The 266,447-nt window shown below is 37.3% G+C and overlaps 22 protein-coding genes, 6 long non-coding RNA genes and 1 pseudogene across 42 annotated transcripts; 18 read left to right on the top strand and 11 right to left on the bottom strand.

Moving 5' to 3' along the window:
- Window positions 1–776: 776 nt before the first annotated feature.
- On the bottom strand, window positions 777–3,415 carry LOC122821064. Its single transcript, XM_044098924.1, has 6 exons — window positions 3,382–3,415; window positions 3,113–3,192; window positions 2,871–3,028; window positions 2,578–2,695; window positions 2,390–2,473; window positions 777–1,642 (listed from the first exon to the last, which is right to left on the bottom strand). The coding sequence occupies exons 2-6, from the start codon at window positions 3,168–3,170 to the stop codon at window positions 1,383–1,385; spliced, it is 678 nt and encodes a 225-aa protein (XP_043954859.1). The 5' UTR covers window positions 3,171–3,192; window positions 3,382–3,415; the 3' UTR covers window positions 777–1,382.
- A 4,520-nt stretch (window positions 3,416–7,935) lies between these two features.
- LOC122820714 lies at window positions 7,936–15,724 on the top strand. The gene is made up of 10 exons (XM_044098284.1): window positions 7,936–7,971; window positions 8,108–8,377; window positions 8,479–8,727; window positions 9,668–9,781; window positions 9,918–9,983; window positions 10,176–10,366; window positions 13,289–13,358; window positions 14,604–14,714; window positions 15,152–15,229; window positions 15,633–15,724. The coding sequence occupies exons 1-10, from the start codon at window positions 7,941–7,943 to the stop codon at window positions 15,722–15,724; spliced, it is 1,272 nt and encodes a 423-aa protein (XP_043954219.1). The 5' UTR covers window positions 7,936–7,940.
- Window positions 15,725–15,870: 146 nt separating this feature from the next.
- Window positions 15,871–23,356, bottom strand: LOC122821011 (trichohyalin-like). Of its 6 annotated transcripts, none has more exons than XM_044098802.1 (14): window positions 23,234–23,303; window positions 22,052–22,112; window positions 21,346–21,549; window positions 21,219–21,277; window positions 19,456–19,533; window positions 18,971–19,051; window positions 18,651–18,761; window positions 18,451–18,546; window positions 18,252–18,359; window positions 17,918–18,022; window positions 17,134–17,220; window positions 16,587–16,682; window positions 16,412–16,507; window positions 15,871–16,311 (listed from the first exon to the last, which is right to left on the bottom strand). In XM_044098802.1, exons 2-14 carry the CDS (start codon window positions 22,110–22,112, stop codon window positions 16,219–16,221), a joined length of 1,275 nt encoding a protein of 424 aa, XP_043954737.1. In that variant the 5' UTR covers window positions 23,234–23,303; the 3' UTR covers window positions 15,871–16,218. The 6 variants fall into 6 exon arrangements, with proteins under 6 accessions (XP_043954737.1, XP_043954738.1, XP_043954736.1 ...); XM_044098803.1 differs by lacking the exon at window positions 23,234–23,303 and adding an exon at window positions 22,838–22,884 and having other exon boundaries at window positions 21,219–21,274; XM_044098801.1 differs by lacking the exon at window positions 23,234–23,303 and adding an exon at window positions 22,838–22,883.
- LOC122821072 (type-2 ice-structuring protein-like) lies at window positions 21,501–29,070 on the top strand. Of its 3 annotated transcripts, XM_044098944.1 has the most exons (11): window positions 21,501–21,599; window positions 23,964–24,060; window positions 26,169–26,211; window positions 26,318–26,422; window positions 27,086–27,124; window positions 27,369–27,413; window positions 27,552–27,581; window positions 27,671–27,774; window positions 28,129–28,266; window positions 28,348–28,453; window positions 28,568–29,069. In XM_044098944.1, exons 4-11 carry the CDS (start codon window positions 26,362–26,364, stop codon window positions 28,642–28,644), a joined length of 600 nt encoding a protein of 199 aa, XP_043954879.1. In that variant the 5' UTR covers window positions 21,501–21,599; window positions 23,964–24,060; window positions 26,169–26,211; window positions 26,318–26,361; the 3' UTR covers window positions 28,645–29,069. The 3 variants fall into 3 exon arrangements, with proteins under 3 accessions (XP_043954879.1, XP_043954878.1, XP_043954877.1); XM_044098943.1 differs by lacking the exons at window positions 21,501–21,599; window positions 23,964–24,060 and having other exon boundaries at window positions 26,047–26,211; window positions 26,304–26,422; window positions 28,568–29,070; XM_044098942.1 differs by lacking the exons at window positions 21,501–21,599; window positions 23,964–24,060 and having other exon boundaries at window positions 26,047–26,211; window positions 28,568–29,068.
- A 2,813-nt stretch (window positions 29,071–31,883) lies between these two features.
- Window positions 31,884–34,069, top strand: LOC122821073 (ladderlectin-like). The gene is made up of 9 exons (XM_044098945.1): window positions 31,884–31,953; window positions 32,039–32,118; window positions 32,296–32,337; window positions 32,459–32,488; window positions 32,585–32,626; window positions 33,104–33,207; window positions 33,317–33,451; window positions 33,530–33,638; window positions 33,804–34,069. Exons 2-9 carry the CDS (start codon window positions 32,058–32,060, stop codon window positions 33,869–33,871), a joined length of 591 nt encoding a protein of 196 aa, XP_043954880.1. The 5' UTR covers window positions 31,884–31,953; window positions 32,039–32,057; the 3' UTR covers window positions 33,872–34,069.
- A 1,062-nt stretch (window positions 34,070–35,131) lies between these two features.
- LOC122821095 lies at window positions 35,132–35,837 on the bottom strand. Its single transcript, XR_006368904.1, has 3 exons — window positions 35,761–35,837; window positions 35,624–35,679; window positions 35,132–35,449 (listed from the first exon to the last, which is right to left on the bottom strand). It is a non-coding gene; the product is annotated as an uncharacterized LOC122821095 (long non-coding RNA).
- Window positions 35,838–39,885: 4,048 nt separating this feature from the next.
- On the top strand, window positions 39,886–44,072 carry LOC122821056 (microfibril-associated glycoprotein 4-like). 2 transcript variants are annotated; one of them, XM_044098894.1, is made up of 7 exons: window positions 39,886–40,029; window positions 40,105–40,186; window positions 40,712–40,864; window positions 41,230–41,268; window positions 42,189–42,285; window positions 42,695–42,865; window positions 43,612–44,072. In XM_044098894.1, the coding sequence occupies exons 2-7, from the start codon at window positions 40,181–40,183 to the stop codon at window positions 43,863–43,865; spliced, it is 720 nt and encodes a 239-aa protein (XP_043954829.1). In that variant the 5' UTR covers window positions 39,886–40,029; window positions 40,105–40,180; the 3' UTR covers window positions 43,866–44,072. The 2 variants fall into 2 exon arrangements, with proteins under 2 accessions (XP_043954829.1, XP_043954830.1); XM_044098895.1 differs by having other exon boundaries at window positions 39,956–40,029; window positions 40,130–40,186.
- A 13,688-nt stretch (window positions 44,073–57,760) lies between these two features.
- Window positions 57,761–63,072, top strand: LOC122821058 (microfibril-associated glycoprotein 4-like). 2 transcript variants are annotated; one of them, XM_044098897.1, is made up of 7 exons: window positions 57,761–57,935; window positions 58,038–58,094; window positions 58,531–58,683; window positions 60,902–60,940; window positions 61,218–61,314; window positions 61,920–62,090; window positions 62,612–63,072. In XM_044098897.1, the coding sequence occupies exons 2-7, from the start codon at window positions 58,089–58,091 to the stop codon at window positions 62,863–62,865; spliced, it is 720 nt and encodes a 239-aa protein (XP_043954832.1). In that variant the 5' UTR covers window positions 57,761–57,935; window positions 58,038–58,088; the 3' UTR covers window positions 62,866–63,072. The 2 variants fall into 2 exon arrangements, with proteins under 2 accessions (XP_043954832.1, XP_043954831.1); XM_044098896.1 differs by having other exon boundaries at window positions 57,762–57,935; window positions 58,013–58,094.
- A 1,023-nt stretch (window positions 63,073–64,095) lies between these two features.
- Window positions 64,096–66,698, bottom strand: LOC122821068 (perlucin-like protein). The gene is made up of 8 exons (XM_044098934.1): window positions 66,555–66,698; window positions 66,373–66,423; window positions 65,673–65,723; window positions 65,552–65,593; window positions 64,868–64,977; window positions 64,650–64,784; window positions 64,460–64,568; window positions 64,096–64,306 (listed from the first exon to the last, which is right to left on the bottom strand). Exons 1-8 carry the CDS (start codon window positions 66,613–66,615, stop codon window positions 64,239–64,241), a joined length of 627 nt encoding a protein of 208 aa, XP_043954869.1. The 5' UTR covers window positions 66,616–66,698; the 3' UTR covers window positions 64,096–64,238.
- A 6,632-nt stretch (window positions 66,699–73,330) lies between these two features.
- LOC122821082 (ladderlectin-like) lies at window positions 73,331–74,879 on the bottom strand. The gene is made up of 5 exons (XM_044098958.1): window positions 74,707–74,879; window positions 74,276–74,376; window positions 74,015–74,149; window positions 73,823–73,934; window positions 73,331–73,617 (listed from the first exon to the last, which is right to left on the bottom strand). Exons 1-5 carry the CDS (start codon window positions 74,765–74,767, stop codon window positions 73,550–73,552), a joined length of 477 nt encoding a protein of 158 aa, XP_043954893.1. The 5' UTR covers window positions 74,768–74,879; the 3' UTR covers window positions 73,331–73,549.
- A 7,707-nt stretch (window positions 74,880–82,586) lies between these two features.
- LOC122821099 lies at window positions 82,587–83,383 on the top strand. The gene is made up of 3 exons (XR_006368908.1): window positions 82,587–82,739; window positions 82,814–82,922; window positions 83,075–83,383. It is a non-coding gene; the product is annotated as an uncharacterized LOC122821099 (long non-coding RNA).
- A 321-nt stretch (window positions 83,384–83,704) lies between these two features.
- Window positions 83,705–84,272, top strand: LOC122821091. The gene is made up of 3 exons (XR_006368898.1): window positions 83,705–83,768; window positions 83,844–83,945; window positions 84,011–84,272. It is a non-coding gene; the product is annotated as an uncharacterized LOC122821091 (long non-coding RNA).
- A 17,693-nt stretch (window positions 84,273–101,965) lies between these two features.
- LOC122821081 (type-2 ice-structuring protein-like) lies at window positions 101,966–103,526 on the top strand. The gene is made up of 5 exons (XM_044098957.1): window positions 101,966–102,128; window positions 102,459–102,559; window positions 102,692–102,826; window positions 102,907–103,018; window positions 103,226–103,526. Exons 1-5 carry the CDS (start codon window positions 102,068–102,070, stop codon window positions 103,291–103,293), a joined length of 477 nt encoding a protein of 158 aa, XP_043954892.1. The 5' UTR covers window positions 101,966–102,067; the 3' UTR covers window positions 103,294–103,526.
- A 9,069-nt stretch (window positions 103,527–112,595) lies between these two features.
- Window positions 112,596–115,986, bottom strand: LOC122820713 (histone-lysine N-methyltransferase PR-Set7-like). Its single transcript, XM_044098283.1, has 6 exons — window positions 115,835–115,986; window positions 115,529–115,636; window positions 115,140–115,302; window positions 114,983–115,064; window positions 114,776–114,886; window positions 112,596–112,607 (listed from the first exon to the last, which is right to left on the bottom strand). The coding sequence occupies exons 2-6, from the start codon at window positions 115,629–115,631 to the stop codon at window positions 112,596–112,598; spliced, it is 471 nt and encodes a 156-aa protein (XP_043954218.1). The 5' UTR covers window positions 115,632–115,636; window positions 115,835–115,986.
- Window positions 115,987–124,592: 8,606 nt separating this feature from the next.
- Window positions 124,593–126,144, bottom strand: LOC122821080 (type-2 ice-structuring protein-like). The gene is made up of 5 exons (XM_044098956.1): window positions 125,972–126,144; window positions 125,540–125,640; window positions 125,279–125,413; window positions 125,087–125,198; window positions 124,593–124,879 (listed from the first exon to the last, which is right to left on the bottom strand). Exons 1-5 carry the CDS (start codon window positions 126,030–126,032, stop codon window positions 124,812–124,814), a joined length of 477 nt encoding a protein of 158 aa, XP_043954891.1. The 5' UTR covers window positions 126,033–126,144; the 3' UTR covers window positions 124,593–124,811.
- Window positions 126,145–140,540: 14,396 nt separating this feature from the next.
- Window positions 140,541–141,351, bottom strand: LOC122821097. Its single transcript, XR_006368906.1, has 3 exons — window positions 141,193–141,351; window positions 141,010–141,118; window positions 140,541–140,857 (listed from the first exon to the last, which is right to left on the bottom strand). It is a non-coding gene; the product is annotated as an uncharacterized LOC122821097 (long non-coding RNA).
- Window positions 141,352–144,430: 3,079 nt separating this feature from the next.
- LOC122821107 lies at window positions 144,431–149,732 on the top strand. Its single transcript, XR_006368916.1, has 3 exons — window positions 144,431–144,518; window positions 149,196–149,343; window positions 149,632–149,732. It is a non-coding gene; the product is annotated as an uncharacterized LOC122821107 (long non-coding RNA).
- Window positions 149,733–150,970: 1,238 nt separating this feature from the next.
- LOC122821078 (ladderlectin-like) lies at window positions 150,971–153,561 on the top strand. The gene is made up of 6 exons (XM_044098952.1): window positions 150,971–151,148; window positions 151,234–151,334; window positions 152,003–152,115; window positions 152,229–152,363; window positions 152,442–152,553; window positions 153,196–153,561. Exons 2-6 carry the CDS (start codon window positions 151,259–151,261, stop codon window positions 153,264–153,266), a joined length of 507 nt encoding a protein of 168 aa, XP_043954887.1. The 5' UTR covers window positions 150,971–151,148; window positions 151,234–151,258; the 3' UTR covers window positions 153,267–153,561.
- Window positions 153,562–153,970: 409 nt separating this feature from the next.
- On the top strand, window positions 153,971–162,202 carry LOC122820999 (selection and upkeep of intraepithelial T-cells protein 8-like). The gene is made up of 6 exons (XM_044098786.1): window positions 153,971–154,132; window positions 157,050–157,400; window positions 157,485–157,698; window positions 159,942–160,006; window positions 160,287–160,403; window positions 160,572–162,202. Exons 1-6 carry the CDS (start codon window positions 154,087–154,089, stop codon window positions 161,183–161,185), a joined length of 1,407 nt encoding a protein of 468 aa, XP_043954721.1. The 5' UTR covers window positions 153,971–154,086; the 3' UTR covers window positions 161,186–162,202.
- Window positions 162,203–165,602: 3,400 nt separating this feature from the next.
- Window positions 165,603–167,366, top strand: LOC122821077 (ladderlectin-like). Its single transcript, XM_044098951.1, has 6 exons — window positions 165,603–165,708; window positions 165,792–165,894; window positions 166,282–166,391; window positions 166,508–166,642; window positions 166,727–166,835; window positions 166,965–167,366. The coding sequence occupies exons 2-6, from the start codon at window positions 165,825–165,827 to the stop codon at window positions 167,054–167,056; spliced, it is 516 nt and encodes a 171-aa protein (XP_043954886.1). The 5' UTR covers window positions 165,603–165,708; window positions 165,792–165,824; the 3' UTR covers window positions 167,057–167,366.
- Window positions 167,367–169,486: 2,120 nt separating this feature from the next.
- On the top strand, window positions 169,487–172,032 carry LOC122821083 (ladderlectin-like). The gene is made up of 6 exons (XM_044098959.1): window positions 169,487–169,593; window positions 169,680–169,765; window positions 170,193–170,281; window positions 170,390–170,524; window positions 170,609–170,720; window positions 170,955–172,032. Exons 2-6 carry the CDS (start codon window positions 169,705–169,707, stop codon window positions 171,020–171,022), a joined length of 465 nt encoding a protein of 154 aa, XP_043954894.1. The 5' UTR covers window positions 169,487–169,593; window positions 169,680–169,704; the 3' UTR covers window positions 171,023–172,032.
- Window positions 172,033–172,256: 224 nt separating this feature from the next.
- On the top strand, window positions 172,257–179,456 carry LOC122820712. The gene is made up of 5 exons (XM_044098282.1): window positions 172,257–172,350; window positions 174,055–174,268; window positions 174,587–174,651; window positions 175,621–175,734; window positions 177,546–179,456. The coding sequence occupies exons 1-5, from the start codon at window positions 172,257–172,259 to the stop codon at window positions 177,686–177,688; spliced, it is 630 nt and encodes a 209-aa protein (XP_043954217.1). The 3' UTR covers window positions 177,689–179,456.
- Window positions 179,457–180,422: 966 nt separating this feature from the next.
- On the top strand, window positions 180,423–184,884 carry LOC122821046 (Fc receptor-like protein 5). Its single transcript, XM_044098881.1, has 5 exons — window positions 180,423–180,509; window positions 180,882–181,148; window positions 182,114–182,389; window positions 182,511–182,654; window positions 183,441–184,884. Exons 1-5 carry the CDS (start codon window positions 180,479–180,481, stop codon window positions 183,500–183,502), a joined length of 780 nt encoding a protein of 259 aa, XP_043954816.1. The 5' UTR covers window positions 180,423–180,478; the 3' UTR covers window positions 183,503–184,884.
- A 5,591-nt stretch (window positions 184,885–190,475) lies between these two features.
- Window positions 190,476–213,985, bottom strand: LOC122821052. Of its 4 annotated transcripts, none has more exons than XM_044098886.1 (5): window positions 213,940–213,985; window positions 194,530–194,802; window positions 194,192–194,443; window positions 193,078–193,230; window positions 190,476–191,626 (listed from the first exon to the last, which is right to left on the bottom strand). In XM_044098886.1, exons 1-5 carry the CDS (start codon window positions 213,968–213,970, stop codon window positions 191,577–191,579), a joined length of 759 nt encoding a protein of 252 aa, XP_043954821.1. In that variant the 5' UTR covers window positions 213,971–213,985; the 3' UTR covers window positions 190,476–191,576. The 4 variants fall into 4 exon arrangements, 3 of the variants coding, with proteins under 3 accessions (XP_043954821.1, XP_043954822.1, XP_043954823.1); XM_044098887.1 differs by having other exon boundaries at window positions 193,093–193,230; XM_044098888.1 differs by lacking the exon at window positions 194,192–194,443.
- A 7,318-nt stretch (window positions 213,986–221,303) lies between these two features.
- LOC122821044 (butyrophilin subfamily 3 member A2-like) lies at window positions 221,304–230,027 on the top strand. The gene is made up of 8 exons (XM_044098879.1): window positions 221,304–221,460; window positions 222,533–222,571; window positions 222,961–223,305; window positions 223,390–223,431; window positions 223,727–223,765; window positions 224,667–224,780; window positions 225,211–225,288; window positions 226,133–230,027. The coding sequence occupies exons 1-8, from the start codon at window positions 221,403–221,405 to the stop codon at window positions 226,204–226,206; spliced, it is 789 nt and encodes a 262-aa protein (XP_043954814.1). The 5' UTR covers window positions 221,304–221,402; the 3' UTR covers window positions 226,207–230,027.
- Window positions 230,028–234,405: 4,378 nt separating this feature from the next.
- LOC122821048 lies at window positions 234,406–235,226 on the bottom strand (annotated as a pseudogene).
- A 4,689-nt stretch (window positions 235,227–239,915) lies between these two features.
- LOC122821050 lies at window positions 239,916–249,915 on the bottom strand. 2 transcript variants are annotated; one of them, XM_044098884.1, is made up of 5 exons: window positions 249,842–249,915; window positions 242,396–242,668; window positions 242,049–242,300; window positions 240,888–241,046; window positions 239,916–240,569 (listed from the first exon to the last, which is right to left on the bottom strand). In XM_044098884.1, exons 2-5 carry the CDS (start codon window positions 242,559–242,561, stop codon window positions 240,520–240,522), a joined length of 627 nt encoding a protein of 208 aa, XP_043954819.1. In that variant the 5' UTR covers window positions 242,562–242,668; window positions 249,842–249,915; the 3' UTR covers window positions 239,916–240,519. The 2 variants fall into 2 exon arrangements, with proteins under 2 accessions (XP_043954819.1, XP_043954818.1); XM_044098883.1 differs by lacking the exon at window positions 249,842–249,915 and adding an exon at window positions 249,242–249,281.
- A 752-nt stretch (window positions 249,916–250,667) lies between these two features.
- Window positions 250,668–255,360, top strand: LOC122821061 (selection and upkeep of intraepithelial T-cells protein 4-like). Of its 2 annotated transcripts, XM_044098918.1 has the most exons (6): window positions 250,668–251,070; window positions 252,597–252,941; window positions 253,026–253,061; window positions 253,359–253,382; window positions 254,450–254,560; window positions 254,989–255,360. In XM_044098918.1, the coding sequence occupies exons 1-6, from the start codon at window positions 250,986–250,988 to the stop codon at window positions 255,081–255,083; spliced, it is 696 nt and encodes a 231-aa protein (XP_043954853.1). In that variant the 5' UTR covers window positions 250,668–250,985; the 3' UTR covers window positions 255,084–255,360. The 2 variants fall into 2 exon arrangements, with proteins under 2 accessions (XP_043954853.1, XP_043954854.1); XM_044098919.1 differs by lacking the exon at window positions 253,359–253,382.
- Window positions 255,361–255,485: 125 nt separating this feature from the next.
- LOC122821090 lies at window positions 255,486–258,046 on the top strand. Its single transcript, XR_006368897.1, has 2 exons — window positions 255,486–256,512; window positions 256,564–258,046. It is a non-coding gene; the product is annotated as an uncharacterized LOC122821090 (long non-coding RNA).
- The last annotated feature ends 8,401 nt before the right edge of the window (window positions 258,047–266,447 follow it).

Below are 266,447 nucleotides of genomic sequence, written 5' to 3'. Positions count from 1 at the left end.
TTCTGGATTTTAATAGCTGGTTGCAGTTTTATTGTAACACAGAAGAACATCCTGTTTACACTTCATAGATTGTTATGAAGTGGGTCGGCCTCTCCTCATGCAGATTTGAGCGGGAACACTGAACACTGGCAGCCGGGCTCTTGGTTCCTCCTCCTGTGAAAGCTTATTGGACCAGCTGTGGAAACCAGACCAATGTGTCCTCTGATGATCAGTCGTCTACCGGACTGATGTGTGCTCAGTAAGCAGCTGGCCCTGGCAGCTTTGATAGGTCTTGATTGTTTATTGGTTTGAGTTGCACATCCTGTCATCATTTCTCTGAGGTTTCTCATAATAAACCTTTTAACTCCTTTCTAATCACATTGGTGCTGTTTTTTAGATAAAAAATAAAAAAACAAAAACAATAAGGAACAAGTAATAAACTGTTACAAATGCAGATTTTAAAAGTAATTATTAATTAAACCTTGCTGTCACTTCTTGTCATTTGATTGTCTTTGACCTGAACTAGTGTGGAATAAAACAGGTGGATTCATAATCACTGCAGGTCTCAGCTGCTCCACACTGCCCCCTACTGTTTTAACACCTGATTCACACTGAAACAAAAATCAGAAAAAGCTTTAATTTGAGGGATAAAGTCAGATGAAAACAGCTTCAGATGATGTAATCCAAACATAGGATTATGTTTGTCCTTTACAGTGAGAATGTGGAAAAAAATAATACACCCAATAAAGATTTGTTTTATAGAATATTGATTTTATTAAAGGGATGTCAGTGGGACAATGATTCAGTGAATAAAAAAATATATAAATAAAATAACAAGGTGACGCCACATTTTAATGACTGTTGTAATTGGTGAGACTAAATTTAAAATGTTTGACTACAATATAAAAGCTCTTGTCTGCTAGTAGAAAACAGATACTCAAATATATTGCTTGTTTAGATTTCTTGTCGGAAACAGAAATCAAGTTTCATTGTTAAATTCTTGATAAATTTATAATCGATGTAAAAACGCAGGTAAAAACAATTAAACACCATCCAAGCACAATGTTGCACAAACATGTCATTATTGCATTACTCCAATAATAAAAAGTTAACAAAATGTGTTTAAGTACAATTTACCTTCAGTCATCAGAAATAAAATAAAAACATTGAAAAATATAAACCATCAGAGTCAGTAACCAGGTTCATAAATTTGCATTTATTTACATTTTCTATCTGAACTTAAATCTAATTTTTAAATCTTTATGGCTTTTCATTCTGCAACTTTTTACAATAAAAATATAAATATTTTCTGCGTTGATTATCTCAGTTATCCTCCCTCTGTTTCCAAGAAACTCTAGTTTTTAATCTTAAACTCTAGTTTTTAATCTTCTTATCGTCTTTTCTCAGGCTTGTCCAGTTTCCTGCTTTACATTTTCATTCCCTACCAGTAAATACTCTGATTGGTTAAAGATGTTCACTTCTTTTTCTCGTGCCTGAAGCTTCTGTTTGGTTTCTTCTGCCTCGGCCTCCATGTCCTCCGCTGTGGCTCTGATGTGATGCATCCATGTCTTCAGTTTGTTCTTCACTTCCTGCAGCGCAGCAGCTTCATCTCTGCAGTCCTGCTCCATCACCTGGAGCTTCCTCTGTAATTCTTTTCTCTCACCTGAAGTCAAAATAAAAAACAGGAAATTAACTAAACAAAAACCCTGCAAAGATCTGTCTGGAAAAAAAAAAAAATCTTTATTCAATTTTCTGAAGTTTGCTTGTTTGAGAAAATCCAACATGTTTACGTGAATCTGAGCTTTTCAAAATGCACTCAGGGTAAAATTATTTTCAACAAGAGAATATAAACAGAACAAATAAGAGACATGAAGCTCAATTTTTTTAAATCAACGATTCAGTTTCAGCTTTGTGGATTTGTGAGTTTTCAGAATGCATTTAAAGCCTGATGGTTTATTATAAAATGGTTGTTTTAAAATTGTGTTGCTCGTTGCAGCTGCATGTTGGAGAAGCAACATGACTCTGACTTTCCAGTTCTGATTTGTTCTTTTTCTAACATTTCTGGTTGACGTGTTTCTAGTCTTGACAACAGTTTCTCTGGTTCTGGATGTCGAGCAGCTGGAAGGATTTCTGCTCTGACTATTTAACATTTGAACTATTTGTCCTCCACTCATCCAATTGAATTAATTCTCTCCACAAAATCAACTTTCAAACCAATTCTCTCCGACTCTTCAGATGTTTTCTTTCATTCTGTCCAAACTCATTTCTGGACCAGCATTTAGAAGACAAATGGTAGAACCAAGTTTAAAAAATGTTTAATGACAAACTAATAATGTATCATTTACATGTTTTGCTCTACCAACTGATGAGTTTGTAGTTACTTTGGCTATTAACAAAAAGAGAGACTTACGCTTCATTTTGTTAACGTAATGCAGAGTGATCATCCCAAACACCAAGTCCATGAAGACGTTGATGGAGAACAGGTGGAGGATCCCTGCAGACACAGCTGCCACCAGATCAGCTGAAATTACAACATTTTATTCCTAACAGTGAGGAGATTAAATAAAACAGCTGCTTTAAAAAAGAAGCACAGATTACCTCCACACACGTGGATCAGAAGAATGGTGAGGACTGTGCCAAGAGGGAGGGATCCACTCAACGTGGAGACTGCAGACGTGAAGAAGAGTCCTGCTGAGCGATGAAGAGTCGTCACGTCCTGAAAGAATAAACTCTTCAGTTTTCTAAAGGGTTAAATGTTTGTTTCACCCGATGTTATCAGTGCCACATTCTGTAAATGTTGTCAAAATGAAACTGAAATGTAAAGTCAGTTTCATTTTGAATCTGACTTTACAATACAAACATCAATAAATGGATCGATACTGATAACTTACTATTACAGGTTCTGTTTTGAAGTCTTCTTTCTGCTTTATAACTACAATCTGCTGCTCTTTCAATTTCCTTCCCCGTTCTTCCAACTTTTTTACTGACGGCATTTGCAATGGAAAACTAACCAACCTTTGATCTGTTGGTTTATCAACTGAGAAATAATCTGATATTGAAAAGGACAAAAACACGACAGCATTAAAAACGAAGCAGCATGTGGAACAGACACAACGGTGAAAGAATCACTTACAGCTCCAAGAGGAAAAAGCCAAAACTGATGTGAGAACAGAAAGGATTTTATAATCCATGATAATCACTGGAGCCAGAAACCTGCAGCAAAGTTAAAGCACAACAATCAGGAGCAGAACAATTCATATCAGGAAACCAGCTAAAGTTAAAACAGTTAAAGGTTGTAATCATTACAGTTATAGAATGACTGAACACTGACAACAAAAAAATATCATGTTGCTTGAAAATACTGAAACAAACTAAAAGAAAAAGAATTGATGCAAAACTCACGACTCTGTTAAGACGGATAATCTCACCCAGCTGGTCAAAGTGCTGGGATCTGTACTTTACTCACATTATGTGCAATAAAGTGGGTGTGTGCAATTATGTAATGAAATACATGCTCTAGTTCAGACCTAGCAATGCATGGAGTGCAGATTTTTTTTTTTTACAGATATTAGAATTTGACTTGCTGTAAAATTTGTACTTTTCGAATGAATTACATTGAAATTTTGCCTGTTCACACCTACCAATGTTTCTACTAAATATATTAATAAATTAGAGGAATTATTATTATTTTTTTTTAAATAATGGTTAAACATATTTGAATTGGCAGAGGGAATGTGGTAAGACTTCCTGGTTTCACAGAAAAAATAAAATAAAAATTAGCTGAGCTTGTGTGGAGGAAAAATCTGTATGATAACAGATCTTTATTTCATCTGCAGACGGAGAACAAACATCGCAGCAAGCTGCACTGGGTTCTGATTTGGAGCTGCAAGACCTCACAATATATAGAACTCATGTTACACAATAAAGTCATTCCAGTTCCAGTTGAACAATATACAAGCCACGTAACCACACTGGAGGGTCACTTAACTCCTTGGATGATAAACATCTTCTTGTTCAAGTATGTGAGTTTCCAAAAATCAGGTTTACTAATAAAACAATGTTGCATAACAAGAACATTGTCAAACCAGAAAATCCAGCAGGTACAACAATTTCTTAAAACTCTGAGCTGGTGATTTTCCATAGAGAAACTTCTTAAGACTCAAGGCTTATTCCATCACACTATATCTATCTAAACTATCTAAACTATCTGTTCTTTTCTGTTAACAAATACTGGTATGCTGTGGTGTGCATGGTGAAGCATTGTCGCTCAGCCTGCTGCAATTGCTAAAGGGAGAGGTCAACAGAAAAGCTTATCTAACTGGTTCTGCAGACTCTCTAGCCTCATACTCTAACAAAACTAATGTGGTTAAATAAGTAAACGAATTAAATCAATTTATTAAGAGACATAATAAACAATTTTTACTTTACACTTGCATAGGTTTTCCAAGAAAAAACTTAAAAATATTCATAAGGTGCATTTTATACCCAACTTCATGTATATAACTATTACTGACTTAAAGTAGTGAATGATTATAAAAATGTTTGAATAGATGATCAAAAACAATGTGGTCCTTTTTACATAATAAGTTGGATTCAGATTAGGATCATTTAAAAATAAATAACAGCTCTAATTGAACATCTGAATTTTATTTAAAAGATCATTTTGACAATAAAGTCCTAACCCTCGTCTGTAAAATGCAGATTTGACAAATCAAATAATTTTAATCCCTATTTCTGTTCATTCATTGAACTCATGAATTCCTTCAGGTTCCAGGAACTTTTATGTTTAATATTTGTCTTTTCTCATACTTTCTTTTGTTCATCCAGTTTCCACTGGTTTAACTTTAACAGCATGTATATTGTTATAGACCTTGAAAATGAAATGTGGAGTTCATTTCATCTGTTGATGTGCAGTTATCAGGCCTGTTGTCTGTTTTTGATTCTGTTGTATTCTTTATGTCGTCATGCATCTGTTTGTGCTTCCGAAGCAGTGATGGTCTGTGCATTAATACTGCAGGTTTATTATCTGTCTCTGTCTCTGAACTACCAAACCCTGATAGAAACTGAAAGGAAAAGATTCACTGGGTGATTAAAACCTGACGACAGAACAAAAAGAAAGCAGCCTCCATTTCTTTCACTGCTTTTGATCCGACTGCAATGGAAACTTCACTGGGAATTTATGTTGCACTTCTGTCTCTTGCAGCCTCATCAGGTAACGTCTTTTATGATTCTAAAACAGTTGAGTTTAAAGATAATAGTTTAACTTTCACTTATGTCAACATGATGAAACCTCTGACCAAGAATAATGGACCCGGCTGTAATAATAGACCAAACTGACATTGTAGTGTTGGTTTCCAGGACGGCACCATGATTACATTTCAGAGTAAAAAGAACTTTTAGAGGCTTTCAACAATAATTGTGTAAAAACAGAGCAGTCTGTGACACATTTAAGGACTTTTTGATGGGAAAACTCAAACAAAGGAAGTGAGTCAAGACACCCAACAAAACGTCTTGAGACACACTTCCTGTCTGGACCCCAGAAACCCAGAACTCTGGTTTCTGCTTCTGCACATCCTGCCTGCATTTCCCATCAGCCATCATCAGAGATACACTGATTTCTATTATTCTGAGTTTCTATGTTTCCATACTTACAGCTTCCTTTTCTTCATTCACAACACAATCTGATGCATATGCTAAGCTACAGTCTGACTTTAAGGAATAAATTGTATAAAAATATTGTTTTCTGCTCCAGTTCAAACTGCACCAGTTCAAGAATATTTCAACCAACATTATAAAGAGACACGAGAAAATGAAATGCAGACATTCACCATGCTGACGTCTCGTAACTCCACAACAGGTAACGCTCAGGTTTTGTTTGTTCAAGATGAACTGATAATAATCACTCCTCTGATAAAACAGGTTCAGACTAATGTCTTCTGTGGCATCACAATGCGGAGCTGCTTTCATTGTATCTGTGCTTAGAAATTTGGAAGAAACTAAAAGTTTGGCTTTGTGTTAAAAAAGCCCAAATAATGTGACAGTTTACTGGGTTTGATTTCCTCTACAGACAGAAGAACTGCAGTTCATTAAGAGACAAATACAATTCACCAAATATGTTCTGAAACGTTTATGAAGACATTGAAATGTTTCCCACTGAATAATCAATCTGAAACATCCTCCTGTAAATGTCTGAGCATTGATTCTTCACAGTAATGTGAACATTTTAATGTTTTATGTTCTTCAGCTGAATGTAAAACAAATTCAGTTTTGTGTGTTTGTGTGAATTTTTCCTCTTTCTTTCAGGATCAAACCTTTCCACTGGGCAGCTGATCGGCATCATTGTCGGCATCGTTGTTGTGGCTCTGATGATCACTTGTGCTGTTATGGCAGGTATGTTTGAAACAAACAAAAAATAAAAAATACTGGTAAAATATTGACTTTATCCAACAGAGAAAAAAGGGACAACATAGCAAGTTAACACTTAATTTATGCTAAACCGAATTTATAGATCAGAATTAATTTATACTTTCATTTTTGCAAACAGATGGTTCAATCTTTTATAAAATCTTTTATAAAATCTTTTAGAAAGGAAGATTTAAAAAAGATGAATGTTTTTGAAAGAACATTGTTTTGTTGCTAATGCATGTTTATTTATTTTTCAGGTCTCAGTCACTCCTCCACATTTTTTGATTGTTATTGTAACTGTTGTGAATTATGCATTGATATAGTTCTTGACTCGGCGCTCTGAGTCTCTCCGGTTTCTCTTCAGCAGCTCAGAACCTCCAGGGAGTTTAAAACTTATGGAGTATTTTAATGTGCACAGCATTATGGGATGCCCACATTGTTTTGTTTAAAGTGTTTTCAGCTTGAACATTAATTTCATAGTTAAACAGAGATTGTATTGGATGGTAAAACTCCTGGTCTTTCTGGGTCATGACCTTTTCTCTGCCATGTCTAGAAACTGTTCCTAGATGTGATGTTTGGTTTTTCATTCATTCAGACACATTTCAGTGCACACTTTACCTAACATATATTTTAATTCAATACTTCTCCATTTATTTGAACGTATTTCCAATCCTAACCTTTTTTAACCGCTGTTGAAGGTTCCTCAGTATTTATGCTGAATGCAGGAACCGATTATTGGACCTCACCTTTAATTAAATGGTTTTGTATTTTGTTTAAGATTCGTCTCATAAGTTTGGATTTCTTGATTTTTTTTTTATCATTATTTTTGTTGTTTTGCTTTTTCTCTGGTTGTCATTTGAACAGCCATCATATTCTAGTGGTTCATTTGTTTGTTAGGCCAGTTGGGCTGTTAAATATGAACTAAATGTGTTTTAGTGAAAACAGAATTGTAATCTTTAAGAGATCTATTTAGTTGAAACAATTATGTTGAATGGCATAAATGTACGATATAAAAATATTACACTTAGGAAAGAGAAGGATGCTTGCTCTGTTTGTTTTTGTTTCTTGTCATATTGAAATTGTCTGTAAAAGTCTGTAAAAGGTGATTGGTTGTGCTCTAGGTCACGTTACACTCATGCAGAAGCAAACAGAAAACTGTGTTTAATGTCTTATAATAAATACATCTCTAAACAAACAGTTCTAATCGTTTGGTTGCTTGCAGTCCGTCCAGGTGATAAATACAAAGTCGTACATATTTGGAAACATGAATGACAACGCAAAAAAAATAAAAAAAGCTCAGTCAGAACTAAACCTGCAGGATGATGAATCCTTGGTGAAATGTTTGAAATGACAACACATTTAAGGATCACATCACAGGTATAATACAGACTTTAGCTTTTGCTCGAAATGGTGCAGGCTGACTTAATTCATCTTTTACTTTTCCACTGACTGTACTTAACTATGTAATGTGAGTGGTTCATAAACACTGAAACAGGAAGTTGCGGCTGCAGCGACAACATTGGTGCAGTCAGACCACCGTTCAGTCGCTGTGCAGCATGGAGGTCACAACACTCTGCGCTGTTTTTGGTAAGTTAAAGCATTTAGTGAAAATGATCTTAATTTGTGGCGTATAAAAGTAAATTCTAGCTGCATGTTAGTTGGTGAAGGAACTTCTTCTTGTGTCTCCAGCAGCCCTTCATTTACAGGCTGCTTCCCTTTGCAGTTTCTTTTCAGGTGTTTCCGAACAGATCGCAGTTCTTCCAGTACGAATCCGTCGCCTTCAGCCTGAACTGCGACCAGCAGGAAGACGCTGCTGCGTGGAGAATAAAAAGGAACACATCCAAACAAATCAATTCACTCTGTCCTTCATATTCAGCTGGAACAAATGAATCTTCATGCTTTCTAAGTGAGCTTTATGAAACCGACTCTGGAGTGTACTGGTATGAATCTGAGGCTGGGAAGATCAGCAACATCATCAACATCACTGTTACTGGTAAAATATTCACTGAACGATGTTTATTCTCTTGATGTTGATAAATAATTGGATCAGTTTGGGAGAAGAAATGTTTAACCTTCTCAGATTTTTTTATTCAGTCGGTGAGTTGATCCTGGAGATCCCAGCTCTTCCAGTGATGGAGGGAGACGACGTGGTTCTGCGATGTAGAACAAGGAGAACATTGTCTGGAAATATTTCATCTACGTTTTATAAAGACGATCTTTTCATTGGGAACAGTGTGAGAGGAAACATAACTCTACAGAGGGTTTCTAAATCCGACCAAGGACTCTACAAGTGCCACGTAACTGGAGTTGGAGAATCACCAGACAGTTTTCTGACTGTCAGAGGTTTGTGGATTCAAAACATCATATTGAGTTGTGGAATAGAAATAATCCAGATTAAAAAAACATAAAGGAGACCATTTAATCTGCATGTCTCTGAGTGAAAACAAAGATTTGAAGGTACAAGTCTGTGTTAAATTGGGTTTTTAGGAGAGGAGATACTAATTCTACAACTAAACCAACATATTAACCAACATTTTTTCTTAAAAAGAAAATGTTGAGAATAGTCCAAAGTATTTTATACCCAACCAGGAAGAAACATTGTAGGAACATTGTACCTTTAAACTGAACACTGATTATAGATAATGAATGGTTCCTCCATTATGACAACAACTCAAGATGCTTCAGTAAGTCAACGCAGGACCAGTTCGTGTCTGTTATTCAGATCTTACCAGAGCAGGAAGTTCAAGTCTTCAGCTCCCAATCAGAACTCAAGAAATCCAAAGAATTAAAGTTTCTGCATGTAAAATTCTTCCACTTTGGTCCAGATTGGTTTTGATTTATTATCATTTCAACAGAGGGTTGTTGTATTTCAGGGGTTTTTGCTGTATAATGAGTAACACATAATAAAAAATGGCCGGCAGCTTAAGGTAAGTTGATTCTCCAAGCTTCAAATCACCTGGTTGTTATTGTCATAAATTTCACAAGCAGTAAGTAAATTGCTCATTTAAACCACCTGGAAATATTAACACGATTCCAGGTGAGTTTAGAAACTGGTTGACCTCAGTTTGGACAGGCATCATAAATTGGTTGGTAAATAAATTAAATGCTCCATTTTATTGTTTTATGAACAAGATTATCTCCTCACAAGCTCATAAAATTGATTTGGGATTGTATTTGAAGCTGTACTTTATAGATTCATCATGTTATTTCTGACTGAACGTGAAACTGCAGCCAGTCTTTGCTGTGCTACTTCATCTCTAACTTGTGGTTTTCTGCTCTTCAGCAGGATTTCCTGAATCGCCTCCGTCTCTACATGGAGACATTCTACTTCCTGTGATGGTCACTGGAGTTTCACTCTTTCTACTGATGTTGCTCTGTCTGTGGAGAAACCATCCAGGTCAGACATTACTTTACTTTACTTTGTAAAACATGAATACTATCAATGTCAGGCTGGACACAAAGTCATTAAATTATGTATTAAATTTCAATCTGTAAGTAAATATGGTTAAAATCAAATTTGTTCTGTTGTACAGATAATTATGACTCTTCCATCGTGTTGTATACTGAAGTAATCAACAGACAAACACAGAGAGCAAAAGGTAAACCTGAACACAAACAGTGCTTTTCCAGTTGGATCCTCTTCCAGTTGAATATTTGTAATCAAAATCCAAATAGTTTTAAGAAAATGAGATGTTTTTGAGTTTATCTTAAGTCACTCTGAAGATTGAGAGAAAAAAAAGTTAAATTTACACAAGAGAATTAAGCAAAAACGTTGAAAATGAGTATTTTAGTTTCAGATGTTGTCCAGAGGGGGCGCTGTTCTGCGTTGTCCACTGTGGTGGTGTACAGACGGGCCCTCAGACGGGCCCTCGGACGGGCCCTCGGACCGGGAAGAGTTCGGGTTTATAAAGCCTTCATAGATCACAGGAAGAAACAACAAATTTTCTCATCGTTACATAATAAAAGTGTAACCCAATCACCTGCCAACGACTATAATTAATACAAAAGTTTAAAGATATAAAAAGTTTGTTTCACGTTTGAACACTTTTATGGTGTATCTACGATGTTTTGTTCAAAGTTCTGCATGATTTACTGACAATAAGTTTGTTTATATTTAATCAACTGAATCATTGTTCAATCAATAACAACATCCAGGAGAGATCAATATTTTTAATTGTAAATAAACGTTTTCATTGTGAATTTATTTTAACCTTTATCAGACAATGTTTTGGGCTCATGTATTAAATCACACCATTATATCAATATAAATATGAATACACAGCACAACCCACTGTGGTCATAATCTTTTATTTAATCCTTTGTGCTGCTTAACTGACCTGAACGTTTCTTTAATTATTGACTCGCTAATTCATGCAGCAACAGTTGCCAGGTGGGAAATATGAAAGACCATAATCGAAACGTCTCTTTATCTTCTCTGCAGTGAGAAGGAACAAAATGTGATACTTTGTTTTTTTCTTGAATGTGTCAGTTCATCAGCAGCCAGCGGTCACCATGTCGGTTTTTCTGCTCAGCAGTCTGTTCCTGGAAACACTGGGCTTCCTGTAGTCATCAGGCAGCTCAGACTGCTGAGAAACCACCCAGGTGTCATGAGCACGACATTATTCTGCAAACACAACCGTCAATAACTTATTTATTAACCAATTAATCCATTTAATGTTAAGCTAACATACTTTGTGCTGCAGATAAATGTGAATCCTCCGTTGCTCCGTACATTAAGAACAGCATCAGAAGTGTGATGTCTTTTCTTTTGCTCATCAACACTGGACTTCTGATGTGACTGGTTCTGTGGTTCTGTGGTTCTGTGGTTGCTCAGACAACAGGATGTTCTGGAGAATCGTCTTTCATTTTGAGGTTGCAAGAAACAAACAGTTTGATAAACAGTAAATGCAGAAAATTCACCGTATTGGTGAAGATTTAGGACCAGAGCCACTAATGAATAGTGAAAATCCAAGAACATTCAAGCTCCACGCTGAAAACATGTATAATTATCTATTAGTTCACACAACAAATTTACTGTAATACTTGTAAATAGGTGCAGTGGAAACCATCTTTGCACTACTGTGGATCTTTAGTTCTGCTTTTGCAGGTTCAGCCAGTAAACACAAAACACAGTATGAACATGTATGTACATGGAAAATAGATATATTTTCAATGTGTATGTAAAACCAATTTCACATGTTTATATAAAACATAAATAAAAAGTATCAATGAAAAATGTGTGAAAGGAAAATCTCTTGAAAGTATTTATTTTTTTTTTTTTTACATATATGAGATGTACAGTTTTTGTTCTGGAAGGAAGGTTTCTGTATATGGCAGGTAAAATTTGTCAATATAAACTTTAATGTAAAGAAGTTTGTCAGGCTTTGATGATTTTTTATTTTCCTCAGTCACTTTGATGCATTTCTCACATAATCAGGTGAAGCTATGACCTGGAAATTTTGATCTAAATAAAAAATATTCTATGGTATTTATTAATGGATACTTCGTAGAAAACCAGACCTATTGCTGCATAACAGGAACCCAGTTAGATTAATTCAGTGGCTCCTATTTTATTGTCATCTGCAACCTCATATTTTAACTTAACTTGGAAAATATGAATGCTTTGAATGATAAATCGTCCTGTATTCAGTGTTTTTATGAGAAGCTCTTGGCTAATTTTATTAATTTGTTCTGCTACAAAAGCAGACATTTTTACTTTTTCATCAAACTTTTAATTTAGAAATGTACAAAACACTGCAAACAAAATGACTGAACAGACCAAGACTGAGGGTTTCCAGTCTGCTGTTGCTTCGTTTCTCAATGCTTCATTTGTTGCTCACTAGTGACACCTGCTGTTGCTCTGAAGCTGTGACAGCCATGTCACTCAAAAATATTACTACCTAGCAGGATATGCAATATTGTTAGAATCAGGGCCGGACCAAGCCTCCATGGGGCCCTAAGCAAAATGTGGTTTTGGGGGCCTCTAGTTCTGCTAACAATGTGGACCGGCTGCAGTCAGCAGTCTGATCATTAGATCATTCACACACCTGCTATAAACCTATTGCATCTCTGGCAGTGCTGTTTACATTATATATAGTAGGACACATTTTTGGCCAACTCATTTATCGACCTGTTGATTCCTGGGTGCCGATTTTTTTAATTTCGGGGATCGTGATTGGCCGATACATGTGAAGCTGATCTTATCTTCATCAGAAAAGTTTTATAAATCATCTCTGTCCTCTTCTGTCCTACAGTGAGAGGTTTGACTGACCCACCAGGTCAGGTCTGAACGTTTACAGTTAACAATGATTATCAGCTTGTACTTTCTTTTATGCCATGGACTTGTTTAAAATAAAAAAAACTATTTGTTTTAGTGTCTTGGGAGTTTAGTAACTATTGGGGCAGACACTGTGTGCTTTGTGACTTCCTGAAAAACTAAAATCATTTTAACTATTTGTATGGGACTTCTGGTTCTGGTCCTTTATAGTGACATACACACAGAGTTTCAACCTTCCAAAGATTTTTTAAGCATTTTCGAAGAGTGCAAATTTAACATTTTTATTTAAATCGAACCATAGTCTCAAAGTATTGCCAGAAGGGAGAGGTTGTTCTGCTTTCTTACTGGGGCTTTTTCAGTCTGGTTTCAGATGTCCCACAACTTCTGTAGTCTACAGCAGTCTCTCTCTCTCTCTCTCTCTCTCTCTCTCTCTCTCTTTGTCAGTAGGGCCAAAACGTTCATGACTGACCCAACCCATCACTAGCAGAAACTGAAAGGAGAACTGCTGCCCATAGATACCTTGTGACAGTTGGGCACCGACTTTCGAACAGTGAACTGTAGTTGTCAAATTTTACAGAGTGAATCAAATCTGATACAAATTCTCAGGAAAGTTTATTTCTTCAAAAGAAGTTCATTTTGCATTGCACAATGAACCCAGTTATAGTTATTTGGCTCTTCACTCATGCAGCCTCATCAGGTAAGTCTGCTATTCTTTAAAAAGTATAGATATTTTGTTAAAGTGGGATAAATGTTAATATCATAAAGTTCAGACCCAATAAAAAATGTGACAGTGCTCAAAACTAATAGTTTGCCGAATGTATGAGAAAGCCAGGAGTTGCTATTTTAGATATACAAAGGTTTTTAAGTCCATTCATGATTCTAAATCCATTTTAGATGAAAAAAAATCTTATAATGCATTGAGTTCTGGATACATACTGTGTGACTTCCTCTGTTTGAGTCACTCTGACTGTGTTGTAAATCAACTGGTTAAAATCTGTTTGCAGCATATAGGTATAAAATACTGCTAACATCACAGAACTGAATGCTGTGATAAAGATAGACTAATGATGAAGATTATGTGTCATGTCAGGGATTTCTACAGAGCAGTCAACATTCAGTGCCAAGAATCTCCCTTCAGGAACACAATCAGCCATAAACTTTCAATTTTCTAAACACTACTTCACGTTCAAATTTAAGTATAACACAATGGAAATGAATGAAACTGTAAGGAGCTCTGAATGGTAAGAACAAATCACATCATACTGTAACAGCTCAACTATTATTACTTGTATATATATGAACCTTTGTAAAAAAAAAAAAAAAAAAAAAACAACAACAAATTAGCCAAAACTCAAGGCAAACTATAACATAATGCTCTGTTATTCAATAATTTAAAAAAGGAACTGAAGGATTTGCTTAGTTGCAGCTCTTAATGTATTTGTAATATTGTATAATGGTTTAAATTCAAATTCAAAACTACTTTATTGATCCCAAAGTGAAGTTAAATGTTCCTGTAACTCATATCAATTCAGACCAGGGGTCTCAAACTCTAGTCCTGCAGGTTTTAGATGTGCCACAGGTACAAAACACTGGAATGAAATGGCTTCATTACCTCCACCTTGTGTAGATCAGTTCTCCAGAGCCTTAATTATTCTATTCAGGTGCAGCAGAGGCTCATCTAAAAGTTGCAGGACTGCGGCCCTCGAGGACTGGAGTTTGAGACCCTTGATTCAGATTCTTCTAAGAGTTATTGTAGATGGCAAAGACTCTTGGCAGGAAAAACCTTTCGTAGCAGTCCATATTACAGGAACTCTAAAGTAGCCTCTGACTGGAGATGCTCTACCTTCCCAAGACAGTTTCATGAAGAGGAAGGTCAAAGTTGAAGATGTTTCCAAGCATTCACATAGGACTGTCTATTCGTGAATATAATTTTCTTCACCAGGTCTGTTGACATCAGCACATGAATATTCCAGCCAACATCCAGACATCATGGAGAATCAGGCTGAGAGTTTCCCCATGCTGACTCAACACAACACCACAAACCACACCAAAGGTCAAATCCAATCGACATCAAAAGTCCTTATTTAGGTTTTTCACTAAATAATTATTTCTTGATAATAATCTTCAGGCTGAACAGAAGAAAAGAGAGGCTAATATCAGAATATATGACTTGTAGAATCAGAGGATTCAGCAGGTACAGTGGAGCAGAGACACAAATGTTTTTTGTCTGTGGCCTTCCAATGTCTAAGGCAGTATTCAACTGTCAGCAAATGACAAAAAAATTTATAAAATGTAGAAATAAATCAAGTGAAGTTACTAAAGTTAGAGAAAGACTCAATTAGATAACCTGAGATAGTTTTTTATTTGTTTTTGCAGTTTCAATGCTGTGCATAAACACTTTATTTAAAGTTTATTTGACCTTAGAATTCATATAGTTATTTTTTTTATATTTTATAACTGCTGTTGGTTTTGTTTTTCTTTTCGTTCCAGGACAAGAATTTCTCTTGGATATCGGCATCTATACTATCATTATTGTTATTGTGATCTTCATCGTCTGTGTCATAGTCTGTGAGTCTGAATTTTCCCTGAAGCTAAAATTACATTTCAGGATTATTTTGTTTATTAATTTATGTTTTTTACTAAGAAACATATTGAACTTAGTGCACATATAAAAAGATGAGTGATATTTTAACCACTTTTTTACATCACAATTTGAACAAACGAAGATCGTGACCTACTGCCAAAATGAAAGACAGAAATATGTATAAAAGTGACTAAATCTGTAGTGTCAGTTCCTCATTCAGGTTTCAGTTAGAAGTAAACAAACTGTCCCTCCAGAGCTACACGTAGAATAGAAGTGTGTCATTGTTTTCAAAAGATGATCCAGTCTCTCTTATAATTTATTGATAATTTAATCTTACTAGAGTAAAAATAGGTAAATGTAACATTTCTAATTTCTGTTTTTGTTTAGGTCTATGGAAGGACTGTACCTGTTCTCCAAACCACAATCGCTATGAAGAAATCTCTGACACAGTCAGCTATGCTAGTTTTGATATTGATTAACTGTGAGACCACTGGCCATATTTCTTGGTCTCAACGTTAGCTGATACATGCGGTGTGAGACATCAGTTAGGCCAGTCAGTAAAGGTTTCTTTACCATGCTTGTTAAACTCTGCATTGCATCAATTAAATGTTCTCACTGTCAGATAAAAGTGGAAAACATTTTTATTTGAAAACAAATACATCTTGTTGCAGCATGAAACACAACTGGACACTTTAAATTAACTGTAAGTAAAGTAATCCAAACCAGTTCTCTGTCTCGTTGATAATACAAGAAAATAAATATTGTGCAAAAATAATTACATTTAGACTGTTTCTGATAACTTTGGTTTAAATTTATACAACAAAAGAAACTCAGTATATCACACCATCACCTAATTAAATAATGTGATTAAATTGACTGTTTTCCAAGCCTTACATTAAAAATATCAGTTTCAGAGTTGTCACTAGCTAACTGGTGAAGTTCAGTTCATCTAAACACTATTTAATATATATTTTTATGAATCTTCTTCATGGATTTCCTCTTCCTCTGCCGGTGCTGAAACGTCTTCAGAGGTTTTCCATTCTGCCTCTTTTTGGATTCCTCTCAGCTGAAGAAGGAAAGATGATGTAGATTCACTCATTTAAAACTCACTCTATTGTTATTGTTTCAAAATAACCTGAGATAATTGTTCTAAAACATAAGCAAACCTTGTTGTTCTTATTTTCATATTCCTTCCTCAGAACCTTCAGGTCTCTGTCAAGCTCCTCCCTCCACTCTCGCTCCTCTGAAATTATTGCTTTAAACTGTAATGAAGTGAGAGATTTACTTTCCCATCAGCTATGGAAGCATAAAGCCGAGGTGTCTGCAGTATTCACGCCTCACCTCCTGGTAGTATCTCCCCTTCAGGTCAGCCAGCTGAGCCTCCAGCTGCTGGTTCCTTTCAGTCAGAGCCTCAGTCTGAACCTGGGCGTCTGTCAGCTGGAAAACAAAATGTAGAAAAGCATAAAAACACAAAACAAGAATGAGAAAATATAAACCAAAGTCATAGAATCAATTTTGAATATGAGTTATCAGAATTAATCAGTTTTTTGTGTCGTTGACCTCAACTATTGTAGTAAGAATAGCTCCCCCTAGCGGCTCACACTGAACATTTCACATAACATTTCACTGAGATAAAAACTTTATGGAAAAATAAAAGTATCATTCCTTCTTTATGACAACAAGCATTTATTGATTAGTTTGTGAATAAATAGATTTTGGCTGATATTTCTAAATATATATAAATGTTCTTGTGAAATGAAAACAATGTAAAATGTTAAATGTGATGAGACGCTAAAGCTCATAATTTGTTAGGATCTCAGTGAAGATTTAATCAAATGTTCTGAAATATGCAGTTCCAACAGAATATAAAGAGTAGAACATGTTTTGCCTCTTTGCGGAGCTCCGTTATCTCTGATATGTTCTCCAGGTTTGACTCCTCGACGGCTGCAGATCGTTCAGGATCCGTTTCTTTCTGCTGCGATCAGACAAAGAAATGGATGTTGAAGCTGGATTTCAGCACAAAGATAACTGATAGACTTTCACATATTGATACCTCAAAAACAACATTTTATATAGTTATAATCCAGGAAAAGTGTTATTTTTATTTTGCTGTCACCTTCCTGGCAGAAGTTCCTGCTCATAAAGTTTGTTTCTCATTTAGACAAAACTTTATCTCTTTTACTCTGAGCTGTTCTGTTTAAATGTGTTTCTCTGCTAAACAGGAGGATCTGCTGCCATTAACTTTTTGATTTTCTTCTACAGAAAGTTACGTTTTTCCTCTCCACTGTCGCCACATGCATGCTCAGTATCAGGCTCTGCTGTTGCTCATCCTGGACTAAAGTTAGTCAGTGACTCCATGCAGCCTGCTGGGTCACATCATGTCAGACATTATGTGAATTCATGTCGACTGTGCTGTTTGTAAACTAAGATTACTTGCAATTGACTTAAAAACTGTCTGAAACAAACTTTTTGTAAATTGGTGTCACATAAATATGCTGATTTTTTCTCTTATAAGTGAAACAAGATGTAGCAAAACCTTCTTTATCCTCAGTTTGGAAATAAAACAGTTGATCAGTGAATCTGTAACTGTAACATGCAGCTCTGATAAAGATCATTTTCGGTACGTAGAAATTATGAATCTTTATTCTAGAAGCTATAAATTGAGGTTGCACCTGGTTTTTATGGTTTTCCAGCTCCTTCATCAACACCTGCTGTGACTCTTCTGTCTTCTTCATCGTCTCATGGAGAATTTCAACCTTTTTTGATAAACTCTCCAGCTAAGAGAACGAAACGTGGAGGTAAGATACTTTCAGAGAACATTTCCAAATTCCTGCCATTAACAGTTTCATCTCTTTAGATTAGAAACTTTGGTCATCTGAACGACTCAAAGCCATTAACCAGGACTCCTGAGGTAGATTTATTTATTATTTTTTACCAATTAGAAACCCAGAGTGAAGTTTTAAAACACTAACAACGAAGCCTTGAGTTTAGTAAAAACATAAAAACCTTCTGGGTTTTGGTGTCCAGCTCTGTTTTCAACTCCTGCAGGGATTTTTCAGCTTCTTCTCTCTTTAGCTGTTCAGACTTCAGCTGCTGCAGGACTTCAGCTTCAGACTGGAACAGAAACAACAGATAACAGTAACATGTTGAGTTTCTGTCAGTCTTTATGAATCAGTGAAGTGAAACAGAACGATGTGATTTTCACCTGCTTCACGTCGTCTTTCCTAACTTCACTCAGCTGTTTCTCTAAGTCCTGGTTCTCCTGGACCAGAGACTTGGCTTCACGCTTGGATTCTTGTAGCTGCACAGAAACAAAAGACAAGTTGTCTGATTAAAGCTTCATTTAACGATGTAGGGAGTTTAGGAGTCATTTAGACAAAGAACAACAGAAGGAAAAATACCAACCAAGCTCTGCTGCTTGTTGTACTCCTCAGTCATTTTCTTCAGTTTCTGGTTGATCTTATTCACTTCTTCATCTTTCTGCATAAGTTTTCTGCCAATCTGCTGACAGCCGATCTGAGGCAAACAGAAAGAAATGATGCTGAGCTTTTAGGTTAAAAACAAATCTCCAAATCAAACAAAAACTCTATTATACTCCTATTACTTCAAAAAGATAATTGTCCTGTTTAAGATTCATTTTATTTTGGCTTTTTGTTGAAGCCAAACTGTTTTACGTCATTAGTTTATCATGAGATGGAGAAAACATCCCGGGTTCCCTCTCTTACCTCCAGGTCTCTTCTTGCAGTTTCCAGCTCGTTCTCCAGCTGTTTTTGAAGGACGTCACTTTGTTTCAAACGCTCTTCCAGCTGAGAACACGAAAACATCAGATTCATGATTTAACTCATGAGAATAAACAAAACACTCCAGAACGCTGAGCCTGTCTTTGACTTCCTAGACTTATTATTCATGCTACAGTTTCACTTTGCAGTTTAAAGAATCAGAACCAGTTTTCAGGAAGTTATTTCTGGCTGCAGGTGTTTTTGGCATTTAATGGAACAATCCTGTTTTTTTGTTTGTTTGTTTGTTTGTTTATCCAAAATCAAACCAATTTGATTTGAAACAACAAGAAACTTGATTTTAATTGACTGAAAAGATGTAACTGTTTTACATATTTACTGTATTAAAATGGCAGCTGGAGATACTTGACTGTTGTTTGTGGTTCAAACAGTGTGAATCTCACTGCAGTGATCCGTTTTAGTGTGTGTGTTACTTTGTTTATCCACGTCGTCGTGACAACGCTCCGCAGTTGACCCAGGGAGACCTGGCTTCTCGGATTCGTCTTCATCGCCTTCGGCAAAAATCAGAGGAGAGAAGCTGAAAACTGACAGCTTTGGACAGTTCAGTTCATTTATCTGCTGGTTAGAAAAATAAATCATTTAACGAAAGTCAACAGCTTCAACTCATCTGCACTCCGTTCAGCTGTAGCTTCAAAAAGCAACCAGAGTTCAACCAAATGTTCTCCAGAGGCACTGATGTTTCCCCATAAAGCTGCAGCTTCATGTTCAGCTTTCTTAAACTTTTCCCATAATCCCTTAAACATTATAACTCCTTGTTTCTCAGCATAATCCTTCCTGGTTTAAACCCTAACACACGTCTCTGTTTCATCCAGAATCAACGCATTCTGCCCTGAGAAGAAATACGGGAGGCTAAACAAGCAAAAACTAACAGATATGTTTATTTTTCCCATTAATATGTCAAAAACATTAATGCTTTATAAGAAGATTCACAGAAAGTGATTTTCTCTTTATACAGAATCAATCAGTGACATATTGTAAAATGTATAGTTTCTATGAATAAAGATTACAAAGATTATTATTATTTTTTATAGGAGATGTAAAACAAATTCACACAGACATAAATGTCAAACAGAAAACAATTATTTTTCCCCTTAATATATTAAATATTAAAGTCTTAAAGAAATGTGTTTTAAAAAATGGGCAAGCACAATTTTTAAAATTTTTTTTCTCTCTTTGTCCAACTAAATATTTAATTTTGACAAATTTTAAAATGTGCAAAGTGTCTTTGAGATGTAGAATGTAAAACATAATAATACAGAAAATAAAAAACTGTTTTTTAAAAAAACTATTTATATTAAAAATGAAAATAAACTGCAATATTCCCATGTGAACGCTAGATGGCGCTGTGGTAGCAGCGTTCAGAGGTCAAACTGAAGGCTTTGTTTGCTGGATCTGTTTGGTTTGTAAAATCTCAGTGAGTGATCAACCTCCACTTCTCATGTTCGGAAATCAGACCAAGCAGAACCGTTTAGTCCTGGAGCAGCACCGGATGTGGACAGAGAGATTTAAAGCTGCTGACAGTTTACTTCAGCGCAGAAGGAAGGGAATCCTGAGATGTAAGGCAGTCATGGTGGAGGAACTTTAGCAAATAAACCAGCCGTCCTGCAGAAAGTCCTTCTCGTTTTAAATAGTTTTTTTTATATATATATAGAGAGTACTCTATTTCCATTTTATTCAGCTAAATTGCATATTTTATACATAACCATTTGCACGACCATTTTGAAATATTGATTATTAAACAAACTAGTTTCAAATTGTCTTAATGCAAGATTACTTTAAGATAGGAATTGGAGCTATTTTTAGAAGTCATATTTATATCTCTATTCTGCTACAAAAAAAAAAAAAAATTAAAATGATAAGAATAAAGAATAAAACCATCATATTACAACTTTATCCTCATAAAATGATGACTTTCTTCTCATAATTTTATTCCTTTATTATTATTATTTTATCAGTATGGCTCTCATTCTCTGTGCATTCAGTGTTAATTTAATTTCCTTTTTTTCCTCCTTCCTGAGTTTACAATTGGCAATAAAAAGCAAACAATAGATCAGTTACACCCTGTAGGTAACAATGCCTTCAGATCCCATAACATCTGATCTAGATGTTCACATGTTTCTGCAGATCAAAGCTTAATTTATTTGTTCTAACAGGTCATAAAACTGTTTCCACTTACATGAGTCTTTTCTGTCTCTTTACCTCCCACTGTGCAGGGTGCATCACCTTCCTCTACTTCTGTCAGAAACACATTTCATGTCACTACATTTAACTCGAACTGCCTGCATTTGTGCATCATTATTCACCTGTTTGGACACAAACGTCACGTTTATTGTTCTTTCCTACAGCATCTTGCAGTTCGGAGGAACTGCGGTTCGGGGTTCGGTTCCACCGATATGCCACAAAGACGGCTGAGAGGACGGACACAAAGGTAGCAGCCACTCCCACAGGAACCACGCAGGAAAACGAATCCTGGTGGAGAACCTGAAGGAACTCCTGCACAAAATGATCTAGAAATGAGAAGAAATATAAAGTTAGCAGAACACTCTTCCTGTTTCAGGTGAGATAATGAAAGTTAACTTCTACCTGAAATCGTCATCATATTCTCAGAAATAGTTCACGTAAAAAATGAACATGAATCTTTCCAAGACATTAGCTGGTTTATGACATAATTAGCATCACTAATTAGCATTAGCATTAGTGATGCTAATTAGTGATGCTAATGGTGTCAGGAAAGGAAGCTGGAGGAGAAATTGCGCACAAATACTGAGTTACACCAGTAGGTGGCACTTTTGAGTTCTGCAAAGTTACAAAAGAGGGAGAGTTTGAACAAATAGAGCTTTTTAAGTTAAAAGAAAGAGTTGAAATGATCAGTGGAAAATGTGAAAAAGGTACAAGGTCAACAAGGTTTTGAGATGTAATCATGGATAAAACTTTAAATAAACACATAATGCCTAAAAATGAATGTTTAGCTCAAACTAAAACTGATAAACCCTGAGTGTTGATGTTTACCTGTGGACACAGGTAGGCTTTGGGAGACAGCTGCTAAAAACTCTTTTAGACTCATTTCCATCTGAACAAAGACAGGAGAAAAATATTTATTATCTTCATAAACTCCTCAGACTTTACATGATAAAGTTATTATGTAAAGTCAGAACCTTAAATATTTGACTTTTTCATTCTTTAACTTAGTTTCAGGATATTTCAACTTGATATTTGTTATATCTCAATTTCTGTTATCTGTTATTTGACAACATCTCAAATAAACGCTGCTGTGATGTTTACAGATCATTAAACGTTTGGAATGTAAAAACAAATTTACAATTCTCATTTTCAAAACCGTATCAACTTGTGAAAATCAAAATGTTGTTTTTTAAAGTGAAATTCAACCTTTCACCTGAAACTTTGTGATGTTAGAAACACTTCTTTTGTTGAAAGTAATGCAAGTTGTTTCACAGTATGAATATGATTAATTTAAATATAATTTAAAAACAATTAATTTGATAAAGTGACCTTAGAAAGCAGCTTTAAGAAACACCACTTTCTAATGTGCTTGTATTATTATGTCTTTGGTGCAAACAAAACCTTTAATGAATTTATTTGTTACAATTTCTTACCAATTTAGCAATTAGCTGAAATCTGTAAATATGCTGATGGAGGCTGTAAAATCAGTAAATTAATATTCTAATATAATGTGACTAAATAGTAAAATCAGTAAGTGAAAAAAGTAAGAGATTACATTTCAGAAACTTTTACATCATGTGTTTACAAACGAGTCTGAAATAGTGCAGTTCTTACCAAAGTAAATTAGATTATATTAGATTCATTCCTCTTTAAAACTGACATATTTTTTCTGAAAAAGAGAATAAATATTATGAACCAAATGAACCAAACAGTCAGTGAATCCTTCAATTAAAGCTCAGAAATATTAACTCATTTATTTTCTTTTATTAGTGTTAAAGAAAATAAAAAAACAGTTTTTCTGTCATTTTAAACGTATTTTAAACCTGCAGAGTCATAAAGTAAAGAGAAACTCAGTCACTAGAAAACATCTATTAAATAATCCAACAGGAGTTTCATAATCAAGATATCAGCACTGATTGGTTTCTTCAGCAAGTGTATTTTTGTGAACATTAATTTTGATAATTTGTTTCCAGTATTTTCACCATGCAGTTGTTAAAAATAACAACTTACCTCCAGCGTGCGATGAATTCGTCTCCAGGTCGTGACTTCGACTCTTCAGCTTTTATGCAGCAGATCAAAAGGAAGCAAATCTCCTTCTGGCAGCAGCGGCCCAGTTTCCTGCGAACTGAAACAGATTCTGATAAAGGAATCTGATAAAGTTGTTTTGGTCGGCCATCATTAGGATGAAACTGTTTCATCAGAGAACTGGTTGGACAGTTGCTGCTATGAGGAAATGTCCTGAACTCAGTTCACGCTTTGCAAAGACGATTACATCAAACAAAACACATTATTGAGCAAATTAATCTGATAAATGTGCTGATACAAGCTTTAAAACAGATCAATGTAAGACATGATAATGCAGAGTTAAATGTTTATCTTATTTATGGCAGGAAACACAATTACATCACTTCCTGCCACTTTATGAATGTTAACTGTGCATAGAATGAAATAAAAGTCAGATATTCCTATTTCTAGTGTCTCGATATTTTCTCATATAATCTAGTAAAGTAAAATATTATTATTATGACTGTTAATGTTGTTATTGTTGGTCTTTTTTGCATGTAGTTTTTAAAACTTTAAGTCTTCTTGCTGCTTTTAAACCCATTTTCAGAACAAAAAAGGCTTTTTCTATATCTAGAATTAATACTTAAGTTTGAAATAAGCAGCAATATAAAATGTTTTTTCACTGACTCTGTAGTTAATTAAGTTCTAGTTTCTATCATTATCATTTCGTGTCCAGTTTATTGACCTCAGCCTGCAGAAATGCTGTGATGTCTGTGTGGAACGGGTCCGACCACCAGAACCGATGACGGGACGAGGAGTTCAGAGGGAACAAGGTGAGGCATCTTCAGCGTTTCCTCTTTAAAACCGCTCCTACCTCATTCCAGGAGCTACAGATTAAATCAGCTTCCTGTTTCAGTGGAAAAAACTGGTAATTCCATCCTTCTGTCTTTCATTTTTACTCTTCCGACGAATGTCAACAGAAAGAAATGAAAACTTATCTTGACTCCATCAGCCAAGCGTGACATCATCAAGCATGAGCAGGAAAAACAAAGTCTGTTGTCTTAGAGCACCAGGCGTGGCCCGGGGAGGGATCATGAAGGGCCCCATCAGGCTCCGACTGGCCCCAAAACTGGCCAGCTGTGACCTCTGACCTTCACTCCTTCACTGTTAAATCAGGAAGGATTTTGTTTTTTCCTAATTTGTGAAACGTAGCACCACCTGATTTTAGCATTTCTGACATGAAGACCTTCAACAGAGGCGCTGATTAAAGTCTCACTGATTCTGTGTTTTTAGTCACATCAAACTTTGAGAAATATTTTAAAAACATTATTTTTTACATTCATCTATCAGTTCCAGAAACTCATTAGTGTGTCAGACACGGTACTGTTTACTAGCGCCACCATGTGGAAATTGGTGAGTATTGATTTTTATTTTTCCTGAGGTCATAATTCTGCTGAAATAAAGGAGGCAGCTGGAATCATTTTTGCTCATGTTTGAATCATTTTTTACAGTTTCCTCTCCTAACAGATGGATTGTAAACAAATGTTCATAAATTTGAAACAAACAAATTCACAGTTGATTCAATATAAAAACATATCTGCTGATGAATAAAAATCTTACAATCTTACATAATACATTTATAAAATAAAAGCATTACAAGGTAAAACATTATTGTGAAATAAAAAAGGATTAATTATTAATAACAGTATTTATTTACTCTATTTTAAATGAAATAGCTCTCAATAAAACAACCTTTATGAAAATTTCTGAATTAAATCTGGATTATTGATCAGAGGATTTAGAAATTCCTTTATTGCCCCACATTGAGCAGCAAAGTGATCAGTCAGTCAAAGCAAGTGGGTTCACACGAAAGTAAGAATATAAAATATATAAAAACAGGATAAACTATATTACCATATTTTTCTCTTATTCCTTACATTAAATGTTTAATTGATTAAAGAGTTCATCCTTAGCCTTTTTTTAAGATTAGAAAATGATGGAATTATGGTGTTTTATTTAATTAGATTAATATTTTTAACGCATATTGGCCATAATCTGAGTAAACCTTTTAAGACGTTAGACTCTTCGTATCCGGGTCCAACAGTGACACCTGGTGGTGAAACGGTGGCGGTGCAGATCAGCAATAGACCAACAGACCAGATTATTTGATAAATGAGCTCTTTGTTTCTTTCTTTGTTTCTTTCTTTGTTTCTTTCTTTCTTTGTTTGTTTCTTTCTTTCTTTGTTTCTTTGTTTGTTTGTTTCTTTCTTTCTTTCTTTGTGGTCATACTCGGTACATCTATTTTCACCTCCATATTTATTATTAAATTGCAAGAAATACTGAATTATAAATGCATCATTTAATCTTTCTTTCCCTTTAATTCCCCTTTGAAATCGATAAAGTAGTTTGAATTTGAGATTAATAAAATTTCTGTTCTGTTCTACTCCTCATCCATTTTTATACTTTAACCCTTTTTTTTCTTTTTCTTTTTTTTTGCAATGTGTTTCACGTCATCATCCTAATCTTCATCTCCTTCCACAGATTCTCCATCAAGTTGCCGCTCTGGCTCATTTTTAAACATATTACATAAAATCCACAGAAACATGTTGATAATATTACAATATTTGCTAAGTGGGACTGAACTGTGCCCATTCGTCTTCAGTTTGCCATTTTTTGAGCTCACAGTTTGTTTTAGTTGTGTGCTGAGTTAATACATGAATGGGACTGAATATTTATCAAGGGTGTTGTTTGTTCGGTGCTCAGAGTCCACAAGAGACTCTTTCTAATGAAAGTTCCAGTGAATTGTAATGCAGATTGGCTCCGTTCACCGTTTGTTGTCACTGCGTACGGATGTCTGATCCTGTTCAGCGCCTGAGAACTCAGTTTTTAGGGTGGTAAGACATCAGAGTGCTGTTTTCCTTCTGCTTCATTTCAAACCAAGACTGAAGCTGCAGGCTGAAACTCACCAGACTGAAGACAAGAAGGTAATTCTTTACCACAGATTTGATGGTGATGATGGTTGTCTCGTCATTTTCACATGATGTTTGTGTTGGAATTCATGTCGGTTATGCGTTAGGTTTCTGTCTGCAGAAAATCAATTTATCAGCACAGGTTGCATCCCAGTCATCTCCACCATGAAGATCCTGAGTTTGTCTTGGTTTGGATTCACCATGTTGACTTTGGTCCATGCAGTCTGTGAGTATTTACTGCAGTAGTATGAGCTGTTCTTTACATTTTCTGATTTCCTTGAAGTATAGAGGAGCTACTCTGTAGAAAAGAAAATCTAAAAAGATAAACAACCTTTTCTTTTGAGAATAAAACGGATGTTTGCTCGTCTGAGGGAGAAATGTCTGCAATTCTGGAACATCTTTATTTATCCTGCATTTGTTTTGTGTCTGCATTTCTGCATTTCTATTGCCATGACCTTCACTTGACCTTAGTTATCTATCCTGGGTTAAATTTCACAACAAGCTCTGTCTGCTGCCAGCTCATGTGCATTGAGAGTGTTTGTGTGCAAACTTCATTTTTATAACTCACAAAGTTGTTTTTGACTGTTTGCAAACCTTCAGTTTCCAAACCCTGAATAATATAATTTGTTCTAAATGAGCTGAAGTGAATTAAATAGACATTTTAAAGCAGGTGCAACATAAGAGAACCACATTACTTAGTAACAAGAAATACTTTTTGAAAAGAAATCACATGCAAAGTATCGTTTAACGTGTCTCTGGATTCATGTATAATTGTGGAAAATAAAGTTGAAAGTCCCATAAAATCTACTGATTTAAACAATGTTTGCATTTGTAGATTATTAAATAGATTATTTTGATATGTTTTTATATATTTCCAACCTGTCTGCAGCCATTCCAGTCACAGACGATCCTTTTGGTCCAACAGGAGGTAAAATGTTTTTCTGTTTTTTCTTTTATCAACTATTCATCGTGTCAATAAGGAAAACATGACGATGTTCTGTTGAATCGATGAAACGTGTGTAAAAGCCTCACTTTTATGACTCATAAAGTTGTTTTGGTTGCTGAAATAATCTGCAGTAAATTAAATATAACATTTGAAAGACATGTAACATTAATCCTTTAACTTGGTTATTTAATTGAAGACTCTTCTTCAAATTCTGCTTTGTCTGCAGACGCTCCGTTCGCTGACCTCTATCCAGATCAGCCAACAACCCGTGGTTATTTTTATTTACACTATTCTATTTGCATCATGTCAATTTGACAAAGAAAGAATTTGCATATGGTCATAAATACATTTATGAAACTTTAAATTGTGAATGTAAATATAAACAAAGTGTTTGTTTTTGTTTTTTTAGATTACGGTGATGACTGGATGCATGGAACTGGTCAGTTTCCCCCATTTTTAACTGGTTCAGAATCATATCCTTTAACTTGTCAGAGCTAATAAATCTATAATATCTGTAACTGGTCAAAGATGGAGACTTTCACGGGAACTTCAAGTGCCCTGATGGATGGACGATGCACAGCACTCAGTGCCTCCTCTTTGTTCCCCAAAACATGACCTGGAAAGAGGCCAAGGTAAAAGACATTTCTCATCAAAATGGTACAAAATCTCACATTGTTATCTGAACATTGGTTCCAATTTACTGTTAGACCTCGTCTATTCATGCTGCTAAAACCTACTTCAAGTTCATAGTTTACCTAATTTATGTTTTTACTGAGTTCACAGTCCCAATGCAAAGCATTTGGGTCATTTGGACTGGATAAAGCTTTAAAGGAATAGAGGCCGATTTATCGTTTCCTACGCTGAACATTTTTGTTATGACAGTCAAAGACTCACCTGCTGATTTTATAGCAAGTTTAGACACAGCAATGTTTTCACTGATATTGTTCTCTACTTGTTTTTCAACTCTATGTAATTTCTGTCTTTAGGAAAACTGTGCCTCCAAACGTGAAGGTTCACTTGCCTCTGTGTATAGTGACATACAAGCTGATGAGATTTACAGCGAGATGAAAAGTTCTGGACAAAATGGCGGACAAGTGTGGGTTGGAGGCAGCAAAACATCAGGGGTAGATAAATCATCCTTACAGAGTTAAAAACGAGGTTTTATCTTTAATCTGAAGTTGAGTGGGTTTGATTTTGTCCTGTAGGATTCTTCTTGGTCCTGGGTGGATCCCTCTTTCCCTGGTTTTGCCACATTTTGCAGTGAGGATAGTTCACAGGATGAGAACAGCTGTCTGCAGATGTCTTCTGGAGGTAAATCAAACTTAAACCTTTCATTTCACTTTGAACTCATTCAGTAAAATGTTATGTACTGTAGATCACACAACGGCGCCTCCACTTGACTGAATGTTGTGTTTGTCCTGTTAGATCGCAGCTCTGGGTGCCTGAGGGCCACCAAATGTGACGCTGGGCTCCCGTCTGTCTGCGCGATCCTCCTCTACTAGTTAAAATGCAGATACGAGTCAACATGCCTCTTGGCCATCAGTCACTTCCTTAAATGTTTCTGCTCTGCTGTTTTAATATAAAAAAACTGACCAAAAATACAATATATACTGATGTTAGTCCCTAGGCACAGATACTTTCTGCTTGTAATGTGAGAAAGGAACCTATCACTTCTAATAACTTTCCAAATAAAATCTTTAGCATTGATAAAAAAAGATGTGTGTTTGTGTGTCTGTATTAAAGCAACACATTTTTCCCCTTCCATTGTTGTAGAGTTCCTGTTTAGTTGGACGCGGTTAAATAATTGTTCCTGTAATTTTTGTACTGGTTAAATATTCGTTTTACGGTTCAAAAACATCTGACATGCCTTTAAAGATTTTATTCTTACATATGGTAACTTCTGTACATTATAGAACAATTACTGTCCTCACATTTTGCCATCTTCCTAAAGTTTTGCCTCATTAAAACAATTCTCTCTCTCTAATTAAACACCTTACTCCTCTCTCTCTGTGAGCAGTGTCTGTGACCTTTAACCCCGCCCCTTTCTGTTTGCACCGTTAGTCTCTCTGATGCAGGTGTTGAATCCCTGCCTGCCATCTGAGGTCGCCACAGCTCCACGTATCTCCTGACAGAAACCCAGTGGGGGGCAGAAAGTTGGACTTTGGATTTATGTCCTCAAATTTGGTGTATTTTTCCGACATTTCATGCTCAGCTGTGTTATCAAACTTAGAGATTTCATCTTCACTTTGACCACATCCTGTCCCCACATTCAGCAGAATAAAAAAATGCTCCATGCATTTGACAGAAAACAGTGACCCCTAGTGGTTATAACATGGAGAAACTCCAGCTGTGTCTTTCTTTCTCTCTTTATTTCTTTCTTTCTTTCCTTCTTTTTTTCTTTTTTCTTCCTTTCTTTCTTTATGGTCATACTCGGTACATCAGTTTTTACCTCCGTATTTATTACTAAATTGCAAGAAATGCTGAATTTATTTAATTCATTAAGTCATCCTGCAGCGTTTAAACTACATTTTAAAAACTTAATATTTATGTTATTTGTTGAAAAAAGCCATAAGCTTCATACAAAAAATACATCTGACAAATTTTAATTTAAAAGTTTTGATTCCCCAGTTTCTAAATATTGATTTTGTCTGATTTTCTACAGTTTTTGTGCAGAAATCTTTGAGCAAACACATGTGACAAGTAAAAACAAGAATGTTAGAATCTCTCAATGTGTTTAAAATCTGCCTGTCAATATCAGACATGAAGTTTTCCTGCTTTTGGATGGGAAGCTTTTAACTTTTTACAAGTATTTTAAAAAACAAAAAGTGTAAACGTTCTACGGATTGATTTTCAACATTAAAATTGAACCGTTCAGCTGTTCACTTCCAGTGAAATATGATAAGGTTGAATGATAAAAAAACAAACAGGTTTTATCTCAGTCCTCAGAGTTTCTCAGTTAATGACCTTGACCTGAAAACGTCTCTGGAGTTGTAAACCTTTACAGCCACAAGAACATTTTAAAGTACAACCTGCATATGCAGGAAACTTATGAAAATTATGTTCTTCAAAAATGACAAATTACACATTTATATTTCATCCATTTTCTTTTTACATTGATCAATCTGATATTAATTTATCACCTGAGGAATCATTTATTTTAACATCGTTTTAAAACTGAATTTTCATGAACATTTAAACATAATCTAAAAACAGTTTTATGCCAAACACATCCATGAAGGTTGTAGTTTATTATTTCACTCATTTCTTGAGTGAAATAATATGTTATTTGTTGAAAAAAGCCATAAGCTTCATACAAAAAATACATCTAACAAATTTTCCTTCATTGACCTAAATATAATAATTTTCCTTCATTGACCTAAATATAATAATTTTCCTTCATTGACCTAAATATAATAAGTACACAGATTTTACTTCCTTGTGACCATAGAATAAATCTGTTCATGATAACATTTATTGATATTCTTTGGAAACTCAGGTATCAATTATCATTAATGAACAACCTGACTGCTCTGTCTCCATGGCAACATGGCAAAGGTCCTGGAAGAAATTAAACAAATAAGCATTTTCCATGTTCTAATTTAACAAAACAATTTAAACTAGAGTTTCTTGATATTCATGTTTCTTTGAACAAGTTTTTAAACTCTTTGTATTTTTCCTTATTTTATGATGTTTGATCCACAAATTCATCCCTGTTCCAACACAACTGGATCAAACCTTCTAACCAACCAGTTCTGTCAAGTCCTGGTCAAGAATCCTTCCTTTGGTTCCTGTGTGTTGGAGCAGGAAGTCATCCTGATGTCCTGCAACTTTAAGATGTCTGTTTCAACAGCCTGGCTCCAATTCCAGCTCATCAACAGATCTCTGTAGAGCCTTACTGCATGCTACTGAGAGAGTTTCACCATTTAATTAAAATCTTCAGGTCAAGGGACACATCTAAAGCTTGCAGGACTCAGCCCTGGAGGAATGCAGTTTCAGAACACTGAGGAACTAAAGTCAACCTTCTGGTTTCTCAGATCTCACAGGAAACACCAGACAGCTGAGAGACAATGTGGCTCCACAACATGCCTGCTATAAGATGAGATAATTTTTTTATTCTACAGCTGCACACGGCTGCAGCCATTAGTTCAGATGTAACAGAGGTAAATATGTCAGACTATCCTACAGAGATCTTTCAAGATCATTTACAGAATCTGATTCTTATGGTCTCGACACACAAGAGGCAACATCAACCTGTCCAAATTGCCTCTCCCTGTCCAGGCAAGTGAATGGAAAATTTGGACATGTGAATTTTCAAGCTTGTATTCATAAACTTGCTCACACATTTCCTAGTAATAAGACAATCAATTTAAAAAATGACATTTTGTTGATGTTGCTACTTCCTGGTTTTTATGGACCTATTTGTAACTTGGACTTGTTTGAAATAAAATCCTAATTTCTTCAGATAAATTTGATTCCTGGGACTTTTCACTGAAACATCTCATAAAGGATTTAAAACATCAGAACTCAGAACACAAAAACAGGAAATTAATTAATCTGTTCAGGAAGTACAAGCTATATCCTTATTCCAAAAAAACTTTATCAGTGAAAATAATCACTTATGCTGAAGTCATAAAGTACAAATAACATCTTAGCTTGGATTTCACTGGAACATTATCCTGTTACTAGTGTATTATTGACAGGTCTGTCCACATTTCCTGCTCTGTCAGTGATAGTATATAAGAGCAGCTGTTTCCAGGACCTCCAGACAGAAGAGCTGAAGCTTCATCTGACGCTGAAGTGACGGAAAAAAGGTAATTTTGATGCTGCTTTGGTGAAAAGCTTTTATCTAACTTCAATTATTTCTTTATTGAGCTGAGACTGTTTGTGTTTTTGAAGGTGATCTTCAATCTGCATCATGGTGACTCTGAATGTACTGATGTTTCTTTGTGCCTTGACGGCTCTGAGTCGAGCTGCTGGTGAGTTTCTCTGACTTCCTGTGGATTCACTTTAAGGGAGATGTATCTTCAGACTGTCTGATCTAATCTGATCACATCTCATAATAAGAAAACTTTCAAAACTTTTTTTTACAATAGATTTTTGAATGTTTTATGATTGTAAAGATATTCAATCATCACAACCTGTAAATTCCCCAGGTGCCAGCAAGGAAACTAATATTGAAGAAACATTTTATGAAGGTGAATTCATGCTTTTTATTTTTCATATGTGTCTATTTTATATAAAATGAGTCAAATTAATTGTTAATAGGGAATAAAGTCTAACTCTGAACTTTGCTGAATTAATTTCTTCCTCCTGAAGCCGAAGCTGGAAACTGGACAGATCCAGCAGGTCAGCAACGTTTTCACCTCATTTTAGACATATTTGTTATTCTCTGCTTTATTAAATGGAAAATAATGTTAGGCTTCTTTTATGTACATATTTTAGATGTAAAAAATGAACCAGAAGCTGAGGAAGCAGCTCCACAGGGTGAGTTAGAGTTGACAAAAGAATTTGGGATCATCTCTGGTAGAAGAAGTAGAAGAAAATTATAGCCTAAGAGAAAACTTTCATACTTTTGGAGTAATACATCCACAGATTATCCATGTGACTTTGTAGCTTCCTAGTAGATTTTGGGTCAGGTGAATTATTTCTTTAATGTTGTTTCATGCTATAGAGAATAATTTTGTTAAACGATGCAGTTATGAACTATTTTCAGTTTACTGAGTCCCACAGCATCATAGATCCTCCACCATGCTTACATTTTCCTTGTTTAGGTCATACATATTATGTCTAGAGTTTGTAGGTTTGAGGCTAGTTGAGTTTAATAAACTCTGTCATTATGAAGTGTAATAAAATATAACTTTCACTGAAGGTTTCAACAGATGCAGCCTTCACTGCACATTATGTCTGAATATGATGATCTATGTGAAGAGTTGGCCTGAATCTGCATCTGTTTGTCTGCAGCAACAAATGATCTGTTTAAGAGTTCATGTCCTGCTGGTTGGAGTCAGTTCAACCGTCGCTGCTTCATCTACATCCCAAGAACCATGACTTGGGCAGCAGCCCAGGTGATCTAAGTCCATCTGTTTCCTTAAACATTTTCTAATATGGTTTTTTTTATTACCTGAGTTCCTCTGCTGCTTTAACCCATGAACTCTCTGTTTGTCTCGGCTGCAGAGAAACTGCGTGTCTTTGCAGGCAACCCTTGCATCCGTCCACAGCTTTCAGGAGTACCAAAACATTCAGAGGGTGATAACAACTGCAACTCACGGATCACCAAATACATGGATTGGAGGCTCTGATGCTCAGGAGGTAATTTCACCCAGGATTAAAGGACTGTCAGTTAATCTGTGAAATTTATATTAACATTTATAATCTGTTAAATTCCAGGAAGGCCTTTGGCTGTGGAGCGATGGGAGTCCCTTCCTCTACACAAACTGGTGCCCTGGAGAGCCAAATAATAACATAAATCAGCACTGCATTCAAATGAACGATGGAGGTGATTAAGATGAATTTCCACATGAGGTTTATAATGCCAGGCATCTGATAGATTGTAAAAATCACCCATTTATGTCTAGTTAAAACATTGGACTGATTAGCTGTGCAGACAGCTTCACAGCTTTGCTTTGAGTGACGTTTCAGTGATTGTTGTTGTTTCTTTCAGGATCCAGGTGCTGGGATGACATGGGATGCCACCAGTATCGTCCGTCAGTCTGTGCCAAAAACATCTGACGTCTCACTCCGACAGAAATCCAACAAACACGGCTGGACGTCTTATGTGTTTCTGATTTTACATTTTAGCGATCAAACTTGGTTCAAAATTTAAAAAGTTTTTAAACATTTTCTCTGTATGACAATTAAATAATCAAGATATAAATAACTTGTCTTTGTATCTGAAACAGACTTGATGTGTATTTGTATTCATGTCATTATAGCTCATGTTTCTGGTTTACATTTTAGAAATTAAACTTTTGAATTGATTAAACTAGTTTGTGAATCAAAGCCTACACATCCCTGTGTTTGTTCTTTAAGTAGAGATCAACTTTTTATCTTCTTGCAGAGTATGCATGTATACACCTTAATCCAAAAACTATTTCTACTGTGGAACTTGATCACCAAATGCTTCACAAGTGACCAAACAATCAGGTGAAGGTCAGTTGAAGGACATCAGAGAGCTGAGATACCAACTGTGGGAGAAAAATTAGAAAACAAAAAAATGGCAAAGCTCAGAAAAACCCTAGTGACCAACTGAACTTAAAATCCTAAGGATGATGACAAAACATAATTGTATTTATACTATTAAAAGCAGAATTATGTTGGTAATTATGTGTGGAATAATGCTTTTCGTAACTAATTCTTAAACTTTGAAAATGAATAAATATTTTTTACATGAATTTCAGTTTTTCACCTTGGTCAGCTCCATCATGAAGCAGTCAGTATTTCTTATCAGAAGACTCTCAACAGCGACACCCAGTGGTTGTGATGGTCAAATGTTTCTGCATCACTTTAAAAGCTGTCAGTGAAAGCTGAATGAATCAGCCTGACATGCTGTGATTGATTGTGTTGTGCTGCTTTAAATAATTATCAGTTTTTTTATGAAATAAAAATAAAAAATTTTTTTAAGTCTTTTTAGCACAACTCTCAGAATAAAATATTTTGTCTATAAACTGCTGGCCCAGTGAATCCCAGAGCTGAAAATGTGTAGAAATGTTGACAAGGAAGGAAAATTAAAAATAATGTTGGAAATATTTGGATTCTATATTCTAGACTGAAATACACAATGTATATATATAAAAAAAAAAAAAAAAAAAAATCAAATTCAATCAACCAGCACATAAAGGAGAATGTAACCCACGTTGCATTCTAGGATTAATAAAATTTGAAATAATCCAAATTAAAATTTATCCAAGTAATTCTTAAAATCTAGCTAGGTTCATCTGCTGGAGGAGGTGGCAATTTGTAAAAACAGAGACAACTAGATGGTGCCAAAATTAGTGAGTTGTATTAATATTTACAATATATACAAATTAGTTCACATTTTAGAGTCCAAAAAGGTTCCTTATGCCAAGAAAGTCAACCAGTCTTTGTTGATGATGAAAGGGAAACAATAATCCAGTTCCTTTAGTGAAGACTTGTTGAGATGAATCTCCAACCAGTTCGGAAGAGTTTTCTCAGATGACAGGTGTTATAATTTCCGAATCCACTTAAAAGGTTAGCTCGCCAGTCTGGTCAGCATAAAGCCAGACAATCCTTGCTGCAGTCTAGACCCTTCCTCCACTCCTCAAGCGAGGGATCTGCAATACACCTGGCCTGTGTAAACAGGCCTAAATAATCAATTTACATGTACGTGTATTTCCTTATATTTGCAGAAGTTACATAATAATTAAATACAACTTATGCAAACAGTTACGTAACAGATCGGTATATAATTACAAGAGGCTGGAAGACTAGTGCTAGCATGCTAGCTCCCGACCAAACACTCACCAGTTCCCTCTTGACCAACCGTGATCTTTTCAACGTTTGGTTGATTAATCACCCGGCTGCAAGTTAACAGAAATACAGGATTGAAGAATATACAATAGATATCTGAAAACCGCTTTGGGAACAGACCAGAAGCCTACCTGCACGTCAGGGTCCGACAGCGTTTCCTACCTAAGGTGCGATTAGCAGCTATATAAACTGTAGCTGTCAATTTAGGACGCTGACGTGCCGCTGTCACATGACGTCAAACCCGCGCGAGAACAATATTGTTCTCGCCTGGTTGGTGTTAAATAGATTAAGGAAAGGAGGATTTTAATTAAACCTTGAAATAAAAATAAATAAAATTAAATCTAACAAAATGGAAAATAAAATAAATAAACTAAATCTAATATAGAAAAATTATCCTGGTTACAAGAACATAGATAAATAAATACAAGATAAAATAAGTAAACAGTAAGGCAGAAGGAAGAAGCTTTGTATTCCTCCAACAGCCTTTAGAGTTCTGACTAAAACCAGGAAGATAGAGCACATAACACCAGTTTTAAAGTCTCTCCACTGGCTCCCTGTAGCTCAAAGAATAGACTTTAAAATACTGTTGTTAGTTTATAAATCACTGAATGGTTTAGCACCACAATACATTAAAGATTTGCTGCTGTTGTATCAACCTTCCAGAACCTCTCAGGTTCTGGTTCTGGTTCTGCTCTGCATCCCCAGAACCAGAACCAAATGAGGAGAAGCGGCATTTAGCATCTATGCACCAAAAATCTGGAAAAAACTTCCAGAAAACTGTAAAACAGGTGAAACACTGACTTCCTTTAAATCTCAACTAAAAACCCACTTGTTTAGAGTTGAATTTGAAACGTAATCAATTATTAATTTATTGACGGAATCTGATTTAATGTTGTGTTTTGATTGTTGATTCTATGTTGCATTGTGTTTTTGTGTTTGATTTGATGTAAAGCACTTTGAAATGCCTTGCTGCTGAAATGTGCTATACAAATAAAGTTTGATTGATTGATTGATTGATTGATAGAAATTAATATGAAAGTTTTGTTTTTGTGTTTGATTATTTATATTTCTATCATCTTATTGATTTCTATGATATTTGCATTTGTCAGAAAAATTATTTTTATTGTAAAAGTGTACAGATATTTGAATAATGTTTAGCAGAAAAATTATGCTAAGTCATTATGCACTGCTTAATATTTTTAATATTAATATGTTTCAGAGTTAATAATGTAATTAATGTTCAGGAAGATAAAGTTCTTTAAATTTGGGATCTTCCCATCTGATGCTGTTATTTGCAGTTTCACAGTCAAGTGTTTACTGGTGAGTTGTATTACAGTTCAGTGAAGGGCATGTTTGTTTAAAAATGTCAACAGTTTTCCTATAACCTGTCTTGGGACTGTTTTATTTAAGGGTTGTGGTTTTCAGATTGTACGCATCCCTCAGCAAAGTTCCTGCACGAGGTGTTTGTTTTAAACAAAGAGAGAAAAAAATGTCCTGAGGGAAGAAGGTGACCTAAACTTGACCTTCTTTATGTGGTTTATTTTTAATGACATCTTTTACGCTATTAAAGAAAGATTTTTGGGGGATCGGTTCTGACTGTTGTTAGTGCTCATGCACCAAACAGCAAGTCAGATTATAAACCCTATTAGGAGTCTTTGGGGGGGACTGGAGAGTGTCCCACCCTGGGGACTCCACGGTTCTGCTGGGGGACTTCAACACTCACATGGGAAATGACTATTAGGATTTGTTTTTCTCCGTTTTGATTTGAGTTTTTCTGTGTTTATTTTGAGTCTCTGTGTTGTCCTGTCTTCCCCTTGATTGTTCCCAGGTGTTTCTCATTCCCTCATTACCTCCTGTGTATGTAAGTCCACCTGTGTTTCTGTGTCTTTGTCGGGTCCTGGTCATATGTGTATCTTTCTGTCTAGCTGTCCATTCACTGACCTGTTGCTAACAGTATCGAGCCTTTGTCTTCAGTTCAGCTGTGCTGCCAGGATTTTCGGACTTTGGATTGTTTTTGTGCGTTATTTTCATGATTTAACACCACCATTGATCTCTACCTGGGTCTACAGCATCCTGCCTGAACACCTCACACCACTTTTCATGACAATGACAGAGAGACCTGGTTGGAGGAATACCCCCCACTGATTTGACCCAGAGTGGTGTTGGATTTCTGTGCTCATCATGGATTATCCATAGTGAAAACCATATTCAGGAATAATGTGTCCATATGAGCATTTAGCACCAGGACACCAGAGGTCTTTGCTGTCATCTGATCTGTGGCCACAGGTCTTGGACACTCGAGTGAAGAGAGTTACAGAGCTGTTCACTGACCACTATCTGGTGGTGTGCTGGCTCTGATGGTGGGGCAGGACGCTGGTCAGACCTGGAAAGCCCAAACATAAATGTCTGGAACATCTGGCAGAGTCTCGGGAGACGGGGCTTTAACTCCCACCTCCGTGTCCCCCTGTACAAAAAGGGGGACCACAGGATGTGTTACAACTACAGAGGGGTCACTCTCTTAAGCCTCTCTGGAAATGTCCACAGAGGGGTCCTGGAGAGGAGGGTCCACTGGATAGTTGAACCTCAGATTCAGGAAGAGCAGAGAACTTTTCATCCTGGTTGTGTAGCTTTGGTTCAGCTCTTCATCCTCAGCAGGGTCCTGGAGGATGAGTGGGAGTTCAACAACCAATCTACCTGTGCTTTATGGAGATGGAGAAAGAGTTAGACTGTGTCCCTCAGGGAGCCCCATGGAGGGTTCTCCAGGATAATAGGATACCAGATGGGTCCATTAATAAGGGCTGTTAGGTCCTTGAATGTTCTGGTCCATATTGCTGGCAGTAAGTCTGACTCATTTACAGTGAGAGCTGGACTCCACCAAGGCTGCCCTTTGTCACTGACTGTTCATAACTTTTATAGACAGAATTTCAAGGCACAGCCAAGATGATGAGGGGATCCGTTTTGGTGGCATTAGAATCAGGTTGATTTCAGTGGATGATGTGGTCCTGTTGGCTTCATTGGGTCGTGATCAACAACGTTCGCTCCATCCATCCATCCATCCATCCATCCATCCATCCATCCATCCATCCATCCATCCATCCCTCCATCCATTTATCCATTCATCCATCCATCCATCCATCCATCCATTTATCCATCCATCCAATATGCCAGTTTGAAAACGTTCATCATCAGAAGTTCTTTGTATTTTATGACTTGGATTGATTATAATGTTCTTCATACACATCTATTTTTACTGCAGCTATTATTGTTTTAATTCAATTCAGATTATTTTTTAATCACCAAGCAGCCACAGCAATGCAAAGGCCTTTTGTAATTCCTATGTTTATTAGTAATGTATGAAAATCACATTTTTTTTAAAGTTTTGCAAGTCTCACCATGAATTCCTCAACAATCCTCCACATTAACCTTATTTAATCAGAAAGGGATAAAAACTGATAAACTTGTGCAGCTCTCCAAGACCTACAGAAAAGTCTCCCTCATCCATGATCTAATTAAACAGGAAGTCCACCATCTTGGATTGAAGTTTTATTTTGATCCCATTTATTGCCTCTTCATTTGATCAAACTCATCCTACACATTCTGGTTGATCCGCTTTTCGTTTGTCCAGTTTCCTCAAAAGTCATGGGGGATTTAAACTTATCAAAACTGACTTTTCCAGCAAGCTGAATAAATGCAAGGGACAGCATGTTTCAGTACTGACACTTTTCAGAGGATAGTCTGAGTGTAACAGCGAAACGAAGTCGGACATTATGACATGCAACAGCAAGATGTCTGATCGACTGAATGTGGTTCTAATCGATCAGAACCACTTTAGCTAGGATAAATATTAGTCCAATCCCCATCAGGATGCTGTCCAACGTTTTGCTTGTGTATGGCGTGTTGGTGTTGGGTCTGATTTCTACCAGGATACAGAAGTATTGACTAAAAGGCCAGATGACAACACAGAGTAAATATGTTTGAGAAAAGATACAATCTCTTGAGAAGCCTGTCATAAAAAGTGTTTGTTCACATCTTCTTTGGACTCACTGGTGTCAAATTTCATTCACACCTTAGTCCAGATCCTGTATAAAGTATTTCCATCCATCCATCCATTGTCTATATACCCTTGTCCCTAATGGGGTGTTTATCTCCAGCTGCGTTCCAGGCGAGAGGCGGGGTTCATCCTGGACAGGTCGCCAGGCTGTCGCAGGGCTATCCAGTATTTACTTTGAAAAATGAAGAAGCCAAGTTCATTTTTTCATTAGGTGATGTTTGATTTAGATTTCTGATAATCAGGGTGAGGTGACACATCAGCACTTTTGGTAGGTATAAATAACGGAGTCTGAACGTCGGAGACACAGAGGAGAAGCAGAAGTTTGGAATCAAGTTCATTCCAGCTGCAGGTGAGAAATGAACCAATGAATTTATTCACAACTGTTTGACCACTAAAGTTTCTCTATTTTATTTTTCATTGACAGGAAATTTCATTGTATTTCAATTCAGACTCCAGATTTTCATCAGTTTTGATCCATTTTATCCTGATCAACAGTAAAGATGAAGGTAAGTCTATAATTTACACTATAAAAAAAATGTAGCTGAAATATTGATTTGATGATGGATAATATAGGACATTGTACATAAAAATTTACAAATACTGAAACATTAATGAATAAAATATGAACACAAGCAAAATATTTAACGATGTAGTCAAAAATAAACCAATCAAACTACTTCTAGTGATTTTGTTAAATATTTAAAATGTTAGGTATTTGTTCAGTCACTGAAATGATGAGAGACTTTGAGTGTTTCAATGTATTCAGACATTAAATGAATGTAAACACTGTCCTACTTTTGGCTCTAGAAATAACATTTCTTAATATGACTGATCAAATGAGTTGTTAAAAATGGAGGGTCCCACCTACCAGAAACCATTGTTACGGCAGAATTCAGCATTATTCTGACTGAAAATCTGGCAGCACAACATACAGGACAAGAACAGGGATCAGGTTTAATCTGAATAGATGAAATGTAATCAGAGTTTCTTTGATGGCTGATGTTCAGAAGGTGTCATGTTCTGTCTTCTAGCTGTCATCACTTCTCTTCCTCTTGGCTCCACTGCTGATCAGCTGTGAAGCCGTCAAACTGCCAGCTGACTGTAATGACGTCTACAATGAGGACAATAAACTTCCCAGTGGAGTGTACATCATCTATCCAAGTGGAACTACATCTGCTATTCAGGTGAACTTTAACTTTGCTTTGTTCATAGGAATGAAGATTCAGATTAGAGTTCTGTGCAGAACCAAGACTGGAGGTTTATCTGCCTTCAAATGTGACCAGATATTTTCTTAATCTTCATAAACTTTACTAAAACTGACTATTTGAAACTTAACTTTCTTGATGTTTGGTATCTTGTTTCAGTTCAAGCTCCAATTTCTTTCACCTATAACTAAAGCAGTTACTTATTGAGATAAAATTGTATTTAATTATAAGTTCACATGTTACTGAGACAGTGATAGTTTTTATTTTTCCACATAATGTGTGACTTTGTAATACATAATAAGTGTAAAGAACTGGATGAACTCAATCTGTGTGTTTGTGTGAAGGTTTACTGTGACATGGTCTCAGAGGGAGGACGCTGGACGGTGAGTCCATCTCTACAGAAACTTCACAGTACAACTTGTTTTATCTGAAGGTTCTTGGAGGTTTTCATCCAACAAACATCAAGTTCTGTTGAAAGAAGAGTTTTTATTTTCCTTCCATTTTCACCTCCATGTTAAAAGTCAAACTTGGTAACTATTGTCATGTTAAATATTGATTATTGATATCAGTTCAGAGTTGATAAAACTCACTTTCTTTTCATCCTGAATGTGTAAGTGTGGCACCCGAGTGGAGTACCCAATATAAAACTAGCAGGGATTGTGGACAGAGTTCCAACGACCAATAAAAGTTCCAATAGTTTATTTAAAAACAAGAAATCAAAAGAAGGAGGAGGCACAGGCAGTCCTTGACAAATAAGTCAAAACGAGTCTATAAGATAGATGCTTAGCTCCAGTCTCTGATGAACCTCGGCCGCACTCCAGTCCCTACTGCTCCTCCAGCCGGCCACACGCTTCTTGACGGCGACCAGTCGAATGACTCGCTGCCTCCAACAGCAACCCGACGGATGGCACTTCTCGGCAACCCGTCCTCTCGTCGCTAGTCCCTGAGCCTGCCCGTGCCGTCCTCCACAAAGAACAGCCCAAGTCCGTCTGCCTCTTCTTCTCCAGATGTCTCACCGTCGATGATTTATCCCAGTCCCAGTCTGCACGCTGCTTAATCAGAATGCGGAACACCTGTGCTGATGCAGTGGGGCGTCTCCGGGTGTGTGTGGAACGTGACCTCAAAAACATGCAACACAACAACCCAACTGAATTTAAGAAAAATAAATACTTCAAAATATAACAACAATCCTAAACAACAAATATAAAGAACATAACTTTAACTCAAAAGGAAAAACGAGGCCACATCACCACATAAGTGAGAAACTTGTTCACTTCCTGAACAGATTCCTTTGTTTCTCCAGGTTTTCCAGAGGAGGATGGATGGTTCTGTAAACTTCTACAGAAACTGGGCCGAGTACAAGAGAGGCTTTGGAAACGCTGCTGGAGAGTACTGGCTGGGTGAGACATGAACCTCAACAGTTAGTCAGTGTATGGTTTCTTTATTGATGTAGGAGTTACTTTACTTTTATTAGTGTCGAGGATTTTTACTGAAAACTAATGAAAACCCCAAATTCATTATTTCAGAAAATTAGAATATTGTGAAAAAGTTCCATATTTCAGACTCCTGCTGCCACACTAATCAGCTAATTATATCAAAACATCTGCAAAGGCTTTTAAATGGTCACTGAGTCCAAGACTGGACAGGAAAAATCTGGGCTCTTATAAAACCTGATCAACGCCACAGACTGATCGACTCCGTGTCACGGTGCATTGCTGCAGTAATCTGGACAGAAGGAGCCCAAACTAAGTTCTGAGTTTGTAAAAGTCTCAGTAAAAATCCAATTTTAATGTTTCCATCTCTGTGCAGGTCTTGATAACATCCACGAGTTGACAAGGAATCAAAACTATGAACTGATGGTCGACATGGAGGACTTTGAAGGAAACAAAAAGTTTGCTCTTTACTCTTCATTTAAAGTCGATTCTGAGTGTGACGGTTACCTGCTGCATGTGAGTGGCTTCAACAACAAAGGGGGCGCTGGTGAGTCATGAGAAGAACATTACCAGACAGGATGGATGAATGGATGGATGGATGGATGGATGGATGAATGGATGGATGTATGGATGGATGGATGGATGGATGATGGATGGATGTGCTGGGTTTGTAATTAGAGCAATGATTCTGGAAAGTAAAGATGAAGGTACTGAACATGGATCCCTGAGGGACTCCTGTGTTAGTGCAGGTGTATAATAACCATAATAATAATAATAATAATAATAATAATAATAATAATAATAATAATAATAATAATAATAATAATAATAATAATAATAATAATAATAATAATAATAAAGCTAATTTATTGTATTTAGACCAGGATCAGGATTCATAAAAAACACTTTGATTGTATTAAATAGGTTATCAGTGAAATCTAAACCTAGAGTTTGTTCTTATGGTTCTGAAACAAACAGATTGATTTTTGCAGTTTAGAGCAAAAAAACTGGAGCAAATTAAATTGAATTGATCTCACTGATAATAGTCCAATAAGAGATTAACATAACTTCGTATGATTTATGACACAAAACATAAACAACAGTTTATAAAACCAGTAGTTTTTTTATATTATATATATATATATATATATATATATATATATATATATATATATATATATATATATATATATATATATATATATATATATATTATTTTTCACTATTTAAACTTTCAACTCAATGTATTTTTTAAATTCATATAGTTTTTGTATCCTGTAATGATTTCTGCAGGAGACAGCCTCATCGCTCACAACGGACAGAAATTTTCCACCTTTGACAAAGACCAGGACCAGGGGAGCGGCAACTGTGCCAAAACCTTTCTGGGTGCTTTTTGGTACTATAATTGTCACGCGACAAACCCTAACGGTGTTTATCGCTGGGGGGCTGACAACACTCTCAATGCTGTTGGACTGGACTGGAATCAATGGAAGGGACATAATTACTCCCTGAAGAGCATCAGCATGAAAATTCGTCCTGCCAAGTAAATCTGCAGGTCAAACATTCAGCTAAAATTAATGATTTGCTTTTTCTTGTAATCAACCATCAACTTTTGGCTTCAAACACGAGTCAAAAGTTGACATGATTACTTCTAAATATAATCCAGTTGATTGTGCTTTAAATCTTTGGTGAGGGTTTGCTACCTGTAATCAATTTCTCTCCTGCTCTGATAATAAATAAGAAGCAAGCATCAATGTTTGTGTGTGTGGATTGTTTTACATGTAGAAATTAAAATAAGCCAGTTTTAAAACAGAAATTGGGCCAAATGGAAACATTTTTAGAATCAAACCTCTTGGTTAAATGCAGTTAATTGAATAAACTGGATCTTCCATGATTCTAAATAATTTTATGCTCAGCTGTGTCAATGTCAACCTCTCTGTCTATTTGATGATCTATTTTTGTCACTCCTAGAAAAACATAAATTATATCTGAAGTTAGCCAAGACTCTGGTATAAATACCAGATATAAATAGTTATTATATCTATTTTATATAATATAATATTTAAGGTGCTTAAATATTTAAGCACCTTAAAGCAGAAACTAATAGCCTTTTTTATTTATTCTTCATTTTTTTGGGGACATATTTCATGAATTTACTGATAATTTATAACTTTAAATAATGGTTCAGTTGTTAACAACTCATAAAATAGACAATTTAAATAAAAAAGAGTTTTTGCTTCTACCATTTGTCGTCTGTAAAACATTTTCCATGTCAGACATGTTTTTTTACTTTTTTCTATTATTTGTGAAGAACAGAAATATTTCAATGTTTAATATTAACTCCTAAAGAAACTTTTACATGCAACCTAAATTAAATATTTTACATCACCTGGTAATTTTGTTTTCCACTCAATCACAATCAACAACTTTCAACTATGAAGCATAAATCATGTATTGATGTATATATGATTCATCTCAAGTAATAAGATCAAACTTGAGTTTTGGATCATTTTATTTTTGTTAAGATAAAACATGAGGAGCAGCTTCTAAAGTTGAAAGTTCATCCGTCATCTAGAAACCTTAACACCTCATATCTGACGTTGGGCGAAAGGAAAAGGTGCCATAATTAAATAAATTATCTTTCCTTTTAGGACAACAGGTTTTATGTGGAAGTTATGCAGAAATAATAAATAACATTGGTTTACTCATTAAACATTTTTATTTATTGTTACAATTGATCAAACAATCTGACAAATGGATTTAAACATGTTTATTTTTTGCCTCTCATATTTGTGTTTTAGAATACAGATATTCATATTTTTTTAAATGCTATAATTTCATTCTTTGTTATTGTCTTGACACTCCTTTAAAAAAACACCAACACCTCTGTGCTTTTGACACACAAACTGCATCATTTCTACACAAACAGTCATCAGGAGTTTCTGACACAGATAAATGGTCTTTGAAAGTTACACTGCGCATCGTCCCAGCATCTGTGACCTGCAAGAAAACAAACAGAAACACGTCGAATTGTAGAAACATCTGAAGTCTAAAATATGGACACAACTAGTCAGCCTGATCATCTCTACAATTAATTAACTGTTAACCTTTAGAATTAGCACCTCCACACCTAGATGAGATCATTGGGGCCTGCCCATAGCAATGCATAAGGAGAGCAGTTTGGACCCAGGGTTCTAATGCTAAAAATTAGCATCAATGCTAACTTAGCTAAATAGTAGTCATTAGCTTCTGGAAAGTCACAAGTATGTTACGTAAGCTGGACGTGCACCATTCAGTCTGTTAAAATGAGTGTATGAGCTGAAATTAGCCAAAATGCTAATGTAAGCCTAAATACTTTCAGCAGCATGTGGGGTATCATTAGAATGTTCTCTATAATTTACTTACTCCATTCAGTATACTAAACATGGCTATTAAGTCAGAAAAATAAGTAATAGCTTATTTAAGCTAAAAGGCTAATGCTAATGAACTGCCTTCCCTAACCTAAGAGAAACAGATAATGCAGAATCATATTATTGCACTGCCTGTGGCGGTGCACTAACCTGCAATGCACTAAGAAAAATAAAATGTTGAACATGGGTCAATACGCATTAATACCTCAAAGTAATCAAAAAGTAATCAAAAGTAATTAGTTACATTACTTTTTAAAAGTAATCGAAAAAGTTACACTACAATTACATTTTAAACAAGGTAACTTGTAACTGTAATGGATTACATTTTTAAAGTAACTTACCCAACACTGTATATATATATTGTTAAGGAAAAATGATTATTTTTAGTGCTTAATACAGCTAATCTTACCCCAGGTGTAAATGTATATTGAACAGTCTGATTTTGAACAAATTTCTTAATTTTGGGGTAAGGGATTTGAAACCAAAACTACTCTATCGGTAAGTATTCGGAGACGGGAGCCAGGTGTCGGTCAAAAGGAGATCTCTCTGTGGGGCTCCTGCTGTGTTATCAGGGCCCAGGAAGCCATAAAATTATCATTGCCTGTAGGACAGAATCCTGTATGGTTCACAGAACATCAAAGGTCTTCCAGAACCACATCTGGCATGGTTTAAACTAAATACAACATAGAATATTGAAATCATTAACATTTAATTTCTAAGACATTTTTCTAAGTATTAATAGCAAGTTTTTAACCAAAGTGCATTATCTAAGTTTAGAATGGTGAATGCTGAATGTATTTGAAAATTGTACTGTCTATGATAATATCTGAATCAAATGGAAATTGTTTGAATGAAAATGTGTTGTTTAGTATTAGAAAATTGTTCAGGATTTATGTGATAAGGCAAAGATTCAAATCTTTGGAGATGCTGAGTCCAGATGAGCAAAACTAGGTTTGTGAAGGTAATCTTTCCTTAAACCAAATTACTGAGTTTAACAGTGTGAAGGAGACACTCCAAAATTCACAGGTATATGTGAAGTCTTATGTTAAGGGTCTATTTGCTCAGGTGGTCCTAGAAGCCCATGGGGTCACAATACAGCTTCTTGCTCTTTTGTCCTACCGGAGACAAAAGTGGCCTTTGATCTTGGCGTGAAATTAAGGGAAGGTCTAAGTTTTTCTGGGTGCCCGAGGTGGCGCCTGGTTGGTCAAAATAGAGGTACGCCTTTCGGAATACATTAAAAAGTTAAGACACACCTCCAGAATAAAAGTCTGTGCCCAGTAATAATAATTCAGATAGCTGCCCTATTCTGCCTTTTTTTGGCATCAGCTTTCTCCAAAGACATGTCTTTGCCTCTTTTACTATTTTTCCTTTTCTATCCCTTTTGTCTCAGGTAACGAATGTATGTCTCTGTAACTCTGCAGTTTTCTTGTTAATTCATGCATTGCTTGTTTTGAGAATTAAACTCTGTGACGTCATCACGCATTGTTGTCTCCTTGTTTGCCACACGCGGCTCGCAGGAAGGACTTGGGACAGAGGAAAAGAGAGAGCCAAGCTTTTTCCAAATTAAGCTAATTTAAGATACTTTTTCTCAATAATATATATATATATATATATATATATATATATATATATATATATATATATATATATATATATATATATATATATATATATATATATATATATATAAATATATATATATATATATATAAAGAGAGAGAGAGAGAGAGAGAGAAATAAAGCTAAAGTTGACATGATTATGTTTAGGATTATTTTTTGATAATTAGTAAAACACTAATTCTATTTTAGTTTTAAAATAGTAATTATCGCAAAAGAAAATATTTTTAGGTTCTTTGTTGTATTGAAATGATTTGAATTGTACATCTTTTCTTCACCACTAGAGGGAGCACCTGAATAACTATTGCACCGGTCAGCAGCCTCTTCAAAGCATCAAGTTATTTTTGCTCATGTTTCTACTGAACTACAGTCATCTAGAACAGTAAAGCCCATTTAATCCATATCTTTATGTTTCCTTTTGCTATTTAGTTGTTTTTATAGAGAAAAACTTAAACTCTAAAACATAAGAGTTTAAACATACCAGTTTTTGCTCTAACCCATCATTCTCTCCCACTTTGCTGCAGAACTGGTTCTTATTGTTTGTGTTTCCCCCTGACTCACAAAATAGTTTTTAATGAGTTACAATTTCAATCTTAGCTTAATCCAAGCTGAATCTAACAGTAGAGGCTGTAATAAAATTGAGATGAAGTTCATCTTCTATGATGTTGACACTGATGTTACCATCACTGACCTCTAGGAGCTCTCTTCATGTTTGAGAGCTTTTTCTCCTCCCTGGTTTCAGGTCTTTCTTTCTGTCACGGCTCAGATGTGTTGCAGATTCTCACATTAAGAGTTCAAACTCAAACTGCCACCTCTTTCTATCAGCTTTAATCTGTAATGATATTTTAGATATTTTTAATATTTTAGAGTCGAAGCTTAAAGCTTTCCTGTGCTTGTTCTTTTAGAATAAGATCAAATATATCAGCATGGAATTCATGGACCTTATTCTAAAAAGTATTTATACTCAAAAGATTTGATCACCAAATGCTTAAAATGTGACAAAGTGAACAGATGAAGGTCAGTTGATGAACATCAGAGACCTGAGAAACTAACTGAGGGAGAAACACTAGAAAATAACCAAATGTTCAAAACTCAGAAATAACAAAATGACTAAACTAAACTCAAAGACCTACAGATGATGACAGAACAAAATAATTTTTAGGTTGTGTAGAAGTGTTAAAAACAGATTTAAGTTTGTAAGTTTTTTGTATTGTTTTTCCTGATTATTTCTTAATCATTATTGAATATGAAGAAATCATTTTATATGAATTTAAGTGTTTTTAAATGTGGAGAAGCAGAAAATGAGTCCCAGCTCCATCATCAGTCTTTCTTTGATATCACAAGATTCTCAACAGCGACACCAAGTGGTTGTGATGGTCAAATGTTTCTGCGTCTCTTTCAAAGCGATCAGTGAAAGCTGGATGATCAACTTGATCTCCTCAGTGACGTCACGTTTAAATATGAATAAAAAAGCAGGAATTGTTGTGATTGGCTGTGTTGTGCATTATAGAAACCTTTTTAAATAGCATGTTTTTTTATTTTTTATTTTATGACATAAAAATTACTCTCATGTCTTGTTTAACCCCCATAGTTTAACTTTCATAGTAATGTCTCTCATCTACTGGCTGCTGGCTGAGATTAATAAATATGATAATGGATTCTTCATCCTAGAATGAAATACATAAAGTTAAGAGCCATTTGGGGTCAAGATTCAAGAAGCTTTGTTTATTGTTTTCTATTTTAGCTGACAAGTTCAGTTTTGTGTTTTATTTTATTAGGAATAAAAATTTTATAATAATTTTGTGAGGATTTGGGTTTTTCTCTGTGTATTTATTTCAAGTTCTCTGAGTTTCCGTGTTGTCCTGTCTCCCCTTGATTATTCCCAGGTTTTCCTCGTTCCCTAATTACCTTCCATGTATTTAGTGTCTCCGTGTCTCCGTGTCTCTGTCAGGTCCTAGTTAGGTGTTCATGTGTTCTTGTCCATTCGTGTAGCCTTTTGCTACCAGTGCTGAGTCCTAGCTTTCCTCTCAACTGTGCTACCAGGTTTTGGGACGTTTGAAATGAAGCCTAGGCGCAAATTCAATCTGGAAGACTCTTTTAGCCCCTCCTGCATCATCCAGCCGGAACTTCCGGCTCATCACCGTTGATTGCTCAACGCCGGTCCAAGACTCGTCACGTCCAATCACCGTCCAAGCCCCAGTTGATAAGGACCGCCATCCATGGCGTTGTGCGCTTTCCAGCAGAGCTCAAGCTGTTCAGCCACAAGCCTCAGATCTCAGTCAGCTATCTCACCAGATCTTTTCTTTGCGATTGCTCGCCCTTCCACCTCTAATGTCCGTCATAAAAGCCGTTCAGCCGCGTGCTCGGCCGCTTCTCTCCCTCAGACGCTCCCCAGAACAATAGAAGATTTCCTGCCCCGGTCTCATTCATTCCAAGCAGCTTCACCCGCCGCTCTCTCGCCTGACTGGGATCCACCGTTCCTCGCTCCTGCACTACCCACTCCATGGTCTGTCTTTGGCAAGCGGTCACATAATCCCACCGTCTTCATCCGGTCGTCTTTCCCCGACTCAGGGCCTGGCTGGTCCGCCAAGGTCTCGCCGCAACGATGTCTGTCGCCCTCCCAGCTCATCGTCCATCATCTCTCCACCGCCGATTACCACATCACCTTTCCACCAGTTCCTCGCTCTGGTCCAGCTACACAAACAGCTTCACTCACTTCCACCTAGCCGCTGCCTGCCCGGTCATCAGCTCCTCCCGTTGGATTTCCTCGCCACGCCCGCCTCGGGCTTTCGGGGTAAGACGTAGCCTCACATGTCTCATTTATGTTTGACCATGTTAGGAAACGTAGAACCTTTTCTTAGTCCATCCCCATTCTGAGCTTGCAGGCCCTATTAGCACGCGCCACCCAGGCTGCGTTTTAAATGCTTAAGAGCTTTTAACTAAATGAATGCATAAGTAAATGGGAATATAGTAGCATCCCTCCCAGCAGTGATTCAAAGTGAATCGCCGACCTCTTTTCTACAGCGTCTCGCACCCGTAGCAGCCTTCGTCACCTAGTAGCAGCCTTCGTCACCCGGTAGCAGCCTTCGTCACCCGGTAGCAGCCTTCGTCACCCGGTAGCAGCCTTCGTCACCCGGTAGCAGCCTCTGTCATTCACCTTTATCAAGCCCCATATATTACTCCTTAAACTTTATTGTGCCCGCACCGGACTTCCTGCTCCTTTTCTCGGCTGTCGCAAGCCAGTATGTTTGTATTCCCACCGCGGGTTTATTCATCCATGAAAAACAGCTGATGCATACCCAGCTACGTAGTCCGGTTCATGGGTTGCCATGGTTACTGTATTCATTTCTCTGATCCAACATGTGTCATCCCTCTCCTTTTGATTACCCGCAGGTGCATCTCGTTTCCTGAATGCCCCCTATGCATTTAATGCCGCCTGCGTTTCAAGTCCCTGTCAGGTCCTTGTCCTCTTCGTCACTTATTATGCATTCTTGGCCCATTCGTTCACCCTGCCGCTTTCCATGTTGAGCCCTGGTTTCCACCAATAGTGCTGCCTGGGATTTAGGATTGGTTTTGGATTTCATATTGTTATTCATCTTTAAACATCATTTTCACTGCTACTTGATTACATCACGCCCACCCCATCAAATGACGAGATGGGCTCTGGAAGGTTGGTTAAGAGAGCATTTATTAAAGGACAACACTGTTGAATTCCCAGTATCGTGTGGTTGTGAGTTTTGGATTGTCCTGACGAGTCTGCTGCCTCCTCCCTTCCCTTAAACACAACCAAGAGTTTCGTTAAGCCCTGACGGGTATTGCCTGCCCAGTGTCAGCAGCACCCCTCCACACCCCTTGAACCGGAACCTGTCTGTTTCCATCTTAGAACGGCCATTTTTGTTATTCCTATATCGATTTGATACTATAGGGGCTCCCGCACTTCACATATCTATGTCTCCATCACGTTCAGCTGTCTAATCTATTAAAATGTTGTACCTGAGCCGCCCCCAAACGCAATCGGAACGCAGACGCTTGATGGGTTACACCCGTGCAGCAGTGAAGGAGACCTGCCGCTGCGTGCAGAGCGGCGTATGAGCATAATAATTATGCCAGCAACGCAGAACTTCGCCAAGTTTTCCCCCAAAGTAACTGACTGAGTAGAGTAATGCCGTCGGATGCAGGTAACGACAGCTAAAAGATGACCAGCGAATTTACAGCACCTTAAGTCTGCTGACAAGTAACCCGTGGTTACTGAGTCACTACCTACATTCAGCTTCATAGATTCATTTTTGCCCCCACGAGTAAGTCTATGGCCCCCGGTAACTTGCTGTATCCGGTGCTGTTAGTCGTCAACAGCGAACTGTTCCATATTCTGATATTTCAAGCTCATGTGCCTTCTGGCACTTCTAGGCTTAATCTCTCATCCAAATTTGTCCAAATTCGCACGCCATTATTTCCCAGGTCATCCAGTCACTTCTAGGTTTATGCTGCCTATCCATTAACTTCCCAGGTTCATGCTCAAGCGCATTCGTTCCAGTCCCGCTTCTGAGCAATTGCTCTTTCATTGTTACGCCGATGATTGTCAGATTTATTTGCCCATAAAGCAGCAGGATGTACAGTCAATCAAACATCTCCTGGCTTGTCTAGGAGATATTAAAGCTTGGTTGGTCTTGAACTTTTAAACTTTAATGAAAACAAAACAGAGGTGATCGTGTTTGGACCCAGTGGCTCCGTGAGTCCTCCTCTGTTGACCTGGGACCTTTGGAGGAATATTTTAAACCTGTTATTACAGATCTTGGTTTTAAGGTGGATAGTGATTTTAAATTGGACAGCCAAATTAGAGCTGTGGTTAAGTCCAGCTTTTATCATTTAAGGCGATTGGCGTCAGTGAAATCTTTTCTTTCCAGGCAGCATTTTGAAACAGTGATCCATGCTTTTATTTCAACTCGATTGGACTACTGTAACGCACTTTATCTGGGAGTCAGTCAGGCGCTGCTCCCACGTCTGCAGCTGTACAAAATGCTGCTGCACGTTCGTTGACAGGTACTCGAAAAAGTGACCATGTGACCCCCGTCCTGGCCTCACTTCACTGGCTGCCTGTATATTTTAGGATTCATTTTAAAATTCTTATGTTTGTTTTTTAAATCATTGCATAATCTCGCCCCGGCTTACCTCACTGAGCTTCTTCATCCCCACATACCCCATCAGTCTCTCAGGTCAGCAAATCAGCTGCTCTTGGAGGTACGAGAACAAAAAGGAAGCTCAGAGGGGACAGGGCTTTCTCTGTTATGGGCCCCAAATTATGGAATGACTTACCTTTGCAGGTCAGAGAGGCTCTTCTCTGTCCACTTTTAAAGCTCGTCTTAAAACTCATCTATTTAACTTGGCTTTCAACACCAGTGAGATCTAGTTTAAAGTGTATGTCTTTGTTTTTAAACTACTTTTAATTAAAATTATTTTATTTGTTGTGTTTTTGGATTGTACAGCACTTTGTATCAACTGTGGTTGTTTTAAAGTGCTTTATAAATAAAGCTGGTATGGTGTGGTATGGTATAAAGCACCTACAAGCCATTACTCCAAGGCCCTGCATTCTCGCAACTTCGATACCGTAATCTATATGACATCATTTAATTTTTTAGATCACGTTTAACCTGTATTCTAGCTCCTTCAGTGCCTAATGAGCACTGCTCAATTCACTGGTGGTGGTTGGTCTACTTAATAGAAGCTAGTGCTCCTGCCCTATGCCATATCCTCACGTTTCGCCAACTCCACGTCCTTATTTTTTACAGGAGTATTTCATTTGACACTGTTGAGGAAAAATGATAATTTTTAGTGCTTATTTATTTAACCTAATAATGCTTAACTCTTCTCTCTCTTTCACTGCTTTATTACTCTTCGGCTCCCGCTAGCCCTTCTTTGGCAGCTCACCACCTCATGCCCAGACCGTCCTGAGCTCTTAGCAGGCCTTTAAATCAGCTATACTTTAATCCCGATCCCACAGCATCTCCTGCTCGTAATTATTAGCCTGAATCCTGTAACCCTCGCCACGTTCACCCCTTCTTATCACGCCCTGCCCTGTCTCCAGCTGGCCTTTCAACCATCTGCCCTGTCCTCCTCTTTCCTCCACATCCCTTGTCGGCCCTTATTTTGGCCGCCATATACCCCATATCAGAGCATTTCACAACCTCGCCCCTCTCCGCTGGCTTTTTTCCAGCGGAGAGGAAAAAAAGCCTCTCCGCTGAGGCCTACGCAGTATGCTGCGTAGGCCTCGCAGCATACTACGTTGGTCCCGTTTTTGGCATCCTATCTTCCTAGCAGATTAGAGGGGCTACTCTAATCAGTAGCCCCATAATTCCTCACCTCGCAGCATCCCTCGCCGATCTAGTCCTTCAGCATCCCTATCCTACACTATGCGTTTTGTGCTCCCCATGCCCTGCATTTTGTGCTCCCCATGCCCCCCATGCCCTGTGTTTTGTGCTCCCCATGCTCCCCATGCCGTGTTTTGAGCTCCCCTTGCCCTGCATTTTGTGCTCCCCATGCCCTGCATTTTGTGCTCCCCATGCCCTGTGTTTCGTGCTCCCCATGCTCCTCATGCCCTGTGTTTGAGCTCCCCATGCCCTGCATTTTGTGCTCCCCATGCCCTGCATTTTGTGCTCCCCATGCTCCCGATGCCCTGTGTTTTGTGCTCCCCTTGCCCTGCATTTTGTGCTCCCCTTGCCCTGCATTTTGTGCTCCCCATGCCCTGTGTTTTGTGCTCCCCATGCTCCCCATGCCCTGTGTTTTGTGCTCCCCATGCCCTGCATTTTGTGCTCCCCATGCCCCCCATGCCCTGTGTTTTGTGCTCCCCATGCCCTGCATTTTGTGCTCCCCATGCCCCCCATGCCCTGTGTTTTGAGCTCCCCATGCTCCCCATGCCCTGTGTTTTGAGCTCTTCATGCCCTGCATTTTGTGCTCCCCATGCCCCCCATGCCCTGTGTTTTGAGCTCCCCATGCTCCCCATGCCCTGTGTTTCGTGCTCCCCATGCTCCTCATGCCCCGTGTTTGAGCTCCCCATGCCCTGCATTTTGTGCTCCCCATGCCCTGCGTTTTGTGCTCCCCTTGCCCTGCATTTTGTGCTCCCCATGCCCTGTGTTTTGAGCTCCCCTTGCGCCTAGTTTAGTGCTCCCCTTCTGCCATGCGCTCTGCGCATCTTACCTTCCCTTGGCCCGCTACGTCCCCATCGATCTTTGGCTTCCTTTCCCACTCTTCCCTCCCGTCACCGTCAAGCCTCCTCCTTCTGCCTGACTCTAGCCTCGCTAGCTAAATCAGAGCAACTCCTCTCCTCTTTACATCTACATCACCTGTCCTCCAGCTTCGGCCTGGCCTCAGCCTCATTTTGGGGGGATGTCGTTCGTTGCAGCAATTAGAATGAGCCCATCACTGTCACATAACCTCCTTCAGTCTTAACTTTGCAAGCTAAGCAATCGCACCTCCACTCTCTTAGCGATTTCCGTCTCCGATTCTCCGGCCTCCTCCTCTTTTTGGGGGGATGACGTTCCTCTCAGCATACGGAATGCTCATCCAAGCCCATCGCAATGTTTGCGATGATCAATGTCCTTAGCCGGGGCCCAGGCACCAAAGATTTAAATCATATTGTCATTAAACTTTTCTAATGGTTTCCCTTTGTCTGTCTGAGTCTCTACAGAGAGACTTTACCCATTTGGGGTAAAGATTCAAGAAGCTTTGTTTATTGTTTTCTATTTTAGCTGACAAATTCAGTTTTGTGTTTTATTTTATTAGGAATACAAATTTTATAATAATTTTGTGAGGATTTGAGTTTTTCTCTGTGTATTTATTTCAAGTTCTCTGAGTTTCCGTGTTGTCCTGTCTCCCCTTGATTATTCCCAGGTTTTCCTCGTTCACTAATTACCTCCCGTGTATTTAGTGTCTCCGTGTCTCTGTCAGGTCCTAGTCAGGTCCTAGTTAGGTGTTCAGGTGTTCTTGTCCATTCGTGTAGCCTTTTGCTACCAGTGCTGAGTCCTAACTTTCCTCTCAACAGTGCTGCCAGGTTTTGGGACGTTTGAAATTTATTTCATCATGAAACATTCATTTCTCACTTCAACCTGGGTCTACGGCTTCACCACCACCTCACACCACCTCTTGACAAATGTCAATTTCTGAAGTGGAAAGATGTTTAAAGAAAATGTGAACTGTTTTCACTGTTGTTGAAGGAAGTTACAAACGAATTAATATAAATTTATCTAAGTATTATTTATTTTTATGGATCTAATCCTCACTAGTTTTACTAGTTGGGCATTTATTCAGAGTTAATTACATCATTTATACTCGTGATCAATTGTTCATGAAGTTAAACTTAAAAAAATAGTGTAATATTACCATCTCATGGTACCCATGTCATCTAACACCCATGGGTGTTCCTGTGTTCCTGTGTTGCAGTTAAATAAATACTGACTGTTTAAAAGTGTCATCATATTTCTATTAACGTGTCATGGGACTGTTGGACAAACATTGTGCGTTTCAATTACTACTCTGTCCTCTGCCACGTTCCTGCAAATACAGTTTGCTTTAAACAATGATGAAAAAAGTCTTGATGGAATAAAGAAAATTAAACATAAACTTCATTATTTTAGTTGATAGGAGAATTATGACATCTGTGTTTGAGACGATGTTTGTGTGTTGGATGGGAAGGCCATGTGGGGAATTCATGTCGAGGCTCTTTACACTGCATTATGTCACAATGTAATAAAACTTGGTTTCATAATTATTTTATATTATACATCTTCAGTCATATTATTGCAACAGCATCTTCACAGGTCTGTCCAACAAATCAATCAAACAGCTGCAGCTGATCCAGAATGCTGCTGCAGAGCAGAACCAGAACCAGAACCTCCCAGGTTCTGGTTCTGGTTCTGATGTGCATCCCCAGAACCAGAACCAAATGAGGAGAAGCAGCATTCAGCATTTATGCACCTAAAATCTGGAACAAACTTCCAGAAAATGTAAAACAGCTGAAACACTGACTTCCTTTAAATCTCAACTAAAACCCACTTGTTTAGAGTTTTATTTGAAACGTAATAAATTGCAAATTTATTGATGGAACCTGATTTAATGTCGTGTTTTGATTATTGATTCCATGTTGCATTGTGTTTCTGTGTTTGATTTGATGTAAAGCACTTTGAAATGTCTTGCTGCTGAAATGTGCTATACAAATAACATTTGATTGATTGATTATATTTTTAATTATTCTATTATTATAATTAAATATAATTAACCAAAACATTTGACTGTATATTCAAATAACTAATCAAGGAGAGCCTTTGCATTCAGATTATCGACCATTTCAGATTTTATGTATTTTCTTAAACTCTCAAACATTAAGTGCTCTTGTAAGGTGAGGTGCAGTTTATTAGGAATAAATATTTTATAATAATTTCAATTTCAAAAGTGGACCCATGTCATATAACACCCATGGGTGTTCCTGTGTTCCTGTGTTGCAGTTAAATAAATACTGACTGTTTAAAAGTGTCATCATATTTCTATTAACGTGTCATGGGACTGTTGGACAAACATTGTGGGTTTCAATTACTACTCTGTCCTCTGCCAAGTTCCTGCAAATACAGTTTGCTTTAAACAATGATGAAAAAAGTCTTGATGGAATAAAGAAGATTAAACATAAACTTCATTATTTTAGTTGATAGGAGAATTATGACATCTGTGTTTGAGACGATGTTTGTGTGTTGGATGGGAAGGCCATGTGGGGAATTCATGTCGAGGCTCTTTACACTGCATTATGTCACAATGTAATAAAACTTGGTTTCATAATTATATTATATATTTAAGCATTATGTTATTATAATTAAATAAAATAAACCAATACATTTAACTGTATATTCAAGTAACCAATCAAGGAGAGCCTTTGCATTCAGATCATCGACCATTTCAGATTTTATGTATTTTCTTAAACTCTCTCAAACATTAAGTGCTCTTGTAAGGTGAGGTGAGTGTCATGAGCTTTATTTTGTTTCCTTGACTTTCTCTACCATGATGGTTTTTGTGTTTGTTTACGGTCACTCTCTGTCCGCTGGCGAAACGAAGTCGGACATAATGACATGCAACAGCAAGATGTCTGATCGGCTGAATGTGGTTCTAATCGATACGATCAATCCTAATCAATCACCATCAGGATGCTGTCCAACGTTTTGCTTGTGTATGGCGTGTTGGTGTTGGGTCCGATTTCTACCAGGATACAGAAGTATTGACTAAAAGGCCAGATGACAACACAGAGTAAATATGTTTGAGAAAAGATACAATGTCTTGAGAAGCCTGTCATAAAAAGTGTTTGTTCACATCTTCTTTGGACTCACTGGTGTCAAATTTCATTCACACCTTAGTCCAGATCCTGTATCCAGTATTTACTTTGAAAAATTAAGAAGCCAAGTTCATTTGTTTCATTAGGTGATGTTTGATTTAGGTTTCTGATAATCAGGGTGAGGTGACACATCAGCACTTTTGGTAGGTATAAATAACGGAGTCTGAACGTCGGAGACACAGAGGAGAAGCAGAAGTTTGGAATCAAGTTCATTCCAGCTGCAGGTGAGAAATGAACCAATGAATTCATTTACAACTGTGTTTGATCACTAAAGTTTCTCTATTTTATTTTTCATTGACAGGAAATTTCATTGTATTTCAATTCAGACTCCAGATTTTCATCAGTTTTGATCAATTTTATCCAGATCAACAGAAAAGATGAAGGTAAGTCTATAATTTACACTATAAAAACAATATCAGTGACTGAATTATCAATTTGATGATGGAGAATGGAAATTTTTTTTTTATATTTAAAATCTTGTCAACAAATTACCAAAATAAAAACAGCACAGACATTGAACATGAAAATCTTCAAATTATGAAGCATCATTGATGACATTAAATGAATGTAAACACTGTCCTACTTTTGGCTCTAGAAATAACATTTCTTAATATGACTGATCAAATGAGTTGTTAAAAATGGAGGGTCCCACCTACCAGAAACCATTGTTACGGCAGAATTCAGCATTATTCTGACTGAAAATCTGGCAGCACAACATACAGGACAAGAACAGGGATCAGGTTTAATCTGAATAGATGAAATGTAATCAGAGTTTCTTTGATGGCTGATGTTCAGAAGGTGTCATGTTCTGTCTTCTAGCTGTCATCACTTCTCTTCCTCTTGGCTCCACTGCTGATCAGCTGTGAAGCCGTCAAACTGCCAGCTGACTGTAATGACGTCTGCAATGAGGACAATAAACTTCCCAGTGGAGTGTACATCATCTATCCAAGTGGAACTACATCTGCTATTCAGGTGAACTTTAACTTTGCTTTGTTCATAGGAATGAAGATCCAGATTAGAGTTCTGTGCAGAACCAAGACTGGAGGTTTATCTGCCTTCAAATGTGACCAGATATTTTCTTAATCTTCATAAACTTTACTTAAACTTGTCAGGTTCTATGTTTTTCTGTATGTTTATTTCAAGTTTCCTGTGTGTCTGAGTCTCTGTGTTGTCCTGTCTCCCCGTGATTAGTCCCCAGGTGTATCTCGTTCCCTGATTTCCTCTTGTGTATTTAGTGTCACCTGTGTGTGTCTGTCTTCGTCGGTTCCTACGTCAATCTACGTCTGTGTATGGCTGTGTCACGTCTGAGTTTCGTCTCGTCTGAGAGTTGACTGTTAAGTCCTCGTTATATCCTGTTGCTACCTGTTGTGAGCATTAGCCCTCCGCTCAGCAGTGCTGCCAGGTCTGTGGACTGTTTTCTGTAGTGATGGTGAGATGAAGCCTCATGAGGCATTGAACCACTTGAGCCAACTGGTTCGAGAAAGGGTTCATTTCTTGAGGCTTCATGTGCACACGAAACCACCTACTGGCCAGGTGTATAATCACAACCAGCTGTATCTTAACACGTGTGTTAAGATACAGATTGAAGATTGAATTAAAATTCAATTTTAATTGAATTTTTGTCTGTTATGGCTCTTGGGAATGACTTCACAAAAGGTGAAGAAAAAAAGAGACAAAGAGAGAGAGAAAGAGATATATAGAGATAGAGATAGAGAGAAATATATATACAAAAAAAAATCCTATCCTGTCCCACAGCTATCTTAAAAATCCTAATATAAAAATTAAGAACTTTAAAACTAACTAACCAATCCTATTTATAATAGTGAGATTATTAGTAAAAAGCTCAAATTAAATAAATAACCCAATTATAAGTCCTGAAATATTAAAGTCTAAAAACATTAACTATTAATCCCAGAAAAATAAATAAAGGGGGAAGGGGGGAAAAATTCATTTAGATCAATACCTTGCTTATTCCAGAGCAAATCTGCTTATGATGTGTGTGATGATGGTATTGGAGTTCAAGGTAACTCGAGTTAAATCAAGTGGTGAAAACTCACATATCCTTAATATTAGAATTAAAATTAAAATTAAAAATAGGATAGCTGTGGGACAGGATAGGATTTTCTCTTTTTTCCTTTCTCTGTGTCTCCCTCTCTCTCTGTATATATATATATATTTTTTTTCTCTCTCTATCTCTATATATTTCTCTCTCTCTTTCTCTCTCTTTTTCTGTCTGTATGTATCTATCTCTTTCTCTCTGTAAATATCTATTTTTTATTTTTCTGTTTCTCTCTATCTCTAGATCTATATATCTTTCTCTCTCTTTGCCTGTCTTTTTTCTCTCTCTCTCTCTCTCTCTCTCTCTCTCTCTCTCTGCGGCCCGTGCTTTCCTATGACTTCCTAGTGCTATATTTATTATATATATATATATATATATATATATATATATATATATATATATATATATATATATATATATATATATATATATATATATATATATATATATATATATATATATATATATATATATATATATATATATATATATATATATATATATATATATATATATATATATATATATATATATATCCACTCTCTCAACTGACCGCAACTCGCCTACAACAACCCACATTTTGAATGGAGCCTGTGGGGTTTCCAAACCCCGCGCCAAAATCTGAGCCACTTCCCGAAGCAGTCACGTGGTACAGCCGGGCAGCGAGGCTTCGGACGTCATCGTTTTCGGCTCCTCCCCTAAATGAAGCAAGCCTCGATACGCGCTTTACGGAAACGCCCCCTCCATTACTCGACACACGCCTCGAAGCCTCGGCTCATCACGTAACATCACTAGTTTTCTGTTTCTTATTCATAATTAAACTCCTCATCTCACCTCATCTGGGTCTGCTGCGTTTGCCTCACCGCCACCACACCTCACCTCATGACAAAACTGACTATTTGAAACTTAACTTTCTTGATGTTTGGTATCTTGTTTCAGTTCAAGCTCCAATTTCTTTCACCTATAACTAAAGCAGTTACTTATTGAGATAAAATTGTATTTAATTATAAGTTCACATATTACTGAGACAGTGATAGTTTTTATTTTTCCACATAATGTGTGACTTTGTAATACATAAAAAATAAGTGTAAAGAACTGGATGGACTCATTAATCTGTGTGTTTGTGTGAAGGTTTACTGTGACATGGTCTCAGAGGGAGGACGCTGGACGGTGAGTCCATCTCTACAGAAACTTCACAGTACAACTTGTTTTATCTGAAGGTTCTTGGAGGTTTTCATCCAACAAACATCAAGTTCTGTTGAAAGAAGAGTTTTTATTTTCCTTCCATTTTCACCTCCATGTTAAAAGTCAAACTTGGTAACTTTTGTCATGTTAAATATTGATTATTGATATCAGTTCAGAGTTGGTAAAACTCACTTTCTTTTCATCCTGAATGTTTAAGTGAGAAACTTGTTCACTTCCTGAACAGATTCCTTTGTTTCTCCAGGTTTTCCAGAGGAGGATGGATGGTTCTGTAAACTTCTACAGAAACTGGGCCGAGTACAAGAGAGGCTTTGGAAACGCTGCTGGAGAGTACTGGCTGGGTGAGACATGAACCTCAACAGTTAGTCAGTCTATGGTTTCTTTATTTATGTAGGACAATAGTAACATAGTTATAGCCACATTTTTTAACATCTGTTTATTTGCTAGACTTTCTTCTTCACTATTGTGTTGGCAAATGATGGTGTACAGGTGCAGGTCAAAAAATTGAATATTATGAAAAAGTTGATTTTAATCAGTTATTTATTTCAAAAAGTAACATTTGTGTTTTGTATTCATCTGTTAGATACAGCTTGATATATTTCAAAAATTTACTTATTTTAGTGTCGATGATTATTACTGAAAACTTCAAATTCAGTATTTCAAAAAATTAGAATATAATGAAAAAGTTCCATATTTCAGACTCCTGCTGCCACACTAATCAGCTAATTAGATCCAAACATCTGCAAAGGCTTTAAAATGGTCACTGAGTCCAGGACTGGACAGGAAAAATCTGGGCTCTTATAAAACCTGATCAACGCCACAGACTGATCGACTCCGTGTCACGGTGCATTGCTGCAGTAATCTGGACAGAAGGAGCCCAAACTAAGTTCTGAGTTTGTAAAAGTCTCAGTAAAAATCCAATTTTAATGTTTCCATCTCTGTGCAGGTCTTGATAACATCCACGAGTTGACAAGGAATCAAAACTATGAACTGATGGTCGACATGGAGGACTTTGAAGGAAACAAAAAGTTTGCTCTTTACTCTTCATTTAAAGTTGATGCTGAGTGTGACGGTTACATCCTACATGTGAGTGGCTTCAACAACAAAGGGGGCGCTGGTGAGTCATGAGAAGAACATTACCAGACAGGATGGATGAATGGATGGATGGATGGATGGATGAATGGATGGATGGATGTGCTGGGTTTGAAAGTTGAGCAATGATTCTGGAAAGTAAAGATCAAGGTACTGAACATGGATCCCTGAGGGACTCTTGTGTTAGTGCAGGTGTATAATAACCATAGTAATAATAATAATTAATAAAGCTAATTTATTGTATTTAGACCAGGATCAGGATTCATAAAAAACACATTGATTGTATTAAATAGGTTATCAGTGAAATCTAAACCTAGAGTTTGTTCTTATGGTTCTGAAACAAACAGATTGATTTTTGCAGTTCAGAGCAAAAACTGGAGCAAATTAAATTTAATTGATCTCACTGATAATAGTCCAATAATAGATTAACATAACTTCTTATGATTTATGTCATATTTAAATTACAACTTTATTTTCACTATTTAAACTTTCAACTCAATGTATTTTTTTATTCATATATTTTGTATCCTGTAATGATTTCTGCAGGAGACAGCCTCACCTATCACAACGGACAGAAATTTTCCACCTTTGACAAAGACCAGGACAAGCACGGCGCCAACTGTGCCAAAAGATGTCTGGGTGCTTTCTGGTACTATGCTTGTCACGCGACAAACCCTAACGGTGTTTATCGCTGGGGGGCTGACAACACTCTCTATGCTGTTGGAGTGGAATGGAAGAAATGGAAGGGATTTGATTACTCCCTGAAGAGCATCAGCATGAAAATTCGTCCTGCCAAGTAAATCTGCAGGTCAAACATTCAGCTAAAATTAATGATTTGCTTTTTCTTGTAATCAACCATCAACTTTTGGCTTCAAACACGAGTCAAAAGTTGACATGATTACTTCTAAATATAATCCAGTTGATTGTGCTTTAAATCTTTGGTGAGGGTTTGCTACCTGTAATCAATTTCTCTCCTGCTCTGATAATAAATAAGAAGCAAGCATCAATGTTTGTGTGTGTGGATTGTTTTACATGTAGAAATTAAAATAAGCCAGTTTGAAAACAGAAATTGGGCCAAATGGAAACATTTTTAGAATCAAACCTCTTGGTTAAATGCAGTTAATTGAATAAACTGGATCTTCCATGATTCTAAATAATTTTATGCTCAGCTGTCTCAATGTCAACCTCTCTGTCTATTTGATGATCTATTTTTGTCACTCCTAGAAAAACATAAATTATATCTGAAGTTAGTCAAGACTCTGGTATAAAAACCAGATATAAATATTTATAATATCTCTTATATATAATATATTTCAGGTGCTTAAACATTTAAGCACCTTAAAGCAGAAACTAATAGCCTTTTTTGTTTATTCTTAATTTTTTTTGGGACATATTTCATGCATTTACTGATAATTTATAACTTTAAATAATGGTTCAGTCGTTAACAACTCATAAAATAGATAATAAAAAAAGAGTTTTTGCTTCTACCATTTGTCGTCTGTAAAACATTTTCCATGTCAGACATGTTTTTTTACTTTTTTCTATTATTTGTGAAGAACAGAAATATTTCAATGTTTAATATTAACTCCTAAAGAAACTTTTACATGCAACCTAAATTAAATATTTTACATCAGCTGGTAATTTTGTTTTCCACTCAATCACAATCAACAACTTTCAACTATGAAACATAAATCATGTGTTGATGTAGATATGATTCATCTCAAGTAATAAGATCAAACTTGATTTTTGGATCATTTTATTTTTGTTAAGATGAAACATGAGGAGCAGCTTCTAAAGTTGAAAGTTCATCCGTCATCTAGAAACCTTAACACCTCATATCTGATGTTGGGCGAAAGGAAAAGGTGCCATAAGTAAATAAATTACATTTCCTTTTAGGACAACAGGTTTTATGTGGAAGTTATGCAGAAATAATAAATAACACTGGTTTTCACATTAAACATTTTTATTTATTGTTACAATTGATCAAACAATCTGACAAATGGATTTAAACATGTTTATTTTTTGCCTCATATTTGTGTTTTAGAATACAGACATTCATATTTTTTTAAATGCAATGATTTCATTCTTTGTTATTGTCTTGACACTCCTTTAAAAAAACACCAACACCTCTGTGTTTTTGACACAAACTGCATCATTTCTACACAAACAGTCATCAGGAGTTTCTGACACAGATAAATGGTCTTTGAAAGTTACACTGCGCATCGTCCCAGCATCTGTGACCTGCAAGAAAACAAACAGAAACACGTCGAATTGTAGAAACATCTGAAGTCTAAGATATGGACACAACTAGTCAGCCTGATCATCTCTACAATTAATTAACTGTTAACCTTTATAATTAGCACCTCCACAACTAGATGAGATCATTTCACTTACGACTGTAGTTTATCTGCAAACAGTCCTGATTAAACATGTTGTTGGGTGCGGATCGACACCAGTTACTGTAGCGAAAAGAGCTTCCATCCACCCAGCGCCAGTGGCGCTCCTGCAAGGTAAAGCCGTCTGAGTAAAACATTTAAATATATTTAATGAAACGCTGACACACAAGGTGCACATGTGAGATTACCCATTGTATGTCATTGCCTCCAACCCAGACTGCAGTACTGCCCCGACCTGCAGACATTATCATCCTCACAAGCTGATTGTTCACCTCGTAGTCATGGATTGATGCCAGGTGAGCTTGTATGGACCTGCAGTTCCCCTGCAGTGGAGACAAGGAGAGCTGTTACACCAATACAGGAAGAAGATGGTGAGAAACATAAAGTAAAGTTAATCAAAGGTCACCTGAGCTCTATGCCAAGTAGCACCAAAAGGAAAGACGTGGTAGCAGCGACCTTTGACCCGGGCCCAGCCAGGGGAACAGGATCCTGAACGTTGGACTGTTCCATTCAGAGCTGAAAACAAACACAGACATAATATTATATATTTATAATATTCTACTGGTAGTTTTATTTATGTGCTGCTGGGACAAAAATGTCGAGAAAAAAATCAACTCAGCAGTTTCTGAAAAAAAAGAGGAAACAGGAAACAATTATCCAGTTTTAATAAAATCAACAGTTATTGCTTTCTGGTATAAATGCATGTGAATATTTCATGCAATAAAAGACATAAAAATATGCATAGACACAAAAACTGAACCTTAACTGTGTTAAAAAAGTTTTCATATCTAAGTTTACTCAGTGTGGCTGATTAAACGTCTCAGTCTGTTTCAGGTTTGAAGGACAGAGTCGCCACTCTGCAATGTTGGTAGGTTTACAACTCCAACAACATCACGATTAGGGCTAATGAAGCCTAATAATACACTAATGATTGTTTTATCAGGAGTTATTTTTGATGGTTTTAGTTACATGCTTCAAGTTTTTCACTTGTGAGAGAGCCCGTCTACAGGAAGGAAGCTGAACTTTCAGACTTGGTTGAAACTGAATCACATATAGTTTAAATCACAGATTCTCAGAACGGTAAACTCACCCTTCAGGTAAGCTTCTTCATCCACAGGTTTAAAGGTTGGTTCTGCAAAAAACACGAGGATAGAGGAGGATGAAAATTATTGCTCTATTTATTGAATGAAACAGAAGAAAAAAGCACCAACCTTCTGCATCTGTCCAGTTTCCAGGTTCCTCTTCATGAAGAGCCAAATGTTCTGGCAAAGGTTTAATGTTAAATTCATTTTGTTGTGTATATACAGAATTTAACATTTATAATTGGCAAACATAAACTTCAGGATCTTCTCTGGTTTCTGGATATAATTCATATTTTTGACATTAATATTATGTAGAAGAAAAAATATGAAAAACTAAAAATCAATATATTTTATCTTATTTTTCATGCTCAGTATTGGGTGTTCTTTACAAAACGTGTCTGATTTCTTAAACCTTCAGTTTTTCCATGTGTGTAAAATTGTATTTGTTTTGTTGGCATTATGTTCACAATAACAGCTCTTAGTGTAGGAGAGCAAACAGCATCCATCAGAACCAAAACAGAATTAATAAATGTCCTACAACACAACCACAAAGCTCAAAGCTCAAAAAGCAGGAAAAGTTGAATTTCCAGAAGACATTAAGTAACTGGAACTGAAATATGTTTAATCTCTTCATATCAAGACAGAGAAGACTTGCTAATTAAAGCACTTCATCAAACTATCTGGATGAAAACATCAGCAGCAAGACTGGGCCGCTTTCTGAGACTGGATTCATTCAGAACGACAGATGTTTAGAAACACATCTGGACGCTGTTACAGAAAACATTCAAAATGAGAAATCTGATGAAATACATCAGAGTTACAGCCTGACCTTCTGGAACAGCTTCATCTCTCTCAGCCCCATCCAGGATATCTGGCAGCACTGCATGAAACACAGCAATGAATGATAGGTTGAAATATACAGAGGCATACCAGATACAAAAATATCATAACTGAACATTAGATTAAAGGTGGGAGTGATATTTAATAATATGCACACAAACACAAACTCACCAGCAGGTTGACTCAAAGCCAACGAGGCAGAAAGAAGCAGCAGCAGATTCAGAGCCTTCATGGCTTTGATGATGCAGGTTGAAGACAGTAAAGAGATAATAGGAGATAATAGGAGATAATTTCCACCAATCACACCACAGGTTATCCTCTAAGTTACAGTCAGCCTGCAGGTTGAATGTGCTGCACCAGTAACACATCGACTCTTATAAACTGTTTCTTCCAGCCTCAAAACAAGGAAGCTGGCACGTAAATTTCTGAAACAATATTCCCCTCTTCATTTCTTATCTGTTGAACAAACATTGTTCACATCTATCACTTATCAAAGTCCAAATGTGGCTTTTATAACCTGTTTGGTGCAAAATTTTATGTTACAACACTTTATTTTTCAGAGGTGAGCTTATAAGTTTTACATGGAATCAAACTGTAATAATATTAAATAATACATGTACACTGCTGAGGTCTCCATTAACTGGACCCACACCTTCACTGACTGTCTAATGAATGTCATACCCAGATTGACTGCAGATGTTTAATCCTGATAAAAAAGGTTATTACCAAACTTCCTCATCACATGAACTGAACGTTATTACAATACAAAACTTAATTCTTTAAAATTGCAACACCTGAAATCAGGAACTAATATTTTTTTTCTCTTTCTAAATTAGTATCAAATGTTTGTTGTCACATATTTAATCCATGTCCAAATGATTCAAATAACTGTTGATTCCATGATAACTCATAAAATGGACAGTTTAAGTGAAAAACAAAAAAGCATTATTGCATTAGTCAAGTCTCATTTTTCAGGTCAATCAAGTTCTTATGATGTTTGAAGGACATAAATATTCCAATGTTTAATATTCAAAAGGCAGCATTTACATGCAACCTAAATAAAATACTTTGCATCTTCTGATTCTTTTGTTTTCAGCTTCATCACACAAAACAACAGCATGAAACTATGTTGATCCAAATTATCATACAGTCATTATAAAGGCCAAATTAACAAAAACATTGAACTGAAACAGAACATAAAATTTAGTTTTAGATGTATTTTAAACGGGTGTGAATATCTCTGATTCCTCTGAAATGTTACGATCAAACCAGAAGAACATTTTCTACATGAACTCATCAGTGCATCAAACACAAACTGTAGATTTTCTAACTCTTCATTGCATCTGGAATGTTTACATTTTAAGTGCTGCATGTCTGAATATTTAAGATAAAACATGAGGAGGAGTTTATAGACTCAGAGGACAGAACCTCGTGTCTGACCTTGGGGAAAAAGAAAAACCTTGAAAAGGGAAATAAATTACATTTCCTTGATTGATAACAGACTTTATCTGGATTTTATGGCAAAACAAGAACACTGGTTTACACATTAAACATTTGTGTTTATTGAAACTTTTGATCAAACAAACTGATCAATGAGTTTTGTTTTATCTTTTTGCCTTGATTATCTGTATTTTAATATATTTTTCTTTTATGAAAAAGATTCTTGCTTTGTTTTGTTTTTCCTGTCATGGAAAATAAATCACTGTAAATATTTTGAGAATAAATGGGGCAGAAAAAAACATCCTGCCTTTCCTGACAAATCATCAACCTGTCGTCATCTCCTTTATATCACATTAAACTTGATAAACTTTTATAAAAATATTTATTAAGTTTTTTACAGATAATGTCTCATATTTTACCACCAGGACATTTTAACAAAAATGTAAAAAACATATTTTTACAAAAGCTGCTTAGTGCAGCTTTTAGAGTGTATTTAGAATAATAACTCTGTTGATATGAGTTTACAACTTCTCTTTTTAATAATTAGGACAGAATTTTATATATAATTCTAATAATTTAGAATAAGCACTCAAGTTTGATAAACATCTGTTTAGGCTTTAGAAACAGTTTGATATATCAGACTGTTCCTTTGTATTCCTGTTATCTTTGAAAATCACATCTTCAAAGCTACAGCAGAATGTATAATATATATAGTATAACATTTTTGATGAACCACTAGAGGGCGCAGTTCACTGGTCAGTAATCTGTTCAAAGCATCAAGTTTTTGTTGTCCTTGTTTCTAAAGAACAAAATTAGTTTAGAACAGCAAAACCTGTTTAAGCTCATAAAGTCAAACACTGTCTGTTTTATTTTGCTGTTCAAGAAAAATGAAAGCAGATAAAAGATGGTCATTAAAAACGTCATAAACAGATGTCCCAGTGTGTATTTGACCTAATGACCCCTCAACGGAAAATAGAGTGGAGATTGTAGAAATCTTCAATCAGATTTTTTTAATGTTGGTCCTTCTTTAAGCTTGTTAAAATGTGCTTATCACCACTTTTGTAGTCTTAAAATCTCTTAGTGATCTTTATTTTGCCAGGAAACGCTCCAGCTAAAAACAATCTGCTATGAATACAGGTGAGATTTAATAATATAGTAAATGTTTGTTCCACAATAACCGTATCAACATCATTACAGTCTGGGATTTTTAAGACTTAATAACAATAAACACGTTTTCACCGAGGCTCTGTAAGAGCCATATGAATGAAATAAGTAATTATTGATATGATAGGAGCACGCGACTTTGACACTTAGGTGGTGGGTGTGCCGATGTGGGAGTGACGTCATCAAGTATGAATGGGAAGCTTACTGGCCTGCTGGTTTGTGTGTATGAGGAAACGGTGAGCGGGTTGGTCAGTCCTTGCAAAGTTTGGAGCATAATAATCAAAATGGAATAAATCGATAAATGTGACAGAACAAAGAAGTGGTTTGGAGCTAATTGATACACGGACAGATGAGATTCCCCGAATTAACCCATTACGGCCCTTTAACATAATTAGTTTGTCGTGTTTTTAATAATAAAATGTATTTATTATTATGAAGTCTTTGGTGCAAAAAACTGATTGAAAATCGATTCATTCAATGCATATTTATGTCTGTTAAGGTTGAGATGGAACTGAACATAAAAGCAGCTCTTTAAACCATTCAGGCAACCAACACATCAGCGACACAATCAAAACTGTCAGATGACTTATTACGCCGCGATAATAACTCAGAAATATAGTTTGGATGTACAGTATTTATATTTCTTTACGGAGGGTTTCTGTTTATATCATAGGTTTGTGGTGCCTTTGTATCCTAAAGAAAGATATAAAACTTCAGATATTTCACAACGAGATATTAACATTCATGGAAAAACCTTACATAACCTTATATTAAATCAGAAAGTACGGCGGCCACCGTAAGAAAGACTTACAGTATTCAATTATGCCGCACAACTGATCAGTACAGTTTTGCGAGGGAACGCAAAAGAAAAAAAATTCCCCATGTCCCCTAGGGGGCTCCGTAGAGTTCAATGTCTTTACAGATTATCTGTCTCATACAAAACTGTCACAACAGGGCAATAGTTTAAAAAAATATGGAAAACAGTAAAAAAATTTCAAACTGGAGGTTTAATAATCAGGAGAGAAACTGGATTTTTTAGTTTCAGAGTCTCTAAGCAGCTGCTTAGTGAACTTACATCTAGATAATTCATTCATGAACAGTGACATACAGTGAGAGTAATATTGTAAAGCTGTTTATTAGACACAGTCTACTAGTCTACTACTGTCATGTGTATAGTGATATTTAGCTATTTTACTGAAGCTGCATTGAACCGGCGTCCAGTAGAGGCCTGCTGGTTTAAATGTTTCATGAATGAAAAATGACTCTGACCCATTGGGACCAGGCAGCAGCAGCTGGTTCCTGCAGGAACCACAGGCTGAGGGCAGCTAGAGGCCAGGAAGTGGCCAAGTGGATAAAAGCTGGACTCCATGAGTCTGACCGCTTTGGAGCTCCATGAAGGGCTTCTGAAAGAGACGACAAACACAAGCCTTACAGATACTGAAGCTTTTATTGTGAAAGACATGAATTTCTTTTCAAAGTTGTAGTTGTTGTTAAACGCAACACGGCGTATAAAATAAGCTGTTTGCTTCAGTTTGGTTCTGTCATTCAGTCCAGAGGATCAATGAAGGTGAGGTGTCTTTATTTAAACAAACGTGTTGATAAGCATTTGTGAATTTGTGTATTTGTTATCACTGGAACTGCAAATCAGACATTTTATAGGAACCATGTATAACAAAATCAACAATATAAAACAGGTTATTGGATGTTTTCCAAGGGGAAATACAATTATATTCTTTACAATACGTGTGGTTCTAAGTAGGCCATCAGGTTGTAAGTAATAATGTTATTCTAGTAATAATAAGTAATAATAATTATTCTAGTGAAATAAAGGTTAAATGAATAAAAGTAAAATATTCAGTATCACAATGTTTCATTTATCTCAGCATGTTGTCAGTTTGTATATTTAGGTCATTTAAGACAATTTAACATCCGTTATCTGAGGAGTTCTGGGAACTCACATCAAGTCACGTTTGGACTTTGGCTAAATGAGACTCGATAATCTGTTTGTACGTGTGTGTGTGTGTGCGTTTTATTTATATGCTCTCATATTTTCTGCCACTGACAGTAAATGAAAGTTGGTCTCTTCCTGTCTGCATGCTGAGGTAAGAAAATAAACTTTTCCTGCTGTAATTCTCATTCATCTATTTCTTTATTGATCTGTAAACAACGTTTGGGTCAATAAATATTGTTTGTTCAAACCTGGATTTTTATTTTAAATTTATGAAATGACACTTTGTAGAACATTCAGTTAATAAGTATAATTTCTAATGATCTAACTCCATTTTTTTTCTGTGTCCCTCACATCAGACCTGTAAGAGTTTGTGATCCTGACAAACAGGACATGATTCCTTCAGGGCACCAGGATAAAAACTGGAGTGGCACCTCAGTACAAAACCTGACCAAAGACCAACAACAACCAGATTCAAGTCAGAAAACACACATAATAGCAACTCTACAACATAATCTTTGATTTTACTGGATCACTGTCTAGTTTTTAAAGTGTCTGAACTCTTCAAGTTGCAGTCGGATCCCAAGATGCAACAAGATGCATTTAGTTCAGTGTCCATGTAGCAGGTGATATTCAGTAGAAATGCTTTTTTGTATTGATTGATTTAGTGCGTCTGCACACAGTACAGCCAGGGGATTGAATTGTAATCTGTCAAAATGATGGACAAGCTTCAGATTTTACCATCAATTGTAAGGACACTTGGTGGGGACCCAGAAATTCAATCACACACAGGAGTTAGAAAGAAAAAACAAGTTTAATAAAATATTCAGATGCTGGTCGCTGCTCAGGGAATGGTCATCAAACACAGCACTGAGAAGAGAAGGCAGAAGACTGGTGATGAACTGATAAAGGAGGGGTAACTGAGAAATGTTCAGCTTAACTGACCTGTAATGCAGTGAACGGGTGGAGCTGAAAACAAAAGGTAGAATTGGCTGCTGTGGATCCAATGATTCTCTCCACAAGGAGATCCAGAGGGCAACACACAGAGACTGAGACGAAGATCAAGCAAAGGTCATACACGGGTCGGCAGAGAGAGCAAACTTAGCTTGAGGGGCAGGCGATACTCGGTGGTCGTGAGGCAAAGCTTGGGTCAGGGTCCAGAAATGCAGAATAGATGAGATCCGACAAGGGCTTGGCAAGGGGGTCAATCCATGGACAGAAAGGGGTCAAGAAACACAGAAGGCTTGGAAGGAAACGCTGGATTTCTACTGGCTCGTGGCTGTCGATAATCTGGCAGGGAGGCAGAGACTGAGAGGTGTTTAAGTAGGGCGGGGACCAGGTGGAACAGGTAAGCAATCAGGCATGGCAGGTGAACAGAATGAATGATTAGGCTCAGGATGGACAGACAGAACATGAATCATGACATCAATTAAAAAAATTATACCAGTCAAATGTGGAAAATGTTCCATTAATGCCTCTAGAACATAAAGGTTTTGTAAAATGTTTTAAAATAGTTTTTATACTCAGAACACACAAATACACTGTAACAAATGTATTTTAGTTTTCCAACAAAAACAATGTAGACACTGAACCTCCCAACCAACACAACGACGAACATACAGTGCTGTTCATACAAGACAGAATAATTTATTTATTCAGCTAAAGTAAAACAAAAAACTATTCTGCATCCTCTGTTTCAGACTGGTCACACCCCGAATCCCAGTTTATTGTTCCTATAACTGCTACCTTCAAAATTTTTATCCAATCCACTAAAGAACAGAATCTATAATCTGAACAGCAAAAATATCTTTGCTGCACCAGCAGAGGGCGCACCTGTATGGGTAGTTCAGCGGTCTTTTCAAAGCAACCTGTTATTTTTGCCCTTTTTCAAATAAAATTTGTTTATAACAGTCAAACCAATTTTAACTCAAATGTTTTATTTTAATATAATTATAAAAACTATAAGAGTGAAACTAAAGAATTCAAACAAAGAGTTTCTTGGTTTAGTTCACCTCAAGCTGCAGAACTGGTCCATGTTTTGTGTAAAAGTTTAAACTCAACCTTTAAATTGTACCAGATTGATAGTATTAACCTCAAAATGCCACTTTTAATTAGTCTTTTTTTGTTTTTTTACAAACACACATTTAAATTTAAATTCTAAAACTTACAAGATTTATTTGTTTTAAAGTTTAGAAGTTAGTAGAAATGACTAAATGTGCCTCAAACCTTTTACAGTGTTTGATTATTGTGTTATAGTTCCCTGATGTAACTTTGATCAGCCTGGTTGCTAAAATACAAATAAAGTTAACTTGGCGAAGCTGCAGCTGAGAACCCAGACTGCTTAAACTAATAAAACATTTCACACACCAAACACAAACACATCCAGACCAGCATATTTTAATGCCTGCTGTTTAATTTTGCAAAGAACAAGAAAGAAAGTTTAATCAGCAAGAAAGTAGATAAAACTGTAACTTTACATCACATTTGGTTTGATCTAATGAGAAGCAGGACAGAGTTCCTCTGTCGATGTGCTGCGCCGCCACGTCTTTCAAGCAGCATAGATAGAAAATAAAAAGATGTAGAAGCTTCTTCATGTCTTCAGCTCAGCCCAGCTTCAGTTTTTAGAAACGCAGACAGACGGTTGGCGGACTGTACATTTGTGATCGTCCCAGCACTTTTCTCCTGTAAGTGTGAAAGACAGAAAACAGTTTTATACCAAAAAAGCCTGAAGCTTTTCAAAGGTCACAGCAGCATTCAGACTGGAATTATTCAGGAAAACTTTACACCACTAAAGATAAAACATATCTTTACTTATTTTATGTTTTTGCATCTGATCAGACATCTATAAGAAGTGACTTAATCATTGCTTAAGAAAGAACAGTTTTACCAGAGTAATTCATTTGCATGCAGTGCTGGTGCCCTCTACCATTGTTGGGTTCTCCAGGACACCAGTTTGTAAATGTCATCAGCGTCCCATCGGTCCAAGACCAACTATCTTCCTGCAAGACGCATGAGAAAAACTCCTAGAATCTGTGTTGAATAGGTTTTGATGAATATTGTGATATTGGGTAATGCTAACCTCAGCTGCATCAGAGCCGCCGATCCATGTTTCCGTCAACTCATGTGTGGCACGCATAATGAGCGACTGAATTTCATGGTATTCTTCAGAACTGTGCACAGATGCAAGGTTTCCTCCTATGGAAATGCAATTTCTCTGCCAATCAATCAGAAAAAAGAAAGAAGAGTTGACTGGAAAAACAATTGTGAATAAAATAATCTATTTTTTATTTAGGAACATGAGAAGACAGTTTCATAAACATGAATCATTGTCCAGTTTCACCTCAGCTTTCGCCCAAGTCAAACGGCGTGGAACATATTTGAAACAGCGTCCATGGATTAGATTCCAGCCGTAATGGCATTCAGTTTTCAATCCATTGATCTCTGTGGGAAAAAATATAACAAACATAATCTATTACACCATTTCACCTAATAGTGAACATACCCCCGAAAAATATCAAACTGATCTTCACTGCAAAGTGTGAAAGTTGTAACTGTAGATTTATGAGATTTAAAGCTCAGGTTCGACTAGGTGTAACTGAATCATAAATGGAAAGTTCACCAACAATATGGAAAGGAAATCTCTGAGTCTCAGGAACTATAAATGATAGAAATTTTAATGTTAAAAATGACATTCATTTTCTTAAGTCAAATCATTTTACTTGGATAACTCAAGAGATTCTAGCTTCTCACACTTCTTGACAAAATACTCACTGTTAATGCTGCTCAGAAGCATCAAACCACAGAGAAGCAGAGGCAGAGTCAGGATCCTCATGGCTGCAGGTTTCAACCAAGAACCAGAATAACAGGACAAGGTTAAGCAAAAAGGACTTGTAGAAAAGAATCAGCTTCTTACTTTCAGCTCTGAATCAGGAAGTTTCAGTTCAGACTCAGAAACGGTAAATCAGCTTTTATAGACACATTTATCTTGACATCACATCTTAAAGGAGGAAACCGAAACATTAAAGGGGAAGCCATGTGCAGACTAAAAGTGCTGCAACTCAACAATCACTTATGGAATGTGAAGTATTTTGTTTCTTCCTCAGAGAACAAATTTATAACTTAAATTAGTTCTAAGTTACTGAGGGAAAACATTCCTGTTTTTTAAACTTGGAAAAGTCTGTTATTATTATTATTATTCATGCACAAGTGCACAGTTGTTGGTAATTTCAATTTATGAAACACTAAAAGAGTAAAAATCCCACAACGGTCATGGAAGTAACCCAACAAAAGTTATGGTAGATAAAAAAGTACTAAAAATAAACCGACAATCAGGCATTGCTTCTGAAACGCAGTTCAGAATCATAACCCCACCTGTGGCCTTTGTTCCTCGTCGGGTCCTTGTCTTAGCTGTCTCTACATCTAGTCGGTGTCGTTTGTCCTTTCGTTGCCTGCAGTTGCTACCGGTGCTGAGCCCTGGCTTTCTGCTCTGCTGTGCTGCCTGGTTGTTGGACTTTTTGTGGACTATTTTAAACAATAAACCATCATTTTCTCTCATCTACCTGGGTCTGCTGCATCCTGCCTCACCGCCTCACCGCACTTCATGACACAAACGATGGTACTTGTTACTCCATACAAATCAAATGATTTTGATGATCTGTAACGGTCCACAGGTTGTCGGGCCAAACTGCTCTCAGGTTTGAAGTTTGTTTTCTCCAGGTGACATGTTTCTGTCCGTCCACAGATGTTCAGTAGCATTTACAGAAGAATCCAATGTTTTGCTTTTTGCCAGTGTTGGGTGTTTTAAGCTGCATGTTTTAGGTCACTATCCTGCTGGAAGGCCTATGATTGTGACGGAGGACAAGCTTTCTGACACCAGGCAGAACATTTCTCTCCAAAATGCCTTTTATAGTCTTGAGATTTGATTGTGTCCAGAACAGATTAAAGCTGCAGCAAAGCAGCCCAGAACATGGCCAAGATGTTTCTCAGTGGGACAGAGTTTTTTCTTGGTCTGCTTCATTTTGAGTTTGTCATCATAAAGTTTTGTTTCATCTGACCAAAGAAGTTTTGTGGCTTGTCAATATGCATTGTGGCAAATTCCAGTCCAGCTTCCTTCATGTTTTGCATCCATACTTGGTTATGAAATCCACTTTGGCTCAAACGACAGATGGTGCAACCGGGAACTGATGTACATTGACCTTGAAGTTCAACTTTAATTTCTTTGGCATTTTTTCTGCACTCTTTAGTTACCATTCACATAATCCCTTTGAACTTTCCATCATTGTTTCTCTTAGATTCATTTTCTTATTTCTCTCTCTCTCTGCTCTCTTTGACTTGAGTGCACATTTGCATTTTCAATAGTTCTTTTTTTTAACATTTCGAATGTTTTGCTTAACATTCACAATTACAGTTGGATAGAACCAAAGTTAATGTGATTCTGCTATAGAAACAGATGATTAAGTCATCCATCGTACAATTCATGTCAAGATTTTATTATAGTGTTGTACTGTTTTAAAACTTGAGAAGTACACTCACCGGACACTTTATTAGGTACAACTGCTCATTAATGGAAATGTCGAATCAGCCAATCACATGGCAGCAACTCAATGCATTTATGCATGTAGAAAAGGTCAAGACGATCCGCTGCAGTTCAAACCGAGCATCAGAACGGGGAACGTGGCATGGTTGTTGGTTCCAGACGGGCTGGTCTGAGTCTTTCAGAAACTATTGATCTGCTGGGGATTTCATGCAACCATCTCTAGAGTTTACAAAAAATGGTCCGAAAAGAGAGAAAATATCCAGTGAGCCTCAGTTCTGTGGGCATGAATGCCTTGTTGAGGTCAAAGGTCAAAGAAGAACGGACAAATTGGTTCAAGCTGATAGAACGACAACAATAACTTGATACAACCGAGGTCTGCAGAAGAGCATCTCTGATCCCACCACATGTCAAACCGTGAGGCGGCTGAGCTACAGCAGCAGATGACCACAGCAGGTGACCCTCCTGTCAGCTAAGAACAGGAAACTGAGGCTACAATTCACACAGACTCACCAAAACTGGACAACAGAAGATTGGAAAGATGTTGCCAGGTCTGATGAGTCTGGATTTCTGCTGCAACATTCAGATGGAAAGACCAGAGTTTGACGTCAACAAGAAGAAACATGAATCCATCCTGTCTGGTACCAACAGTTCAGACTGTGATGGTGATGTTATGGTGGGGGGATACTTTCCTGGTACTTTGATGTTATGGTGGGGGGATACTTTCCTGGTACTTTGATGTTATGGTGGGGGGATACTTTCCTGGTACTTTGGACCCATTAGCACCAACTGAGCATCGTGTCAAAGCCACAGCCTACCTGAGTGTCGCTGCTGAATGTCCATCCCTGTGTGACCACAGTGAACCATCTTCTGATGGCTCCTTCCATCAGGATAACACTCCATGTCATGAAGCACCAACCATCTCACACTGGTTTCTTGAACAATGAGGTCACTGAACTCGACTGGCCTCCACAGTCACCAGAACCAACAGAAACCTTTGGGATGTGGTGGAACAGCAGACTCACATCATGGAGTGATGGCTCCCCATGTCAAGCAGATGCAGTTATTAGAGTTACAGGATGCAAGGCTGGAATATTTAGTGAGATAAATCCCACAATCCTTCCTGACTGGACGGGTTGTGAAACAATCAAATTAAAACTTTCTTCCCTTGTTTTGATTCCACAACCTTAAACTTTAGCTGAACATCTTCCTCCTTCTCTCAGTTCTCACTTACTGAAAATAAAAAGCACAACTGACAGAACGGTAAACAAATGTCTGCTGAAGGTCATTTAATAAATGTCACACTAACTGTTATTGTTGTTTCAGTCTAACTTTGGGTTGTCTGGTAGCTTTGGGTCTTCAGAACAGAAGAAGTGACTTAAACCCACACTGTGAACATGAAGGTTTAGTAAAAAGCATTTTGTTAAATCTATGCACTTGATTTTATAGAGCTTATTGAGAAATAGTGTTATGATCGGCCAAAAAGACACATTGGTGCTTCTAGTGCAACGTTTCTGCTAACTCACCACTGCAGGAAGCTGCAACTTGAGATAAATGAATTTGTGTTCTTGCTTGAGGCCCAAATGTTCCTTTATGCTGAAATGTGTTGCAGTCAGATTGAGAGGGCCGATGTTGAAACCAGAGAGTAAATGTGTGGCTCCTTAATGAAGATATAGTGCATTATCAATCAATAATAATCAATAATAATCAATATATCAGGGGTCTCAAACTCCAGTCCTCGAGGGCCGCAGTCCTGCAACTTTTAGATGAGCCTCTGCTGCACCTGAATAGAATAATTAAGGCTCTGGAGAACTGATCTACACAAGGTGGAGGTAATTAAGCCATTTCATTCCAGTGTTTTGTACCTGTGCCACATCTAAAACCTGCAGGACTGCGGCCCTCCAGGACTGGAGTTTGAGACCCCTGATCTATATTCAATGTCCTTCTGACAATACTGATGTGTGGACTGGTTGAGTTTCGTTAAATCAAGACGCCTGTTCATTGTTGCCTTTGAACCGTAATAACTGGAACATTACAGTTCAAAGGTCACTGCAGGAGGTCTGCACACTTCAGCTTTCTGTTTAATCCAGGGTTGGTCCAAAGTGTGGCCTGCGGGCCATTTGCTGCCCATAGATGGATTTTATGGAGCCAAGAGGATAAGCAAAAGTTGACAAATGTACCAACACATGTGGTCAATGATTATTGCCTTTATTATTTAAACTTATCACAGACAAAATAGTTGGCTACAACAAAGTGTTTTATAAGCATTATTGTGTTCTCAATAATTTCATAACAATTGCAGGAGAGATACAAAGAAATGATGTCAACAAGAACCAAATGCTTCCCCTCAGAATGACAGGAAGAAACATTTGGAAACACTGACGAATAGAAACTCTTGCAGAGATTTTATGGCTCTATTACAGGCAGATAGTTTAGGTCATGAGGGTTAACTCTAACCCTACAGTATTGTCAAGAGTTCTCGAACATTACAAACTCTAAAACTGTTGTCTGAAGGACATGGAGAACCTCAGCTGTGTGTCGAATGACCTTAACAATTTGACTGAACAATCCTGTTGCGCTAACATTAAAATGGCTTTCTCAAAGACTCAAAGGGATTTTGCTGATTCACTACCAAATATAGACAGAGAAACAAGACAACTTTAGCTCTGTGTTGCGCAAGACAAAGCTGTCAAATAAAGTGTCACCAAAATATAACTAAATAAGGTGGTAAAACATCTTAAGAGAGGTTCAGTCATTAATATACAGAAGTGGAAAGTTCTACGTGACAAGCTAGTCCTCTTTATACTTTAATCTCTATCATCGAAGAACTAAAGAAGCATAAGTGTGAAGTGCTTGGTCATCATACACATCGTCTTTGTTACTTAAAACAAGAACTTCAAGCACGACAGTGAAACATCACAAAGCAAATACGTAAAAAAATATATTTTTTTGCTTAGAAAGTAAACTTTTTGGTTATTTTGAAGGTACAAATTTTGTAATCTCTTGTCAAGAGTAAAGACTTATTTTGTGGAAAAGTTAAAGGATCCAGTTATCTTTCTCCAGAGAAAAATGAATACAAAACAATAAACAACAATAAATCTCAGAGTAAACAAATTCCCACTGAAAAAGATCATTGAAGTTTTCAATTCATAAAACAGAGAGTTTTTCTTTAAAACATTAAACAGTTGACAAAATGAGCCGATGGCCTGACGCCTTTCTTGGTATTCAAAAAGAGGAACGTGTTGGACAGCAGAAAGAGGAACGTGTTGGACAGTAGATGGAGGAACGTGTTGGACAGCAGATGGAGGAACATGTTGGACAGGAGATGGAGGAACGTGTTGGACAGGAGATGGAGGAACGTGTTGGACAGTAGATGGAGGAACGTGTTGAACAGCAGAAAGAGGAACGTGTTGAACAGCAGAAAGAGGAACGTGTTGGACAGCAGAAAGAGGAACGTGTTGGACAGTAGATGGAGGAACGTGTTGGACAGCAGATGGAGGAACATGTTGGACAGGAGATGGAGGAACGTGTTGGACAGTAGATGGAGGAACGTGTTGGACAGTAGATGGAGGAACGTGTTGGACAGTAGATGGAGGAACGTGTTGGACAGCAGAAAGAGGAACGTGTTGGACAGTAGATGGAGGAACGTGTTGGACAGGAGATGGAGGAACGTGTTGGACAGTAGATGGAGGAACGTGTTGGACAGGAGATGGAGGAACGTGTTGGACAGTAGATGGAGGAACGTGTTGGACAGCAGAAAGAGGAACGTGTTGGACAGTAGATGGAGGAACGTGTTGGACAGTAGATGGAGGAACGTGTTGGACAGTAGATGGAGGAACGTGTTGGACAGTAGATGGAGGAACGTGTTGGACAGTAGATGGAGGAACGTGTTGGACAGGAGATGGAGGAACGTGTTGGACAGCAGAAAGAGGAACGTGTTGGACAGTAGATGGAGGAACGTGTTGGACAGTAGATGGAGGAACGTGTTGGACAGCAGAAAGAGGAACGTGTTGGACAGTAGATGGAGGAACGTGTTGGACAGTAGATGGAGGAACGTGTTGGACAGCAGAAAGAGGAACGTGTTGGACAGTAGATGGAGGAACGTGTTGGACAGCAGAAAGAGGAACGTGTTGGACAGTAGATGGAGGAACGTGTTGGACAGTAGATGGAGGAACGTGTTGGACAGGAGATGGAGGAACGTGTTGGACAGTAGATGGAGGAACGTGTTGGACAGCAGAAAGAGGAACGTGTTGGACAGTAGATGGAGGAACGTGTTGGACAGTAGATGGAGGAACGTGTTGGACAGTAGATGGAGGAACGTGTTGGACAGCAGAAAGAGGAACGTGTTGGACAGTAGATGGAGGAACGTGTTGGACAGTAGATGGAGGAACGTGTTGGACAGTAGATGGAGTAACGTGTTGGACAGCAGATGGAGGAACGTGTTGGACAGGAGATGGAGGAACGTGTTGGACAGGAGATGGAGGAACGTGTTGGACAGTAGATGGAGGAACGTGTTGGACAGTAGATGGAGGAACGTGTTGGACAGCAGATGGAGGAACGTGTTGGACAGCAGATGGAGGAACGTGTTGGACAGCAGATGGAGGAACGTGTTGGACAGGAGATGGAGGAACGTGTTGAACAGTAGATGGAGTAACGTGTTGGACAGCAGATGGAGGAACGTGTTGGACAGCAGATGGAGGAACGTGTTGGACAGCAGATGGAGGAACGTGTTGGACAGTAGATGGAGGAACGTGTTGGACAGCAGATGGAGGAACGTGTTGGACAGTAGATGGAGGAACGTGTTGGACAGTAGATGGAGGAACGTGTTGGACAGTAGATGGAGGAACGTGTTGGACAGTAGATGGAGGAACGTGTTGGACAGCAGAAAGAGGAACGTGTTGGACAGTAGATGGAGGAACGTGTTGGACAGTAGATGGAGGAACGTGTTGGACAGTAGATGGAGGAACGTGTTGGACAGTAGATGGAGGAACGTGTTGGACAGCAGAAAGAGGAACGTGTTGGACAGTAGATGGAGGAACGTGTTGGACAGTAGATGGAGGAACGTGTTGGACAGGAGATGGAGGAACGTGTTGGACAGTAGATGGAGGAACGTGTTGGACAGCAGAAAGAGGAACGTGTTGGACAGTAGATGGAGGAACGTGTTGGACAGTAGATGGAGGAACGTGTTGGACAGTAGATGGAGGAACGTGTTGGACAGTAGAAAGAGGAACGTGTTGAACAGCAGAAAGAGGAACGTGTTGAACAGCAGAAAGAGGAACGTGTTGGACAGTAGATGGAGGAACGTGTTGGACAGGAGATGGAGGAACGTGTTGGACAGTAGATGGAGTAACGTGTTGGACAGCAGATGGAGGAACGTGTTGGACAGGAGATGGAGGAACGTGTTGGACAGTAGATGGAGTAACGTGTTGGACAGTAGATGGAGGAACGTGTTGGACAGTAGATGGAGGAACGTGTTGGACAGCAGATGGAGGAACGTGTTGGACAGCAGATGGAGGAACGTGTTGGACAGCAGATGGAGGAACGTGTTGGACAGGAGATGGAGGAACGTGTTGAACAGTAGATGGAGTAACGTGTTGGACAGCAGATGGAGGAACGTGTTGGACAGCAGATGGAGGAACGTGTTGGACAGCAGATGGAGGAACGTGTTGGACAGTAGATGGAGGAACGTGTTGGACAGCAGATGGAGGAACGTGTTGGACAGCAGATGGAGGAACGTGTTGGACAGCAGATGGAGGAACGTGTTGAACAGTAGATGGAGGAACGTGTTGGACAGTAGATGGAGGAACGTGTTGGACAGCAGCAGTTCCTTTGTAAATATTTCCTTTGTGCCTGTCTTTGCTTTTAGGACATTTAGGTTAATTTTTTGTTTCCATCAAGCTGAATTTAATCTATATGAAGGTTCAAACCATGAACATGTTTCCCACCTTCACTCTAACTAGAGTTTCCATATTTGTTGTCAGCAAAGAGTGACCTGGTGAAGAGGTCAACCGACTGCCCCAGTGGATGGACTGGGTTCAACGGCCCATGAGTTGGGCCAGAGCTGAGGAAATAAAAGGTTCAGTGTATTTCTCAGATTGAGACGTATTAGTGTCTCAGTCCTTTATTTGAACACCATGTGTAGAACAACTGCCAGTCCATGAAGGCAGACCTTGCATCGGTTCATGACATGGAGGAAGGCAACGAGATCCAGAGGCTGACAGTGATATAAAGATATAAAGACACCTGGATTGGAGGCAGTGATGCACAGGAGGTATTTCATTTGTCGCAACATTTTTATTTTGCTCCATATGCATAAACTCCAATTAAATTTAACTTATTTTCCAGGAGAATCAGTGGTTCTGGAGCGATGGTACTCCTTTCCACTATACAATCTGGTGTCCCGGAGAGCCTAATAACAGCACAGGGCAGCATTGATTGTACATGAACGCTGGAGGTAAAAATATGTTTTACTTGCCTGATTTAGAGGATAGTTTTTTACATAAATTTGAACACGCATGGTATTATCATCAATTCCTTCTCTTCTGCTACCACCCTCATCCTTTTGGACTGGTTGGAAAAATACTTGTGCTTTCCTTTTTCTTGCAGGTAAGAATTGCTGGGACGACTTCCAGTGCTACTACCTTAAACCATTTGTTTATGAAAGCCACAGGAATCCTCGACTAAATGCTGAAACCTGGACTGAGAACTGATTCCTAAAGAAAGCTATCTGTCGTTATGAAAATCTTCCTCTTTTTTTGCTCTATCGCTAGGCAACTTTAAAAGAAATTGCAGCATTTACAGATTGATAATTGTCTCCATGTTTTATGTCTTCAAACTCAGGCAACTGAATTTGTAGGAGTCTGAGTTTAGCACAACTTTATTCTGTAAAAAATAAAAAGCTCATGCAAAAAGAACAAATTAGTCTGTTTTGTTACACAGCCAGCTAAACTCAGACAACCATTTCTGTCTTGGTTTAACACGATAACAGGGAAAGAAGTGCAACAAATGCTGCATCACATTCACTTTAGATGAAAGTTGGTGATTTGCCATAATTTGGTTCTTCAACTGCAAATGAATCACAAGTGGCTTTTAGTTTTTACTTTAAAAGAAACAAACAGTTTCTTAATGTGGTGGGATGTTCCACCCTCCCAACTACACACACCAGGTGTAGCGACTGATTCGTGGGCGGGGCAGATAGCTTTATAGCTGAGCAGTCCGCTGCGAGGTGCGTGTGCATTGTTTCCTTACTGTATGTCGGCTGCCCAAGTGGCTGGTGTGCTCGATCCACTCATCCAAAATAGTAAATGCCATTTTTGCCATCTGGGCTGGGATTGCTGTCGGGTTCTGGTGCAATACCTGCCGTGCGTTTCTGCAGTGTTGCGCAGCTGGCGTTGGCGGCTGGTGCGGCGAGCGGCTTCCATCCAGCCCTCGCCTGCTGATCCGCTCCCTCCCTGGTCGGCTGTGTCACCACATCTGGGTAAGCTACCTGTTTAAAATTTAATTTCTTACCTGAATCCAGGGTTAACGAGTTTTCTAATTTAGGATTCTTTCGGAGTTGCAGCGCTGGACGCTCCTGCTGTCTTGTCTTGTCTTGCCGGTTTTGTTTGGGCCGCTCTCGACGGAGCCTGCTGACACTTGGGCTGGCGGAACGAGCGGGGCACGACTCCTCTGGCCCCCCGTGAAAAGACATTAGAAGTCGGACAACGACAATTTGTCCCATCGTTTGCAGTGGTTGTGTTCTTTTCTTTGCCGTTTGTTTGTTTATTATTTAAATTACTAATTTGTTTGCTTTCCTTTGTTTTGATTTACTAATTTGTTTTGTTTGTTCATTCATTTTGTTGGGAATAACTTAAATTGTCCTTATTTTGATGCCTTTTCCTTCTAGGGGCTGAGTAGTGGGCCTGAGGCCATGTTTTAAAAGAAAAATGTTTTAATGAAATTGGTTAATAAATCATTGTAGACTACTCCGTGCTCTGGTGCGTCTTGCCTAAAAAGATCAACCCCCTCTACTGGTCACATCATAATCAACTCAAATCATCGTTGAATTCCCCATTTAAGTTTGATTTAACTTAAAATTATCCATAAAACATGTTTGAGTTGGGAACAATGAGCCTCAGACATCTTGAAATAATCCACTGATTTTAGTTGAGTGTTTATTTTAGGTCAGGGGTTTTCAAAGTATGAAAGGGTGAGCCCCCCTTCAAGGAGCTTAATGCCTGCTGCCCCGTGGGGGCGGAGTTCTAAAAACTCCACCTGCAGCCCCGCTCTGGCCAAAACCAGTGATGGCATAGTTACTTTGAAAAAGTAACTTTAATCGGACTACTGATTACTCCTTGAAATAGTAACTTAGTTATATTACTGACTACTTGACTTGGAAAGTAACTAAGTTACACTAAAAGTAACTTTTTAGTTACTTTCAGCAGGTGCTAACAACAACGCTCTGCCTCCTGTGAAAATCACATTGAGCTTTGCCAAAACTTAATTGTAAGTTATTTTATAATGGTAACATCAACAATGTGTCTCCACTGATAAGGTTGAACTGAAGAGGAGATTGTACAAAAAAAATAAAAAACATGAGTAATTTGTGTGGTCCACTGTTGTCTGGAAAACTCTAAGAAGGATTTTAAAGCCCCCCTCCCCCCAGCCTCCAGATTCTGCGTTACGGCCCTGAGTTTGATGTCGCAGCGTACAGAGCTCCTCCTGCAGCTCCACAGCTCCGATGGCTGCGACACTTACCGTAATATTAATAATTATAACGGTGCTAACTTGCCATTATAACTATTGCCAACTGCGAACACGTTTATTCGTGGTTGTTTTCACCTTTATTGCGCTGTTCATATTGGTCTCGATGTTTGCAGTTTTCTGGAGCGCAACGTGAAGCTCGACGTCATTCAGAGGTAAAACATTAACTTGACATTAACAAAGACACAGCGGGACGGATCATCCGGGAAATGATGAACAGGGAGAGACTGAGTAAAACTACCTTAATGACGGACAAATTCTGGGATTTATTGTGAGTCTCTGCTTATTTCCGAGCCCAAATGAGTAACTTCACGTTCAAAAACGAGCCAAAAAAGGCGCAACCCGCCACTCATTAAATTTCCAAGCGACTTTAACAAAATGAAGCCCAAAGCCGCTTATAATAATCGGACTTGGCGACAGAAACTCAAAATAGTTCCAGTTTTTCCACCAACAAAATACGCATCTCCCCCCATTTTTAACATTTCTGTCGCATAGAGACGTCGGTCACTCGACAAGACGAGTAGAGGAAATACGATTAAATAACAAAAGAAGATAGTAACGCAGTAACGCAAAAATGATTTTGATAAGTAACTGTAGTCTGACTACTGGATTTGAAATAGCAACGTATTAGATTACTCGTTACGGAAAAAAGTGGTCTGACGTCAGTAACGTTACTGACATCACTGGCCAAAACATCCTCTAAGGTGGGAAACATTTCCACTGATCCCCGCTCCACACGCGCACCCCACAGTACCAACTTTTTCCTAAATCCACAGAGTTGATCGTGTGCGTAAAAGACGTTTCTCTCACATCAGTAGACAGCAAGCAGATAGCTTTTCCGGTTTATTTTTTTCCCTCGCACCGCGCCTCCCCTAAAGTGCTCTGGCGCCCCCCAGGGGAGGCGCGCCTCACACTTTGAAAACCGCCGTTTTAGGTCATATTTATCGTGTGACGAGTAAAAAAGGGGGCGTGTCCGATGAAGCCCCGCTTGTGTCGTCTTGCTGAAAACCACGTGACTTGCAACAAACGATGCCTCGCACTGCACGGGTCACGTGACTGCTTAATTTTGCGTGTCGGTTTTCAAAATAAAAGCGTGATGAGCTGCTTGATCGCATCAGAGGAGTGTTTGTCTTCAGCAGTGGCCGAAATAAAAGGAAACTTTTATAGTTCATGTGTATTAATGATTTTGATGATGACACTCGTCAAAATGAAATGTCCGTTAATGGTTTTCTCAATGGTTGATTATGGTATATTTTGTGTCTTTATATTTGTGTTTTTATTATGTAAAATATTTTGACACTGTATTGCTGCTGAAATGTGCTACACAAATAAACTTGATTGAAAAGGAGCCAGGAAGAAGAAAAAATCTGACATCTTGTAAAACTTTGAGATGATTCACTGATTCTTAAATAACAATAATTAAACCTTCACCTCCAAAATTCTCACCTTGTCACTATTTCTTTGTTCTGCAACCATTTATCAGTCTTGCACAGCAGAAACAGACTTAAAGCTGCTGGACGAGTAAAATTCTGGCTGAGGAGTAAAAATATAAGGGATCAGATGAGAGAGCCAATAGAAATCCAACAAAAAGAGAATTTTTGAATAATTTTAGTTTTTCAGGAGGCAAATCAAAACTAAAAGAAAACTGTCTGACCAACAAGCTGCACTCTGAATTCACTAAAACATTAAATGTCTTTATTGTCAAATCAGTTGATGACAGAAAACAGACACCAGGATTGGCTAAAAATAATTTTAATAACTAAAAAAGATTAATTAAATAGGATTTAATTGTCTTCATTACTAAACCTGAGTTTGACAAAAACTTTGTGACAATATTGCATTTGTATTTAATATGCATTTACTATTTTTTTAAGTATTTCTGTCTGAGATGCCACAGTTTGAACAGCAGATGTCACTAGTGAGAAACGAATGAAGCATCGAGTGATGAACCTTTAGTCAAAGCAACAGGCTGAGAAGCTTCTTTTGTCCATCCATCCATCCATCCATTTTCTTTACACCCTTCTTCCCTAAATGGGGTCAGGAGGGTTGCTGGTGCCTATCTCCAGCTGCATCCCAGGCGAGAGGCGGGGTTCACCCTGGACAGGTCGCCAGTCTGTCGCAGGCTTCTTTTGTCCATCAGTACTAATTATTCCATTCAGGTTTTGCAGCAGAGCCACATCTAGAAGTTGCAGGGCAGCGGCCCTCAGGACTGGAGTTTAACTCCTTCACTGCTGAGGGTTTCACAACAATCTGACTCTGTGCAGGAGGAAGATCTGTGTTTTTAAAATGGCAGCAGCTGGAGATCAGGGTGATGATGATCAGGTGTGAGTGGTCACAGATCAGCAGCAGCTGTGGACCCTCATGCAGACCAGGTATCTTAAACAACACAGTCTTATGTCAGAAACATTTCCCTGCAGCTGACTGACAAGGAAACTTGATTTGTACACAGGCAAACTCTGAACCAAGCCTATTACAATGGCTGCTGGAGGTAAGATTGTAATTTTGGTTGTTCAAAGGTAAGAAAAATTGATTTATACAACTTTGAAAGAACCTAGAAACAAATGTTTATTTGCTCTAATTTAACACAGCAAATTCTTATTTGCTCTCAATACAGATTAAATAAGAATAACTAGTCAGTGAACATTTAGGGAGTAATTCAAGTGTTAGGAATATGTCAGGTGGAATATGTGACAGTCCTGGAGCGTTGCTGTCCTGCAACCTTTAGATGTGGCTCTGCTGCTCCATCTGAACAGAATAATTGGGTCACTGAGGTTCTGGAGAACCGATCCACACCAGGAGGAGGAAATGAAGCCGTTTCATTCCAGTGTTTTATACTTGAGGCTCATCTAAACACTGCAGGACAGAGACTGGAGGCCTGGAGGTTGAGACCCCTGACATCTACAGTATGACTGAAAAGTGAGGAAGGACATTTTAAAAAAAGTAAAATCAAATAGTTTTTGTCTTCATCTTAAAAAAAAAATCAGAAGTTATCAGACAAAAGATGCAGAAGAGTGATCACTATGCTTGTTCTGTTATTAAAGCAATTTTTGGAAATTGCTCTCCAGTAAGAATACTCATCATTATCAACCTTTCCTCCAATCAACTCAGTTTTAATTCAACCATCTAACGTCTAAGGAAGTGAACGTAAAGTTTGGGAAAAGGAAAAAAAACTTGTCAGTAATTTTGCAAATTAAAATAATTCCAATCATCCTATCAGAAAAAGGTTTGCTCTGATTTACTGGCATATTGTGGAAAAAAAGAGGAAATTTTACAATATAATTTTTGTTTCACACTTTGTGTATTCAGAATCTTTCTGTTCCCACCTTATAATATATATGGATATCAGAATATTTTTCTTCCATGACCAATTCTAAGTTGTTGTTTTAAGGACTTTGTATCTAAAATAATCCTACAGCTGGTAAATAATCTCCAGCTTTTGTTTCATTTTCTTCACAGCTTCTCTAATGGACAACTTCTGGATTCACTTTATTGTCCTGTTCACTCTCCTGACTCTCGCATTCTTGGGCATGTTCTTCGTTTTGCGGGTCATTGTTTATGAAACCTGGAGATTTGCAAGACATGAAAGCAGCGCTGGTACCGTTCAATGTTCCTGTTTCTCCCCAATAACACTGAAAACAACACTTCCTATTTCACAGTATCCAATGAGGTCGAATTAAAACCTGGAGGCATCGAGGCAAAAAGTGTGAATCAGATTAGTACTAGACCTGGATATTAATATTTTCTAGCTATACATGAAATATCAGTCTTAGTCATGTGTTACACCACCATTGTGTTTCACCTCTTTAATATTTAAATATACATGTGAAGCAGCGTGATCAGGTCCAGTCCCTGAGAGCCACCAGACTGCAACTATTATAGGGATTTTTATTTTTTCCTGAGCACATGAGGAAACACCAGAATCAAATGTTTTGATCGGCCTGGTAACAAGCCTTTAGTGCAGGGGTCTCAAACTCCAGTCCTGCAACTTTTAAATGTGCCTCTGCTGCACCACCTGAATAGAATAATTAAGGTTCTGGAGAACTGATCTACACAAGGTGGAGGTAATTAAGTCATTTCATTCCAGTGTTTTGTACCTGTGGCACATCTAAAACCTGCAGGACTGCGGCCCTCCAGGATGGAGTTTGAGACCCCTGATTTAGTGTGATCAACGGTGTTGGAGCAGAGATGCAGGACTGGATGTGGGCATCGTCAAGAGAAAGTCGGGAGTTATTGTAGATGCACTGCAACTATTTTTTTTGTCTAGTTTCTACTGTAAATATCATTACCCTTCAAATAAAATATTTAGTGAATTTACTTACAAGTTTTAAGTTGATTTCATAATTTTGCTAGTTGCACCAAGTGTTTTTTTTTTTTTTTTTTTTTTGCACTTATAGAAAAGCATTTTTCCATGTTATAAGTTAAATGTATAACTTGTTTGTCTGATTTGTTCACAGCCTTCTTCTGCTGCCACATATTAATGTTTGTCCCGCCTCTGATTGGTTTCCTGCTGTTCCTGGGCCACTCGTTCAAGTACATGATTGAATCGCTCAGTATTGCATATATACAGTAAGTGACTAATATCATCATCATCTTTCATATTCAGTAACATGACTTCAGTCTTTCAGCTTCTTTTTGTTGGCAGACAGATGAACCAACATGGAGACGGAGAATCAGAGGAAAGAGCCTCACGAGTCGCCTTCCTGTAGCTGCTGCCTGCAACTTTAATTCATCTATGCATGAAAAATGCTGTTCTAATTAGAATGAGATGGACATACTTTAACTTTTAGGCTTTCCTCTGGAAATTATAGGAGGGGTGGATTTTCATTGTCTGTATACATTTATGAATTAAAAATAAACCTTTTCTTAAATTAATCTGCCAAATAAGGGAGTAAATTGTTCATTCAAAGTAATATTTTAGTTTCTTAAACCACTGAGATACTGAGGCAAAAGGAAAACGATTCCTGTGGATTTCTTTTGCTTTGCTTAAGACGGGAGCTCTTCTAGATTTAAATCAGGACCTGCTATGTTTTTCACTCATGGAAAAAGTGCGCCATCTTGTGGTCAAACAAACACTGACTGAAACAAAGTTTCACAGTTTTGTTTTTTAACTTGGACCATCCTGTTTTCAGGCAGTTATTGAAAGTTATTCAGAAACTCTCCAAACATCCTGTTGCATAATAACTGACAATAACTAGAGGAAATGTTGAGGAAATAAAGACGGTAACTGGATTTTAGAAAAGCAATGTAAACGGGTATACATCACATTTATTACATAGCTTCACATTTTAGTAGCTTAATCATCATCAGACCAAAATAACCCATGATCACATTTTTATTTTACCAAAGAAGACAAATTATTGGATTTGACCAAGACAGTCTGTTTTCTTAGCTAAGTGATTATTTAACTGATTGAACTGATGTGGTTTAAAGACTCCTGTCAAAGATGCAATCTGGACAAAGATAACACAACTAAAGGCCTTTAGAAGGCCTGGTCACTGAGATCCTGGTCACTGAGACCAACAGCTGGTTGTTTCTGATAGTACCAGAACCTGAACGTCATCCAGACGCTGCATTCAGTGCAGAAAAGAGCCCAGAGATCCAACAGGACAAGTAGAGACAAGTTCATTATCTGAGGTCATGAAAGTATCATTAATGATTTCTAGAAGTGCTGTGTGAGTGCAGTAATGGGCTCTAAAACAGAAAATCTTCAACAGTTTTGTTTTACTAGCTTATTGCAGTTTGTTAGGTAAAAAGGGACGATGACTCAGAAGTTAGAAAGTGGTTGAGTTTTTTGATCAGGAGCTGTTTTTAAATACACAGCAACTCAAAACTCCTGGGATTAATCAAAATTAACTGGAGTGGCTGATTAATTTGTAAGTTAATATTTGTGAAAGAATATATTAGTGAAATTTAAAACAGTTTTTGCAGAGGATTCATGAACAATATGAATATGCATGTTTAGATGCCACACAGTGTAGATCTTAGTAAGGATGACTTAGTAATTTATAAAACCCTGAAACAGTGAAGAAACACAAAATGACAATTCTTCATTTATATTCTGATTTTATCTCATGTTTTTTTCACCTAAGACTCCTTAATTTAAACTACATTTTACCAGTGCAATAGTTTTTTATTCCATTGTTTGTTTTTTTTGGTGGGTGATTCTTACTGAGTAGCACAGCAGATAAATGTTGGGATTGTTGTCTTATGACAAGAATGCAGTTTTTTCATGGCATGTTTTCACTCTGGGTTCCTCCTACAGTCCAAACCAGGAATGTCAGGTCAATCGGTCTGGGTATGTGCATGGAGGAACTTATGACCTGTGTGTTTGTGTTGACCTGTGATGAACCGGCAGCGTTTCCAGGGTCTACCTGGAACTTTGCATGCATCTCAAGCATGTCTGGTCATGTTCTTTAGTTTACCTACAGGTGAAAAGAGAAACCCTGTTTAATGGGACTCTGGTTTGGGAGAAGAGCTTGTTGTCAGTGGCCTGGTGGCTGACAGCGTCAGTGAAGTGACGGGTTTCAGTTTGGGCAAAAATGATTGTTTTCAAACCATTTTCTAAAAACTGGGTCAAATCTGACCCCAACAACACAAAGGTCATTGTTTTCACCGTAACCTTGTTCCTGAAACAGATGCAGCCATTTTAATGGAGGTGTAGTATGAGTCTGATATATATCATATACTTATTAAGGTGTATGAAATATTAAAATATCTCAAATATGTGTGGATCTCAGCTCAAGGGTACCTCTGGTGTCAATCTGTGGATACCAGGGATCCACTGCATTTATACCGAGTTATCAGACATCCTTAATTAAAATCAAATGCTACCAAAAGTGCTAAGCTAGCAAAAGATAGTAAACTGACCACCTGTTTGTAATTTAATCACAGTAGAAATCCAGGCATTCCTCCTGAGACCCTGCATCCTCATATGAGGACATTACATTTTTGCTGTTCTGCACCATGATACTTAATTTGTAAGAATTTTGACCAATTGCCCTCATCTGGGGGCCTTGCCTGCACCACCTAGTGGTCTCATAATGAAATAACACTCATTTGAAAAAAAAAACCATGGCGGGGATGACAGCAAACGTCTTCTACGGCAGCTCCCGACAGAAACATGGACAAGGTAAAAATCCTAATCAAATTTTATGATTGAAACTAGTTTATTTATGCACAATAATGTCTGTAGCTTCACGTGGCATGTTTATTTGATATATTTGAGTAATATTAGCAAGCTACAACGTCTGTAAACATGACGTACTTCTTTAAGGACATCAGGTCTACCTTCAGTGCAAAAACGTAAAATTTTTCCAAGAGCATTTGTGTCTATTTCTAGTCAAAATAAGTCTTATTACACTTAAAATAAGACTCATCCTGTAAAAAGTAACTTGTTTTTAGACAATCACCACTTGTTTCAAGCTAACTTTCACAAAAAAATAAGTAGAATAATTTGCCAGTGGAGCAAGTTTTTATTTCCTATTACAAGGAAATAGATTGTGCATTTTTATCATTACAGGGGGAATGTCTTTTTTGAGAGCTGAACGATTGCTAAATGCAATCGCAAATGACTCTGAGATTGAAGATTTGTCAGATGGTGAAGAGGATGATCCTGCTGTGGGTGAAATCGCTCCATGTGAAGCAACTGTGGAGCAACTTGATGATTCTGATTCAGATTATCAACCTGATGCTGCTGACATAAGTGAAGATACTGACAGCGATGTGAGTGAGCCACAACATAAACAACAGCATCTTGAGAATGATGGTGAGACATAACCTAATTCCCATGTTTTTGCTCCCTAGCACTTTATTTCATTCAGTTGAGTATATTGCAAATAAAATGTATTGTATTTTTATTATCAGAACCTGACCAGGATGTGCAAGGTCACAGGGCAGGACCAAGAAATGGAAATAGAGAGTACTGGAAGTCTGCTCCATTCAACCCTATTTTAGTCCCATTTCAAGGAGCTGATGAACAACAAGACGAGAGAGCAGATATGTCGCCGGTGCAGTACATGGAACAGTACGTTGACATAGAGCTGATGAAAGTCCTTGCCGACTGTACAAATTCTATGTCATTAGCTAAAAGTGGGAGATCTCTCAACACATCGGTTGAAGAGATGTACCACTTTTTTGGAGCATCCATCTTGATGTCCTGCATCCCTTACCCACAAATCCGCATGTTCTGGTCCACTAATCTGAGAGTCCCTGCCATTAGTGACACAATGAGACGCGACCGATTCTTCAAGCTGAGGAGCCATCTGAATGTGGTAATTGATGACGACATTCCTGAAGACAGGAAAACAGACAAATTCTGGAAGGTGAGGCCTTTCATGAATCGCATACTCAAAGGCTGCCATGCTCAGGCCCGACCAGAATCCGTCTCACTTAGGGGTTGAACGACTACATATTTTTTAAGGTCGACTACATCATGATAATAGTCGAGTCGATGTCGACTAGTCGCGGTGATGTCATAGTGACGTAAGCGCAAAAACCCTTCACAACTACTTGGAGGCTTTATTAGCTATTTTCACGGCAAATATTGAAACCCCTCCCCCCGCCCCCCCCCCCCCACACACACACACACACTCCCCTTCTCCTGCTTTTACTAAGTCTATTATGGAGAATTAAAAGAGCAATAAACAGATCATTCTTCGTGAGCAGCAGGGAAAAGTTTGTTGCACAAAGTCGGGTCTGACTTTTTTTTTCTAAACACCGGCTGATGCTGATGATCTCTGGATAGTTACTATAGGCTAGGAGTCAAATTATCACACTGACTACATGGTGCTTTTGGAACATCACAAGCCAAACTTGTTATGAACGGATCCCGTTTGGTTACAGCTGAATTCAACGAAACCACCTGCTTCTCCTCCGCCCGATGCGCGGCAGGAAGCTCTGCTGACTCAGCAGATTGAACCATTTAAGATATTTTCTAGTCAACGTCAACATGATAAAAGTCGAGTCGATTTCGAGGTGACTAGTCGTTGTGATGTCATAGCAACGCAAGACGCCAAGCTTTGGAGTAACTACAGGCTTTATTACCCGTTTTCACGGAAGAATACGGCATTTACACAGAACAGCAACAAGTGAAACAACAAAACATCAGGATAGTTTATGATAAATAATAAGTTGCTGGGAAACCAACATTCAAAAGGAAACGCACATTTTTTAGATGGCATTACCACAGATCTTTATTTAATCAGCAACATAACATCATAATGTATTAGTTAGATCGTGTGACAAAGACATTCGCGAGCCGGCTAAGTGACATCCTTAGCGGGAAGGGGGCAAGTTTTAGACGGCTCGTGTTTTGTAGTTGACTGCAGCTGCAACTCCATCTCCTTTTAAAAACACTGTAAAACCACAAATATGCATCCATCTACATATCATTTAAACTAATGTATTAACTTATTTTTCTTGTGTCTTGTGACGTTTACTGTGCTGTCAGATCAGCACAGGCTGTCACCACCGGCAATCACATGACTGCGACTAGTCGACATGAAATGTAAAAACTCGCGAGACGTCCTAGAGTCGACTAGTCGACTAATTGGTTCAACCCCTAGTCTCACTAAGGAGCCAGAGAATACCTGCCAGCGGTGGTCCAAGAAGGACAAATGCTACTTAACCATCAGACGACTAAATATTGTAGAGGAGTACAATGCAAAGATGGGTGGGGTAGACTTATCAGACAGAATGATGAGCTACTACAGGATGAGCGTGCGAACAAAGAAGTGGACGATTCGCATGCTTATGCACTTCATGGATCTTGCTCTGGCCAACAGCTGGCTGCTGTATCGCAGAGATCATCAAGAACACGGTACCCCAAGAAAGGCTATCATGACGTTCCTCGCGTTCTGCATGGACGTGGCTCAGGTGTTCCTCAACAAGTGTGATGTCACGCATGCAGAGAAAGAGAGTGCATGCTGTCCACAACCTGGCCAAAGATCCCTGGTCACTCCAATCCCCCACATCTCAGCGTGCACAGCTTCTGCTGCTCATCTGCCGGAAGTTGCTGATCTCAAGAACCTGATGCGTTGCAGACAACAAGGCTGCCCTGGGAAACCCCTGGGAAATCAAGTAGAGATTAGGTTTATGTGGATTCCAGCCCATAAAAATATAGAAGGGAATGAAATGGCAGATCATTTAGCTAAGGTGTCTTTGAAACAAAGTAGAATTATGGAAATAACGTATTGTAAATCTGAAATAAAATCAATTATTAAGACCAAAATTAAATCTGAATGGCAACAATTGTGGGAAGAAGGAACTAAAGGTCGTCATTTATTTCATATACAAAAGAAAGTAGGAAATATGGAAATAATAGGAGAAAATCGAAGAGAGCAAGTAGTAATGACAAGATTGCGCCTTGGACATACTGGATTAAATAAAACTCTACATTTGATAGGTAAACATCCAACAGGTAGTTGTGAATGTGGTATGGAAATGGAAACAGTAGAACATGTAATTATTCATTGTGAAAAATATACAGTAAGTAGAGAGAAGTTAAAACAAGAAATTAGGAAATATGATATAGAAACATTAAAGCTTAATAAGATTTTAATTAAACATAAAATAAATAAAGCAGTTATTGCATTTTTGAAGGTAACAGGATTATATGTAAGAATTTAGATTGGGGGGAGATGCTCTGGTCCACACTCCAGCACAGTAGATGGCGATAATACATCTTGACGTTAGATGTCACCTGCCAATAAAAACCACAAAGAAGAAGAAGAAGCTGAGGCTCATCTAAAAGTTGCAGGACTGCGGCCCTCGAGGACTGGAGTTTGAGACCCCCGATATAGTGCATTATTGATTGATAATGCACTATTAAGGAGCCACACATTTACTCTCTGGTTTCAACATCGGCCCTCTCATCTGACTGCTCCACATTTCAGCATAAAGGAACATTTGGGCCTCAAGCAAGAACACAAATTCATTTATCTCAAGTTGCAGCTTCCTGCAGTGGTGAGTTAGCAGAAACGTTGCACTAGAAGCACCAATGTGTCTTTTTGGCCGATCATAACACTATTTCTCAATAAGCTCTATAAAATCAAGTGCATAAATTTAACAAAATGCTTTTTACTAAACCTTCATGTTCACAGTGTGGGTTTAAGTCACTTCTTCTGTTCTGAAGACCCAAAGCTACCAGACAACCCAAAGTTAGACTGAAACAACAATAACAGTTAGTGTGACATTTATTAAATGACCTTTAGCAGACATTTGTTTACAGTTCTGTCAGTTGTGCTTTTTATTTTCAGTAAGTGAGAACTGAGAGAAGGAGGAAGATGTTCAGCTAAAGTTTAAGGTTGTGGAATCAAAACAAGGGAAGAAAGTTTTAATTTGATTGTTTCACAACCCGTCCAGTCAGGAAGGATTGTGGGATTTATCTCACTAAATATTCCAGCCTTGTATTTTGTAACTCTAATAACTGTATCTGCTTGACATGGGGAGCCATCAGAGAGAGGATTATCATCCGTCCATCCATCCATCCATTTTCTGTTCACCTTTGTCCCTAATGGGGTCAGGAGGGTTGCCGGTTCCTCTCCTGCTAACGTTCCGGGTGAGAGGCGGGTTCACCCTGGACAGGTCGCCAGTCTGTCGCAGGGCAACACAGAGACACACAAGACAAACAACACACTCACACACACACTCACACCTAGGGAGAATTTAGAGAAACCAATTAACCTGACAGTCATGTTTTTGGACTGTGGGAGGAAGCCGGAGAACCCGGAGAGAACCCACCATCCACAGGGAGAACATGCAAACTCCATGCAGAAAGACCCCGGGCCGGGAATCGAACCCAGGACCTTCTTGCTGCAAGGCAACAGCTCTACCAACTGCACCACTGTGCAGCCCAGAGAGAGGATTATCATCCTGAAAATAACTAAATACATTGAGGGGTTTTACATATTTAGTTCAGGTAGCAGGAATCACCAAGTCCAGTCCTGCTGATCTGCTCTCCTCCAACTTTAAGATGCGTCTGAATCAAAAGGTTGAATCCCTCTTAGCAGAATTCATCATGCAGCTCTGCAGAGACTAAGTTTGAAAGCCAGTCGTGGGTTGTTTGTGTTATTGACCATATCAAAATGCTGTTTTTAATAAGCATGCTGCAGAGAGCTGTTTGATAAATAATGCATCCAAATTAACTTGAAGTGTGCATTTACTTTAAGTGAAACTGATATATCAGGATGCTTGCAGATCAAACAAAGTTCTCTGTGACAACTCCCTGATTCAGTTTCATGTTTGAACAGACACTCATCCAGCAAAGACACAGAGTACAAACATGAATAAACATCTAAATTATTATTACATGTTTTATTCACAGAGTCAAATAATAATGTTGAACAGGGACTGATTCTCATGACGTTTTCTCCTTTTTTCCAGAAAACGTTGAGGATTTTAATCTCACTGTGGTTTAATATTTACAAAGGAATGTCACCTTTGACCTTCTAGTGTCACAACAATATTTTTCACCTGAATGTGAATAGAATAAACACTCAAAAGTGCTTTTACTCCGGCTGGTCTGAGGAAGGCAGTTGAAGGAGTTTGAAAGTACTTGTTTATGTTCAGACAGAGGATCTGAACTGGGATGAAAAGGACGACCAGTTTACCTCCCTCCACTGATCTCCACAGTGACCAGATCTCAGTCCAGTAAAACACCTCTGGGGTGTATCAGCAAATTTACATCATGGATCAACAAATCTGCAGAGCTGCAGGCCATGTCAGTATGGACATAACTCATTCATATTGCTTGATATGAATCATTCATTAATCAAAGGCAGAAAGACAGAAACGGAGGCATCAGTAACAGTGACGTGCGGTCAGGTGAGGCAGTGCCTCACCAGCCATCATGGAAAGAAAGAAAATATATAATCATAAAGTAATTTAAATTTATATTCATCCGGTGGTTTGTACTAAAAAATATTTATTTTTCATGTAGCTTCACCAATTTCGATTTTTATTTGTTCAAAATCGCTGAATTTTCTTATTTTCCCATTCAAATGCTTGGAAGCGATGCCGGTGAGGCAGCAGCGAGCTCTGCCTCACCTTGGATTGCGCAACCCCTGGCTCTGCGCTGGCTGCTAAGCGGAGAGAGCATGTTGCTGTACGGCGTCAATAAAATGGTTTAAACTAATTTAATATGTGAACTTATTTCCAATAATTTAGCTTATGTATATAATGTACAGTGCTTTTTGTCACCAACTGTGTTTGTGTAACGTGTTTCGTGTAATGAGCGATTATAAACGGCAGAGAACAGGTTCGAGGTGAGGCAGGCAGTTCTCTTGCCTCATGGCAGGGGGCGCTCAAGATCCCAGACGTTCGTCTTGTTCCCTCCTCAACTGCCGAGTAAGTGACAGCGAGCTAGGCTAAACGATTCGGGAAGCAAGTCAAGTGCAGCGATAGATTATAATAGAGATAGTGATTTTTTTCCTCTCGCTTATCCCGACTTTCGACATGGATGACTACATTACAACACTAAAAAAGTTTTCTCAAGTGGACTTTCAATCGAAGCAGGAGATAATATGTGTGTCTTGTGAGCTACAGTTTGTATGTGTAAGGATGCAGAAGTGAAACATAACCTGTAAACTGCTGTCAATCTATGCATCTATTTGCAAATCTGATTCTGATGACGTCAGTGCCTCACCAGCTATGAACCTCACCGCACGTCACTGATCAGTAACCAGATACCTGCTTGACGTCCTTCAGCCGCTGGTTTTCATGCAGCTGTTGGTTCCTCAGAACAAACATCCTTATTCAGTTTCATGCTTGTCTGAAAATGTTTCCACCGTCTCATTATTGCATCACACTCAAAGAAAAGTTATAGTGCAATTTCTAGTGTTTATTCTCATCATTGAATGAATTAGTAGTAATAATTTAGTTAATTATTAATAATTTAATGCAAAATTACAAGATGAAATGAGAACAGGGTTTAAAAAGTGGATTTAAATTGGGTATTCCTGTTCACTGTCATGATGTATCCGGACCCCAATGAGGTCATGCAGCGCTTTTATGGTACCAGAAACACCAGTTTGGACTTCTGCTCTAGTACTGCTGCAGATCGGCTGCACGTCCATGATGTGAGTCTGATGTTCCACCACATCCCAAAGGTTTCTGTTGGTTCTGGTGACTGTGGAGGCCAGTCGAGTTCAGTGACCTCATTGTCCAAGAAACCAGTGTGAGATGGTTGGTGCTTCATGACATGGAGTGTTATCCTGATGGAAGGAGCCGTCAGAAGATGGTTCACTGTGGTCACACAGGGATGGACATTCAGCAGCGACACTCAGGTAGGCTGTGGCTTTGACACGATGCTCAGTTGGTGCTAATGGGTCCAAAGTACCAGGAAAGTATCCCCCCACCATAACATCAAAGTACCAGGAAAGTATCCCCCCACCATAACATCAAAGTACCAGGAAAGTATCCCCCCACCATAACATCACCACCACAGTCTGAACTGTTGGTACCAGACAGGATGGATTCATGTTTCTTCTTGTTGACGTCAAATTCTGGTCTTTCCATCTGAATGTTGCAGCAGAAATCCAGACTCATCAGACCAGGAAACGTCTTTCCAATCTTCTGTTGTCCAGTTTCGGTGAGTCTGTGTGAATTGTAGCCTCAGTTTCCTGTTCTTAGCTGACAGGAGGGTCACCTGCTGTGGTCATCTGCTGCTGTAGCTCAGCCGCCTCAAGGTTTGACATGTGGTGGGATCAGAGATGCTCTTCTGCAGACCTCAGTTGTATCGAGTTATTGTTGTCGTTCTATCAGCTTGAACCAATCTGTCCGTTCTTCTTTGACCTTTGACCTCAACAAGGCATTCATGCCCACAGAACAGAGGCTCACTGGATATTTTCTCTCTTTTCGGACCATTTTCTGTAAACTCTACAGATGGTTGCATGAAAACCCCAACAGATCAATAGTTTCTGAAAGACTCAGACCAGCCCGTCTGGAACCAACAACCATGCCACGTTCCCCGTTCTGATGCTCGGTTTGAACTGCAGCGGATCGTCTTGACCTTTTCTACATGCATAAATGCATTGAGTTGCTGCCATGTGATTGGCTGATTCGACATTTGCATTAATGACCAGTTGTACCTAATAAAGTAGACATTGGGACAACGGTGCTGTGGCCTTTTGTTCACATTATTGGTCCTGTTCTGGATGAAGCTCAAGTCCAAACCTGGAAAAAGCATTTCACAAAATGAAAAGAGGATCTCACAAAAGAGAAGCACCTTTCAGACCCGCTTGCTTATTGAGTAACTTTTTTGCAAATCTATTGCACAATGTATGCAAAACGTTTCTGAATTGTTTATCATCTCCTTCTTTGGGTCAACTAAAACATTTCCATTTAAGGATGTGCACTCAAGTCAAAGAGAGCAGAGAGAGAGAGAAATAAGAAAATGAATCTAAGAGAAACAATGATGGAAAGTTCAAAGGGAATGTGAATGGTAACTAAAGAGTGCAGAAAAAATGCCAAAGAAATTAAAGTTGAACTTCAAGGTCAATGTACATCAGCTCCCAGTCGCACCATCTGTTGTTGTTTGAGCCAAAGTGGATTTCATAACCAAGTATGGATGCAAAACATGAAGGAAGCTGGACTGGAATTTGCCACAATGCATATTGACAAGCCACAAAACTTCTTTGGTCAGATGAAACAAAACTTTATGATGACAAACTCAAAATGAAGCAGACCAAGAAAAAACTCTGTCCCACTGAAAAACATGGAGGAGTCTTGGCCATGTTCTGGGCTGCTTTGCTGCAGCTTTAATCTGTTCTGGACACAATCAAATTTCAAGACTATAAAAGGCATTTTGGAGAGAAATGTTCTGCCTGGTGTCAGAAAGCTTGTCCTCCGTCACAATCATAGGCCTTCCAGCAGGATAGTGACCTAAAACATGCAGCTAAAAACACCCAACACTGGCAAAAAGCAAAACATTGGATTCTTCTGTAAATGCTACTGAACATCTGTGGACGGACAGAAACATGTCACCTGGAGAAAACAAACTTCAAACCTGAGAGCAGTTTGGCCCGACAACCTGTGGACCGTTACAGATCATCAAAATCATTTGATTTGTATGGAGTAACAAGTACCATCGTTTGTGTCATGAAGTGCGGTGAGGCAGGATGCAGCAGACCCAGGTAGATGAGAGAAAATGATGGTTTATTGTTTAGAATAGTCCACAAAAAGTCCAACAACCAGGCAGCACAGCAGAGCAGAAAGCCAGGGCTCAGCACCGGTAGCAACTGCAGGCAACGAAAGGACAAACGACACCGACTAGATGTAGAGACAGCTAAGACAAGGACCTGACGAGGAACAAAGGCCACAGGTGGGGTTATGATTCTGAACTGCATTTCAGAAGCAATGCCTGATTGTTGGTTTATTTTTAGTACTTTTTTATCTACCATAACTTTTGTTGGGTTACTTCCATGACCGTTGTGGGATTTTTACTCTTTTAGTGTTTCATAAATTGAAATTACCAACAACTGTGCACTTGTGCATGAATAATAATAATAATAACAGACTTTTCCAAGTTTAAAAAACAGGAATGTTTTCCCTCAGTAACTTAGAACTAATTTAAGTTATAAATTTGTTCTCTGAGGAAGAAACAAAATACTTCACGTTCCATAAGTGATTGTTGAGTTGCAGCACTTTTAGTCTGCACATGGCTTCCCCTTTAATGTTTCGGTTTCCTCCTTTAAGATGTGATGTCAAGATAAATGTGTCTATAAAAGCTGACTTACCGTTTCTGAGTCTGAACTGAAACTTCCTGATTCAGAGCTGAAAGTAAGAAGCTGATTCTTTTCTACAAGTCCTTTTTGCTTAACCTTGTCCTGTTATTCTGGTTCTTAGTTGAAACCTGCAGCCATGAGGATCCTGACTCTGCCTCTGCTTCTCTGTGGTTTGATGCTTCTGAGCAGCATTAACAGTGAGTATTTTGTCAAGAAGTGTGAGAAGCTAGAATCTCTTGAGTTATCCAAGTAAAATGATTTGACTTAAGAAAATGAATGTCATTTTTAACATTAAAATTTCTATCATTTATAGTTCCTGAGACTCAGAGATTTCCTTTCCATATTGTTGGTGAACTTTCCATTTATGATTCAGTTACACCTAGTCGAACCTGAGCTTTAAATCTCATAAATCTACAGTTACAACTTTCACACTTTGCAGTGAAGATCAGTTTGATATTTTTCGGGGGTATGTTCACTATTAGGTGAAATGGTGTAATAGATTATGTTTGTTATATTTTTTCCCACAGAGATCAATGGATTGAAAACTAAATGCCGTAACGGCTGGAATCTAATCCATGGACGCTGTTTCAAATATGTTCCACGCCGTTTGACTTGGGCGGAAGCTGAGGTGAAACTGGACAATGATTCATGTTTATAAACATGAAACTGTCTTCTCATGTTCCTAAATAAAAAATAGATTATTTTAGTCACAATTGTTTTTCCAGTCAACTCTTCTTTCTTTTTTCCGATTGATTGGCAGAAAAATTGCATTTCCATGGGAGGAAACCTTGCATCTGTGCACAGTTCTGAAGAATACCATGGAATTCAGTGGCTCATTAGGTGTGCCACACATGAGTTGAGGGAAACATGGATCGGCGGCTCTGATGCAGCTGAGGTTAGCATTACCCAATATAACAATATTCATCAAAACCTATTCAACACAGATTCTAGGAGTTTTTCTCATGCGTCTTGCAGGAAGGTAGTTGGACTTGGAGCGATGGGACGCTGATGACATTTACAAACTGGTGTCCTGGAGAACCCAACAATCTTAGAGGGTGCCAGCACTGCATGCAAATGAATCACTCTGGTAAAACTGTTCTTTCTTTTAAGCAATGATTAAGTCACTTCTTATAGATGTCTGATCAGATGCAAAAACATAAAATAAGTAAAGATATGTTTTATCTTTAGTGGTGTAAAGTTTTCCTGATTAATTCCAGTCTGAATGCTGCTGTGACCTTTGAAAAGCTTCAGGCTTTTTTGGTATAAAACTGTTTTCTGTCTTTCACACTTACAGGAAAAAAGTGCTGGGACGATAACAATTGTCCAAGCCGCCAACCGTCTGTCTGCGTTTCTAAAAACTGAAGCTGGGCTGAGCTGAAGACATGAAGAAGCTTCTACATCTTTTTGTTTTCTATCTATGCTGCTTGAAAAACGTGGCGGCGCAGCACATCGACAGAGGAACTCTGTCCTGCTTCTCATTAGATCAAACCAAATGTGATGTAAAGTTACAGTTTTATCTACTTTCTTGCTGATTAAACTTTCTTTCTTGTTCTTTGCTAAATTATACAGCAGGCATTAAAATATGCTGGTCTGGATGTGTTTGTGTTTGGTGTGTGAAATGTTTTATTAGTTTAAGCAGTCTGGGTTCTCAGCTGCAGCTTCGCCAAGTGAACTTTATTTGTATTTTACCTTTTAGCAACCAGACTGATCAAAGTTACATCAGGGAACTATAACACAATAATCAAACACTGTAAAAGGTTTGAGGCACATTTAGTCATTTCTACTAACCTCTAAACTTTAAAACAAATAAATCTTGCAAATTTTAGAATTTAAATTTAAATGTGTGTTTGTAAAAAACAAAAAAGACTAATTAAAAGTGGCATTGTGAGGTTAATACTATCAATCTGGTACAATTTAAAGGTTGAGTTTAAACTTTTACACAAAACATGGACCAGTTCTGCAGCTTGGGGTGAACTAAACCAAGAAACTCTTTGTTTGAATTCTTTAGTTTCACTCTTATAGTTTTTATAATTATATTAAAATAAAACATTTGAGTTAAAATTGATTTGACTGTTATAAACAAATTTTATTTGAAAAATGGCAAAAATAACAGGTTGCTTTGAAAAGACCGCTGAACTACCCATACAGGTGCGCCCTCTACTGGTGCAGCCAAGATATTTTTGCTATTCTGATTATAGATTCTGTTCTTTAGTGGATTGGATAAAAATTTTGAAGGTAGCAGTTATAGGAACAATAAACTGGGATTCGGGGTGTGACCAGTCTGAAACAGAGGATGCAGAATAGTTTTTTGTTTTACTTTAGCTGAATAAATAAATTATTCTGTCTTGTATGAACAGCACTGTATGTGCATTGTTGTGTTGGTTGGGAGGTTCAGTGTCTACATTGTTTTTGTAGGAAAAGTAAAATACATTTGTTACAGTGTATTTGTGTGTTCTGAGTATAAAAACTATTTTAAAACATTTTACAAAACCCTCATGTACCAGAGGCATTAATGGAACATTTTCCACATTTGACCGGTAATTTTTTTAATTGATGGTAAAATCTGAAGCTTGTCCATCATTTTGACAGATTACAATTCAATCTTCTGGCTGTACTGTGTGCAGACGCACTAAATCAATCAATACAAAAAAGCATTTCTACTGAATATCACCTGCTACATGGTGTCAAGAAATCTGGTATGTGTGTATGAGATCTGTCCAGGCTCATGCAGAAAAACCGAGCATAAAAAGGCCTGAAGAGATTGTTGCAGCTTTGTAGGTTGATTAATGCTGTTTATCAAATGTGTATTCCCTTATTTACTTGATATGTAGTCCCTCTATTGATAAAGAGAAAGAAAAAGTTATAATGATGAACTAAAATCAAATAATCTATGGTTGTTAAAATGTAAGGAATTGAAGTTTTACACAGGAGAAGAAAAATGCTTGGGGGTGCGTGCAGCTGCGAGCAGCTGCGTTTCCTGTCCCATTTCCTGTCAGTGGTTACTGCTGAGGATTCTCAGAGAGTTCTAAATATTCCATAATACACGGCATATTTATAAAAATCGTTCAGACTATTACTCAACATGAAAGTTTAATTATAAATTTTATGATAAATTCTAGTTATCATAACATTATGAATGATTGATAAATCAGAGAAGTAAAATAACGCCTGAAATGTGAATGCAAGCGATGGATGGAACAGGATGCGGTTAGAAGCGTAGCTGCACGCTGCCAAACGCCCTCATTCTTAGCAGCTTTTGTCAAACGGCATGCTGCCGCTGATTCTCAAGTTTCTAAAGTAGAAACGAAATGTCATAAGTCAAGAAAATGTCAACAGGATGCTGGAAATTTTAGTTTAGTTTAAGAGTAACGATAAACAAAGTTATCTTTAAAATGAATCCCTTAAGTAGAAATTTATACTCAACAGTAAACTTAAAGGTTGAAAGGTGAAATGTTAGTTGCTTGTAGTAAACATTTACTCTTATATTAAAACTGTAACTTGGATGTCAAGTAATTACAATCATGGATTATTCTTAGTTTCTTTTTAGAAGACTTGTAGTAAGCTCACCTTAAGATACAACTGATGAATTATGGATATTATAACATTATAAGTTTTACTCTGAGCATGAAATAGAAAGGTGCAGCTGCCTGATAAAGATCAGAGCAAGGAAGGGCGTGGGCCGCTCTTTGGTTGCAGGCGCAAGTCAACCACCCACGTGGAAAAAGAGACACGTGGAGAGTTGGGGCCTGGTTGGGCCACCATGGGTTGCGTGCGCAGATGTTCTTTGTCTTGGAGAGAGAGAAAAGAAAGGTATAAAGCCACGAGACTGAAGGAACACGAGGTTCTTCGTCTCCGGAGCTGAGGCTCAACACAAGAGCGGCAAGAAGACCAGCAGAGGATTACGCCGATGGAACCAAGGAAAGCGAGACTCACCTCACTCTGGACTAACAGGACGGAGATCCACCTATCCACTAGCTTGGTTCCTCATTGGATTTCCCTACTCTGCACTTAACCCAGCGATCTCAAAATACATCGCACAGACCTGGGGAATTGAACAAAAATCACAGGATCGACTGAGAGCTGTTCAGTTGGATATAACAGACAGTTCATTTTGTTTCATTTCCAAAAAGGATTAATTTTTCACGGTCACAAGTGGAAGGATTCTAACCAAGGACTTCTGTTGCCGAGATCCAATTCCATGGATGGGTATGAGTTTGCCGCACTCCAAAGCGTATTTGACCGACAGATGACAGTGTAGGGAGGTTATTAGGAAATAGTTAAATTGATTTAAATTTTATTGATTTTCTTTGTATGGTAATCTCGAGTAAAATCTGTATGCCTGTCATTTACCCTGCTAAAGCTTGCTTAATAAATGCATATAATATAAAATTCTAATCAGGTTGTGGACCTTGAAATTAATTGAGTCATTTGAATCAAAGTTCTTCTATTTATAGTAAAACCAGTATACAAGATTCTAGTAATGTGGTGGCTTCAGACTTTCCTTTGGTGAGTTTAAAATAATGGCCTTGGGACTTGATTTTTTTTAATCCTAGTCACTAAAAATTATCCAGCCATTAACAAGTGCACGTTGCAATTTTAGAAAGAAAACTGCCGTTAACAGAAGTGGTTATTGAAACTATGCAGTTGTGAGGGCTACTCGGCTGACCGTTTCTTAACTGAAGAAGGCCATAACTTCTGGACAGGAGGTAGTCAGAGCTGGACGAGTTTCTTTCGCCACCAGTTTAAACAGATTATCTCTTATAGATCTTGATCAGGGTAAGACCCAGGTCTTAGAGATTTTCCGGACCTGTTAGACAGAGAACTGGTCAGTAGTCAGCCCGAGGAGTTGAGAGGAGAGGGCGCGGCTGGCTATTGCGTAGTAACAAACAATGGACACTGAACTAAATGCATCTTGGGATCCGACTGCAACTTGAAGAGTTCAGACACTTTAAAAACTAGACAGTGATCCAGTAAAATCAAAGATTATGTTGTAGAGTTGCTATTATGTGTGTTTTCTGACTTGAATCTGGTTGTTGTTGGTCTTTGGTCAGGTTTTGTACTGAGGTGCCACTCCAGTTTTTATCCTGGTGCCCTGAAGGAATCATGTCCTGTTTGTCAGGATCACAAACTCTTACAGGTCTGATGTGAGGGACACAGAAAAAAAATGGAGTTAGATCATTAGAAATTATACTTATTAACTGAATGTTCTACAAAGTGTCATTTCATAAATTTAAAATAAAAATCCAGGTTTGAACAAACATTCTTTGTAGGCTGACTATTATTTGTTGAGTTTTTACTGAATAATTTACACACTGACCAACAGCTTGGCCTGAAGCCAACAAGGCACAATGAACAAATGACTGAATCAGTATCTTCATTGTTGGGTTTATGCAAACAGAGACGGTAATGACCTTCAATAAAGACAATATTTATTGACCCAAACGTTGTTTACAGATCAATAAAGAAATAAATGAATGAGAATTACAGCAGGAAAAGTTTATTTTCTTACCTCAGCATGCAGACAGGAAGAGACCAACTTTCATTTACTGTCAGTGGCAGAAAATATGAGAGAGCATATAAATAAAACACACACACACACACACACACACACACACCCACACCCCCACGCACACACACACACACGCACACGTACAAACAGATTATCGAGTCTCATTTAGCCAAAGTCCAAACGTGACTTGATGTGAGTTCCCAGAACTCCTCAGATAACGGATGTTAAATTGTCTTAAATGACCTAAATATACAAACTGACAACATGCTGAGATAAATGAAACATTGTGATACTGAATATTTTACTTTTATTCATTTAACCTTTATTTCACTAGAATACTTATTACTTATTATTACTAGAATAACATTATTACTTACAACCTGATGGCTGTATGGAGCCTGTGTCATCAATCTAAATACAAATATGGTATAAACATGTCCCCCTAGGGGACATGGGGAATTTTTTTTCTTTTGCGTTACCTCGCAAAACTCAGAAATATAGTTTGGATGTACAGTATTTATATTTCTTTCCTACTTACGGAAGGTTTCTGTTTATATCATAGGTTTGTGGTGCCTTTGTATTCTAAAGAAAGATATAAAACTTCAGATATTTCACAACGAGATATTAACATTCATGGAAAAACCTTACATAACCTTATATTAAATCAGAAAGTACGGCGGCCACCGTAAGAAAGTCTTACAGTATTCAATTATGCCGCACAACTGATCAGTACAGTTTTGCGAGGTAACGCAAAAGATAAAAAATTCCCCATGTCCCTTAGGGGGCACCGTACTGCACAGCTAGCTCCGCTAACATCACGTACACAGAAAGTCTCACCTTTCTTTGAGTTTCTTTTCTAAGTGACGATAAAAGTTAGACGTAGTCCACCGTCTGTGAAAGCGAAGCGCTGCTAAACATGTCGTCGCCATCGAACTTGTGATGATTTATGTTACTAACATTAAACAGACATCTGCCGCTCAGAGAAAACCACTGCGCAGGTTTTTAGTGCCGCGTGCGAGTGAAAGGAGGAGGCGATGTGTGACAGTGGTAACAGAAACACTTCATTATTCAATCACGTAATTGCTTGGATTTTAATCGGTATGTTTTTCAATTCAGTGATATTTCCACAGTTGCGGTCATGACCGGTCTTGAAATACATTTCCGAGTTCTCAGCGCCCGAGACCAAATGAGGTAAGTGGTCTCGAGTACACTACATGTGAGAGACACATATTAACAGATGTCTACTTTTTAAACATGCGTGATATTTTACATTCAACTGTAATGTACTTGTTGCCATAATCTGTATTTATCTGAGAGCAATTTTTTTGTTGATTTGTTGAAAAGGACCACACTTGGTTTATATGGAATGACAGGGATCCCTGATGACTGTTGTAAAATGACATAAGTAGCACAAAATGACATGCAAAGTCCAAAATTGTTGAAAAAAAAAACAATAACACTACAATTAACCCCTTATGCTTTTGTTGGTGTTTTTTTAAGACATTTTCCAGCTTTTGCAATCAGCGAAACTCAAGAAAGAAGTGCCCAAATGCAGATGGGTTTGTATTGTAAGTCAAACTTTATTTGAAGTACTTTGAACTACATTCAATCACACAATCATAAGCTGTGAGTTTCTCACATGCTTTTACTGCACAAATGGCTTTTCACATAATAAACTATCAAGACAGATTGTCAAATGAAGATTCTCATAAGCTGTACAGTAGGACAGTGTTACTGTACACTGTCCTCAGTGATAAAACTTTTAAACAATAATTGATAAAAAAAAAACAATAATAATAATGCGATTTCTAAAACAGTGGTTTTAATATTCTGACAAGAACAAAAAAGATAAAGGAAAAAAATAATTAGGACCTGACAGAGAAGGAATTAGCTTAACTAACCACAACAATTCAATTCAGTTTAGCCAAGTCCCAACAAATGTTCTCTCAGGGCACAACAAGGAAAAACGCCCTGTTAACAGGAAGAAGCCTCCATCAGAATTGGGCTCACGATGATCAGCCCTCTGCCTCCACCGCTCAGGTTTTAAATTCAAAATGCCGATGATCCATTTACATGGACTACCTTAATGCAAGCTCCCAGTATCCAGGTGGTTAACATCATGTCATTTGCCAGAATTTAGGTCCCAATCATTGCTGGCCTTACTGTTGTTACCTCTTCTTTAGAGCTGCAATTTTGTTGTGCACAAAATATTTTATTCCTTTCCAGTCTCTTCCATTATCCTTTAGGATCTGATTATTATTTAAGCATTTTTGACAGTCCAATTTCCCAGGGATCTTCAGTTCCTTCAGGAAGTCCTTGAAATGCTCTTTGACGATTTTTATCTCGGCGTCTGACCAGCGTTTTCTGGATTTCTCTGTTTGTAAAAGAAGGAGGAAAATTAATAAATTGATTAATAAAAATCGCTAACACACATTGAATAAAAGTCAAGAGTTTCCATATAGACACTGGAGTATCAGCAAACATTGTTTTGTTGGCTTCAAACAGGTTTTCTGGGTTTCATAACCCAGAGCCAAATGGTAATGCTGCCCAATGTTTTCTGGTTCACAGGTGGTCAGCACAATCTGTTTGATGTTAGAAAGTCAGCAGAATGTGACTCCCATGTGATGCTGTGTGGAACTTTCCAACAAAACCGTTTGAGATTTTATCAATAGGTCGGAAACCCATCCCCCATTTGGGAGAGGGAGAGACTTTGTGCCATTATATTCATGCTGTAATTCCTGTAAATTAAAGAGACGTCTTGCAGACACATTGTAAGTGATTTCTCCCTCTGCAGAGATCAGCTGATTTTGGGATTAGCACTCTGGTGTTAGGATCCAGAGGTAATAGGAAGAGAGCAATCTGGTTGAAGATCAGCTTCTTTACTATTTTTAATACTGCAAACAGTATCCCATGTAGTGAATTGAATAACATACCGTTTTTACTTGATGGCAATGGCAACTTTTTAATGCCCCCAGTTGTCTTGCGTGATGCAGTGCTTTCTTCACGGTTTACATCCTTTGAAGTTTCTGAAAAACATAGTTAGCAATTAGTTAGCACTACAGATTGAAGTGGTATGATCATTTAAAAATAAGTGGAAAGATTTTTTTTTCTTTTCCATTAACATAGTAAATGTAGAGGAAAATGTTACCTTTTTGACTCTTTTTGATTGGAGTCCCTTCAGATTGGACATCTGAATCCGAGTCACTAAACTCCTCCTCAGCTGCAACAAAATGTTTACAGTAAATACTTAAGCACAACATTTATTTTTGGTTCACAAAACAAAAAATCTAATTTGCTTCATTTCATAGAAAGAAGATACATTTTGAAATCTTTCACTTACAGTTGATGTTTGGTGTGACGTCGTCAAGAGATTTCCCATTGAATTTACTCATTCCACCTTGCAGAGAAAAAAGAAGTCTACTGACTTTTGCCACTTGGAGTGTTTCTTCAGGTAGTCTGTAATATTCCCTGTGGACCTCAATATCATGTCCCATGAAAGTTGCCAGCTGGTCTAGCTCGTGAGTTTGCAGGTTTAGGAGCTGTGAAACTGTGGCGATATGCTTCCGTAGTTTGGTAGATGTGAGATTCTGTGGTTCTTTAGCTCCGCAGCTTTCAGCAAACCGTTTTAAGCAGTCACATCCACGAATGCTCCCTTGCGAGCCAAAAAATGGACGAGCAAAAATGTAGGGATTGGTGGGGGAAATCCCAACCTCTTCTCTAGTTTTAATCAGAAGTTCCACAGACTCTTTTATATTTGTTGGGAACAGCACAGGTACTTTGCGGCCCCTTTTCCCCCGTATCTCTACTCTGGTGAGATTCTCACAAAGTTTTTTTTCAAACTTTGAAAGGCTCTCCAAAACTTCATCATGCATGCTGTGTTTGCTCCTTTGTAAATACGTGTTGAGTTCCATTCTTGAAACTTCTCCTTCACGACGGCGATTGAACAGTATTAACTGTGTCAGAGTGAGTTGAGCGAGTTCACTCCATGATTTTGTTGTTGCTTGATCATTGAGATTTTTTTTGCAGACCACCTCAAGGCTTTTCAGATGGTCCTGGAGCTTTTTGATGTCTTCTGACAAAGGCAGTATTTGCGACATGTTCCATTTCTTCTGGTAAAGTGTTTTCAGGTCATTGGATGACACGTGTGTTGACCAGTACTGTTCAATTAACTTGGAAAAATTCTCTGCTTTTGATTTTAAGTCATCATCCCTTTGACGCTGCGCATCTCCTTGCAAAATGTATGAGACTTTCACAAGAGAATGCCGCAGTTTTAGTGCTGTTGAAGGAACTTTAAATCTGTTGGATACCTCATTAAACCCAGTCATCTGTTTTACTGCTTTAAGAACCGTGTTGAATTTTCTTGGGCAGATCATGTCCTTCAAAAAGACAACATCCTTGTCAATGTCTCTTGCCACAAGAACAAGTCTGGCAAGTTCCCTCATCTTATTTCTGATGTCTGGTCGATGGCGTCCAACTTCTCCGCTTTTGAGGAACATTCTCTCACCCAGTGAAATAATAAGGGGGTCGGCCTTTACTAACAGCGAGATATTGTCATCTATCATTCCCTGGATAAACGTTTTAAGTCCAATGGAAATCTTAGAATTCGTGGGTATCATCATGGAAGAACTTGCCTGAATTCTTCTTGTCACAGTGGCAGCTCCTTTCTTTTGGAGTTTGCAATGCCTGTGGTGTCTCCACAGATTGTTCTTCATGAACATAGCAAAGCAAAACTTGCAAGGTAGGTAGTCCTCTGCAGCTGCCTTATTTGTTGGTTGCTTTTTTGGGATGATTTGTCCTTCCCCAGAGGACAGGACTGAACAGTTGTGTTCATAGTTTCCCATGTTTACTACTTTGCTCAAAAGCAAGGATTGCATTTTCGATCCTTTCCTGTGTGCGAGCGCCTTGGCCATATCAGGTTGGTCTGAATGCATCTGCTTCAGATGTCTTGTGACTTTTGCGTAAGGTTTTCCACAGTAAAGACAATAATTCTTCTTGTCATAGACACGTTGGTGTGCAGTGCTTGAAGATCTTTTTACTGTGACTTTATGTTGTTGAGACTTACTGCCCTGTGATTTCTGTTCAGGTTCAGAAGGTGTTTCTCTGATGATTACTTCCTGTTCTGTAGTTTCTTTTTCCTTTGATTGTGAGTCATCATCTACTTCTTCATCTGAGATCATCAGAGAACGGGAACGCTTTTTCTTGACGGTCTGAAAAAAAAAATTAGCTTATTAATTACTTTGCTTATTAATTCGCATCACTTCTTTATACACAGTTATGATTTTCTTCACCGCTGCTTGTATAATTAAATCTTTTTTTTACCATTTCAAGCTCAGAAAATTCCTCTTCTGATGAAAGCAACGGGTTAGAGTCAGAAATGTCAAGCAGATCGCTGACAGTACTCTCTACAATGTCTGGCTCATCTAAAGTTTCTGGCAAGCAATTTGTTGTGTGGGTTCCATCCTGTAATAACAAAACGTAATGAATTAATGAAAATATCAATGAATATATCAAGTAAGTAGGCAGTGGATTAAAAACTTACTGCACTTTGATTCTCAAGCCCAGTGTTGTTTGTGGTTCCAGAATAATCAGACTGATGTGACAAACCTGTAAATAAGACAAAATAGGGTTAATCAATATTTATGTATAATTTAAGATAGTGTTTTCCAGCCCATAAAGTTCTAAACAATGCTACTTACACATGACAGCCTTAAGGGATTCTTCAATGGTGGGACGTTCTTCAAGTGATGTACTCAACATCCGGGTAATGATGTCTTTTAGTCCGCTCCATCTTTTCTCACACTGAAGAGTGAAGTTGGCCTTTCTGATGTTAAGACTCAGTCCAAAGGCATCACTGAAGTATGGTGTTGTAGTTTGAAAGGGATGTTGTCCATCTGTCAGGATGTAATGCACCAAGCACCCCGCTACCTAAAATGTAATGGATTACATTAAAACCATGTCCTCAAAGTCAAACTATACAGAGTGAATAATAATAATAATAACTATTATTATTATTATTATTATTATTATTATTATTATTATTATTATTATTATTATTATTATTATTATTAATGATTGAACAAAATTATAGAGCAACAAACAGTCGTAGTATCTAGTATACAATTAAATGAGCATTTTAAGGTCAACACACCTGGATATCTGACTCCTTCTTGTATTTGCTGTTTATAACTCCAACAGCCTCATAACTGGTCCAGGACAAAATTCTTTTTAATTGTGAAAATGATGCAGATTCTCCAAGATCCTGATTTCTGCTTTCTCCAAAGTCTCCAATACACATTTTATTGTTGATATCTGTAGACAAATAAAATATCTTCAGTCACATAAATATCAAAACATAATTTAACCAAAATTAACATTTTCATTATGAACATTTGTGAATAAAATGACTGTACAGTTTGCAGATTAAGTTTCCTTTACCAAACAGGATGTTTTCAGGCTTCAGGTCTCCGTGCAACATTCCATGTGAGTGGAGTTCCTGAAGTCCCAGCAATAACTCCTGACAGATTCCCAGTCTCCACTGCTCAGTCAGGTTTTGTCTCTCAGGAAAATCCTTATTTTCAATCAGGTCTTTGAGACTATATTCACAAAGAGGCAAGACTAAATAGACAAAGTAAGTGTCTTCAATCACAGTAAGGGGCTGCAACAGATGTCTTGTTTTTATTCTGTCTGAACAGAGAAACTTAGCTATTTTCAATTGGCTTTGTTGGTATGTTTAAGAAATCGCTTGACTGCCACAGGGCTGTTCTTGGAAGAGTCCTGGAAAGACTTCTAGTCCATTGCATCCATTTCCAATCTTTATGTTTGGTGAGAATACAAGGCCATCAATTTCCATCACGTCAGACTCTGACTTGAGACGTTCTAGTGAGCTCTTCCATCGGGATTCCTTTAAAATTAAACAAAAAAACAACAAAAAAACAATGAGACGTTAGAGTACCAATTATCTTATGCATTATCTTTCTGCTACAGCATAAACATAATAGGAACATTTTATGAATTTATTCAATAAATATAGATGAAGAAAAAACTTCCACACTTCTTTACCTTGTTTTCCATGTGTTCATTAATAGAGAATGAAGTTGTCTTCTGAAAGAAACAACAATTACAGCATTTCATTATTATACAGAATTTGGTTTGTTTTAACCTTTGACACTAATTTTGTATTTTGAATTTTAAAATGTTTGCAAACATTTATGCCACTTAAAGCTCGTTAACAATATAGTAAAAATGAGAGATGAACAAGTAATATCTGAGATTCATAACATTTGCTAAAACATGCTTTGAATAAAATATAAATATATGTAAATAATAGTTACATACCTGTCGCCATTGACAGTTGGGGTTTTCATAGTTGTAGACGATTTCTTCTCCTGCAAGAATTTCTGTCATTGCAAATACACACAGATGTGGTTTTTGTTGCTCATCCAATATCTGTTGGTCACATAGGTACAGACATCAATTATTTCAGTAGGTTTGTTAAATGAAACAGTTACTACATTAACAGAGACTTCTGACTGTGTTACTTACAATTTTAATTTTGCTGTTTGGCTTGATGTGATCATCATTTATGAATCTTCCAAGTCTTGCTGTATCTTTACTGCCATCAATGCTGAAAAAAAGAGATCAATTATATTTATTCCTGGGCTTAAATTCAAAGTTCAGGTGTTCATGCAGTTGTACTCACCAGAAGTTTTGTCCTTGGAAGTTATAGAAATGCAAAAATGCTGCATCTTCAGCTGAATACTCTTTAACCAGGTCCTCTCCTTCAGAGCCAGAGATATGTCTTCCAACATACTCCAGCAAGAATTCTCCTGGCTCAATGTTTCTGGTGGCAATAACTCCATGACCTGAAAAACATGACCAGGGTTTCATTGAGCTTTGCATTTACAGTCCCACAATGTTCAAACTGGCTGAACCTTGCTTGAGAACATATAATAGTTATATAGATAATAAACACAGACTGCAGCAATATGCAGCTCAGTGTCGTACTCCACACCAACACAAATGAGGTTCTTTAAAAGTAGAACCTACTTCAGAAAACACAAAAGCTTATATTCTCAAACAAAATCATACCTTTGTCTTCACTGATGAATTTCTTCTGAAATATGTCTTTGTCCTTCTCAGAAGCAATGAAGTGCAAGGCTTCTTCTTCAGGACAAACTCCTTTAGGATTCATTGTCTCTGTAAAAATGTAAATAAATATTAGACATGGTACACTGTCTTAAAACCTTAGCTTGATTGAAAATAGCTGTTTACAAAAAAGGCAACAAAAGCTTGTTAACACGAGTGACTTCATGAAAAGATCCAAATCTGTTAGTATTGTTGCTTTACAGACTAAATAGAACACAAGGGAGGAATTTTGTAAAGTGTGGAACTTACCTGTTGTTATGAGCTCAAAACCAAGAGCAGAAAAATCTCCAAGCTGGTTTTTATCCTCCAAAATGTTGCAAAGTGGTCAACAGTCCACGAGACAAAACAACAAAAAACAGTTGAAAGAAATCCAGGTTTGAGTTTTGTCCTCTCAAATGTGGCTGTGCTCAGCAGTTCCAACAGATCCTCAAAAGTCTGTAGGAAAAACAGTAGAAAATGTGAGGTCTGCTCTGTCCTTCTGGGAAGAAGAATGTCTCTCTCTGCAAGGAGCCCAGATTATATGCAGTCCTCTCTGAATCCAGGACATTCGAAGGAACAAAATAGTGAAGGGTTGCATTTGTTTTTGAATGGTGGTACTCACCTTCTGCACCAAGCAAACGACTGGGTGTCTTATCTACATCACAAGTGTGAAACTGAAGGCCCACAGGCCAAATGTGGCCATCAGAGGTTTAAAGAGGAATTAGATACATGCTTTACTTCTCTGATTTCATCATGGACATGTTTGGGACCCACAAAAATATTCTAATCTAAAACAATTTTTACAAATACCAATCAGATAAAAGTGCAAGCAGGGGCGGATCTAGAAAAATATCTACAGGTAACAAGAGGGGGGCAAGGATGAAAAAGACGATCATTTATCTGAACTCCAGTTAAGTCCTTTGTTACTCAAAACAATGTAACATTTGAATTTAGTAATTACTGAAATAAATAGTTAAATACAGAAATATATCTTGTTCATGAGTTAGTTACAAATTCACTTTATATGACATTGCATTTAGTAACATATATCCTGTCATACAGTTTCTACTGGGCCTCTGAGGGCCACAATAATGACTATTTGGCCCTCAGTGACATCACTGAAGAATATTATTGCAATAGATGCATAACAATAATGAGGGACTGTATGTACATTTAAAGAGTTTTAAGTCAATCAAAGCTTTTTTCTGCTTTCTGAGGAATCTTTCATGTAAAAATCACCAACTCATCTTGATGGTTCTGTTACATGACATGGCTGCACTTAAAGTACTTGGGAATTATTAGAAAAGTTCAAATTGGCAGTAATTGATGCTTTTGATATCATTTAATAACAAATATAAATATTGAAGTGCGATGTGAACTGTGTAGATATTAGATCTATGAAGCCTGTCCTGAATGTTCATATATGGTCTTTATTCAAATCATTCTCACACATATGGATATTTTTACAGTGCAGTCATGTTCAAACTATTGGACAATGCATATATGCATATATATATATATATATACATATATATATATATATATATATATATATATATATATATATATATATATATATATATATATATATATATATATATATATATAAATAAAAAAAATTCCATTCTCACCCACACATGGTGGTGATTCTTCTTCCTCTTAGCTCGGGTCCTCTACCAGAGGCCTGGGAGCTTGAGGGTTCTCAGTATCTTGGCTGTGCCTAGGACTGCACATTTCTGGACTGAGATGTCTGATGTTGTTCCTGGGATCTGTTGTAGCCACTGTTCCAGTTTGGGGTGACTGCCCGAGGGTCCCGATGACCACAGGCACCACTGTGGTCTTCACCTTCCAGGCCCTCTCCAGTTCCTCCCTTAGGCCCTGGTATTTCTCTAGTTTCTCATGCTCCTTTTTCCTGATGTTGCAGTCACTTGGTATTGCCACATCCACCACAACGGCTTTCCTCTGTTGTTTATCCACCACGACTATGTCTGGTTGGTTCGCCCTCACCATTTTGTCTGTCTGGATCTGGAAGTCCCACAGGATCTTAGCTCGGTCATTCTCCACTACCTTCGGGGGTGTTTCCCACTTTGATCTTGGGGGTTCCAGTCCATATTCTGCACAGATGTTTCTGTACACTATGCCTGCCACTTGGTTGTGTCGTTCCATGTATTCTTTCCCTGCCAGTACCTTGCACCCTGCTGTTATGTGTTGGACTGTCTCAGGGGCCTCCTTGCACAACCTACACCTTGGGTCTTGTCTGGTGTGGTAGATCTGGGCCTCAATTGCTCTGGTGTTTAGGGCCTGTTCCTGGGCGGCCAGGATGAGGGCCTCTGTGCTGTCCTTCAGTCCAGCTTTTTCCAGCCATTGGTAGGACTTTCTGATGTCAGCCACTTCGGTTATTGCGGTGGTACATCCCATGCAGGGGCTTGTCCTCCCATGATGGTTCCTCCGGCACCTCAGCTTCTGTTCCCCATTGTTTGAGACATTCACTGAGCACATTGTCTGTTGAGGCTTTGTCCCTGATGTATCTATGGATCTTGGATGTCTCGTCTTGGACAGTGGTTCTCACGCTCACTAGTCCTCTGCCTCCTTCTTTATGTGTTCGTGTAGAGTCTCAGGGTGCTGGATTTGGGGTGGAACCCTCCATACATTGTTAGTAGTTTCCGGGTCTTAACATCTGTGGCCTGTATCTCCTCCTTTGGCCAGCTAATTATTCCTGCAGGGTATCTGATTACTGGTAGGGCATAGCTGTTTATTGCACGGATCTTGTTCTTGCCATTGAGCTGGCTTCTCAGGACTTGTCTTATTCGTTGAAGGTATTTGGTTGTGGCCCTTTTTCTTGTGATCTCATCAAGGTTGCCATTTGCTTGTGATATTCCCAGGTATTTGTAACCTTCCTCTATGTCTGCTATTGTTCCTTCTGGGAGTGAGATCCCTTCTGTGCGGATGACCTTCCCTCTCTTTGTAACCATCCGACCACACTTCTCTAGTCCGAATGACATCCCAATGTCCGTGCTGTATATCCTGGTGGTGTGGATCAGTGAGTCTATGTCTCGCTCGCACTTGGCATACAGCTTGATGTCATCCATGTAGAGGAGGTGGCTGATGTTGGCTCCATTCTTGAGTCGGTATCCGTAGCCAGTCTTGTTGATGATTTGGCTGAGGGGGTTCAGGCCTATGCAGAACAGTAGCGGGGACAGCGCATCTCCTTGGTATATGCCACATTTGATGGATACTTGTGCAAGTGGCTTGCAGTTGGCTTCAAGGGTGGTCTTCCACATCCGCATTGAGTTTGCAATGAAGGCTCTCAAGGTCTTGTTGATGTTGTACATCTCTAAGCATTCAATGATCCAAGTGTGTGGCATTGAGTCATAGGCTTTCTTGTAATCAATCCAAGCCGTGCACAGGTTGGTGTGTCGGGTTTTGCAGTCTCTGGCAACTGTGTGGTCTACAAGGAGTTGGTGTTTGGCTCCTCTGCTATTTACCCCGATGCCCTTCTGTGTCGTGCTCATGTATTGATCCATGTGTTTGCTTATCTTAGCCGCTATGATGCCTGACATGAGCTTCCAGGTTGTGGAGAGACAGGTTATTGGTCGGTAGTTAGATGGGACCGGGCCCTTTGTTGGATCCTTCTGGATCAGCATTGTGCGCCCTTCAGTTAACCATTCAGGGTGATTCCCGTTCTGTAGCAGCTGGTTCATTTGGTCTGCCAGTCGCTCATGTAGGGCAGTCAGTTTCTTTAGCCAGTAGGCATGGATCATGTCTGGCCCTGGTGCTGTCCAGTTTTTCATACCTGAGACTCTTTCTTGGACATCTGCCACAGTGATGGTTACCGGATTTTGCTCAGGGAGTTTGCTGTGGTCATCTCGTAGAGATCAGCCACTTTGCATTGCTGTTGTGGGACGCCTCCCTTTCCCATATGCTTTTCCAGTATTGTTCTGTCTCCAGCTTTGGTGGGTCTCCAGCCTTGTTATTCCCCTGCCACTGAGAGCACACTTTAGCTGGTTGGGTTGAGAAGAGCCTGTTAATCCTTCTGGATTCATTCTCCCTTGTGTATCTCTTTAGGCGGCTGGCCAAGGCTTGGAGCCTCTGTTTGGCAGTTTCGAGTGCTTCAGGTATGTGCATCTGGCTGTACTTCTTGGGTATTGGTCTTTTCATTGTTCCCTTATGGAGCTCTGATAGTTGGCTCACTTCCCTCCTTGTTGCCTTGATTTTACTCTCTAACCGTCTTTTCCATGGTGGGTATTTGTTATTGTCATTGTTATTCTTATAACCAAGCAGCTCAAGGATCACTGATGCTGCGTTGTAAATCAGCTCATTGGTTTCTGTTATGGTATTGGTAGGGATGGTTCTCATATATATATATATATATATATATATATATATATATATATATATATATATATATATATATATATATATATATATATATATATTATACATACTTTTAGTCTGGTCAAGTCAGTTTGTATACTTTGTTAGGGCATCCTGTTTTTATTATAACTTTATGTTTGTGGTCATGTTTGTATTGTTGTCTGCCTTAGGAGAACTGACAAAAATGATCTTTTGTGCCAACTCTGTCATATTAACATTGATTTTTATTGTCGACATGTTGCTTAATATGCATTGTCCAATTTTAAAAAATGATTTCAATGTAAAAATAATTGAATTACATTACAGATGGATGTCAGTGTTTACTTGTCAGATGTATTCCGTTGTTAACATATAACATTTCTAAAATATGAACATTTATGTTGTACATTCATTAAATATATATTAACTGTGTAACTATAATAACACAGTCAAGTACTTAAAAATATTGAGAAATGTAAGATGCGTATGTTATGCAATCTAATGATACAAGTGGTGAAAACAAGTGGTGTACATGTGAGAATTATGTGATCACAAGATGCAAGAAACATTGAACACATGAACAAAATACTTGACCATGTGTGGAAAATGTGACCCACATGTGATCACATGTTTGCATATGTGAAAACGTGATTATTTTCATGGATTGGGAAAATATGGATTATGTGAACCACATGTGGAAAATGGGAACCAGATGTGATTTTTGTGGGATTCTTTTGTAAGGGTTGAGTCAATAACAAAAGGCTTGGCTTCTTTCACCTGCATTTGTATCTGGTAGCTGTTTAATTGTCCCAGGTTGAGCTCAAACTGGTTTCTAGGGAGGAGGAGGGGCTGACTAAATGTTCGATGTTAATTTGGATTGTTCAGACTTGCATGTAAATTAGTGGTGCTCTGGGTCCAATACCAGAGTAAAGTACTGTGATTTGATTCAAAGTGGGGGAGGTAAAACACCAATAAGTTATTTGCTGATCCTCCAAAAACAACAAAAGAAGTTATCAAAAGAAACCCCAGTTTGGAGTGGAGGTCGCTCCAGAGTTTTCTGTTGTCCGTCCTTTTAACAAACTGTGTCAAAAAAGATCCTGTCAGTTCATTTTTTCCCATCAAATTTTTCAGATGGTTCTAATGATATTTAATTGCATTTCATTGTTATTCTGCTTAATCAATATTCAACAAGTGGAAGAGAAAATGCTCACTGTGTCATCATCAAACTTACTATATTTAACTTTTCAATGCAGTGATGACATTTTGAAATGTAATATTTCACCAGTTGAAGTTTTTAGATGTTGCCAAGACTCTTCATGTCAGTGGTTCAGCTGTTCTAGATTGTTCTATTGTTCTGTTCTATTTGTTGATATAGTGACCTCTGAGATGTTCTCTGTGCATAAAGTTGGAACTGTCTGCACATCTGCACCAAGTGTCCAGGTCTGTGTAATCTATCAAAATGGTCGCCAAATTTTTCCATCACATTGAAAAAGAAACTTTGAAAGACAGAAAATATTTGTCTTCCTTTGTAAACACAGGGGATATTGAACAAACTGTTTTAATTAAGCAGTTTTCTGTTTTCATTTTAGACTATTATTAGAGAAAGCAGTGTAACTTCTCCCGTTTTCAGATTTTGTCATCTGGGATTAGCCAGATGCCCACGCCTTCAGGAAGCCATCATTCCTCAGCAACTAGAGCCCAGACTCTCTGGATGAAGCAAAGTGTGGAAGTAGAGGCTGGTTTTTACCAGAATGGTCTGGGATGTGTGGAGCAGGATGGAACTGTGTTTGCTCATTGTGCAGTGTGTTTGTTACAGTCTAATGAACATCTGGACCTGACTTTCTTTCCCATCTATTCCTCTATTTAGACTGTAATAAGTAGAATAACCCAACGTCACATGTTTTTTTGTGGCTCTCAGTCAGTATTGCATGATTTCTGAATCAGTCTACAGAATATTTTCCTCAAAGTTATCAAGAGACTGTTTGTAGATTGTGAGACAGGCCTTTGTGTTCTTTTTGGTCAGCTGTGGTTTTGGTCTTGGAACTTTCCAAGCAAGTCTCTTTGTGTTGAATCCTGACCTTTGACCTTAACCAAGGCAGCAGAGCTTTAGATGTTGTTCTGGTCTTCAGTGACGTCCTGGATGAGTCGTCTTTGAGCTTTTGGAGTTATCATGGTTGGCTGGGTCCTCAGAAAGGGTCTCCATTGTTGTTGTGGATGTTTCTCTCTGTGACTCTCTGAACATCCAAAGACTTTAACATAACCTCTCCAGACTGATAGATAGTGACTCGCTGGCTTGGTATCTCACTAGAATTACCAGAGAAGGGTCATTTAACATTTCTACCTTTGGAGCCAAGAGACGGGTCGACTGGCCTGAAGGATTTTAATTAGCATCCTATAAGCAGGTGTGAACAGGCGCTTGTGTTCTGTAAATAAGGCCATTACTGGCACACCAAAGGAAGGGGGAAAGCTTATCTCCCAACTAACTGTCTAGTTAGTTCTATTCAGTATATTGTATTTTATAATATAAAGATTATATATATTATATTTAACTTTTATTTTAGTAAAAAAGCACGATGAATTAATTTTAATATTTTAAATGGAGAATTAGAAATTTTACAGCCAGGTACAGCTGTGAGCACTGACCAGAAGTATTTGTGTCCAAGTCAAGAGGACTGAAATTACAGCCTGAGAAATATACAAAAGAACAACTGTTATTTGTTTAAATGCTTTTTATTTTTGTCATTAAAAACGATACAAAAAATACAAGAAATAAAACAATTCCACACATATTTACATTAGGCACAGTGAGGGGCTGCGTGTGTGTGTGTGTGTGTGTGTGTGTGTGTGTGCGTGTGGGTGTGTGTGTGTTTTATTTATATGCTCTCTCATATTTTCTGCCACTGACAGTAAATGAAAGTTGGTCTCTTCCTGTCTGCATGCTGAGGTAAGAAAATAAACTTTTCCTGCTGTAATTCTCATTCATCTATTTCTTTATTGATCTGTAAACAACGTTTGGGTCAATAAATATTGTCTTTATTGAAGGTCATTACCGTCTCCGTTTGCATAAACCCAACAATGAAGATACTGATTCAGTCATTTGTTCATTGTGCCTTGTTGGCTTCAGGCCAAGCTGTTGGTCAGTGTGTAAATTATTCAGTAAAAACTCAACAAATAATAGTCAGCCTACAAAGAATGTTTGTTCAAACCTGATTTTTATTTTAAATTTATGAAATGACACTTTGTAGAACATTCAGTTAATAAGTATAATTTCTAATGATCTAACTCCATTTTTTTTCTGTGTCCCTCACATCAGACCTGTAAGAGTTTGTGATCCTGACAAACAGGACATGATTCCTTCAGGGCACCAGGATAAAAACTGGAGTGGCACCTCAGTACAAAACCTGACCAAAGACCAACAACAACCAGATTCAAGTCAGAAAACACACATAATAGCAACTCTACAACATAATCTTTGATTTTACTGGATCACTGTCTAGTTTTTAAAGTGTCTGAACTCTTCAAGTTGCAGTCGGATCCCAAGATGCAACAAGATGCATTTAGTTCAGTGTCCATGTAGCAGGTGATATTCAGTAGAAATGCTTTTTTGTATTGATTGATTTAGTGCGTCTGCACACAGTACAGCCAGAAGATTGAATTGTAATCTGTCAAAATGATGGACAAGCTTCAGATTTTACCATCAATTAAAAAAATTACCGGTCAAATGTGGAAAATGTTCCATTAATGCCACCTCTAGAACATAAAGGTTTTGTAAAATGTTTTAAAATAGTTTTTATACTCAGAACACACAAATACACTGTAACAAATGTATTTTAGTTTTCCAACAAAAACAATGTAGACACTGAACCTCCCAACCAACACAACAATGCACATACAGTGCTGTTCATACAAGACAGAATAATTTATTTATTCAGCTAAAGTAAAACAAAAAACTATTCTGCATCCTCTGTTTCAGACTGGTCACACCCCGAATCCCAGTTTATTGTTCCTATAACTGCTACCTTCAAAATTTGTATCCAATCCACTAAAGAACAGAATCTATAATCAGAATAGCAAAAATATCTTTGCTGCACCAGCAGAGGGCGCACCTGTATGGGTAGTTCAGCGGTCTTTTCAAAGCAACCTGATATTTTTGCCCTTTTTCAAATAAAATTTGTTTATAACAGTCAAACCAATTTTAACTCAAATGTTTTATTTTAATATAATTATAAAAACTATAAGAGTGAAACTAAAGAATTCAAACAAAGAGTTTCTTGGTTTAGTTCACCCCAAGCTGCAGAACTGGTCCATGTTTTGTGTAAAAGTTTAAACTCAACCTTTAAATTGTACCAGATTTATAGTATTAACCTCACAATGCCACTTTTAATGAGTCTTTTTTGTTTTTTTTACAAACACACATTTAAATTTAAATTCTAAAATTTGCAAGATTTATTTGTTTTAAAGTTTAGAAGTTAGTAGAAATAACTAAATGTGCCTCAAACCTTTTACAGTGTTTGATTATTGTGTTATAGTTCCCTGATGTAACTTTGATCAGTCTGGTTGCTAAAAGGTAAAATACAAATAAAGTTAACTTGGCGAAGCTGCAGCTGAGAACCCAGACTGCTTAAACTAATAAAACATTTCACACACCAAACACAAACACATCCAGACCAGCATATTTTAATGCCTGCTGTTTAATTTTGCAAAGAACAAGAAAGAAAGTTTAATCAGCAAGAAAGTAGATAAAACTGTAACTTTACATCACATTTGGTTTGATCTAATGAGAAGCAGGACAGAGTTCCTCTGTCGATGTGCTGCGCCGCCACGTTTTTCAAGCAGCATAGATAGAAAATAAAAAGATGTAGAAGCTTCTTCATGTCTTCAGCTCAGCCCAGCTTCAGTTTTTAGAAACGCAGACAGACGGTTGGCGGACTGTACAATGGTTATCGTCCCAGCACTTTTTTTCTGTAAGTGTGAAAGACAGAAAACAGTTTTATACCAAAAAAGCCTGAAGCTTTTCAAAGGTCACAGCAGCATTCAGACTGGAATTAATCAGGAAAACTTTACACCACTAAAGATAAAACATATCTTTACTTATTTTATGTTTTTGCATCTGATCAGACATCTATAAGAAGTGACTTAATCATTGCTTAAAAGAAATAACAGTTTTACCAGAGTGATTCATTTGCATGCAGTGCTGGTACCCTCTAAGATTGTTGGGTTCTCCAGGACACCAGTTTGTAAATGTCATCAGCGTCCCATCGCTCCAAGTCCAACTACCTTCCTGCAAGACGCATGAGAAAAACTCCTAGAATCTGTGTTGAATAGGTTTTGATTAATATTGTGATATTGGGTAATGCTAACCTCAGCTGCATCAGAGCCGCCGATCCATGTTTCCCTCTGCCCATGTGTGGCATGCATAATGAGCCACTGAATTCCATGGTATTCTTCAGAACTGTGCACAGATGCAAGGTTTCCTCCCATGGAAATGCAATTTCTCTGCCAATCAATCGGAAAAAAGAAAGAAGAGTTGACTGGAAAAACAATTGTGAATAAAATAATCTATTTTTTATTTAGGAACATGAGAAGACAGTTTCATAAACATGAATCATTGTCCAGTTTCACCTCAGCTTTAGCCCAAGTCATATGGCGTGGAACATATTTGAAACAGCGTCCATGGATTAGAATCCAGCCGTAATGGCATTTAGTTTTCCATCCATTGATCTCTGTGGGAAAAAATATAACAAACATTTTCTATTACACCATTTCACCTAATAGTGAACATACCCCCGAAAAATATCAAACCGATCTTCACTGCTGCAGTGTGAAAGTTGTAACTGTAGATTTATGAGATTTAAAGCTCAGGTTCGACTAGGTGTAACTGAATCATAAATGGAAAGTTCACCAACAATATAGAAAGGAAATCTCTGAGTCTCAGGAACTATATATGATAGAAATTTTAATGTTAAAAATGACATTCATTTTCTTAAGTCAAATCATTTTACTTGGATAACTCAAGAGATTCTAGCTTCTCACACTTCTTGACAAAATACTCACTGTTAATGCTGCTCAGAAGCATCAAACCACAGAGAAGCAGAGGCAGAGTCAGGATCCTCATGGCTGCAGGTTTCAACCAAGAACCAGAATAACAGGACAAGGTTAAGCAAAAAGGACTCGTAGAAAAGAATCAGCTTCTTACTTTCAGCTCTGAATCAGGAAGTTTCAGTTCAGACTCAGAAACGGTAAATCAGCTTTTATAGACACATTTATCTTGACATCACATCTTAAAGGAGGAAACCGAAACATTAAAGGGGAAGCCATGTGCAGACTAAAAGTGCTGCAACTCAACAATCACTTATGGAATGTGACGTATTTTGTTTCTTCCTCAGAGAACAAATTTATAACTTAAATTAGTTCTAAGTTACTGAGGGAAAACATTCCTGTTTTTTAAACTTGGAAAAGTCTGTTATTATTATTATTATTCATGCACAAGTGCACAGTTGTTGGTAATTTCAATTTATGAAACACTAAAAGAGTAAAAATCCCACAACGGTCATGGAAGTAACCCAACAAAAGTTATGGTAGATAAAAAAGTACTAAAAATAAACCGATAATCAGGCATTGCTTCTGAAACGCAGTTCAGAATCATAACCCCACCTGTGGCCTTTGTTCCTCGTCGGGTCCTTGTCTTAGCTGTCTCTACATCTAGTCGGTGTCGTTTGTCCTTTCGTTGCCTGCAGTTGCTACCGGTGCTGAGCCCTGGCTTTCTGCTCTGCTGTGCTGCCTGGTTGTTGGACTTTTTGTGGACTATTCTAAACAATAAACCATCATTTTCTCTCATCTACCTGGGTCTGCTGCATCCTGCCTCACCGCACTTCATGACACAAACGATGCTACTTGTTACTCCATACAAATCAAATGATTTTGATGATCTGTAACGGTCCACAGGTTGTCGGGCCAAACTGCTCTCAGGTTTGAAGTTTGTTTTCTCCAGGTGACATGTTTCTGTCCGTCCACAGATGTTCAGTAGCATTTACAGAAGAATCCAATGTTTTGCTTTTTGCCAGTGTTGGGTGTTTTTAGCTGCATGTTTTAGGTCACTATCCTGCTGGAAGGCCTATGATTGTGACGGGGGACAAGCTTTCTGACACCAGGCAGAACATTTCTCTCCAAAATGCCTTTTATAGTCTTGAGATTTGATTGTGTCCAGAACAGATTAAAGCTGCAGCAAAGCAGCCCAGAACATGGCCAAGATGTTTCTCAGTGGGACAGAGTTTTTTCTTGGTCTGCTTCATTTTGAGTTTGTCATCATAAAGTTTTGTTTCATCTGACCAAAGAAGTTTTGTGGCTTGTCAATATGCATTGTGGCAAATTCCAGTCCAGCTTCCTTCATGTTTTGCATCCCTACTTGGTTATGAAATCCACTTTGGCTCAAACAACGACAGATGGTGCGACCGGGAACTGATGTACATTGACCTTGAAGTTCAACTTTAATTTCTTTGGCATTTTTTCTGCACTCTTTAGTTACCATTCACATTCCCTTTGAACTTTCCATCATTGTTTCTCTTAGATTCATTTTCTTATTTCTCTCTCTCTCTGCTCTCTTTGACTTGAGTGCACATCCTTAAATGGAAATGTTTTAGTTGACCCAAAGAAGGAGATGATAAACAATTCAGAAACGTTTTGCATACATTGTGCAATAGATTTGCAAAAAAGTTACTCAATAAGCAAGCGGGTCTGAAAGGTGCTTCTCTTTTGTGAGATCCTCTTTTCATTTTGTGAAATGCTTTTTCCAGGTTTGGACTTGAGCTTCATCCAGAACAGGACCACTAATGTGAACAAAAGGCCACAGCACCGTTGTCCCAATGTCTACTTTATTAGGTACAACTGGTCATTAATGCAAATGTCGAATCAGCCAATCACATGGCAGCAACTCAATGCATTTATGCATGTAGAAAAGGTCAAGACGATCCGCTGCAGTTCAAACCGAGCATCAGAACGGGGAACGTGGCATGGTTGTTGGTTCCAGACAGGCTGGTCTGAGTCTTTCAGAAACTGTCGTGTTCTATGTTTTTCTGTGTATTTATTTCTAGTTTTCTTGTGTGTCTGAGTCTCTATGTTGTCCTGTCTCCCCGTGATTAGTCCCCAGGTGTATCTCGTTCCCTGATTTCCTCTTGTGTATTTAGTGTCAGCTGTGTGTCTGTGTCTTCGTCGGGTCCTACGTCTGCTAACGTCAATGTACGTCCTGTATTGTCGAGTCCTCGTACTTTCCTGTTGCTACCTGAAGTCGAGCATTAGCCTTCCGCTCAGCAGTGCTGCCAGGTCTGTGGACTGTTTACTATTATTTATTATCATTAAACTCCTCATCTACACCTCATCTGGGTCTGCTGCGTTTACCTCACCGCCTCCACACCACACCCATCATGACAGAAACTATTGATCTGTTGGGGTTTTCATGCAACCATCTGTAGAGTTTACAGAAAATGGTCCGAAAAGAGAGAAAATATCCAGTGAGCCTCAGTTCTGTGGGCATGAATGCCTTGTTGAGGTCAAAGGTCAAAGGAGAACAGACAGATTGGTTCAAGCTGATAGAACGACAACAATAACTCGATACAACTGAGGTCTGCAGAAGAGCATCTCTGATCCCACCTCAAACCTTGAGGCGGCTGAGCTACAGCAGCAGATGACCACAGCAGGTGACCCTCCTGTCAGCTAAGAACAGGAAACTGAGGCTACAATTCATACAGACTCACCGAAACTGGACAACAGAAGATTGGAAAGACGTTTCCTTGTCTGATGAGTCTGGATTTCTGCTGCAACATTCAGATGGAAAGACCAGAATTTGACGTCAACAAGAAGAAACATGAATCCATCCTGTCTGGTACCAACAGTTCAGACTGTGGTGGTGATGTTATGGTGGGGGGATACTTTCCTGGTACTTTGATGTTATGGTGGGGGGATACTTTCCTGGTACTTTGATGTTATGGTGGGGGGATACTTTCCTGGTACTTTGATGTTATGGTGGGGGGATACTTTCCTGGTACTTTGATGTTATGGTGGGGGGATACTTTCCTGGTACTTTGGACCCATTAGCACCAACTGAGCATCGTGTCAAAGCCACAGCCTACCTGAGTGTCGCTGCTGAATGTCCATCCCTGTGTGACCACAGTGAACCATCTTCTGACGGCTCCTTCCATCAGGATAACACTCCATGTCATGAAGCACCAACCATCTCACACTGGTTTCTTGAACAATGAGGTCACTGAACTCGACTGGCCTCCACAGTGACCAGAACCAACAGAAACCTTTGGGATGTGGTGGAACATCAGACTCACATCATGGACGTGCAGCCGATCTGCAGCAGTACTAGAGCAGAAGTCCAAACTGGTGTTTCTGGTACCATAAAAGCGCTGCATGACCTCATTGGGGTCCGGATACATCATGACAGTGAACAGGAATACCCAATTTAAATCCACTTTTTAAACCCTGTTCTCATTTCATCTTGTAATTTTGCATTAAATTATTAATAATTAACTAAATTATTACTACTAATTCATTCAATGATGAGAATAAACACTAGAAATTGCACTATAACTTTTCTTTGAGTGTGATGCAATAATGAGACGGTGGAAACATTTTCAGACAAGCATGAAACTGAATAAGGATGTTTGTTCTGAGGAACCAACAGCTGCATGAAAACCAGCGGCTGAAGGGCGTCAAGCAGGTATCTGGTTACTGATGCCTCCGTTTCTGTCTTTCTGCCTTTGATTAATGAATGATTAATATCAAGCAATATGAATGAGTTATGTCCATACTGACATGGCCTGCAGCTCTGCAGATTTGTTGATCCATGATGTAAATTTGCTGATACACCCCAGAGGTGTTTTACTGGACTGAGATCTGGTCACTGTGGAGATCAGTGGAGGGAGGTAAACTGGTCGTCCTTTTCATCCCAGTTCAGATCCTCTGTCTGAACATAAACAAGTACTTTCAAACTCCTTCAACTGCCTTCCTCAGACCAGCCGGAGTAAAAGCACTTTTGAGTGTTTATTCTATTCACATTCAGGTGAAAAATATTGTTGTGACACTAGAAGGTCAAAGGTGACATTCCTTTGTAAATATTAAACCACAGTGAGATTAAAATCCTCAACGTTTTCTGGAAAAAAGGAGAAAACGTCATGAGAATCAGTCCCTGTTCAACATTATTATTATTTGACTCTGTGAATAAAACATGTAATAATAATTTAGATGTTTATTCATGTTTGTACTCTGTGTCTTTGCTGGATGAGTGTCTGTTCAAACATAAAACTGAATCAGGGAGTTGTCACAGAGAACTTTGTTTGATCTGCAAGCATCCTGATATATCAGTTTCACTTAAAGTAAATGCACACTTCAAGTTAATTTGGATGCATTATTTATCAAACAGCTCTCTGCAGCATGCTTATTAAAAACAGCATTTTGATATGGTCAATAACACAAACAACCCACGACTGGCTTTCAAACTTAGTCTCTGCAGAGCTGCATGATGAATTCTGCTAAGAGGGATTCAACCTTTTGATTCAGACGCATCTTAAAGTTGGAGGAGAGCAGATCAGCAGGACTGGACTTGGTGATTCCTGCTACCTGAACTAAATATGTAAAACCCCTCAATGTATTTAGTTATTTTCAGGATGATAATCCTCTCTCTGGGCTGCACAGTGGTGCAGTTGGTAGAGCTGTTGCCTTGCAGCAAGAAGGTTCTGGGTTCGATTCCCGGCCCGGGATCTTTCTGCATGGAGTTTGCATGTTCTCCTGTGCATGGTGGGTTCTCTCCGGGTTCTCCGGCTTCCTCCCACAGTCCAAAAACATGACTGTCAGGTTAATTGGTCTCTCTAAATTCTCCCTAGGTGTGAGTGTGTGTGTGAGTGTGTTGTTTGTCTTGTGTGTCTCTGTGTTGCCCTGCGACAGACTGGTGACCTGTCCAGGGTGAACCCGCCTCTCACCCGGAACTTTAGCAGGAGAGGAACCAGCAACCCTCCTGACCCCATTAGGGACAAAGGTGAACAGAAAATGGATGGATGGATGGACGGATGGACGGATGATAATCCTCTCTCTGATGGCTCCCCATGTCAAGCAGATACAGTTATTAGAGTTACAAAATGCAAGGCTGGAATATTTAGTGAGATAAATCCCACAATCCTTCCTGACTGGACGGGTTGTGAAACAATCAAATTAAAACTTTCTTCCCTTGTTTTGATTCCACAACCTTAAACTTTAGCTGAACATCTTCCTCCTTCTCTCAGTTCTCACTTACTGAAAATAAAAAGCACAACTGACAGAACGGTAAACAAATGTCTGTTGAAGGTCATTTAATAAATGTCACACTAACTGTTATTGTTGTTTCAGTCTAACTTTGGGTTGTCTGGTAGCTTTGGGTCTTCAGAACAGAAGAAGTGACTTAAACCCACACTGTGAACATGAAGGTTTAGTAAAAAGCATTTTGTTAAATTTATGCACTTGATTTTATAGAGCTTATTGAGAAATAGTGTTATGATCGGCCAAAAAGACACATTGGTGCTTCTAGTGCAACGTTTCTGCTAACTCACCACTGCAGGAAGCTGCAACTTGAGATAAATGAATTTGTGTTCTTGCTTGAGGCCCAAATGTTCCTTTATGCTGAAATGTGGAGCAGTCAGATGAGAGGGCCGATGTTGAAACCAGAGAGTAAATGTGTGGCTCCTTAATAGTGCATTATCAATCAATAATGCACTATATCGGGGGTCTCAAACTCCAGTCCTCGAGGGCCGCAGTCCTGCAACTTTTAGATGTGCCTCTGCTGCACCTGAATAGAATAATTAAGGTTCTGGAGAACTGATCTACACAAGGTGGAGGTAATTAAGCCATTTCATTCCAGTGTTTTGTACCTGTGCCACATCTAAAACCTGCAGGACTGGAGTTTGAGACCCCTGATTTGGAGAAACTTTGGGGGATTGTTGGTTTGTCATTCTGGCTAAAAGCAGAATGTTGTTGAGATCTTCATTGTCTTTTGTTGCCTGTTAATCCTCCTTTTAGTGATCTCCATCTCATCATTCACATCTGAAGTGCAGCTCATGCTGGTACTAGTTCACTTCACTGACGCCGTCAGCCACCAGGCCACTGACAACAAGCTCTTCTCCCAAACCAGAGTCCCATTAAACAGGGTTTCTCTTTTCACCTGTAGGTAAACTAAAGAACATGACCAGACATGCTAGAGATGCATGCAAAGTTCCAGGTAGACCCTGGAAACGCTGCCGGTTCATCACAGGTCAACACAAACACACAGGTCATAAGTTCCTCCATGCACATACCCAGACCGATTGACCTGACATTCCTGGTTTGGACTGTAGGAGGAACCCAGAGTGAAAACATGCCATGAAAAAACTGCATTCTTGTCATAAGACAACAATCCCAACATTTATCTGCTGTGCTACTCAGTAAGAATCACCCACCAAAAAAAACAAACAATGGAATAAAAAACTATTGCACTGGTAAAATGTAGTTTAAATTAAGGAGTCTTAGGTGAAAAAAACATGAGATAAAATCAGAATATAAATGAAGAATTGTCATTTTGTGTTTCTTCACTGTTGCAGGGTTTTATAAATGACTAAGTCATCCTTACTAAGATCTACACTGTGTAGCATCTAAACATGCATATTCATATTGTTCATGAATCCTCTGCAAAAACTGTTTTAAATTTCACTAATATATTCTTTCACAAATATTAACTTACAAATTAATCAGCCACTCTAGTTAATTTTCATTAATCCCAGGAGTTTTGAGTTGCTGTGTATTTAAAAACAGCTCCTGATCAAAAAACTCAACCACTTTCTAACTTCTGAGTCATCGTCCCTTTTTACCTAACAAACTGCAATAAGCTAGTAAAACAAAACTGTTGAAGATTTTCTGTTTTAGAGCCCATTACTGCACTCACACAGCACTTCTAGAAATCATTAATGATACTTTCATGACCTCAGATAATGAACTTGTCTCTACTTGTCCTGTTGGATCTCTGGGCTCTTTTCTGCACTGAATGCAGCGTCTGGATGACGTTCAGGTTCTGGTACTATCAGAACCAACCAGCTGTTGGTCTCAGTGACCAGGATCTCAGTGACCAGGCCTTCTAAAGGCCTTTAGTTGTGTTATCTTTGTCCAGATTGCATCTTTGACAGGAGTCTTTAAACCACATCAGTTCAATCAGTTAAATAATCACTTAGCTAAGAAAACAGACTGTCTTGGTCAAATCCAATAATTTGTCTTCTTTGGTAAAATAAAAATGTGATCATGGGTTATTTTGGTCTGATGATGATTAAGCTACTAAAATGTGAAGCTATGTAATAAATGTGATGTATACCCGTTTACATTGCTTTTCTAAAATCAATCATTCAACTCCTTCAAGTCAAGATTCAGTGACTACAAACACAGCACGGCGTCTGTGTGAATAGATTTCATGTGTTTCATTAGAATGAAATGCAGCAACAATCCATATAACATCTTAGGTTTATATGTTGCCTGAAAATGGAAAGATGAATGTGTATCATCACCTCAAACTAAATCTATCAGACAGACTCCCAAAAACAAAAATGATGACATATTATTGAGCCAATTTGAGAACAATGTTCCTGCACTGCAGCTACTATTTTAATAGATAAACAGAATAAACACCTCTTACACCCTAAAAGGCATTAATGTGCACAGTGGAAATCATCTTCAGTTTTGGGGACACATCAAATCAAGCCTGGCCAGTTGATTAAACTTTTAACTGCTGTTGAGAATAAATAATTCTGTGTTTTCCTTCCATCTCTTTTAGCTAGTGCTAAGCAAAAGGTAAAGGAAAGGACATGCTAGGAAATGCAAATGAGGGCTAAAGGATGGTGCACCAGGGAACGCCCTTTTTTAGGGCGCAGCTTACGGTAGAAGCTGACAGAAGAGATCACAAAGTCGTCATGTTGCCATTTTGTCTTGCTGGCTCCTAAAGGTAGCATGAGAAATGGAGCAGCTGTATTTTGGTATTAATAAATGAATTCATAAAATCATCTCACTGACTCCATTTCAACCTCATACATCAAGAACTCAGCATGGAGAACTGATTATTCTCCACAATGCATCTGAACAACATGAACCACTGGGCGACATCAACCAGTACAAAACTCAAAGTTTGTGCTGGCTGGACTGGAAGTTCAGAGTAAAGTCACCTCGGAAATTACAAACCTTGTTCTTCAGTACTGCCAAACAAATCAGGAGCTTTGGGGATCTTTTTACTTTTATTCCAAGTCAAATACAAGATTTGAAGTTAAAACCTTTGGCAGAGTTCACCTTCTTCTCTCTGGCCAACACTGAGACTCCAATGCATGTTTTTATTTTCTTTTTCTGGCATTTAAAAAACTTCTGGACTGGTTTCATTCAGCTCATACAGAACTCTAGAAGAGTATTAAAGGGATCCACAATTAGGTGTAACAATTGACTTTGTGAAATTTTTAATTTAGATGTAAAAACAATACAGTAAGAATACTGCAAGTTATTGCATTTTAAAAAATTTCAATAAAATATTGCAGAGTAAGCAGCCATTTGCCTCGTCTCAGACTGTCTTCACAGAGTAAATAACCATGCAGGAAGGAGACCAGGTTTCTTATGAGAACCTGCTTACAATAACTATTGATATTCTACCAGTCAGAGCTTTATGGGAGAAGAGTTGCAACAAGAAAGTCACTGCTGAAGAAAAGTCACTTCCAAACAGCATGTGGGAAACTTTATGATCAAGTGGAAGAAAATCCTTTGGTTTGATGAGAGCAAAATGTTGCTTCTTAGCCATTAGAGATGCAATGTTTGGTTGACATCAAATGCTGCACATGACCAGAAGCACAGCAGCTGCAGAACGACTGTGGCAGCCCTGTGGACAGCAGGCCTCAGGAGGTAAAATGAATTCAACAAAAAACAGAGAAATCCTGGATGATAATTTGTTTAGATTTGCAAGATCTAAACAACATTTTCTTCAAACAATCCAAAGTACCCAGCTAAACTACACAGAAATCGTTTCAGTACTAAAGATGGATTTTCTGGAGTCGGCCAGTCAAAGACCAGACTGTCCCCCCCCCCAATTTGGCTTTGCAAGACAGTTTTAAGCTTTTTTTAATTTTTTTTTTCCATTCATTGTTTGGGCTTTTTTGCCTCCATCGTTTTCCAGTTACCGTCTTTATTTCCTCAACATTTCCTCTAGTTATTGTCAGTTATTATGCAACAGGATGTTTGGAGATTTTCTGAATAACTTTCAATAACTGCCTGAAAACAGGATGGTCCAAGTTAAAAAACAAAACTGTGAAACTTTGTTTCAGTCAGTGTTTCTGTTTGACAACAAGATGGCGCACTTTTTCCATGAGTGAAAAACATAGCAGGTCCTGATTTAAATCTAGAAGAGCTCCCGTCTTAAGCAAAGCAAAAGAAATCCACAGGAATTGTTTTCCTTTTGCCTCAGCATCTCAGTGGTTTAAGAAACTAAAATATTACTTTGAATGAACAATTTACTCCCTTATTTGGCACAGATTAATTTAAGAAAAGGTTTATTTTTAATTCATAAATGTATACAGACAATGAAAATCCACCCCTCCTATAATTTCCAGAGGAAAGCCTAAAAGTTAAAGTATGTCCATCTCATTCTAATTAGAACAGCATTTTTCATGCATAGATGAATTAAAGTTGCAGGCAGCAGCTACAGGAAGGCGACTCGTGAGGCTCTTTCCTCTGATTCTCCGTCTCCATGTTGGTTCATCTGTCTGCCAACAAAACGAAGCTGAAAGACTGAAGTCATGTTACTGAATATGAAAGATGATGATGATGATGTTAGTCACTTACTGTATATATGCAATACTGAGCGATTCAATCATGTACTTGAACGAGTGGCCCAGGAACAGCAGGAAACCAATCAGAGGCGGGACAAACATTAATATGTGGCAGCAGAAGAAGGCTGTGAACAAATCAGACAAACAAGTTATACATTTAACTTATAACATGGAAAAATGCTTTTCTATAAGTGCAAAAAAAACAACAACAAAAAACAACACTTAGTGCAACTAGCAAAATTATGAAATCAACTTAAAACTTGTAAGTAACTTCACTAAATATTTTATTTGACGGGTAATGATATTTACAGTAGAAACTAGACAAAAAAAATAGTTGCAGTGCATCTACAATAACTCCTGACTTTCTATTGACGATGCCCACATCCAGTCCTGCATCTCTGCTCCAACACCGTTGATCACACTAAATCAGGGGTCTCAAACTCCAGGCCTCGAGGGTCGCAGTCCTGCAGGTTTTAGATGTGCCACAGGTACAAAACACTGGAATGAAATGACTTAATTACCTCCACCTTGTGTAGATCAGTTCTCCAGAACCTTAATTATTCTATTCAGGTGGTGCAGCAGAGGCACATTTAAAAGTTGCAGGACTGGAGTTTGAGACCCCTGCACTAAAGGCTTGTTACCAGGCCGATCAAAACATTTGATTCTGGTGTTTCCTCATGTGCTCAGGAAAAAATAAAAAATAAAAATCCCTATAATAGTTGCAGTCTGGTGGCTCTCAGGGACTGGACCTGATCACGCTGCTTCACATGTACATTTAAATATTAAAGAGGCTAAACACAATGGTGGTGTAACACATGACTAAGACTGAGATTTCATGTATATCTAGAAAATATTAATATCCAGGTCTAGTACTAATCTGATTCACACTTTTTGCCTCGATGCCTCCAGGTTTTAATTCGACCTCATTGGATACTGTGAAATAGGAAGTGTTGTTTTCAGTGTTATTGGGGAGAAACAGGAACATTGAACGGTACCAGCGCTGCTTTCATGTCTTGCAAATCTCCAAGTTTCATAAACGATGACCCGCAAAACGAAGAACATGCCCAAGAATGCGAGAGTCAGGAGAGTGAACAGGACAATAAAGTGAATCCAGAAGTTGTCCATTAGAGAAGCTGTGAAGAAAATGAAACAAAAGCTGGAGATTATTTACCAGCTGTAGGATTATTTTAGATACAAAGTCCTTAAAACAACAACTTAGAATTGGTTATGGAAGAAAAATATTCTGATATCTATATATATTATAAGGTGGGAACAGAAAGATTCTGAATACACAAAGTGTGAAACAAAAATTATATTGTAAAAATTCCTCTTTTTTTCCACAATATGCCAGTAAATCAGAGCAAACCTTTTTCTGATAGGATGATTGGAATTATTTTAATTTGCAAAATTACTGACACGAGTTTTTTTTCCTTTTCCCAAACTTTACGTTCACTTCCTTAGACGTTAGATGGTTGAATTAAAACTGAGTTGATTGGAGGAAAGGTTGATAATGATGAATATTCTTACTGGAGAGCAATTTCCAAAAATTGCTTTAATAACAGAACAAGCATAGTGATCACTCTTCTGCATCTTTTGTCTGATAACTTCTGATTTTTTTTTTTTTAAGATGAAGACAAAAAGTATTTGATTTTACTTTTTTTAAAATGTCCTTCCTCACTTTTCAGTCATACTGTAGATGTCAGGGGTTTCAACCTCCAGGCCTCCAGTCTCTGTCCTGCAGTGTTTAGATGAGCCTCAAGTATAAAACACTGGAATGAAACGGCTTCATTTCCTCCTCCTGGTGTGGATCGGTTCTCCAGAACCTTAATGACCCAATTATTCTGTTCAGGTGGAGCAGCAGAGCCACATCTAAAGGTTGCAGGACAGCAACGCTCCAGGACTGTCACATATTCCACCTGACATATTCCTAACACTTGAATTACTCCCTAAATGTTCACTGACTAGTTATTCTTATTTAATCTGTATTGAGAGCAAATAAGAATGTGCTGTGTTAAATTAGAGCAAATAAACATTTGTTTCTAGGTTCTTTCAAAGTTGTATAAATCAATTTTTCTTACCTTTGAACAACCAAAATTACAATCTTACCTCCAGCAGCCATTGTAATAGGCTTGGTTCAGAGTTTGCCTGTGTACAAATCAAGTTTCCTTGTCAGTCAGCTGCAGGGAAATGTTTCTCAGACATAAGACTGTGTTGTTTAAGATACCTGGTCTGCATGAGGGTCCACAGCTGCTGCTGATCTGTGACCACTCACACCTGATCATCATCACCCTGATCTCCAGCTGCTGCCATTTTAAAAACACAGATCTTCCTCCTGCACAGAGTCAGATTGTTGTGAAACCCTCAGCAGTGAAGGAGTTAAACTCCAGTCCTGAGGGCCGCTGCCCTGCAACTTCTAGATGTGGCTCTGCTGCAAAACCTGAATGGAATAATTAGTACTGATGGACAAAAGAAGCTTCTCAGCCTGTTGCTTTGACTAAAGGTTCATCACTCGATGCTTCGTTCGTTTCTCACTAGTGACATCTGCTGTTCAAACTGTGGCATCTCAGAAAGAAATACTTAAAAAAATAGTAAATGCATATTAAATACAAATGCAATATTGTCACGAAGTTTTTGTCAAACTCAGGTTTAGTAATGGAGACAATTAAATCCTATTTAATTAATCTTTTTTAGTTATTAAAATTATTTTTAGCCAATCCTGGTGTCTGTTTTCTGTCATCGACTGATTTGACAATAAAGACATTTAATGTTTTAGTGCATTCAGAGTGCAGCTTGTTGGTCAGACAGTTTTCTTTTAGTTTTGATTTGCCTCCTGAAAAACTAAAATTATTCAAAAATTCTCTTTTTCTTGGATTTCTATTGGCTCTCTCATCTGATTTTTACTCCTCAGCCAGAATTTTACTCGTCCAGCAGCTTTAAGTCTGTTTCTGCTGTGCAAGACTGATAAATCTTTGCAGAACAAAGAAATAGTGACAAGGTGAGAATTTTGGAGGTGAAGGTTTAATTATTGTTATTTAAGAATCAGTTAATCATCTCAAAGTTTTCCAAGATGTCAGATTTTTTCTTCTTCCTGGCTCCTTTTCAATCAAGTTTATTTGTGTAGCACATTTCAGCAGCAATGCAGTGTCAAAATATTTTACATAATAAAAACACAAATATAAAGACACAAAATATACCATAATCAACCACTGAGAAAACCATTAACGGACATTTCATTTTGACAAGTGCCGTCATCAAAATCATTAATACACATGAACTATAAAAGGTTCCTTTTATTTCGGCCACTGCTGAAGACAAACACTCCTCTGATGCGATCAAGCAGCTCATCACGCTTTTATTTTGAAAACCGACACGCAAAATGAAGCAGTCACGTGACCCGTGCAGTGCGATGCATCGTTTGTTGCAAGTCACGTGGTTTTCAGCAAGACGACACAAGCGGGGCTTCATCGGACACGCCCCCTTTTTTACTCGTCACACGATAAATATGACCTAAAATAAACACTCAACTAAAATCAGTGGATTATTTCAAGATGTGTGAGGCTCATTGTTCCCAACTCCAACATGTTTTCTGGATAATTTTAAGTTAAATCAAACTTAAGGGGAATTCAACGATGATTTGAGTTGATTATGTTAATGTGACCAGCAGAGGGGGGTTGATCTTTTTAGGCAAGACGCACCAGAGCACGGAGTAGTCTACAATGATTTATTAACCAATTTCATTAAAACATTTTTCTTTTAAAACATGGCCTCAGGCCCACTACTCAGCCCCTAGAAGGAAAAGGCATCAAAATAAGGACAATTTAAGTTATTCCCAACAAAATGAATGAACAAACAAAACATGCAATGCAAAAGAAAACAAATTAGTAAATCAAAACAAAGGAAAGCAAACAAATTAGTAATTTAAATAATAAACAAACAAACGGCAAAGAAAAGAACACAACCACTGCAAACGATGGGACAAATTGTCGTTGTCCGACTTCTAATGTCTTTTCACGGGGCCAGAGGAGTCGTGCCCCGCTCGTTCCGCCAGCCCAAGCGTCAGCAGGCTCCGTCGAGAGCGGCCCAAACAAAACCGGCAAGACAAGACAAGACAGCAGGAGCGTCCAGCGCTGCAACTCCGAAAGAATCCTAAATTAGAAAACTCGTTAACCCTGGATTCAGGTAAGAAATTAAATTTTAAACAGGTAGCTTACCCAGATGTGGTGACACAGCCGACCAGGGAGGGAGCGGATCAGCAGGCGAGGGCTGGATGGAAGCCGCTCGCCGCACCAGCCGCCAACTGCCGCCGCCAACGCCAGCTGCGCAACACTGCAGAAACGCACGGCAGGTATTGCACCAGAACCCGACAACAATCCCAGCCCAGATGGCAAAAATGGCACTTACTATTTTGGATGAGTGGATCGAGCACACCAGCCACTTGGGCAGCCAACATACAGTAAGGAAACAAGGCACACGCACCTCGCAGCGGACTGCTCAGCTTTAAAGCTATCTGCCCCGCCCACCAATCAGTCGCTACACCTGGTGTGTGTAGTTGGGAGGGTGGAACATCCCACCACATTAAGAAACTGTTTGTTTCTTTTAAAGTAAAAACTAAAAGCCACTTGTGATTCATTTGCAGTTGAAGAACCAAATTATGGCAAATCACCAACTTTCATCTAAAGTGAATGTAATGCAGCATTTGTTCTTTTCCCCCTGTTATCGTGTTAAACCAAGACAGAAATGGTTGTCTGAGTTTAGCTGGCTGTGTAACAAAACAGACTAATTTGTTCTTTTTGCATGAGCTTTTTATTTTTTACAGAATAAAGTTGTGCTAAACTCAGACTCCTACAAATTCAGTTGCCTGAGTTTGAAGACATAAAACATGGAGACAATTATCAATCTGTAAATGCTGCAATTTCTTTTAAAGTTGCCTAGCGATAGAGCAAAAAAAGAGGAAGATTTTCATAACGACAGATAGCTTTCTTTAGGAATCAGTTCTCAGTCCAGGTTTCAGCATTTAGTCGAGGATTCCTGTGGCTTTCATAAACAAATGGTTTAAGGTAGTAGCACTGGAAGTCTTCCCAGCAATTCTTACCTGCAAGAAAAAGGAAAGCACAAGTATTTTTCCAACCAGTCCAAAAGGATGAGGGTGGTAGCAGAAGAGAAGGAATTGATGATAATACCATGCGTGTTCAAATTTATGTAAAAAACTATCCTCTAAATCAGGCAAGTAAAACATATTTTTACCTCCAGCGTTCATGTACAATCAATGCTGCCCTCTGCTGTTATTAGGCTCTCCGGGACACCAGATTGTATAGTGGAAAGGAGTACCATCGCTCCAGAACCACTGATTCTCCTGGAAAATAAGTTAAATTTAATTGGAGTTTATGCATATGGAGCAAAATAAAAATGTTGCGACAAATGAAATACCTCCTGTGCATCACTGCCTCCAATCCAGGTGTCTTTATATCTTTATATCACTGTCAGCCTCTGGATCTCGTTGCCTTCCTCCATGTCATGAACCGATGCAAGGTCTGCCTTCATGGACTGGCAGTTGTTCTACACATGGTGTTCAAATAAAGGACTGAGACACTAATACGTCTCAAACTGAGAAATACACTGAACCTTTTATTTCCTCAGCTCTGGCCCAACTCATGGGCCGTTGAACCCAGTCCATCCACTGGGGCAGTCGGTTGACCTCTTCACCAGGTCACTCTTTGCTGACAACAAATATGGAAACTCTAGTTAGAGTGAAGGTGGGAAACATGTTCATGGTTTGGAACACGTTCCTCCAATATCCAATACCAAGAACGGCGTCAGGCCATCGGCTCATTTTGTCAAACTGTTTAATGTTTTAAAGAAAAACTCTCCGTTTTATTAATTGAAACTTCAATGATGTTTTTCAGTGGGAATTTGTTTACTCTGAGATTTATTGTTGTTTATTGTTTTGTATTCATTTTTCTCTAGAGAAAGATAACTGGATCCTGTAACTTTTCCACAAAATAAGTCTTTACTCTTGACAAGAGATTACAAAATTTGTACCATCAAAATAACCAAAAAGTTTACTTTGTAAGCAAAAAAATATATTTTTTTACGTATTTGCTTTGTGATGTTTCACTGTTGTGCTTGAAGTTCTTGTTTTAAGTAACAAAGACGATGTTTATGATGACCAAGCACTTCACACTTATGCTTCTTTAGTTCTTAGATGATAGAGATTAAAGTATAAAGAGGACTACAAAACACTGGAATGAAATGGCTTAATTACCTCCACCTTGTGTAGATCAGTTCTCCAGAGCCTTAATTATTCTATTCAGGTGCAGCAGAGGCACATCTAAAAGTTGCAGGACTGCGGCCCTCGAGGACTGGAGCTTGAGACCCCCGATATAGTGCATTATTGATTGATAATGCACTATTAAGGAGCCACACATTTACTCTCTGGTTTCAACATCGGCCCTCTCATCTGACTGCTCCACATTTCAGCATAAAGGAACATTTGGGCCTCAAGCAAGAACACAAATTCATTTATCTCAAGTTGCAGCTTCCTGCAGTGGTGAGTTAGCAGAAACGTTGCACTAGAAGCACCAATGTGTCTTTTTGGCCGATCATAACACTATTTCTCAATAAGCTCTATAAAATCAAGTGCATAAATTTAACAAAATGCTTTTTACTAAACCTTCATGTTCACAGTGTGGGTTTAAGTCACTTCTTCTGTTCTGAAGACCCAAAGCTACCAGACAACCCAAAGTTAGACTGAAACAACAATAACAGTTAGTGTGACATTTATTAAATGACCTTCAACAGACATTTGTTTACCGTTCTGTCAGTTGTGCTTTTTATTTTCAGTAAGTGAGAACTGAGAGAAGGAGGAAGATGTTCAGCTAAAGTTTAAGGTTGTGGAATCAAAACAAGGGAAGAAAGTTTTAATTTGATTGTTTCACAACCCGTCCAGTCAGGAAGGATTGTGGGATTTATCTCACTAAATATTCCAGCCTTGCATTCCCTGTAACTCACCAAACATCTGCAGACTTCAACACAGACAGCTCAACTGTCCTCAAGGCTTCTTCAGTTTGCTCAAAAGAATATTGTGATCCACTGGATCAGAAGCAGAACTGAGATCTAACAGGACAAGTAGAGACACAAGTCCATTATTTTAGGTCATCAGAGTTTCATTAATGACATTTAAAATGTGCTGTCAGTGCAGCGATGGACTCCAAAACCAGACAGAAACTTTCCAAACAGAACTGTTTTACTGCCAACTATTTTATTCCAGTTTGTTAGGAAGGAAGGGAAGGTGACTCAGATGTATAACCGATTCAATTTTCATAATCAAGAGTTGATTGTTTTTAAATGCTTATAAATAGCAACACAAAGATATTGGGATGTTAATCAAATTAATCAAAGTTAGCTTTGAAGAGGCTTATTCATTTGTAAGTTCATATTACTGAAAGCATGAAAGAATATATTAGTGAAATTTAAAACAGTTTTTGCAGAGGATTCATGAACGATATGAATATGCATGTTTAGATGCCACACAGTGTAGATCTTAGTAAGGATGACTTAGTCATTTATAAAACCCTGAAACAGTGAAGAAACACAAAATGACAATTCTTCATTTATATTCTGATTTTATCTCATGTTTTTTTCACCTAAGACTCCTTAATTTAAACTACATTTTACCAGTGCAATAGTTTTTTATTCCATTGTTTGTTTTTTTTTGGTGGGTGATTCTTACTGAGTAGCACAGCAGATAAATGTTGGGATTGTTGTCTTACGACAAGAATGCAGTTTTTTCATGGCATGTTTTCACTCTGGGTTCCTCCTACAGTCCAAACCAGGAATGTCAGGTCAATCGGTCTGGGTATGTGCATGGAGGAACTTATGACCTGTGTGTTTGTGTTGACCTGTGATGAACCGGCAGCGTTTCCAGGGTCTACCTGGAACTTTGCATGCATCTCTAGCATGTCTGGTCATGTTCTTTAGTTTACCTACAGGTGAAAAGAGAAACCCTGTTTAATGGGACTCTGGTTTGGGAGAAGAGCTTGTTGTCAGTGGCCTGGTGGCTGACAGCGTCAGTGAAGTGACGGGTTCCAGTTTGGGCAAAAATGATTGTTTTCAAACCATTTTCTAAAAACTGGGTCAAATCTGACCCCAACAACACAAAGGTCATTGTTTTCACCGTAACCTTGTTCCTGAAACAGATGCAGCCATTTTAACGGAGGTGTAGTATGAGTCTGATATATATCATATACTTATTAAGGTGTATGAAATATTAAAATATCTCAAATATGTGTGGATCTCAGCACAAGGGTACCTCTGGTGTCAATCTGTGGATACCAGGGATCCACTGCATTTATACCGAGTTATCAGAGATCCTTAATTAAAATCAAATGCTACCAAAAGTGCTAAGCTAGCAAAAGATAGTAAACTGACCACCTGTTTGTAATTTAATCACAGTAGAAATCCAGGCATTCCTTAAACCAGTGTTTCCCAATTCCAGTCCTCAGGCCCCCTGCCTGCATGTTTTAGGTGTTTCCCTTCTGCCACACACCTGGATTGAATCTTTGGGTGATTAACAGGCTCCTGCAGCACTTGGTGGCTGCAGAAGATGTCATGCAATCATTTGAATCAGCTGTTCTGGTATAGAGGCAAATTTAAAACATGCAGAGCAGGGGGCCTGAGGACTGGAATTGGGAAACACTGCATTAAAGGACTCAGAGCTTTGCTGATGGAGAAAATCCCGTCTGAGACATCAAGAGGTCAGGATTTGACCTGCAGAGCAGGAAATACTCAAACATGAACTTGAAGAGATTATATGAAGGCAAAGCCTCAGTATTTCCTCTGGAACATGTTTCAAACTATATGCCCATTAAATTAAGATGATATGATCAATTATATCTAGGACTGTGGTGGTTCTGTGGTGCTAGAAGGTCATTTTATTTTTTATATTTGAAGCTCAGTGAAGATGGCCTTTGACAAAGATGTAATCAGACATAAGTGTAGCAACTAGTACCAGCATGAGCTGCACTTCAGATGTGAATGATGAGATGGAGATCACTAAAAGGAGGATTAACAGGCAACAAAAGACAATGAAGATCTCAACAACATTCTGCTTTTAGCCAGAATGACAAACCAACAATCCCCCAAAGTTTCTCCAAATCAGGGGTCTCAAACTCCAGTCCTGCAGGTTTTAGATGTGGCACAGGTACAAAACACTGGAATGAAATGGCTTAATTACCTCCACCTTGTGTAGATCAGTTCTCCAGAGCCTTAATTATTCTTTTCAGGTGCAGCAGAGGCACATCTAAAAGTTGCAGGACTGCGGCCCTCGAGGACTGGAGTTTGAGACCCCTGATATAGTGCATTATTGATTGATAATGCACTATATCTTCATTAAGGAGCCACACATTTACTCTCTGGTTTCAACATCGGCCCTCTCATCTGACTGCTCCACATTTCAGCATAAAGGAACATTTGGGCCTCAAGCAAGAACACAAATTCATTTATCTCAAGTTGCAGCTTCCTGCAGTGGTGAGTTAGCAGAAACGTTGCACTAGAAGCACCAATGTGTCTTTATGGCCGATCATAACACTATTTCTCAATAAGCGCTATAAAATCAAGTGCATAAATTTAACAAAATGCTTTTTACTAAACCTTCATGTTCACAGTGTGGGTTTAAGTCACTTCTTCTGTTCTGAAGACCCAAAGCTACCAGACAACCCAAAGTTAGACTGAAACAACAATAACAGTTAGTGTGACATTTATTAAATGACCTTCAGCAGACATTTGTTTACAGTTCTGTCAGTTGTGGTTTTTATTTTTTTGAAATGAAATGAAATGAAATTTATTCGAACATGATACAAATATAAAAATAAAATAGTGCACAGTAACAAGAAGTGCATAAGAAAGAAGAGAAAATACAGATTTTTAGTTTCAGTTAACATATCATGCTCAAAATGGGGTAGGAAGAAGTGAGAACTTATAAACTCCTACCCCTAAACACTTGAGACTTTAGAGTCCTACTGTCATAAAAAAAAAATCAAAATCAAAGTAGCAGTCAGAAGTAACAGTTACTAATATTTACCTAAACATTTTCCCATTTTATGCTGGTTTATCTTTCTAAACCCTGACACCAAGTTGTTATCTTCAATACACACCTTATTGCTTTCTGTCCCCATATGAGTATCTATTGAAAATTACCTCTTTATACTTTCTTTTGAATTGTGTTAAACTATTGCTTTGTTTTAAATCTTCATGTAACTTATTCCATAACTTTACACCTTTAATTGAAATACAGAAGCTTTTTCTTGTTGTTCTAAAGTTGCGGATCTTGAAGTTTGAGTGACCCCTTAAGTTATACCCCCCTTCTCTTTCAGAAAACGTGCTCTGTATGTGCTCAGGTAACAACTTTTTAGATACCTTGAACATAAATTGAGCCATTTTAAATTCTACAAGCTCGTCAAATTTGAGAATTCTGGATATTATGAAGAGCGGGTTTGTATGCTCATAATAACCGACATTATGGATAATTCTAATGGCTCGTTTCTGCAGGACGGTTACCGGATGTAAAGAGCTCTTGTAATTAACTCCCCACACTTCACAGCAATATGATAGATATGGTAAAATCAGAGAGTTATATAGAATATAAAGTGATTTAGCATTCAATACATGTCTAGCTCTAGCCAATATGGATATACTTCTACTGAGTTTACTCTGTAAATGTTGAATATGAGGTTTCCAACTGATTTTGTCATCTATTATTAAACCGAGGAACTTATTAGCAAAAACCCTTTCTAGAGTTACGTCCTCTATTTGAACTTGGATTTCAGTATTTTTATAACAGTTCCCAAAGACCATGAATTTCGTCTTGTCCAAATTTAGGGATAATTTGTTATGGACAAACCATATCTTTAACTTACTAATCTCTGAAGTGACTGTTGAGAGAAGATGCTCTAAATTGTCTCCTGAGGCTAGAATATTTGTGTCATCAGCGAATAAGATAAATTTTAATACATTGGACACTTTACTGATATCATTTATACTTTTTATTTTCAGTAAGTGAGAACTGAGAGAAGGAGGAAGATGTTCAGCTAAAGTTTAAGGTTGTGGAATCAAAACAAGGGAAGAAAGTTTTAATTTGATTGTTTCACAACCCGTCCAGTCAGGAAGGATTGTGGGATTTATCTCACTAAATATTCCAGCCTTGCATTTTGTAACTCTAATAACTGTATCTGCTTGACATGGGGAGCCATCAGAGAGAGGATTATCATCCGTCCATCCGTCCATCCATTTTCTGTTCACCTTTGTCCCTAATGGGGTCAGGAGGGTTGCTGGTTCCTCTCCTGCTAACGTTCCGGGTGAGAGGCGGGTTCACCCTGGACAGGTCACCAGTCTGTCGCAGGGCAACACAGAGACACACAAGACAAACAACACACTCACACACACACTCACACCTAGGGAGAATTTAGAGAGACCAATTAACCTGACAGTCATGTTTTTGGACTGTGGGAGGAAGCCGGAGAACCCGGAGAGAACCCACCATGCACAGAGAGAACATGCAAACTCCATGCAGAAAGACCCCGGGCCGGGAATCGAACCCAGGACCTTCTTGCTGCAAGGCAACAGCTCTACCAACTGCACCACTGTGCAGCCCAGAGAGAGGATTATCATCCTGAAAATAACTAAATACATTGAGGGGTTTTACATATTTAGTTCAGGTAGCAGGAATCACCAAGTCCAGTCCTGCTGATCTGCTCTCCTCCAACTTTAAGATGCGTCTGAATCAAAAGGTTGAATCCCTCTTAGCAGAATTCATCATGCAGCTCTGCAGAGACTAAGTTTGAAAGCCAGTCGTGGGTTGTTTGTGTTATTGACCATATCAAAATGCTGTTTTTAATAAGCATGCTGCAGAGAGCTGTTTGATAAATAATGCATCCAAATTAACTTGAAGTGTGCATTTACTTTAAGTGAAACTGATATAACAGGATGCTTGCAGATCAAACAAAGTTCTCTGTGACAACTCCCTGATTCAGTTTTATGTTTGAACAGACACTCATCCAGCAAAGACACAGAGTACAAACATGAATAAACATCTAAATTATTATTACATGTTTTATTCACAGAGTCAAATAATAATAATGTTGAACAGGGACTGATTCTCATGACGTTTTCTCCTTTTTTCCAGAAAACGTTGAGGATTTTAATCTCACTGTGGTTTAATATTTACAAAGGAATGTCACCTTTGACCTTCTAGTGTCACAACAATATTTTTCACCTGAATGTGAATAGAATAAACACTCAAAAGTGCTTTTACTCCGGCTGGTCTGAGGAGGGCAGTTGAAGGAGTTTGAAAGTACTTGTTTATGTTCAGACAGAGGATCTGAACTGGGATGAAAAGGACGACCAGTTTACCTCCCTCCACTGATCTCCACAGTGACCAGATCTCAGTCCAGTAAAACACCTCTGGGGTGTATCACCAAACATCTGCAGACTTCAACACAGACAGCTCCACTGTCCTCAAGGCTTCTTCAGTTTGCTCAAAAGAATATTGTGATCCACTGGATCAGAAGCAGAACTGAGATCTAACAGGACAAGTAGAGACACAAGTCCATTATTTTAGGTCATCAGAGTTTCATTAATGACATTTAAAATGTGCTGTCAGTGCAGCGATGGACTCCAAAACCAGACAGAAACTTTCCAAACAGAACTGTTTTACTGCCAACTGTTTTATTCCAGTTTGTTAGGAAGGAAGGGAAGGTGACTCAGATGTATAACCGATTCAATTTTCATAATCAAGAGTTGATTGTTTTTAAATGCTTATAAATAGCAACACAAAGATATTGGGATGTTAATCAAATTAATCAAAGTTAACTTTGAAGAGGCTGATTCATTTGTAAGTTCATATTACTGAAAGCATGAAAGAATATATTAGTGAAATTTAAAATGTAGTTTTTGCAGAGGATTCATGAACGATATGAATATGCATGTTTAGATGCCACACAGTGCAGATCTTAGTAAGGATGACTTAGTCATTTATAAAACCCTGAAACAGTGAAGAAACACAAAATGACAGTTCTTCATTTATATTCTGATTTTATCTCATGTTTTTTTCACCTAACACTCCTTATTTCTTACCAGATTATTAAGCAAAATTAAACTCAATTTTATCAATTGAATGTGTTTTTATTATATTTTAATGTTTTTATGTTTCTTATTTGTTAGTTGTCTTGGATTGTTGTCTTGCAACAAGAGCGCAGTTTCTTCACAGCGTGTTTTATCTCTGGGTCAGTGGCTCCCCTGACCGTTTAAATATGAATGTTGGGTCAACAGGTCACTCTAAACTGTCTCTGTGTCTCTGGGTCTGGATGATTTTATGTCCTGTGTGTTTGTGGATGATATATTTGTGTTCTCCTGTGATGGACTGGTGGGTTTTCCAGGGTCTACCTGTTTGGTCCTCAATGCCCCCTGGAGAGATTCAGCAGCAACACGCAGGCTGCTCTGATAAACAGGAACAGAAATGGTGGCGTGTTGAAATATTTTGGGCCCTTCCAAATTCATGAGCCATCTATACCCACTAACACTGAGGTAAACATTGCACACTTTGCTCTTAGATCCAGTTAATAAATAACGTCACGATAAGTTAAAGACTCCATAGTGTTGGCAGATAAACATGAGCTGCATTAAGATGCAGCAAAGCCAAAATGTATGAAACTATTATTTGCACAACAGTTTTGTGCTGATGAAGCATTTCTCCCCTCAGACGGTTTTTCTGCTTTGGTTTGTTTTTTTGGTTTTGTTCCAGTTGACCATAAAGTCTCCAACGTGCCATTTGTCAAACTTCAGTCCAGGATTAATGCCAGTTTTCTTCAACAGTGACTTTCTCATTTCTACTCTCCCATGAAGCTCTGACTGGTGAAGAAGGAACATCTGAGACGCTCATCCTGGCTGTAATATTAACTTCCTGTTCCTGTTCCTATCCGTGGTGTTTAGTGTCGGCTTTGACCCGTCATTAAATCACTAAAATATTTACTCAAAATGTTATTTTTGGCAGATTTGTTTTTTTTTATAACTCTTGTTAACTTCATTAGGCTTCCTGTTTCATCAAAAAATCTGTTTTAATATTTTTTTGTGTGGTGTCCAGTGACTTTTTTTGCAGCTTTCACTGCATATTCAATTAGAAAAAAAGTGAAATGGTCCTTAAGAGAAGCATTAATATATATTTGGTTTTTATATTATCTGACTGTTACTGAGGAACATTAGAAAATATCTTTTGAATCGATGTATTGTGTTCATTGATTCTGAAAATAACAACATTAATTAGAACTTATTCCAGCCTCTCATATGAGATGCTGAAGCTTGTAACTCCTTCATAAATGTCCTCAGTTTATAGTCAGTTTGTGAGGATGAGAAATGAGCAAATGGTTTTTACTGTTCCTGGTCTAAAGGTCCACACACACTCGGGCCGACTTCAGTCTGCAGAGGTCAGCATGTAGCAGGTATATGCTCATTTAGGATAGCTGCACGTATAGATTTGAAATTATTACTTCAACCTCAATTGTGCTTTTGGAACACAATAAGCTAAGATTATTGTGAACGGATGCCATTTGATGAGTTTATTTCATCGCAGCTCCGATGCACAGCAGGATGACTCGGCAGCGGCTCGCTGACTGGCTCGCAGGATGAAGATGTGACTGCCATTTTCTGTCGCAAACTGAAGCTGAGGCTTTCTGGATGGAGCAGAAACAGAGCTTGGTGCCCAACTAGCTCATCAAACTTATTAGTTTCCATTAGGATTGAGAGAAATAAAGGAATTGGTCACAAGAAAACAGGCAGTCAGAACGCTTGAGTATGAAGTCTGAAATGACGTCCGCAGAACTTACAAAATATGTCCAGTTGCACAAGTATGTGGGGCATTGAGGTTATCTTCCTTTTTTAGTCTAAGTTGAAATTAAATGATAAACATACACTACAAGGATAATAAATAGTATTTATGATTGTAGGTGGAAGCAAAGATTTGGACTGTGACCTTTGAATAAACTGCACAAATAAACAAAGACTGCCAACAAGAAGTTAACAACCAGACACATTAAAGTATCGGCCCGAGTCGCTGCACTTTCAGCTGATATCCATGCAACATTAATTCTAAGAACTCTTCTTGCCGCAACTGTCACGTCCATGACAAGCACAAAGAGGAGGTTTAGTTTTTGTCGATGGTGAGTGATGAGGCAAGGTTTGAACCAGATCTGATTATGAAAAGCAATTCTGAGGAATTTGTACCAGCATCATTTCCTCATGTTGTGTCAAGAGTAGAAGCTCTATAAGTATCCAGAGATTCTGCAGTGAAGGCTGAAGGTGCTGGCTGGCTGAGAAGACAGATCATTCTTCATCAGGTCTGCTGATCAAATTTCTGCTCGTCTTTCATTCGACACGTTTGAATATTGTTAACATTTATGCTTTATTTCCTTTTGCCTCCAGTTTGCCTCATCACTGCATCGCCATCATGAAGTTGTCGGCTGTGTTCCTTCTTGTTTTCTCCATGGTGGCTCTGACCAGCGGCCTCAAGTACACGGTTTGCAGTGAGTATTTATTCATTATGAAGCCCAGGTTAAGTTACTGAGACACAGAAACACAAACTAACTCTACAGCTGCTCCACATCGTGGCTCTACTGATAAACTTTATTTGGTGTTTTTTGGAAGTGTGACTGTTTGGAACCCAAATTCTGGTTCTTAGTAAATATCACATATCTTCACTTTACTAAAACATCACACACACTTTTTCTTCAGTATATTTCATAGATTTATTATGTTAATGTTGTTACTGTTCCTTGTACACTGAACACACATCATGTCACTGGTTTTCCTGTCATTGAGGGAGTTAATTTTTTAAATAAATGTAATGTTGGGTCATTAAATTAATGCCACATACATTAGAGGAGGTAGAGGAGTCTGAAGATCAACCACTGTCCTGTTCTGCTCTGTCATGAGAGATTTGACTGAAAAACCATCCAACAGGTCATATTTACTCATTTTTATTAAACAATGGTGACTCATCTGATGCCAACAAAGTGACTTTCTCACTATATTTAGCAAAAAAGCATATTTTTCAGACAAAAAATAAAAAAATCAGCTTTCAGCTAAAATGGGACTCGACAGGTCAGACTTTTTAAAGGTTGATCAGCCTGAAAACTGGGATCAGTTCCCCCCTGATGCACCTCTTGACTGGAAGTCTGTATTTGTTTGTCAGGATTCCGACGGATGTGCTTCCCGGTTATTAAGCGGTGTCCTCGTGGCTGGCTTGAAATCAACGGTCGCTGCTTTCTCTATGTTGCCAGACCCTGCACTTGGGCTAATGCTGAGGTGATTTCCAACAAAAATGTTCTCTTATTTCCTCTTGCTCTCTTTTATTTCACTCTTCTTAACTAACAAAATCCAACTAACAACTCAGAAAATTGTGGTGTGTTTTTCTGCAGAAAATCTGTCAGGCTTTGGGAGCAAACCTTGCATCGGTTCACAACGTGTACGAGTACCACCGGATTCAGGTCCTCATCCGTGTAGTAGGTCATAACTCCAGACCAACATGGATTGGAGGATCTGACGCACAGCAGGTATTTTTGGCAGCACACTTTATTGTGTATTTCATGAAACACTGAATGAAACGTGTCATCTGCTGAACACTATTCCAGGAGAGAACCTGGTTGTGGAGCGATGGAAGACCTATGAGGTACACCAACTGGTGTCGAGGAGAGCCGAATAATGCTAGAGGCAAGCAGCACTGTCTGCTGATGAACTGGTCAGGTGAGGAAAATATCACACGTCTGTTTTGTCAGTTGATAAAATGGCTTGTGGGTGAAAAGCTCGTTTACTCTGCATGTAAACGTTTTTGCAGACACACATCTGAAGTTAAATCAGACAAAACTTCTGTTTTCTGTCAGTCAGAATTACCCAAATTATGAGAAAAACTAAATAATATTACTTTGAGATTTAATAGTAATTTTCTTCTCATTCGGATGTTTTCATTCATGTTGGTCAGTATCAAGGATAAATGTCTTTTAAACTGTATGAAACTTTAGGTTTTCTGACCAAAATGTGTAAACTTCTCAATTTGAAGAAAATTACAAAAATGGTTTCTCAAATGGTTTCGTTTTCTGACATTTATTGAAAAGAAATAATTCTAGTAACTCTAACTGACCATAGAAACAATAAGTTTATACTAATTTAACTTCAGACAAGATATAATTGTGTTTGTGTTTTCATTTGGTATAAAACCGTCTGGTTTTAACTGTACATTTACTGTAGCAACAGCAGGAGTTTATCTTCAGTTTTTGTGGCAGGAAGGTTCATTTCATCATCCCTTCCAATCATTTTCATATCACTGCGTCGGCCACCTCAGGGTTTCAGCTCATGATGTTTCACTCATGTTTGTTCTCTTGCTTTTAGGTGGAAAGTGCTGGGATGACTATTACTGTGATTACCGTTGGCCTTCTGTCTGCGCCAAGAAACTCCGATGAATGTGAGGTTCCCAAAGAGGCCAGATGTGTAAAACAGAACCAGTGGAGGATCAGTGCCAGGTGTTTCTGTTTTCCTGCCTTTTTAACCTTCAGAAAACCCAAAAGATATTTCTGCTTCTTTACATCCTATAATTTCTCTCTTTAATGCAACCTAAGGAATGAAGCGACAAGCAAACAGCAGCTGGATTGTCTCTCTTTAATAAGATCAGACTGAATGAGTTGTAAGAAAGAATCTTCTATGCAAAACTTTCTTCTATTCTTTCGCAAAGCAAAAATAAAATTTTGAGGAATCAAATCGAGATGGTGTGGTTTATTCATCACATTCTTGTGATGTTCTGTTTTCTGAATTATTTTTTAACATCAGCACTTTGTGGTTATGCTTCCAATAGTTGCCCACCAATCACCCCCGATTAAAACAAACAGCAGAAAGATTTGAGAAAGACACTGGAAACGATTAGTAATCAGGTTTCAAAATAAATCTTTAAAATCTTACAAATCATTCAAGAAGAAGATGGAAAGTCAGTGGAAAACATGGAAAGCAGAAATGTGGCTGTAAGTCCAACCAGAGGTGGAGCATAGATGATAAGAGTTAAAATTTGTGAAAAAAACATGTCAGGATGAGTCATCTCTCCATTCAACATTTCACAATCTTCAATACGCCTCAGTCTAAGCCCCGCCCACAAGAGAGAGAGAGAGAAAGGGAGATTTCCTGAATGAAGTTTGATCAGATCCAGATCAGATGTCTTGAAAACGCCTTTAGAGCTGCGTCCAGATGTGGAAAAGTTTAGTCAAACTTTTCTCATAGAAGCAGAGAACAGTGATGTATTTTTGTCTTTACTTTGTTCTGGGACTGCTCTCATCAACAGGTATGTGTAGAAGAAAGTTTGAAGTTATTTGCTCTGGATTTCATCTTAATGAGTTACAAATGTACCTGTAAATGTTGAATGTGTTGTAAATTCAGTAAAAATAACATTTAAAGTGAGATTTAATTTCACTGGAACTGTTGAAAGTTTTCCAGATTCTTGTTTCATTCTGTTTTGCAGTATAAACAGTTAAAGTGCAGCTGCTCCAGTTTGTTTCTTTTAAACAAATACCAGTTTAAACCAGTACTAACTGGTATTAAATGTAACATGAAGTGATGTTTAGGTTTGCTTGACGTGTTGAGTCATGGGTTTATTTCATTTTACACTGATCCACGTCAGACGGGATTTCCAGCTTTCGTTAACTGATCTGATTTGGCTCCAACATTCAGGCTCAAGTTCATCTCTTGTGTTTACTTTAGTTTTCTCTCCGTCCCATTTGCTCGTAATACTAGTTTGTTCTGTGGTCTCTGATGTCAGACAGGGTTACAGGAGCAGGTGTTTTTACATGAAGTGTAACAGGATAACTGAGTCTTGTGACAAAGCCTGTAGAACTCATTGCTGCTCGAAATATTGGGAAATATTTTCTCTTTCAAAAATGATCCTAAGGTTGTTTAGTAGTGCAGCTGGTGACTCTGCTGCCTTTTAGCAAGAGGGATCCAGGATTCCCAGCCCTCCTTGGGTCTTCATGGTTCTCTCTGGTCTGCTGGCTTCCTCCATTAATCCTAAACATGACTGTTAGACGAGTCTAAATTAATGCTGAGGTAAAGGAGAATTTAAATAATCATTTATTGTGTGTGTGGGTGTGTGTATGTTGGACTGACCTTATTTCCTGTGCACCCAACCTTCTGGCCAATGGTTGCTGGAAAAAGGGCACCAAACACTTTGCAGGCCCCATCCAACTCAGACCAGACTGAATACAAAACGTTACAATAGTTGCCAGAATTACCTTTTAATTTGTTCTTGTTTAATTATGCTGTGTTGTGCCTTGTCAGTGCATGATATGCAGCAGGTCCTGAGCATGCTCAGAGTGGAGAGAGATAGAGGTGTATGGTTGGTAGTTTGTATTGGTGGTGGTAGAAATCCTGGCCATGCTCTGTCTGATAAACAGAGAGAGCATGAGTGACGTCTGTGTTGTGTCTTAATACGGTTATGAAACTAATGATAGTTTATTTTTCTGTCTGGAAGATTTATTTGCTTGATCCATTCAAGTTGCCGGGTTGTGCAACAGAACCAGAACTCCTGACTCTCAACAAGGCCCCACCCATCCTAACCTCAGTCCTGACGTAAATCAGAGATGTGAGCTCTAACGTCTGGGACACATTAAACCACTTTCATTGTTGATGATGTTTCAACAGGAACTTCTGGTTTGGAGGGGAAAAGTTGAAGTTGAGTTGGAGGCCACAAGCTGAAACACGTTGCTCTGCAAATAAATGATTTTCAGTTTTAGTAACTTCAGTCCCTTCAGCAGATCTTTGACCCTCTGCTCTCCAAAAATGGCCAAAACATTTTGGGATTTCAGGCTCCTGTCTGGTCATAAACTGTTCTGTTGTACTTTATACAGCACATTCTAACGTGACTCCTGTTATATATATATATATATATATATATATATATATATATATATATATATATATATATATATATATATGTTGAATAAATATTAATCTATATGTGTATTATTTTCTTCTCAAACAGTATTAAAACTGGTTTTAATACGACTTACGACTCAATGCTTTCTGTAAACTCAAGAACTCGCTGTAAGTTACGTTGATGTAGGATTTGGAACAGAACAGGAATTCTTTAGTTTTCCCACGATGGTGAAATTTCTGTACAACAGAACCGACGTGACAGGGAATCAACACAAAAAGATTCATACAAAGATATAGATATACAAACATCTGAAAATAAAAATACTGTTACAGCAAGGACAAGATTTGAACATAAATATTGTATAGCTATGAAATGTAGTATATCCCAGTCCAAAATAATGAGCCACTCAGTAGGTTAATTTAAATTTATTGCAAAAAATGTGCAATAAAATTCATTAGATGAACATTCCTTTCCTATCTGTAGTGATCCTAGTGACCCTGAAACGTCAACAACTACGGGAATTTCCCTTCACATTCAATTACACTGCAGACTGCAGCCAAGACTTTGGAGACATTGACATTTGTTCATGATCATAACATTATGTCCTCCTGCATTAAGCTGTGCACTTTTTGACTAATCAGCTGTTTCCTGAGTAAATCTGTTTCAAAGTTGCACAACATTCAAAATCTTCCGGGGACATGTTGTAAACACAGAGAGCATGATTCACGTCTGTGTGAATCGTGCTCTCTGAATCACGCTACTGAAACTGACAGTTTATTTTTGACAGTCTGGAAGATTTATTTGCTTGATCCATTCACGTTGCCAGGTTGTGCATGTGAACTGTACTTCTAGGAGTGGAAAGGTTTAAGGTGACCACACCCTGAAGGAGCTGCAAACCTGCTGGGTTTTATCTTGTGCACGCTGGAGTTATTGTTCATACTTTGCCCGAACAAGTTGTCTGAATCATAGACCTGATATGGTTCCTCCTTCTCACTTGATGGGAGTGTCTTCTGTGCAGAAAGGTGGGTCGGGTTCAGAGGGCTGAAAGGAAAGTGTAGGATTGCAGAATCACGTGAAGAATGGGGGAATATCTGCAGAGTTTCTTCAGAAACCTGGTTGTCTTTGCATTAAGAGTCAAATCAGTTTCTGTGATTAAAACTGAAAATCTCTAAGAACTGGAGAGAGAGTTTTAAAAGGAGAGAAAATATTGTCATAATTTACTATTAAACTACTACTTTTACTTTAGCCTAAACAATATTTATTTCACACACACGTTGTTTATGAAATTAAAACTTTTATCATGTTTTACATCCTTTATCTTGTCTTGCAGGTTGTTTCTCTGGGAATCTTAACCCCCAGAAGGTCGTGACCTTTGCAGGTGAGAATGCCGTCCTGCCCTGCAGCTTGACGACCTCTGGCAGTGATGACCTGCCAACAGTGGAGTGGTCCAAGGAAGGCCTGAAGCCGAACGTGGTCTTCTTGTACCGCAATGGCTTTGAGACGTTTGAGATGAAGAACCTGGACTTTGAGTTCAGGACGAGTCTCTTCATGAGGGAGGTGAAAGACGGGAACGTCTCTCTGAGGATCTCCAACGTGAAGCCGTCAGACGCCGGGACCTATCAGTGTTTGATCATCCAAAGGAACGGAAGCAGAGAGGCTACCGGCGTGCAGCTGGTTGTTGGTATGACAGCTTCAGTTTGCCTTTTCTGTAAGCTCAACATTTTCCAAACTAATACTGGATTTTAATGTTCGCTCATTTCTCCAGCTGCAGTGTCCGAGCCGAGGCTTTCGGTGGATTCTGATCAGAACCAGAGAGTGACGGTGGCCTGTGAGGCGACCTGCTGGCTGCCGGCTCCGCTGATGGAGATGGTGGATGAAAAAGGGAGGAACATCACATACACTGTGGAGACACGAAGAGCAGATCCCACTGAATGTTACACAGTGAGGCAAACGGCCATCGTGCAAAGTCACACAACCAGGTAACAGAAGAACTCTTCATGTTTTCCTCTGTTTCTGCCTTTTTACTCAACTCTGGGCAAAAAGGTCAGGATTTAATTTAGTTGGTTGGTCAATGAACCAACCAACTATTCAATCATCTACCTGCTTACTGTTAAACTTTACCAGCTTGGAAGATTGAGCTTCCTGCTTTTCTTTTCCTTACTTTCCAACTACCAGAACACAGAGCAAGATGTTGCTGCACAACAGAGTTACTAGTAGAAAGATTAAAATGAGAATAAAAGAAAGAAACTAGATAAAAATCAAAGTCAACATTATTAAATTAGCACATTTCAGAAACAAGGCAGTTCAAATTAAAGAGACATAATAGAGCAACCAATTATGGAACAACCAATAAACATCAAAATCATCAACCAATCACCCATCAAGTATCAATATTCCCTCCTAACAGGTGGAGATTTTAGCCTTGATTTGAAGGATATCAGTGTTTCGGCTGTTTTGCAGTTTTCTGGAAGTTTCTTCCAGATTTGGGGTGCAAAGAAACTGAATGCTGCTTCTCCATGTTTGTTTCTGGTTCTGGGGATGCAAAGTAGACGAGAACCAGACGATCTGAGAGGTCTGGAAGGTTTTATGGCTTTAATGTAATTTGGTGATAAGTCAAATTTTAGAATGGAAACTATCTACCTGGTCAAGATTAAGCCGAGGAGGAAGAGTAGATTTGATAAAAAGGTTCAGCTGTATGGTCCATAATTGTTGTAATAACATCCGTTTTACTAAGGGAGTCGACGGAAACTTTCCTCTCTGAGATAACAGAGAAATGATCAGACAGGACGGCATCACCTACAAACACTGGAAACTTTTACACCTTTACTGATAATCAGGTCTGGAGTGAATCCTTGATGTTTTGCTGCCTGTTTAACACGTTGAGTCAGACCAAAGTTTTAAAGTATTTCACAGCTTTTTTCCCTCTTTTATTTCTATAACATTAATTCACAACTGATCATCTCAAGGCACTTTACCAAACAAAAAGAAACAATTTCAGTTCAAGTTAATTATTAATTATTCAGAGTAGCTGACAAAGTTGAGTCCCAGCAGATGGATGGATGTTAAAGTCAATTATTAAACAGTTAAAACCAAAGCTTATTAAAGATAAGAACTCACTAAAGTCATTGAAAAGTTTTGCCACATACTTTGGTGCTTTGCATGAAGCTTTTTACTCAAGAGTCAAATTTAATTCATTATTTTCATCCAACCATTTTTCTGTTAGAAGTGATGAAGTCATGAACTAAAAGTCATTTTGCTGATATTATATTTATCAGAGCCAGTTTAAGTGACTTGGTGGTAAATAATTCTTCAGATTGAAGTTGCTTTAGCCAGAGAAAATAAATCTGAGCTTTGACTCTTGACCACTGCAGTTACCTTTTCTGACTTTTGTTCATTTTCTGGTAGTAATTCAGACAGAGATTCTCTTGAATTGCACCATCAGGGAACCAGAAGCATTCTGGAGGAAGATCTGCTTATCGGTGACAATGCAAAGAGCATCACTGCACTTTGTGACTGTCTGTGAAAACCATTACAAAAGGTTGCAGGAAACACAATGATGCAATTCTGCCACCTGCTGACATCCAACAGTTGCTGCAGCTGAAAGAGTGAAAATATTTCAAGATTTAATTTTTTTGTCATTTTAATGATTGACTCAGGAAATGAACTCCAAAAATTCAGAAAATAAGAACGTTGTGAAAAAGTTAACTTTTAATGTCAAACACTTTTCAGCTAATTAACTCAAATCAGGTCTTGAGCCTCCAGAAAATGGTCATTTTCTCCCTTTACAGTAAGAGGAAAAGAATGGTGGCTTTTCACAGAATGCTGTATCCAAGTATAGTTGTAGAAAGTTGAGTGGAAGAAAAAAGTGTGCATCAGAAACAGTGATGATTGCAGCCTTAAGAAAAGTGTTAGATCCTGGACATTTTATGAAAAAGGTTTAACAAAAAAGGTTGTTGAGGGTTCAAATACGAACAGGCCTAAAATAAGTCAATATGGCCTTTCTGTGTCTGACCACTAGAGGGAGCTCAAAGGCAGTCATTAGGAATCTGCCAGAGTTTTAGAAATGGTGGGAGATTAATGTTATCATCTGTTTACTGTTTTTAAATGATAATAACAAGGGCAAGACAAAGTGTTAGCAGGAGTGTTCATAATGAGATTAAAACTAGGTCCAGAACTACAAGCATAGAAGATAATTAATTTAAACACTGATTTGTGTTAACAGGATTGTCTGCAGAGTCAAACAGCCACAGACCAACCAGAGCAGAACTGCAGAAATCCTCCTTCCAGGTACAAAGCTGACTTTTCACTTTATGATTTAACTAAATCTAATCAAAATGTTACATTTCATAAAGTCGCACCGTTTATCTATTAACGGTCTAACATTTTATTGGAGAAAAGATGATCTTACCTTAAACAACATAAAATAAAATGCACAACAGGCTAAAATACCAAAGATCGTTCAGTGACGCTGGAACAAACTCAGGTTCCTCTTGTGAAGGGATTTAATTGTTGATTAAATTTTAAGCAGTTCACATGAATATTGATCTTTTCCATGTTGTTGTTTCAGCTCAGTGGACGAGGTCCAGGCCCTGCAGTATAACTGTCTTCTGTGTTCAACTGATAGCTGCAGTTTGTTTTCTTGGACTTTGTGTCTGTGGCGTCTGGTGGGCATATTCTAAATATGGTAAATCTGAACTTTATCCAATAAATTAAACAATCAGATTTTAAAAGGGGGTCGTTAATGCAGTAGTTGATTGAGTACAGTACGCATATGATTAATTGGCATCTTAAACTTAGTTCGTTCTTTGACAGTTGATGTGAATCCTGATTATTTTTGTTTTTGTCCCTGTAGCTGAGCGGAAGCAGCAAACCCCAGGAATTTCGTCGGATCATGAATTAACAGGAGTCACCTGCGAAGACGCTTTCCTACTGAACCCACCAAGTGAGACTGATGAGGTCGACAACACAGCAAACAGGATCATTGAGAATCTGAAAAAAGAGTTGGCTGATCTCAAGTTACAGAACTGCAAGAAAGATCAGATTATCTGTAAACTGTTGGGGGAAATCCAATCCATGCCTGCTGCTTCCAAAAACAACCAGCCAGGATTTTCCCCTGAGTCCTCACTGGATTACCCACAATTCCCCAGGTCTTCAGACCACAACTCAGAGAAAAGGGAGTTTTTTGTAACAAAACAAAACTCCTCAAAACTTCTAAGCTCCGAAAACCAGAGTGTGAATCTCGGTCTTGGCCACACGAAACACAAACTTGTCCGTAATCACAGCTGTCCAGCTGTGTTGATTTCAGCACCTCTGGTCCAAAAGGATGATGAAACCGGGATGATGGTTCTGTCCACCGACCCACATCCGGACGCTCGGTTGCGTCAACGCAAACTCTCTTTAGGGGTTCTTCCATCTTTTTGTTCCAGAAACATTTACTTTCCTCTCCCTGGTTTACCAGAGCACTGAAAAACTTTTCAGCAAATAAATCAATTATTTCTAATCAAAGTTTAGCTCTAAAATGTAGGTTTTATGTTTTACAAGAGGATCAACTGTGAATTCATAAGAATGACTTTGATACAATAAGTAGCATTTATATTTCTGCTATGTGATTCTCCAGCCAGAAAAACCTGCTGAGTTTATAGAATTAGAGTAAAATAGAAACAGAATAGAATAGAAATTTCTTCTTCCAGAGAGGAAATTCTGGTGCAACTGGAAATTAAAGTTTGTACTCTTGTAATTCTTTCTTAATGCAATTCCGATTTTTACGTTTTTAACATTTTCCTCTGCTGCTTTTTCTTCTAAAAAATAAAGTCAGAGTTGATCGTAGTGAAGATGAAACTGATTTCTCTAAAGTTTGTTTCTGTTGAAAGATGAAGATTAGAAACGAACATTGATGGTTTCTTAATTTAAATATTCCCTCTTATGCACAGAGTTGCTTTCTGTCCTGCTGTAAAGACGTTGAATGTGTGCAATAGTTTATCTCCAGATACATTACTGTTACATTGCTGGTTATATAATTTAATATTTAATATCTAACACTAGTCGGCTGGATGGAAATGTGATAAATAATTTTTTTATCAGGTTTTTAAAAAGTTGTGGAATGAATCAACTTTGTTTTTATTGTAGTTGCATTCAGTTTCATGTTTTTGTGCTCCTCCTGTTAGAGTGCACACTTTGATTTTTATTTAATTGTTTGAATTAAATGTTGTTCTTTGGCAACATGTTCAGTTTCTACAGTATTGAGCTCTGGGATGGTTTCTGGGTCTTTGTCTTTTCTCCTGTTTCCTACTATAACTGTGAATGTTCATGTAAACTGCTGCACTTAATATATTTATTTTGTTTTAAGTAGGGATGTGCATTATTTCCTTTTGTATATTTTTGTTAAGTTTTAGAATCATTTTCAAAAATGTGTGTTTATTTATTCAGATTAAAATGTAAATCTGAATGACAAAAACTGTTTTATTGCTGTAATAAAAGTGAGAGAGATACAGAGGAACCCTTATTACAAAATTTAATCACTTATTAATGACCCCAATCATTAATTGCTTTTAATTTCCAGTGACTGGATGTTAGTCTGCAATGTCTGCATCTTTGTGACACTTTGATTTGGTAAAAAGGGATCAACAACAAAGAGTGAGTGAGTGAGTGAGTGAGTGAGTGAGTGAGTGAGTGAGTGAGTGAGTGAGTGAGTGAGTGAGTGAGTGAGTGAGTGAGTGAGTGAGTGAGTGAGTGAGTGAGTGAGTGAGTGAGTGAGTGAGTGAGTGAGTGAGTGAGTGAGTGAGTGAGTGAGTGAGTGCTCTCATTAAAAGGTATGTGTTTGAAGTTATTTCCTCAGGATTTAATAATAATTAGTTACAATTGTACCGAGATATATTAAATGTGTTGTTGGACAGTAAACAGGTACTGGAAAATAATTGGCATCAAGTAAATCACCAAAAGTTTCATTTAAAGTGACATTTTGTCACACTGGAACTAATGAAAGTTTTAAAATGGGGAAAGTTTTCTAGTTTGCTACTTTCTGTGCTGCAGTGTCAATATTTAAAGTGCAGCTGTTACATGTTTCCTCTGAGTTTGTTTGACGTGTTGAGTCATGTAGTGGAACGTTTTTATTTAATTTTACACGGATCCATGTAAGATGATATTTCCAGCTTTCGTTAACTGATCTGCTTTGGCTCCAACATTCAGGCTCACGTTCAACTCTTGTGTTTACTTTAGTTTCTCTCTGTCCCATTTGCTCGTAATAATAGTTTGTTCTGTGGTCTCTGATGTCAGACAGAGTTACAGAAGCAGGTGTTGATATTTTAACTGATGAGCCGTTCAGAGGTTTGGTTAGCCAACAGTTTGATGTGGGGAAGCCAAGAGGAGAGAGAAAATCTGACATTCATGTCTTTAAAACCACAAAATTTTTCCATAAAAATCCTGGAGCTTTGTGCATTTAGCTTAAGTTTTGACATTTGACCCAGAGATTGGCCCTGGGTGGAGGACCAGGACCAGAGATTGGCCCTGGGTGGAGGACCAGGACCAGAGATTGGCCCTGGGTGGAGGACCAGGACCAGAGTTTGGCCCTGGATGGAGGACCAGGACCAGAGTTTGGCCCTGGGTGGAGGACCAGGACCAGAGTTTGGCCCTGGGTGGAGGACCAGGACCAGAGATTGGCCCTGGGTGGAGGACCAGGGGCCAGAGATTGGCCCTGGGTGGAGGACCAGGGGCCAGAGATTGGCCCTGGGTGGAGGACCAGGACCAGAGATTGGCCCTGGGTGGAGGACCAGGACCACAGATTGGCCCTGGGTGGAGGACCAGGACCAGAGATTGGCCCTGGGTGGAGGACCAGGACCAGAGATTGGCCCTGGGTGGAGGACCAGGACCAGAGTTTGGCCCTGGGTGGAGGACCAGGACCAGAGATTGGCCCTGGGTGGAGGACCAGGACCAGAGATTGGCCCTGGGTGGAGGACCAGGACCAGAGTTTGGCCCTGGGTGGAGGACCAGGACCAGAGATTGGCCCTGGGTGGAGGACCAGGACCAGAGTTTGGCCCTGGGTGGAGGACCAGGACCACAGATTGGCCCTGGGTGGAGGACCAGGACCACAGATTGGCCCTGGGTGGAGGACCAGGACCAGAGATTGGCCCTGGGTGGAGGACCAGGACCAGAGTTTGGCCCTGGGTGGAGGACCAGGACCAGAGTTTGGCCCTGGGTGGAGGACCAGGACCACAGATTGGCCCTGGGTGGAGGACCAGGACCAGAGATTGGCCCTGGGTGGAGGACCAGGACCAGAGTTTGGCCCTGGGTGGAGGACCAGGACCACAGATTGGCCCTGGGTGGAGGACCAGGACCAGAGTTTGGCCCTGGGTGGAGGACCAGGACCACAGATTGGCCCTGGGTGGAGGACCAGGACCAGAGTTTGGCCCTGGGTGGAGGACCAGGACCACAGATTGGCCCTGGGTGGAGGACCAGGACCACAGATTGGCCCTGGGTGGAGGACCAGGACCACAGATTGGCCCTGGGTGGAGGACCAGGACCACAGATTGGCCCTGGGTGGAGGACCAGGACCACAGTTTGGCCCTGGGTGGAGGACCAGGACCAGAGTTTGGCCCTGGGTGGAGGACCAGGACCACAGATTGGCCCTGGGTGGAGGACCAGGGGCCAGAGATTGGCCCTGGGTGGAGGACCAGGGGCCAATCTGTACAGGTTCCACACTCAGTGCCACCAACATCAGTCCATTTTTAAAACCTTTATATCACAAGAGGCCCTCAACTCACTGAATCAAGTGTTTAACTACATAAAACACCATTTTATCCTCTTAACTCCTTTAATTGAAGTCAACATTGTAATTTACCAAACACCCTGAATTTCACTGGACGTAGTTTTAATGTTACTAAACCTTGACCAAAGTCTGAGGTCAGTCCTCTGACGGGCAGAACGAGGAAACGGTTTCACCAAGAGCTGCTGGGTTTATCTGAAAAGTTACAACTTCTCTAAAATTAAATCCTTATCATTTTGACCCTTATTATGTGATGGTGTTTTACTTTATTACATTTTGTTGTTTTAATCAGATTTGTGAATTGATATAATGTGTTAAAGTGTTTTTTGTCTGAAAACATTAGATAAAAATGTTTTTATCTGAAACAGTTTGTCCTGGAGCAGGACGAGAGGAACAGCTTGTCCTGCTCTCTCCCATCTGAGGACGTTAAACTGTTAAAGGGTTCCAGGATAGTTAACTATAAATAGTTAACTATAAATAGTTAATAGAATGATGCACCAAAACTCATTATTAATTAGAAAATGTACAGCATATGCATTTGATGCAATGATGATAAAACCTTTTTGCTTTAATATCGTTGATCGTTTAATATCGTGTTTAGCTGTTCTTGGATTGGCTGCAGCCATTTATCCAACTTTTACATTTTTCCAGACTCCAGTTTTGAAAATGGACTAAAGTCATTTTCCCCACTGACAACTATTAACCATTTTTCCGATTATTTTCCTCCAAATCTCTTTGACCAGAACTCATTTAATAGCAAGCAGTCAGTAAATCAGCAGCCAGACCCAACAGCTCTGTCCTCCAGGTAAAAGGTGTTTACTTTGGGACAAACCCACTGAACTGATTGACTCGTGTCCTCGTGACAATTGAACATTCAGAGTGCAACAAAGGTTGGACCCCACACCTCAAAACCAATCTGGTACCGCTGGTTATCACACTAATAGTGAGCAGTTTATGGTGAAAACACTGCACTCTAATATGAACTAACCCTGAAATCTTAACTCTGGTGAATTTGTCCTGCTCATCAGTTAGTTTAGGAACAGTCTGCTGCTGTTGTGTCAAAGTGTAAGACTTCATTGTAACACTTTCAGTTCCTGTTGGACCAGAAATTTATCTCCAATTTCATCATTTTGAGAAAGTAGCTAAATTAAAAGCTCTATAAATAGCCAGTGGTTCTGCAGTTAGTTAGGACTGAAGGTGCTGGCTGAGGAGGCAGATCATTCCCCATCAGGTTTGCTGATAAAATATCTTTTTTGCACCATTGTTTGAATTTTCTTAACATGTGTGCTTTGCTTTATTTTGTCTTTTCTTCAGCTTGCAAATTTGCATCGTGTCATCATCTGCACCATGAAGTCGTTGGCTGGGTTCCTCCTTCTGTTCTCCATCATGGAGAAATACTCAGTGGTACATGGTGACGGTGAGTATTTATTAAATATAAAGAATCGTAAAGTTACAAACGTACTAACTCCTGTTGAAGGAGGATCAGATCATGGCTCTCCTGGTGACGGTCAGTGGATGTTTTCACTCATTGTTTTGATTTCCTCTGCATTAGTGCTCAAAACGCAAACTCTACAATATATCTTCTTGTAAAATATTTTATTAAAACATAAAGTATTCCTTCTCCAGAACTTATTATCTTGTCTCCACTCTACCTTATGTGAGATTTATCTTTTAGAATAAATTTTAGGTCACATCATTTTGATGTTGCAGTCTGTCACAAATATAAGCTCTTATAGCGAGTAAGGTTGTTATAAGACTCATAACACACACACCACTCAGTCTGAACTCTGCATTTGTTTGTCAGAACAAGTTCATTTGTTCAGGAGAACTGTTGAGTGTCCCACTGGATGGACTGCAATCAAAGATCGCTGTTTCAGTTTTGTTGCTATTGCCAAGACTTGGGCTGCAGCTGAGGTGATTTCTGACAACAATGTTCTCTTCATTTTTTTTCTTGCTGTCTTTTATTTCTCAGTACTTAGTTAACAAAGTCCAGATACTTCTTCAACACATCATTATGTGTTTGTCTGTAGAAACACTGTCTGTCCTTGGGGGCAAACCTTGCATCAGTTCACAGCAAAGAGGATTACCAAGAGATTCAGACTCTGATATTTAAGGCAGCTAATAAGATCATTACAGCGTGGATCGGAGGCTCTGATGCACAGGAGGTATTGTTACCAGTACTCATTGGTTCTTAAGTACTTTGTGAAACATTGGATGAAAGGTGTCATCTGCTGAATGTTGTCTTCCAGGATAACATTTGGTTTTGGAGCGATGGATCCCCTGTGACCTTCACCAACTGGTGTCCAGGACAACCTAACGGACTTATCCGCCAGAACTGCATTCAGATGAACTATTCAAGTAAAAGAACATTTCACACAAACACTGATTTATTGTGAATACTAACTTTTATAGTTGACCTGTATGAACATTTACTGCACTGACAGGAGGTGATATTTTTTGTGGTGTGATTTGTTTTCTTGCTCCTAGAAAAACTGTGCTGGGATGACGTGAAGTGTTCTCTTAAGCTGCCGTCTGTCTGCGTCAAGAAAAACTCACCACCCACAGAGGCTGCGGCTTAAAACAGAGTGGAGGATGACTGCTGCATGTTTCTTTTTTCCTGCAAAATATAAAAATAAATAAAAATTGCGAGGGAAAAAAAAAACTCAGCCTGTTTTTAATTTCACTTCCTTCAAGCTTGTAGTCATGCTGTTTAAATCAAATGTTGCAGCAACTTTTATTTCCATGAATAAGTTGCTAAGTGAGGAGTTGATTCTGTGAAAGGTGCTGAGCACAAATGATCTAAAATAGAAACCTGTGCATTCAACTGGAGGGCCTTGGTTCTGTGAAACCTACTCTCTTTTTTTTGTAATAAATCACCTTTATATATAATCCCTTCTTCTCTGGACATTTTTATGTTACCGCCCCTGAACCCCTAAACCTTGGGGGCGTAACAGTGCTGCTAATTTGAGAGGCTGAAAAGTTTCCAAGCAAAACTTTATTTTGAGATTGATCTTTTACCAGAAATTCTTTTTAAAACCTTTTCTCCTCTTTTCACAAAAGTAAAAGGTGGAGACAAGATAGTCTATAGTTTATATTAAAACTATGTTCATTTTCTGATGAAAATGCATGTGTAAGGACAAGGAAAAGCAAAATATATTTGCTTTTATTTTCAATTATGTCAGTTTTGGGCCTCCATATCCATCACATGCTGCATCACTAAGCAGAAAATGGAAGATCAGGTATGATGTCACTACAAGCAGTACATGCAGCATCTGCAAGGCTCATTTCTACCACAATACTCAGCAACGGTGGCTTATGAAGTCCAAAAAGATGTACCGGTATGTTTCCTAAAGTTGGTCAGTCTGTATTCAGAAAGCGGACCGACACCACCTGAAAACCGGCCTCGGTCTGGCTGTTTGTGTCGGGGATCTGTGGTGTTCTCTGGGTGCTCAGTGTTTTCTTCCTAAGTTCCACCAGAGGGCGCTGTGGGAGCAGTGGCTTGTCCTGCCTAGTGATCTTGATTACCATTTGTGTTATTTGCTGTGACCTTGTGTGCACATAAGATTACTGCCAGCAAAAGGACTGTTCACTAGTGACTTCATCTCTGAGCAGAATATTGATGTTCTGCTCCTGACAGAAACATGGTTGGATGACAATAATCATCCATATAAGCTGAGTCAGCGTCTCCTCATTACATTTTCTAAAGTGAGAATAGAAAACATGTAAGAGAAGGATGGGTTTGTTACAAGAGATCAGGATATATCAAACTGTACCAAGGTCTATTTGGGCCATTTCTAACTCTTTTGAATATCTGGGAATTGTGTCAAAAGGCCATAAACAAGCTCTGAGATACAGAGATATAGATGAGCTGTATGAAAATTCAGGTCTATCTTAGCATGTTGATGAAGCAAGGGGCGACCAGCAGCTCTGTTTCCAGCTCAGAGAGAAACAGCTGCTTGTCTGTTTGTTTTGGAACAATGTGATCCTGATTGGAGTCAAAGTACTAAAACCTCCTCATGTCTGGACTTTACAATGCAAAGTGTATCGCTGCATTTTGTGATTTTCATGTGTGAAACTCTGCCACTTCCTGACATCACATTATAGCTGAAATAATGAAAATATTTCAAGACTTTATTCCTTCTCATTTTAAAGATTGTGTAAATAAAATGGACTGTGAAAATAAAAATCCAAAAATAACAAAAAGTTTGGCTCATTAGGCCAAGTCCATTGCAGGCTGTGGTTGGTTTGATTTGGAAATCCGGCCATTCAGATCGATCAGGAGAATTTCCGCCACCAACTGACAAACACACCTAGAAAACAGCCAGCATAACTGTTCAGTGAGAGCACACCAGTACCACTCTCATTCTATGTGGCGCTGGATCGAATAAATGAGCAGAGGCGTAAAGTTTTGTTGGGTTGCGTTCATGGGCCTGGGAATAAATGTAGATGCTCACGATCAGAGCTGTATGCTCTCTCTTGTTTGTTGAATGCATCTTAGTGATCGCTAAACACACGCCACAGTATTTTGAAAGAAACGTGAAGCTATATTTGCACTTTATTTATGGGGTAAAAATATAAACCATACTCACCACTGGCAGGTTTAGAACAGAATGGCCTTTTGGGAAATCTCCCCAACCATTTGGCCAATCTGCTCCTGATGCAGAGTCTCATATCTGAGCTGCTGAAGCCTGAAGCTCCTTCAGCGTGGTCATAGTTGTCCTGGTTTCCTCTCGTCTCTTTCCTCCAGAGTCACTCAGTCTGTGAGACGAGGCAAACGCCTGTTTATTGTGCTTAGTCTAAAGAATTTATTTGCTTTTTGCCTTCTAAATAGAAAAGTAAAAATAAATATATTATTTGATGTGTGAACTTTGTCAAAATGCACATAAAAACAAAGAGTACAACCAAACAGAGAAACCTGTAGTGTAAAGATGTAGGACTTAGTTGCAACTCTTTCAGTTCCTGTTGAACCAGATGTGGACTAACGGTTCATTTCTGAGAAATTTCATTTCCTCATCTTGTGAAAGAAGCAAAATCAGAAGCTCTATAAATATTAAGTGATTCTACGGTTTCAGCAAAAGGTCCTGGCTTTCTAAGAATACAGATCATTCTGCATCAGGTTTGCTGATCACATTTCTGCTCATCTTTTTTGTGCCATTGTTTGAATGTTCTTAACCTGTGTGCTTTATTTCGATTTGCCTTCAGCTTTTGTATTTCCATCGTCTCCATCATGAAGTTGTTGGCTGTTTTCCTTCTTGTTTTCTCCATGAAGGTTGTGATGATTGCTAACCGTGAGTATTTATTACTTATGAAGAAATCATAAAGTGACTAAAATACAAGCAAACACACTAATTCTAGGCACACTAGTTTTAAATATCCACAACTATCTCCAATGATGGTACTCCTGGTGTCGGTCAGTGGGTGTTTTTGTTATTTTTTATTTCCTCAGAGCACAAACTTTAAAATAAACTGATCTTCTTGTAGAGTACTTTATTAAAATATACATACTTTCTCTTCAGAATATTTAATGGACTTTTCTTAAAATGTCTCCACTGTTCCTTGCAAAGCATATATGTAGTTTTGACTTGCACACGTGTCAGTTTATGTAATTTATAATTAAATCTTACATAATTTTGATTCAACTGAACAATGTTATTGTCAGACTAAAGCCACATAAAGCTCTTGATCTGAACTCTGAATCCATTTGTTTGTTATCAGAAGAAGTTTCTTGTCCTTTTGGCTGGACTCTGATCAACAGTCGCTGTTTTCAATATGTTGCCGATGAGATGACTTGGGCTCGAGCCGAGGTGATTTCCAACCAGACTCTTCTTTTCTTTTGCTCTCTTTTATTGCACAGTTCTTAATTAACTAAGTTCACACACTTCTTCAGCACATCTTTGTTTGTTTGTCTACAGAGAAACTGTCTGTCCATGGGGGCAAACCTTGCATCAATTCCCAACATGAACGAGTACCGTCAGATTCAGACTTTGATATTTACAGCAAGTCATGAGTCCAATGTGGCATGGGTTGGAGGCTCTAATGCACAGGAGGTATTGTTACCAGTGCACTTTATTTGTGAAGTATTTTGTGAAACATTGCATGAAATGTGTCATCTGCTGAACTTTGTCTTTCAGGAGAATATTTGGTTGTGGAGTGATGGAAATCGTTTTAGCTACACAAACTGGTGTCCAGGAGAGCCTAATAACGATGAAGGCATGCAGCGCTGCTTACACATAAACAATTCAGGTATAAGATAATTTCACACAAGTGTGATTTTTGAGTTGACAAAATGACTCATGGGTAAAAGCTTATTTACTGTGCATGTAAACTTTTTAGTTGATTTCCATCTACATTTACAGCAGTAACAGTAGGAGCATTGGTTTAAAAGTTTTAGTTGAAAAACTTTTACAAAAATGATACTGTGTAAGGTTTTATCAGGGTTCTGTCTTTGCGATGACTGATTTATTCCCTTATTTCTAGATGCAAAGTGCTGGGATGACTACTGGTGTGGTGGCCGTAAGCCTTCAGTCTGCGCCAAGAAAGCCTGAAAACTGTGAGGTTCCCAAAGAGGCCTGAAGTGTAAAACAGAACCAGTGGAGGATCAGTGCCAGGTGTTTCTGTTTACCTGCCTTTTTGCACCTTCATAGAAAACCCAAAGATATTTCTGCTTCTTTACTTCATATAATTTCATTTAGTTTTTATTACTTAGAAACTACTCATTAATTTTACAAATTTAGAGCATACTTAGAAAGTCCAGAGAATAATTTCACTTATTTAGTAACCCAGAACAGGGATTAGTCCAAACATAGGATGCAGAAAAACTACCTTAGCACCTTTGTTTTAGACTCCTGATCTTCCAAACCAGAAAAGGAATTGGACCAGAGGACACTTATACTTATCTAGCAACCTTCAACAAGAGCACCTAGTTTATATACTTTAGATCAACATTAGATTCAGGGATTTTTTTCCCTTCTTTCCTCTGGTTTATTATTCTGTTTGTATTTACTTTTAATTCCTGTAATCACTTTGTATTGCCTTGTTGCTGACAATGTGCTATATGAATAAAATTAATTTTAATTTCTCTCTTTAATGCAACCAAAGGAATGAAGTGACAAGTGAACATCAGCTGGATTGTCTCTCTTTAATAAGCATACTGAATATGTTATAAACAAAGATCAATGAAGTTTATTCGTATAGCAGAAAGAATTTCAAAGTGCTTTAAATCACAAAAACACAAAGTAACAGAAGACACAGTCAAGAGTTGAGAGAAACAGTGAACATTACATTTTGCAGAATGTCATCATTGCACATCAAACTGTTGTTCAGTTATGTAATGTATTGTGTTGCTAAGGCATTCGTTGATTCATAAACTAACAGTATTTTAAAGTGTTTTCTCTCAGAGGAAGAACTTTAGAACTGGGTGATGTGCTCTATCATCCTGGTTTTAGTCAGGATTCCAGCAGCGGCATTCTGGATCTGCAGCAGCTGATTAAAAAGGATCATCAAGCAAAATATTCTTCAAATCTTGTCTTGCAAAAATAAAACCTTAAGGAATCAATACAAGATGGTGTGTTTTGTGTTTGTGCTGGGGGTTTTCTGAAATTTGATCCGTTGCTCTATTTTAGTTTGTATGGATGTCATGTGAGGTGGTGAGGCAAACACTGAGGACCCAGGTAGAAAATTAAGAAACGATGGTTTAATGATGAATACAGAACAAAAAAAAAAAACTGGTAGCAACTGGAAACTCAAATGGACAGAAGTAACAGACGTAACCAGACGGATATGACAAGGACCCAACAGAGAACATGGAACACTGGTGGCATTAAATACACAGAGGATAATCAGGGAACCAGACACAGCTGGGAACAATCACGGGGTAGACAGGACAACACCGAGACTCAAACTGAAAACGACTCACAAAAACCCAACTTTCACACAGAGACAAAAACAAATCCTTACAATGGAAGCGAAGAGTTGTCACAAAAACAAAATGTGAATAGAGCTATATCAATCAAGAATTGATTGTTCTAATAATATGCTTTTCACATTTGAACAATATAGTTATTTTCTATACTTTAGCTCTGTGTGGGACTAGGAGTGGATCGGCCATAACATTGGTTGTTTTTCTTTTCGTTTTCTTGCCGGATTAAACCGAGAAATAAATCTAATAAATCTAATAAATCTAATGAATCACAACAAATTATTCACTTATCCCAGCACAATGCAGAAAATATATGGTTACACTTACTAACGCTACTACTTTACCAAGTAAAGTTATCTTCATTTCTTAAAGAAGTGAGAACCTTAGCTTTATGTTCACATTTAGTGCAGCTTTAATATTGCCTTAATTTTGTTGATTCCATAATTTAGTAATTTGAAATAGTCTTTTTCATTAAAATTTGAAACAGAGCCTCATTGACTAACATATTCTTGATATTATTATATATTTTTGCTTAAACCACAATGCCTCGTGTCTTTGAAGAAGAGAACCGAAGAAAAGAGAAGACGTTATTCTTTATTGTTATAACAACAACAAAAGTATGAGTGCTCAGTCCATGCAACACAAAATTAAAAATGTCACAATAATAAAAAAAACAACACAAGCTGTTACAGAGACAACATATTATAATGGTATAAAATGTAAACCGTTGACAAAATCTATTAAAAATATGTTTTAACAAACAGTTTTAAATGTGTGATGGTTGTAGAAATTGCATATATTTAAAGTTGTGAGAGGAGGCCGGTGTGTTGGGAACCTGTTTGTGTTTGATTATGTCTGTGAGTGTTAGCAGGTCTGATGGTCTGGAGACGAAGCTGTTGATCGATCTGCTGGTGTGTGAGCTGACTGATATAAATGTTTAGGACATTAAACTCACAACTAACAGACAGCTCCCTAAACCTTTATCACCACACAGATACCACCGAGTCCTGACGTTGAAGTTTCACTCTGCACCAAACATTGTAATGAAAATATTTTCTTGTCATGGGCTGGAAACCTTGGTGAAATACAAAAATAAAAATTGTGAAAGAAGAAACTCTGCATGTTTTTAATTTCACTTCCTTCTAGCTTGTAGTCATGCTGTTTAAATCAAATGTTGCAGCAACTTTTATTTCCATGAATAAGTTGCTAAGTGAGGAGTTGATTCTGTGAAAGGTGCTGAGCACAAATTAGCTCAAATAGAAACCTGTGCATTCAACTGGAGGGAAGAAAGGACCCAGTCAGAACTGCATGGTGTGTGTATTAGTTTAGCATAAAGAATGAAATCATTTTGACTTTGGGAGGCGTTTCATCTGCACATGTTCAGGTTGTGGCCCAAGCTGGCAGGAACATCTTCCAACCTCACAGTCTGAAAATCCTCCAAATTTTTACTGCTCTGAGCTTTATTTTTAATTTCCGGGATTAAAGACCCACACTTCACTGCCTCCAATCTGTTCACACACCTCACCTATAAAAAGCAAACGTTGGCTAAAAATCCATCAGCAATAACAGAGGAAACATTTTCTTTGAGTTGGTGAATATTTAGGTTTAAACTCTCTTCACGGCGCCGGTGGTGATGGTCTCTGATCTCTGTCTCCACAGATTCGTTGTCTGATCCGAGGTTTTCTGTGGTTTCTGCTGACGGTGGAGAAGTGAGCGTTGAGTGTGAAGCCCTCTGCTGGAAGCCAGCGCCACTCGTGACGATCCTGGATGATGAAGGAAAAAGACTCACTGACGAACTGGCAAAACAAGAACAAGATCCCAGAGGATGTTACAACACGAAGCAAAATGTCAAACTGCTAAAACCAGTAAGCAGGTGAGTTACCTTTACAGTCTCTTCATGTTTCTGATGGTGTTTGAACAAACTGACGGATAAATTCAGGTGTTTTGGAGGGTGAGGATCTTTTTTATGCCAACCACTAGAGGGAGCTGATGCTCCACCAGTTATAGACGTCTCACTGGTTTCCAGAATGAAAGATTTTTACATTATTATTAGACCAGCATTATTTCACTTCAGCAATTAAACTATTGGTTGGTTCATTAAATGTCTCTAAGATCTTCTTGGCTACTTTAAGTTTTACTACAAATATATCAACGATATAATACCAATAACACATTATATAATTCATTACAGGTTGGTGTGCAGAGTCGAGCAGACAGAGAGGAATCACAGCAAGGTGGCAGAAATACTCCTTCCAGGTACAAATCTCTGATAGATTTAATTTTAAATTATTGTTTAAAGGATTTTTCTATGTTAGGTAATAATTTATTTCATTTACATGATGCAGAATGATGGCAGCTTAATAAAATGTGCTTTAAGCTAGAGATGCATGATCTGATAATAATATCTGCATCGATCCGGAATTGGAAAAACATTCTAGATGCAGAATCAGTGACAATGTGGCCTCAGCGGATCTATTCAGTCTATTTCTATGCTTTGTACTCTGAGTGACATAATGGTTTGTTATTTATTTTACATTATATTTAGAATTCCTAATTGCACTTTCTGAACCATTTCAAAGGTTTGTTGAAGATTATTTTGTATGTAGTTGACCAAGATGGTCAACTTATTGGTTTTATCAGTTTTAGTTTCTTTATTATTTGTGTTACATTGGCTGTTAAACTCACTCGTTGCACTGACTGGACAAATTCAAGTTGTTTTTACATGTTTGACTATGATTGTGAAGCCATTGGTGTATTGGTGCAGAGTTACCAAGTAAACCTGTAATGTAGTATGTTGTTGTCTGTTTTACAATAAAGAAACATTTTAAGTCAGGTCAGCAGTTTTTTCTATATCAGATCGATATCAGCTGATGCTAAACCTCAGAAGTGAAAATGGTGGATCAGTGAATCCCTACTTTAAAAATGGATTAAATTTGTTCTTGTTTATTCTCTTAATTTTTGTGTAAAATCAGCTCAACGGCTTTTAGTTGGCTTGGCCTAATTAGAACCCCGTGCTAGAAATAAAAAACATTATGATCTTACAGCCAACAGATAACAGACCTGCTTTTCAGAACTCGATGTCGGATTTGTGACCCTTGAAAAAAATGCACTATAACTAGTATAACTAGTTACTTCACCACAGAAAAAAGGGGAAAATACAAACTCTTTAAGATATAAATGTTGAGTATATTAAGGGCTGATATCTTAACATATATTTCACTGCAGGAATCTGGAAGGAATCCCACAGTGCAGTCATTGGCCTCTCAGTAGCAGCAACATTGATAGTTTGCCTGATGGGTTTCAGTTTGTATCAGTTCATCAAGAAATGCTGCAGTTCTGGTAAGTTGTCATTTTAAATCACATTAAAAAATACAAATCTATGAGTGGAACAACATGGCAGACCAGCTCCAATACATCATTTATATATTGTATTTATAAATGTAATGTATAAATTATATTTACACACTCACCGGCCACTTTATTAGGTACGCCTGTCCAACTGCTCATTAATGCAAATGTCGAATCAGCCAATCACATGGCAGCAACTCAATGCATTTATGCATGTAGAAAAGGTCAAGACGATCCGCTGCAGTTCAAACCGAGCATCACAACGGGGAACGTGGCATGGTTGTTGGTTCCAGACGGGCTGGTCTGAGTCTTTCAGAAACTATTGATCTGCTGGGGATTTCATGCAACCATCTCTAGAGTTTACAGAAAATGGTCCGAAAAGAGAGAAAATATCCAGTGAGCCTCAGTTCTGTGGGCATGAATGCCTTGTTGAGGTCAGAGGTCAGAGGAGAATGACCAGACTGGATGGAGCTGATAGAACGACAACAGTAACTCGATACAACCGAGGTCTGCAGAAGAGCATCTCTGATCCCACCACATGTCAAACCTTGAGGCGGCTGAGCTACAGCAGCAGATGACCACAGCAGGTGACCCTCCTGTCAGCTAAGAACAGGAAACTGAGGCTACAATTCACACAGACTCACCAAAACTGGACAACAGAAGATTGGAAAGATGTTGCCAGGTCTGAGTCTGGATTTCTGCTGCAACATTCAGATGGAAAGACCAGAGTTTGACGTCAACAAGAAGAAACATGAATCCATCCTGTCTGGTACCAACAGTTCAGACTGTGGTGGTGATGTTATGGTGGGGGGATACTTTCCTGGTACTTTGGACCCATTAGCACCAACTGAGCATCGTGTCAAAGCCACAACCTACCTGAGTGTCGCTGCTGAATGTCCATCCCTGTGTGACCACAGTGAACCATCTTCTGATGGCTCCTTCCATCAGGATAACACTCCATGTCATGAAGCACCAATCATCTCACACTGGTTTCTTGAACAATGAGGTCACTGAACTCGACTGGCCTCCACAGTCACCAGAACCAACAGAAACCTTTGGGATGTGGTGGAACATCAGAATCACATCATGGATGCAGCAGCTGCATGTTGCTATCAGGTCAATATGGACCAGACTCTCTGAGGAATGTTTCCAGTCCCTCCTTGAATCTCTGCCCCCACCAGGGGGTCTTTTGTGGCTCTACTGTCCCTTATATGACAGCAGGCTGATAGGAAAGGGGGAAGACACGCTGCAAATGCCGGCCAAGTCTGGGAATTGAACCCGCGACGGCCGTGTCGAGGACTCAAGGTCTCCAAACGTGGGTCGTGCTGTCCTCTACGCCACCACAGCACTTCCCGACTCAGGCAGTTCTGAAGGCAAAATGAGTCCAATCCGGTACCAGCAAGGTGTACCTAATAAAGTGGCCAGTGAGTGTATAGATGCAGCAGTATGGATACAGCAGATCTCCAAACCAGCAGCTGATGACCAAAGTGTGTAATTAATAAATGAATTGAAGAAAATACAGGTAAAAAGGAGAAACTTTGGTAATAAATAACACAATTAAGACAGAAGTCATTCTGATTAAAACCCAAAGAATAATGATTGATTCTAAGTGGTTTTTAAAATGTATAAAAAACCTTCGAGTGGGCCTGGCATAAAGAGGCAGTTTGTTCATAAATGTATTTTATCAGATCAGAAATGTATGGGAACTACACAAACCTATTCTAATTTTTTTTACTCATGTAATGACTGATCAGAACTTGAGCATCCATGAAACACTGTTGATGTTTAATGTTTTCACACAGAGGGACGGACGCAACAACAGACGGACACCACATCGGACCAAATCAAAGACAGTGACTCCTCTGACCTCTTCATCCAAACCATGGAGGACAACAAACTAAACAGCACGATCGAAAAAAAGGAACCATATATAACCCTAACCTAACCTGAAATTGTTGAACAAGTCAAGTTACTAGAAAACCTAAAAAATCTCCTTCATTTTCCTGAAAGAGACGCTTGAAATGTCAAAGCCACACCAAACAAACACACCACATTGAAACACTAGCAGAGCAGATGTCTTCAATTTATCAGGAATAAAGCTCTTCTGATAGCTGTTAGAAAAAAAAATACATTTCCACATTTGTGGCCCAACCTCTAAATTAAGCATAAAAAATCTCTGTGTGCCAGAAAAATTAAATCAAAACAATGTTTGCTACAAGACATCTGACAAAATGTTTCCAAATTATCTTGACATAAGCTAAGGTTTCATTTTTAACCTAAAGAAAACAAACACCTTCAGTCATGAATGAACTCATAATTAATTATTTTTCTCTGAACAGAATTCATAAAACCATTAAAAAATATGATTCTGTTCAATAGTCAGAGCTGACAGCTGTATGTAACGATATGAAGGTGTTGATTTTTACAGAAATGGTTCCAGAAGGTTGAAGACAGAAAAAACTGCACTACTTACTGAGCAAAGCAAACCTTTTAGAGAATTTAAGTATCAAAATGAATCCCAGATATTAAGCATTAAATGTATTTTCATTTACTTCTTCAATAAGTTTACAGTTTTAATAAGCACAGTCAAAGTTGTGGTCACTTCCAATGAACACCAGACTTTCAGCACCTCTACTGTATTAAAGGCCATTTTAGCTTTTTGAAGTTCAATACATAGAAATCCTGTTGAATGTTATAAATCTAACAGAGCCGTCACTCCTACCTAAATATATCCTCAGCTGAAAATGTAAAAAATCAATGCCTGCTTTCCAAACTAGTGAGAGAAGTTCAAACCAATGTATTTTCTGCATTTTTCTGTTCTTTAGTTATAATATTAATGATGTGCTCTACGTCAGGCTCTGGACGTTTTCAGCTCTTCCAACATGCAACACTTCAGAGTGATGACTGTGATGAAGGGTCAGTGTAGAGATGTTCCCTGCTCCAGCATATCCTCTGGTAAACTGTTTGAATCTTACCCACTCAGTTCTTCACAGGCCTTGTAATAAAATACTCAGGTGTGTAAAATGAGAGGGCAGAAATACATGGACGATATCGGCCCTTAAAGACTAACATCTCTGGAAGAAATGCTGTAGTCACAAGCTACGAACATGAGACTTGTATTTTTACGACCTATCACAAACTATCTTTTTTTTTTCTTAGGGATTTATATACAAGGGAGGAATTACTTGCTGCTCTTGAGCCATTTTGATATTTTTAAAACACGAAGCTGATGACTATTTATTTTTTGTAAATGGTTCATATTGTAGCTACATATTTATATTTTTATATTTATCTTTACATTATTGTGACTTAGAATAAAGTCTGACATTTGTCACACATGAACTTGAGAAAAAAAGGAAGCCTTGATTAGCATTGAGTTATGATGTTATCTTGTGTACCATGTACAGGGTTGGTTCTGGTTTTCCACGTTGTTACTTTAAAATGTACTTTAAAACTTAAAAGTTTTTGAGGTATTATATTTTCAGAAAATGACTCTGACTGCTGGCAGTACGGACATGAACCCCCGTCAGGTAAACTGTTCAGTTGACCACTATTTTTTTAAAAGTGTTTATTTTCAATTATTGATGTTCATTTAATCGTGGTACTGTATTATTAATGGATTTGTGAATCCATGCTGCTGGTACATGTCCAAAGAACACATCCTTTGTGTCCGTTTGTTGATGTTTTTTATGTATTTGTGTTATTAAGTTACAGATTTCTCCCATGTATTTGTTTCCACACAAATGCAAATGAACAAGAATAAATCAAATAAAAGTTTGGATAAAGTTGCATTTCAAAAGTCAATATATTTTCACTGCATTTTCAGTTAAAGAAGGAAACAGCTGAACATAGAGCTACAAGTTCAAGATAATCAGCATGATAAACAAGTTACAGCTGATTTCCAGCAGGATGCAACACCAAAACCTGCACAACATTCCTTACATGCAAGCAGAGCTACAAAAACAGCTTCAGACCATCAGTGCATTCAGACAGTTTGAGAAGCTCTTTTTCTATCTTGAATCTGAATATTTCTGCATCCCATTTGGTGGGGATGTCAAACATGATGAGGCTGCCTCTGGAATAACTTCCTGTTTTTCCATCTGGCTATCTTTGTTGTTGAAAACGAGACGCTAACACTCAAATGACTGGAATGAAATCCAGTGCAGCATCTGGTGTTGTGTGTGGTATTTGTAGGCCTGCATGAGAAGATAGTCTAGTCAAAGTCCAGATCGACTGTGATGGACGCCTGCTGACCTGCCTCCGGCTCACACTGCCATGACTGAGAAACTAGATGTGAAACGAGAGTCAAAACTTCCTCTAAACCTCGTTAGTTTTTCTTTCGCTTTAAAATTGTTCCTGTCATTAGTGGCAATGAAGATGTTTTAATCTTTGTTGCAAACAGTAACTCCCAGCCTGCTGCTTTCTCTCAGAGAAAATCTATAAAATCTATAAAATCTATAAAATCTATAAAATCTATAAAATCTATAAAATCTATAAAATCTATAAAATCTAGTTCTCTGGCACCTTGTCTTCAAACATTTGTGTTGTGTTGGATTTAACGCTCCATAAAGAACCTTTCCTAGTTGGAATAATTTGCTCACAGTTTGTCCTGTGAACCTTTATCTTCAGAAAGGAAATGTGTGTATCTGACAGCCTTCAGAAGCCTCTGCAGGATCTTTGCTTCTCACAAAGGAAGTGAAAAGCGTGTTATTCAGTCAGTCGACAGTCAGACAGGATGCTGGTAACACCGTTCTGCCTGATGCTGAGTGAGTAAAAACCCCTTTACTTTCATCTGTTCGTAATCTCTCATTATGTCCTAAAATGATTGCTTGTTTTTCTGATCAGACTGTATGTAAATATTTTCCAGCAGATACTTTTTATTTCTCTCAATGTTTGCGTTGATTTTCTGGAGCAGTTTCAGACTTTCTGCGCAACTTCCTCGGTTATTTTTCTGCTCCACCATTTTTTATTTGTTGATTTCTTCATTTTGTTTTACCTTCAATGTGTTTTGCTTTTTTTTTTTTTGTTCCTAATGCAACATTGTGAGTTTAAATTCCACTTCATCCTTGATAAATTATTGTCATTGTGTCTAAAATAATATTTTTCCCCTGAATGTATTACCGTCTGATCCCCCTCAGCCTGCCTTCAGGTCAGCCCTGACCGGTCCCAGTTCTTCCGGTACGACTCCATCTCCCTGAGCTGCGAGGATCCGATCAACTCCACCGGCTGGAAGGTGAAGAGGAGAACTTCAGACGGCGGGGTCAGGCCATGCTACTCCGGCTGGGGCTACACCTCCGCGGCGTCCAGCTGCACCATCGGTAACACCTACCCCACGGACACCGGGGTGTACTGGTGCGAGTCGGACACAGGGGGGCGAAGCAATGAGGTCAACATCACCATAACCGGTACGGTTGATCCTTAATATTTATAAATTAACTCCACTCCTAAAAATATGTCAGGTTGGTTTGGGTTTTGATGACCTTCTGCAACATGGCGACTGATTTGATCCTCTGACAGAGAGAAGATTATTTTGTCTTTTCCGTGCTAAAAACAATTCAAACTGAGTTTTTTAAAGGTTTTCAATCATTTGGCCTTTATTGAAAAGATGACTGAAAACTCAGTGGAGATACTTTGCACATCACATGAATTAAACTAATCTATCATTGTGTATATTATGCAAAAATATCTCCATAGCAACAGTATCACTATTCTTTTTTTCTTACACAGTTCACCTTTCTGATGTTGCTGTTAAACATTTTCACTTCATGTTTCTTGTTAGCTGCAAACTTGGTCGGAACAAAATGCAACGAATGTGGAAACTTACAGAAATGTCAAAATGAAGCCACAAAGTATTATTAAAAAAATAAAACGTAGATCTGGCCAAGATCTGGGGTTCCTCTAGGTTCCACATTGGAGCCCCTCATGTTTTCACCAGGTTAATTTTCCAGAACTAAAGGATTAATGTTCCAGAAAGATGTAGAAAAACTCATCTATCTGTCCATCCATCCATCCATCCATTCATCCATCCATCCATCCATCCCTCCATCCATCCATCCATCCAGAACCAAACAAGGAGAATCAGGATTCAGTTTTTATACTTCTCTAGAACAAACTTCCAGAAAACTTAAGAAATGCTGCAACACTGAGTTATTTTAAGTCGAACTCTTATTTCTTGAGAGTTGCCACTTTAAAGTAAGGATTCTTCTTGTTTGTTGTTTTGTTTTCTTCTTATTTGTTACAAATAAAAAAATGTGATTACATTTTTTAATTTAAATCTGTAGCTTTAAATTAAAAACTACATCAGCCAATGTGACTGCATAGTGGATCTGAAGCATAGAGGAAATATAAAAACCCCTTTTTTCCTCCACAGATCGCGCAGTGATTCTGGAGAGTCCTGCCATGCCGGTGTCAGAAGGAGCTGATGTGGTTCTGTACTGTAAAGCTGAGACCAACGCCGCCAAACACAAATACAACTTCTTCAAAGATGGCCGCCTCATCAGGAGCAACTGCTCCGGAGAGATGACCATTCTCAGCGCTTCTGAATCCGATGAGGGGCTCTACACCTGCAGCGCCGCAGGGCTTGGAGAATCAGAAGGCAGCTGGCTGACAGTTTTCAGTGATGGAAACAATCAACACGTCCAGCTCAGTGAGGAGAATCCTTCATGTTCCTTCAGTATTTGACAGATTTAACAGATCCTCCATTTCAGAGCTGTCTGAAGTCACCAGCACTCGAATTTAAAAAGAAAGTATTGTTTTTTTATCTACAGCATCTCTGTCACCAACATCTTCGGCTTTGCCCACAGCCTCAGTTTCATTTCCTGGTTCCAGACTGTTGTGTCACCTGATAGTGGGAATTCCTTACCTGGTGTCCACCGTCCTACTGGGACTCATCTACAGAGACAGGAGGAGAGGTAAAGTGTCTGTCCTGGACGTCTTGGTTTCTCATTTCTACTCTTTCAACTCAGAAACTTTTAGAAAAAAAAATAGACTGAAATATAATCAACTAACATCAATTTACAGAGAAAATGGACAGTTTTTATGTAAACATTGTAGCCATTAAACAGAACAACTCAAATCACACAGTGATAATTTTCATTTGAACCTTCTGGGTCTAATTTCTTCTCTGTTGTGTTTTAAATCTTCAAGCGATTTAACAACTGTAGACAAACAGATTAAGGAAACCAGACAGCAGGAGGCGCTGTTGTAGGTAATTGATAACTAGGGTAATTATAGATATGTATGTATATAGTAGTGATGTCACTGGTTGGTTTTGTAATAGTGGTGATTTTTGTTTTAGCTCACATTGAAGGAAGTGGTTGATTTGTAAAGGTGTAAGGCAGCGACCACAACACTGAATCACTGAAGATAACTTCTCAGTTTGTTGCTAAAGAAAAAGAGTTTTTGATTATTTTTGCACATATTGAGCAAACTTTACAACTATTTGCTTTTCTTAATAGAATAATGAGGAACAGGAGGATTATTAATTAAGATTAAATGATGTAAAAGCTACTTTAAAAAGCTTGAACAGGTTTTTGTTGTTGCTAAATGACGTCAGATATATTCTAAAATATTAATTTTTCTGTTTATCCACTACATTCCTACAAACAAAACAGTAAACAAACTATTTTGAGGCAGAGTTATACAACTGAAAACATAAAGTGTGTAGATCTAATCACCATCAGTTTTTTATTTTATAGCTACTGAGACAGTTCCAGACCAGAGGAAAAATCTTGATGTTATCATGGAAAGGATTGTGTGAATAATCTCCAGAAGCCACTGACCTCAGAGAAGATGATGTGGGTCCGACCACATCGGTTCAGAGAAATGTTTCCAGCAACCAGAAAAAAAAATCTGATTTCTTTGGTGCTCAAGAAGATGTATTTGTTTTATGAGCAAATTTCAACATGAGAGGAAGTTTTTGTTTTTAAATCTAGAGTTTTGTTTTACTGTGAAACAGATTCTAGATGCATAAGTGGGGACTGTGAAGAGGAAGTGGAAATGTCACTCATGTTTGCTTTAAAAAGGTGTTTGTGGTTTCGGCTGCAAAGTCGCTGTCATCAGCTTTTTGTCCGGCCTTCGCTCAGGGTGGGAGTGTTTTCTCGATGGACTTCTCTGCATGTGTGTGCGTGTGTGTGTGTGTGTGTGGGCGGTGTGTGTGTGGGCGTGTGTGTGTGTGTGTGTGTACTTGTTTAGTTGTCTGTTTAGGACCATTTCTGTGAAATTAACTGATCTTCTGAGGACCAGTGGGCCTTATGGGGACCAAACCTCATCCTAACATGGTTGACCCGTTTGTAATGGTTAGGTTTATATTTAAGTTGTGAGTGACGTTTTGGTAAAGATTATTATAGTTAGGGTTAGAGAAAATGTTTGTATTATGCATAAATGTCATTAATTAAATGAACAAAATAATTTGGGTATAAATCCAAACGTTTGTGTCAGTAAATAGTTTTTGAAGTTGCCTTATCCTCCTCCACAAACAATTTGTTGATAAAAAAAAATATTATTTTGACAGTTTACTGTCATTCATGTCCTGATTTAGTCTTTGGTCCTTTAGTAGGTCAGTTGTGGTTAGATTAGTGGAAACGACGTACAAGTTGTTTCTCAGAAAAAAGGATGCTGTCCTAATTTTATGCCCACAAGTCAGAAATTGGATCAAAAGCCCATCATAGGTCAAAGATTAACACAAACAGTTTCGGCTTGAGTTTGTCCAGTTTATTTTAATGTGAAAATGTTTTTAAAAGTATTTACCTACTGACTCTAGATTCTAGCGGTATTTTCTCTACTGTATTCAGAAAGTCATCTATTGATTTTATACAAACATTCAGAAAAGACATCATGTGTTCACAGTTTTATTGTTGTTAGAAATCAGTTTTAAGTTCCAAAGTTATTATGATTAAACGAGTTTAACTCTAATTACTTTATAGGGAACAGTTGATGTAACGATGATGCAAAAGCTAAAATGCAGGAAGAAATTACTGAACATGTGTGCATATAACTGTAAATGAGAGTAAAAATGTATTTGTGTCATAAATAAATATGGATGGCACAAGACCTGCTGACAGTGTAAAATATGGAGAAAAACCAGCATTTTTATACTACTACTGTAAATACTGTATTGCAAATAAAGTTGTTTAAAAATTAGCATAATGTCAAATCATCTGCCTTCATTTCCCCTCACTATCATCTTCATTCAGATAAAATTAAAATATCTCTCTGAAACTGAGTAACTATCTTTCTTGTTATTTTTGCAGGTTTATTTTATGTCCCTTTAGTTCTTTCATCTTCTTTGTTTGTTTTTTTAATTGTATTTACTTTAAATCTGTAATTCCAGATGACTGTAAACCATCATGTAACAGTTAGAAACTGAGCAACAGGGAGGAGTTAAAAGTCAGGGTCAAAGTTATTTTTGTTACACCTGCTTACACGATCACTCACCATCATGTTTTAGTTTATAAACAATTATTACCAGTTGTTCTAGTCAAGACATTATCAGTGATAAACAAAACAAACAAGAGGTGATCTAGTGGCAGAATCCAGATGGGAGATTTGCAAAATGTGGGTTTATTATCTTATCTGACACAGATATTGATAAAGAGAACAGATATTTGAGTGAAAATTCTCTGGGACTTGTAGTTATTGACCTCCCTGACTGACGCAGGTCAGAAATGTCTCTCATGCTTCCAAACTGCCTCTCTGCCATCAGTGAGGGCTGAGGACGATTTAAACCTTCAGACTTGCTCATGTTGTACTTTCTCTTTCTCTTCAGTTGTCATTAAGTGTAGCTTAATGACAACTTTAGTGAAGTTGTCATTTCCAGGTTGTTTCCTGTTTGTTCTCCATCTGTATGAGAGATCATGGATGGTATATTCTTATTAGTCCAGTTTGAGTGCAAAGCAGCAACCAAACAGAACAATTCATATTTCCAAATATTCCAGCTAAATTTAAATAAAGATAAAATCTCAAGAGAACTGAAACCTAGTTTTGAGCATAATGCTTTAATAATTTCAGAATGAAGCAATGTCATAATCTCTTTTGTGATAATAAGCTGTTTAGAAACAGAAATGGGAGTTTTATCTTTTTTTGATTTATTCAGGCAGTGAATTAAGACGGCAACAAGGACGACAAAACCAGAAACACCCAGAACAATCCCAACTGTTGCTCCGGTTTCAATGGTACCTGGAATGACGTAAAGATACGATGGAGAATTACAACTACACTCAGAAAATTTTTGGACTGTGGGAGGAAGCCGGAGAACCCGGAGAGAACCCACCATGCACAGGGAGAACATGCAAACTCCATGCAGAAAGACCCCGGGCCGGGAATCGAACCCAGGACCTTCTTGCTGCAAGGCAACAGCTCTACCAACTGCACCACTGTGCAGCTCCATGCTGCCAATCTTCATTTCCAATTGTAATCAGTGATTTATTCTCTAAATGCTGCACATCACCACAAACACACCATCCCCAGTGTGAAACATTTTGCTGGCAACAAAGGAAGCACAACCAGTAATTAGCTTTAGGGAGCAACTACTGTTTTCACAGAGACCCACATTAGTGTGGATAGATTTGTCCTTTAGTAACGGAAATCATTTGAAAACTCCATATTGCACATAAACTCATATAGAGACAGTAAGGCTGTTGAAAATAAATATTTTAGTAATCAAGTAATCTATCCATTATTCTTATGATTAATCGGGCAATTGGATAAATAAATATATAAAAAGAAAACGTTGGTAAAACTAACATAACAGCAGTATTACTATTGCATATAAATATCGGTCCAATTTTTAACATTTGAGCTTCCCTAACAATCACTTTTCTGTAGTCTAAAAAATTAACTTGTAACAATAATAACTCACTTTCTAAGTTTAACTTGAAGAAACGTTAAACAAAAATCTGAAGCTATATTCAGTGTAATAATAAAGAGGTAGGCTCACAAATTGCCGGGCTATAATAGAACAAGGTCTATAATCCAGCTTTTCTTCATCCTCAGTCAGTTTGATAGATGAACTCTCACCTTGCCCAGCCATTTATAGCGTCTGTGTTCATGTTAGCGACAAGATTTGACACCTGCATTTGTCACACAGACGTTACGCTGATATGAAATTTATTTTCCGGTATTTTGATGAAAGCTACGCATCTAAAGCACAGCCGCCCGCAGTGTTCAGTCTATCTGCTCACCTGGATCAATAATCCCGCCTTTCGCTCTGAACCAGCAGCTCCAGGAGGAGAAAAGCTGCCGTACCCCAAGCATCGCTCCCGTCATTTCAAGGATGTTTATTGATCCCCCAAAAAACGACAAAACCCGGACATTGCTATATTTAATTTTTTTCGGTGGCCCTGATCCTCTTCGTTTCCATCCTTAGAGACAGAGTAAAGTAAAGTAGCTCATTGACCTGCTATTCATATTTTGGACTGTGGAAGGAAGTCAGGGAACCCTGATCTTTATGTTAAAATAAATATAAATATATCTTTACATACTTAAGGAATATTGAAAGAAACATTTATATTTAAAATGTTTGTTTAAAATATAGAATATAGATTTCTTGTTGATAGGTAACAGTCCCAACATCAACTCTACTATAAAAAACAATAAGAAAGAAGAAACATAATAAAACTCTAAAAGTTGTTTACTAAGTTTTCTTGAAAAGCAGCTAAAAAGGAAGTTTAAAGTTACAAAACAGAGATAAAAATCAGACTGAGTTCAGAACTGTCAGGTTGTTTCTTCACCTTCTGAGGGTTTTTGAATTGCTGAGTCATTCTTACTGAGATCCACAGCATGTGGTTTAAACAAGCATGTTTTATAAATTCAATAACTGTAAATTACAAATATCAGTAATATTTTATTCAAGCTTTCAAAAAATAAAAATACTTGCAAACTGAAACAACCCACCAAAGGTAAATGTATTGATTATTTGACTGTATTGATACAGTATTGGTCTGACTGAAGAGTTTTTGTCTGGGTTCAGATCATGAAAACACCAATGATACTCTGAGACAAGATACTGGACGGTACTGGTTCTGTTAGGTCTTTGTGACTGTCCAGTACAGACTGGTGTACTGGTTTAGATCCAGTAGGTCACAATAATCTCTTCATGCTTTGTTCTGTAGGGATCAAGCAAACAGCACCAGGCAGGTTTAGTTTGTATTTATATTTGACAAACTGCAGTTTGAATAAATTATTTCCTCACAAACCACAGAAAGACATGAAGTATCACAGAGTCACTGCTGGACCAGTTTAACTCTCAACTCTTTCTACTTCCACTTGGTGAAGTACTGGAGAGCAGCGACTGGTAGTATGACAAAATGTTTTGGTTTTGTTTTTTTTATTTTTGTTTTGTTTTTTATATGCTTGTGTTTTATTTAACAAGCCCCTCCAGGCCCCTCCAGGCCTGGCTCCAGAGTGGGGCCCCGGAGAGCCACATCGGGGCCCGGAAACACCAAATCCAAAGTTTTCTTCCATCAAAGGGTTCTTCGGGCTGCGCTCTGTCTGGTCCCTCACCAGGACCTGTCTGCCTTGGTGACCCTACCAGGGGCATGGAGCCCCAGACAGCAGAGCTCCTGGGTTCACTGGGGAACTCAAACCCCTCCAAGGTGGCAGCACAAGGAGAGGAGTCAACATAAAAATGCAGAACAAAACAGGTCTGCACTCAGAACATTTCAGAACCTATGAATAACTGAAGAAGCAGAGATTTGGTTGGATCTGATGTTTTTAGTTTCCATTGTTGTTTTGAGAGCTTGGTGTTATTTTCTTACATATCATTGACTTCATAGAGTTGACTTCTGGTCCTGGTTTGTTCTTGTTGCAGTCTGTTTGTGTTCTTCACTGCCTGATTCTGTTTAGCCATTGAAGCCACTCCTGCTCAGGAGCAGTTTTAGTTGCCTACATGAACTGTTTGTCACAAGCTGTTGAAATCTATAAACAGGTGAGCAGATGGGAGTTAATTATTTTCAGTGTTTTATGTGAAAATCTCTGTTCCTGAGTGTATAAAAGGAGTTTTCAACTAGCAATATTTGACCACTAGATGGCAGCAGAATATAGAACATCTCCGACTGAAGAAATCGTTTCCTTTTATCTCTTAATCTATTAATTTTGTTGAATTGAACATCAGGTAAACTGTGAACATTTTATCATCTAATTAGAAGAAAACAATTAATTATGAGAAAATGATGTTGGGTTCATAAAGTAGGCAGGTTTACTGGTAGAAGATTGATCCTCTGGGTTAATTAGAGACCTTTAACTTGGTGATGGTTGATGGTAAAAACATGAAGAACTCTTAAAACAAGAGCGTTGTTGGATATTTGACCTTTGACTCATGTTCTCATATTTGTGAAATCTAAGTTGTGATGGAACCGTTTCCCTCCAGAGGAAAAATAAATTACAGTATTTTAAGAAAGTGGAACAATTTTTATTCTTTGATATTAAATATTTTTATTTACTTTATGAAAAATAAAAAGTACATAAAATATTGAACAATGAGTAAATGTTAATAAATAGTGCTGTCCTGAATAAATGTATTTAAATTAAAAACCAGAGTTTTGTTTATTTTTCTACTGGAGGTTTTTGTTCTGCAGTAAAATCTGATGCTCTGTAGTTTAATGATGTTTGGGATCTTTCTATAACCAGAAATCTCTGTAGCTTCATGATAAAGGACTGATCTGGTTTTGATGCAAAGATTACATGGGGTCATAGGTCATAAAGGTTTATTACCACTGAGCACACCCAAACAGAAAACAAATTGACCTGTTTTACATATTTAGCTGGAATGTGGTTGAGTTTGAATTTGTTTCTGGGTCAAAGTTTCAACAGGAGCAGCTGACGGAAAAACCAGCCAGTGTTTCAGGTTTTACTGGGTTCATCTCTGCTCACCTGCAGGTTTATACAAGAAGTCAAACCTGCGGCGCACCCTTTGGCACTTTGACAAGTAAAACACTTTAGACAGAACAAACTCCTCACTGATACAACATTTTCAATGGTTTACTAATATTTCAGCAAATACTTAATTTAGAAAATATGTTTGGTTTTAACAAGTTCAAGTTAAACTCAGAACTTGTATTAAACTCTTACAAGTTCTGAGTTTAATAATAATGTTTGTGAATAAACCTCATCCTCTGTAATAATGATTGAAACAGCAACTCAACTTAAAAATAGAGACCATTTTTCAATTTGATTCAAATTTAATCTGCATTTACAGGATCAGACAGACATTAGACGTCTGTCTGCTAAAGGACACGTTAAATTGTTCCTGTACATGTTCAGACCCTCTTCCAGTTTTTATATCCCAGTTATTAAGGGGTTTAGTGTGTACAAAGTGTTAAATTTTATGCTTCGTTTGTTAAATATTATTTAATGTTTGTTCTCTTTAATCTGTTACAACTTTTAACCTCACAATTATCCACTTAGTCAAATCAAAACACTGTTAAATACTTTGAGATTTCTACAGATAAACTAAGTTTACTTAAAACAACAGGAAGAAAAGATTTCACCCTGTCAACATGTAACAGTTTCCCTCATATCCACCGGCTAAAGAGGAAACCAGAAAGTTTCTGATAAAGTTTAGATTATCTGTGATCATGTTTAAATTTGGATCATGAAAAAAACTGTTACAAATGTATCTAACAGTAAAGAATAAATGGATAACTGTGGAAAGAAAAGACTGAAGCAAAGGAAAACAGAAACGCTGACCGACTCAAAGAATAGAAACTAAAACCAAACAAAACCAAAACACAACCTAAGATTCAGAAACCGTAATTTTATTTTATTTATTTTTTTACATTTTAGTTCAGCAAAAAATAAAAACATTTAAAACAAATTACAAAACAATCTATTAATACTGTAAAAATATAAGTGCAAAAGGATGCTGAGCCGGCCTGAGGCAAAAGCAAATTAAGTAGCTGCTTGAGTCTTTAGTCCAAGTAACAATGTTTTCTAACTGCATCTAGAGAAATATAAACACAACATCTGATAACTGACTGGAGACTCTATAAAAGCTGTTATGTTATTTAACAAAGAGAAAAATTTGTCAATGAAGAAAGTGACAAGGGGAAGAGCTACACTTTACTACACTTTACTACAGTTTACATTTAAAAGCTCCTATCAGTTTATTACGTCAGTTCCTTCATAAGAAGCAGAGTATAATGAGATTATTGCTCTTACAAATACTAAATCAACCATAAGCTTATTCTACAGCTGGACTTTATGTATCAAAAGAAAATAAATGATTTCTACACACATGATTTTAACAGATGTAATAATGATTATAGATATTTTGTTCTTGATCAAATCAGTTTGAAATTGTTTGTTTGAAATATTCATTCATTCGCTGCTCTTGAAACTTCATTAAGCTGCAACACGATAATCTGCACAACATAGAAACAGAACAAAACATCTAGACTAATATATCTAGAATATAGAATATTTTATATGTAAAATATAGTTTGAATTTTCTTCTGTAATATTTCCACATATACAGTTGTGGACCTTAAAATATTTGCTTTTACATTTCAGAATAACTTAATGAGTCAGAATGACATGAATAACTATTAAATTCATTTCTGAAGATAAAATGTTTTAAATTCACATTTGAAGATAAACTCTTTTGCTCATGTAAAGATCATTAAAGATGTTAAATGTTCCAAAGTTTCTGCTTTTTAACTAACAAGCTGTTTAAAGATTCCCATTATCTAAACTCTATGAGATCAAAATGAAAATATTATAATAATCTGTTTTGAATGGGAGAATAAATCACATTCCTCTATACTTTTAATATTGTTCATCTTATTTTTCTTTTTGCTTCAACATACAGATGATAAATTGTTTTGTCTTCATTGTCTTCAGTTCACCAAAACATGATCAGCAGTTCTCCTTTTCATATCAGTCTTGGCTGCAAGAAAAAAGGTCAGCAATTATTAACATGTAAGATAAATTTAATAAATTACTTCAATAATTAATAGACGGTAGCACGTTAAATGATTGCTGCTAATTAATTTCCCATGAATTCCACCAGAGGGCGCTAGAGTTTACTAAAATTTATATTTTATTTGTCTTTTGCCTTCTTAAAAACCTCCATTACCACTAAAGTCACCAGATTTATCATGTTTACCACATTGATTATCGTGTTTTATTTCAACTCACAGAACTAAAAACACACATTCAGGATAATTACAGTGAGAAGATCTTCAAACTTTTGACTTTTTAGAGAAGATTAAAACTCCTAATGTCTTTACTGTCACAATGTAACTACAAAGAAATTTCATTTCAGTCCAACTCTGACTGGAGCAAAGGAAATATGAGTTTCAGGGGCGGGGAGTTTATAGGAACGTGTGTGGGTGGGCATGTAGGCATGTAGGCATGTGTGTGTGCGTGTGTGTGTGTGTGTGTGTGCGTTTATTTCTAATACATTGTGGGGACCAACTGCTCCTTGTGGGGACTGAAGCCTGGTCCCCACAAGCAGAAATGCTGTTTTGGGGTCAGGGGTCAGATTTAGGACTAAGTTATGAATTGAGTTTTGGTTAGGGTAAAGGTAAGGTTTAGGCTGTAGAAATGAATGGAAGTCAATGGAAGGTCCCCGCAAAGATAGCTGTGCAAACATGTGTGTGTGTGTGTGCGTGTGTGTGTGTGTGTGTGTGTGTATGTGTGTGTGTGTGTGTGTGTGTGTGTGTGTGTGTGTGTGAAATAGAAAACTATTTCAATGATAAACTGAGCTCACCATACTGTTTGATAACTGGGATTAATAAAAATATTTTTGTAAAGTGTCAGGATGATATTAGCTGTGAATTGAAGCTTTAGAAAATAAACTTAATTGAACTGAAAAGTAATTGAATGTTTAGTAATTGGTAAAGTAACAGCTGTAATTACATAATGTAGTTAAAATATATAAATTAAACATGGTATATAAATTCTATATCGCTCTGATTAAATGAATTTTACCTTGACCAGAATCACATCTTACTTTATTTTGAAAAATCTTGTTCTGTCCTCGCTCTTCCTTTAGCTCCTCTCTACACTGTTGTCATCAATAATAATGTATCCATGTTGCCAAAACCTCCAGCTGCTTTAATTATTGTCAGATTCACTTAGAGGAAAGCAGAAACTAAAGATTTACTGACCAGTGGTAAAAAGAGAACAAGCTGCACACCAATATTTAAATCCCTTTAGAAAGAATCCATTTGTTTTCATTAGATCTATGATTTTCAAAATAACTTTTATTTTAGAACATTTTCAGTAAAACACGGATATTCCAGGATAAAAGGAGCAGAAAAAACAGCTACTGTTAAATTAGGACAGAAAACAGATTCACAAGAATTTTCTGTTTTATATTTTACAGAAACTTACCTCTAGCCCACTTACGGTATGTATATATACACAAGATTAGTATGATGTTGTAGAGGATGAAGAGCGCGATGCCACAAATCACTCTGGTCCAAGGAACACCAGGTTCAGAAGGAGGAAGAGGAAAAGAAGGAGGAGGAGAAACGTCTGCTCTAGCTGTAAGCAAAAAAATAAATAAATAAAATATTTTATTTAATTTGTGACAAACAATAGCTATAAAATTTTCAGTCACAATACAAAATCAGGTTTATCCAGGAAGTTTGTGTTCACCAAGTCTGGTTCTCTAGAGCTACCATCCTGCAACATTTAGATACATTTCTACTCCAACAGACCTGAATGATAGTCGGCTGTGAAGTGGTTTGGTCAGGATTCAGTCATTGATTCAGGTTGGAGCAACAAAGCATCTTGAAGAAGCAGAATGGAAGCTGCTGAGGACGAAGTGTTTGGAGTCTGCAGAGGTTTTCATCTGTAAAAGTCTAAAGAAACCTGCTGGATTTCCTTAGATAGAAAGTTTTTAAACTGTTTTGAATAATTAATTGAACATATCATACTGTTTGATAGCTAGGATCAATTGGAATGATTGAATTGAAATTATTTTTTATAAAGTGACTTGAAACAACATTTAGATGAATATAAATAAATTGAATTGAACTTAGAACCGATATGTTTAATATTTTTATCTGTTTATGTATTTGTAAGATTAAGGCATAAAAACGTCAGTGCCAAAAATGATTTATTGGAAAGTAATAATTTTATTAAAGTCCTTTGTTGGAGTGTTGTTTTGAGTTACTATTTGAAATAAACTTAAAAGAAATGTGTATTTTCCCAAAACTTTCTGAAAATTATTACAGGATAATTAACATTATTTTACTTAATTTTCCAGGACATTCATGTAATTTGAACAAATGTAACTTCCAGTAAATTCCAGCAAATTTCTATTTAAATAAAAGAAAATAGCCAAGAAAAACAGGCTTCTTGTGTGTTGGAGGCAAAGCTTTAGAGATTGAGCTGAATCACACAGTTGAATTTTTGCTTAAAAATTTTAACTAAAATCCATCTTTTCTTAAAGGTAACTGAGTTCTGACAGCCTGAATGAAACAAAGCAGTAAATCATCACCTTTCACTGCCAGCCAGCTCTTTGGTGATTCTACATTAGAAGGATGGATACACTTGTAGAAACCTTCCTCTGCTTTAATGATCATTTTCCCTGGTTTGTTTTTCTCAATGAAGACATCATTTCTGTAGAACGCAGCTTCAAAGTCTGAGGTGGATGTGAGATCTTTTTTGTTTTTCTTGTAGGAACAACCAAGTGTCACAGTTTCTCCCTCAACAACAGGATGTGAAGGGCTGTCAAGGATCACACTTTTAGCTGAAATAAAACCCATTTTATAAGAATTATATTAACTTAAAAATGTTAAAATAACCACAGTTAGAATAAGAATGCATGTTCATTACCTGATACAGTGAGGTTGATTTTGTTGCTTGTTTCTCCTCTCTCAGATTCACACCAGTATTCGCCGATGTCAGCTGCTAAAGCATATTTAACGTTGCAGGCGGATTCTGTGGGGATTCCCCAGCTACGCTCACATTCCTGAGCAACTTTGTTCTTTATCTTCCTCATCACTTTCCAGCCACTGGAGTTTGTCACACAGGTAAGAGTGATACTGTCATACTGGAAGAACTGGGATTGGTCAGGAGTCACAGTCAGTTTGGCTGCAGAGCAAAGAGCTGTAAAGAGCAAAAAGTTTGAATTTAAACACATTTTGATTGATGATGGTTCTTTTAACCGGATTCTCTTGGTTACGTCTTGCCACCATCATTGAGCCACAAGCAGCAAATTGAGTCAGAAACAGATCAGATTCTTTGGAAAGTTTCTTTGCAAAGGAGAAAAGAACCAGAGAAGAGACAGGAGAATGGATTTATCCTGATCTGTGATTCCCACATTCCAAGTTCTGCATGATATGGTGACCAGCTGTTAATGAGGCAATGTAACAGAGTTACAAATGTACTTTTGTTAAATAATTTTTTTCTTATACATTTTATATTGAGAATTTGTGAATTTTATCTCATTCAGTTATTTTTATTTATTTTGTTGTTTTTGCCTGCGGGGGTCGCTCTTCTGCACTCCGTCTCATTTGTGTTTCCTGGGCTTCCGTAGTTGCTTTCAGCCCTCATAGCTCCTCTGACCCCCCTTTCCCTCACAGCGTTGTTCCCGCTGCTGTGGAGAAGGACTTCACTGCAGCCAACAGAAAGGGGCGGGGACGGACCTTTCCGTCAGTCCCATACCTTATTTGGAAATGGGACTATTGCATTCCGGAAATGAAGGGGGCGCTGTTTTCATAATCACTAGTATAAATACCTTAAAGACGCGGGGTTAAGAGGAAAGGAAGAAGAAAGAAAGAATTTTAAGAGGTTCTTCCACTGGAGTTCGGCACACGATCAACAATGCAAAACCCACAAAGTCAAGAAAAGGTAATTTTACCTTCTTAAAATTTTTTCACATAGTAAATCAATACGCTTTTCTAGATTAGGTTGTAAATATAATTAACAGCTCTAAACTAGTGAAATTCGTAATTCATACGGGAAGGCTAATTTTAGCAGGTAGCTAATTATTATCCTGGATGGCACCTTTAGTTAAAAATAGTAAAGTAGATAACATGTTTAGTTGAGAAATGTATTGTATACTCAAACTTTGTTTTTTATTTTTATTATACAGATCCACCTATCCATTTGCAACATTCGGAACGGAGAGGAGATTCTTCCGTATTGCTACGATAAATATTGCTGTCGAGGCTACAGAACCATAAAGCACAAACTACTATGGTTCAACATAACGGTATGTAAAACTACACTTGAAAAATATAAAAAAAATTTTACATACTTACCAGTTTTCTAGTGTTAACAAAGAAGAAGAAACCTAACATAAACATTTATCTGTGTATCGTGTTTTATTTCTTTATGGATTAAAATATGTTCTTCATTCAGTTAAGTTACTTGCATTAGGTTGCATATCAAAAAAAATTACTCAAGAGTATAACATGGAAAAATAGTCCTAATTTTAATTAATTAATTTTTTTATTTTGTCAAAAGTTGCAGAGTAATTGAGTAAATTACTAATTTTAATTAGTTAACACCTGCCCTTGGCTGCTTGAGCAATATTACTTTTACAATTTCAATTAATTTTTTACAGAATATATAGTTGGTATCTGGAAGTCATTGTGACTTTGAAAATTAATTATTAAATCCTACAAAACAGTAACAATAATGTTAAAGAATCTACAGTGATTAATTCAAACATGCCTTTTTTCTACCAATCATTTGTATATTTCCTGATGTGTAAAAACCTTTTTCTCTTATGTTAGTAGTTGTTACGTTGTGTCCATGCTCTGTTTTAAGTGGGAATGAACCACGTCTTGTTTAAACATATCTCCAATGTATGTAGATGTTGTCTCACCTCTGTCTTTCATTCTCATACATGTTTGTAATTTTTATGTTGTGAAATATGCCCTAGATAATTTTTAACTTAAAAACTTTGTGTCATCAGAGAAGTCTGTCTTCAGATGTCATCTGGACCTGGACAGAATCTGTTCTGCAATGATGTTAAGGTGAGATGTTCTGACCATTCCTGCTTAAAATGTTTATAATCAACACTGTGGGTAAGGCTGTTGTCCTTTACCTCAATTTAATTGTTATAATAATGACACATTAATTTTCTTCTCTCTTCTTGAATTTTCTCTTAAACACCACAGGGATTGCCTGAACAAGGACTGTCCAGCAACTGTTTTAATGTTTGTAGTCATGGTAACATCCGCTTCCACCCACCATATTGTTGTATGGTTTGTGTAGATGTAATAATCCCATTTTTCTCAACAGTATGCACTGTACTTTGTGATGGGAGCATCATGTGATTTCAGTGAGGTAAGGAAACAGATGAGAGTTTATACTTTCTGTTGGAGATTTCATTAAATGTGAACCTGTGATGTCCACAGGATGATATGATGACAATATGAAGATGGTCGGTCTCTCTCTCTCTCTTAAGAAACTTCCCTGTGAGGTAAGAATAATGGTGCTCTGTACCACGTCATGTTACACATCTGTCAGTTTTTTAAGAAAACCTTCAATTTGTCCTTTTTAAAAGGTTCAGAGAAGAACAACAAAAGAAGAGAAAGCAGGAAAAAAAGTTGATGAGAGGCAAAATGTGAGGTAAAATTAATCACTTTGTAGTTTTAAATCATGTAATTTGTATTATGTCCATTCACAGTGTACTTTTGTTCTATGCTTATTTTTTTAAGTCCGAAAGAAAATCAAGATAGAAGAATTAAAAGGGTTGAAGCAGTTTTGATGTTATTTGGACTTGCATTCTTCTTTCACTTAGAACATATCTGTATTTTTACAGACTGTGTGCTGATGGCCACACTGATCCCAAAGCAGTCGAGGCACAAATTGAGATAAATTTTTAAATTTACACATAACTAGTAATGTTGATTTGTATATCTTTATGTGCAATTGAGACTAAAACCCTAAATGATTTAAATAAATAATAATTTTAATTCATTATTTGGACATCATTTTTTACACCATTAGAGATGGAAAGGATAAGATACTGAGAGAGATAAAGTATTAATTATTATTTAATGCTCTTCACCATGCAGGTGCAAAGGATACCACCAATCTTACAGGTCAGATTCATCCATCATGTGTCAGAGCCATTCTTCCTGTTTCACAGTCTTGTAATGCACCTGTTTTTGTATTAATTTGTTTTTTATTTCCAGATGCCTCTGCATGGACTTGAAGCTGTTGTCCAGGAGGAGGTTCTGACCCAGGTTCTGACCCAGGTTCTGACCCAGGAGACACAGCTGACCTCACCTTGGCATTGACCTGCAGGTCCTTTCATTGTGTCTGACCCAGTTTTCAGAAAGAAGACTCACTTTGCTTGGCTGGACGGTGAGGACCTTTGACTGTTTTCACCTAAACATGTGAAATTAGATTTTAACTACATGAAATCGATTTTTCATTAACAGATCAACTGGGGTAAATTTTCAGTCATTCCAGGCAGAAAACCGGATTCCTCTTGCTGTTGTAACGTGTTCTTCCTGCCACCGGCGATATAAAGACTGTGGGCTTCACCGGCAGTGGAAGACCAGGAGAGTTCCCTCATTACTGTGATGGGTCTTCTGGACCCTGACCTGAACGTCAACACTGAATGCAAGGAGAATATTAGTTGTTTTCCACAATCTGTCACACATTTCAGTCGTCACACATTGTTGTTAGTTTTTTTTTGTGACATGTCATTTTAAATAGTTTCTGCTAAAGAATATTTACCTTTTGACTTGTGCAGTCATCCTTTTCTATAATGTGTTCTTTCAATATTATTTACATTTTTGAAAGTTTCTTTTGTTGTAGCTCAGTTGATTTACATTATTTAGTTTTCATAGAAATGGTGTCATTTCCACAAAGTTACATTGTGACTGTAATTTGTTGGAGAGACAGTAGAAGCAATAAAGTAGTTGTAAATATATTTTAACAGCGTTGTTTAACAATTGGATAACCTTGTTTAAAAATTTTAAATGCAAGCCAAGTTAATAACTTGCAATATGCAGTGTGTCCTATACATTTTTGAACAATGACTGGAATCAATACAAATTTTCTTTACAAACCTGACATACAGAGAAGTTGTTTATGTTTTAACAGTGAGAATCAACTGTTGGTTTTTTGTAATAAAGCAAGTACATACAGAAACATATTGTTCATTTACAAATCATAATACAAACATAAGATTAAAGTTATCCTGAGCTGGACTTTCTGAAGGGTGGAGGAGACGAGACCGGCGCCGTTAGGCTGGGAGGGAAACACCTGAGCAGGTGATTGGCGGACCAGGTGAGATGAAGACAGTTAGAGTTAGAAATTACACATTGGTCTAATTTATGTATCCAGTGACTTTATCCAGAAAGGTTTTCATATAGAAAAGAGATGATTCTCTCTGGTGGTTACCAGCTCAGTGTCTACTGCCGGGATCAGAAAGCTGAAGATTATTTCTTGTCAAATAAACTTTCTAAAACCTGCTTTCTGTGTGAGTCTTTCCAGGTTAAAGCTACATTTAAAGTTTTAATGAATCGTTTTGGGTTTTGCAACAATTGGATATTTAAGGTCTTTATTTTGTGAATCTATTGCAATTGGTAGAATTAATATGGAATAGTGGGACACCAGTCAGTTTACTGGTTGAGCTGGAGTCCTTATAGGAGACATTATGCTGAACTATGACAACAGCTGAGCCAGGTCACCTGCAGCCAAGAATATTCTAGTTACAGAATGTCACTTGTTAGAAGTTCAGAAGTCCTTTGGTTTGTTTGTAAATTATATTCACAATGTGAATAATAAGAAAAATATTTGGCAAATAAACAACAAAAATGCACTGTGAATGGATGTACTAAGTTGGCCAAAATTGTTGACTAAATGTTTTACTGACCAAACCTCTTTTCCATCTAGTTCTTAATAAATAAGCCAAAGGCTATTATATTTTACATTTTAACTTATTTATTTTAAGAGTACCATTCACAACATCAAAATCTATTATTTGAACTTCAGCACCAGCAAGTATTTACTTATATCTGTTTTCTGAATCTGTGATGGACTGGTGATCTGTCCAGGGTCAGCAGCCCTCATGACCCACTATAAGGATAAGCGTGTGGGTATGATTAATTAATGGATGGATAAATGTGATCTTAATGCACGTTTGTCTCCAAAATATTGATTTGATTAATGTTTTATGACTTTTGTTTGAGACAGATAGGGTGTAAGGATAGATAAATACATTTCCATAATGATTCCTTATTGTTGCTCATTTTAGATCGCTTGTTACTAATATAATTTTAAATAAAGATTTAATAAAGATTTAATAAAGATTTAAAAATAAAAAAGGGACATACCACGTGACAGACATGCCACGTGACATGTCACGTTTTGTAGCCATTTCTTTACTGTTTAATTAGTATTTTTAATGTTGAAAGTGTTCTTGGGTGTTTTGAAAGGCGTTGTCAAATAAAATACGTTATTATTATTATAATTATTATGAAACGGTCGGTACAGGAAATAGTGTCACTAGCGCCCCCGTCAGTTCCGGAATGAAATGGTCCCATTTCCATATAAGGTATGAGACTGACAGTGGTCCGTCCCCGCCCCTTTCTGTTTGCTGCAGCGTTGTTCCCGCTGCTGTGGGTAAGTCGAGCAAAGTTTGCTGCTGCTTGTTTTTATGTTTGGAAGTTCATGTAAAGGTTTCTATCATATGTTGTTTATTATTGTTTGTTAGTGTATTATTTTGCAGTGTTTACCATCATTGTGTATTTTTTTCTTTAAAAAAAAAAAACAGTTTTATTATAATTTCCTTTTCTTTTTATTTTGGCGCGAACAGCCAGTGCTAGTTCAGCACAGCTGAGTTGAACGTTGTTCTTATTTTTACGTTTAGGACTGCAGAGAGAGAAAGAGAGGGAGTTGAAGAAGTTTTGATTTATTTTCCCTTCTTTCCCAGGTATGTGTTTTTATTTTTAAGTTATACTTTTTATCTCTGTTTATTTAACTTTGTCCCACTGTATTGTGTCGCTGTGGCCACCAGGTGGCGTTTTTCTCCTCTTGTTTTAGTTTAAAGATTTTTGTGAGAAGATTTATTTATTAATTTTTTTGTGTGTGTGTGTTAACTGTTGTTAAATTTGCAAAATGTAAATGTTGCCCTCACAGCGTTGTTCCCGCTGCTGTGGGACTACAGAGAGAGAAAGAGAGGGAGTTGAAGAAGTTTTGATTTATTTTCCCTTCTTTCCCAGAAATAAAAAAAGATTTAAATATCCTGACCGAGTGAGTTCTGGAGACTTATTGATGCCATCCGTTACAGCAATAAAGCCTTCAATCGGCTTCACCAGTAGAGACCAAGTATCCTGTGCACAAACAACACTTTGGGTGTTATTGTCTCTCTTCACCAGGCACGTGCAAATGGGGGGGGTGAAGGAGGCTTGAGGCCCTGCCCCTTTTATACTTGATGCCCCTAGTGCCCTTTTGGAGTTTTTTTATTTTTTGATTTTTAATCTGTATGTCAGAAGGCCTGTTTGTGCCCCTCAGCAATAATATTTAGCTAAATATAATAATTAAGTGCAAAAAAAACTAGTCTGACTGCCCTCAGTCTAACAATGACTCTCAGAGCCTCCATGTTGTTCAGACATCGGGTCCATTGTGAGTGGGTGGGGGGCGGATCTGTCTCTTCTAACTATCAAATTATGGGCAAGAATATTTTTATACACTAGTTTGTGAATAAAAACGTAGGTCTGATGTTGACGTTAGAAAAACTGTTTCTATTTATATTTTCATAATCATCCTTCCAATAGAGTGACAAAACCCGCCTCGCCCCTAAACACAGAAATGCTTCAGCTGCAGAGAAAACTTCTGACTTTAACTTAATTATTCTGCTAAAAGCCCGGTTCGGTTCGCTACAGGCAGCTTGAGTCGGATATAAAGATAATAGAAAATCTGTCTCTATATCAGACATCCTGATATTAGACACGGTACTCCAACTGCCACCGCGAGTCGCAACGGAGCTCAAAGCCCCGGTACCACCTGTTACCACCTGCTCTCTGTTCGCTCTGCGAAATAAATAAATAAATGAAATAAATCAAAATGTCTCCAAAGCATCGGGGGACTGACGGGGGATTCCAGGAAGATTCTAGGTAGGTTCCAGAGATGTGCATCGCAGCAGCTGCTCATGCAGGGCCGGTCCAAGGTAATATGGGGCCTTAGACAGAACCCCCCCACCCAAAACCCGTCCTACTAAAAACTAACATCTAACAACAAAACTAACAACTAACATAAAACTGTTATATAGAGTTAACCCCTTTGAGCTGTTTTGGATCTATAAATCAGTCTGCAGTCAGGTTGTTCTAGAGGTTAAATAGATATCAGGGGTTAATTAGTAAAATGGCAGCAAATTAGCTTATTTCATAACTTTATAACCAGAGAGTTTCTCTCCTCTGGTCTGTTTAACAGCTACAATCTCAGACCAACTCAGACTATGGAAGTAAATATGTGCCATCAGAATTTGAATTAAAAATGCCTCTGAAATTTGAATGCTGTATATTAGTGCTTACTTTTTCAGTATTAAAATAAATTCAGAATATATTTTTAACCTAAAAAAAAATTCAGTGTCATTATTTGTGCATGAAAAAAAAATTCAGTGTCATTTTTTTGTACATGGTTGCAATTTTCATTTATTAAAAAAATTCACATTCCTATTTCAAAGTGATCAAATTTTCAATATACATATTTTTCACAGTTTAAATTTTCAGTGTTAAAAAATTCAGCATATAAAAAATTCAACTTTTCAAAATTCAAATGCAATATTTTCAGTGTCCTCCAATTCAACTTGCTCAAATTCGCCGTCTCAAATTCAGCGTCTAAAAATTCGCTGTAAAAATGGCCAAGGTTACTTCAGGTCACAGACATTAGCAATGGATGTTCGAGTCCAACATCCACCTAATCACGTGACACAACCGTCATATTGAAGAAATACCAGCATCACCCAGGCTGGTGTGACCGGTGCACTTCTGCGTTGTGTGTGGTGATCAGACAAACCACAAAACTCCGAATCAGGGTTTGGAGGCGGTCTCCGTTTATTTATCATGTCAATCGGGAGACATTAGCATTAGCACATAGCATGTGCTCTAGTTCGCCAGCCCGATCTATACAAAATAACAGTATTAACATGCATCAGATGTTATAAAGGCGTAATAGCAACTCAACTGAAAATAGCCATCATTAATACAGGCGGAAAAATAAACATTCGAACAATATAAATGAAAGGAATACAACGGATTATAAAACTTGCCTCTCCCCAGTGGAACAAGTAACAAAAGGGAAGAGGAAATTAATAACTGAGTATATATAATGGTCCTGGAGGACCCCGAACAAAAGAAGAAGAAAGAAGGGCGGAGCTGGAGGACCAAACCCCTTATAGCAGACACAGAGGAACACAAGGATAGACAAATATAAGAGGACAAATAAATTAAAGAAAACATTTTGTGGAAATATATAACTAACAATATAAACCCAGTTACACTGGCGACCATGGAGGCGAACGCAAAGCCAACGGTGAGTTTAATGCTTTCATATTTCTATAGTATATTTTATTTTGTGCATGAAGTTTGATACATTATCTTAAAGCCTGATTTAAAACACGGGTTGGGCCGTTGTTAATCTTACACCGTGTAGCGCCGGCATATTACATCTTGCTACCTCCTAGCACTCCCAGCCCCTCCCCGCTGTCCCACGTCCAATTTCCCCAGTTTTATTTCAAAAAGAAATACCACTTGGGTCAAGTCTAGAATCTTTAAAGAGAACTGATGGGTGGCGACATTCTGGGTTGTTTGTATGTTGTCTTAAGTGAGACTGAGACAGGCAGTCTTAGTAAAGTCGTAATTTTTCAGGAGATGCTACCGCTAATATGGCTGCCTTGTGTTCTTCAAAGAGGGGCTGTGAACACTTTCCGACATTAATTATAACCACAACCCCATTCTGATCAGCTACCGTATTGTTCAGGTGACTTCATTACAACATCATCCAAAATACTGCTTCTCTTATCTGACAATTGTTGATATACAATATTAATTTACATTCTTTTTACTTTGCCTAAAACCTCGTTCTGTTACCTAGCAACACTAAACAACCGCCTTTGTTTTTTCAGTTGATTTTAACTCATTTTCAAGAAAATATATGCTTGTAAGTACATCTGTTAACTTATTTTAGATTAAATATCATAATTTAATTTAGATTACTGTGATTTCTCAATGCTTACCTACTGATGTCAAAATACTTTTTTATTTTACTGACAATTTTTTAAATGTTTTTTTTGTTTTTTCTCTTTTCAAGGAACTTTTGCTGAATCATATTTTTGATAGACTCCGTGATCGTTTGGAGCAGGAAGAAGCAGTTTTATATCTGGGAAGAGTGTGCACAATCAAAGGTTTGTACAAATGACAAGTTTCAATATGTGATGCTTTTGAATGTCTATAGTAACATTAGCTTTGTGTGGTCTTCAATATGATGAGATTTGAAGTGCAGTTTTAATCGCTTTATTACTCCATAATTGAAGGACTGAGCGACTGTGGAGAGATCTGTGGACGGCTGTAACATGCATCTATTATGACGTGCTACACTACCTTAAAGAAGAGGGATACCTGGACATTTCAAATGAAGCACTCCTCTTCTGTTGCCATTATGTCTTCCTGCCATGTCTGCAGGATGATCTGGATACTTTCTGCAGTGGCTGGGACAATCACCCACTTCCAACTGAAGCAACATGACTCCTAACCTGCTCTGGGTTCTTGGTCGTACACATCATCCAATTCCTGAACCCCACGGTGCCTTGACAGAGGTTATAAAGATTATAACGGAGGCTCAGATGTATTTGCTGAACATTTTATGTTCAGATTTTTATTGAATAACAATAGCTGAATAACGGCAAACGGCTGTTTGTAACCAAGCAACCAAAATCACCAGAAGGCAATCATGTTTAACAAGATAACTATCACATTTTAATAAGATACATATGACGTTATAACGTGATAGCGCTCAATTTTTTTTCCTGTGACAGCAATACGCTTCCGTGCCAGTTTAAAAATTCACCATTTATGAAATGTAAAGCAAAATGCTGATCATGTTACCACAGAGGTGAATTTTAGTGCTTTTATGGTAGACATGTTAGAGAACAAAAATGTTCTAAATTTGTAATTTGTTTGGTTTTTTTCTTTACTCAAAAGGAACCCATTAGGTACATTTGTACATTGTTGTATTGCTTTACATTACTTGAATTATAAGAATCAGAAAAAGTTTTGTCTTATGTTGTTTATTTTCTAATACCTAAAGCATATATGAACTCATCTAAGTACATTCAATAAAATTTTGCATAAAAAAACAATTTCAGTTTCATATTTAAAACTGCCTGTACAAACAGTACTGACTCAGAGAAATGAAATATCTACTCTGAACATTGTGTTATTCTAGTTCCTCTAGTTTTGAATTTGACAAAACTAGAGAAATTAGAGTAACAGCAATGTTGTCGCTCTAATGAGTAATACATATGATCACATTTAAACATATGTATCGAACTTGTGATCTGACAAAATCAGAAAATTTAATGGATTCTACATTTCAACAAAACTGTTTTGTTTTAACAAACTGATTCACAAACAAAGAACTGCTACAGCTTAAATGTAGATTGTTTTTTATTTATTTTTATTTTTTAACAGGTCAATCACTCAAAGCAAGCCGAAGCCAGACTGCGTAGAGGAAATGCATGCTACAAAATCCTCACTGAAAGAGTTGTAATTCCAGTAGTGACAAGGAATTCTTAGTGTTTTGTAGCATATGGTGTAGTTTCCACGAACAATCTCCACAGACAGACTTGCTGGCAGATTTTCCCATCCAGTCCAGAATTTCATCATGTCTCCTCTTCCTCCACTCCGTGGTCTTTCAGTTAGTAAATTAAGTAAGTGGCTTGCAGATTCAACAATAGCATCCTGACTACCCTGTAGTCACAAAATATATAAAAGACAAAGTAGCAGTTGAAAAAGGATTAGTTAAAAAGAAATTTACACTTTATGAGAATGATCACTTTTACTCAGGAAAGCTCTGTGCTGTAGGGTTCCCACCTTTCAGAAATTACAATAAGGATCTAGCAGATGGAAAGTGTCATTCTATTTCACTAGAGAAACTAAAACTGCAGTACCATAAGTTTTAAAGAATAAAGAGACAGTATAATTTCTTCAGTTTCCCTCTTAATTTTTTTTTTTAATTGCTAGCATTCATCCTCACTGACACTGTTCAGCCTGGCATGTGTGTCCTCCCTCTCCTGTATCTTTGCTAGGACATGGTAGAGTATCGGTTGAGAACGTTTTAAAAAGACGCAGGTTGAGAGCGGCTCACCACGACTGCTAACCCTCTTTTGCGCCCTAGTGTTTCTAGGCAACCGTGACATCATCAATGGTCCAAAGCGTTCTGGGGTCCTTACTAGCTCCCGCCACATTAGCTGAGCTTAACATGTCTTGTGTTTTATTTTTGTAATTATTGTTACACTAAATGTTTATATGCATGTGATAGGCGTAACTGTCGGACATACAGAAATACCGAACAAATCGCGTCTCGTTACGGGGCGATTCCGTATTTTACGAAAGGGATGGCAATCCTACTGTGCTCTTCTCTCATTAAAATTATAGAAACTATATAAAACACAAATAAATCTACAATTTGTAAGATTAACAACGGCCCAACCCGTGTTTTAAATCAGGCTTTAAGATAATGTATCAAACTTCATGCACAAAATAAAATATACTATAGAAATATGAAAGCATTAAACTCACCGTTGGGTTTGCGTTCGCCTCCATGGTCGCCAGCCTGGGTGATGCTGGTATTTCTTCAATATGACGGTTGTGTCACGTGATTAGGTGGATGTTGGAATCGGACATCCATTGCTAATGTCTGTGACCTGAAGTAACCTTGGCCATTTTTACATCGAATTTTTAGACGCTGAATTTGAGACAGCGAATTTTTAGACGCTGAATTTCAGACAGCGAATTTTTAGACGCTGAATTTCAGACGGCGAATTTGAGCAAGTTGAACTGGAGGACACTGAAAATATTGCATTTGAATTTTGAAAAGTTGAATTTTTTATATGCTGAATTTTTTAACACTGAAAATTTAAACGGTGAAAAATATGTATATTGAAAATTTGATGACTTTGAAATAGGAATGTGAATTTTTTTAATAAATGAAAATTGCAACCATGTACAAAAAATGACACTGAATTTTTTTTTCATGTACAAATAATGACACTGAATTTTTTTTAGGTTAAAAATATATTCTGAATTTATTTTAATACTGAAAAAGTAAGCACTAATATACAGCATTCAAATTTCAGAGGCATTTTTAATTCAAATTCTGATGGCACATATTTACTTAAAATATATGCTACCCTGGACTGACAGCAGCAGAAACAGAAACTTTATACCTGTTGGGGAAAATATAGATTATATTTGCTTTGCATTTTCCTGCATGATGGCTATGATATAGTAGGATCCAATAATATGGACTGTTGCTATGTTGTTGTACGGTGTTTTTGTTCAATTTGCCCCTTTTTTAAATTTGAGCCCCTGACCCTCCAAAGGTCTCTGCACGGCCCTGCTCATCACTCCCAGATGGACCGTCTGGTTGCAGAGAAACAAGCTCAGGACTCCCATTAGTCTTTATTGCGAGTTAAAATTTTTACGAAAGTAAAAGGTTCGTTTTTATGGCGCATGTGTATCTTATTTTGAAGGGATGTGTAAACGTTACCATAGCGACCAGAGTCAGAGAGCGTTAGGGCAGTGGAGGAGATGAGAGGAGTAGGGCTTGTGAGTCTTAGGTCTGGTTCACACGATTTAAGGATTGTTGGCCGATTTTCCAAACCTCAGTGACCACAGAGCTGATAAAAGTCCAACAGGTTCGGTCAGTTCGTGTGTCCAGCCACACGGCGGGAGCAACACACCACAGAACTGAATCCACTCACCAACATCCCGATTCCAGAAGAAAATCCAGTAAAACCCCCTCAACACATCATATATGAATTTAGAATAATCAAACACAGATGACGATGCAGAAGCAGCAGTGATAGTTTGTGGCTCATTTTAAGTGATAAAAGAGGAAACAAAACGAAAAGGCGTTTGATAAAAGACGGTGGCAGGAGCCGCTCTATTTGCTGCACTATGATTTGGAGGAGTTATGTTTATTCGTAGTTAACATTATTTACTGAATAAACATAATGTTGAGGAAAAATGATTATTTTTAGTGCTTAATACAGCTAATCTTACCCCGGGTTTAAAGGTTATAATGAACAGTTTGATTTTGAACAAATTTCTTAATTTTGGGGTAAGGGATTTGAAACTAAAACTACTCTATCGGTAAGTATTTAGAAGCAGGAAATTAATGCAGATCAAAGGAGATCTTTTAGGAGGTTCCTGCTGTGTTATCAGAAGCCCAGGAAGCCACAAAATTAGCATCTACTGCAGGGCAGAAGCCATGGTTTAAACTAAATACAACATAGAATGTTGAGATCATTAAAATTTAATTTCTAAGACATTTTTCTAAGTATTAATAGCAAGTTTTTAACCAAAGTGTATTATCTAAGTTTAGAATGGTGAATGCTGAATGTATTTGAAAATTGTACTGTCTATGATAATATCTGAATCAAATGGAAATTGAATGAAAATGTGTTGTTTAGTATTAGAAAATTGTTCAGGATTTATGTGATAAGGCAAAGATTCAAATCTTTGGAGATGCTGAGTCCAGATGAGCAAAAACTAGGTTTGTGAAGGTAATCTTTCCTTGAACCAAATTACTGGATTTAGCTTTGTTAAGGAGAAGATAACGGGAGACACTCTGAATTTCACAGGTATCTGTGAAGTCTTGTTTTATGCTTTTATTTGCCCAAATGGCCCTAGAACCCAGAAGACCAGGATGCAGCTGCTTGCTCCATTGTTCTACCAGAGAGCAAATGGCCTTTGATCTCTGGCGTAAAAAAGAGGAAGTTCTAAGTTTCTTTGAGTGTCCAGAGGAGAGCCTGGTTGGTCAAACCAGGGGTACGCCTTAATTGAATACATTAACAAGGAGAGGAACGCCTTCACTATAAGAGATCGAACATGATAATAATTTAGATTGCTGTCATATTCTGCCTTTTTGGCATCGGCTTTCTCCAAAGACATATCTTTGCCTTTTCTTTCTCTGTTTTTGTTCTTTTTCTTTTAATTCTCTGACTCAGGTAAAGAATGTATATCTCTGTAACTCTGCAGTTTCCTTGTTAATTCATACGGTGTTTTCCTATTGGATTAAACTCTGTAACACTGTGACGTCAGCGCGCCTCGCTGTTTCCTTCCAGCCGTGAAGTCATCCGCTCAGGACCTGGCAAATAGGAAGAAAAAGAGAGCCAAGCTTTTTTCCAAAATTAAGCTAACTTAGTAATTCTTCCTTTAACAATAACTAAAACTTAGGGATTTTAATTGCTGGTAGAAAGTTCAGATCACTGTGGTAAGTCCGGTCAGAACTCCAAAAAACGCAGAGTCGCACTCCAGGAAGTTCAACTTGTACTTGCTGTTTATTCTTAACTTGAAAACGTGTGCATGGTTTTTCTAGAAAAGCAGACAACAATACAACATCAGTGTCCGAATAATTCCCAACAAATGACTGAACTAGTCTTACTCTTGCTAAACAACTGCAATATTAATAATTACAAACATCCCGTGTCTAGATAAATACACTGCACGAGAAAGAAAACCACGTTTTGTAGCTCTTAAGCGCAGACGTGTACGAAGCATGCTATCAATTAAGGGTAAACTGACATATTCTCTTGAATAAACAATATCACCAACTAGTGATGGGCTATCTGAAGCCAGGCTTCGAGGCTTGCGTGACTTGCAACAAACGATGCCTCGCATTGCATGGGTCACGTGACTGCTTCATTTTGCGTGTCGGTTTTCAAAATAAAAGCGTGATGAGCCGCTACTTGATCGCATGAGTGGAGTATTTGTCTTCATAAGTGGCCGAAATAAAAGGAACCTTTTATAGTTCATGTGTATTAATGATTTTGATGATGACGCTCATCAAAATGTAATGTTTGTTACCAGTTTTCTCAATGGTTGATTGTGGCATATTTTATGACTTTATATTTATGTGTTTTTATTAAGTAAAACATTTTGACATTGCATTGTTGCTGAAATGTGCTACACAAATAAACTTGATTGAAATGGAGCCAGCAAGAAGAAAAAAAATCTGACATCAGGGAATAGTTGAGATGATTCACTCACAAGATTCTTAAATAGCAATAATTAAACCCTTCACCTCTAAAATTTTCACCTTCTTGAAATTTCCACTATTTCTTTGTCCTGCAAAAATATATCAGTCTTGCACAGCAGAAACAGACTTAAAGCTGTTGGAAAAGTAAAATTCTGGCTTATGAGTAAAAATATAAGGGATCAGATCAGAGAGCCAATAGAAAGTTTTTCAGGAGGCAAATCAAAACTCAAAGAAAACTGTCTGCCCCAACAAGCACTGGACTCCGAGTACACCAAAACAAATGTCTACTGTTAAATGTCATTGACAGAAGAAAACAGCCATTAGGATTGGCAACAAATAATTTTAATAACTAAAACAGATTAGTTAAATAGGATTTAATTGACTCTCCTGTTACTAAACGTGAGTTTGACAAAAACTTTGTGACAATATTGCATTTACTAATTCTTTTTAAATATGTCTGAGTAACAAGGCCACAGCTCCACCAGCAGATGTCACTAGTGAGAAATGAATGAAGCATCGAGTGATGAACTTTTGGGTAAAGCAATGGGCCGGAAGCTTCATTGCTTCATGAGGCTTCATTTGCCCATAACTATCACCAACCCTCCCGACATTACTTACTCACATTTCACGCACACACATCGAGAGAAGGTGACACCGACCTGCAAACATCAAGGTGAAATGCACAAACTGCGAACGGTAAAAACTCTGCAGCTCCCTTTTTTCTTTATCTCCCCTTCTTCGTCTGCATGCTGCTCACCGGTGCTCTAAGCTCTCCCCCTTAAAGGGCTCAACATAGCAGACTGCCAGTCAGCCTTTTTCACAATAACCACATATAATAAAAATATATAAAAATGACCTTTACATATAGTAATAAACATTTCCACATATCTCTGATGTGCACTGGACTCTCAGTTGCCATGACAACTGTTCGGGATTCCCCCTCCATTCTTACGTCACCGGGCTTTCTGATTGGCTACCTGTTACATTCAACAGGCCTCGTTCAGTCAGGAAAAACCTCACAGGCTGCAATAATCGGGCCAAGACAATGTTGAGTATAATCAATGCAAGACGTTGTAAGCAGTGATGTCAGTAACACGTTAATTTGTAACGCGTTACTGACGTCGGACCACTTTTTTCAGTAACGAGTAATCTAACGCGTTGCTATTTCAAATCCAGTAGTCAGACTACAGTTACTTATCAAAATCATTTTTGCGTTACAATCTTGTTTTGTAATTTAATCGTATTTCTTCTACTCGTCTTGTCGAGTGACCGACGTCTCTAATGTAAACAATGGAGGGAGATGCGCATTTTGTTGGTGGAAAAACTGGAACTATTTTGAGTTTCTGTCGCCAAGTCCGATTATTATAAACGGCTTTGGGCTTCATTTTTTAAAGTCACTTGTAGATTTAATGAGTTGCTGGTTGCGCCTTTTTTGGCTCGTTTTTGAACGTGAAGTTGCTCATTTGGGCTTGGAAATAATCAGAGACTCATAATAAATCCCAGAATTTGTCCGTCATTAAGGTAGTTTTACTCTCTCCCTGTCCATAATTTCCCAGATGATCCGTCCCGCTGTCTTTGTTAATGTCAAGTTAATATATTACCTCTGAATGACGTCGAGTTTCGCGTTGCGCTCCAGAAAACTGCAAACATCGAGACTAATATGAACAGCGCAATAAACGTGAAAACAGCCACGAAAAAACGTGTCTGTAGTTGGCGTGACCAGCCAAGGGGTTGATCTTTTTAAACGAGACGCACCAGAGCACGGAGTAGTCTACAATGATTTATTAACCAATTTCATTAAAACATTTTTCCTTTTAAAACATGGCCTCAGGCCCACTACTCAGCCCCTAGAAGGAAAAGGCATCAAAATAAGGACAATGTAAATTATTCCCAAAAAATGAACGAACAAACAAAACATGCAATGCAAAAGAAAACAAATTAGTAAATCAAAACAAAGGAAAGCAAACAAATTAGTAATTTAAAATAATAAGCAAACAAACGACAAAGAAAAGAACACAACCACTGCAAACGATGGGACAAATTGTCGTTGTCCGACTTCTAATGTCCTTTCACGGGGCCAGAGGAGTCGTGCTCCGCTCGTTCGGCCAGCCCAAGAGTCAGCAGGCTCCGTCGAGAGCGGCCCAAACAAAACCGGCAAGACCAGACAAAACAAGACAGCAGGACAGCAAGCGCTGCAACTCCGAAATAATCCCAGATATGGTGACACAGCCGACCAGGGAGGGAGCGGATCAGCAGGCGAGGGCCGGATGGAAGCCGCTCGCCGCACCAACCTCCAACTGCAGCCGCCAACGCCAGCTGCGCAACGCACGGCAGGTATTGCATCAGAACCCGACAACAATCCCAGCCCAGATGGCAAAAATGGCATTTACTATTTTGGATGAGTGGATCGAGCACACCAGCCACTTGGGCAGCCAACATACAGTAAGGAAACAAGGCACACGCACCTCGCAGGGGACTACTCAGCTTTAAAGCTATCTGCCCCGCCCACCAATCAGTCGCTACACCTGGTGTGTGTAGTTAGGAGGGTGGAACACCATCCCACCACACTGGCAATAATTATAATGGCAACTTAACGCCATTATAATTATTAATATTAAGATAAGTGTCACAAATCTGTGCAGCCATCTGAGTTATGGAGCAGGAGGAGCTCTGGGCGCTGTGACACCAAACGCAGGGCCGTAACGCAGAACCTGGAGGCTGGGGGGAGGGTGGGGGGGGGGGGGGGGGGGCTTTAAAATCCTTCTTAGAGTTTTCCATACAACAGTGGACCACACAAATTACTCACGTTTTTATTTTTTTGTACAATCTCCTCTTCAGTTCAACCTTATCAGTGGAGACACATTGTTGATGTTACCATTATAAAATAGCTGACAATTAAATATTGGCAAAGATCATTGTGATTTTCACAGGAGGCGAAGCGTTGTTAGCAGCTGCTGAAAGTAACTATAAAGTTACTTTTAGTGTAACTTAGTTACTTTCCAAATCAAGTAGTCAGTAATATAACTAAGTTACTTTTTCAAGGAGTAATCAGTAGTCTGATTAAAGTTACTTTATCAAAGTAACTATGCCAACACTGGTTGTAAGATTGTCATAAAGGAAAAATCAGGGCAAAAAGGGAAAAAAAGGCTTTTATAATGGCAAACTATAACCACAGCTGCCCTAATTATTCAAATTACTTTGTAAAGCCTTATTTTGTAAAGCCTAAGGTTTTTTATGTTTGTTTGTTTTTTTTATTGAAGCTTCTTCTTTGAGATTCTGTCAACTCAAACTGGACTACAACTATTATATTTAAAAATTTCTAAAACTTTTTTTGTCTTGACTGAAACTAAAATGGCTGCCAAAAACAAGACTAAATAAAGAAAACTGTAGATATATAGATATATTGTCAGTTCTGTTGACCCAGTTTGCAGCTTTGGTTAATAACCACAGTTTGTCCTGAAACAAGTTCTGTTTCACTGAACCAAATAGCTTAGTCACAAGTCAGGGCAATTAAACAGTTAAAAAAACAACAGTTATTTGCAAATAAAAGTGCAAAACTGTTTGTTTTCTTTATCATAACTTAAAACCAGCATGTTAAAATTTATCCCATATATTAAAGGGGTTCATGATAAGTTGTAACAATAGACTTTATTTGAGAAATGCTTATTTTAGATGGAAAAACAATTCCATAATAATACCTTAGGTTAAATAGCGTTTTAAAAATAATCTTGGATTTCTTTAATCCAACTCAAGTGGTTCAGCCAGTCTTAAAATATTTTAAATTCAAGTTAGGAGGATGAGGATGTCGATGAAACAGCCCATGATGACGTCCTAAACTGTGTGTATAATTAAATATGTCATTTTATATATGAAACGGTTACAAACTACATCTAAGAGCAAAGTGATTACAAACTGGATTATTCTATAAACAGATAAACATGTTATTAAGGAATGCTAACAGACAGTTGGAGGCTAAATGTAATAAATAAATATTAAAGTGATTTTACTTACAGAGCATGAGGCAGAGTGAAGAGAACGCCATCGTGTTATGATCTTCTCTTCCGCTAAATCAGAAAGTATTTTCTGCCTCACCTCTTCAGGAAGTCAGTGGGTACATAGAATATAACAGTAAAAATTATTATTTCAATCATTATCTAAGAAAACTCTTGTTCTTTTTCTGAATGTGTCCATGTCAGATATGCTGTGTTTTCCTTTACAACCCAAATGTTTAAAAACTTAGTAAAAGTTCACTCTATTCTGTTCTTTATGAGCTGTATGAAAAACCACATAAAACACTGAACTTCAACTTCTTAGGAAACAGGAAATGAGCTGAGCTGCAAAGTTAGATACCTACTTTGTCTGTGGCTGAAACCGCTGAGACACGAGATACATTGTGACTGTTCACATCCTGTGAAGTCAGTAAATTTAGTTTGGCATATTTTATTGCTAGTTTACATAAAGGTTTGATGGAACTGTTAAACTTATAATATCTCTGTCATGTATGGGTCTATTTTCTTTGCCCACATGCAGAACACCACAGGAGAACAGAAAATCAGTGAAAGACTGTTTATTGAAATACAAAGATAAATCTGAATGAATGTGAGTGTGGTCCCAGGGAAGGATTCTTGAAGGATTCTTGCACACTACGGGACACCGAGGAGAGACGCTGAGTGTTAAGTATTTGGAAAGGGGAGTTGTGAGAATGAATTAGAGCAATCTTACTTGTGGAGATGATGATCTCAGTCTGGGGGCGTTCAACTGCGGTTCAGGACTGCGGTTTAATTGAAAATCCTAAAGTGGTCCAGTTTCCAGAAGGTGGCTCGGCTGAGCAGAGTGGAGGCTACATGTTGGACAACGAGGACAGGATAGCTCTGGTGTGAAGGGACACAGAGGAGTGGTGCACTGCCAGCCAGAGAAAACAGGACACGCTGATAATTAAACAGGAGAGGTGGAACTCGGGCAACCAATGGGTAAGTTCCACGGCGTCACGAGGGAAGCAAAAGCCAGGACTAGATCTTCTCAAGGGGAATCCATGGCTTCACAGGGACACACCTGAAGAAGTACAACAAGGAATTACTGAAAAAATTTCTCTAAGAAAAAATCTCAGAGAGCTAGTTCTGGGGGACTCAGAGCACCATAGAAGGTTAACACACAGGCGTCGAAGTGCTGGCAGTCAGCTTCTCTTATACTCCAGGAAGTAATGAGATGATTGAGGACAGGTGTGTAGAACCATGGGCACACCTTTCCAGGTAAGCAGCCTCTGGCGCCATCTGCTGGACAAACGGTGAAGCAGCAAGAACCCCACCCCACCCCCACCCCAAAAAAAATCCTGGAACCCGACAATCTCATTACAACATTACACATTAAAAAAAACGCTTCTCACCCACTGCGGATGGTCTTCTCTCTCATCCTCTTACCTCGGGTCCTCTACCAGAGGCCTGGGAGCTTGAGGGTTCTGCGCAGTATCTTGGCTGTGCCTAGGACTGCACATTTCTGGACTGAGATGTCTGATGTTGTTCCTGGGATCTGTTGTAGCCACTGTTCCAGTTTGGGGGTGACTGCCCCGAGGGTCCCGATGACCACAGGCACCACTGTGGTCTTCACCTTCCAGGCCCTCTCCAGTTCCTCCCTTAGGCCCTGGTATTTCTCTAGTTTCTCATGCTCCTTTTTCCTGATGTTGCAGTCACTTGGTATTGCCACATCCACCACAACGGCTTTCCTCTGTTGTTTATCCACCACGACTATGTCTGGTTGGTTCGCCCTCACCATTTTGTCTGTCTGGATCTGGAAGTCCCACAGGATCTTAGCTCGGTCATTCTCCACTACCTTCGGGGGTGTTTCCCACTTTGTTCTTGGGGGTTCCAGTCCATATTCTGCACAGATGTTTCTGTACACTATGCCTGCCACTTGGTTGTGTCGTTCCATGTATTCTTTCCCTGCCAGTACCTTGCACCCTGCTGTTATGTGTTGGACTGTCTCAGGGGCCTCCTTGCACAACCTACACCTTGGGTCTTGTCTGGTGTGGTAGATCTGGGCCTCAATTGCTCTGGTGTTTAGAGCAGAGCAATATATATATATATACATATTGTTAGCTAACCCTAACTTTTTCCAGATGCTGTGCACATCATAGCGGGGGACTTCAACCATGCAGACTTGAAGACAAATTCCACCAGCATGTAATGTGTGCTACAAGAGAGGCTAACACTCTGGACAAAGTGTACTCCAACATCAAGCTAGGCTACAGGCCTAGACCACTTCCACACCTGGGTCAGTCCGATCACCTGTCCCTGCATTTAATTCCTGCTTATGCCCCCCTCAGGAAAACCGCTCCAACCATCTCTAAAACCATCAAATCCTGGCCCCAGGATGCAAAACAGCAGCTGCAGGACTGTTTCAACAGGACAAACTGGGATGTTTTTGAACATCAGGACCTGGAGGTTTTTACAGACAGTGTACTGTGCTATATCAAGAACTGTATTGACACTGTAGCTTCAGGCAGATGATACAGAGCAATCAGAACAAGAACCAACCGTCTCAGAGACAGTTTTTACCCTACAGCAATAACAAAACTAAATGCAATCAAAAACAACCATTAATCATCATGAATGATTAATGGTTGTGAATGTGGCTATTCTTAATTATTAGATTTTTATCAGTTATTTGTTATGTATTTCTTACATTGTGTGTAAATTGTGAGACAGTTTTTTAAGCATATGCACTGACTGATGGCACTTATTAAATTTCGTTGTTCTTGTGACAATAACAATAAAGATCTATCTATCTATCTACATCTATCTATTTCTCGCAATTTCCTAGTGAAGTAAAGAGAATAGTGAAAAAGTGAGCTTGTGTGTGTCGGCATGTGCATGTATATGTGTGGTGTGTATGTGTGTGTGTGTTTGTGTATGTGGTGAAATGTGGTTCATAGCTGCAAGGAAACATATAGAATTGGACACTTTTTCATCCTTTTTACCCTTCAACTTGACTGCCGGGTCAAATTGACCAGAATGGTATATGTAAAAAGTAGACCCAAGAGTTGGTGCAAATGTGTAAAATGAATACATTTTCAATTTATATAGAGAGTGCATCTGTTAATACAAATAGAAAAAGTTTCATGCAGAAATAATGCTTCCAACTACTTAAAAAAAATAATTTTAACTTTAAAGCAGGTCAATTTGACCCGGAACATAACAGGAGGATTAAATAGTACAATCCATAACTTCATTATTTTGTAAATTTGTAAATGTTGCAATAATTGATTCTGTTGAGGGATTGGTTTATATATGACAGTAGGGATTGGGCAGAAAGGTATCCCACAATGCAATGAGGCTTCAGCAGCAGGAAGAAATTAAACCACTTTTTTATTTGTCACAAAAATTTGTTTTAAGATGATTAAAGGTAAACTCCAAAGCCTCATCTATGGAGCCAGTTCATCTAGAACAGGGGTCTCAAACTCAATTTCCCTGGGGGCCAATGGAGGTAGAGTCTGGGTGAGGCTGGGCCGCATCGGGTTTTCCACAAGAAAAGCTCTTACAAAAACATTCCAATGTTATCAAATGTCTTTATTTTTATTTTTTAAACACAAAATAAGATGAAAAAATAAATAAATTAACAATTCATAAGAAAAAAAAAAAATCAGTAATAAATAAATAAAATATAATAATAACACAGCAGCTATAGAAGACTAGATAAATATAATTATTATAATTCAGATTCAAATGGCTGTATTAACAGTTCTTTAACCTTTAACTTTCTGAACATGAATGGAACATTGAACATAAACTGTTATGAATATAACAGTTTATAAACTGTTTCTAAACAGCGCTTCCTCTCGCATAGCCGAGCCACATTTGGCTTAAGGAAGGAGGCAGTCGAGACCCTAAGTAGAGCTTGAAGATGCTCGTCAGTAAGTCTGGACCTGTACTTGGACTTATTGAAGTTCAAGGTAGAGAAGAGCTTTTCGCACAAGTATGTGCTCCCAAAAAGACACATGGTCCGCTTGAACATTTGGGAAAGCTCAGGGAAGCTGGGTGGCAATTCTCTCAAAAATTGCCCAAGCTTGTCTGCTTTTCCACTCACCTCCCTGAACTTGGCTTTGAGTTCAGAGTGGCACTGCGGGTCAATGAGCTCCATTTGAAGCACTGTGATTGGTAAGTTAGTTCAGCTCCGCACACAACACTGAAAAGTGCCAATCATATCAAACTCGCGGGCCACACTAACATTAAACTTTCATATTAAGGTGGGGGCCACAAACTATCGTCCCGAGGGCCGCAGTTGGCCCGCGAGTCTGAGACCCCTGATCTAGAACGAGGTTACTTTCAGAACAGCTGAGCACTTTTTGGCTAGTTTGTGGCATTTATATTTGCATACATGAAACTACAGCATGATTGAGTTTTATGCTCATTTTTATGATCCTGCTTTATCTGAGGATGTAGACTTGTAAATAAATACGTTGTTTTATTTAAAAATAGTGAATAAACTATCATTGTTTACTATATTTTCTGTCAAAGCTTGAGCAGAGAAACAAATAAATAGCAGGAGCCAGGAACTGTTTAAATCAAGCATTTTATTTTTATTTAAGTTCTTTCTAGTAAAATAATAATAATAATAAAAAAACTAGTGCTGATTAAGTAATTGCAACATACTCATATTGTAGCGGAGGATCTATGTTTATGGACCTTACCAGAGGGGCCGCTTTTCATTGGCTGATGCACATTCTACGTGGTCACGTGGGTGGCCGTCTCACAAACTCACGCTTCCCGTTAGCTAAGTACAGCATAATAGCAGTTCTGATACAACTTCTACATCTTGAAGCTTGTCTGCTACACAGTCTTACGTTAGCTAAACAGATCAATATGCACCTGACACACACTAAAGATTTTATTTTAGCAGAAAAAGCTTTGGACTAAACTGTTACTCGTGTTAGCCTCTCTAGCACAAAGTACAGCTGGTCAATCAACCATCGCTGTGTTCAGGGAAGCGCTGATTAATAATCCAGAAATAAATATCAAGCCTGGAAACTTGATATCGTAACGGACTGAATGTTTTGTTTTTAACGTAATCTTTGCTCGTCTTGTGGGGCGCAGGTGGTTGCCATGGTAACAAGTGTGTTTAAACTACAAAGAGAGAGAGAGAGTAAAGAGGTACGAGTGGTTTTGGGCTTATCACCTGTTCGGGTTATTTTACCTTTGTTTACATTTGCTGTGGCTCATTACAGCCGCTGTAGTTTCTAAAGGTTGGACTAATTACGTCGTTCGTTTGTGACGGTCGCATCGTCATTCATAACAAACATCAAATAGAACTAATAGATTTAATAAACTTTTAACAAACAAATGGCTTCTTTACCTTAACAGAGCTCTTTGGTTCCTCTTAACAGTCTGTAGCTTCTCATATTGAGGTCATCAAACCAAATTTCAGATCTACCATAACTGACTGACTGACACCTGCTGGCCTCAGGTTTGCAACCAGCTTGTGACTGAGAAACCAGTAACCTCCTCCCAGTTGATGACATGAACTTGTTATTTCCTCTGTCCATTCTAGTAGCTGATATATTGTGAAAATCCGGTAGAAATGATGCACTAATGGAGTCATGTTTACATAGAAACAATGCGCTACGAGGCTTTGCTTGTGAGACTTGCGGTCACGTGGGTCGGTTGTGGGCGGAGCTTGGTAAGGTCCATGCTTGAGGCTGGTGGAACGTTTACACTCGCCACTGTGTGTCGATCAGGACAAACTGAGGAGGGGGTTTCCCACTTGAGAATCTCTCTTTAATTCGTGGTTACAGCAGTAGTACAGATATGCAGCAGAAGGTAGGCTTGGAGTTGAGGATGTGGTTATGGAAGTGAGGTGATGTGGTCTAAATCATAACAGAAATAAAGCCCACGTTAATTCACTGTACACACTATCAAGTACAAGTTACCGCAGTGACATCTGCTGGCCATATACTGACTACACGTATATTCAATGCTACAACCGAGAGCTAACAGGCTAACCCACATGGAGTTAGTAAAGGTCGCATTAAACCGGCGACTCTTATGAATACAACATCAACATGTAATACAGACGGAACTACTAAATGAACTGCCTTGGTACATGTAACAGCAATTACTTACAGTGAGTCAAGAACGCACATCGACCTCAACCGAAACCGTAAGCAGCAGCTGCGTGTCCCCATTCTCAGAGCTATAATGCCTCTGCAGCAGCTGAACGTGCTATAACGAACTCGCCACCGGGTGGCGCACCTCCCTCCCAGTCCAAAGTAATCAACACCCGAGCCTTTGTAACACATTTTTTTTAATGTAATGCAAGATTTTACAGTGTATTTGCAAATTTTGTTTACGACACTAAAAAGGTTGAGTAATTTACACAAACTTCAGTTTTGCGTAATCTGCTTGACAAAATAAAGTTCACTTTACTTGGATTTTCTTTTTATGTAGCAATACAAGAACAAAGAAAAGTATTGCCTGGTAAACATAAAAAACTAATGCAACTATTTGCACAATTTATTTAACTAGACTGAGCAGACTGGAGGAAGCTGAGATCCTTTTGCACCAGGACACTGCAGATCTTGAACCTCTAGAACCCGACGGAGCCACCGGTGGGTCCGTCGGGTTCTAGAGGTTAAGTCTGTTGTTGAGAGCATCGTCTCTTCTGCCGCCATCTGTTGGAGCAGCAGCATCAGAGCAGGGACCTAAAAAGGCTCAGCAGTCTGATAAAGAGTTCTGGTTCTGTTCTGGGGACAAATGTGGGACCTGTGAAGATGACAATGTAAAGAAGGATTCTTCATAAAATCAAGAAAATGATGGACAATCCTGACCATCCTCTTCATGAGACTCTTGGGACAGATTTACTGTAATACAGACTACAATACAATAGCAGGTCTTTCCTGCCAACAGCCATCAAGATCTATAATGAATCTGAATTAATTTGAGTTACAACAAGATTTAATTTCCCTTTAGGATCAATTAAGTATTTTTGAATTTGAATCTGAACTGAACTTGAAGTTGTTCTTGTGTTTTTAAATGCTCTGTTTAACTATGTAGTTTGTTGTATGGATGGTTGTGTTGTACTGTTTAATGATGATCTATGTCTCAATGGTTAAACTGAGGATTGAATAATAAATTAACATGCAGACTTTATGACTCCTATCCCGCTTCCTTAATTAACAATATTAAAACTTTGAAGCTTCCGGGACTAAGAGCACACCCCGCCCCCCACCCCCACACACATACACACACATACACACACGCACACCTACACACACGCACACGCACGCACACACACACGCACACACACACACACACACACACACACACACACACACACACACACACAAATGAAAGAGAAAGTATAATTTCAATTGGTTTTCACTCGACGACATCTCGGCCATTTCGAGATTTCGAGTACTTATCCAATCTTTATTAAATACTTAAAAGAAAATCAGAAATCTGCTCTTCATCAGAAAGGTTTACGTCATGAGATGTTTTCCGGTTATCTTCGGGTTGATCAGTTTTCTGCCCGTCGCAGATCAAGGTACGTTAAGGTGTTCTCAAGGAAAAGAAACCTTTCATTCTTTTCTCTTAGTGGTGAACACTGCATGACGGTTATATCTTAAAATAACACTAAAAGTTACTGAACTTGTGTAAACTTAAAATATAAATAATTTGATATCCAGGTAGTTTAGTTCAGCAGTTTAGTTCAGGCTTTCTGTCCATATTTTTATAGATGTTTCGGTTCCGCAAATAAACTAATAATTAATATAAAATATAGTGTCGCAAATCTGCAGCAGCCAGTTGATGATCCGCTTTAAGACAATCTTAGTCTGATCGTAATCGTGTATATATGAATTTCAGGATGTTTTACCTCCTCAAACATTTAGAATAAGTGTAAAGAAAACTGCTTCGATAATACAGCCTGTACAGAAAATGTCTCAGGTCTTAATTTATCCTGAGTAACGTTGTGCCGTAAACCTAAAAAAAACACACACACACACACTCCATCCATAGAAATGGATGAACTTAATGCAAAGCTTCCATTTTGAATTTATTTGTGCTCAAAGCTAAAATGCTCCATTTTTATCTTTTATCAATAGATAATGTTTATGAGGTTATAAACCTCCTAAATAGCACAGACGATATATAAAACAAATATTACAATATCTATTATAGTCCGAGGAAAATCCTCATGAAACTTATGAAGAACTGAATTCACTTTGAGGAGTGAAACACATTTTTTAAGAAGTCTACCCATGAAGTTCTGACCTGCACAAACTTTGTTAAATGATCCTCCAAACTATTTGATGATCAAAAACGTTTTTTAGTTTCCCAGCAGTAACTGGTGATTTAACTGACCTCAGTTTCCCCTGCAGCTCTGCTCTTTCTCTGTTCACAGCTTTACTGATGGAAACTGTCAATGACCCTCTTTAGATATTTGTTTTTATTGATGGAGGGTTCAAGTTCTTGAATTAGAAGTCTTTTTTATTATCTCAAAATATAAATGTCATCAGTAAATTGATCAGTGTCTCGTTTTGTTACATTAGACCATAAAAGCCGATCTTTGCTCCTCAATAACTCTGTGACTCATTTTGTCTCTGATCTTTTCATAGATCAATTTGCTGGAACTGATCACTTCACTAAAACTGAAGGTTTGGAGAAACTCTTAACAATAAAACAAATAAGGGTTTACAGTTTTTATCAGTTATTAAAATACCTGTCCTTTATAACAGGGTTTAACTCCAGCTGTTATGGGACAGATGTTACTTTTTCTTCTGGTAAAATGTCAATATTTATTTTAATTAAATGAGTATTTTCTGGTTTTCTTTTCCAGAGATTGATAAAAAAATGACTAATCATCAATTTGTGAACAAACAAAAACAAAACAGAAAAAATGTGAGCTTTTGTTTTGAAAGAACTCAATAATCCTGTGTTGTCCCAACAGTTTTCACAACTGTAAGCATTAAAGGATAATAGTTGAGCAACAAACTGGACATCATCAGGAGTTCAGTCATTTTAAAATCATTGTTTATCTTTCCAGGAAAATATAATCTTACTGGTTCTGAAGGTCCAATAAAGGCACAAGTGGGATCCGACGTTGTTCTACCATGCAGTGTGAAGCCCCCAGATGATGTGAGAGATGCTGTAGTTGAGTGGATGTTCAACTTCAGTAAAACTGTACACTTGTTTCTCTATGGAGATGATCACCAAGAATCTCAAGATGAAAGATACAAAGATCGAACCATTCTGAACCATACAATGATTGAACACGGTGACGTTTCCCTCACGTTGGCCAAGGTAACGAAGAACGATGCTGGGATTTACACGTGCTTTGTTCGTCGTGGGCCTGATCTCTCAGATGAGAGAATTGTTACTCTGGTTGTTGGTGAGCTTTATTGAATCAGAATCATTTAAAATAAAATAGATACAAATGTTGATTTCTTTAACATTTAATGTGATTCCTCAACAGTTGATGAAAAAGAAAACCACGACCATATCCCTATATCTGGAGGTAAATATCTTAATAACTGATAATCAAATGTTTCTGTCACAGCGACTGTGACTCAGTGGATATAGTTGTTGTCTCCCAGTTTCCACTGGTCACATGTTGATGTGCCCTTGGGCAAGGCAGATAACTCTTAAATACTTATTGATCTGCATATAGGTGTATGAATGTGTGTGTGTGTGTGTGTGTGTGCGTGTGGGTGTGCGTGTGTGTGTGTGTGTGTGTGTGTGTGTGTGTTAGTGAGAGTGAATTGGTGAAAGTGTTTGCAGTGTGTCTAACACTTAATGTAATTCCTCAACAGATAAAAATGAAAAACAAGTCACCTCGCCTGCTACTAAAGGTAAATATGTTTAACTAGATAACCAGTGGTTACTGGGACTCTGACTTAGTTTTAGATTTTCTTTGTTACCTGAAGCCATTGAGGCTCATTGGGTTGAATATTTGTCTTCCAGCTTTTCCTATTGTCATGTTGATGTGCAGCTGGGCAAGGCAGATAACTCCTCAATACTTATTGATCTGCATACAGGTGTATGAATGTGGGTGTGTGTGTTAGTGAGAATGAATGGGTGAATGTGTTTGCAGTGTTGAGAGGTCAGTATGACTGGAAATACTTTACATAACTTCAGTCCATCAATGTTTCTATCTTTACCTACTGAGACAATAAGAGCCAATAACTGTATTGATTAAATTAGTATTTTACTTAAATGTGGATAAATTAGTAGAATAGTAAAATGTTTTGTTTCTCAATAGATTGGTTGATTTGATCTCTAAATGGATCATTTATTTATCAGGTTAATCACATTTCTTTGTACAATTGTTGGAGTAAATAACAAATAAAATGACTAAAACTGTTTTCCTTCCTGAACATATTAAAGCATTTCTATGGTGTGAAAACTTGATTAATATTATTTGAATAAATCAACATCCCATCTTCAGAAATCTGGAACAAAGGAACCAAAGAAAGAACCAAACTGGTGGAAATCCAGTTTTTAATCTTCCTGCCTTTCAGGAAGTTTTTTCTTCAACTTTTATCTCACATCCACAACTGGACCTGTGTGTGTGGGTGGGGTGTGTGTGTGTGTGTGTGTGTGTGTGTGTGTTGCAGTAAATGTTGACCCCTGAATGATGAGGTGACTGTTGCTTCACAACTTTGATCTCATTAATAAACAAAAATATGCAAAATTGAATTCATAATATTCAAAAACAGAATATTAAAAACCTGTTTTTCTTTTTTGTCACAGGACCTGATCCTGGAGTTAATGGCTGTGGTGTTGCTTGTGTTGTTGGTGTTGTTGTATCACTCATCCTCATCTCCATCACATTCTGTGTTGTATGTTGGTGGAAACGTGAACAAAGTAAGTCAGTCTTTGTCTTTGTTAATCTTGCAGGATTTTGGTGAATTAATAACTAATAATCTCCATAAATGCATATTTAAATTGATAGGAAATATAGATTTTAATAGTTTTCAAAAACTGATGTGAAGCTGAAGAGAAATAAAACAGAAACATGGATCTGTTTTGATAAACATGAAGAAGAAAAGTTCTGCAGTTTCACATATTTATTAATATCTGTTGGTGTTTGTCTGAAAATAAAATAATAAAACTAGAAACCATTATGAGTAACTTTATTCTCTTTTAGGTCTTTGTTGTTTATTGTAGCCTTTCTGCTGCCCAGGTTGATGAAACATTTTAACAGACAAAAACTGTTAAGAAGAATTAAATATTGTCACTTATTTATATTTTGTGTTAAGATAAATATTCACTGTTTACTTTCTGTTGGTTACAGTTTTTCCACGTCGGAACAACAACGCTCGAAATGAAGAAGTGAGAAATGATGGAGGGATGGAAATGGAAGAATTACGGAGTAATAACTTTTATTAATTATTGACTTTTTTATTTTCCTGCTCATTGATAAACTAAACTAAGGACTTTAGTCACTGAACATCACAGCTGAACATCAAACCAGGAAACTGAACTTCTTGTTGGTGACTGAATCTGACTGACCAGATCATTTGATGTAGCAGCAATGAACTGGTGACCTTACTGGTTTAATCCCAGTTCACCAGCTTCCCCACTGACCTGAACAGTGAAATGAAGGTTTAGACCAGAAGATCTGGAAAAAACTAAAGAAAAACAGCCAAGAATCAAGAAAACAAAAACAACAATAGAAATAAAACTATTAAAAATTGTAAACTCATAACTCAGATTTTCTCTTTGTTGTGTTTCTTCAACAGAGAAGTTTATAGTTAATTAAAACATGTTTAAGATTAAAATTACATCTGACCAATTAAATATAGAAACTAGATCTTAATGAAAGACGTTTCTTCTATTTTGTGAAAGTTAAATTCAAAAGATTCATTTAATCTGACAAGAATCATCTGAATATAAATTACATATTCAATTTAATTTGACTGTTTACATTTTTATTTTAATTTGTTTCAGTTTCTGGATTCTCTTATTTTTGTCAACAAACATCAGGAAACAAATGAAAGACAAATAATTTCAGAAAAAGTCAAAACTTTACTGCTTTATTTTATATATTTTATTTATTTTTTGCTAATTGATGATAATTTTCTTCTTTCTTAATTTTCTAAAAATGACAGATTTCTGTTTTTATTAAAGTCATCTTAATAATAATGTAACTTTGGGATTTCAAACAATCAGAAGAAGAAGATGTTATTGAAAACATTTTGTTTTGTGTTTCATAGATCACAGAGGAAATGGTAACCAAGGAAACGAAGCTGAAGCAGAACCTTTACAGAACCAGGAAGAACCAAACTAAATGTGTGAATCATCCATCCTGATCTGAAATCTCTTCAACTTGTTGGTATGAAAACTGGTAGAACTGTGAATAATAACAAAAAACTGTGTGAATTAAACCCAAAAGCAAGTCCTTCATATTAGAGCAAAGATTTAATAATTTTATTTTTAGATTAAAAAAGGATGAAGAATCATGTAAGTTAAAAAAGAAAATTTTAAGTCCATAAATGTTTCTGTAGTTTAATCTCTTACTCAGCTTTTGAAAACTAATTTATCTTGAAAAGTATTTTTAATAGATGTAAAAGTTGACAGATTTGATCCCCAGTTTGATCCTAAAAAAGGTTTTTAATTTAATTTTTCTCAGTGAATCTTAATTTTAATGCTCTTGTTACATAAATAACCAAATATTTATGGATTTTATTATAACTTGTTTAGTTTTTTTAATTTATGAATCAGCAGTAAATTCATTATTTCACCTTTTCTACAACGTCCAGCCCCCAGTAGTGATGTATATTTATTATTCCCTCCTTAAAACTGAAACCTTAAAAAATTTGCAAAAAGGAACATTTTGATATTATATTTTTATAAGCATTCTTGTAGTTACATTATGTAAGATTGTTATTAAAATATGTTCTCAGGGGTTATTTATTAACATAGATAATTATAAATTGATCAATTACTTTGAAAATAGACCCAACAGATTGAATATTAACTTTATCTTGTAAATCAGCTGCAGTAACTTTTTCATTTCAGGCTCTCAGCTTGAAGAAGGTAGAGAAGTTTTGTTGATGAATGTTTTATGATCTGGTCAGAGTAAAGATTGTGTTCATAATTAACTTTGCCTCTTGATTGGTGATGAGTCACCATGGAAACACAAACCATACAAACACAAGATATAGAAATATATATATAAGATCAGAACATAAAGAAATGTCTCTTATTTATGTTCTTTAATCTGTTCTTCTTTAATCTGGTCCTGGAAAATTAATCATCTGTTCATTTGATCAGATATATGAAAGACAACGAGTTCAAAGGTCAAAGGTTGAGAAACGATGATTTATGGTGAAGTGAATCAAACTCTTCAGGTTTCCAGAGTCTCTTATCTTTGTCTAACTTTGGTCCAGTGATCTGCACACATTGAGAAAAATCCATTTGACATTTATACTTTCAAACCGATGAGCCTTTTTTAAATTAATCATCTTGAACTGAGTCTGGCTTCATATTGATGTTTAATGTAGGAATAAATGGCTGCTGCAAAGTTAAAGACTGTGAATAAAACTGTGATATTTATGCTTTATACTTTATACTAACATCTCAGAAATCAAATGGCTCTTATTGAAAAACTGGTTTTTCAATTAGCCAACATCTAAATCCAATATGGCGGCTCTCCAGGGTTACCAACTCAAATCTTTCTGGAGAGATTGAAGCTGTTTCTCTATTTCACACTGTGAATGAATGAATGAATAAAAGGACAATTCATTTTCAAATAGCTGCATAATTATAATAGAAACTGTAAAAACTTTTCAATGCAGGATTTTTTTAAAACAACTTAAAAAAACAAAAACAAACAAAATACTTTCTACAAAGTAAAGATTTTGGGGCCTGAATTAAAAGGTTTTTGTTCGAACCAAGTTATTATTAAAAAGCCATATTTATAGTTAGAGGCATGTTTTGTTCTTTTGTTGACTTTTGTAAATATTATATATTATTTCTAACAGAATCTGATATTTTTATTTTGTCTGGTGAAGTTTTACTTTGCAACTTAAAGTAAAACTGGAGGGAGACATCTAGTGGTTAAATCAGAGTATTACTCTGATAAATCACAAGTCTTTATTAGGATGTTGATGCCAAATTTAATAGAAAATGTGAAACATGATTGTTTTCAGATCTACAGATCTGTTTATCTTCTAGTTGGAAGTTGTTCATTTATCGTAAACAATATTAAACTGCTGTTGTCACATTAAATATGCAAAAAGTCAAACTTTATAGTTATTATGATTATTATAATCAACATTATTACAACATTATTCAAAGTTCTAAACAATAAAGAGTTTAAAACAAATCAGATCAAACAGTTAAAACAGAAAGAAACTCAATAAAAATATAGAATAAAATTAATGCACATAAAACAGAGTGAATATAAATAACTTTAATTTAACCTGAGAATCATTCAAAGAACATTCTTGTCTGATGTCTTAAAATCAAACTGTTCCTCATGATGATGAGGCACAAAAGGAGAAAACATTCTGCAGACGGTTTCTTCTGGTTTTAGAGTTTTTAAAAAGTCAGAGTTTTTAAAAGGTCAGAGTTTTTAAAAGGTCAGAGTTTTTAAAAGGTCAGAGTTTTTAAAAGGTCAGAGTTTTTAAAAGGTCAGAGTTTTTAAAAGGTCATTGTCTGGAGATGGGAGAACATGAGACATAAAACTGCAGAAGATCAGGAAACTTTAAATCTTGTAAATAAACAGCAAAACATTAAAGTTTGTTTGAACTTAAAGCAACCAGTGAAAATATTACAGAAGCAGAAATGTGAACATATTTCCAGGTTTTGGTAAAATGTTATCAGCCACATTTTGAATCATCTGCAGATCATAAAACTTTTCCTCAGTAACCAGAAAGCAGAACATTACAGTAAACGATGCATGAAAACACAAATGGATGAATAAAAACCTCTTCAGATCCACCACTGAATTATTAAATGATAAAACTTTTAAATTCACCAAAAACATTTAAGTTTAGAGATGATCAAAGCTGCTCCTTGTTAACTCTTCAATGAGAAGATTGAACCTCACAACCAAATTATTGACCTTATTACTGCATTTATGACAATTTTTAAAGTAACATTTTGGAACAAGTGAAGTTTCTGAGCTGCAACCTGATTGCAGATAAACAAGATAAAATAAGTCAACAGTTTTTATATATTAAAGTCACAAACCTGCAGATCATCAGATCAACATTAAAGATGCACAGAAGAAAATCATTAGATTTATTAATATGTAGAAACCTGTTTGTGGATAAACTCTAAACTCCATCTCTAGTTTTAGCAGATTCTCAACTCAGGGAGAAACTTTCAGAGATTAATGCAGGTCATATACTGAGTATGTTTACATTTGAATATTGTTTATGTTTGTAGGTTTTACCAGCAAACAATGAAACTGTCTTTAAATCCTGAGATGAACTAAATAAACTGTCTTTGAATGAGCAGCTATAAAACAGCTGAAACACTTTATCTCTGTTAAGAGCTGCTTTGGAAACATTACAAATAAAATGATTAAATGTTAAAATGTAACGTTTACATTGTTGACTGTTTTTGTACTTTTGTGTTTTTATGAGGAAAAGCAGCTTGAAATGCTTTGATGATGAAGTTTATTCCAACTATATAAATAAACTTGATGGATCATTTTATGATAGGTTAGTAGGTTGAGATTGTTTGTTATGTTTGAGTTAAATATCTGATATTTAAATATCTGGTGTATTTCTGGTGAAGTCATGATTTGGGGAGACAAACCAATAAATAATAAACAAATAAATAATAAAGACAAAGACAGTGGATGCTGGTCAAGACAATTATTGGGATTTTTAGGGAGATTTTCTCTTCCTTCATATTATTTAAAATATGAAGAATTAGTTTAAATAATAATGAGATTGAATAGAGGTTTGAAACAAACTGTGAATTGGTGATTAAACTGAAATGTCACATTACTAGTAAACATGCTCCACTAAACCAAAGAAATTAGACAAATTATTTTTTGTGTGTTTTCCATTCTTTGTTTTTGTTTAGAGCATCAATAAATGTTTTTATGTTTAATGTGAACTGATGTTAAACTTTGACTATTGTAAATAAAAACCCTTTAAATCATTGTTGTATTTTGTATTATTCAAGCAAAGGTCAATATGTGATTAAATTCAAATTTAAGATGGAGCAGGAAGCAGAGCGGCCATTTTGTCAAAGCCAACCTGTTTGTCCTGTTATTAGCAGCCAGTCAGGAAAAACAAAACATGAAGCCACATATATGAGTTATATAAAAGTAAAAGTTATAGGTAGTCATGAGTTACAACAATATTTAGGCTGGAATCAATAAATATTTTTGACTTTGAATTTTGAATGTTGAGTCAAATAAATTGAACAATTCACCAAAATTAAGATATATTATTTAATGTTACAGTCAAGTCATATACATGTATTTCTATATGTGTTACTAGATATATGTGTAATATACAGTAACATTAGATTAGATAGTAGATCTAATCTAATGTTACTCCATCCATTATATATATATATAAATATATATATATATATATATATATATATAAATATATATATATATATATATATATATATATATATATATATATATATATATATATATATATATATATATATATTTATATTTATATGCACAAGATGTTACTTTTACAATAACAGGTATTCCTAAATAGCATTCTTCAGATTATTAAAAAAAATATGTTTTTAAAAAAATATACATTTTTTAAAAATTATTTATAAAAAAGATTCAACATTTTTGAAAAATGCATATTTAAAATAAAATATAATACTAATCTTTGAACCTTCATAAATCTGTTACAGAATAATTCAACAGATTAGTGTAATATGTAAATATTTTCCTCACATTAATATTAAATACAAAGATAGATTTTTTTTAAATAGTCGGCTCCACTGAATGTCCTCAACTCCTCTGAATGTAAAATAAATATACAAATTTAAATAATGTTAAAAAAGTCTAAAAAGATACCGTAGTACAAATTAAACTTTAACATTAAATAAATGACAGTAAAATGTGTAAACATTTCACAGATGCATCAGAAAGATCCTGTTGTCACTCCGTAGTTTTTGTCATAAATCATCTGGATCTTGTTTGACTCCAGCAGGTGGAAATAACAAATACTGAAACCAGATGGCAGTGAAGAAAGTTCAGTGTTGGCTGTTTCTTTGTTTTGTTTTGTTCTTTCTTTCTGAGTTCAGGTCTCCACAGATGCAGCTCATCCTGAGGTCTTCAGACATTCAGCAGTTTGACATCTTTCTCATCAACAACTGTCAGCAGAAAGAGGACAGATTAAAACTTGATCTTGAATCACAGCGAGCAGTCCGTTCATTTTAACATACGCTGAATATTAGGGACGTCCTGAAAAAGGTTTTTCACTCCCAGTACAAACCGGAAATATCAGTGTTGATAATTACACATTCTTTTATTATTGTTTTTGGTGTAAAATGCTAGAAAAGTCTTGATCAACTGGTATTACTCAAACAGATCAATAGTCAATAAAAACAGTTATGAGAACAACTGACACATTATTGTCCAGTTGTGAGAAATTAAGAGTTAAACAGCTCCAGTTTCTCTGACTGCACCCAAAACAATGTGACCACTGCTCTTCTCTAAAACAACCATATAAAAACATGTTACTGCTGCAGCTCCTTCTGCCTGGTTCATGTCTCATCAAATGGTTTTGAATGAATTTCTCTGTCGTTTAGTTCTTGAAGACAAATTATGTTTACATCAATAACAGTTTTATGACCAAGGTTACAACAAAGGTTCGTCTCGTTACCTTTTTCTGCCCAGTGAAATCTAATTTCTGCCTGAATTGGTACTCAGAGGGATTATATCATGTAGATATGGTTCATGAATATGAACATAACCGTTTGTATTTCATTTAGGCTCTATTATAGGATTTACATACAAATATCCAACATTTGTCAACAAAGGTATCAGATTCTGAACAACTAATTCTAGTTTATAAGTTGTAGAAATGTAGATATTTTAGATTTATTCTAATGTGAGGGATATTGAACGTAGGACAGGGTGGTGGGACGGTTTAACTATGGTTACAACTTGACAGGTATAATATTCAGGCCAATGTTCTGTAAAATAAAAATGGCTCTCTGACATCATCTAGTGTTGATGTTGCAAAAGAGAAAACATGTTTCAGAGGCAATGTTTTACTTAATTTTATTTTAAGATAATTAAATGCACAATCTGTGATTGTTTCTGTTTCTCCAGCAGTGTGAGTTGATGTTAACGGAGCAGATGCTGCTGATGATGGAGAAAAGAGAAGATGATGAGGAAGAAGTGGAGAAATCAATGTAAACAATTAGTCCTCCTGTTTATGAGTTGGACAGTTAAGAAGAGACCAAGTTATTATTCTGTTTATCCCAACAATAGATTTATCAATCTGTTGTCATTTCTTTGGAATCACTTGATTTCCTCTGTTCTTACTGATCACTGTTATCAGTAATCACTTCATCTATAAATTGTTCTTTTCTCAGCTTTAAACACAAACATCATTCCTGCAACTTGCTGCTGATATCTTTTGAAATTACTTTCTTTAACTAGAAGTTTTTGTGGCGTCTAATTCTAAATCAATACAATCAAAGTTCAAATGTGGATTTTCTGAAGGTTTAATTGTCAAACCACATTTATTTAACATCCATGATGAAACCAGTTTAGATGTTTTACTTCTAACAACAGATCAATTTAAAAATAATCAGACAGGAGTGTGTTTTTGTTGAAAACTGTTGAACTTGATTGATGCCATTTTTAATGGTGTTTATAATAGATTTTAAATTAAACTCTTGTGTTTTTGGATATTTGAAGCCTTGATTTAACCAGTTGGTTCATAGTGGCCATTAGAAATAAAAATTACTTATTTTTTCAGTTAAAAAAAATAAAAAAATAAATAAATAAATAAATAAATAAATAAATAAATAAATAAATAAATAAATAAATAAATAAATGTTTTAATAATTTATGAATCACTGTCATAAAACTGTGAAGCTAACATTGTGTCAATCTTTGTTCAGCATGTTGTTTTGATAATTATGGTTTACATTTTATTTTAATGTTTCATCGAGTCTAAAAAAACTAACAGACGTTCAGCATTTCTTCTGCTGAGGAACACTGACGTATTTGGCGCCATCTGGTGGCCAATCTTTCAATTTACAACATTTATTGCTTTGTCACACTTAGTCTGACACAGCAATAAATGTAACTAGTTTAGTTGAACAAAAATCCTCCTGAGCAGTGATTGCCTCCATTGCTGATCAGAAACAGGAAGGGGCAGCACCCAAACAAACTCCAACTAAACAACAAACAAGATAATAAAGTAGCTCCATAAAGACAGCTGATCTCTGGACAGTGAAGACATGACAGCAATAATCTCTCCAGAACAATAATGGAAACAACAGAAACTGAAACTAAAATCTGGGCCTCAAATCACTGCTGATTATTCTGGGTTAATGAACTCAGCAGAGGATCCGTCAGGACAGGAAAATGAGAAGTAAAGTCTGATCCCAACATGTAGAGGCTCAGTGAATCTGGTCTGGACTCTGTGGATCAGAGTCATAGTTTTAGAGACGCTGTAGAAACACAGAATACCTTCTATATGATCCAGATACACTCCTAGTCTGGAGGAAACTGGACGTGGAGTTTTAATATCGTTGTGATAAAATGTGTAAATGTTTCTGTCATAGTATAATGACCAGGATTTGTCACTTGATCCAAATCTTTCTGTTCTGCTGATGTTCTGGTATGAAACGGCTACAGCTCCTCCTCCTCTCCACTCCACCTCCCAGTAACAACATCCAGTCAGTCTCTGTCTGCTCAGAACCTGATAACAAAAACCATCAAATCTGTCTGGATGATCAGAATAAGACTGTTTATGGTTCACAAATGTTACCTTTCTGTTCTCCTCAGATAAAATTAGAAATCTGTTTAAGGTGTTTTGATCCAGAGTGATAATTTCTGAAAGTTTTCAGAATCCATCTCTGGTCTTTGGTTCTGATTTTGATAGTAAATCACCAACTTCAATGTTGTTTTTCTCCGTGTGTCTCTCAGGACTTCCTGTGTTTTGTCTCTGGCCTCTGACACAGCTGCTGTCACATCGTTGAAGTTTTTCTGGGGTTGAATCTCAGATAATAACAGTTTCTTGTGTTCTGTGTTTGGATCCAGAGTGATTTCTTGAGAATATTTTAAGAATTCAGCTCTGGTCTTTGGTTCTGGTTCTGACTGTAGAACATCAACTTCACTGATTACCAGTTCAATGTTTCTCCATGTTTCTTTCAGAACATCCTGTAGTTTGTCTCTAAGCTCTGACACAGCTGCTGTCACGTCCTCAAAGTGTCTCAGAGGACGGATGTTGATGCTGGATGAGTGTGTAGACTCACTGAGTGCTGGCAGTGAGGGGTAGTTGAGGAGAAACTGGTTGTGATCCTCTGTGTGTGAGAGCTGCTCCAGCTCAGCGTCTTTCCTCTTCAGCTCAGTGATCTCCTGCTCCAGCTTCTGTTCTATCAGCAGAGACATTGATGGCCTCCACCTCCTGTTGAAGCAGCTTCACATCTTTCTCTTGGTCCTGGATTCTCTGATGGATTTGTTGTCGACTCTCCTGGAGCTTCTTCTGCTTTTCAGCCATTTCTGTTGCAGCTGAAACTGTTTCATGGTCTTTATGTTCATCCATTAAGCAGAGATAACAGATACACTGCTGATCAGTACGACAGAAGATCTTCATCACCTCATCATGATGAGAGCAGATATTTTGGTGGAGGTTCTTGGAGGGATTCACCAGCTTGTGTTTTTTAAAAGCAGGTAATTGGTAATGAGGCTTCAGATGTTTCTCACAGTAAGTAATCAGACAAACCAGGCAGGTCTTGACAGCTTTTATCTTCCTCCCACTGCAGACATCACAGACCACATCTTCATCTCCAGCATAGCAGTGATCAGCTGGAGCAGCTTGGAGTCCAGTCTTCTTCAGATCTTCCACCAACTCTGATAACATGATGTTCTTCTCCAGTACAGGTCTTGGTATGAACTCTTTCCTGCACTGAGGGCAGCTGTGGATTCTCTGATCTTCTCCATCCCAGTGGTTTTTAATACAGTTCATACAGTAACTGTGTCCACAAGGAATAGTCACCGGATCCTTCAGTAGATCCAAACAGATGGAACAAGAATATTTACCTGAATCAATCTTATTTCCTCCCTGAGCCATTTCATTTCCCAACAACACTGAATGTCTCTAGTTTTTCTTTATCCTATACATGTGTCCCAAAAGAAGCCAAACTCCAGGTTGTTACGGATCTTCAGCAGTTTGTCTGATGAGCTCAGTGATTCTAACGATTCTGGGCTGATCAGATGAGTGAAACAGGATGATCCAGAAATGCGGTGTGTCAAGAAAACCCGAGATCATCCCACTTCCCCATGCTGGAGATTTTAGTTTAACAGTAACAATAAATAAAGTTTTCTTTAAAATAAATCACTCCATTGAAATCTAGACCCAACAGTAGACTTAAATGTCAATAAAATCAATTTGGTTGTGTGTGTTGTTTTTGTCTCCTGCAAACTTTGCTTTAATTCTATTTCTTTTTTCTAATTATAAGAAATCATATTCAGTCAGACAGAGAGAGTCATGAGACAGGAAGAGCAGGTTTCGTGGGAAAAAAGAGGAAGTAAGTTTCCAGCCTGCAGATTTATTAAAATAGTTGAAACTGTTCCTTGTTTCAAAGCATGAAAGTTTTAAAGAATGAAATCTAAACATTTTGAGGAATTGGATAAGATTCAAGGTAAAATACTTACATTACTATTGGTTTATTATAAGTATACTTGCATTTATACTTACATTGGTGGGTACTCTTACAAGTAAAGCAAGTAATTGTAACTATCGTATCAAATAATTAGAATCATGGATTATCCTTGGTTTCTTTTCAGAAAACATCTGTAATAACTCACATTAAGATTATAATAAGAGTAACTAATAAGTTATGGTTATCATAAAATTATAAATGAATAATAAATTAGAGCAACAATCAAATAAGATTGATTCAGGGAAAGAAAAGACTGGAGCAACGGAAAACAGAAACAGCTGTTAGCGCCATAAATAGGAAATATTTAAGTTATTTGTATGATGGTTTGTTTTTTATCTTCTTTAGAAAGAAGACTGATATTTGTTCGGACCATTTGTATTGTGAAATTTAGTTTTATTTTGAAAGGCTTGCTTCCTGTCAAGCCATATATTGTATTAGAAACTATTGACGGATTACCTAGACACGGAGCGATACAGTATTTGACCGTGTCAGCTGTGTATGTTTCGGAAAAGGAAAAAGAGGAATTGTAAAACTGATGTATCGTCATTTTTGTATTTGCATTTTTCACTATTTTTACAGATAAAGAATTTTTTGTTAAACTTCATGGTTTGCACGCGTCCTTTACTTCCAGATATTGGATCTGTTGCCATAACAAGCTGATCGACTCAAAGAATAGAAACTAAGGAACACAGAAACTAAACCAAAACACAAACAACCCAAAATCCAGAAACCATAATTTTATTTGATTTTTTTTTAAGCAAAAAATAAAAACATTTAAAACAAATTACAAAACAATCTCTTAATACTGTAAAGGTATATGTGCAAAAGGATGCTGAGCCGGCCTGAGGCAAAAGCAAATTAAGTACCTGCTTGAGTCTTTAGTTCAAGTTCAAGTAACAATGTTTCCTGACTGCATTTAGAAAAATATAAACAGAACATCTGATAACTGACTGGAGACTCTATAAAAGCTGTTATGTTATTTAACAAAGACAAAAATGTGTCAATGCAGAAAATGACAAGGAGAGGGGCAAAATACTACACTTTACTACAGTTTAATAAACTTTATTACACTTTACTACACTTTACTACAGTTTACTACACTTTACTACAGTTTACTACACTTTACTACACTTTACTACACTTTACTACAGTTTACTACAGTTAACTACAGTTTACTACAGTTAACTACAGTTTACTACACTTTACTACAGTTTACTACACTTTACTACAGTTTACTACACTTTACTACACTTTACTACACTTTACTACAGTTTACTACACTTTACTACAGTTTACTACACTTTACTACAGTTTACTACACTTTACTACACTTTACTACACTTTACTACAGTTTACTACACTTTACAACACTTTACTACACTTTACTACACTTTACTACAGTTTACTACACTTTACTACAGTTTACTACAGTTTACTACACTTTACTACACTTTACTACAGTTTACTACACTTTACAACACTTTACTACACTTTACTACACTTTACTACAGTTTACTACACTTTACTACAGTTTACTACAGTTTACTACACTTTACTACACTTTACTACAGTTTACTACACTTTACTACACTTTACTACAGTTAACTACAGTTTACTACAGTTTACTACAGTTAACTACAGTTTACTACATTTTATACATTTTATATCTTTAAACAATTGGAGACCCATCACTCTTTTATGTACAGATTATAAAACTTTAGCTCTTGTTTACGCCAATTGCTTAAACAGTGGATTAGGAACAATTATTAATGAATGTCAATCAGCATTTTTAAAGGGAAGAAATATCCATCATCACACTAGACTGATTTTTGATATGATTGATTATCGTAGCTTTATTGATAGTGAGAGTTTTATTTTATTCCTGGATTTCTTCAAAGCTTTTGACTCACTGGAACACGGCTTTATAATAAAAACCTTAAAATATTTTGGCTTTGGGGAAAATTTTTGTAATATAATCAGATTATTTTATACCGATATAAGTAGCTCCGTTTCCATGGGAACGAGTTTGACCCCTAGTTTCTGTATGTCAAGAGGAATCAGACCTTGCTGCCCAATTTCACCTAAATTATTTATATTAACAACTCAAATGCTAACCTTACTAATAATGAAAAATTCTAATTTGCATGGTATTAAAATTTTTGATAAGGAATTCAAGATTAGTCAATTTGCTGACGATACAACAATTTTCCTAAGAGATAAAACTATGGTAGACGTTGCACTAAAATCTATTTCAATGTTTTCTAGCGCATCTGGTTTGTCTCTCAATATTGATAAATGTGAACTTTTGCCGATCCATTCCAGCTCTGAGACGTCTGTTGCCTCCATTACAGTTATAAATATCTGGGAATGCTGAATTCAAAAGACATTATTAGAAGAGAGAAGGAAAACATTTAATGGTATGAAGAGATCCTTGAGTCTTTGGTTCACTAGAGATCTGACTATTTTTGGACGAACACTTCTGTCCAAAGCTGAAGGAGAGTCCAAGTTAATTTCTCCGTGCCATTCTGCTTTTATCTCTGACAAGAATATTAAGAAAGCCAATTCAATAATCTTTCAATTTATCTGGAGAAACAAAACTCACTATTTAAGACGATCTGATCTTATTAAAGATTATGATAAAGGAGGAACTAGAGCTTTAGATTTTGAGGGTCTGATTGGCTCATTTAGAATAAATTGGCTGAAGATCTTTTTGTCTCATTCCAACTCAATGTGGTTTCATATCCCTAAATCTATATTTAATAAACTCGGTGGCTTGGATTTCCTGCTTAAATGTGATTTTGAATTAACTAAGATTAATATTACACTGTCTAATTTTCACAAGCAAGTTTTACATTTTTGGAAAATGATATTTACCCACAACTTTCCCCCACATGGATCTGTAGTGTGGAATAACAGATCAATATTGATAAATAGAAAATCTGTTTTTAAAACTGACTGGTATGAAAAAGGTATTTTATTTGTAACTGACTTAATGGATAGTAATGGTATGTTGTTAAATCATAGAGATTTCACTAACAAATTTGATCTGAACTGTTCATGTAATGAATATTTAAAAGTATGTAAATTTATCCCTTTAGCTCTGATCATCTCATCCAAAACTCCTTAAGATATTCATATTCATCTTTACCCAAATCAAAAATTGGAGAATATAGTGTGACTGATACAAAGTGCAACAATGTTCTGCTTGTGACAACCTTCAAATCTAAATTATTAATGATTACAATAATAATATCTTGATAACAACCATTCTGTCTATAATTGAGAAGATGTTCTCCAAGTACGTAAAATGGCCGATTTCACCAAAGGTTAAAGAAACTCATTTCAAAATTTCTCACAATTTTTACCCAGTGGCTGAATTTTTACACAAAAGATTTTAATTTGATTCAGCATGTTGTATCTTTTGTGATTGTCCAGAAGAATCCAATAATCATCTTTTTTTTTCCTGTCCCTTTTTCTTTTAAACTATGGAGAGACATTAAAAATTGGTTTTCCCTTAAAATTGAAGACATTCCTGAGATAACCATCACCCACATTTTATATTATATTGATGGCCTTGATAGTAAAATATCTGACATGGTTAATATTATCTTTTTACTTGTTAAATATCATATACTCTGCTGTAAATGGAGAGGTTCTACTCCTTGTTTTGATTTTTTTCTTAACCAATTTAAACTTTATTTCCCCTCACTGAAACTTTTGAAATCTGTTTCTGCAAGAAAAGTAACTACCAGTATCTCTGCTGTTCTTTTGTTTTAAAATCCTGCTCTATTATTATTCATTTGTCTTACTGTTTTATGTGCTTGTCTTTAGTCTTAGCCCCTTGTTTTTTTGTTTAATTTTTCTACCTATGTTGAAATGTTCTTGCACCTCATCAAGACTTTGTATACAGTTTGCTCAATAAAAAAATAAATAAGTAAAAAAATAAAAAAAAAAAAATAAAAAAAACCCAGGCTGGCGACCATGGAGGCGAACGCAAACCCAACGGTGAGTTTAATGCTTTCATATTTCTATAGTATATTTTATTTTGTGCATGAAGTTTGATACATTATCTTAAAGCCTGATTTAATCTTACACCGTGTAGTGCCGGCATATTACTTCTCGCTACCTCCTAGCACCCCCATCCCCAAACCCAATTTCCCCCTTTTTATTTCATACCACTTGCGTCAAGTCTAGAATCTTTAAAGAGAACTGATGGGTGGCGACATTCTGGGTTGTTTGTATGTTGTCTTAGGTGAGACTGAGACAGGCAGTCTTAGTAAAGTCGTAATTTTTCAGGAGATGCACTAATATGGCTGCCAGACTTATATATCTAGAATATTTAATATTTTATAAAATATAGTTTGAATTTTCTTCTGTAATATTTCCACATATACGGTTGTGGAACTTAAAATATTTGCATTTACATTTCAGAATAACTCAATGAGTCAGAATGACATGAATAACTATTACATTCACATCTGAAGGTAAAATGTTTTAAATTCACATTTCTGAAGATAAACTCTTTTGCTCCTGTAAAGATCATTAAAGATATTAAATGTTCCAAAGTTTCTAATTTTTAACTAACAAGCCGTTTAAAGATTCCTATTATCTAAACTCCATGAGATCAAAATGAAAATATTATAATAATCTGTTTTGAATGGAAAAATAAATCACATTCCTCTATAATTTTAATATTGTTCATCTTATTTTTCTTTTTGCTTCAACATACAGATGATAAATTGTTTTGTCTTCAGTTCACCAAAACATGATCAGCAGTTCTCCTTTTCATATCAGTCTTGGCTGCAAGAAAAAAGGTCAGCAATTATTAACATGTAAGATAAATTTAATAAATTACTTAAGTTTAATTAAGAGACAGTAGCAGATTTACTGACCAGTGGTCAAAAGAGAACAAGATGCACACCAATATTTAAATCCTTTTAGAAAGAATCCATTTGTTTTTATTAGATCTATGATTTTCAAAATTATGTTTATTTTAGAACATTTTCAATAAAACACGGATATTCCAGGATAAAAGGAGCAGAAAAAACAGCTACTGTTAAATTAGGACAGAAAACAGTTTCACAAGAATTTTCTGTTTTATATTTTGCAGAAACTTACCTCTAGCCCACTTACGGTATGTATATATACACAAGATTAGTATGATGTTGTAGAGGATGAAGAGCGCGATGCCACAAATCACTCTGATCCAAGGAACACCAGGTTCAGAAGGAGGAAGAGGAAAAGAAGGAGGAGAAGAAGGAGAAACGTCTGCTCTAGCTGTTAGCAAAAAAATAAATAAATAAAATATTTTATTTAATTTGTGACAAACAATAGCTATAAAATTTTCAGTCACAATACAAAATCAGGTTTATCCAGCAAGTTTGTGTCCACCAATCTGGTCCTCTAGAGCTACAGTCCTGCAACTTTTAGATGCATTTCTACTCCAACAGATCAGCATCGAACGGCTGAATTCCCTCACCAGCAGTCAGTCGGCTGTGAACTGGTTTGGTCAGGAGTCAGTCACTGATTCAGTTGGAGCATCAAAGCATCTTGAAGAAGCAGAATGGAAGCTGCTGAGGACGGAGTGTTTGGAGTCTGCAGAGGTTTTCATCTGTAAAAGTCTAAAGAAACCTGCTGGATTTCCTTAGATAGAAACTTTTTAAACTGTTTTGAATAATTAATTGAACTGTTTGATAGTTAGGATCAATTACAATGTCTGCATGATTGAACTGAAATTATATTTTATAAAGTGCCTTGAAACAACATTTAGATGAATATAAATAAATTGAATTGAACTTAGGACCGATATGTTTAATATTTTTATCTGTTTATGTATTTATAAGATTAAGGCATAAAAACGTCAGTGCCAATAAGGATTTATTGGAAAGTAACAATTTTATTAAAGGACTTTGTTGGAGTGTGTATTTGAGTTAGTTTTTGAAATAAACTGAAAAGAAATTTGCATTTTCCCAAAATTTACTGAAAATTATTACAGTATAATTAACATTACTTTACTTAATTTTCTAGAACATTCATGTAATTTGAACAAATGTAACTTCCAGTAAATTCCAGCAAATTTCTATTTAAATAAAAGAAAATAGCCAAAAAAAAAACAGGCTTCTTGTGTGTTGGAGGCAAAGCTTTAGAGATTGAGCTGAATCACAGAGTGGTTGAGTCTCAGAGTTGAATTTTTGTTTAAAAATTTTAACCAAAATCCTCATTTTCTTAAAGGTAACTGAGTTCTGACAGCCTGAATGAAACAAAGCAGTAAATCATCACCTTTCACTGCCAGCCAGCTCTCCAGTGACTCTACATTAGAAGGATGGATACACTTGTAGAAACCTTCCTCTGCTTCAATGATCATTTTCCCTGGTTTGTTTTTCTCAATGAAGGAACCATTTCTGTAGAACGCAGCTTCAAAGTCTGAGGTGGATGTCAGATCATCTTTGTTTTTCTTGTAGGAACAACCAAGTGTCACATTTTCTCCCTCAAAGACAGGATGTGGAGGGCCGTCAAGGATCACATTTCTATCTGAAATAAAAAACATTTTATAAGAATTATATTAACTTAAAAATGCTAAAATAACCACACTTGGAGTAAATTTAAACAAGATGCATGTTCATTACCTGATACAGTGAGATTGATTTTGTTGCTTGTTTCTCCTCGCTCAGATTCACACCAGTATTCACCAGTGTCAGTTGGATAAGCATATTTAATGTTGCAGGCGGATTCTGTGGGGATTCCCCAGCTACGCTCACATTCCTGAGCAGCCTTGTTCTTTATCTTCCTCATCACTTTCCAGCCACTGGAGTTTGTCACACATGTAAGAGTGACACTGTCATACTGGAAGAACTGGGATTGGTCGGGAGTGATGGTCAGTGTGGCTGCAGAGCAAAGAGCTGTAAAGAACAAAAAGTTTGAATTTAAACACATTTTGATTGATGATGGTTCTTTAACCGGATTCTCTTGGTTACGTCTTGCCACCAACATTGAGCCACAAGCAGCAAAATGAGTCAGAAACAGATCAGATTCTTTGGAAAGTTTCTTTGCAAAAGGGAAAAGGCCCAGGAGAATGGATTTATCCTGATCTGTGATTCCCACATTCCAAGCTCTGCATGACATGGTGACCAGCTGTTAATGAGGCAATAAAGCCTTCAATCGGCTTCACCAGTAGAGACCAAGCATCCTGTGCATAAACAACAGATGGCGTGTTATTCTCTGTTACGGTCACTGACCTCTAGGGGCTCTCTTTATGAGTGAGCTTCTTCTTTGTGTTTCAGTTCCACCTGGCTGCCACAGGTGAAATGTGTTGGAGCTCGTCAGCCACCCCATAAAGAGCTCCAAACCTGAGATGTCAGATCCCTTTTTCCCTGGGCCTTGATCTGGTGTGATCATGTCGGTGAACTGACTGTGTTGAGTTTTTGGGTAATTTTGCTGTGAGCATTCTGTGAAACTTCAAGTGGTTATAATTTTGTTTTTCTTCACAGTGGAAGCTGGTAGGGGTTCTCTGCCATTTTGTTTAACTGTTTTTCTCCTGTTTCTTGGTTAGCCAGGGAGTTCAGGTTTTGTACTTTATTTTCAGTTCTCTGCTAGAAAGTGTTTTTATTTTTAATTAAAAGGGGGGTGTTTTGTTTGTTGTTTTGGCCTTGGAGACCCTGAAGCTTAAAGCTTCCCTGTGCATGTTTATTGTGACTTAGATTTTATGTTGAACTATCAATTAAACTATCTTTTTTCTACTGAAGCCAACTGTTCCAGATATTTTATTTTGTGTTACATCCAGTGCCAGTATTTACCCTTGGTGGTCTTGGGGGGGGGGGGGGTTGTAACAGTCTCTCATCACCAGGCACGTGAAAATGGGGTGGGCGAAGGGGGCTTGAGCCCCTGCCCCTTTTATACTTCATGCCCCTAGTGCCCTTTTTGAGGTTGTTTTTTTTTTTGTTTTTTGTTTTTTAATCTATGGCAGAAGGCCTGTTTGTGCCCCTCAACAATAATATTTAGCTAAACATAATAATTAAGTAAAAATATTCTGGCTGCGCTCAGTTTAATGACTCTCAGAGCCTCCATATTGTTCAGACATCGGGTCCATGGTGAGGAGGAGGGCGGATCTGTGTCTTCTATCAAATTATGGGCAAGAATGTTTTCTCATACATTGCTTTGTGAATAAAAACGTAGGTCTGATGTTGACATTAGAAAAACTGTTTCTATCTACATTTTTATATTGTCCTTGCAATAGTGGGACAAAACCCAAATCACCCCTAAACACAGAAATGCTTCAACTGCAGAGAAAACTTCTGACTTTAATTTAATCATTCTGCTAAAAGCCCGGTTCGGTTCACTACAGGCAGACTGGGTCGACAGATATAAAGAATACCTATCTTTATAACAGACATCCATTGATACAAGACACGGTACCAACTGTCACCGCGAGTTGAAACGCAGCTCAAAGCCCGGTACCACCTGTTACCACCTGCTCTCTGTTCGCTCTGCTTCCCCTTAACGTTTCTACCAGGCGGGTTAAAGCCGCTGCTGACGAGATCTGGGCTGGAGGTTCGCGGCTGTAAATAGAAGTTATTGCAGAACCTCAAGTGTTAAAGGAAGATTCGGCCCAATTAGAGTTTATAAAATAAGGATCAGAGAAAATATTGTTGCAATGATTAGAACCGCAGTAAAAAGCCAAACACGCGACAATGAAATGAATCAAAATGTCTCCAAAGCATCGGCGGACTGACAGGGGCCACCGGGGGATTCCAGGTAGATTCCAGGTAGATTCCAGGTCAATTCCATGTCGGTTCCAGGTGGATTCCAGAGATGCGCATCGCAGCAGCTGTTCATGCAGGGCCGGCCCAAGGTAATATGGGGCCTTAGACAGAACCCCCCTCCCCCCAGAACCCGTCCTAAGAACCTCAGCATCACTAACGTGTTTAAATATTGATAAGGTGAATCTGTGAGAGGGAGACCAGGTTTATTGACTGAGTTTAAAATCAATCACTGATTATTAGTTATTTGCTGTGATGTATTTGTGAACAAAATCAATTCAAACACAAAGAAAACAACATATTGTAGCCGTGGTAACAACAATCAAACTATCAAGATGATTCTTTAAACTTCTACAAAGTAAACGTCCTAATTAAATCCTAAATGTACAATTTATTTTTCTCAGCTGAATGCATTAAATAAGATATAATAACATTGTCATTCTCTATAAATAATGCTACAGGTTTAGGTCTATGGTCTGTGTTACAATTAAACCATTTCTAGGGGGCCCTGAGTGTCTGGAGGCCCCTGAATGGTCCCTACCAGCAGCTACTGAGTTTTCTATGCCTTTATATCCAAGTCTTATAATTCTAAATCTCAGAGGGGCTAAAATAAAAAAAATATAGTTTTGATCTATAAATCATTCTGCAGCCAGATTGTTCTAGAGGTTAAGTAGATATCATTAGGGGTTAATTAGCGAAATGGCAGCAATTTTGCTTATTTCATAACTTTAGAACCAGAGACTTTCTCTCCTCTGGTCGGTTTAACAGCTACAGTCTCAGATCACTCAGCCCTCCAGGACTGTCAGCAGCAGAAACAGAAACTTTATACCTGTTGGGGTAAATATAGATTATATTTGCTTTGCATTTTCCTGCATGATGGCTATGATACAGTAGGATCCAATAATATGGGTTGTTGCTATGTTGTTGTACAGTATTTTTGTTCAATGTGCCCCTTTTTTAAATTTGAGCCCCTCACCCTCCAAAGGTCTCTGCACGGCCCTTCTAATTGTAAATGGCTACTAAATGGTAAAATTCTCCTTCTTGTTCATTAGTCAAACAGTGACACCTAGTGGTGAATTTGTGCTTTTATTTTGAAGAACGCTAGATTTCTTCTTCGTGTGTTTTGTGGTTCGGCACTTTCTGTTCTTACTAAGCGTGATGAGTCAGCGTTAGATCTTGAAGAAAGCTAAAGAAAATCGTTAAAATAGGAGAATGCGTTTTCACGGTGTCTAAAGTCCAGATTAAACTGCACCCGTTTGGAACTCCCTGCGTCTGGCTGTTTATTCCAAGTGGCCGCTACAGTGAAAACTAATCGCAAGAGACCAGATCTTTCTGCAGTGAAGCTGACACCATCCTTTCTGGAACCCAGCTGTCTCCAGTCGGACCAATGATCTCACACAGGCAAGATAAACCATAAAGTTAAAGTGGACCATCACATGAACAAACTCACAACATAACTGAATAGTGTGTCTTCAGTGAACCCAAAGCAGTTGAAGAAAGCAAAACAAAAAGAAATGTCACTTCCAACAGAGAAAACAGATAATGCTGTAGACATGCCACTCAGGTCTAGCTCCAGAGAAAGAAAACTAACAGAAAAAGGCCAAGAGATGCACATCCAAGAGAACAAAAAACATGAGAAAACATTCCACAAGGTCTATGATTCTTGGAAGTGGGTGGCAAGAGAAAGTAGAAAAAAACTAAAGGCCCTCTGTACATTAGAAGAACTCAATGATTTACAGGAAACCATTCAAGCAAAGTATGATGCTGTAAGACTGCAGTACGAACCCATTCTACATAACAGTAACACCACAGCAGAGATTGTCAAAAAGTTGGAAGCCTGTGTTACGCTCACAAAAGAAATTTGTGACCTCATAAACAATCGTACAGAGACTATTGATAAAGATTATAATAGTCATCTTGAGAAAGAAAGAGTAAGAGAAACATTAAACAAAGATGAATATGGATCTATCTTTGGTCACACTCAAACTGAAACTGTAAGCTCATCTAAATCATCAGAGGGTTCAAGCAGCCATTCCAACTCATCTAGTACTAATGACAACAAGGCAGATGCACAAGCAGAGCTTGCTGCTAAAGTGGAGCAATCAAAGCCCACAAAAGAAATTCAAGCACAACAAGCACAGCTCCAAAAATTAGAAAACGAATGGAAACTTAAAGAGTCAAGAATGCTGTCAGAAATGAAGCAAAAAGAAGCAGAAATGCAACAACAGCTGGATCAAGAAAGAGCAAAACTGCAGCGGTTAAAAGAAGAAAAGGAAATAGCTGTAGCAGCAGCTCGTGTGAGAGCATACGATGAATTTTAACGCTGTGTAAGCAATGTTGAAGAAGTTGAAGATCTTAATTACAGAACTAACCCTGTCTTCTCTAGAGATAAACCCTGCATGAATCCAGATGCTACATTTTTCCAGCCTTACCAATCAGCTCCAGAGGTGACAACAAATCCAGAGACATCCAATCTAGCTGAAGCAATTGCCAGCTCATTAAGCATGAGTCGCTTACCAGTCCCTGAACCCACAGTATTCAGTGGAGATTCTTTAAGGTTTACTGATTGGAAAATGTCATTTATGACTCTTATTGACAGAAAGCCCCTCCCAGCTAGTGAGAAGATGTTTTATCTCAGAAACTATCTTGCTGGAGAAGCACGCAAAGCTGTTGAAGGTTTCTTTTACCGCGACTCAGAAAGTGCATACATTGGTGCTTGGAAAGTCTTACAGGACAGATATGGGAACGCGTTCATTATACAGAAAGCTTTTCGTGACAAGCTTGCAAGATGGCCAAAAATCAATGCAAATGACTCACTTGCACTACGCGAGTTTTCTGACTTCCTCCAAGGCTGTAAAGAAGCAATTCCACTTGTCAAGGGATTAGCTATCCTCAATGACTGTGAAGAAAACCATAAGTTTCTCAAAAAATTACCTGAATGGATTGTTCGCAAGTGGAGTCGAATAGTTGTGGATGAACTTTATGAATCAGGTGATTATCCAGATTTTAAATGCTTCACAGAATTTTTAGAGCAAATAGTCAAAAATAGCGTGTAATCCCATCGCCTCACCCCTGTTGGGCAATTTCAAGTTTGCAGATGACAGAACCCCAAAGAGAGCCAAAACTTTCAACACAAATGCACAACAAAAAGGTTTCAGTCATGGGGCACAAGATACAAATGGCTGTAAACCAAAATCACTGTGCTATGTTTGTAAAAGTGAGGACCATGGCATCACCAGGTGTCCCACTTTTGCTTCAAAGAGTGTTGAAGATAAAAGGACATTCACACATGAAAATCGGCTCTGCTTTGGTTGCCTGAGAAGAGGTCATGTGACCAAGGATTGTAAGAGACGACACACATGCAATATATGCAGACGTCGTCATCCAACCTGCTTACATGAAGAGAGGAAGGAAAAACCTGTGGAGACAACAACAAACCAGACTCAGAGCGTTAGGGCAGTGGGGGAGACGAGACGAGAGGCGTAGAGCTTGTGAGTTTTAGGTCTGGTTCACACGATTTAAGGATTGTTGGCCGATTTTCCAAACCTCTGTGACCACAGAGCCGAGAAAAGTCCAACAAACCATACATAAATTTAGAATAATCAAACACGAATGACGATGTAGAAGCAGCAGTGATAGTTTGTGGCTCATTTTAAGCGATAAAAGACGAATCAAAAAGAAAAGGCATTTGATAAAAGCACTAAGATGGTGTAGTGTGAGCTGGACTTTACACTAAGGAAATGAGGAAGGGAGGGTCAGTGGAGAGCACCGGAGTTGAGCCTTTTTTCATTTAGCGTCATCAACAGAAAGAGAAAAAGACTGGAAGAGACGATAACGCCGATAATTAAAATGACGTAGATAGTTTTAATTTATCGTACGATTAATCGCTTTTTCGTTTATCAACAGGCCTACGTGTGTGTCTCATCTTTTCTATACCACAGGTTAGTAAAAATGTATTTTTCATACATACCTATTGATGACCTTCGGGAGTTAAAGAGTTTATTGAATCGGTTGTTGACTACTGAGTCATTTTGTCCGGTTTGTGTATTGTATTATTATTATTGTGTAATAAAAACGGGACACAGTTCTAGAGGCTGGGGTATGCTAATGCTAGCGGATCTTGGTTTCTATGTATTAAGCTAGCTTAGAAATGGCTAAAGCACTGCTGATTTCATGTTGAACTGCTTTGATGCCCGTTAACCCTAACCCTAACCCTTTTTTCAGTTCTGTATCTATTTATCTGGCAGATACAAGAAATTCTTGCTGTTGTAAGAAAGATGCTCGGATATTAAAGTATGTTCTATCCCTGCAGGCTCGTGAAGGCTATTAAAATATAGAAAAACAAATTCATACACTTTTATTTGAATTGTTAAAAAAGCAAATATTTGACAATATGTTCATTCTACTGAAGAAGAATAAATCTTCCTGTTATGCTGACGGAAGCTCAACGTGTGCGTCTCATCTTTTCCATATCACAGCACCACACGTTGAGGGAAGATCATCACACACATTACCCTCAGCCCTCCAAGGTTGCAGGGTAACATAATTAAATGGATCATTTTATTATGAAACAGTTACAAACTTCGTCTGAGAGCAAAGTGATTACAAACTGGATTATTCTATAAATTAAACAAATAAACATGTTACTAAGGAATGCTAACAGACAGTTGGAGGCTAAATGTTGTAATAAATAAATACTAAAGTGATTTTACTTACAGAACATGAGGCCGAGTGAAGAGAACGCCATCGTGTTATGATCTTCTCTTCCGCTAAATCAGAAAGTGTTTTCTGCCTCACCTCTGCTTGTTCAGGAAGTCAGTGGTACAGAGAACATGACAGTAAAAACTATTATATCAATCATTATCTAAGAAAATTCTTGTTCTTTTAGTGGTTTTGTCCATGTCAGATATGATGCCAAGTGTTTTCACAAATGTTTGCAAACTTTGTAAAATTTCACTCTATTCTGTTCTTTATGAGCTACTAAAAACCACATAAACACTGAACTTGAACTTCTAAGGAAACAGGAAACGAGCTGAGCTGCAAAGTTAGATACCTATTTTGTCTTAGGCTGAAACCACTGAGACACGAGATACATTGTGACTGTTCACATCCTGTGAAGTTAAGCATATTTTATTGCTACTTTACTTAAAGGTGTGATGGAACTATTAAACTTATAATATCTCTGTCATGTTTGGGTCCAATTTCTTTGCCCATATGCAGGACAGGAAATCAAAGACTGAGGAACACCGACGTATTTGGCGCCATCTGGTGGTCAATCTTTCAAGTTTCACCACACTTTTATCAGTCTTTTCTTACCAAGTAAAAGATGAAGAGACTTATCACAGAACTAGGAAAGTCAGTGTTTGTTGTGTCTTTTTAGGACCACAGGTCTCCTGCCGTCTGCAGAGAGAAAACAAATCTGAACCTGAGGAAACAAAAACTCTGATTACTCTCTTTATTCTCATCTGAAAACCACAGCAGTTTCTTATACGTGGAAATGTTACTGACAGACAATAAAATAAAACACAAACAAAATACAAGATAAGACAGAGTCATTTTATATTCAAACAATATTTAGATATTTGTCTAAAACTAAATAGATTTTACAATCTGAGTCACAAGACGACTATTGACAGTTTGATCCAGAATCTGATCTTTGTCCAAAGATTTTTATTTATCGAGGGTAATTTAAGAATAAAATTATGAAATGTATGATTTAAAATGAGAAACATATGCAACATCTTACCTGCAGAACATAATATAACAGTAAACTAAGAGACAATTTCAGCTGAATTTGGATTCAGATAGAGCAGAAACTGGAAAGAACTGGATGAAACAACAACAAAGTGATAACCAATACCTTATTTTCTCACGTAAGATCAAAATGGTGCCAAACTACGGAACCTTTTATTTGCCTTGAGGCTCCACAGCTGATGTTGTACCGTAAAAGATCAAGAATTATTTTGGTAAATGCATCCCGTTGACAGATTCGCCTCCTTATAAACACAGTTAGGCGTCAGTGTCATTTTCAAACAGTTCTAGTATCGGTCACCTGACTTGCTGAAAGCAATACAGGCACCGACACGTGGTTTGATCTATGGGCTTGACGCATGCGCATACGCATCGGTGTTGCCGGAAGTTTTCAGCAAGACGACACAAGCGTCGAAGCCTGGTTTCAGATAAGACTATATGACTGCTATCAAGCTTCCTTAATTAACAATATTAAAACTCTGAAGCTTCCGGGAATATGAGCTCACACACACCCCGTCCCCCACTCGCGCGCGCACACACACACACACACACACACACACACACACACACGCACCCACACCCACACACACACACAAATGAAAGAGAAAGTATAATTTCTCTTGGTTTTGACTCGACGATATCTCGGCCATTTCGAGATTTCGAATAGCTACTTATCAATTCATTAAATACTTAAAAGAAAATCAGAAATATGCTCTTCATCAGAAAGGTTTACGTCATGAGATGTTTTCCGGTTATCTTCGGGTTGATCAGTTTTCTGCCCGTCGCAGTTCAAGGTACGTTAAGTTGTTCTCGAGGAAAAGAAACCTTTCGTCGTTTTCTCCTAGTGGTGAACACAGCAGAGCGGTTATATCTTAAAACAACACTAAAAGTTACTGAACTTGTGTAAACTTAAAATAAGCAGCTGCGTATCAAAACCCAGAGTTAGTTTGATATCCAGGTAGTTTAGTTCAGCAGTTTAGTTCAGGCTTTCTGTCCATGTTTTCATAGATGTTTCGTGTCCGCAAATAAACTAATAATTCATATAAAATATAGTGTCGCAAATCTGCAGCAGCCAGTTGATGATCCGCTATAAAGACAATCTTAGTCTGGTCGTAATCGTGAATATCTGAATTTCAGGATGTTTTACCTCCTCAAACATTTAGAATGAGTGTAAAGAAAACTGCTTCATACAGCCTGTCCAGAAAATGTCTCAGGTCTTAATTTATCCTGAGTAACGTTGTGCCGTAAACCTAAAAAACACACACACCTACTCCATCCATAGAAATGGCTGAACTTATTCCAAAGCTTCCATTTTGAATCTATTTGTGCTCAAAGCTAAAATGTCCACTTTATCTTTTATCAATAGATAATGTTTATGAGGTTATAAACCTCCTAAATAGCACAGACGATGTATAAAACAAATATTACAATATCTATTATAGTCTGAGGAAAATCCTCATGAAACTTATGAAGAACTGAATTCACTTTGAGGAGTGAAACACATTTTTTAAGAAGTCAACCCATGAAGTTCTGACCTGCACAAACTTTGTTAAATGATCCTCCAAACTATTTGATGATCAAAAATGTTTTTTAGTTTCCCAGCAGTAACTGGTGATTTAACTGACCTCAGTTTCCCCTGCAGCTCTGCTCTTTCTCTGTTCACAGCTTCACAGCTTTACTGATGGAAACTGTCAATCACCCTCTTTAGATATTTGTTTTTATTGATGGAGGGTTCAAGTTCTTGAATTAGAAGTTTTTATTATTATTTCAAAATATAAATGTTATCAGTAAATTGATCAGTGTCTCGTTTTGTTACATTAGACCATAAAAGCCGATCTTTGCTCCTCACAATAACTCTGTGACTCATTTTGTCTCTGATCTTTTCATGGATCAATTTGCTGGAACTGATCACTTCACTAAAACTGAAGGTTTGGAGAAACTCTGAACAATAAAACAAATAAGGCTTTACAGTTTTTATCAATTATTAAAATACCTGTCCTTTATAACAGGGTTTAACTCCAGCTGTTATGGGACAGATGTTACTTTTTCTTCTGGTAAAATGTCAATATTTATTTTTAATTAAACGAGTATTTTCTTGTTTTCTTTTCCAGAGATTGATAAAAAAAAAGACTAATCATCAATTTATGAACAAACAAAAACAAAACAGAAAAAATGTGAGCTTTTATTTAGAAAGAACTCAATAATCCTGTGTTGTCCAAACAGTTTTCACAACTGTAAATATTTAAAGGAAAATAGTTGAGCAACAAACTGGACATCATCAGGAGTTCAGTCATTTTAAAATCATTGTTTATCTTTCCAGGACAATATCATCTTACTGGTTCTGAAGGTCCAATAGAGGCACAAGTGGGATCCAACGTTGTTCTACCATGCAATGTGGAGCCCCCAGTTGACATGAGAGATGGAATAGTTGAGTGGATGTTCAACTTCAGTAAAATTGTACACTTGTTTCGCCAAGAAGCTGATGACCGAGAATCTCAAGACGAAAGCTACAAAGATCGAACCATTCTGAACCATAAAATGCTGGAACACGGTGACGTTTCCCTCAAGTTGGCCAAGGTAACGAAGAACGATGCTGGGATTTACACGTGTATTGTTCTCCATCGGCCTGTTCTCTCAGATGAGAGAAATATTATTCTGCTTGTTGGTGAGCTTTATTGAATCAGAATCATTTAAGATAAAATAGATACAAATGTTGATTTCTTTAACAATCAATGTGATTCCTCAACAGTTGATGGAGAAGAAAACCCTAACCGACATTCTGGAGGTAAATATCTTAATAACTGATAATCAGTTGTTTCTGTCACAGCGACTGTGACTCAGTGGATACAGTTGTTGTCTTCCAGTTTCCCCTGGTCACATGTTGATGTGCCCTTGGGCAAGGCAGATAACTCTTAAATATTTATTGATCTGCATACAGGTGTATGAACGTGTGTTAGTGAGTGAATGGGTGAAACTGTCTGCAGTGTTGAGAGCTTTGAGAGGTCAGCATGACTGGAAATACTTTAAATAACTTCAGTCCATTTATGTTTTACATATTTTATTTTATATTTTTCTTTTTTAGGTGGAAAAGGAGATAATAACAATGGTAAGAATGTCTTGAATAAATTTCAGTTTATTGTCATATAAATGTGGATAAATGAGTAGAAAGCTTAAAAGTTTCTGTTACTGTATAAACTGGTTGATTTGAACAATAATTGAACTTCTACAAATAAAACAATTCTGGGCAAAAGAGATTATTTCCAAAATAGAAATATGTAAAGACAGTTTTTCCTTTTTGTCACAGGAACTGATAATAATATGTTTCTATCTTTACCTACTCAGACAATAAGAGCCAATAAGTGTCTTGATTAAATTAATATTTTACTTAAATGTGGATAAATTAGTAGAATAGTAAAATGTTTTGTTTCTCTATAGATTGGTTGATTTGATCTCTAAATGGATCATTTATTTATCAGGTTAATCACATTTCTTTGTACAATTGTTGGAGTAAATAACAAATAAAATGACTAAACCTGTTTTCCTTCCTGAACATATTAAAGCATTTCTATGGTGTGAAAACTTGATTAATATTATTTGAATAAATCAACATCCCATCTTCAGAAATCTGGAACAAAGGAACCAAATAAAGAACCAAACTGGTGGAAATCCAGTTTTTAATCTTCCTGCCTTTCAGGAAGTTTTTTCTTCAACTTTTATCTCACATCCACAACTGAACCAACTTTGAAATAAGAAGATGTGAATCAGTCTTTAATATTATTCACAACTATGACATCATCTAGACACATTGATAAGAAAACTTCTGAATTTAAGAAAAGTAATAAACTGGCATTTAACAAAGTTTAGCTTTTATTCCTTCTAACTAAACTAAAAAAAATAGTTAGGTTTCATACAATTTAGAGTCAGACAGTAAAAATAAAAAGGTTCTGTGTTCATCTGTGTGTGTGTGTGTGTGGGCGTGTGCGTGTGTGCGCGTGTAGCTGTGTGTGTGTGTGTGTGTGTGTGTGTGTGTGTTGCAGTAAATGTTGACCCCTGAATGATGAGGTGACTGTTGGTTCACAACTTTCATCTCATTAATAAACAAAAATATGCAAAATTGAATTCAAAATATTCAAAAACAGAATATTAAAAACCTGTTTTTCTTTTTTGTCACAGGAGATGATCCTGCAGTTATTGGTGTTGTTGTTGGTGGTGGTGGTGTTGTATTACTCATCATCATCATCTCCATCATAATCTGTGTTGTTCGTCGCCGCAGACTTAAACAAAGTAAGTCAGTCTTTGTCTTTGTTAATCTTGCAGGATTTTGGTGAATTAATAACTAATAATCTCCATAAATGCATATTTAAATTGATAGAAAATATAGTTTTTAATAGTTTTCAAAAATTGATGTGAAGCTGAAGAGAAATTAAACAGAAACATGGATCTGTCTTGATAAACATGAATAAGAAAAGTTCTGCAGTTTTCACATATTTATTAATATCTGTTGGTGTTTGTCTGAAAATAAAATAATAAAACTAGAAACCATTATGAGTAACTTTATTCTCTTTTAGGTCTTTGTTGTTTATTGTAGCCTTTCTGCTGCCCAGGTTGATGAAACATTTTAACAGACAAAAACTGTTAAGGATTAAATATTGTCACTTATTTATATTTTGTGTTAATATAAATATTCACTGTTTACTTTCTGTTGGTTACAGTTTTTCAACGCTGGAGCAACAACTCTCGAAATGAAGAAGTGATAAATGATGAAGAGATGGAAATAGAACAATTACAGAGTAATAACTTTTATTAATTATTGACTTTTTTTATTTTCCTGCTCATTGATAAACTAAACTAAGGACTGTAGTCACTGAACATCACAGCTGAACATCAAACCAGGAAACTGAACTTCTTGTTGGTGACTGATTGATGATAATTTTCTTTTGAAAAACAAAAAATGACAGTTTTCTGTTTTTATTCAAGCCGTCTTAATAACGTAAAGATTGTGTTTATAATTAACTTTGCCACTTGATTGGTGATGAGTCACCATGGAGGAAATACAAACCATACAAACACAAGATATAGAAATATATATATATATATATATATATATATATATATATATATATATATATATATATATATATATATATATATATATATATATATATATATATATATATATATATATATATATATATATATATATATATAAGATCAGAACAGAAAGAAATGTGTCTTATTTCTGAAATCAGTGGAGGTTTAGAGCTGTTCTTCTTTAGCCTGGTCCTGGAAAATTAATCACCTTTGTTACCAACTCAAATCTTTCTGGAGAGATTGAAGTTGTTCCTCTATTTCACACAGTGAATGAATAAATGAATAAAAGGACAATTCATTTTCAATAGCTGCATAATTATAATAGAAACTGTAAAAACTTTTCAATGCAGGATTTTTTTAAACAACTTAAAAAAACAAAAACAAACAAAATACTTTCTACAAAGTGAAGATTTTGGGGCCTGAATTAAAAGGTTTTTGTTCGAACCAAGTTATTATTAAAAAGCCATATTTATAGTTAGAGGCATGTTTTGTTCTTTTGTTGACTTTTGTAAATATTATATATTATTTCTAACAGAATCTGATATTTTTATTTTGTCTGGTGAAGTTTTACTTTGCAACTCAAAGTAAAACTGGAGGGAGACATCTAGTGGTTAAATCAGAGTATTACTCTGATAAATCACGAGTCTTTATTAGGATGTTGATGCCAAATTTAATAGAAAATGTGAAACATGATTGTCTTCAGATCTTTTACAGATCTGTTTATCTTCTAGTTGGAAGTTGTTCATTTATCCTAAACAATATTAAACTGCTGTTGTCACATTAAATATGTAAAAAGTCAAACTTTATAGTTATTATGATTATTATAATCAACATTATTCAAAGTTCTAAACAATAAAGAGTTTAAAACAAATCATATCAAACAGTTAAAACACAAAGAAACTCAATAAAAATATAGTATAAAATTAATGCACATAAAACAAAGTGAATATAAAAAACTTTAATTTAACCTGAGAATCATTCAAAGAACATTCTTGTCTGATGTCTTAAAATCAAACTGTTCCTCATGATGATGAGGCACAAAAGGAGAAAACATTCTGCAGACGGTTTCTTCTGGTTTTAGGAGTTTTTCAAAGGTCAGAGTTTTTAAAAGGTCAGAGTTTATCAAAGGTCAGAGTTTTTAAAAGGTCAGAGTTTATCAAAGGTCAGAGTTTTTAAAAGGTCAGAGTTTATCAAAGGTCATTGTCTGGAGATGGGAGAACATGAGACATAAAACTGCAGAAGATCAGGAAACTTTAAATCTTGTAAATAAACAGAAAAACATTAAAGTTTGTTTGAACTTAAAGCAACCAGTGAAAATATTACAGAAGCAGAAATGTGAACATATTTCCAGGTTTTGGTAAAATGTGATCAGCCACATTTTGAATCATCTGCAGATCATAAAACTTTTCCTCAGTAACCAGAAAGCAGAACATTACAGTAAACGATGCATGAAAACACAAATGGATGAATAAAAACCTCTTCAGATCCACCACTGAATTATTAAATGATAAAACTTTTAAATTCACCAAAAACATTTAAGTTTAGAGATGATCAAAGCTGCTCCTTGTTAACTCTTCAATGAGAAGGATTGAACCTCACAACCAAATTATTGACCTTATTACTGCATTTATGACAATTTTTAAAGTAACATTTTGGAACAAGTGAAGTTTCTGAGCTGCAACCTGATTGCAGATAAACAAGATAAAACAAGTCAACAGTTTTTATATATTAAAGTCACAAACCTGCAGATCATCAGATCAACATTAAAGATGTACAGAAGAAAATTATTAGAGTTATTAATATGTAGAAACCTGTTTGTGGATAAACTCTAAACTCCATCTCTAGTTTTAGCAGATTCTCAACTCAGGGAGAAACTTTCAGAGATTAATGATGAATATACAACATTAAACATACACAGTAATATATATACTGAGTATGTTTACATTTGAATATTGTGTATGTTTGTGTAGGTTTTACCAGCAAACAATGAAACTGTCTTTGAATCCTGAGATGAACTAAATAAACTGTCTTGATGAGCAGCTATAAAACAGCTGAAACACTTTATCTCTGTTAAGAGCTGCTTTGGAAACATTACAAATAAAATGATTAAATGATAAAATGTAATGTTTTTGTACTTTTGTGTTTTTATGAGGAAAAGCAGCTTGAAATGCTTTGATGATGAAGTTTATTCCAACTATATAAATAAACTTGATGGATCATTTTATGATAGGTTAGTAGGTTGAGATTGTTTGTTATGTTTAAGTTAAATATCTGATATTTAAATATCTGGTGTATTTCTGGTGAAGTCATGATTTGGGGAGACAAACAAATAATTAACAAACAAATAAATAATAAAGACAAAGACAGTGGATGCTGGTCAAGACAGTTATTGGGATTTTTAGGGAGATTTTCACTTTCTTCATATTATTTAAAATATGAAGAATTAGTTTAAATAATAATGAGATTGAATAGAGGTTTGAAACAAACTGTGAATTGGCGATTAAACTGAAATGTCACATTACTAGTAAACATGCTCCACTAAACCAAAGAAATTAGACAAATTATTTTTTGTGTGTTTCATTCTTTGTTTTTGTTTAGAGCATCAATAAATGTTTTTTATGTTTAATGTGAACTGATGTTAAACTTTGACTCTTGTAAATAAAAACCCTTTAAAACATTGTTGTATTTTGTATTATTCAAGCCAATATGTGATTAAATTCAAATTTAAGATGGAGCAGGAAGCAGAGCGGCCATTTTGTCAAAGCCAACCTGTTTGTCCTGTTATTAGCAGCCAGTCAGGAAAAACAAAACATGAAGCCACATATATGAGTTATATAAAAGTAAAAGTTATAGGTAGTCATGAGTTACAACAATATTTAGGTTGGGATCAATAAATATTTTTGACTTTGAATTTTGAATGTTGAGTCAAATAAATTGAACAATTCACCAAAATTAAGATATTATTTAATGTTACAGTCAAGTCATATACATGTATTTATATATATGTTACTAGATATATGTGTAATATACAGTAACATTAGATAGTAGATCTAATCTAATGTTACTCCATCCATTATAATTTCTTCCTAAGAAATGCTAAGTAGTATATATATATATATATATATATATATATATATATATATATATATATATATATATATATATATATATATATATATATATATATATATATATATATATATATATATATATATATATATACACAACATGTTACTTTTACAATAACAGGTGTTCCTAAATAGCATTCTTCAGATTATTAAAAAAAATATGATGTGTTTTTAAAAATTTAAATTTTTTAAAAATTATTTTTAAAAAAGATTCAACATTTTTGAAAAATGCTTATTTTAAAAAAATATAACACTAATCTTTGAACCTTCATAAATCTGTTACAGATACAACAGATTAGTGTAATATGTAAACATTTTCTTCACATCAATATTGAATACAAATATTAAAAAAAAATTAAATACTTGGCTCCACTGAATGTCCTCAACTCCTCTGAATTTAAAATAAATATAGAAAAATAAATAATGTTAAAAAAGTCTAAAAAGATACCGTAGTACAAATTAAACTTTAACATTAAATAAATGACAGTAAAATGTGTAAACATTTCACAGATGCATCAGAAAGATCCAGTTGTCACTCCGTAGTTTTTGGTCTCCATCCAAGTCATAATTCATCTGGATCTTGTTTGACTCCAGCAGGTGAAAATAACAAACACTGAAACCAGATGGCAGTGAAGAAAGTTCAGTGTTGGCTGCAGGTTATATTGAATAATATGTAAATTGGGATTTAATTCAATATATTTGAATTCAAAATGACTGCAGTTGATAAATAGGAGAAGTGCAGAAAGATTCATTTTAAAAATAAAAATAAAAAATGCCTTGTTTGCTATTTTATGCTTCCAACTTACTGCCTAGATACAGGATACCACTACAAGCACTGAAAACTTGAATAATTTAGGTCAGACTTACCTTTTTTATGTTTCATGATGGTTTATTATAATTGTTTTAAGAGGGATACTGGTCTCATCTTCACCAGAGTCCTGTCCAGTCAGTTTATTCAAACTCTTCTTCTTCTTCTAAAACACATTACAAATAGAACAGAAGTTTATCATTAATATGAACATCTGGACGGTGAAAACCAAATGCAATAAGTTTCACTGCTGTCTGACTTACACATTTTTTAAAAAGGTAATAACCGACACCGACGATGACAAAGACAACGGCAGCAGCAGCAAAGAGCCACCAATGCCATTCAACTGAAAATAAAAAAACTGTTTAAATAATTGTACATTTATAGTTGAAAACTATTTTTACAATGACTGTGAACTGTTGCATGATTTACCTTTGGACTCCTTCTCAGGTTCCTTCTGTGGCTTTGAAGTGTTGTCTTTTCCATCTGAGACTGTTTTAGAAAAGTTTGGGTCAGAATCATTTGTTATCCAAAAAAATTTATAAATAAAAATTTCAGCATGTCCATTTACTCACCCAAGAGTTCAATTTCTACAAATTTCCTCAGACTTGGGAGAAAACATTCATACTTCCCGCTGTCATTGACTGTCACATTGGTGATTCTTAGTGATACGTTTCCATACTGCAGTTCCTCAAGGAACAGAAACACCCTCCCGATGTACGACTCCATCATCAGGTTCTCGTTCACAACCTTGCGTCTGTACACCAACACATAATGGTCTGAGTCCTGCGGTAGATCCAGCTTGATCCACTCCACCGACTTTCTGACATCCCACTCAGTATTGACAGAACACTGGAAGACGACATCTTCACCAGGAGAAGCTTTGATTTGGCGAGATGTACAATTCACTTCAGGCATTTTATAAGAATTTCCTGTTAACAGAATTCACAAACAACAATAAGTTATACTGTCAGCTATTGATGCACCCTGAACAAATATATGGACAATAACAAAATATGTCTGTTGTATTTTCTTTTCCATTGAAGTGACTGATTAAAGAAAAACTAAAACTTCAATGTGAACCTTTTGGTACGTTTCTGCAACCTCTTGTGTTTGCAGTTTTGACAATTTCACACCCAGATGTTCAAGTCATTTCCTGCCTGTCCTGAAGCCCAGTGATTCAAAGATCCCTAATAATCTAACAGTCTTTGAGCCAACAATAGTAACAGCATTCAAACATTTGTACCATAAACGCTGACAGTAAGAACATGAGATTCATTGTCCTTGAGATAATATTGGTTGACCTCTACAAGTAAAACAGGAAGTCATTGCTTCTTAAAGGTTCCTCAATATTCTGTTAAACCTAAAAGGGAAACTGGTTTTCCACTGAGATATGAAGCTGAACTGAACTGAAAAATGTTTCCATTTCAAAATTATATATTTAACTATTTTTTAGCCTGAAACTTTATCAATAATGTAATTAAGATTATATTAAGAAAAATAGGATTCTTGAATAGCTAAAATAAAATTTGAGCACACAAAATTATTTGTTTTAAATTAAATGCTCAAATTTTATCCATACTGGGATATATATCTGAAGTTGCTACAATTACTTTTTTTATAAATTATTATTTATAATTTGACGGTGGGAGGAGGGGTTGCCTATTTCCAGGTTAGTTTATGCCCACAAGACAACTGTTAAAAGGCAATAAATTACTTATTTTTGTGTGTATTTTTTATATCATGTCCTGCACAATACTTATGAAGTAAGATGTGACAGGAGCAAAGTTTAAGACAATTCATTATTCTTCAACTGCAATGAAAAAATTGTTTTTCTAAAATCAATCGTAAAAAATATAACATAATACTTCCTGAATTAATCATTACTTTTTAACCTAATCAAGCTGCATTGTTAGTTTTCTAATCCCCACCAATCAAGCGCAATTTCAAATCTGATTTAGTAAAGCTTTAATTTATTATCTATTAACGCTACAGAACTGATACCTTTTTATTTATACACAACACTAAATATGGTCTTCCTGCCAACATTTAAAAATGGCTGCTAACAGGTAAAAGTTTGTTTGTTTTTTTATTATTATTATTTTATTGAATATAAAAGAAAACAATAACAATCTCAAATAACAAGTCAATAACAAATATTTCAATACAAGAAGAAATATCACAACTCCTGCTGTTGAAAAATACAATTAAATACAAAGGCTGGAACAAAGTATAAAATAAAATAAAATAATAATGATAGTTAAAATAAATTAATCAGCGGGGACTACCAACTGAAAATCTTCAATTAACTCAAAATTTAATTGCATTTAAATTCTGCATCTTTGTCAGACATCTTTTAAAAAGGGAAAGTTCATTTTTGAGAGCAGAGATTGAGAGGGAGCATTTTGCATAGCGACATTTATGGATATAATACTTTGTTACAATTATTAGAATATTGACTAAAAATTCCAAATTTTTTTCTTTAATGGATAAACCGAATTGAATGTTTTGTAAGGAAATAAAATCCACATTTATTGTTTTAGAAGACAGAAAGTTTCGAAGTTGATCCCATAAGTTTAGGTAGAAGTTTCGAGAAGAACCTCGCTGTAACAAACAGGAAGGGGCGGGGACGGACCGCTGTCAGTCTCATATCTTATTAGGAAACGGGACCATTGCACTACGGAAGTGAAGGGGGCGCTATTTCTTATATTATCCACGGCCTCCTGTTTTAATTTTCTCTTGAAATCTGTGATATATCTTCATCTTTAGGAAGGAGTTTCGCTCTCAGCATGTATTTGAACTTCTCTCTTTTATTTATTTCAGCCCAGCTCCCAGTTTTTAACTAATTTTGTAGCTTTCAGTGTACTTCTAAATCTGCTCCTTAGTCGCATCTTTCCGGGCCCGCTACTGCCTCTAGTAGTAAATAAAATAAAATTACATTATACATTACTAAATCAGAATAGCACAAAGTCTTTATTATTTACTATTAATTTAATACTGGCATCGTAAAAGATAAATGATCATATAAAACACTATATTTTTATTCATTTTCTTAAGAAAGAAGAGCTAATTAAATGAGCTAAAAAAGTGATTCCAGTTTTATTTGATGGCCAATCTGTTGAAACTGTGGCAAATTTTAAATTCCTCTGGTCATTCCTGGACAGTCAGCTCAACACTTCCTATATCTTTAAGAACCGTTCTCAGAGACTCCATCTTTTAACAAGACACAGTGATCTTGGGGTTACCCAACTTGAGGTTGTTGAGTTAAAATGTTAAAACTTAACATTCTAACTTGAGTTTTAACTCAACTCAAGTTAAAACAACATTTTAAATTCAAGTTTTAACTTTTCATCTCCTTTTCATCTGAGCTACAGACTAACAATCTTTTAAGAATTCTTAAAATATTGTATAACAGCAAGTAAATAGTGGTGAAACCAAAAACAACTCTATCTCATCTGTTTGCTGAAGGAACATGAAAGATGACAGGAATATTTTAGGAGAGAGCATCCATCTTTTTTATTTATCGGTTTGAACCTCTGAGCTCATGAAAACATTACTGTGTTCCTCTGGTAACTATAGAACATCTATTAGAAGTCATTTATTGACAGTGCAATAATTATTCTTAACCAAATTAAATGATAACATTTAGCTGTAGCTTGATAAGTGTTTTGCTCTATTCTCAAATTGTTGATAATGTGATTCTATGAATATGATTTTTCATTTTAGAGTGGAAGGAAACTTTCCACATTGATAGTCTAAATAGTTTCATCTTGTTTTTTCCCATATATAAATCTCTACCAATAAATAGTCTCAGAATAATATACATGGCACAGTAAAAAATAAAAATAAAAAAAATAAAAAAAACGAAAAAAAGTGAATTTTTGCTTTTATCTGTTTAACAACCCTGGTTGTAATAACCTGGGTTGTTATTCTTCTCTGTAACTAATTCATTTGTTTGTTATTGACTTTTGCTCAGTTAAATTTCTTATGTATACACTGCAAATGGTATATTTATTATAGATGATCATGTTGTTGTTCATGTCTCCTTATTTCTTTTGTTCTTCCTATGATTAATGGAGATATAAAGATATTATTTATAATGTATAAAAGTACTGTTTATCTCATTTAATTAATATAGGAAATAGCGCCCCCTTCACTTCCGGAGAGCAATGGTCCCATTTCCAAATAAGGTATGAGACTGACAGAGGTTCGTCCCCGCCCCTTTCTGTTTGCTGCAGCGAGGTGGACTTGGAAGGTTCTAGAACTCTCTCGAAGTTGAATTTTGGAATAGCTAAACTCCCCGTGATTTAGACCCAATCGACTGAACTTATCACTTGAAGTTTGCTTTTTAGTGTTGTTACGTCACTACTGATATACGGTAGAAAAGCTGGAGGTCAATAAATAGTTTTTAGATAAACAATATTCTAGGTAGTGTAGAATGGTAAAAGAAAAAAAAAGAAACATTTCGAAATGAAAATTATAACAGCCCAAATCGATTCACTGACAAATAGTTAAAAAGGCTTTACTTACCGCCAACTATCTCCAGACAAGTAAAAAAAATCACCACGATCCCTCCTAAAATTGCGTTTTTCTTGAAAAGGATCATCTTAATTTAGTATTGTAGACACGTGTTTTCTCTCCGCCGGTCTGGAGCTGTTCTCGAAGTGAGTCTACACTTGTATTAAACTGTACTGTACTTCTGACACTAGCCTCGCGAGAACTGCCACTCAGGCTGTCTGCACCTGCACGAACAAACAAATCAGGTGTTGTACCAAAAAACTGGTTGGGTGAGATTTGTCGCGCCCCCACGAGGAAGCGCGTCGCCGCAGCTCCTTCTGCCTGATTCGTGTCTCATCGAATGGTTTTGAATGACTTTCTCTGTCGTTTAGTTCTCTGTCGTTTAGTTCTTGAAGCGCAGTCTCCAACTGCTGAGCAGGAGCCTTAAGGAAGCGACAGGCAAAAAGAAGCGAAATAATGCCTCCAAAAGGATCCAAGACCGACGGGAGACAAGATGAGGACTATGTATCACTCACGCAAGTCAAAGAGTTGCTGAGCCAGCAAGAGCAAATGTATATGGAGTTACTCCAACAACAACAGGACATTTTTAAGGGTTTTGTTAAAATCATTGTGGACACTACTAACACCAGAATGGATGCAATGACACGAGAACTACAGGACATTAAAACCAGCCTGCAATTTACACAGAAAGATATTGACGACATTAAAGTAGAAAGTGCTAAGCACAAGGACCGAAATGACACGGTGCAGTCAGACATATTTAAAGTATGTGAGGGTATGATGACTATCACGGATAAAATGGAGTACCTTGAGGGGCAATCAAGGAGAAACAATCTGGTTTTTGATGGAATTACTGAATCACCAAATGAGACTTGGGCTGAGACTGAGGAGAAAGTGAAAACTATTTTAAATGAAAAGCTAAACTTTCAACATAAGGTTGACATTGAGAGAGCTCACCGCACCGGTAAACATAGAGGAGACAGACCCAGGCCTATTGTTGTCAAATTTTTACGATACAAGGACAGATCAACTATTCTACAGAGCACCAAGGCACTTAAGGGATCTAAGATTTTCATTAACGAAGACTTCACGGATGCAGTAAGGAAAAGGAGGGCGGAACTAATGCCGGACTTAAAAGCAGCACGTCAAAGAGGGGACATTGCTTACCTACGTTATGATAAGTTGATCACCCATCCACGTACTAGTACCCCTAAATTATCCAACAATGTATGACAGACAGCCAGACATAGCTGACGTTCACTTCTGAAAGAGAAACATGCAACAGATCACGGCCTATGAGGATATAGAGTTACCCGTATTCCAACACAGAAACTATCATCAGCAAGATATTGAAACTGACATTGATCCTGATAACAACTTCTATAATGTCAGCAATGATAGTTGTCACTATTACAGCGATGATCAGTTCAACAACAGCATTAAAATGGAACAAAAGCTGTCAATAATTCAGTTTAATAGCAGAAGCCTTTATGTAAATTTTGACAGCATCAAACAATACCTCCAACAACTTTCACAGACATTCAATGTTATTGCCTTATCAGAAACTTGGCTCAATAGTGATAAGGGCATAGACTTTGAAATCAATGGTTATGAAATGGTTTGTAAGAACAGAGAAAACAAAAATGGAGGGGGAGTAGCTTTATATGTTGACAAGAAGATTAATTATAAGTTGATCGAAACAATGTCAACTGTGGACAACATGTTTGAATGTGTGACTATAGAAATACTCGTGGAAAAAAGGAAAAATGTCTTAGTGAGTTGCATTTATAGAGCCCCTGGATCAAACATTGAAGTATTCAACAACTGGATAGAAGAAAAATTTATAACAATTAATCAAAAAATAATATTTTTCTGTGGGGATTTCAATATTGACCTTCTCAATCCAAATAAACATAGAATGACTGGAGAATTTATTAACACCATGTTCAGTTTAAGCCTGTATCCTAAAATCACCAGGCCCAGTCGCATTACATCGCACTGCGCTACCTTAATTGATAATATTTTTACAAATGTGCTGGAAAATAATTTAACTAGTGGAATATTAATGAATGACATAACCGATCACTTACCAGTGTTCATAGTCTACGACTGTAAGTGCAAAACAGACGATCAAAAAATAGAGACGCATTACAGACGGGTTACGTCTGAAGAGACACTAAAAGCTCTAGAAGCTGAGTTGTTGGCCTATGATTGGAGATTAATATATAAAATGAATGATGTGAATTCAGCATATGAAGAATTTTTAAAAATATTTAAAATATTATATAACAAGCACTGCCCAATCAAACAATATAACAGGAAAAGCAATCAAAAAAATGAACAGTGGATCACGAAAGGAATACAAAAGGCATGTAAAAAGAAAAACAAACTTTATAGAGAATTTCTAAAACATAGAACGTCTGAATCAGAAAACAAATATAAGAAATATAAAAATAAGTTAACTAATATTATAAAAACATGTAAAAAGGACTATTATCATAAATTACTGGATAGGAATAAAAACAACATTAAGGAAACATGGAATATTTTAAATAGAGTTATTAGAAAAGCTAACAATAACAAATATCCAGACTATTTTATAGATAAAGAACAGAATATTACTGAT

Source organism: Gambusia affinis, linkage group LG18 (genome assembly GCF_019740435.1).
Source record: "Gambusia affinis linkage group LG18, SWU_Gaff_1.0, whole genome shotgun sequence".
Lineage (NCBI taxonomy): Eukaryota > Metazoa > Chordata > Actinopteri > Cyprinodontiformes > Poeciliidae > Gambusia > Gambusia affinis.
The sequence above is the reverse complement of the archived record's forward strand: the minus strand, read 5'-3'. Positions and strand labels throughout refer to the sequence as shown.

What these genes read in the sequence shown, in the direction of transcription:
- LOC122821046 (XM_044098881.1), top strand. Translation starts at nt 180,479, where the DNA reads ATGCTGGTAACACCGTTCTGCCTGATGCTGA. An exon ending in CAATCAACACGTCCAGCTCA is followed by an intron (nt 182,390 to 182,510) that starts GTGAGGAGAATC and finishes TTTTATCTACAG; the next exon opens with CATCTCTGTCACCAACATCT. An exon ending in CTACAGAGACAGGAGGAGAG is followed by an intron (nt 182,655 to 183,440) that starts GTAAAGTGTCTG and finishes TTTATTTTATAG; the next exon opens with CTACTGAGACAGTTCCAGAC.
- LOC122820713 (XM_044098283.1), bottom strand. Translation starts at nt 115,631, where the DNA reads ATGAATCCTAAAGGAGTTTGTCCTGAAGAAGAAGCCTTGCACTTCATT. An exon ending in ATTCATCAGTGAAGACAAAG is followed by an intron (nt 115,303 to 115,528) that starts GTATGATTTTGT and finishes CATGTTTTTCAG; the next exon opens with GTCATGGAGTTATTGCCACC. An exon ending in TTCCAAGGACAAAACTTCTG is followed by an intron (nt 115,065 to 115,139) that starts GTGAGTACAACT and finishes TCTTTTTTTCAG; the next exon opens with CATTGATGGCAGTAAAGATA.
- LOC122821072 (XM_044098943.1), top strand. Translation starts at nt 26,362, where the DNA reads ATGAAGATCCTGAGTTTGTCTTGGTTTGGATTCACCATGTTGACTTTG. An exon ending in TGACTGGATGCATGGAACTG is followed by an intron (nt 27,582 to 27,670) that starts GTCAGTTTCCCC and finishes AACTGGTCAAAG; the next exon opens with ATGGAGACTTTCACGGGAAC. An exon ending in GAGGCAGCAAAACATCAGGG is followed by an intron (nt 28,267 to 28,347) that starts GTAGATAAATCA and finishes TTTGTCCTGTAG; the next exon opens with GATTCTTCTTGGTCCTGGGT.
- LOC122821052 (XM_044098886.1), bottom strand. Translation starts at nt 213,970, where the DNA reads ATGGCGTTCTCTTCACTCTGCCTCATGCTCT. An exon ending in AATCAACCTCACTGTATCAG is followed by an intron (nt 194,444 to 194,529) that starts GTAATGAACATG and finishes GTTTTATTTCAG; the next exon opens with CTAAAAGTGTGATCCTTGAC. An exon ending in GAGCTGGCTGGCAGTGAAAG is followed by an intron (nt 193,231 to 194,191) that starts GTGATGATTTAC and finishes TTTTGCTTACAG; the next exon opens with CTAGAGCAGACGTTTCTCCT.
- LOC122821064 (XM_044098924.1), bottom strand. Translation starts at nt 3,170, where the DNA reads ATGGATTATAAAATCCTTTCTGTTCTCACATCAGTTTTGGCTTTTTCC. An exon ending in TCTGATCCACGTGTGTGGAG is followed by an intron (nt 2,474 to 2,577) that starts GTAATCTGTGCT and finishes CTGTGTCTGCAG; the next exon opens with GGATCCTCCACCTGTTCTCC. An exon ending in TTACGTTAACAAAATGAAGC is followed by an intron (nt 1,643 to 2,389) that starts GTAAGTCTCTCT and finishes TTTTGACTTCAG; the next exon opens with GTGAGAGAAAAGAATTACAG.
- LOC122821083 (XM_044098959.1), top strand. Translation starts at nt 169,705, where the DNA reads ATGAAGTTGTTGGCTGTTTTCCTTCTTGTTTTCTCCATGAAGGTTGTG. An exon ending in GGTTGTGATGATTGCTAACC is followed by an intron (nt 169,766 to 170,192) that starts GTGAGTATTTAT and finishes GTTTGTTATCAG; the next exon opens with AAGAAGTTTCTTGTCCTTTT. An exon ending in CTTACACATAAACAATTCAG is followed by an intron (nt 170,721 to 170,954) that starts GTATAAGATAAT and finishes CCTTATTTCTAG; the next exon opens with ATGCAAAGTGCTGGGATGAC.
- LOC122821081 (XM_044098957.1), top strand. Translation starts at nt 102,068, where the DNA reads ATGAGGATCCTGACTCTGCCTCTGCTTCTCTGTGGTTTGATGCTTCTG. An exon ending in TGACTTGGGCGGAAGCTGAG is followed by an intron (nt 102,560 to 102,691) that starts GTGAAACTGGAC and finishes ATTGATTGGCAG; the next exon opens with AAAAATTGCATTTCCATGGG. An exon ending in CATGCAAATGAATCACTCTG is followed by an intron (nt 103,019 to 103,225) that starts GTAAAACTGTTC and finishes TCACACTTACAG; the next exon opens with GAAAAAAGTGCTGGGACGAT.
- LOC122821080 (XM_044098956.1), bottom strand. Translation starts at nt 126,032, where the DNA reads ATGAGGATCCTGACTCTGCCTCTGCTTCTCTGTGGTTTGATGCTTCTG. An exon ending in GCGGCTCTGATGCAGCTGAG is followed by an intron (nt 125,199 to 125,278) that starts GTTAGCATTACC and finishes TGCGTCTTGCAG; the next exon opens with GAAGGTAGTTGGACTTGGAG. An exon ending in CATGCAAATGAATCACTCTG is followed by an intron (nt 124,880 to 125,086) that starts GTAAAACTGTTA and finishes TCACACTTACAG; the next exon opens with AAAAAAAGTGCTGGGACGAT.
- LOC122821082 (XM_044098958.1), bottom strand. Translation starts at nt 74,767, where the DNA reads ATGAGGATCCTGACTCTGCCTCTGCTTCTCTGTGGTTTGATGCTTCTG. An exon ending in GCTTCTGAGCAGCATTAACA is followed by an intron (nt 74,377 to 74,706) that starts GTGAGTATTTTG and finishes TTTTTCCCACAG; the next exon opens with AGATCAATGGATTGAAAACT. An exon ending in TGACTTGGGCGAAAGCTGAG is followed by an intron (nt 74,150 to 74,275) that starts GTGAAACTGGAC and finishes ATTGATTGGCAG; the next exon opens with AGAAATTGCATTTCCATAGG.
- LOC122821058 (XM_044098897.1), top strand. An exon ending in TGCTGGAGAGTACTGGCTGG is followed by an intron (nt 61,315 to 61,919) that starts GTGAGACATGAA and finishes ATCTCTGTGCAG; the next exon opens with GTCTTGATAACATCCACGAG. An exon ending in CAACAACAAAGGGGGCGCTG is followed by an intron (nt 62,091 to 62,611) that starts GTGAGTCATGAG and finishes TGATTTCTGCAG; the next exon opens with GAGACAGCCTCACCTATCAC.
- LOC122821068 (XM_044098934.1), bottom strand. Translation starts at nt 66,615, where the DNA reads ATGAAGGCTCTGAATCTGCTGCTGCTTCTTTCTGCCTCGTTGGCTTTG. An exon ending in AGATGAAGCTGTTCCAGAAG is followed by an intron (nt 65,724 to 66,372) that starts GTCAGGCTGTAA and finishes AACCTTTGCCAG; the next exon opens with AACATTTGGCTCTTCATGAA. An exon ending in TGAAGAAGCTTACCTGAAGG is followed by an intron (nt 64,978 to 65,551) that starts GTGAGTTTACCG and finishes GTTTGTTTTCAG; the next exon opens with CTCTGAATGGAACAGTCCAA.
- LOC122821077 (XM_044098951.1), top strand. Translation starts at nt 165,825, where the DNA reads ATGAAGTCGTTGGCTGGGTTCCTCCTTCTGTTCTCCATCATGGAGAAA. An exon ending in CTCAGTGGTACATGGTGACG is followed by an intron (nt 165,895 to 166,281) that starts GTGAGTATTTAT and finishes TTTGTTTGTCAG; the next exon opens with AACAAGTTCATTTGTTCAGG. An exon ending in CATTCAGATGAACTATTCAA is followed by an intron (nt 166,836 to 166,964) that starts GTAAAAGAACAT and finishes TCTTGCTCCTAG; the next exon opens with AAAAACTGTGCTGGGATGAC.
- LOC122820712 (XM_044098282.1), top strand. Translation starts at nt 172,257, where the DNA reads ATGACAAGGACCCAACAGAGAACATGGAACACTGGTGGCATTAAATAC. An exon ending in CAGCTGGGAACAATCACGGG is followed by an intron (nt 172,351 to 174,054) that starts GTAGACAGGACA and finishes CTGTCTCCACAG; the next exon opens with ATTCGTTGTCTGATCCGAGG. An exon ending in GGCAGAAATACTCCTTCCAG is followed by an intron (nt 174,652 to 175,620) that starts GTACAAATCTCT and finishes ATTTCACTGCAG; the next exon opens with GAATCTGGAAGGAATCCCAC.
- LOC122820999 (XM_044098786.1), top strand. Translation starts at nt 154,087, where the DNA reads ATGTATTTTTGTCTTTACTTTGTTCTGGGACTGCTCTCATCAACAG. An exon ending in CGGCGTGCAGCTGGTTGTTG is followed by an intron (nt 157,401 to 157,484) that starts GTATGACAGCTT and finishes TCATTTCTCCAG; the next exon opens with CTGCAGTGTCCGAGCCGAGG. An exon ending in GTGGGCATATTCTAAATATG is followed by an intron (nt 160,404 to 160,571) that starts GTAAATCTGAAC and finishes TTGTCCCTGTAG; the next exon opens with CTGAGCGGAAGCAGCAAACC.
- LOC122821011 (XM_044098802.1), bottom strand. Translation starts at nt 22,112, where the DNA reads ATGGAAATGAGTCTAAAAGAGTTTTTAGCAGCTGTCTCCCAAAGCCTA. An exon ending in CTGCAAGAAGAGACCTGGAG is followed by an intron (nt 18,762 to 18,970) that starts GTAAGAGAGGGA and finishes TGTTTGCCTCAG; the next exon opens with ATCGGCTGTCAGCAGATTGG. An exon ending in ATGAAAATAAGAACAACAAG is followed by an intron (nt 16,312 to 16,411) that starts GTTTGCTTATGT and finishes TTCCTTCTTCAG; the next exon opens with CTGAGAGGAATCCAAAAAGA.
- LOC122820714 (XM_044098284.1), top strand. Translation starts at nt 7,941, where the DNA reads ATGGAGGTCACAACACTCTGCGCTGTTTTTG. An exon ending in ACAAACACAGAGAGCAAAAG is followed by an intron (nt 9,984 to 10,175) that starts GTAAACCTGAAC and finishes TGAGTATTTTAG; the next exon opens with TTTCAGATGTTGTCCAGAGG. An exon ending in CACTCATGCAGCCTCATCAG is followed by an intron (nt 13,359 to 14,603) that starts GTAAGTCTGCTA and finishes TTTCTTCACCAG; the next exon opens with GTCTGTTGACATCAGCACAT.
- LOC122821061 (XM_044098918.1), top strand. Translation starts at nt 250,986, where the DNA reads ATGCTCTTCATCAGAAAGGTTTACGTCATGAGATGTTTTCCGGTTATC. An exon ending in AAATATTATTCTGCTTGTTG is followed by an intron (nt 252,942 to 253,025) that starts GTGAGCTTTATT and finishes ATTCCTCAACAG; the next exon opens with TTGATGGAGAAGAAAACCCT. An exon ending in CCCTAACCGACATTCTGGAG is followed by an intron (nt 253,062 to 253,358) that starts GTAAATATCTTA and finishes TTTCTTTTTTAG; the next exon opens with GTGGAAAAGGAGATAATAAC.
- LOC122821078 (XM_044098952.1), top strand. Translation starts at nt 151,259, where the DNA reads ATGAAGTTGTCGGCTGTGTTCCTTCTTGTTTTCTCCATGGTGGCTCTG. An exon ending in GCACTTGGGCTAATGCTGAG is followed by an intron (nt 152,116 to 152,228) that starts GTGATTTCCAAC and finishes GTTTTTCTGCAG; the next exon opens with AAAATCTGTCAGGCTTTGGG. An exon ending in TCTGCTGATGAACTGGTCAG is followed by an intron (nt 152,554 to 153,195) that starts GTGAGGAAAATA and finishes TCTTGCTTTTAG; the next exon opens with GTGGAAAGTGCTGGGATGAC.
- LOC122821056 (XM_044098894.1), top strand. An exon ending in TGCTGGAGAGTACTGGCTGG is followed by an intron (nt 42,286 to 42,694) that starts GTGAGACATGAA and finishes ATCTCTGTGCAG; the next exon opens with GTCTTGATAACATCCACGAG. An exon ending in CAACAACAAAGGGGGCGCTG is followed by an intron (nt 42,866 to 43,611) that starts GTGAGTCATGAG and finishes TGATTTCTGCAG; the next exon opens with GAGACAGCCTCATCGCTCAC.
- LOC122821050 (XM_044098883.1), bottom strand. Translation starts at nt 249,272, where the DNA reads ATGGCGTTCTCTTCACTCGGCCTCATGTTCT. An exon ending in GAGCTGGCTGGCAGTGAAAG is followed by an intron (nt 241,047 to 242,048) that starts GTGATGATTTAC and finishes TTTTGCTAACAG; the next exon opens with CTAGAGCAGACGTTTCTCCT. An exon ending in ATACCGTAAGTGGGCTAGAG is followed by an intron (nt 240,570 to 240,887) that starts GTAAGTTTCTGC and finishes TTTTTCTTGCAG; the next exon opens with CCAAGACTGATATGAAAAGG.
- LOC122821044 (XM_044098879.1), top strand. Translation starts at nt 221,403, where the DNA reads ATGAGATGTTTTCCGGTTATCTTCGGGTTGATCAGTTTTCTGCCCGTC. An exon ending in TCTGCCCGTCGCAGATCAAG is followed by an intron (nt 221,461 to 222,532) that starts GTACGTTAAGGT and finishes ATCTTTTCATAG; the next exon opens with ATCAATTTGCTGGAACTGAT. An exon ending in CCATATCCCTATATCTGGAG is followed by an intron (nt 223,432 to 223,726) that starts GTAAATATCTTA and finishes ATTCCTCAACAG; the next exon opens with ATAAAAATGAAAAACAAGTC.
- LOC122821073 (XM_044098945.1), top strand. Translation starts at nt 32,058, where the DNA reads ATGGTGACTCTGAATGTACTGATGTTTCTTTGTGCCTTGACGGCTCTG. An exon ending in TGAAGAAACATTTTATGAAG is followed by an intron (nt 32,338 to 32,458) that starts GTGAATTCATGC and finishes TTCCTCCTGAAG; the next exon opens with CCGAAGCTGGAAACTGGACA. An exon ending in GAGGCTCTGATGCTCAGGAG is followed by an intron (nt 33,452 to 33,529) that starts GTAATTTCACCC and finishes GTTAAATTCCAG; the next exon opens with GAAGGCCTTTGGCTGTGGAG.